Raw genomic sequence first — 288358 nt, 5'->3', positions numbered from 1 at the left:
GTCCTGCAGTGATGTTCATTTCCTCTGTCTCTCAGTAAGTCCTGCAGTGATGCTCTTTTCCTCTGTCTTTCAGTGAGTCCTGCACTGATGTTCACTTCCTCTGTCTCTCAGTAAGTCCTGCAGTGATGTTCACTTCCTCTGTCTCTCAGTAAGTACTGCAGTGATGTTCACTTCCTCTGTCTCTCAGTAAGTACTGCAGTGATGTTCATTTCCTCTGTCTCTCAGTAATTCCTGCAATGATGTTCACTTCCTCTGTCTCTCAGTAAGTCCTGCAGTTATGTTCACTTCCTCTGTCTCTCAGTAAGTCCTGCACTGACTTCCTCTGTCTCTCAGTAAGTACTGCAGTGATGTTCACTTCCTCTGTCTCTCAGTAAGTACTGCAGTGATGTTCACTTCCTCTGTCTCTCAGTAAGTCCTGCAGTGATGTTCATTTCCTCTGTCTCTCAGTAAGTACTGCACTGATGTTCACTTCCTCTGTCTCAGCAAGTCCTGCACTGATGTTCACTTCCTCTGTCTCTCAGTAAGTCCTGCAGTGATGTTCACTTCCTCTGTCTCTCAGTAAGTCCTGCAGTGATGTTCACTTCCTCTGTCTCTCAGTAAGTCCTGCAGTGATGTTCACTTCCTCTGTCTCTCAGTAAGTCCTGCATTGATGTTCACTTCTTCTGTCTCTCAGTAAGTACTGCAGTGATGTTCACTTCCTCTGTCTCTCAGTAAGTTCTGCTGTGATGTTCACTTCCTCTGTCTCTCAGTAAGTACTGCACTGATGTTCACTTCCTCTGTCTCTCAGTAAGTCCTGCAGTGATGTTCACTTCCTCTGTATCTCAGTAAGTACTGCATTGATGTTCACTTCTTCTGTCTCTCAGTAAGTACTGCAGTGATGTTCACTTCCTCTGTCTCTCAATAAGTACTGCAGTGAAGTTCACTTCCTCTGTCTCTCAGTAAGTACTGCAGTGATGTTCATTTCCTCTGTCTCTCAGTAATTCCTGCAATGATGTTCACTTCCTCTGTCTCTCAGTAAGTCCTGCACTGATGTTCACTTCCTCTGTCTCTCAGTAAGTACTGCAGTGATGTTCACTTCCTCTGTCTCTCAGTAAGTACTGCAGTGATGTTCACTTCCTCTGTCTCTCAGTAAGTCCTGCAGTGATGTTCATTTCCTCTGTCTCTCAGTAAGTACTGCACTGATGTTCACTTCCTCTGTCTCTCAGTAAGTCCTGCAGTGATGTTCACTTCCTCTGTCTCTCAGTAAGTCCTGCAGTGATGTTCACTTCCTCTGTCTCTCAGTAAGTACTGCAGTGATGTTCACTTCCTCTGTCTCTCAGTAAGTCCTGCAGTGATGTTCATTTCCTCTGTCTCTCAGTAAGTACTGCAGTGATGTTCACTTCCTCTGTCTCAGTAAGTCCTGCACTGATGTTCACTTCCTCTGTCTCTCAGTAAGTCCTGCAGTGATGTTCACTTCCTCTGTCTCTCAGTAAGTACTTCACTGATGTTCACTTCCTCTGTCTCTCAGTAAGTCCTGCAGTGATGTTCACTTCCTCTGTCTCTCAGTAAGTCCTGCAGTGATGTTCACTTCCTCTGTCTCTCAGTAAGTCCTGCAGTGATGTTCACTTCCTCTGTATCTCAGTAAGTACTGCATTGATGTTCACTTCTTCTGTCTCTCAGTAAGTACTGCAGTGATGTTCACTTCCTCTGTCTCTCAGTAAGTTCTGCAGTGATGTTCACTTCCTCTGTCTCTCAGTAAGTACTGCACTGATGTTCACTTCCTCTGTCTCTCAGTAAGTCCTGCAGTGATGTTCACTTCCTCTGTATCTCAGTAAGTACTGCAGTGATGTTCACTTCCTCTGTCTCTCAGTAAGTCCTGCAGTGATGTTCACTTCCTCTGTCTCTCAATAAGTACTGCAGTGAAGTTCACTTCCTCTGTCTCTCAGTAAGTACTGCAGTGATGTTCATTTCCTCTGTCTCTCAGTAATTCCTGCAATGATGTTCACTTCCTCTGTCTCTCAGTAAGTCCTGCACTGATGTTCGCTTCCTCTGTCTCTCAGTAAGTACTGCAGTGATGTTCACTTCCTCTGTCTCTCAGTAAGTACTGCAGTGATGTTCACTTCCTCTGTCTCTCAGGAAGTCCTGCAGTGATGTTCATTTCCTCTGTCTCTCAGTAAGTACTGCACTGATGTTCACTTCCTCTGTCTCTCAGTAAGTCCTGCAGTGATGTTCACTTCCTCTGTCTCTCAGTAAGTCCTGCAGTGATGTTCACTTCCTCTGTCTCTCAGTAAGTACTGCAGTGATGTTCACTTCCTCTTTCTCTCAGTAAGTCCTGCAGTGATGTTCATTTCCTCTGTCTCTCAGTAAGTACTGCAGTGATGTTCACTTCCTCTGTCTCAGTAAGTCCTGCACTGATGTTCACTTCCTCTGTCTCTCAGTAAGTCCTGCAGTGATGTTCACTTCCTCTGTCTCTCAGTAAGTACTTCACTGATGTTCATTTCCTCTGTCTCTCAGTAAGTCCTGCAGTGATGTTCATTTCCTCTGTCTCTCAGTAAGTCCTGCAGTGATGCTCTTTTCCTCTGTCTTTCAGTGAGTCCTGCACTGATGTTCACTTCCTCTGTCTCTCAATAAGTACTGCAGTGAAGTTCACTTCCTCTGTCTCTCAGTAAGTACTGCAGTGATGTTCATTTCCTCTGTCTCTCAGTAATTCCTGCACTGATGTTCACTTCCTCTGTCTCTCAATAAGTACTGCAGTGAAGTTCACTTCCTCTGTCTCTCAGTAAGTACTGCAGTGATGTTCATTTCCTCTGTCTCTCAGTAATTCCTGAAATGATGTTCACTTCCTCTGTCTCTCAGTAAGTCCTGCAGTTATGTTCACTTCCTCTGTCTCTCAGTAAGTCCTGCACTGATGTTCGCTTCCTCTGTCTCTCAGTAAGTACTGCAGTGATGTTCACTTCCTCTGTCTCTCAGTAAGTACTGCAGTGATGTTCACTTCCTCTGTCTCTCAGTAAGTACTGCAGTGATGTTCACTTCCTCTGTCTCTCAGTATATCCTGCAGTGATGTTCATTTCCTCTGTCTCTCAGTAAGTACTGCACTGATGTTCACTTCCTCTGTCTCAGTAAGTACTGCAGTGATGTTCACTTCCTCTGTCTCTCAGTAAGTCCTTCAGTGATGTTCACTTCCTCTGTCTCCCAGTAAGTCCTGCAGTGATGTTCACTTCCTCTGTCTCCCAGTAAGTCCTGCAGTGATGTTCACTTCCTCTGTCTCTCAGTCAGTCCTGCAGTGATGTTCACTTCCTCTGTCTCTCAGTCAGTCCTGCAGTGATGTTCACTTCCTCTGTCTCTCAGTAAGTCCTGCAGTGATGTTCACTTCCTCTGTCTCTCAGTAAGTCCTGCAGTGATGCTCTTTTCCTCTGTCTCTCAGTAAGTCCTGCACTGATGTTCAGTTGTCCCAGTCACCAGGGGTGGTTGGACACATTCATCTATTGTATGTACCTAAAATACAGAATATATGTAACTATTTACTTTATAAAGGTTTGGTTGTTAAAATAAAAAGCTTTTGCAGTCTGCACACTTGGCTACAATAGATTCTGTTTAATATGCTTATGACAAATTAAATAGCTTTTCGAAATGTTACAACATTAAGTGTCAATTGTTGACGTCCCATCACAACAGCACCCATGTAGAATACATGTGATAGTGTATTACTGTCAAGCCCATGTTGTAGTATTGTTGTCCAGAACAGAGTTAACTGTGCTACTGTACTATCAAGATCAGTAGCAGCCATGTAGAGTTAACTGTGCTACTTTACTGTCTAGATCAGTAGCAGCCATGTAGAGTTAACTGTGCTACTGTATGGTCTAGATCAGTAGCAGCCATGTAGAGTTAACTGTGCTACTGTACGGTCTAGATAAGTAGCAGCCATGTAGAGTTAGCTGTGCTACTGTACTGTCTAGATCAGTAGCAGCCATGTAGAGTTAACTGTGCTACTGTACTGTCTAGATCAGTAGCAGCCATGTAGAGTTAACTGTGCTTCTGTACTGTCTAGATCAGTAGCAGCCATGTAGAGTTAACTGTGCTACTGTACTGTCTAGATCAGTAGCAGCCATGTAGAGTTAACTGTGCTTCTGTACTGTCTAGATCAGTAGCAGCCATGTAGAGTTAACTGTGCTACTGTACTGTCTAGATCAGTAGCAGCCATGTAGAGTTAACTGTGCTTCTGTACTGTCTAGATCAGTAGGGGCCATGTAGAGTTAACTGTGCTACTGTACGGTCTAGATCAGTAGCAGCCATGTAGAGTTAACTGTGCTACTGTACGGTCTAGATCAGTAGCAGCCATGTAGAGTTAACTGTGCCAGTGTCATAGTGTCCATGTAATCAGAGTGCTACTGGTCCATGTCTTAATGAGTCCTGCACACTAAAGGTGTTTATGGTAACTCATTATCTGGCCCATTGAACACAACTCCTCTCCACATCACAGACCCCTGTGTCCTCTAAACACACCTCATCTGGGTGTGTGTGTGTGTCCTCTAAACATACCTCATCTGTATGGGTGTGTGTGTGTGTGTGTGTGTGTGTGTGTGTGTGTGTGTGTGTGTGTGTGTGTGTGTGTGTGTGTGTGTGTGTGTGTGTGTGTGCGCGTGTGTGTGTGCCCTCTAAAACTCACGCCTCACATAATTGTGGGGCAGTGGTTAGGTAATGGTAATTGTTATTGAGGCCTGGGCGTCATGAGGGAAGTTGTGTGTGAGTGAGAGAGTGAGTGAGAGAGTGAGTTTCTATGAAAGGCCTTTTCTCTGCTCTGCCAGGTGAGGAAATAGCATGTCACTAGCCAACTATTGTCACTCTCCCTACCTGTTGACTTGTCTGCTTTGCCCAGTTAACGCTCTTCTGACAAATCAAAGGAACGGGAGGCAACTTAATGCGTGTGTGTGCATTTTCCTTTGTGTGTGTTGTCATTGTTGTCTGCCAAAGGAAAGTGTTATCAGGCGAGGAAGGCAAGGCGTGAAGCTCAAGGGCACATTTGTAAAAAGCTAATGGTAGGATGTAAATGGGCAAATTTCCTCTGTGAGAAGAGAGGCGCACACACACACACACACACACACACACACCCAGTGCACCATCGTGTTGATGGAGTGCAGAATCTCATTACTGATCTAATACAATAAGGTGTGTGTGGATGGGGAGGCGAGCAGCCAACCAGATTAGCCTTATTACTTCACTACGCTGCTGGCTGAGAGACACACAGCGCAGAGCAGCTCGGAATACACGCGCACACACACGCACGGACACGTTCACACACACACACACAGGACAATCACATTAGAGGCAGGATGAGCTGAAGGAAAGACTCAGTCTCGCTTTGAAACACCTTAATTGATTCCTCACCAGATTAGCAGAGAGCTTCAGGGAGACCTACTGTTGCTGGGTGGCGGTTGTTAGCGGGGTTCAAGCGTTGTTTCCGGGTTGTTTTAGTGTTGTTTGTTGTGAGCGAGTGTTTTGGGGGAGGAGGGTGATTGTGGGAAGTGTTTTCCTACAGTGTGTTGCTGTACAGTAAACTGTTTCGGAGTTTTGTCATTGTTTGTTGGGAATAGGGGTGGTGGTGGCTGGTTGGAACGGGGAGAGAAGTCGATCACAAGGAGGAGTGCGCGTTGGGGAGAGGGGTGAGCGGGCGTTGGGGGGGGAAGGGGGTGAGGTACAGGACACATGGTGGAGAGTTTGTCTTTGTCTCTCTAGGCAGCACCAGAGGGAATTGTGGCATAGTGGAGGTTAATGAAGATCATCCTGTATGGGTTTTCTGCTGTCGTGGCTCTTTTAGCGAGCCACTGCATTTCACTGTACTTTGCCGCAAAAGTTAGGTACTTCTATCTTTGAATTTGTGTGAAACACTGGGGTTTGTAGGTGGTCTGAACACCACAAGGCTGTCTCAGGCCATTGAGCTAAAGACCAAGGTACCCGCTTGGGGAACGAATGCAAACCTTCAGGTCTTTGGCAAGGTTACTCAACATGCAAAGCCAATCATGTCTGGTACATGTATGTGTTGGAGTGTTAGCTGTGTGCCAGTCAGATGAAGAAATAAGCACGTTTTGTTTTCTCAGTAGATCTGGAACGAAGGAATTCAACAACAGGGACGTTTAGATTATTTACACAGGCGGGTTTCATTGAGGCAAACCAAAGCGATATAGCACACAGACACACTACAGCACCGCCCACTAACTATTCCCCAGGTTGCTGCTGTTAATGGCAATGTGTTCTCAGTCAACTTACCTGGTAAAATAAGGGTCGAAAAAGAAATGATAGATCTCACGGTTTGACCGATTTGACTTCTGTCCACATTTCTCCAAATGTCAAATTTTGAAGTTGCTCCAAACATCCAAAAATGCAGAGGTGTTTTGGACGCTGGGTTGCACCGCTGCTGTTGCCGGTGCCTCGTGGCTGGTTAAGTTTAGGCATTCATTCTGTATGTTAAGATACGGTTTAACGTTTGGGAGAGGGTAAATAAATCAAGTGATTTCCTCTCGCTGGGATTGAACATACGACCCCCAGGGGCCGGTGCTCGCTGCTTACGCACATCCCCCACGCCCAATCACAACGCCCTAGCAAAACCAAAACCTGCTTAATGGTAATAACGCCCCCAGTAGCCGGTTTTGAAGGCATCTCCCAATGTCAGATTTCGAGGTGGATCTTGAGCCACCTGGCTGAGCACACACACACACACACACACTGAGAGGCTGTCCGAGGTAGTCCCTAGTGGCCAATGGGTCTGATAACGGTCCATCAGTTGTCAGTGTGTGTGACAGTATTGTGTGTGACACCTCACCTTCACCACTGATCTCCACTGTGCTTTTACTGTCTGCCTACTGCCCTGCGGCCAGAACACACACACACACACACACACATACACACAAGAAGGTGATGCCCCCTTCCTCTACCTCTCAGTCCCAAAATTCCTCTCCCTTCTCTTTACCTCCTTTCTTCCCACATCTTCTCCCTCACTCTCATCTTTTATACCCTGTCTTTCTCTTTCTGTCTTCTACGCACACACACACCGCAGCGCTGTAGCAGCTTATCTAATCAGTGTTTGTGCTGACCCCTGGTTTCCTCCTGATACACAGATTTATTGGTCTGAACACAAGTCAAGATGTCAAAGACAACAGACACTGTCTAGGGGACAACCACTACTTTCTCTGTCTTACACACACACATTCACACACACACACACACACACACACACACACACACACACACACACACCAGCAGTCTGGATGTCCAAAACAAATGCTACAATTTGGGAGGGCTCCAGAGTCAACAACATCTTCCCTCTCTGTATCCAGAGGTGCAAGCATCCAAGTATTCTGAAGCTCCCACGGTTTGGCTTTTTAAAACAGCACTGTAACAACTTCATGTAACACTGCTAATTCTACCAGTATTATTCCTTTTCTTGGCTCTTTTGTAGCAACCACATCTTGTTGAATTGCCTCAGTGTCTCATACATCACTAAGGAAAATACTGTCATCACATACCTCTGGTTTCAGCTGCCACACACACACACACACACACACACGCGCACACTCCTTTCCTGGAGGAGGAGGATCCACCAGGAGCGGCATGATGAGAGGAGAGGATGGAGGAGATGTCAAAGATAACAGGGATAGGTAGGCAGGGCGGAGTAGATGACTGATCTGTCTTTACTAATCACTGATCTCAGATTCTGTGCATTTGTGAACGTCCGTGTGTCCATTGTGTGTGCGTGTGCCTGTGTATGTGCACTTGCATGCGTGCGCACGCGTGTGTAGTTGCATGCATGCGTGTGTGTGTTTGCGCGTGTGAGTGTGTGTGTGTGTGCTAATGAGACTGGTAGAAGCAGCGCAGCAGCGTGTCCTCTCCTCCCCGGCAGGTCATAGCGGCAGATGTTCCCAGCATATGTGGAGAATTAATTACCCACTAGTAAACAGGCTCTGCCATGCGCCATGTCGTTTTGTCCAAATTCCTTCCCTTCACACTGTTATTAGACTGTTATTAGGGACATCATGTTTCTTGATCAGCCCGTCCCACTCCGGCCCCAGACATCTTTAATGGACAGGGGCGAGAGAGAGAGAGAGTGTGTATGTGTGATTTGGACAAGGTGATTGGCTGACGGTGGCGAGGAGAGCTCCCCCTTGACGATCTAATTGGATGATTGAAGCTCTTCGATGTCTGCCAGGCCTGGGGTTCCCAGAACTGGGCTCAGGACTGGGAATGTTTTCACAGCCTCAGAATAACTTGGCAGGACCTGGAAACACACTGAGGGGAAGTTTGGAGAGACGGAAGAGACCCGGGAATACTCTGCACAGACCGTCTGGGCAGAATGGGGAGAAGGCTATAGCATAGCCACACACACGCACACACAGCCTTGGTCCGTATACAACTAAGGCTGTCTGGGTAAGATGTGTATTTGTATGTGCGTGTGTATGTCTGTGTGTGTGTGTGCGTGTTTGAGAGGGTAATGAAGTTGTTAGTTAAAGCTGTTCCCTGCCCAAGGGACCTGGCTTAAGCTGTGTGTGATTGCTCAGGAATGGGAAACACACAAGCACACAACCATAAACACACACACACACTCAGACTCTCATTACTTCATTAGGTACATGAACTATTGATTTCCTGTCATCGTTCCATCAGGATAAGGCATTCCTGGGAATATGGAGAATGCTTGGAAAATCCAAGTGTCACAGCTCTTCTCCTCTGTTCGCTATGGAAGGACACACAGAACATGAGCTGAATTATCTCTCTCTTCAGCTAGCTAAAGCTTCTCACACCTCGGTGTTGGGATTTTTTGGTGTGGCGATTTTATTCAAAATAACCCTATTAATCATCAATCTATCTTGTGTTTTCTTTCGTCTTTTCTCAGTCAGATTGTCTTTCTGTGTTGATAGTGGGTTGAATCCTATCGCGAGATGTACTTGCCCACCTGAAATAGAAATCATTCATTGACGTCAAAGGCACATTTTCAGAACGGTTCTACACAAACAGATGATAAATCAGAAGAAGGTCCTAAAAACACAAATTAGAAACATACCAACATTAATGAATGTTTGTAAATGAAACAGAAGTGAAAACACTGTCAGCCCCTCAACAAAGGAACATTGGTGTATCAAGGCAGGAACACGGTGATTCATCCAACCCTGTTCTCTCTCCTCTTTTTCTCTCCCTCCCCAAGTCTCCAACTTTCAACACTATCAATCAGATATCCCCAACCCAACCCCCCTGACTCCTCCTCTCCCCTCCAACCCCTCCTCTCCTCACCCCTGTCCCCCCTCGCCTCCCTCTTCCCAGGATTTGGGATCAGTGATGTAAATCCCTGACAAGGGTATCTATATATAATATTAATGGCCGCAGTGGAGCCTTCCGAGTGTGGGACACACACACACACACGCTCAGTGCCAAATAAAGAGTGATCAAACGCTGGTTGGGCGCTGTGTTGGGAGGCCCCAGGATAGATGTAGCATCAATAGCTAGAGGAACGCGGCCATTCTCCACAGAAAAGACCGAGCCGGGGGTACACATCAATCTACCACCACACGCTCCCTCTGATAGTGTCACACACGAACACACACACACAGGTTCCTACTGTCACACAGTGCGAGCAGGGGGGTCCTCACACAAACATACACACACACATCCAGCAGGCCTTTGTCAGCAGGTGTGTGCATCAGACACGTAGGTTTCCCACGCCGACACACAGACACACACACATCCTCGCCCTTGTTCTAATTTATTTACTGCTGGAAGGGCCACCAAGGAGAAACGGACAGAGAAGGAGAATAGTATGCTGTCATCCTCCTCTTCCTCCCATCACCCAATCCTGGACCCCTTTACACGGGAGATGGACCTTGTATACAAAGGAAGGAAGGAAACATTAGTATGGTATTTGAACAGGGCCCAGCCTCAATAATGGTATCTACAGTGATGAAGTCCTTCTAAAACATCTCTAAAAGAGAGAGGAAGTACACGCACGCACACACACACACACAACAAGACAGATGCTCTGCTGTGTCGAGATAAAATCTTGAATAGCAAGCATGTGTGTGTGTGTGTTTCTCATTGCAGTTGATTGATCTGCCTTGTTTGTTATGCTAATAGTACTAGGCGGCAGGTAAAAACAGTGGTAGTATTTAAATGAAAGTGCTGTCGGGATAGGAGCCTTTACAAAGAATAGAGCCTCTCTCCGTTCCCTCACACAGCCTATTGGTAATCAATGGGCTGGCTGCAGGCATTGAACAACTGTCTGCCTTTCAATTGTGTTCCGTTTGAGAAACAATTTGACAATAGCGCGGGTTAGAGAGGGAGGTAGAAAGGGATTCAATAAGGGAGGCGTGTGAAGGACAGTTTGGGGGAAAGGCAGAGTGTAGGGCCTTTGTCTCTCTGTCTGTCTGATGTCACTGACACCGTGCCTTTGTTATACATTTCAGATGCTGAAGAGCTGAGTGTTGAGGACTCATTAGAATAGTGGAACGCAACACTTATATAGGCACAGAGAACACACACACACACACTCCTTTTCATGAAGTCTTATTGGTAAGTGAGGCATGTAAATACATAAATGAACGTTGAGAAATGGAGATTGTAGTTAGTGAGATAGCTGGATAAAATATTCGAAGAATACACATCTGGAAATGTTTTGCTCTTTTGTTTAATGTCACTGTAAATGATGATGTTAAGAAGATGACATTTTAAAGACACACGTTTTACTCCAATCATTCATAACATTTTCTAGTCATCCAAAGGGTTCAAATCCCCAGCATTAAGAGGACTATTCACAGACATGTCAGAGTCATTTATAGCAACTCTTCTCAGAATCCAATCGAATTCTTTTCAAATGAGAATGTTTTCAACAGTTTTCAACAATAAATTCGCCAACACCAATATACTATGTTTTTTAGCATTAAGATGTGAGGTTTGTATTACAAAATCAGATAAATCATAAAACGCATAATTAATCAATGAATCAAATACATTGCTGGAAGTGGAAGTGCCTACCAGTAAGGGCTGCATTTCATAGCACCCAAAACTGTTCTGCAATTTCATTAGACTACAGGAAATGTTCCTTTATGCTAATGAATACATTATGAATTGCATTGCGTACCTGTATTGGTTTGATTGAATTGAAACCAAAGTGTATCTTCACCCCTGTCTCTCTCTCTCTCTCTCTCTCTCTCTCTCTCCTCCTCCTATCTATCCTGTTCTCCTACTGCCATCTCTTGTTCCATTCTGTACCTTACTTCTCCTCCTCTGCCAGACAGCTTTGAGAGGTCTTCCAAGGAGAACTTTTAGACTGTGTGTGTGTGTGTGTGTGTGTGTTTACCAGCAGAGGGAGGGGTGTGTGTGTGTGAGCGGCATTATCTGACTTGTTAGTCCACCACTGTCCAATTTGTTGAGGGTGTGTGTGGTTGATTAAGGCAGGGGTCCCTGCTGGTGTGGCCCCCTCCCATCAATCACTGTGATAAGTCCCAGAAAGGCAACATATTGCCTGGGACAGGGACGACCAGGGATATCAATTTCACTGTCTCCCCCTGTCTCCCCACCCAAACACTACAGGCCGCTACTGGAGAGGTGTGGACCTCCGGGAAGGAGGTGAAGGGGAGGGAGGATGGAGAGACTCTCTGGGAGGGAGGGGGGTTGTGTGTAATTTGGGGTGGGGAAGAGGGGGCCTGGAGTGTTGTTTGGGGTGGTGATGTTTGGGGTGGAGAGGAGAAGGGGGGTGATGTTTGGGGTGGGGAAGAGAAGGGGGGGATGTTTGGGGTGATGTTTGGGATGTGGGGAAGAGAAGGAGTGGTGATGTTTGGGGTGGGGAAGAGAAGGAGTGGTGATGTTTGGGGTGGGGAAGAGAAGGAGTGGTGATGTTTGGGGTGGGGAAGAGAAGGAGTGGTGATGTTTGGGGTGGGGAAGAGAAGGAGTGGTGATGTTTGGGGTGGGGAAGAGAAGGAGTGGTGATGTTTGGGGTCTATTCAAGTTTTTCATTGTTTTCCTTCCTCTTAAACTCCTCTGGTGCTTCCTCTTGGCTGTAAAGAAGGAAAGGAACGGAGAAAGACAGAGAGAGAGAAAGGGGGACATGTTTTTTTCTTCCTCTCTGAATGCCCTTCCTGTGTTCTGGCTCTGAGTCACTTCTCACAGACAGACTCTTCCTGCCAGACAGACGGACAGACGGCTGTATTTCAACACCTCCAACACCAGGGATGAGAGGGGGAGACAGACATAACGCCAGCCCAGGATCACTGCCTTCCGTCTGGGGATGCTGCGTTCTCCCAGCCCCAGCCCTATACCCCAGCCCTATACCCCAGCCCCAGCCCTATACCCAGCCCCAACCCTATACCCCAGCCCTATACCCCAGCCCTATACCCAGCCCTATTCCCCAGCTTCAGCCCTAACCCCAGTCCCAGCCCTATACCCCAGCCCTATACCCAGCCCCAACCCTATACCCCAGCCCTATACCCAGCCCCAGCCATATACCCAGCCCCAACCCTATACCCCAGCCCTATACCCAGCCCTATTCCCCAGCTTCAGCCCTAACCCCAGTCCCAGCCCTATTCCCCAGCTTCAGCCCTAACCCCAGTCCCAGCCCTATTCCCCAGCTTCAGCCCTAACCCCAGTCCCAGCCCTATTCCCCAGCTTCAGCCCTATGCCCCAGCCCAAGCCCTATACCCCAGCTCTATACCCTAGCGCCACCCTATACCCCAGCTCTATACCCTAGTGCCACCCTATACCCCAGCCCTATACCCCCCAACCCCAACCCCGCCCTATACTCCAGCTCTATACCCCAACCCCGCCCTATACTCCAGCTCTATACCCCAACCACACCCTATACCCCAACCACGCCCTATACCCCAGCTCTATACCCCAACCACACCCTATACCCCAACCACGCCCTATACTCCAGCTCTATACCCCAACCACACCCTATACCCCAACCCCACCCTATACTCCAGCTCTATACCCCAACCACACCCTATAACCCAACCACGCCCTATACCCCAACCCCGCGCTATACCCCCGGCTGTAGACCCTAGCCCCCGCCCTATATCCCAGCCCTACACCCCAGCCCTATACCCAGCCTCAGCTCAGATCATGTTGTCTTGTTAGCGGTGTATACAACCATCAGGCCTGCCAATCGATAGCCATACAGGCGGTGTGGACAGCAGGCCAAGGTGAGGGTCACGGGTACCACCTCGCTTCTAACTAAATAAGTGGATAAATAGACAGATGAATAGAAAGAAAAATAAATGAATTACTGGAGAGGGACAGATTTGAAATGACAGAGACGGGGGTGCATTAAAATGCTTTTCTGATTTGCGATGCTGAGCTGAAAATAAACATTATTGTTGCAGACAGATTTCATGTGGAAGCATGAAAGTATTATATTTTTTAAACAGTTTCTTCATTATGCCATTGTGATGTGTGTATCATGTATTTATCATGTACTTATCATGTATTTATGCTGAAGGACATTTCAATGAATTCCTGTTGTTTATTATTATAATTTAGTCATCATTCTGAGTATTGCTCATAACATTGAGTTACATCATTTAAAACCATTTTACTACTACGTGATAATTACAGTCATTTATTTTCATAGTTGAATAATTGTCTCCCTAGTTATTTTAATAATAGGTAACAGCAGTGGATTTGGCCTGTGTGTTTTTCAACAGTGAGTTTTGATATTGCCATTTTAATGTCCTCAAATGAATCATTCCAACCAAAAATAATTGGAAAGTGAAAACATGTTGATTTGTGCATGGGACAGGCTTTTAGTTCTCCTTTATGCTTCAATATTGAAAATGATCATTTAAACAACAACACAACAAAATCTTCTTGCAATATAATCATTCTAATTAATGCAAACCTTTCTGGAAAACCTTTTGAGATAGACGACTTCTCCTTATTTCTTCGATCTAATATCGTATTCAGCATACCATTTAAAACCCTTGGAACGTTTCATAAGTGTTGGATAACCTTTAGAAACGACTGCAGACATACAACACGAGAAGAGCAGCGAGTTAAAACGACTTGGGATTCCTTTAGACTAGTGATTGTGGGTTAATTAGTCCTTGAGTTTGGCCTGTCATTCTCATAACCTCATTTCCTTTTAATTCACTCTGACTACTGTAATTAAGACAAGGGTTTGGGCACACCACACACACACGCAAGCGCGCACGCACGCACGCACGCATGAGCGCACACACACATACGGACTAGCAGGCACGTGCATACAGACAACAGACAGGACACACACACCCCGTGCGCGCGTAGCCTCTGTATGCATTGTGCTAGGGGAATTATGCAGATGTTGTAGTTTATATTTGGTAAATTACCAAATGAAGCTATTGATATTGATAATTAAATATGTACTATGATAATTCGATCAATAAGTAATAATGCTAATAAAAGCATAACGAGAATAATAAGAAAACACTTTGTTTAATAGTACTACTTCTGATAACGATATTGATATTGATGAACAATTTATGACACTTTTTTTTATTCTAAATATATTAGAAATAATACAATAATAAAAATATAATGATAATACTGATGAAAATTATATGATATGAAAATGATATAAAACACGAATACTAAGATGAATATAATGATAATTATAATAATGGTGTAATTTAAAAAGTACAATAAGACAAATGTTAAATCCATTTCTACAATATTTTGTTTATAGAACATTCAAATGTTTCATTTATTCTCAAAAATGCACTCCAACGTTATAGCTAATACATAGTCAGTGTGTCAACAGCACCGTGTTGTCATTTCCTGGGATAATTATTGACAGTATCCATAACCATTGGGTATCTCTGTTGACAAACTCCTCACCTAAAGGATGATGACTTCATCTGTCAAAGCCACACACACCCAAAAACACACACACACACGTACGGCTCCCCTATTCATACACTTAGGCACGTACAGTCGCTACCAGCTTTTGCTCTCCACGTAATTGAATCAGATTCCCTCCCACCCCAAAAAACCTTCTCTGTCAGCAGCTTTCCTTCTTTCCATGCCTACATCTATTGTCCTTCTGTGGCCTGGCTGAATGATAATGATACAAATGACTCTTCCCCTGTAATATTAATCCCCCAAATCTTACCGAGCATCCCCACCAAGACGCAGGGTGAGAAAAGTAGCGGTCGTCTCCTAGCTCTCCCTAAGTGCTAACTTGGGATTTCCTGGTGGCATTGTCATGTCAAGCGGAGCCTGGGCCTTCCATTGTGATGATAATGGATTCAGTGTTGTTGGCTCAGAGGTCACAGGGTCAACATAAGCTCCTTAATGGACTGTGAAATAACTCTAACTGCATTACCCTCCCGGATCACACAGACCGGCACGCACACACACACACACACTCTCACACAGACATACACACTCTCACACAGACACACACACATACACTCTCACACAGACACACACACACACACTCTCACATAGACATACACACACACACTCTCGCACAGACACACACACTCTCACACAGACACACACACTCTCACACAGACATACACATACACACACTCTCACACAGACATACACACACACACTCTCACACATACATACACACACACTCTCACACAGACATACACACACACTCTCACACAGACATACCCACACTCTCTCACACAGACACACACATTCACTCTCACACAGACATACACACACACTCACTCTCACACAGACATACACACACACTCACTCTCACACAGACATACACACACACTCACTCTCACACAGACATACACACACACTCACTCTCACACAGACACACACACAGACATATACCCACTCACACACAAACACTCCTCAGATCACAGCCTTCCTGGTGACAGCCGATTGGATTGGCCTTTAATTGGCGAGGCTCTCCCACCTGGATGAAGGCAGGAGGTTTAATCAGGGGGAGTGACGGAGCGGACGAAGAGAAACGAGGGATGGAAAACAAATAAGATGGACAGAGAGTCATCATGGATAGGAGTCTGCCCTGCAACCGGTCATTACAGAGTGGAAAACACACACACACACACCAGGGCCTACATTACAGTAATGCGCTTTGCAAATACTTCTGGGCCTTTTAGAGTATATTAGAATGTGAGTCACATGTCCATATGCTGTGGGTTATATGGACATCCTAACCAGGATGTGTTCTGGCTGAATATGGTGTCTCTCACTCTCACTATACTTGTCTCCAGTCCCAAACAATCTGTTTTTTTAAATATATTTGACTATAAGTGACCAGGTAAACACATTAGGTCCAACAGCATACACCTATTAAGTTGTTCCATTCCTATGTGCTGTATCCTGTGATGACCCCCTGCTAGACCAGGTTGGTGGAGCTGTAATTGCATGTTTCTGCCCAATTAGGTTCAGTGCTCGACAAATCCTGGAGTACAGTCATCATGATGAAGGAGCTCTACAGGTGTGTGTTTCATCTCCGTCAATGAATCACACAAGTGATTGTACAGATTCCATTTGGCCTTCATTTGGGGCGGCAGGGTAGCCTAGTGGTTAGAGCGTTGGACTAGTAACCGAAAGGTTGCAAGTTCGAATCCCCGAGCTGACAAGGTACAAATCTGTCGTTCTGCCCCTGAACAGGCAGTTAACCCACTGTTCCTAGGCCGTCATTGAAAATAAGAATTTGTTCTTAACTGACTTGCCTAGTAAAATAAAGGTAAAATAAAAAAATAAAAATTCCAACCCAGAAAGGGTTTGGTACTGTAAGTGTCGGTGTGTTACTTTCTTAATTGTATGTAAACACTGTGTCTGCTTCTTTTGTATTTTTACCTATGTCTGCTTATGGCCCGGGATTCACAGCCCGGTCGTTCAAGATTGACGTGGAAAATGCACATCTATCCATGTCCTGAGGACGCTGGGAAATGCCTTCAAAAGCGGCCACTTGGGGGGGCAACAGTGAGTGCTATTACCATTAAGTAGGCTTGGGTTTTGCTAGGGTGTTGTGGACGGAGGTGGTGGATAGACCTAATCCCATTACTATTTCAATTCCACCACCCTCGAACCGAAGGTTGAGTGTTTGAAACTGTTTTTTTTGTTGTTGTTGGATTTAAGCCTATCCCAAACCTTAACCCTTACCTTAACCATTCGGAATGAGTGACTAAACTTACCCTTAACTTCAAAAGTTGACGTTTTGGAGAAATGCAACGATACAGAGCACCATGGAGCCACAAAAACACTCGAAATTTGACGTTTGGAGCAACTTCGAAATTTGACGTTTGGAGAACGTGGACTGCAGTGAGTCTGTTATTGAATCCGCTTATTGCAGCGTTTACCATGAATGCGGTCTTTGCGGGAACATTGCCTTTAAATGCCGCTTTGTCCATAACTCTGAATCCAGACTTCAGTTTGCCTGTGTCTACTTATAGCAGTCACAAGTATCTCAAAGCTAAGCAGCCGTAAGCAGCCATTAGTCTTTATGTAGCTGTGTAACTCAGTCCAGTGAAGAGATGAGACTCCACTGACACCCAGTGTCTTCTTCTTCTTCCCCCTGCGGTGAGTGTGAAGTGTCGAGGCGAGCGGTTGAACTTGATAAAGCTGATGAGGCATGTTGCATGTGACTGGCGGATAAACACATTCATTTCTGTCAATAAAGAAAGATTTGGGTTCCCCGATTGGCGTCGGAAAAGAGCCAGAACAATTACCGCTCCATTTTACCCTGCCAAATGGGGCTCCTAGGGAAAACAGGGGATTGGGTCCGGTGTAAATCAGTCTTCATTTTGCCTTCCTCATTAAAAAGGCGCCATTAAGACCCGACGCGCCTCATTTCATCTTCCTCTTGTTTCACTTTTTCAATTTGTGCGAAAGGGGGAGTTCACTCATCATAAAATTTCACTTTGGCTGGCCTATCATTTGCATCTGAGCCAATAAATAGCAATTAGCATTAACAATTAAACCAGTGAGTGGAACCGCTGGCCGCTCCCTAGGATGGCTGATGAATGGCCGTGGAGGGGCTGTTTCCTACAGGAGAAGGAGAGGTGTGTGTGTGTGTGTGTGGTTGGGTGGGTGGGTGGGTGTGTGTGTGGTCGTTACCTTCAGTGGGGCCAGCTGTAAAACCCAACAGCTCTCACAGAGTCTCTAGATGTCCTGTTAAATGCTGATGTATTCAGTGTCTCTGTGCTGTGCCCCAAACACATCATTCACATAGTCTGCTACGGTGAGGAAAGTGAGTGTGTATGCGTGTCTGATTGTTTAACTTTGTCTTTGTATTGTTTGTGTCAAAATTGCTCCATTTCTCTCTCTCGGTAGATATTCAGCCGTTTCACTCCAAATCCAATGCAATATTCAACGTTTGTCCAAGTCCCCAGGATGTCGGGAGATACCGTCAATTCTGGCCCCTAGGGGGCAACAGTGAGCGCTATTACCATCAAGTATACTCGTGGCTCGCTAGCATATGGGAATGGCAGCTGGGCGTTAGTCGCAAGCTCCACCTCTGAGGATTGCGGGATCAATCTCAGTGCTATATTTAACATGTTTTTTTAACCCTCTCTCAAACCTTAACCCTTACCTTAAAGACATCCTCCAGCGATTTTTACTTTTACTGTTGAAAAGTGATATTCCAAGTATAAATACTGTAAAGTACACATACTTAATTAAAGGATAAAAAAAAAAGTTTGTAGCAAAATAGTGTTTGTTTTTTTGTGCAAACTTCAAGGAGTTGGGCGTTCAAAGAGTTGTTCTGATGGGGATTTGTGATGTAATCGGCTTCCCACCTTGCATAAGGAACAACAGCGGAGCAATGGAGAAAAAGAGCAAAGGCCCAACCTTCAACTTGTGCCATGTCATGAGGATACCTGGACCACCTAAAGAGCCCCACAGTGGAGGTGTCAAAATACCCATAAAAACTACAAATCCCTGCAAGCTCCTGCACGTCGTCTCTAGCTAACACCTTTGCTAACAGGTATTGTGTCAATTGTAAACTTGCACAAGTCAGTTTACAGAATTGTCCATTTAAAGAAATTACTATATTTAGCAGTCTTGTCCAGGTCATCATGGTATTTGTAGTTCTTTATGATAGCCACATTAGCATTTCATTTTAGGGGGGTAAATACAGGCGAATATATAGACAGTCATCTTGTCCAAGAGAGATTTACACGGTTATTACGTGTTACTAAAATCCCCTACGGGAAAAAATTATGGTGGAAAAACGATTGAAACCACTTCCTTGTTTGACTGCTCGGTTTTATGGGTATTATGACTCATACTGTGGTACTCAATTGAGATGTGCATTTTGTTAAAGGTCCAATGCAGTTTTTTTTTTACTCAATATCAAATCATTTCTGGGTAACAATGAAGTACCTTAATGTGATTGTTTTCAAATAAAATTGTCAAAAATAAACAAAAATAGATTCTTAGCAAAGAGCAATTTCTCACAATTTATTTTTGCTAGGACTGTCTGGGAGTGGCCTGAGTGGAGAGGGGAAAACTGAAAACAAGCTGTTATTGGCGGAGAGGTTGGGACTCTTTTTCTTATTGGTATATTAACTCATCTGGTGATGTCACCAGTTTGGCCAAAACATCATCTCACCAAAACAGGCTGAAATTCCAGGCGGTCTTTTCAAACAGAATTTACGCTAAAATTGCATTATCATAATTTTCACAATTTCACATTATTATTCCAACCTGGAAATATACACTGACTGTAAAAACATGTTGCCCTCAGAACAGCCTCAATTCGTCAGGTCATGGACTCTGCAAGGTGTCGAAAGCGTTCCACAGGGATGCTGGCCCACGTTGACTCCAATGCTTCCCATAGTTGTGTCAAGTTGGCTGGATGTCCTTTGGGTGGTGGACCATTCTTGATACAAATGGGAAACTGTTGAGTGTGAAAAACCTTCTTGACACAAACCGGTGTGTCTGGCACCTACTACCAGACCCCGTTCAAAGGCACTTAAACCTTTTGTCTTGCCCATTCACTGTCAGAATGGCACGCATACACACAATCCATGTCTCAATTGTCTCAAGGCTTTAAACATCCTAGTTTTACCTGTCTCTTCCCCTTCATCTACACTGCTTGAAGTTGATTTAACAGGTGACATCAATAAGGGATCACAGCTTTCACCTGGATTAATCTAGTCAGTCTGTCATTGAAAGAGCAGGTGTTCTTAATGTTTTGTACACACAGTGTATATAAAACATGGGGAACAGTAGTTTTTGACTGCACTGGGTCTTTAAGTAAATCAAGTGATAAATGAGCTGAAATAGAGACGAGTAGGAATTTAACCATTCAGAATGAATTCCTACACTTAACTGTTGAGTTGTCTCTGTTATAATCCTATCCCAAACCTTAATCCTTAACTTTACCATTCAGAATGAATGCCTACACTTAACTGTTGAGTTGTCTCTGTTATAATCCTATCCCAAACCTTAATCCTTAACTTTACCATTCAGAATGAATGCCTACACTTAACTGTTGAGTTGTCTCTGTTATAATCCTATCCCAAACCTTAATCCTTAACTTTACCATTCAGAATGAATGCCTACACTTAACTGTTGAGTTGTCTCTGTTATAATTAAAAGAAGTAAGTCGCTCTGGATAAGAGCGTCTGCTAAATGACTTAAATGTAAATGTATAATCCTATCCCAAACCTTAATCCTTAACTTTACCATTCAGAATGAATGCATAAAACTTAACCGTCAAAACTCAACATTTGGACTGAAGTCAGACTGTGTCCAACAGTGAAATCTTATTGAGACATCAGCTACACCTACAGTACACGCACACACACACAGACACACACACACACACACACACACACACACACACACACACACACAAATAAATAAATGACTGCCTTGCATCCACATGAACAGATGAAGAGGATGTCTCCCTTTAAATTAGCCAATAGCCACGTTACCATGCATCTTCATCTCCCAACCTGTCCCATGTAGCTCAAACACATGAGTTACATTTCATTCAGATACACAACATCCTTACATCAGACTGGGCAGTATCAGGTCACTGATGCTTCTGAAACATCACACACACATCACTGATACAGGTCAATAGGGAAGATAAATTCCTCTCATCTCGACACACACGCGAACACAAACACACATGGTTGCGTCTCTCATCTCTACCTTTCCCCACTCGTCCCCTGGTCAAGCTGATTAAAGTAGTGAGTGCCACACAGGGTGCGAGCCGCGGGAGGCTAGCGCTTGGAGTAGCACTGACATGTTTTAATGTCCCGCTCCCTCTTTTCTCTCTCTTCTCTCCCTGCTCTTTACTCTGACATTACATTTTCCTTCTGTCGAGGACGAAAACCAAAACGTCCATTTTGAAAAGAGAGAGAGAGAGAGGGAAAGAGAGAAAGAAAACTCCTTTGTTGCCATTAATCCGGTCAGCCCAAAGTTTTTGAATGAAGGATTGGTATTTTTTGTGATATTGTGAATATACTGTATCAAATTGTCTAACTTGGTGATGCATGTCTCCATCTTCTAGTAGCTCCTTGCACCTGATAGGGTGAATTATGATAGTAGCTCCTTGCACCTGGATAGGGTGAATTTTGATAGGCCTCTGCGTGTGTGCATACATTCCTCTGTAGATGTGCGTGAGTGTGCGTGTGCTTGTGCGCGTGTATGCGTGAGTGTGTGTGTGTGTGCACGCCTGAGGCATGGCACTGAAACGGCATGGAGATAGTGTGGTATTGTTGTAGGCTGATGAGTCCATCCGCATGCATTAATCATCCAATAGAAGTCCTGACACAGCACTACAGCAGGCCTGCCTAACAAACCATGGAGCAAGGACAGAGTTACCCAACAGCAGAGAGAGTGGGTGGGTGGAGAGAGACATAGAGAAAGAGAGAGAGAGACAGAGAGACAAAGAGACAGAGAGAGAAAGATGTGGATGCTACTGAATGGAATCCTCCCTCTCAGGTCTCTCCCTCTCTCTCTCCCTCCTTCTCGCTCGCTCCCTCCCTCTCTCTCTCTCTCTCTCTCTCTCCCCCTCCCTCCCCCCTCCCTCCCACCCCCCCCTCTCTCTCTCTCTCTCTCCCTCCCTCCCTCCCTCCCCTCCTCTCTCTCTCTCTCTCTCTCTCTCTCCACCTCTCGCAGGTCTTTTTATTGTTATGAACATCCCAGTTCCATCAGAATGCTCTCTGTTCTTCTTCACTAGAGCAATAAATGAAGATGGCCTCGTGCTGCGGGCTCCTACAGCCTAGGCCTTTCACTACAGGGCCCCTCACACAAACACACCTCACACACACACACCCCCGCTCGGCCCTTACACACACACAGCCCACCACACACTCTGCACACGGGGGCCAGCGGCGGGAATGTTGTAAGACGTGTGTAAAACAGATGTTCTGTAGGCTGACAACGCTGTGTCTGTGATTTATTGTTCATTTGCTCTGATCACAATGGAAAGTCTTTGGTCCATTAATTAGAGAGCAAGCAGAGGCTAGAGTAAGCAGCAGAGGCCTCATTACCACCCAATGACTTTGACACATCATCACATTGTGAAAGTGAGAGAGAGGAACACGGACAGCAGCGGCAACTTTTTACGGACGGAAGGAAGCGGAGGAGCCTTTTGGGGCCCTAAGCGAGATTTGGTTGATTTGATATCTGAACGTAAGTGAAAAACAAAAGCAATAGTGGCCCCCTGGAGGTTAGTCCCCTGGGCATGTGCCCTTCGTGCCCGGTTAGTAATTCGGACATGATTATTACAAGTTTAGATAGCAGGCTAGACTAACTTATCAAACTAAAAAATGTTAGCTGAGATAGACTGTCAGTGGCTGACATAACAAGAGGAAAACTGCTGATATGCAATCAAATTTCTAAATTGCACCATGTCTACTATTCTAACTCACAACAGTAAGTTTAAACCCCAGCTGAGTCCCCAAAAAATCCTTTCCTTTCTTATTCTCTCTCTCTCACACATTCTAAATCCATGATCTTCTCTCTTTCTCTGTCTCGCTCTCTCTCTCTCTCTTGCTCTCTGTCATTGAACACGGGTCACATTAATTATGTTTGCCTACTGTTTTACCCACTTCATATGTATACTAAACAAAAATATGAACGCAACATGTAAAGTGTTGGTCCCATGTTTAACGAACTGAAATAAAATACCCCAGAAATGTTCCATACGCACAAAAATCTTAGTTCTCTTTACATTTCTTTACATCCCTGTTAGTGAGCATTTATCCTTTGCCAAGATAATCCATCCATCTGACAGGTGTGGCATATCAAGAAGCTGATTAAACAGCATGATCATTACATGAGTATTCAGTCCCTTGGTTATGGTCGAAATTGAGCTCAGGTGCATTGGAGGACAGCTGTGGTCTATTCAATTGATTTTACATAATTTAAAATGGCACACACCTGTCTATATAAGGTCCCACAATTGACAGTGCATTTCAGAGCAAAAACCAAGCCATGAGGTGGAAGGAATTGTCCTCAGAGCTCCGAGACAGGATTGTGTTGAGGAACATATCTGGGGAAGGGTACCAAAACATTTCTGCAGCATTGAAGGTCCCCAAGAACACATTGGCTTCAATCATTCTTAAATGGAAAAAGTTTGGAAACACCAACTCTCTTCCTAGAGCTGGCCACCTGGCCAAACTGAGCAATCGGGGGAGATGGGCCTTGGTCAGGGAGGTGACCAAGAACCCGATGGTCACTCTGATAGGGCTCCTCTGTGGAGATGGGATACACTTCCAGAAGGACAACCATCTCTGCAGCACTCCACCAATCAGGGCTTTATGAAAGTGGCCAGATGGAAGCCACTCCTCAGTAAAAAACACATGACAGCCCGCTTGGAATTTGCCAAAAGGCACCTAAAAGACTCTGAACCTGAGAAACAAGATTCTCTGTTCTGACGAAACCAAGATCGAACTATTTGGCCTGATTGCCAAGTGTCACCTCTGGAGGACTGGGAGACTAGTCAGGATCGAGGGAAAGATGAACGGAGCAAAGTACGTATAGATCCTTGATGAAATCCTGCTCCAGAGCACTCAGGACCTCAGACTGGGGCGAAGGGTCAGCTTCCAACAGGACAACAACCTTAAACACACAGCCAAGACAACGCCGGAGTGGCTTTGGGACAAGTCTCTAAATGTCCTTGAGTGGCCCAGCCAGAGCCCGGACTTGAACCCGATCAAACATCTCTGGAGAGACCTGAAAATAGTTGTGCAGTGACACTCCCCATCCAACCTGACAGAGCTTGAGAGGATCTGCAAAGAAGAATGGGAAAAACTCCCCAAATACATGTGTGCTAAGCTTGTAACGTGATACAAGAAAACTCGAGGCTGTAATTGCTGCCTCGAGGTGCTTCAACAAAGTACTGAGTAAAGGGTCTGAATACTTATGTAAATGTTTTTGCTTTGTCAATATGGGGTATTGTGTGTAAATTGATGAGGGATTTTTTTTTTTAAATATACATTTTAGAGTACGGCTGTAACGTAACAAAATGTGGAAAAAGTCAAGGGGTCTGAATACTTTCCGAATGTCCTGTATATTTATATTCCGGACTCTGACATCGCTAGTTCTGATATTTCTTATTTTCTTTCTTACATTTTTGGGGGGGATTTGTGTGTATTGTTAGGTATTACTACACTGTTGGCGCTCGAAACAAGCACTTCGCTGTGCCTGCAATAACATCTGCGAAATACGTGTACGCCACCAATAAAATGAGATGTTATTTGTCTCTAACTCTATCTGTCTGTATGGCTGCCTGTCTCTGTCTCTCTCAGAAACACCAACCCAGACAGTGTGAGAGTCATAGGTATTTTAGGGGAGACAGAGGAAGTGCTGGTTCTCACCTGACGTCTCGAAAAAACTGGATTCATTACTGACACAGACCAGAGACGCCATCAGAGGACAGATTCAATAAAGAGAGAGGGAGGGAGACTGAGTGTGTGCTTGCATGTGTGTATGTGTATCTATCAACTGGCCTCGTTCCACTCATCATCCAATGCAGGCCATCCCAATGCAGCTGCTTAGTTTGGTAAAATGTTGAATGCGGTGTGCCAGGAAATTCATACCTGTCTTTCCCCCGTTATATCTCTTCCTTTCCTCCTCTCTCCTCTACTGTCTTTCACCAGCATCTCCTCTTTGGCCCACTGAAAGCTGCTGAAATGAAGTGGTGTCACTTCTCAATGACACTTTAATGATAACGCCGCTCAGTGAAAAGAGATGGGGATGGTTGTGAGCATCTGCTAAAGATAGGCCCTAGACAGAGGGGAGATGGGCACACATAAGCACGTCCAAATGTGTGAGCCTCCCTTTGTCTCTGCTGCCACGGCGACCGCAGGGGACGGGTGGAGTCTAATTAAGAGGGTCCGTAGGGAGAGACACGCACGTGTGTGCGTGTGTGCGTGTACGTGTGTGTGTAAGGGAAACAGTGTCATTCTGGCTTGGCATCATCATCACCTGCCTGGCACAGCCAACATGGTTGGCATCAGGTCCTAGGAGGGAGGAAGAGAGGGATGAGAGAGAGGGGAAGAAGAACTATGGTATAGCAGAATAGTACTCTATAAAGGATGAGGAAGGAAGATAGATAGATAGATAGATAGATCAGCAGCTGATGTGTGTGAGAATGATACGTGTGTGTGTGTGTGTGTGTGTGTGTGTGTGCGTGCGTGTGCGTGCGTGTGCGTGTGTGCTGCCAGCCAGTGGATTCTAACAGGTAGAACATGTCTTGATAGAGTCAGCACAAACTAACACCACTACAGACACAACAATCAATTACCACACTGCATCAATTAACATGTCAATAAATAAAAAGTAATTATGCTGTCTTTAAGAGTAGGAGCACAGGCTTAATGGGCATTTACATGACCGCACCCCCTCTCACACACACACACACACACACACACACACACCAGCTGCTGATATAGAGGACATGTAGAGCACTTAGGAGAGATGTGACCTACACAAGCTTAGGACCACCAGAGAATTACAATAGTTCAGAATCTGTGTGTGTACAACAAGATTTTATAGTTTGCCTTTAGTATTCAACATTTGTCCAGGGGGAGGGGGGTATTCATTCCGAATGGTTAAGGGTTGGGATAGTGTTACAACAGAAACAACTTGACGGTTAAGTTCAGGCATTGTTTAAGGTTTGTGATTTAAAACAGATCAAATGTAAACGAGTGCCTGCACTGGGGTTGAACACAAGACCTGCTGAACCGGAGCTTGCGGTTTACACCAATCCTCCATTCCCATCCACCATGACCTAACAAGCCACAATCCTACTTGATGGAAATAGCACTCACCGTTACCCCTATTGGCCACTTTTGAAGGCATCTTCCAACTTCCTGAGGACCTGGACAAATTAAATATTGTCTTGGAACGTGTGTGTGTGTGTGTGTGTGTGTCTGTGTGTCTGTGTGTCTGTGCGTGCGTGCGTGCATGTGTGAGAGGTTATGGCAGGGTCATGGCTCCAGCTACAGGGCAGTGTGTCGACTGATTGCTACAGAATCTTGACCAGAGGGCTAGCGGTGGCCTGGACGACAACGCACACACACACACACACACACTGAGATGTCCAGCGGGGTCTGACAAGACCGAACAGGACATCAGCGTCGTGATGCGGCCCCTCACCCCTTCTGCATGTCCCTGATCTGGCAGCACACACACACACACACACACACACACAGAGCCCGCCCTGGTAGTTGTGTTGACAGACACGATGTGAGGACACAAGGTAGAGATGTTCTCTTTTTACAGACGTCACTGCAGCCACTGTAACAGATCCCTGCTCTCAGATCAAATTATAATGTGTGTGTGTGTGTGTGTGTGAGGTGGAGGAGGTGGGTGGCAGGGTAAATATCTGGATAAATAGGCAGTAAGAACAGATATAATCTGGTAGAAACTGACTGTAGTGGACAGATCCTTTATAGAGCCTGTTAGATGACTTCATCTCACATCTCTGTCTCTGTGAGTAGATGTAAACTGAAGCCAGTAGATAGAAACTGAAGCCAGTAGATAGAAACTGAGGCCAGTAGATAGAAACTGAAGTTAGTAGATAGAAACTGAAGCCAGTAGATAGAAACTGAAGTTAGTAGATTGAAACTGAGGCCAGTAGATAGAAACTGAAGTTAGTAGATTGAAACTGAAGCCAGTAGATAGAAACTGAATTTAGTAGATTGAAACTGACGCCAGTAGATAAAAACTGAAGTTAGTAGATAGAAACTGAAACCAGTAGATAGAAACTGAAGCCAGTAGATAGAAACTGAAGCCAGTAGATAGAAACTGAAGCCAGTAGATAGAAACTGAAGTTAGTAGATAGAAACTGAAGCCAGTAGATAGAAACTGAAGCCAGTAGATAGAAACTGAAACCAGTAGATAGAAACTGAAACCAGTAGATAGAAACTGAAACCAGTAGATAGAAACTGAAACCAGTAGATAGAAACTGAAGCCAGTAGATAGAAACTGAAACCAGTAGATAGAAACTGAAGCCAGTAGATAGAAACTGAAGCCAGTAGATAGAAACTGAAGCCAGTAGATATAAACTGAAGCCAGTAGATATAAACTGAAGCCAGTAGATATAAACTGAAGCCAGTAGATAGAACCTGAAACCAGTAGATAGAAACTGAAGCCAGTAGATAGAAACTGAAGCCAGTAGATAGAACCTGAAACCAGTAGATAGAAACTGAAACCAGTAGATAGAAACTGAAACCAGTAGATAGAAACTGAAGCCAGTAGATAGAAACTGAAACCAGTAGATAGAAACTGAAGCCAGTAGATAGAAACTGAAGCCAGTAGATAGAAACTGAAGCCAGTAGATAGAAACTGAAGCCAGTAGATAGAACCTGAAACCAGTAGATAGAAACTGAAACCAGTAGATAGAAACTGAAGCCAGTAGATAGAAACTGAAGCCAGTAGATAGAAACTGAAGCCAGTAGATAGAACCTGAAGCCAGTAGATAGAAACTGAAACCAGTAGATAGAAACTGAAACCAGTAGATAGAAACTGAAACCAGTAGATAGAAACTGAAACCAGTAGATAGAAACTGAAACCAGTAGATAGAGCACCCATCCATACAACTTATTCAGTGAATGAAGATGTACACTCTCACGGTTGATACGGTGTCTTTTTTCTTCTTCTTTTAAACCTTTATTTAACTAGGCAAGTCAGTTAATTAAGAATAAATTCTTATTTACAATGACAGTGTAGGGGCAGGGGCAGAACGACAGATCTTTACCTTGTTAGCTCAGGGATTCAATTTAGCAATCTAGCAATTTAGCAATCTAGCAATCTAGCAATTTAGCAATCTAGCAATCTTTCGGTTACTGGCCAAACGCTGTAACCACTAGGTTACCTGCCGCCCCAGTTGATTTTATCTTAATTGTGATTAACACTAACAAAGTAACATTGCCTTTAAAAGCTGCATTGTTTACAAGCGCGATTAAATTGAATCCCGGCCTTAGGTTCAGTTTTTTCAAATATGTTTAGTACAGAAATAGTCTCTCTCTCTCCCACTCTCTCCACATTTCTGTATTCCCATCAAAACTTGTGAAATGTTCCCGAGCTCCCAGAGGCTTTCCCTGCAATGGAGGGAGTTGAGGTGGTCTGATGGAAGTGTTTTCCTGTTGTGGAACTCAATCCTCATTTGTATTGCAAAGAAATCTGTCTCGGCACACACACACACAGACCAACACACACACACGCACAAACATCATATAAAGTAGTCAATCAAAAAAGGGAGGAATGATTACATTGGGGGCCCTTTCCTCTCCTGGGGGGTCTAAGGAACTCGAAATGGCCAAACAGACCACACACACACACACACACACACACACAGACCAACTTGAACCGGGACTACCTCTCCAGGTTTACTCAGGTCAACAGGTTAGAGAGGTGTAGGGGAACAAGACAGAGGGGGGAGAGGGAGAGGGGGAGAGAAAGACAGAGGGAGAGAGGAAAAGAGGGAGAATTCAAGCTAAAGGGGAACAACAGGCAGGGGAAGGGGGTGAGAAATAGTTTGAGAGAGAGAGAGAGAGACAGCTGTAAATAACCTCATGAATGATGTTTCCACGACAATCAGGACCAGCATCCTCTCTGTCAGCCACACTTTAAAGGGATTACCATGAATTTGCAATAACTTACAGGTAGCTCAGTGGCATTTTACAGTAGACCTACTGTAATGTAAATATGGAATCAAAGAAATGACTGTGAAATGACAAACAGTACAATACTGTAAAATGTACTGTATTATACTGTAAAAAGAATTATGCTACCATAATTGGAATGAATGGATGAATGGGAGGGGTTTGTATTTCACAGTATTTTACTGTAATTACAAGGGATTGGCACAAGCAGGTTGTCTGCTACACTTCATTATGTTACCATAAATTCCAAAGAAATGTAACAGTACATTACTGTAAAGAAGCACTTTCTTTACCTACACTGTACCCACACTGTAAAAAACTTAACTTGTAACAAGTTACAGTTTTTACAGTGTAGGTAAAGCGTTTACACATTACAGCATATTAATGAACATGTTGTGTTTTATATGACTTGCACTTCTGGAGACCTTCACAATCTGTCCCCTATTCGTTTTCAATTGATGGGGCACTATAACCACTTAGGAGTTAAATTGGTACAGCATTCTTACTCTAAATATAGCCTCTTACAAGGCACAACTCAAAATATGTTAATAAGCCAGAAACAACAATACCGTGCACCCACTAGTGGTCAAAATGTTTTTGGCATGCCAAAGATACGGTACGGTACTGTACTCTGTGGGGTCGAAATACAGCAATTCCGTCCCGGCCACAACATTTTCACACAATTCACCATAATTTACAGTATGCTACAGTAAAACATTTCAGAGTATTTTACTGTTATTAATACCCTAAATGACCCCTACAAATGACAGTTTTCTGTTACAGTGCAGAGCCCGTCACTTGACTGGGGACCTGACGTATCTCTGCCCCAGTTAGTCCCTGTTTCAAACCCCTGTCTAACTACGTCTGTTTGTCTGTGACTATATCATGATCATGGAGCCTTCATCACTACTACACTAGAAGTTTGTCCACACACTTGGACTCGTATCGATGTTCCACAGACACTCAAACTATCAACAAACTATCGAGTACAACCATTGTTGACAATAGTTAGTGGATCAGTTTGTTGGTCGTAAGTGGAACATCTATAAACCATCTGTAGGGGACAGCCAAAGTCTAACACAGAACGTTCTAGTCTGTTTCCTGTGGCATCTATAGAGGTCTATAACCTTGAAGCCTTCGTCGCTCCAGCTCTCTGTCTCTGTCTCTCTCTTTTTCTCTCTCTATCCGTCTCTCTCCCCCACAGAAGAAACCAAAGCCCACCTGATTGGGGCAGAGCAAGGTGTAAGGAAGCTCAACTCAGCGGACCTCTCTATATAGCCAGGAGAGTCCTGTGCCTGTTCTGAGGTCAGAGACAGAGCATGAAATGAATTATTAATTTACAGAGCAGATTGAAATATTGTCAACCTGCTGCAGGGACTTGAGCCTGTTCATTAGCTTGAAGCTAAGAGACGACGCAGGCCAGGACACAGACACACCCACACAACATCCTGTACATACCAGGGCAGTCCCTCGCAGCTTAAAAATACATTTTAGGAGGGTAAATGACCAAATGATCCATTTCTTCACTTAAGGTTGTCGTCTTTATACAACATTACTTACTGGAAGTGTGAAGAATCCCAATTGTTGATTTATCTTTTTTTAGAGCCAAATGGAATCAATTAAGTGACTATTCATTTAATGCCCCTGTAATTAGGAACAGTGTGCTCGGTAAACAAGGATATGCCCAATGCACACAAGTAAACCCACATTAATTACAAGCACACACACAGTCTATAGGCTATTTTTTAAATATATATGTTTAAAGATCTATTCAGGTGAGTGCTTACATACGCTTTTGAATTGCACTTTTTATGTAAACATACAGTATACTGTATGCTTTATACTACAGTATTTCATGTATACTTTTCTCCTATACTTTACTTTAGCAACTTCATTCGCCTGCTGCTTAGCGCTGGACAGTATGTCTGTCCGCTCCAGTTGTAAAACTTTAGTAGTAGACTATATTTCCCCCCACAGCTCCATTAATCTCCATCAACTCTGTGTATAGCGCCACATCCTTTCCTTTGTCAGAGGGCCAGGGCGGTGCGGTACGGCGTGGCACGATACAGCATGGCGCGGTGCGGGCACAGCGGCATATGCTCCTCTTTCTCTCTGCGGAGAATCAAATCAAATTTGTCTGTGATGTCAGCTTGTCATCAGAGGCATCGTGGCAACAATTAGATTAACATTTAGTCTAGCAGCTAACAGACGGCAGGAGAAATGAGACAGGGACGGATCACACTCTAGGCCTCCATTAACCCTACTGAGACGGAGGGATTGAGAGGAGGAGAGGGGTAGGAGGAGAGGGAGAAGGGGGAGGAGATGGAAATAGAGAGGGGGAGAGAGAGGTAGAGAGGGATGTGGAAATTCTTCATCACCTCAACCTTCAAAGATGATGTCACACAGAAGATAAAGCTATTTACAAAGCCATGGTTACTTGGCAGGTAGACAGATGTCTGTTCTCTCAGGCAGAATGTTGTACAAAGTACAAAAGTACAATTGTACAAAGTCACCACACAACATAATACGGTATGTAACAGGATCTGAGGCGTTTGACGCTAGTTTCTACTTCACAGTAAGGCCGTTTAAAAATATATATATATATATACTGTATATCAGTGCGTTCAGAAAGTATTTATATTTATTAAATTTCACCCATCTACACACTGTACCAGATAATGGCAAAGTGGAAACATGTTTTTGACATTTTTGCTAATTTGCTGAAAATAAAATACAGAAATATCTTATTTACATACAGTTAAAATCGAAAGTTTACATACACTTAGTTTGGAGTCATTAAAACTTGTTTTTCAACCACTCCACAAATTTCTTGTGAACAAATTATAGTTTTGGCAAGTCGGTTAGGACATCTACTTTGTGCATGACACAAGTCATTTTTCCAACAATTGTTTACAGACAGATTATTTCACTTATAACTCACTGCATCACAATTTCAGTGGGTCAGAAGTTTACATACACTAAGTTGACTGTGCCTTTAAACAGCTTGGAATATTCCAGAAAATAATTTCATGGCTTTAGAAGCTTCTGATAGGCTAATTGACAACATTTGAGTCAATTGGCGGTGTTTCTGTGGATGTATTTTAAGGCCTATCTTCAAACTCAGTGCCTCTTTGCTTGACATCATGGGAAAATCATAAGAAATCAACCAAGACCTCATAAAAAATATTGTAGACCTCCACAAGTCTGGTTCATCCTTGGGAGAAATTTTCAAACACCTGAAGGTACCACGTTCATCTGTACAAACAATAGTACGCAAGTAAAACACCATGGGACCACGCAGCCGTCATACCGCTCAGGAAGGAGACGCGTTCTGTCTCCTAGAGATGAAGGTACTTTGGTGTGAAAAGTGCAAATTAATCCCAGAACAACAGCAAAGGACCTTGTGAAGATGCTGGAGGAAATAGGTACAAAAGTATCTATATCCACAGTAAAACGAGTCCTATATCGACATAACCTGAAAGGCCTCTCAGCAAGGAAGAAGCCACTGCTCCAAAACCGCCATAAAAAAAGCCAGACTACGGTTTGCAACTGCACATGGGGACAAAGATAGAACTTTTTGGATAAATGTCCACTGGTCTGATGAAACAAAAATATAACTGTTTGGCCATAATGACCATCGTTATGTTTGGAGGAAAAAGGGGGAGGATTGCAAGCCGAATAACAGCATGCGAGAAATTGCCAAGAAACTGAAGATCTCGTTCAATGCTGGGTACTACTCCCTTCACAGAACAGCGCAAACTGGTTCTAACCAGAATAGAAAGAGGAGTGGGAGGCCCCAGTGCACAACTGAGTAAGAGGACAAGTACATTAGAGTCCAGTCTGAGATACAGACGCCTCACAAGTCCTCAACTGGCTCAACGTCAACAGTGAAGAGGTGACTCTGGGATGCTGGCCTAGGTAAAGTGCCTCTCTCTAGTGTCTGTGTTCTTTTGACCATCTTAATATTTTATTTTTATTGGCCAGTCTGAGATATGGCATTTTCTTTGCAATTCTGCCTGGAAGGCCAGCATCCCGGAGTCGCCTCTTCACTGTTGACATTGAGACTGGTGTTTTTGTGAGATGCAGAGTAGGTGAACGGATGATCTCTGCATGTGTGGTACCATGCTTCACGGTGGAGGAGGTGTGATAGGTGGTGATGCCCATTCCTCCTGACAGAGCTGGTGTAACTGAGTCAGGTTTTGTAGGCCTCCTTGCTCGCACACGCTTTTTCAGTTCTGCCCACACATTTTCTATAGGATTGAGGTCAGGGCTTTGTGATGGCCAATCCAATACCTTGACTTTGTTGTCCTTAAGCCATTTTGCCACAACTTTTTAAAGTATGTTTGGGGTCATTGTCCATTTGGAAGACCCATTTGCGACCAAGCTTCCTTGCTGAGCGGATGTCGATGTAGGTTTCCTCCAGCATCTTCACAAGGTCCTTTGCTGTTGTTCTGGGATTGATTTGCACCTTTCGCACCAAAGTATATTAATCTCTAGGAGACAGAACGTGTCTCCTTCCTGAGCGGTATGACGGATGTGTGGTCCCATGGTGTTTATATTTGTGTACTATTGTTTGTACAGATGAACGTGGTACCTTCATGCGATTGGAAATTGCGGATAAACCTGACTTGTGGAGGTCTACAATTTTTTTTCTGAGGTCTTGGCTGATTTCTTTAGATTTTCTCATGATGTCAAGCAAAGAGGCACTGCATTTGAAGGTAGGCCTTGAAATACATCCACAGGTACACCTCCAATTGACTCAAACGATGTCAATTAGCCTATCAGAAGCTTCTAAAGCCATTTTCTGGAATTTTCCAAGCTGTTTAAAGGCACAGTCAACTCAGTGTATGTAAACTTCTGACCCACTGGAATTGTGATACAGTGAGTTATAAGGGAAATAATATGTCTGTAAACAATTGTTGGAAAAAAGACTTGTGTCATGCACAAAGTAGATGTCCTAACCTACTTGTCATTGCAGGCAATCTCAACGCTGTGCGTTACAGAGAAGACATCCCCCTCCCTCATGTGATACCCTTCCTGCAGGCTCATCCTGACATGACCCTCCAGCATGGCAATGCCACCAGCCATACTGCTCGTTCTGTGTGTGATTTCATGCAAGACAGGAATGTCAATGTTCTGCCATGGCCAGCGAAGAGCCCGGATCTCAATCCCATTGAGCACGTCTGGAACCTGTTGGATCGGATGAGGGCTAGGGCCATTCCCCCCCAGAAATGTCCTGGAACTTGCAGGTGTCTTGGTGGAAGAGTGGGGTAACATCTCACAGCAAGAACTGGCAAATCTGGTGCAATACATGAGGAGGAGATGCACTGCAGTACTTAATGTAGCTGGTGGCCACACCAGGTACTGACTCTTACTTTTGATTTTGACGCTCCTTTTGTTGAGGGACACATGAATCTATTTCTGTTAGTCACATGTCCTGTGGAATTTGTTCAGTTTATGTCTCAGTTGTTGAATCCTATTATGTTCATACAAATATTTGCACATGTTAATTAAGTTTGCTGAAAATAAACGCAGTTGACAGTGAGAGGACGTTTCTTTTTTTTCTGAGTTGATATACGTATATTATTGTATTTTTTGCTGAAATGCCTTCTTGAACATGTGAACTTTGATGTGCCTTAATTACAAACTTGTATTGGATCCATAACTGACAAAAACAATGTACTATTAGCCTAGTTTAACCAAAGTGAAAGCATTGAGCTATTCAGGGAGAATGAAAGGTTTCTTCCTGGCTAGACATGAATGGCTGAGATAATGGGGTAGCCTATAATAGAATGGGGTCTTCCCTGGTCAGAATAGATAGATCATTTTACTTGCGCAGATTTTTTAAAACATTGCTGACCTGAATTTAGCTCAGTTTAAGTAGAGAGGGTTTTTGGAGGCCAATGCCATGCTGACTCACGTGTTTACATGTGTGGGCAGGAGGGAATAAGGCTTAAGGTGTGAAAGATGCTGATTGGGTGTGAACAAAGAAGATCTCTGTAGGAAGTGTGAAAATCTCATCAAAATCTTTCAAATGGTATTTTCTCCTACTTGTCTCTTAAAAGGGATAACAAGTGTATCATATTTTAAAGCAGCATACAGTATATCACAGAAGTGAGTACACCCCTCACATTTTTGTAAATATTTGAGTATATTTTTTCATGTGACAACACTGAAGAAATGACACTTTGCTACAATGTAAAGTAGTGAGTGTACAGCTTGTATAACAGTGTACATTTGCTGTCCCCTCAAAATAACTCAACACACAGCCATTAATGTCTAAACCGCTGGCAACAAAAGTGAGTACACCCCTAAGTGAAAATGTCCAAATTGGGCCCAAAGAGTCAATATTTTGTGTGGCCACCATCATTTTCCAGCACTGCCTTAACCCTCTTGGGCATGGAGTTCACCAGAGCTTCACAGGTTTCCACTGGAGTCCTCTTCCACTCCTCCATGACGACATCACGGAGCTGGTGGATGTTAGAGACCTTGCACTCCTCTACCTTCCATTTGAGGATGCCCCACAGATGCTCAATAAGGTTTAGGTCTGGAGACATGCTTTGCCAGTCCATCACCTTTACCCTCAGCTTCTTTAGCAAGGCAGTGGTCGTCTTGGAGGTGTGTTTGGGGTCGTTATCATGTTGGAATACTGCCCTGCGGCCCAGTCTCCGAAGAGAGGGGATCATGCTCTGCTTCAGTATGTCACAGTACATGTTGGCATTCATGGTTCCCTCAATGAACTGTAGCTCCCCAGTGCCGGCAGCACTCATGCAGCCCCAGACCATGACACTTCCACCACCATGCTTGACTGTAGGCAAGACACACTTGTCTTTGTACTCCTCACCTGTTTGCCGCCACACACGCTTGACACCATCTGAACCAAATAAGTTTATCCAGGACATGGTTCCAGTAATCCATGTCCTTAGTCTGCTTGTCTTCAGCAAACTGTTTGCGGGCTTTCTTGTGCATCATCTTTAGAAGAGGCTTCCTTCTGGGACGACAGCCATGCAGACCAATTTGATGCAGTGTACGGCGTATGGTCTGAGCACTGACAGGCTGACCCCCCCAACCTCTGCAGCAATGCTGGCAGCACTCATACGCCTATTTCCCAAAGACAACCTCTGGATATGACGCTGAGCACATGCACTCAACTTCTTTGGTCGACCATGGCGAGGCCTGTTCTGTGGAACCTGTCCAGTTAAACCGCTGTATGGTCTTGGCCACCGTGCTGCAGCTCAGTTTCAGGGTCTTGGCAATCTTCTTATAGCCCAGGCCATCTTTATGTAGAGCAACAATTCTTTTTTTCAGATCCTCAGAGAGTTCTTTGCCATGAGGTGCCATGTTGAACTTCCAGTGACCAGTCAGTATGAGGGATTGTGAGAGCGATGACACCAAATTTAACACACCTGCTCCCCATTCACACCTGAGACCTTGTAAAACTAACGAGTCACATGACACCAGGGAGGGAAAATGGCTAAACGGGCCCAATTTGGAAGAGGACTCCAGTGGAAACCTGTGAAGCTCTGGTGAACTCCATGCCCAAGAGGGTTAAGGCAGTGCTGGAAAATGATGGTGGCCACACAAAATATTGACTCTTTGGGCCCAATTTGGACATTTTCACTTAGGGGTGTACTCACTTTTGTTGCCAGCGGTTTAGACATTAATGGCTGTGTGTTGAGTTATTTTGAGGGGACAGCAAATGTACACTGTTATACAAGCTGTACACTCACTACTTTACATTGTAGCAAAGTGTCATTTCTTCAGTGTTGTCACATGAAAAGATATACTCAAATATTTACAATAATATGAGGGGTGTACTCACTTTTGTGATATACTGTAACTTCCCAATGTTTCCTCCAACTACAGTGTATGATATACCATTTCGAAGCTCTGAGTCGGTGCTTTTTCACAAAATGTCAAAATAAGGAAATCATTTACATTTAACATAAGCCTTGATAGAGAAATCTGGACACATGAATATGAACATTTAAATCATGAACTGGTTGTTGCATTGGGTAAAATACCTTCTGTCGATCTTCAAGTTCTCACTGCTAATCAGAGAGGGAAATGGCTGGTGTGTGTGTGTGTGTGTGTGTGTGTGTGTGTGTGTGTGTGTGTGTGTGTGTGTGTGTGTGTGTGTGTGTGTGCGTGTGCGTGTGTGTGTGCAGGCCTCTTGGTGGCGTCAGGCAGGCTGGTGTGTGAGGACCAAGTTGGTTTGAGTGACAGTTTAAAGGAGGGTTCATTAAACCATCTGATCGCTCTAGTGGCTACAACTCCCAGCTCCCCCCTCCTCCCCTCCTTCTCTCCATCTCCCTTCTTCCCTCTTCCTCCTCGTCTTTTACCTGGTGTCTTCAAGGACACCGTGGAGGTAGCGGCCCTCTGTCTGCACACCGACGCATTCTGCGCTGCGGTGTGTATGGCTTCAGGCCAGAGAGACGACGGTAGAGCTCCCTCGGAATAAACAGATTCAGAGTGACAGCTCTTTCTCTCCGTTTGTTTCTCGGTCTGTCTCTCTCTCTCTCTCTGTTGAGTTTTCAGCGTTACAGACAGCACTATCTGACCACACAACACGATATGACACAAATTGTTCCATTTAGTGTGTCACTTAAAAGAGGAGAAAGCATAGTTGAGAGAAAAGAGAACAGAATGATAGAGGAGGGGAAGAGAAAAGAGAGAGATGAGTGCTTGGTAGTCTGGGTTAGACATAACAGGGTTTCTGTGGTGTGTTGTTGAAACCCAGCTTTGAAAAAAAGAAAGACTTCAACAAAAGATACAACAGGGAAAACATTAAATAACAAAGTTTTGACAAAGAGTTGTTACTATGTTTTTTATATATTCAACATGATAACTTGAGGTTATGATATGTTTTGTTGTTTGATGTTTTAGGACAAATCATTTCAGGCAGTCAGCGTCATGAATGAGGCGTCCACAAAGTGTTATCAGACAACACAATACAACAACAATTAGACAATACAATACTATAACATCATTCTAATATGTAACAGAAGCATTAAACATGTATTTGAGTGAAAAAGTGAATGGCTTGATGATGTTGTTTCTAAGCAGCACAGTTATTGTTCAGTGAGTCATGGAGACCTCTCTCTCGAGTGTGCTGCAGCGCAGTGATGCATGGCTAATTAACCCCTGACCGCTCATGGCTATACAGTAAACTCTGACCCTTCATGATGCCTAGTCTGCTTGGACCAGTCAGCTCAGACCTCCTATTACAGCCCTACTGTCTTACAGCTCCACTGTCTTTCTGCTCTACTGTCTTCCTGCTCTACTGTCTTACAGCCCTACTGTCTTCCTGCTCTACTGTCTTACAGCCCAACTGTCTTCCTGCTCTACTGTCTTCTAGCCCTACTGTCTTCCTGCTCTACTGTCTTCCTGCTCTACTGTCTTACAGCCCTACTGTCTTACAGCCCTACTGTCTTACAGCCCTACTGTCATACAGCTTTACTGTCTTACAGCTCTACTGTGCTCTACTGTCTTCCAGCGCTACTGTCTTGCAGCTCTACTGTGCTCTACTGTCTTACTGCTCTACTGTCATACAGCTCTACTGTCTTACAGCCCTACTGTGCTCTACTGTCTCCCAACTCTACTGTCTAACAGCTCTACTGTGCTCTAATGTCTTTCTGATCTACTGTCTTACAGCCCTACTGTGCTCTACCTTATTACAGCTCCAATGTCTTACAGCTCTACTGTGTTACAGCTCTACTGTCTTACAGCTCTACTGTGCTCTAATGTCTTACAGCTCTACTGTGCTCTAATGTCTTACAGCTCTTCTGTTTTACAGCTCCACTGCACTCTACTTTCTTACTGCTCTACTGTCTTACTGCTCTACTGTCTTACAACCATACTGTCTTTCAGCTCTTGTGTCTTACAGCTCTACTCTCTCATAGCTCTACTGTCTTCCTGCTCTACTGTCTTACAGCCCTACTGTCTTACAGCCCTACTGTCTTACTGCTCCACTTTCTTACAGCCCTACTGTCATACAGCTTTACTGTCTTACAGCTCTACTGTGCTCTACTGTCTTCCAGCGCTACTGTCTTGCAGCTCTACTGTGCTCTACTGTCTTACTGCTCTACTGTCATACAGCTCTACTGTCTTACAGCCCTACTGTGCTCTACTGTCTTAACTCTACTGTCTTACAGCTCTACTGTGCTCTACTGTCTTATTTCTGATCTACTGTCTTACAACCCTAATGTCTTACAGCTCTGCTGTTTTACAGCCCTACTGTCTTACAGCTCTACTGTCTTACAGCTCTACTGTTTGACAGCTCTACTGTCTTGCTGCTCTAACTGTTTGGCTCTACTGGCTCTACTGGTCTTATGGCTCTACTGTCTTACCGCTGTTCTGTGTTACAGCTCTAATGTCTTACACCTCTACTTTTTAACAGCTCTACTGACTTGCTGCTCTACTGTCTTACAGTCCTACTGTCTTACAGTTCAACTGTCTTACAGCCCTACTGTGCTCTATTGTCTTACTGCTCTACTGTCTTACAGCCCTACTGTCTTATAGCTCTACTGTCTTACAGCTCTACTGTCTTCTGCTGTTGTCTCTTTCAGCTCTAGTGTCTTACATCCCTACTGTCTTACTGCTCTACTGTCTTACAGCTCTACTGTCTTTACAGTCTTATAGCTCTACTGTCTTACAGCCCTACTTTATTGTCTACTGTCTTACAGCCCTACTGTCTTATAGCTCTACTGTCTTACAGCCCTACTGTCTTTTGCTCTACTGTCTTACAGCTCTACTGTCTTACAGCTCTACTGTCTTACAGCCCTACTGTCTTACAGCTCTACTGTCTTACAGCTCTACTGTCTTACAGCTCTACTGTCTAACAACTCTTGTATCTTACTGCTCTACTGTCTTACAGCCCTACTGTCTTACAGCTCTACTGTCTTATAGCCCTACTGTCTCATAGCCCTACTGTCTTACAGCCCTACTGTCTTACAGCTCTACTGTCTTATAGCCCTACTGTCTCATAGCCCTACTGTCTTACAGCCCTACTGTCTTTTAGCTCTACTGTCTTACAGCCCAACTGTCTTACAGCTCTACTGTCTTACAGCCCTACTGTCTTTTAGCTCTACTGTCTTACAGCTCTACTGTCTTACAGCTCTACTGTCTTTCTGATCTACTGTTTTATAGGTCTACTGTCTTATAGCTCCACTGTCTTACAGCCCTACTGTCTTTTAGCTCTACTGTCTTTCTGCTCTACTGTTTTACAGCTCTACTGTCTTACAGCTCTACTGTTTGACAGCTCTACTGTCTTGCTGCTCTAACTGTCTTAAAGCTCTACTGTCTTATAGCTCTACTGTCTTATAGCTCTACTGTCTAACAGCTCTACTCTCTTATAGCTCTACTTTCTTACACCTCTACTGTCTTATAGCTCTACTGTCTTATAGCTCTACTCTCTTATAGCTCTACTGTCTTACAGCCCTAATGTCTTACAGCTCTGCTGTTTTACAGCCCTACTGTCTTACAGCTCTACTGTCTTACAGACCTACTGTCTTACTGCTCTACTGTCTTACAGCCCTACTGTCTTACATCTGTACTGTATTATAGCTCTACTGTCTTACAGCTCTACTCTCTTACTGCTCTACTGTCTTACAGCCCTACTGTCTTACTGCCCTACTGTCTTACTGCCCTACTGTCTTACAGCCCTACTGTCTTACTGCTCTACTATCTTATGGCCCTACTGTCTTACTGCTCTGCTGTCTTACAGCCCTACTGTCTTACTGCTCTACTGTCTTACAGCCCTACTGTCTTACTGCCCTACTGTCTTACAGCCCTACTGTCTTACAGCTCTTCTGTCTTACTGCTCTACTGTCTTACAGCCCTACTGTCTTACAGCTCTACTGTCTTACAGCCCTACTGTCTTACTGCCCTACTGTCTTACAGCTCTTCTGTATTATAGCTCTACTGTCTTACTGCTCTACTGTTTTACAGCCCTACTGTCTTACAGCCCAACTGTCTTACAGCCCTACTGTGTTACTGCTCTACTGTCTTACAGCCCTACTGTCATTCAGCCCTACTGTCTTACATCCCTACTGTCTTACTGCTCTACTGTCTTACAGCCCTACTGTCTTACAGCTCTGCTGTTTTACAGCCCTACTGTCTTACAGCTCTACTGTCTTACAGCCCTACTGTCTTATAGCTCTACTGTCTTATAGCTCTACTGTCTTATAGCTCTACTGTCTAACAGCTCTACTCTCTTATAGCTCTACTTTCTTACACCTCTACTGTCTTATAGCTCTACTGTCTTATAGCTCTACTCTCTTATAGCTCTACTGTCTTATAGCTCTACTCTCTTATAGCTCTACTGTCTTACAACCCTACTGTCTTACAGCTCTGTTTTACAGCCCTACTGTCTTACAGCTCTACTGTCTTACAGACCTACTGTCTTACTGCTCTACTGTCTTACAGCCCTACTCTCTTACTGCTCTACTGTCTTACAGCTACTGTCTTACTGCCCTCTTCTTAGCCCTACTGTCTTACAGCCCTACTGTCTACTGCTCTACTATCTTACTGCTCTACTGTCTTACAGCCCTACTGTCTTACAGCCCTACTGTCTTTCTACTGTCTTAGCTCTACTGTCTTACAGCCCTACTGTCTTTACAGTCTTCTAGCCCTACTGTCTTACAGCCCTACTGTCTTACTGCTCTACTGTCTTACAGCCCTACTGTCTTACTGCTCTACTGTCTTATAGCCCTACTGTCTTATAGCTCTACTGTCTTACTGCTCTACTGTCTTACTGCCCTACTGTCTTACAGCCCTACTGTCTTACTGCTCTACTGTCTTACAGCCCTACTGTCTTACAGCTCTACTGTCTTACAGCCCTACTGTCTTATAGCTCTACTGTCTTACAGCTCTACTGTCTTACAGCCCTACTGTCTTACAGCTCTACTGTCTTACAGCCCTACTGTCTTACAGCCCTACTGTCTTACAGCTCTACTGTCTTATAGCTCTACTGTCTTACAGCTCTACTGTCTTATAGCTCTACTGTCTTATAGCTCTACTGTCTTACAGCTCTACTGTCTTACAGCTCTACTGTCTTATAGCTCTACTGTCTTATACAGCTCTACTGTCTTATAGCTCTACTGTCTTACAGCCCTACTGTCTTACAGCTCTACTGTCTTATTACTGCTCTACTGTCTTACAGCCCTACTGTCTTACAGCTCTACTGTCTACTGTCTTACAGCCCTACTGTCTTTAGCTCTACTGTCTTTACAGCCCTACTGTCTTACTGCTCTACTGTCTTACAGCCCTACTGTCTTACTGCTCTGCTGTCTCCTACTGTCTTATAGCTCTACTGTCTTACAGCTCTACTGTCTTACAGCTCTACTGTCTACAGCTCTACTGTCTTACTGCTACAGCCCTACTGTCTTATAGCTCTACTGTCTTACAGTCTACTGTCTTACAGCCCTACTGTCTTACTGCTCTACTGTCTTACAGCCCTACTGTCTTACAGCTCTACTGTCTTACAGCCCTACTGTCTTACTGCCCTACTGTCTTACAGCCCTACTGTCTTACTGCTCTACTGTCTTACAGCCCTACTGTCTTACTGCCCTACTGTCTTACAGCCCTACTGTCTTACTGCTCTACTGTCTTACAGCCCTACTGTCTTACAGCCCTACTGTCTTACAGCTCTACTGTCTTATAGCTCTACTGTCTTACTGGTCTACTGTCTTACATCCCTACTGTCTTACTGCTCTACTGTCTTACAGCCCTACTGTCTTACAGCTCTGCTGTTTTACAGCCCTACTGTCTTACAGCTCTACTGTCTTACAGCCCTACTGTCTTCTTACTGTCTTCTACTGTCTTACAGCTCTACTGTCTTACAGCCCTACTGTCTTATAGCTCTACTGTCTTATAGCTCTACTGTAGCTTACTGTCTTTAACAGCTCTACTACTCTCTTATAGCTCTACTTTCTTACACCTCTGTCTTATAGCTCTACTGTCTTATAGCTCTACTCTCTTATAGCTCTACTGTCTTACAAGCCCTATGTCTTACAGCTCTCTGTTTTACAGCCCTACTGTCTTACAGCCCTACTGTCTTACAGCTCTACTGTCTTACAGACACCCTACTGTCTTACTGCTCTACTGTCTTACAGCCCTACTACATCTTACTGTATTATAGCTCTACTGTCTTACAGCTCTACTGTCTTACTGCTCTACTGTCTTACAGCCCTACTGTCTTACTGCCCTACTGTCTTACTGCCCTACTGTCTTACAGCCCTACTGTCTTACTGCTCTACTGTCTTACAGCCCTACTGTCTTACTGCTCTGCTGTCTTACAGCCCTACTGTCTTACTGCTCTACTGTCTTACAGCCCTACTGTCTTACAGCCCTACTGTCTTACAGCCCTACTGTCTTACAGCTCTTCTGTCTTACTGCTCTACTGTCTTACAGCCCTACTGTCTTACTGCTCTACTGTTTTACAGCCCTACTGTCTTACAGCCCAACTGTCTTACAGCCCTACTGTGTTACTGCTCTACTGTCTTACAGCCCTACTGTCATTCAGCCCTACTGTCTTACATCCCTACTGTCTTACTGCTCTACTGTCTTACAGCCCTACTGTCTTACAGCTCTGCTGTTTTACAGCCCTACTGTCTTACAGCTCTACTGTCTTACAGCCCTACTGTCTTATAGCTCTACTGTCTTATAGCTCTACTGTCTTATAGCTCTACTGTCTAACAGCTCTACTCTCTTATAGCTCTACTTTCTTACACCTCTACTGTCTTATAGCTCTACTGTCTTATAGCTCTACTCTCTTATAGCTCTACTGTCTTATAGCTTACATAGCTCTACTGTCTTACAACCCTACTGTCTTACAGCTCTGCTGTTTTACAGCCCTACTGTCTTACAGCTCTACTGTCTTACAGACCTACTGTCTTACTGCTCTACTGTCTTACAGCCCTACTCTCTTACTGCTCTACTGTCTTACAGCCCTACTGTCTTACAGCTCTACTGTCTTACAGCCCTACTGTCTTACAGCCCTACTGTCTTACTAGCTCTACTGTCTTCTACTGTCTTACAGCCCTACTGTCTTACAGCTCTACTGTCTTACAGCCCTACTGTCTTACAGCTCTACTGTCTTACAGCCCTACTGTCTTACAGCCCTACTGTCTTACAGCTCTACTGTCTTACTGCTCTACTGTCTTACAGCTCTACTGTCTTACAGCTCTACTGTCTTACAGCCCTACTGTCTTACAGCTCTACTGTCTTACAGCCCTACTGTCTTACTGCCCTACTGTCTTACAGCCCTACTGTCTTACAGCCCTACTGTCTTACAGCCCTACTGTCTTACAGCTCTACTGTCTTACAGCCCTACTGTCTTACAGCTCTACTGTCTTACAGCCCTACTGTCTTACTGCTCTACTGTCTTACAGCCCTACTGTCTTAGCTCTAGTCTTACAGCCCTACTGTCTTATAGCTCTACTGTCTTACAGCTCTACTGTCTTATAGCTCTACTGTCTTACAGCTCTACTGTCTTATAGCTCTACTGTCTTATAGCCCTACTGTCTTATAGCTCTACTGTCTTACAGCCCTACTGTCTACTGTCTTATAGCCTACTGTTTACAGCCCTACTGTCTTACAGCTCTACTGTCTTATAGCTCTACTGTCTTACAGCCCTCTACTGTCTTATAGCTCTACTGTCTTACAGCCCTACTGTCTTACAGCCCTACTGTCTTATAGCTCTACTGTCTTACAGCTCTACTGTCTTACAGCTCTACTGTCTTACAGCTCTACTGTCTTACAGCTCTACTGTCTTACAGCTCTACTGTCTTTACTGCTCTACTGTCTACAGCCCTACTGTCTTACAGCTCTACTGTCTTACAGCTCTACTGTCTTACAGCTCTACTGTCTTACAGCTCTACTGTCTTACAGCTCTACTGTCTTACAGCCCTACTGTCTTACAGCCCTACTGTCTTACAGCTCTACTGTCTTGTCTTACAGCTCTACTGTCTTACAGCTCTACTGTCTTACTGCTCTACTGTCTTACTGCTCTACTGTCTTACAGCCCTACTGTCTTACAGCCCTACTGTCTTACTGCTCTACTGTCTTACAGCCCTACTGTCTTACAGCCCTACTGTCTTACAGCTCTACTGTCTTACAGCCCTACTGTCTTACAGCTCTACTGTTTTACAGCCCTACTGTCTTGTCTTACAGCCCTACTGTCTTACTGCTCTACTGTCTTACAGCCCTACTGTCTTACTGCTCTACTGTCTTACAGCCCTACTGTCTTACAGCCCTACTGTCTTACAGCTCTACTGTCTTATAGCTCTACTGTCCTACAGCTCTACTGTCTTATAGCTCTACTGTCATTCAGCCCTACTGTCTTACATCCCTACTGTCTTACATCCCTACTGTCTTACAGCTCTACTGTCTTACAGCCCTACTGTCTTACAGCTCTGCTGTTTTACAGCCCTACTGTCTTACAGCTCTACTGTCTTACAGCCCTACTGTCTTACAGCTCTACTGTCTTACAGCCCTACTGTCTTACTCTACTGTATTACTGTCTTACAGCCCTACTGTCTTACAGCTCTACTGTCTTACTGCTCTACTGTCTTACAGCCCTACTGTCTTACAGCCCTACTGTCTTACTGCTCTACTGTCTTACAGCCCTACTGTCTTACTGTTTTACAGCTCTACTGTCTTACTAGCTCTACTGTCTTACAGCCCTACTGTCTTACAGCTACTGTCTTACAGCCCTACTGTCTTACAGCCCTACTGTCTTACAGCCCTACTGTCTTACAGCTCTACTGTCTTACAGCCCTACTGTCTTACAGCCCTACTGTCTTACAGCCCTACTGTCTTACTGCTCTACTGTCTTACTGCCCTACTGTCTTACAGCCCTACTGTCTTACAGCCCTACTGTCTTACTGCTCTACTGTCTTACAGCCCTACTGTCTTACAGCCCTACTGTCTTACAGCCCTACTGTCTTACAGCTCTACTGTCTTATAGCTCTACTGTCTTACAGCTCTACTGTCTTTAGCTCTACTGTCTTACAGCTCTACTGTCTTACAGCTCTACTGTCTTACAGCCCTACTGTCTTATAGCTCTACTGTCTTATAGCTCTACTGTCTTATAGCTCTACTGTCTTATAGCTCTACTGTCTTATAGCTACTGCTCTACTGTCTTACAGCTCTACTGTCTTACAGCCCTACTGTCTTACAGCTCTTACTGCTCTACTGTCTTACTGCTCTACTGTCTTACAGCCCTACTGTCTTACAGCCCTACTGTCTTACAGCTACTGTCTACAGCCCTACTGTCTAACAGCTCTACTCTCTTATAGCTCTGCTGTTTTACAGCCCTACTGTCTTACTGCTCTACTGTTTTACAGCCCTACTGTCTTACAGCCCTACTGTCTTACAGCCCTACTGTGTTACTGCTCTACTGTCTTACAGCCCTACTGTCATTCAGCCCTACTGTCTTACATCCCTACTGTCTTACTGCTCTACTGTCTTACAGCCCTACTGTCTTACAGCCCTACTGTCTTACAGCTCTACTGTCTTACAGCCCTACTGTCTTACAGCTCTACTGTCTTACAGCCCTACTGTCTTACAGCCCTACTGTCTTACAGCCCTACTGTCTTACAGCTCTACTGTCTTACAGCCCTACTGTCTTACAGCTCTACTGTCTTACAGCCCTACTGTCTTAAAGCTCTACTGTCTTATAGCTCTACTGTCTTATAGCTCTACTGTCTAACAGCTCTACTCTCTTATAGCTCTACTTTCTTACACCTCTACTGTCTTATAGCTCTACTGTCTTATAGCTCTACTCTCTTATAGCTCTACTGTCTTACAGCCCTACTGTCTTACAGCTCTGCTGTTTTACAGCCCTACTGTCTTACAGCTCTACTGTCTTACAGACCTACTGTCTTACTGCTCTACTGTCTTACAGCCCTACTGTCTTACATCTGTACTGTATTATAGCTCTACTGTCTTACAGCTCTACTCTCTTACTGCTCTACTGTCTTACAGCCCTACTGTCTTACTGCCCTACTGTCTTACTGCCCTACTGTCTTACAGCCCTACTGTCTTTGCTCTACTGTCTTACAGCTGTCTTACTGCTCTACTGTCTTACAGCCCTACTGTCTTACTGCTCTACTGTCTTACAGCCCTACTGTCTTACTGCCCTACTGTCTTACTGCCCTACTGTCTTACTGCTCTACTGTCTTACAGCCCTACTGTCTTACAGCCCTACTGTCTTACAGCTCTACTGTCTTACAGCCCTACTGTCTTACTGCCCTACTGTCTTACAGCTCTTCTGTATTATAGCTCTACTGTCTTACTGCTCTACTGTTTTACAGCCCTACTGTCTTACAGCCCAACTGTCTTACAGCCCTACTGTGTTACTGCTCTACTGTCTTACAGCCCTACTGTCATTCAGCCCTACTGTCTTACATCCCTACTGTCTTACTGCTCTACTGTCTTACAGCCCTACTGTCTTACAGCTCTGCTGTTTTACAGCCCTACTGTCTTACAGCTCTACTGTCTTACAGCCCTACTGTCTTATAGCTCTACTGTCTTATAGCTCTACTGTCTTATAGCTCTACTGTCTAACAGCTCTACTCTCTTATAGCTCTACTTTCTTACACCTCTACTGTCTTATAGCTCTACTGTCTTATAGCTCTACTCTCTTATAGCTCTACTGTCTTATAGCTCTACTCTCTTATAGCTCTACTGTCTTACAACCCTACTGTCTTACAGCTCTGCTGTTTTACAGCCCTACTGTCTTACAGCTCTACTGTCTTACAGACCTACTGTCTTACTGCTCTACTGTCTTACAGCCCTACTGTCTTACTGCTCTACTGTCTTACAGCCCTACTGTCTTACAGCCCTACTGTCTTACAGCCCTACTGTCTTTACAGCCCTACTGTCTTACTGCTCTACTATCTTATGGCCCTACTGTCTTACTGCTCTGCTGTTTTACAGCCCTACTGTCTTACAGCCCTACTGTCTTACAGCTCTACTGTCTTACTGCTCTACTGTCTTACAGCCCTACTGTCTTACAGCCCTACTGTCTTACTACCCTACTGTCTTACTAGCTCCCTACTGTCTTATAGCTCTACTGTCTTACAGCCCTACTGTCAGCCCTACTGTCTTATAGCCCTACTGTCTTACAGCTCTACTGTCTTACAGCTCTACTGTCTTACAGCCCTACTGTCTTACTGCTCTACTGTCTTACAGCCCTACTGTCTTACAGCTCTACTGTCTTACAGCCCTACTGTCTTACAGCCCTACTGTCTTACAGCTCTACTGTCTTACAGCTCTACTGTCTTACAGCTCTACTGTCTTACAGCCCTACTGTCTTACAGCTCTACTGTCTTACTGCTCTACTGTCTTACAGCCCTACTGTCTTACAGCTCTACTGTCTTACAGCCCTACTGTCTTACAGCTCTACTGTCTTACAGCCCTACTGTCTTACAGCCCTACTGTCTTACAGCTCTACTGTCTTACAGCTCTACTGTCTTACAGCTCTACTGTCTTACAGCCCTACTGTCTTACAGCTCTACTGTCTTACAGCTCTACTGTCTTATAGCTCTACTGTCTTACAGCTCTACTGTCTTATAGCTCTACTGTCTTACAGCCCTACTGTCCTACAGCTCTACTGTCTTATAGCTCTACTGTCTTACAGCTCTACTGTCTTATAGCTCTACTGTCTTATAGCTCTACTGTCTTATAGCTCTACTGTCTAACAGCTCTACTCTCTTATAGCTCTACTGTCTTACAGCTCTACTGTCTTACAGCTCTACTGTCTTACAGCTCTACTGTCTTACAGCTCTACTGTCTTATAGCTCTACTGTCTTACAGCCCCTACTGTCTTAAAGCTCTACTGTCTTACAGCCCTACTGTCTTACTGCTCTACTGTCTTACAGCTCTACTGTCTTACTGCTCTACTGTCTTATAGATCTACTGTCTTATAGCTCTACTGTCTTACTGCTCTACTGTCTTACAGCTCTACTGTCTTACAGCTCTACTGTCTTATAGCTCTACTGTCTTACAGCTCTACTGTCTTACTAGCTCTACTGTCTTACAGCCCTACTGTCTTACAGCTCTACTGTCTTACAGCCCTACTGTCTTACAGCTCTACTGTCTTACAGCCCTACTGTCTTACTGCTCTACTGTCTTACAGCCCTACTGTCTTACAGCTCTACTGTCTTACAGCCCTACTGTCTTACAGCCCTACTGTCTTACAGCCCTACTGTCTTACAGCCCTACTGTCTTACTGCTCTACTGTCTTACAGCCCTACTGTCATTCAGCCCTACTGTCTTACATCCCTACTGTCTTACTGCTCTACTGTCTTACTGCCCTACTGTCTTACAGCCCTACTGTCTTACAGCTCTACTGTCTTACAGCCCTACTGTCTTACAGCTCTGCTGTTTTACAGCCCTACTGTCTTACAGCTCTACTGTCTTACAGCCCTACTGTCTTACTGCCCTACTGTCTTACAGCCCTACTGTCTTACAGCTCTACTGTCTTACAGCCCTACTGTCTTATAGCTCTACTGTCTTATAGCTCTACTGTCTTATAGCTCTACTGTCTAACAGCTCTACTCTCTTATAGCTCTACTTTCTTACACCTCTACTGTCTTATAGCTCTACTGTCTTATAGCTCTACTCTCTTATAGCTCTACTGTCTTACAACCCTACTGTCTTACAGCTCTGCTGTTTTACAGCTCTGTTGTTTTACTGCTCTGCTGCCTTATAGATCTACTGTCTTATAGCTCTACTGTCTTACTGCTCTACTGTCTTACTGCTCTACTGTCTTACAGCCCTACTGTCTTACAGCCCTACTGTCTTACAGCTCTACTGTCTTACAGCCCTACTGTCTTACTGCCCTACTGTCTTACAGCTCTACTGTCTTATAGCTCTACTGTCTTACAGCTCTACTGTCTTACAGCCCTACTGTCTTACTACTGTCTTACAGCCCTACTGTCTTACTGCTCTACTGTCTTATAGCCCTACTGTCTTACAGCTCTACTGTCTTACAGCTACTGTCTTCTTACAGCTCTACTGTCTTATAGCTCTACTGTCTTACAGCCCTACTGTCTTACAGCTCTACTGTCTTACAGCCCTACTGTCTTACAGCTCTACTGTCTTACAGCCCTACTGTCTTACAGCCCTACTGTCTTACAGCTCTACTGTCTTACAGCTACTGTCTTACTGCTCTACTGTCTTACTGCCCTACTGTCTTACAGCTCTGCTGTCTTACAGCCCTACTGTCTTACTGCTCTACTGTCTTACAGCTCTTCTGTCTTACTGCTCTACTGTCTTACAGCCCTACTGTCTTACTGCTCTACTGTTTTACAGCCCTACTGTCTTACAGCCCAACTGTCTTACAGCCCTACTGTGTTACTGCTCTACTGTCTTACAGCCCTACTGTCATTCAGCCCTACTGTCTTACATCCCTACTGTCTTACTGCTCTACTGTCTTACAGCCCTACTGTCTTACAGCTCTACTGTTTTACAGCCCTACTGTCTTACAGCTCTACTGTCTTACAGCCCTACTGTCTTATAGCTCTACTGTCTTATAGCTCTACTGTCTTATAGCTCTACTGTCTAACAGCTCTACTCTCTTATAGCTCTACTTTCTTACACCTCTACTGTCTTATAGCTCTACTGTCTTATAGCTCTACTCTCTTATAGCTCTACTGTCTTATAGCTCTACTCTCTTATAGCTCTACTGTCTTACAACCCTACTGTCTTACAGCTCTGCTGTTTTACAGCCCTACTGTCTTACAGCTCTACTGTCTTACTGCTCTACTGTCTTACTGCTCTACTGTCTTACAGCCCTACTGTCTTACAGCCCTACTGTCTTACAGCTCTACTGTCTTACAGCCCTACTGTCTTACTGCCCTACTGTCTTACAGCTCTTCTGTATTATAGCTCTACTGTCTTACTGCTCTACTGTTTTACAGCCCTACTGTCTTACAGCTCTACTGTCTTACAGCCCTACTGTCTTACAGCTCTACTGTCTTACAGCCCTACTGTCTTCAGCCCTACTGTCTTACAGCCCTACTGTCTTACTGCTCTACTGTCTTACTGCTCTACTGTCTTACAGCCCTACTGTCTTACAGCTCTACTGTCTTACAGCCCTACTGTCTTACAGCTCTACTGTCTTACAGCCCTACTGTCTTACAGCTCTACTGTCTTACAGCCCTACTGTCTTACAGCTCTACTGTCTTACAGCCCTACTGTCTTATAGCTCTACTGTCTTATAGCTCTACTGTCTTATAGCTCTACTGTCTAACAGCTCTACTCTCTTATAGCTCTACTGTCTTACAGCTCTACTGTCTTATAGCTCTACTGTCTTATAGCTCTACTGTCTTATAGCTCTACTGTCTTACAACCCTATGTCTTACAGCTCTGCTGTTTTACAGCCCTACTGTCTTACAGCTCTACTGTCTTACAGACCTACTGTCTTACTGCTCTTCTTACAGCCCTACTGCTCTACTGTCTTACAGCCCTACTGTCTTACTGTCTTACAGCCCTACTGTCTTACAGCCCTACTGTCTTACAGCCCTACTGTCTTACAGCCTCTACTGTCTTACAGCCCTACTGTCTTACACTGTCTTACAGCCCTACTGTCTTACAGCCCTACTGTCTTACTGTCTTCTACTGTCTTACAGCCCTACTGTCTTACTGCTCTACTGTCTTACAGCCCTACTGTCTTACAGCTCTACTGTCTTACAGCCCTACTGTCTTACAGCTCTACTGTCTTACAGCCCTACTGTCTTACAGCTCTACTGTCTTACAGCTCTACTGTCTTACAGCTCTACTGTCTTACAGCTCTACTGTCTTACAGCTCTACTGTCTTACAGCCCTACTGTCTTATAGCTCTACTGTCTTATAGCTCTACTGTCTTATAGCTCTACTGTCTTACAGCTCTACTGTCTTATAGCTCTACTTTCTTGTCTTGTCTTATAGCTCTACTGTCTTATAGCTCTACTCTTATAGCTCTACTGTCTTACAGCCCTACTGTCTTACAGCTCTACTGTTTTACAGCCCTACTGTCTAGCTCTACTGTCTTACAGCCCTACTGTCTTACTGCTCTACTGTCTTACAGCCCTACTGTCTTACAGCCTACTGTCTTACAGCCCTACTGTCTTCTGTTACAGCCCTACTGTCTTACAGCTCTACTGTCTTACAGCTACTGTCTTACTGTCTTACAGCCCTACTGTCTTACTGTCTTACAGCTCTACTGTCTTACAGCTCTACTGTCTTACAGCTCTACTGTCTTACAGCTCTACTGTCTTACTAGCTCTACTGTCTTACAGCTCTACTGTCTTACAGCTCTACTGTCTTATAGCTCTACTGTCTTACTAGCTCTACTGTCTTACAGCTCTACTGTCTTACAGCTCCTACTGTCTTACAGCCCTACTGTCTTACAGCTCTACTGTCTTACTGTCTTAGCTCTACTGTCTTACAGCCCTACTGTCTTACATAGCTCTACTGTCTTCTCTACTGTCTTACTGTCTTACAGCTCTACTGTCTTAGCTCTGCTGTCTTACAGCCCTACTGTCTTACTGCTCTACTGTCTTACAGCCTACTGTCTTACAGCTCTACTGTCTTACAGCTCTACTGTCTTACAGCTCTACTGTCTTACTGCTCTACTGTCTTACTCTACTGTCTTACAGCCCTACTGTCTTACTGCTCTACTGTCTTATGGCCCTACTGTCTTACAGCTCTACTGTCTTACAGCTCTACTGTCTTACAGCTGTCTTACAGCCCACTGTCTTACAGCCCTACTGTCTTACAGCTCTACTGTCTTATAGCCCTACTGTCTTACTTACAGCCCTACTGTCTTACAGCTCTACTGTCTTACTGCCCTACTGTCTTACAGCCCTACTGTCTTACAGCTCTACTGTCTTACAGCCCTACTGTCTTACAGCTCTACTGTCTTACAGCCCTACTGTCTTACAGCTCTACTGTCTTACAGCCCTACTGTCTTATAGCTCTACTGTCTTACAGCTCTACTGTCTTACAGCTCTACTGTCTTACAGCCCTACTGTCTTATAGCTCTACTGTCTTATAGCTCTACTGTCTTATAGCTCTACTGTCTAACAGCTCTACTCTCTTATAGCTCTACTTTCTTACACCTCTACTGTCTTATAGCTCTACTGTCTTATAGCTCTACTGTCTTACAACCCTTACAGCTCTACTGTCTTACAGCCCTACTGTCTTACAGCTCTACTGTCTTACAGCCCTACTGTCTTACAGCTCTACTGTCTTACAGCCCTACTGTCTTACAGCTCTACTGTCTTATAGCTCTACTGTCTTACAGCCCTACTGTCTTACAGCTCTACTGTCTTACAGCCCTACTGTCTTACAGCCCTACTGTCTTACAGCCCTACTGTCTTACAGCTCTACTGTCTTACAGCCCTACTGTCTTACAGCTCTACTGTCTTACAGCCCTACTGTGCTCTATTGTCTTACTGCTCTACTGTCTTACAGCCCTACTGTCTTATAGCCCTACTGTCTCATAGCCCTACTGTCTTACAGCCCTACTGTCTTTTAGCTCTACTGTCTTACAGCCCTACTGTCTTACAGCTCTACTGTCTTACAGCCCTACTGTCTTACAGCTCTACTGTCTTACAGCTCTACTGTCTTACAGCTCTACTGTCTTACAGCCCTACTGTCTTACTGCTCTACTGTCTTACAGCCCTACTGTCTTACAGCCCTACTGTCTTACAGCCCTACTGTCTTACTAGCTCTACTGTCTACAGCCCTACAGCCCTACTGTCTTACAGCCCTACTGTCTTACAGCTCTACTGTCTTACAGCCCTACTGTCTTACAGCCCTACTGTCTACAGCCCTACTGTCTTACAGCTCTACTGTCTTACAGCTCTACTGTCTTATAGCTCTACTGTCTTATAGCTCTACTGTCTTACAGCTCTACTCTCTTATAGCTCTACTGTCTTACACCTCTACTGTCTTATAGCTCTACTGTCTTATAGCTCTACTGTCTTATAGCTCTACTGTCTTATAGCTCTACTGTCTTATAGCTCTACTGTCTTACAGCCCTACTGTCTTACAGCTCTACTGTCTTACAGCCCTACTGTCTTACAGCTCTACTGTCTTACAGTCTACTGTCTTACTGCTCTACTGTCTTACAGCCCTACTGTCTTACAGCTACTGTCTTACTGCTCTACTGTCTTACAGCCCTACTGTCTGCCCTACTGTCTTACAGCTCTACTGTCTTATAGCTCTACTGTCTTACTGCTCTACTGTCTTACAGCCCTACTGTCTTACTGCCCTACTGTCTTACAGCCCTACTGTCTTACTGCTCTACTGTCTTACAGCCCTACTGTCTTACAGCCCTACTGTCTTACAGCTCTACTGTCTTATAGCTCTACTGTCTTACAGCTCTACTGTCTTACAGCTCTACTGTCTTACAGCTCTACTGTCTTACAGCCCTACTGTCTTACAGCTCTACTGTCTTACAGCCCTACTGTCTTACAGCTCTACTGTCTTATAGCCCTACTGTCTTATAGCTCTACTGTCTAACAGCTCTACTACTCTTATAGCTCTACTGTCTTACAGCTCTACTGTCTTATAGCTCTACTGTCTTATAGCTCTACTGTCTTATAGCTCTACTGTCTTACAACCCTATGCTTACAGCTCTGCTGTTTTACAGCCCTACTGTCTTACAGCTCTACTGTCTTACAGCCCTACTGTCTTACTGCTCTACTGTCTTACAGCTCTACTGTCTTACTACTGTCTACTGTATTATAGCTCTACTGTCTTACAGCCTACTGTCTTACTGCTCTACTGTCTTACAGCCCTACTGTCTTACTGCCCTACTGTCTTACTGCCCTACTGTCTTACAGCCCTACTGTCTTACAGCTCTACTGTCTTACAGCCCTACTGTCTTATGTCTTACAGCCCTACTGTCTTACAGCTCTACTGTCTTACAGCTCTACTGTCTTACAGCTCTACTGTCTTACAGCCCTACTGTCTTACTGCTCTACTGTCTTACAGCCCTACTGTCTTACAGCTCTACTGTCTTACAGCCCTACTGTCTTACAGCCCTACTGTCTTACAGCCCTACTGTCTTACTAGCTCTACTGTCTTACAGCCCTACTGTCATTCAGCCCTACTGTCTTACATCCCTACTGTCTTATGCTCTACTGTCTTACAGCCCTACTGTCTTACAGCTCTACTGTCTTACAGCCCTACTGTCTTACAGCTCTACTGTCTTACAGCCCTACTGTCTTATAGCTCTACTGTCTTTACTACTGTCTTATAGCTCTACTGTCTAACAGCTCTACTCTCTTATAGCTCTACTTTCTTACACCTCTACTGTCTTATAGCTCTACTGTAGCTTATAGCTCTACTGTCTTATAGCTCTACTGTCTTATAGCTCTACTGTCTTACAGCCCTACTGTCTTACAGCTCTACTGTCTTACAGCCCTACTGTCTTACAGCTCTACTGTCTTACAGCTCTACTGTCTTACAGCTCTACTGTCTTACAGCCCTACTGTCTTACAGCCCTACTGTCTTACAGCCCTACTGTCTTACAGCTCTACTGTCTTACAGCCCTACTGTCTTATTCAGCCTCTACTGTCTTACAGCCCTACTGTCTTTGTCAGCCCTACTGTCTTACAGCCCTACTGTCTTACTGTCTCTACTGTCTTACAGCTCTGCTGTTTTACAGCTCTACTGTCTTACAGCTCTACTGTCTTACAGCCCTACTGTCTTACTGCTCTACTGTCTTACAGCTACTGTCTTACAGCTCTACTGTCTTACAGCTCTACTGTCTTACAGCCCTACTGTCTTATAGCTCTACTGTCTTATAGCTCTACTGTCTTAACAGCTCTACTGTCTTACAGCTCTACTGTCTTACAGCTCTACTGTCTTATAGCTCTACTGTCTTATAGCTCTACTGTCTTATAGCTCTACTGTCTTACAGCTCTACTGTCTTACAGCTCTACTGTCATCACTACTGTCTTACTGTATTACTGCTGTTCTGTCTTACAGCCCTACTGTCTTACAGCTTTATTGTCTTACAGCCCTACTGTCTTATTGCTTTACTGTCTTACAGCTCTACTGTCTTACAGCTCTACTGTCTTACAGCCCTACTGTCTTACAGCTCTACTGTCTTACAGCCCTACTGTCTTACAGCTCTACTGTCTTACAGCCCTACTGTCTTACAGCTCTACTGTCTTACAGCCCTACTGTCTTATAGCTCTACTGTCTTATAGCTCTACTGTCTTATAGCTCTACTGTCTTACAGCTCTACTGTCTTATAGCTCTACTGTCTTACAGCTCTACTGTCTTACAGCTCTACTGTCTTATAGCTCTACTGTCCTACAGCTCTACTGTCTTATAGCTCTACTGTCTTATAGCTCTACTGTCTTACAGCCCTACTGTCTTACAGCTCTACTGTCTTACAGCCCTACTGTCTTACTGCTCTACTGTCTTACAGCTCTACTGTCTTACAGCCCTACTGTCTTACAGCCCTACTGTCTTACAGCTCTACTGTCTTACAGCCCTACTGTCTTACAGCCCTACTGTCTTACAGCCCTACTACTGCTCTGTCTTACAGCTCTACTGTCTTACAGCCCTACTGTCTTACAGCTCTACTGTCTTACAGCCCTACTGTCTCAGCCTCTACTGTCTTACAGCCCTACTGTCTTACAGCTCTACTGTCTTACAGCCCTACTGTCTTACAGCCCTACTGTCTTACAGTCCCTACTGTCTTACAGCTCTACTGTCTTACAGCTCTACTGTCTTACAGCTCTACTGTCTTACAGCCCTACTGTCTTACAGCTCTACTGTCTTACAGCCCTACTGTCTTATAGCTCTACTGTCTTACAGCTCTACTGTCTTATAGCTCTACTGTCTTATGTCTTATAGCTCTACTGTCTTACAGCTCTACTGTCTAGCTCTACTGTCTTATAGCTCTACTGTCTTATAGCTCTACTGTCTTATAGCTCTACTCTCTTATAGCTCTACTGTCTTACAGCCCTACTGTCTTACAGCTCTGCTGTTTTACAGCCCTACTGTCTTACAGCTCTACTGTCTTACAGCCCTACTGTCTTACTGCTCTACTGTCTTACAGCCCTACTGTCTTACAGCTCTACTGTCTTACAGCCCTACTGTCTTACAGCCCTACTGTCTTACAGCCCTACTGTCTTACAGCCCTACTGTCTTACAGCCCTACTGTCTTACAGCTCTACTGTCTTACAGCCCTACTACTGTCTTACTGCTCTACTGTCTTACAGCCCTACTGTCTTACAGCTCTACTGTCTTACAGCCCTACTGTCTTACAGCCCTACTGTCTTACAGCTCTACTGTCTTACAGCTCTACTGTCTTACAGCTCTACTGTCTTACAGCCCTACTGTCTTACAGCTCTACTGTCTTACAGCCCTACTGTCTTACAGCTCTACTGTCTTACAGCCCTACTGTCTTACAGCTCTACTGTCTTACAGCCCTACTGTCATTCAGCCCTACTGTCTTACATCCCTACTGTCTTACTGCTCTACTGTCTTACTGCCCTACTGTCTTACAGCCCTACTGTCTTACAGCTCTACTGTCTTACAGCCCTACTGTCTTACAGCTCTGCTGTTTTACAGCCCTACTGTCTTACAGCCCTACTGTCTTACTGCCCTACTGTCTTACAGCCCTACTGTCTTACAGCTCTACTGTCTTACAGCCCTACTGTCTTAAAGCTCTACTGTCTTATAGCTCTACTGTCTTATAGCTCTACTGTCTAACAGCTCTACTCTCTTATAGCTCTACTTTCTTACACCTCTACTGTCTTATAGCTCTACTGTCTTATAGCTCTACTCTCTTATAGCTCTACTGTCTTACAACCCTAATGTCTTACAGCTCTGCTGTTTTACAGCCCTACTGTCTTACAGCCCTACTGTCTTACTGCCCTACTGTCTTACTGCCCTACTGTCTTACAGCCCTACTGTCTTACTGCTCTACTATCTTACTGTCTTACTGCTCTACTGTCTTACAGCCCTACTGTCTTACTGCCCTACTGTCTTACAGCCCTACTGTCTTACAGCCCTACTGTCTTACTGCTCTACTGTCTTACAGCCCTACTGTCTTACAGCTCTACTGTCTTACAGCTCTACTGTCTTACAGCTCTACTGTCTTACAGCCCTACTGTCTTACAGCCCTACTGTCTTACAGCCCTACTGTCTTACAGCTCTACTGTCTTACAGCCTACTGTCTTACTGTCTGTCTTACAGCTCTACTGTCTTAGCCCTACTGTCTTACTGCTCTACTGTCTTACAGCCCTACTGTCTTACAGCCCTACTGTCTTACATTACTGTCTTAGCTCTACTGTCTTACAGCTCTACTGTCTTACAGCTCTACTGTCTTACAGCCCTACTGTCTTACAGCCCTACTGTCTTACAGTCTACTGTCTTATAGCTCTACTGTCTTACAGCCCTACTGTCTTATAGCTCTACTGTCTTACAGCTCTACTGTCTTACAGCTCTACTGTCTTATAGCTCTACTGTCTTATAGCTCTACTGTCTTATAGCTCTACTGTCTTATAGCTCTACTGTCTTACAGCTCTACTCTCTTATAGCTCTACTTTCTTACACCCTACTGTCTTATAGCTCTACTGTCTTATCTCAGCCCTCTGTCTTATAGCTCTACTGTCTTACAGCTCTACTGTCTTTAGCTCTACTGTCTTACAACCCTACTGTCTTACAGCTCTACTGTCTTACAGCCCTACTGTCTTACAGCTCTACTGTCTCTACTGTCTTACAGCTCTACTGTCTTACAGCTCTACTGTCTTACAGCCCTACTGTCTTACAGCTCTACTGTCTTACAGCCCTACTGTCTTACTGCCCTACTGTCTTACAGCCCTACTGTCTTACTGCTCTACTGTTTTACAGCCCTACTGTCTTACAGCCCAACTGTCTTACAGCCCTACTGTGTTACTGCTCTACTGTCTTACAGCCCTACTGTCATCTTCAGCCCTACTGTCTTACACATACCCTACTGTCTTACTGCCCTACTGTCTTACAGCCCTACTGTCTTACAGCTCTACTGTCTTACAGCCCTACTGTCTGCTCTACTGTTTTACAGCCCTACTGTCTTACAGCTCTACTGTCTTACAGCTACTGTCTTACTGCCCTACTGTCTTACAGCCCTACTGTCTTACAGCTCTACTGTCTTACAGCCCTAGTCTTATAGCTCTACTGTCTTATAGCTCTACTGTCTTATAGCTCTACTGTCTTACAGCTCTACTGTCTTATAGCTCTACTGTCTTACACCTCTACTGTCTTATAGCTCTACTGTCTTATAGCTCTACTGTCTTATAGCTCTACTGTCTTACAGCCCTACTGTCTTACAGCTCTGCTGTTTTACAGCCCTACTGTCTTACAGCTCTACTGTCTTACAGACCTACTGTCTTACTGCTCTACTGTCTTACAGCCCTACTGTCTTACATCTCTACTGCTCTACTGTCTTACAGCCTACTGTCTTACTGCTCTACTGTCTTACAGCCCTACTGTCTTACAGCCCTACTGCCCTACTGTCTTACAGCCCTACTGTCTTACTGCTCTACTGTCTTACAGCCCTACTGTCTTACAGCTGTCTACTGTCTTACAGCTCTACTGTCTTTAGCTCTACTGTCTTACAGCTCTACTGTCTTACAGCTCTACTGTCTTACAGCTCTACTGTCTTACAGCTCTACTGTCTTACAGCTCTACTGTCTTACAGCCCTACTGTCTTACTAGCTCTACTGTCTTACAGCCCTACTGTCTTACAGCCCTACTGTCTTACAGCCCTACTGTCTTACAGCTCTACTGTCTTACAGCTCTTACTGTCTTACAGCTCTACTGTCTTACAGCTCTACTGTCTTACAGCCCTACTGTCTTACTGCTCTACTGTCTTACAGCCCTACTGTCTTACAGCTGTCTTACAGCTCTACTGTCTTACAGCTCTACTGTCTTACTGCTCTACTGTCTTACAGCTACTGTCTTACTGCTCTTACAGCCCTACTGTCTTACAGCTCTACTGTCTTACAGCCCTACTGTCTTACAGCTCTACTGTCTTACAGCCCTACTGTCTTACAGCTCTACTGTCTTACAGCCCTACTGTCTTACAGCCCTACTGTCTTACATCCCTACTGTCTTACTGCCCTACTGTCTTACAGCCCTACTGTCTTACAGCTCTACTGTCTTACAGCCCTACTGTCTTACAGCTCTGCTGTTTTACAGCCCTACTGTCTTACAGCTCTACTGTCTTACAGCCCTACTGTCTTACAGCTCTACTGTCTTACTAGCTCTACTGTCTTACAGCCCTACTGTCTTAAGCTCTACTGTCTTATAGCTCTACTGTCTTATAGCTCTACTGTCTAACAGCTCTACTCTCTTATAGCTCTACTTTCTTACACCTCTACTGTCTTATAGCTCTACTGTCTTATAGCTCTACTCTCTTATAGCTCTACTGTCTTACAACCCTAATGTCTTACAGCTCTGCTGTTTTACAGCCCTACTGTCTTACAGCTCTACTGTCTTACAGCCCTACTGTCTTACTGCTCTACTGTCTTACAGCCCTACTGTCTTACAGCTCTACTGTCTTATAGCTCTACTGTCTTACAGCTCTACTGTCTTACAGCTCTACTGTCTTACAGCCCTACTGTCTTACAGCCCTACTGTCTTACAGCCCTACTGTCTTACAGCCCTACTGTCTTACTGCTCTACTGTCTTAGCCCTACTGTCTTACAGCTCTACTGTCTTACAGCCCTACTGTCTTATAGCTCTACTGTCTTACAGCCCTACTGTCTTACAGCCCTACTGTCTTACAGCTCTACTGTCTTACAGCTCTACTGTCTTACTACTGTCTTCTAGCTCTACTGTTTTATAGCTCTACTGTCTTACAGCCCTACTGTCTACAGCCCTACTGTCTTACTGCTCTACTGTCTTACAGCCCTACTGTCATTCTACTGTCAGCCCTACTGTCTTACAGCTCTACTGTCTTACAGCCCTACTGTCTTACAGCTCTACTGTCTTACAGCCCTACTGTCTTACAGCTCTACTGTCTTACAGCCCTACTGTCTTACAGCTCTACTGTCTTATAGCTACTGTCTACTGTCTTACAGCTCTACTGTCTTTACAGCCCTACTGTCTTACAGCTCTACTGTCTTTGCTCTAGTCCTCTACTGTCTTATAGCTCTACTGTCTTACAGCTCTACTGTCTTATAGCTCTACTTGTCTTACACCTCTACTGTCTTATAGCTCTACTGTCTTATAGCTCTCTTATAGCTCTACTGTCTTAGCTCTAGCTCTACTGTCTTACAGCTCTACTGTCTTACAGCTCTACTGTCTTACAGCCCTACTGTCTTACAGCTCTACTGTCTTACAGCTCTACTGTCTTATAGCTCTACTGTCTTACAGCCCTACTGTCTTACTGTCTTACAGCTCTACTGTCTTTACTGTCTTAGCCCTACTGTCTTACAGCTCTACTGTCTAGCTCTAATGTCTTACAGCTCTGCTGTTTTACAGCCCTACTGTCTTACAGCTCTACTGTCTTACAGACCTACTGTCTTACTGCTCTACTGTCTTACAGCCCTACTGTCATTCAGCCCTACTGTCTTACATCCCTACTGTCTTACTGCTCTACTGTCTTACTGCCCTACTGTCTTACAGCCCTACTGTCTTCCTACTGTCTTACAGCCCTACTGTCTTACAGCTCTGCTGTTTTACAGCCCTACTGTCTTACAGCTCTACTGTCTTACAGCCCTACTGTCTTACTGCCCTACTGTCTTACAGCCCTACTGTCTTACAGCTCTACTGTCTTACAGCCCTACTGTCTTAAAGCTCTACTGTCTTATAGCTCTACTGTCTTATAGCTCTACTGTCTAACAGCTCTACTCTCTTATAGCTCTACTTTCTTACACCTCTACTGTCTTATAGCTCTACTGTCTTATAGCTCTACTCTCTTATAGCTCTACTGTCTTACAACCCTAATGTCTTACAGCTCTGCTGTTTTACAGCCCTACTGTCTTACAGCTCTACTGTCTTACAGACCTACTGTCTTACTGCTCTACTGTCTTACAGCCCTACTGTCTTACAGCTCTACTGTCTTACAGCTCTACTGTCTTACAGCTCTACTGTCTTACAGCTCTACTGTCTTACAGCCCTACTGTCTTACAGCCCTACTGTCTTACAGCTCTACTGTCTTACAGCCCTACTGTCTTACTGCTCTACTATCTTACTGCCCTACTGTCTTACAGCTCTACTGTCTTACAGCCCTACTGTCTTACAGCTCTACTGTCTTACAGCCCTACTGTCTTACAGCCCTACTGTCTTACAGCCCTACTGTCTTACAGCTCTTCTGTCTTACTGCTCTACTGTCTTACAGCCCTACTGTCTTACAGCTCTACTGTCTTACAGCCCTACTGTCTTACAGCCCTACTGTCTTACAGCCCTACTGTCTTACTAGCTCTACTGTCTTACAGCCCTACTGTCTTACAGCCCTACTGTCTTACAGCCCTACTGTCTTACTCTACTGTCTTTAGCTACTGTCTTACAGCTCTGTCTTATAGCTCTACTGTCTTATAGCTCTACTGTCTTATAGCTCTACTGTCTTACAGCTCTACTGTCTTATAGCTCTACTGTCTTATAGCTCTACTGTCTTATAGCTCTACTGTCTAACAGCTCTACTCTCTTATAGCTCTACTGTCTTACAGCTCTACTGTCTTACTGCTCTACTGTCTTACAACCCTACTGTCTTACACTGCTCTACTGTCTTATAGCTCTACTGTCTTACAGCCTCTACTGTCTTTAGCTACAGCCCTACTGTCTTACAGCCCTACTGTCTTACTGCTCTACTGTCTTACAGCCCTACTGTCTTACTGCCCTACTGTCTTACAGCTCTACTGTATTATAGCTCTACTGTCTTACAGCTCTACTGTCTTAGCCCTACTGTCTTACAGCCCTACTGTCTTACTACTGTCTTATAGCCTACAGCCCTACTGTCTTACAGCCCTACTGTCTTACAGCCCTACTGTCTACAGCCCTACTGTCTTACAGCCCTACTGTCTTACAGCTCTACTGTCTTACAGCCCTACTGTCTTACAGCTCTGCTGTTTTACAGCCCTACTGTCTTACAGCTCTACTGTCTTACAGCCCTACTGTCTTACTGCTCTACTGTCTTACAGCCCTACTGTCTTACAGCTCTACTGTCTTACAGCCCTACTGTCTTATAGCTCTACTGTAGCTCTACTGTCTTATAGCTCTACTGTCTAACAGCTCTACTGTCTTATAGCTTTCTACCTCTACTGTCTTATAGCTCTACTGTCTTATAGCTCTACTCTCTTATAGCTCTACTGTCTTACAGCCCTAATGTCTTACAGCTCTACTGTTTACAGCCCTACTGTCTTACAGCTCTACTGTCTTACAGACCTACTGTCTTACTGCTCTACTGTCTTACTGTCTCTACTGTCTTATAGCTCTACTGTCTTACAGCTCTACTGTCTTACTAGCTCTACTGTCTTACTAGCTCTGCCCTACTGTCTTACAGCCCTACTGTCTTACAGCCCTACTGTCTTACATAGCCTACTGTCTACTGCTACTGTCTTACAGCCCTACTGTCTTGCTCTACTGTCTTACAGCCCTACTGTCTTACAGCTCTTACAGCCCTACTGTCTTACAGCCTCTACTGTCTTACAGCCCTACTGTCTTACAGCCCTACTGTCTTACAGCTCTACTGTCTTAGCCCTACTGTCTTAGCTCTACTGTTTTACAGCCCTACTGTCTTACAGCCTACTGTCTTACTGTGTTAGCTCTACTGTCTTACAGCCCTACTGTCATTCAGCCCTACTGTCTTACTCCCTACTGTCTTACTAGCTCTACTGTCTTACAGCCCTACTGTCTTACAGCTCTACTGTCTTACAGCTCTACTGTCTTACTGTCTTACAGCTCTACTGTCTTATAGCTCTACTGTCTTATAGCTCTACTGTCTTATAGCTCTACTGTCTAACAGCTCTACTCTCTTATAGCTCTACTGTCTTACAGCTCTACTGTCTTATAGCTCTACTGTCTTATAGCTCTACTGTCTTATAGCTCTACTGTCTTATAGCTCTACTGCTCTTATAGCTCTACTGTCTTACTACTGTCTTACAGCTCTACTGTCTTACAGCCCTACTGTCTTACAGCTCTACTGTCTTACAGCCCTACTGTCTTACTGCTCTACTGTCTTACAGCCCTACTTACTTACTGCTCTACTGTCTTACAGCCCTACTGTCTTACAGCTCTACTGTCTTCTTACTGTCTTACAGCCCTACTGTCTTACAGCTCTACTGTCTTACAGCTCTACTGTCTTACAGCCCTACTGTCAGCTCTACTGTCTTACAGCCTACTGTCTTACAGTCTACTGTCTTTTACAGCCCTACTGTCTTACAGCTCTACTGTCTTAGCCCTAGCCCTACTGTCTTACAGCTCTACTGTCTTACAGCTCTACTGTCTTACAGCCCTACTGTCTTACAGCTCTACTGTCTTATAGCTCTACTGTCTTATAGCCCTACTGTCTAACAGCTCTACTGTCTTATACTGTCTCTACTGTCTTATAGCTCTACTGTCTTATAGCTCTACTGTCTTATAGCTCTACTGTCTTACTGCCCTACTGTCTTACAGCTCTACTGTCTTACAGCTCTACTGTCTTACAGCCCTACTGTCTTACTGCTCTACTGTCTTTACTGTCATTCAGCCCTACTGTCTTACAGCCCTACTGTCTTACTGCTCTACTGTCTTACAGCCCTACTGTCTTACAGCCCTACTGTCTTACAGTCTTACAGCTCTACTGTCTTACAGCCCTACTGTCTTACAGCCCTACTGTCTTACAGCTCCTACTGTCTTACAGCCCTACTGTCTTACAGCTCTACTGTCTTACAGCCCTACTGTCTTATAGCTCTACTGTCTTATAGCTCTACTGTCTTATAGCTCTACTGTCTTACAGCTCTACTGTCTTATAGCTCTACTGTCTTACAGCTCTACTGTCTTATAGCTCTACTGTCTTATAGCTGTCTTATAGCTCTACTGTCTTACAGCCCTACTGTCTTACAGCTCTACTGTCTTACAGCTCTACTGTCTTACAGCCCTACTGTCTTATAGCTCTACTGTCTTACAGCCCTACTGTCTTACTGCTCTACTGTCTTATAGCCCTACTGTCTTACAGCTCTACTGTCTTACAGCTCTACTGTCTTACAGCTCTACTGTCTTTAGCCCTAGCTCTACTGTCTTACAGCTCTACTGTCTTACAGCTCTACTGTCTTACAGCTCTACTGTCTTACAGCTCTACTGTCTTACAGCCTACTGTCTTACAGCCTACTGTCTTATAGCTCTACTGTCTTACAGCCCTACTGTCTTACAGCTCTACTGTCTTACAGCCCTACTGTCTTATAGCTCTACTGTCTTACAGCCCTACTGTCTTATAGCTCTACTGTCTTCTTATAGCTCTACTGTCTTATAGCTCTACTGTCTTACAGCTCTACTGTCTTATAGCTCTACTGTCTTTAGCTCTACTGTCTTATAGCTCTACTGTCTTATAGCTCTACTGTCTTATAGCTCTACTGTCTTTAGCTCTACTGTCTTATAGCTCTACTGTCTTACTAGCTCTACTGTCTTACAGCTACTGTCTTACAGCTCTACTGTCTTACAGCTCTACTGTCTTACAGACCTACTGTCTTCTACTGTCTTACAGCTCTACTGTCTTACAGCTCTACTGTCTTACAGCCCTAGCCCTACTGTCTTACAGCTCTACTGTCTTACAGCTCTACTGTCTTACTGCTCTACTGTCTTACAGCCCTACTGTCTTACAGCCAACTGTCTTACAGCCCTACTGTCTTACAGCTCTACTGTCTTACAGCCCTACTGTTATTCAGCCCTACTGTCTTACATCCCTACTGTCTTACTGCCCTACTGTCTTAGCCCTACTGTCTTACAGCCCTACTGTCTTACAGCTCTACTGTCTTACTGCCCTACTGTCTTACAGCTCTACTGTCTTACAGCCCTACTACTGTCTTACAGCCCTACTGTCTTACAGCTCTACTGTCTTACAGCTCTACTGTCTTATAGCTCTACTGTCTTATAGCTCTACTGTCTTACAGCTCTACTGTCTTATAGCTCTACTGTCTTACTGCTCTACTGTCTTATAGCTCTACTGTCTTTACTACTGTCTACTAGCTCTACTGTCTTACAGCCCTACTGTCTTATAGCTCTACTGTCTTACAGCCCTACTGCCTTACTGCCCTACTGTCTTACAGCCCTACTGTCTTACAGCTCTACTGTCTTACAGCCCTACTGTCTTACTGCTCTACTGTCTTACAGCCCTACTGTCTTACAGCCCTACTGTCTTACTGCCCTACTGTCTTACTGCTCTACTGTCTTACAGCCCTACTGTCTTACAGCTCTACTGTCTTACAGCTCTACTGTCTTACTGCTCTACTGTCTTACAGCTCTACTGTCTTACAGCTCTACTGTCTTATAGCTCTACTGTCTTACAGCTCTACTGTCTTATAGCTCTACTGTCTACAGCCCTACTGTCTTAGCTCTACTGTCTTACAGCTCTACTGTCTTACAGCTCTACTGTCTTATAGCTCTACTGTCTTACAGCTCTACTGTCTTACAGCTCTACTGTCTTACAGCTCTACTGTCTTATAGCCCTACTGTCTTAGCTCTACTGCTCTACTGTCTTATAGCTCTACTGTCTTACAGCTCTACTGTCTTACAGCTGTCTTACTGCTCTACTGTCTTACAGCTACTGTCTTATAGCTCTACTGTCTTACTGTCCCTACTGTCTTACTACAGCTCTACTGTCTTACAGCTCTACTGTCTTATAGCTCTACTGTCTTACAGCTCTACTGTCTTACAGCTCTACTGTCTTACAGCTCTACTGTCTTGTCTTAGCTCTACTGTCTTACAGCCCTACTGTCTTACAGCTCTACTGTCTTACAGCTCCTACTGTCTTACAGCTCTACTGTCTTACAGCTCTACTGTCTTATAGCTCTACTGTCTTACAGCTCTACTGTCTTACTGCTCTACTGTCTTACAGCTCTACTGTCTTACAGCCCTACTGTCTTATAGCTCTACTGTCTTATAGCTCTACTGTCTTATAGCTCTACTGTCTTACAGCTCTACTTATCTCTACTGTCTTATAGCTCTACTGTCTTACAGCTCTACTGTCTTCTCTTATAGCTCTACTGTCTTATAGCTCTACTGTCTTACTGTCTTATAGCTCTACTGTCTTACAGCTCTACTGTCTTATAGCTCTACTGTCTTACAGCCCTACTGTCTTACAGCTCTACTGTCTAGCTCTACTGTCTTACAGCTCTACTGTCTTACTGCTCTACTGTCTTACAGCTCCTGTCTACTGTCTTACAGCCCTACTGTCTTACTGCTCTACTGTCTTACAGCCCTACTGTCTTACAGCTCTACTGTCTTACAGCCCTACTGTCTTACAGCTCTACTGTCTTACAGCTCAGCCCTACTGTCTTCTCTACTGTCTACAGCTCTACTGTCTTACAGCCCTACTGTCTTACTGCTCTACTGTCTTCTACTGTCTTACAGCTCTACTGTCTTACAGCTCTACTGTCTTACTCTTATAGCTGTCTTACAGCCCTACTGTCTTATAGCTCTACTGTCTTACAGCTCTACTGTCTTACAGCCCTACTGTCTTACAGCTACTGTCTTACTGTCTTACAGCTCTACTGTCTTACTAGCTCTACTGTCTTATAGCTCTACTGTCTTATAGCTCTACTGTCTTATAGCTCTACTGTCTTACAGCCCTACTGTCTTACAGCTCTACTGTCTTACAGCCCTACTGTCTTTGTTCCTACTGTCTTACAGCCCTACTGTCTTACTTCTACTGTCTTACAGCCCTACTGTCTTACAGCTCTACTGTCTTACAGCCCTACTGTCTTACTGCTCTACTGTCTTACAGCTGTATTATAGCTCTACTGTCTTACTGCTCTACTGTCTTACAGCCCTACTGTCTTACAGCCCTACTGTCTTACTGCTCTACTGTCTTACAGCCCTACTGTCTTACAGCCCTACTGTCTTACACTACTGTCTAGCTCTACTGTCTTACAGCCCTACTGTCTTACTGCTCTACTGTCTTACAGCTCTACTGTCTTACAGCTCTACTGTCTTACAGCCCTGTCTTACAGCCTCTACTGTCTTACAGCTCTACTGTCTTACAGCTCTACTGTCTTATAGCTCTACTGTCTTACTGCTCTACTGTCTTACAGCCCTACTGTCTTACAGCTCTACTGTCTTATAGCTCTACTGTCTTACAGCCCTACTGTCTTACTGTCTTACTGCTCTACTGTCTTACAGCTCTACTGTCTTACAGCCTACTGTCTTACAGCCCTACTGTCTTACTGCTCTACTGTCTTACAGCTCTACTTGTCTTACAGCTCTACTGTCTTATAGCTCTACTGTCTTACAGCTCTACTGTCTTATAGCTCTACTGTCTTACAGCCCTACTGTCTTACAGCTCTACTGTCTTACAGCTCTCTTATAGCTCTACTGTCTTACTGCTCTACTGTCTTACAGCCCTACTGTCTTAGCTCTACTGTCTTACAGCTCTACTGTCTTATAGCTCTACTGTCTTACAGCTCTACTGTCTTACAGCCCTACTGTCTTACAGCTCTACTGTCTTACAGCCCTACTGTCTTACAGCTCTACTGTCTTATAGCTCTACTGTCTTACAGCTCTACTGTCTTATAGCTCTACTGTCTTACAGCTCTACTGTCTTATAGCTCTACTGTATACTGTCTTACAGCTCTACTGTCTTACTAGCTCTACTGTCTTATAGCTCTACTGTCTTACTAGCTAACACTACTCTACTGTCTTATAGCTCTACTGTCTACACCTCTACTGTCTTATAGCTCTACTGTCTTACAACCCTACTGTCTTACAGCTCTACTGTTTTACAGCCCTACTGTCTTACTTATAGCTCTACTGTCTTATAGACCTACTGTCTTACTGCTCTACTGTCTTACTGCTCTGCTGTCTTACAGCTCTACTGTCTTACAGCCCTACTGTCTTATAGCTCTACTGTCTTACAGCCCTACTGTCTTACAGCCCTACTGTCTTACAGCTCTTCTGTCTTACTGCTCTACTGTCTTACAGCCTACTGTCTCTACTGTTTTACAGCCCTACTGTCTTACAGCCCAACTGTCTTACAGCCCTACTGTGTTACTGCTCTACTGTCTTACAGCCCTACTGTCATTCAGCCCTACTGTCTTACATCCCTACTGTCTTACTGCTCTACTGTCTTACAGCCCTACTGTCTTACAGCTCTGCTGTTTTACAGCCCTACTGTCTTACAGCTCTACTGTCTTACAGCCCTACTGTCTTATAGCTCTACTGTCTTATAGCTCTACTGTCTAACAGCTCTACTCTCTTATAGCTCTACTTTCTTACACCTCTACTGTCTTATAGCTCTACTGTCTTATAGCTCTACTCTCTTATAGCTCTATTGTCTTATAGCTCTACTCTCTTATAGCTCTACTGTCTTACAACCCTACTGTCTTACAGCTCTACTGTCTTACAGACCTACTGTCTTACTGCTCTACTGTCTTACAGCCCTACTCTCTTACTGCTCTACTGTCTTACAGCCCTACTGTCTTACTGCCCTACTGTCTTACTGTCCTACTGTCTTACAGCTGTCTACTGTCTTACTGCTCTTACTGTCTTATACTGCCCTACTGTCTTACTGCTCTACTGTCTTACAGCCCTACTGTCTTTACAGCCCTACTGTCTTACTGCTCTACTATCTTATGGCCCTACTGTCTTACAGCTCTACTGTCTTACTGCTCTGCTGTCTTACTGCTCTACTGTCTTATAGCTCTACTGTCTTATAGCTCTACTGTCTAACAGCTCTACTCTCTTATAGCTCTACTGTCTTACACTACTGTTTTATAGCTCTACTGTCTTACAGCTCTACTGTCTTACTGCTCTACTGTCTTACAGCCCTACTGTCTTACAGCTCTACTGTCTTACAGCTCTACTGTCTTACTGCTCTACTCTGCCCTTTCTTACAGCCTCTACTGTCTTACAGCTCTACTGTCTTACAGCCCTACTGTCTTACTGCTCTACTGTCTTACAGCCCTACTGTCATTTACTGCTCTACTGTCTTACAGCCCTACTGTCTTACAGCCCTACTGTCTTACTAGCTACTGTCTTACAGCCCTACTGTCTTACTGTCTACAGCTCTACTGTCTTAGCCCTACTGTCTTCTCTACTGTCTTACTGCTCTACTGTCTTACAGCCCTACTGTCTTACTGCTCTACTGTCTTACAGATCTCTGTCTTACAGCTCTACTGTCTTATAGCTGTCTTACACCCTACTACTGTCTACTGTCTTACAGCCTACTGTCTTACAGCTCTACTGTCTTAGCTCTACTGTCTTATAGCTCTACTGTCTTACTGCTCTACTGTCTTACAGCCCTACTGTCTTACAGCCCTACTGTCTTACATCCTACTGTCTTACAGCTCTACTGTCTTACAGCTCTACTGTCTTACAGCCCTACTGTCTTACAGCCCTACTGTCTTACAGCTCTACTGTCTTACAGCCCTACTGTCTTACAGCTCTACTGTCTTACAGCTCTACTGTCTTACAGCTCTACTGTCTTACTAGCCCTACTGTCTTATAGCTCTGTCTTGTCTGTTATAGCTCTACTGTCTTATAGCTCTACTGTCTTACAGCTCTACTGTCTTATAGCTCTACTGTCTTATAGCTCTACTGTCTTATAGCAGCTCTACTGTCTTATAGCTCTACTGTCTTACAGCTCTAGCTGTCTTACAGCTCTACTGTCTTATAGCTCTACTGTCTTACAGCTCTACTGTCTTATAGCTCTACTGTCTTACACCCTACTGTCTTACTGCTCTACTGTCTTTACAGCCCTACTGTCTTAGCTCTACTGTCTTACTGCTCTACTGTCTTACAGCTCTACTGTCTTATAGCTCTACTGTCTCTACAACCCTACTGTCTTACAGCTCTACTGTCTTACAGCTCTGTCTTATAGCTCTACTGTCTTAGCTCTACTGTCTTACAGCCCTACTGTCTTATAGCTCTACTGTCTTACAGCCCTACTGTCTTACTGCTCTACTGTCTTACAGCCCTACTGTTGTTTTACTGCTCTACTGTCTTACATAGATCTACTGTCTTATAGCTCTACTGTCTTACAGCTCTACTGTCTTACTGCCTACTGTCTAGCTGTCTACTGTCTTACAGCTCTACTGTCTTACAGCTCTACTGTCTTACAGCTCTACTGTCTTATAGCCCCTACTGTCTTACAGCCCTACTGTCTTACTGCTCTACTGTCTTACAGCCCTACTCTTACAGCCCTACTGTCTTACTGCTCTACTGTCTTCTTAGCCTACTGTCTTACTGCTCTACTGTCTTACAGCCCTACTGTCTTACAGCTACTGTCTTACAGCCCTACTGCTCTACTGTCTTACAGCCCTACTGTCTTACTGCTCTACTGTCTTACAGCCCTACTGTCTTATTCTAGTCCCTACTGTCTTACTACTGTCTTACCCTACTGTCTTACAGCTCTACTGTCTTACAGCCCTACTGTCTTACAGCTCTACTGTCTTACAGCCCTACTGTCTTACAGCTCTACTGTCTTACTGTCTTAGCTCTACTGTCTTACAGCCCTACTGTCTCTACTGTCTTACAGCTCTACTGTCTTACAGCTCTACTGTCTTACAGCTCTACTGTCTTACAGCTCTACTTACAGCTCTACTGTCTTACAGCTCTACTGTCTTATAGCTCTACTGTCTCTTACTACTGTCTTACAGCCCTACTGTCTTACAGCCCTACTGTCTTACAGCTCTACTGTCTTATAGCTCTACTGTCTTTAGCTCTACTGTCTTACAGCCCTACTGTCTTATAGCTCTACTGTCTTTACAGCCCTACTGTCTTATAGCTCTACTGTCTTACAGCCCTACTGTCTTACTGCTCTACTGTCTTACAGCCCTACTGTCTTACAGCTCTACTGTCTTACTGTGCTCTACTGTCTTACAGCCCTACTGTCTTTAGCCCTACTGTCTTACATGCTACTGTCTTATAGCTCTACTGTCTTACAGCCCTACTGTCTTACTGCTCTGCTGTCTTACAGCCCTACTGTCTTACAGCTCTACTGTCTTATAGCCCTACTGTCTTATAGCTCTACTGTCTTATAGCTCTACTGTCTTACAGCTCTACTGTCTTACAGCTCTACTGTCTTACAGCTCTACTGTCTTACAGCTCTACTGTCTTATAGCTCTACTGTCTTATAGCTCTACTGTCTTATAGCTCTACTCTCTACTGTCTTACAACCCTACTGTCTTACAGCTCTACTGTCTTACAGCCCTACTGTCTTACAGCTACTGTCTTACAGCCCTACTGTCTTACATGCTCTACTGTCTTACAGCCCTACTGTCTTACAGCCCTACTGTCTTACTGCCCTACTGTCTTCAGCCCTACTGTCTTACAGCCCTACTGTCTTACAGCTCTACTGTCACTGTCTTACAGCTCTACTGTCTTACAGCTCTACTGTCTTACAGCCCTACTGTCTTATAGCTCTACTGTCTTTACAGCCCTACTGTCTTACAGCTCTACTGTCTTACAGCCTACTGTCTTACAGCTCTACTGTCTTACAGCCCTACTGTCTTATAGCTCTACTGTCTTACAGCCCTAGCTCTCTACTGTCTTACAGCCCTACTGTCTTACAGCTCTACTGTCTTTACAGCCTACTGTCTTACTAGCTCTACTGTCTTACAGCCCTACTGTCTTACTAGCTCTACTGTCTTACAGCCCTACTGTCTTACAGCTCTACTACTGTCTTACAGCTCTACTGTCTTATAGCTCTACTGTCTTACTAGCTCTACTGTCTTATGCTCTACTGTCTTACAGCTCTACTGTCTTATAGCTCTACTGTCTTACAGCTCTACTGTCTTACTGCCCTACTGTCTTACTGCTCTACTGTCTTAGCCCTACTGTCTTACTGCTCTACTGTCTTACAGCCCTCTACTGTCTTACAGCTCTACTGTCTTACAGCTCTACTGTCTTATAGCTCTACTGTCTTACAGCTCTACTGTCTTACAGCTCTACTGTCTTACAGCCCTACTGTCTTACAGCTCTACTGTCTTTACAGCTCTACTGTCTTACAGCTCTACTGTCTTACTGCTCTACTGTCTTACAGCCCTACTGTCTTACAGCTCTACTGTCTTACAGCCCTACTGTCTGTTGTTACTGCTCTACTGTCTTACAGCCCTACTGTCTTACAGCCTACTGTCTTATAGCCCTACTGTCTTACTGCTCTACTGTCTTATAGCTCTACTGTCTTACAGCTCTGCTGTCTTACAGCCCTACTGTCTTACAGCTCTACTGTTTTACAGCTCTACTGTCTTATAGCTCTACTGTCTTATAGCTCTACTGTCTTATAGCTCTACTGTCTTACAACCCTACTGTCTTACAGCTCTACTGTTTTACAGCCCTACTGTCTTACAGCCCTACTGTCTTACAGCCCTACTGTCTTACTGCTCTACTGTCTTACAGCCCTACTGTCTTACTGCTCTACTGTCTTACAGCCCTACTGTCTTACTGCCCTACTGTCTTACAGCCCTACTGTCTTACAGCTCTACTGTCTCTACTGTCTTATAGCTCTACTGTCTTACAGCCCTACTGTCTACAGCTCTACAGCCCTACTGTCTTACACCTCTACTGTCTTATAGCTCTACTGTCTTACTGCTCTACTGTCTTACAGCTCTACTGTCTTACAGCCCTACTGTCTTACAGCCCTACTGTCTTATAGCTCTACTGTCTTACAGCCCTACTGTCTTCAGCTCTACTGTCTTACATCCCTACTGTCTTACTGCTCTACTGTCTTACAGCTCTACTGTTCTTACTGTCCTCTACTGTCTTACAGCTCTACTGTCTTACAGCTCTACTGTCTTACAGCCCTTACAGCTGTCTTATAGCTCTACTGTCTTTACTGCTCTGCTCTCTTATAGCTCTACTGTCTTACAGCCCTACTGTCTTTAGCTCTACTGTCTTACAACCCTACTGTCTTACAGCTCTACTGTCTTACAGCCCTACTGTCTTACTGCTCTACTGTCTTACAGCCCTACTGTCTTACTGCTCTACTGTCTTACAGCCCTACTGTCTTACTGCCCTACTGTCTTACTGCTCTACTGTCTTACAGCCCTACTGTCTTACTGCCCTACTGTCTTACAGCCCTACTGTCTTACTGCTCTACTGTCTTACAGCCCTACTGTCTTACAGCCCTACTGTCTTACAGCTCTACTGTCTTATAGCTCTACTGTCTTACTGCTCTACTGTCTTACAGCCCTACTGTCATTCAGCCCTACTGTCTTACTGCTCTACTGTCTTACAGCCCTACTGTCTTACAGCCCTACTGTCTTACTGCCCTACTGTCTTACTGCCCTACTGTCTTACTGCCCTGCTGTTTTACAGCCCTCTACAGCTCTACTGTCTTACTGCCTCTACTGTCTTACAGCCCTACTGTCTTATAGCTCTACTGTCTTATAGCTCTACTGTCTTACCCTACTGTCTTAGCTCTACTGTCTTACAGCCCTACTGTCTTACAGCTCTACTGTCTTACAGCCCTACTGTCTTACTGCCCTACTGTCTTACTGCTCTACTATCTTACTGCTCTACTGTCTTACAGCTCTACTGTCTTACAGCCCTACTGTCTTACTGCTCTACTGTCTTACAGCCCTACTGTCTTACAGCCCTACTGTCTTACAGCTCTACTGTCTTATAGCTCTACTGTCTTACTGCTCTACTGTCTTACAGCCCTACTGTCTTACTGCCCTACTGTCTTACTGCTCTACTATCTTACTGCTCTACTGTCTTACAGCTCTACTGTCTTACAGCCCTACTGTCTTCTACTGTCTCCCTACTGTCTTACAGCTCTACTGTCTTACAGCTCTACTGTCTTACAGCTCTACTGTCTTATAGCTACTGTCTTATAGCCCTACTGTCTTATAGCTCTACTGTCTATAGCTCTACTGTCTTACACTACTGCTCTCCTACTGTCTTATAGCTCTACTGTCCTACAGCTCTACTGTCTTATAGCTCTACTGTCTTATAGCTCTACTGTCTTACAGCTCTACTGTCTTATAGCTCTACTGTCTTACAGCTCTACTGTCTTACTAGCTCTACTGTCTTACAGCTCTACTGTCTTACAGCTCTACTGTCTTACAGCTCTACTGTCTTATAGCTCTACTGTCTTATAGCTCTACTGTCTTATAGCTCTACTGTCTAACAGCTCTACTCTCTTATAGCTCTACTGTCTTACACCTGTCTAGCTCTGTCTTATAGCTCTACTGTCTTACAGCTCTACTGTCTTACAGCTCTACTCTCTTACACCTCTACTGTCTTATAGCTCTACTGTCTTACTGCTCTGCTGTCTTACTGCTCTACTGTCTTACTGCTCTACTGTCTTATAGCTCTACTTTCTTACACCTCTACTGTCTTATAGCTCTACTGTCTTTACAACCCTACTGTCTTACTGCTCTGCTGTCTTACAGCTCTGTTGTTTTACTGCTCTGCTGCCTTATAGATCTACTGTCTTATAGCTCTACTGTCTTACTGCTCTACTGTCTTACAGCTCTACTGTCTTACAACCCTACTGTCTTACTGCTCTACTGTCTTACAGCTCTACTGTCTTACAGCCCTACTGTCTTACAGCTCTACTGTCTTATAGCTCTACTGTCTTACTGGTCTACTGTCTTACAGCCCTACTGTCTTACTGCTCTACTGTCTTACTGCTCTACTGTCTTACAGCTCTACTGTCTTACAGCCCTACTGTCTTACTGCTCTACTGTCTTACTGCTCTACTGTCTTACTGCTCTACTGTCTTACAGCTCTACTGTCTTACAGCCCTACTGTCTTACAGCCCTACTGTCTTACAGCTCTACTGTCTTACAGCTCTACTGTCTTACAGCTCTACTGTCTTATAGCTCTACTGTCTTATAGCTCTACTGTCTAACAGCTCTACTCTCTTATAGCTCTACTGTCTTACAGCTCTACTGTCTTATAGCTCTACTGTCTTATAGATCTACTGTCTTATAGCTCTACTGTCTAACAGCTCTACTCTCTTACACCTCTACTGTCTTATAGCTCTACTGTCTTACTGCTCTGCTGTCTTACTGCTCTACTGTCTTATAGCTCTACTGTCTTATAGCTCTACTGTCTAACAGCTCTACTCTCTTATAGCTCTACTTTCTTACACCTCTACTGTCTTATAGCTCTACTGTCTTTACAACCCTACTGTCTTACTGCTCTGCTGTCTTACAGCTCTGTTGTTTTACTGCTCTGCTGCCTTATAGATCTACTGTCTTATAGCTCTACTGTCTTACTGCTCTACTTTCTTACTGCTCTGCTGTCTTACAGCTCTGTTGTTTTACTGCTCTGCTGCCTTATAGATCTACTGTCTTATAGCTCTACTGTCTTATAGCTCTACTGTCTTACAACCCTACTGTCTTACTGCTCTACTATCTTACTGCTCTACTGTCTTACAGCTCTACTGTCTTACAGCCCTACTGTCTTATAGCTCTACTGTCTTACTGCTCTGCTGTCTTACAGCTCTGTTGTTTTACTGCTCTGCTGTCTTATAGCTCTACTGTCTTACTACCGTACTCTCTTACTACCCTACTGTCTTACTGCTCTTTTACAGTTACAACCTTAAGGTCCAACTGGAGAATAAGAAAGGAGAGGTAGTGAACCAGGGACAACATATGTCTCTACAGTGTTGTTTAATCTCTTTTATTTTATCTTTCTTTCTTTCGATCTCCTTCCTCTCTCTCACTCTCTCTCTCTTCCCTTCCCCTTCCCTCCCCCTCCCTCTAGCAGCTCTAGTGGAGTTGGAGGCCACCCCTCTGAAGGGCAGGTCAAAGTCGTAGTTAGTGTGGGAGTCTGGTGTCACAGTCTGGCGGTATACATTGTGGCAGATATGTGGAAAAGCCTGTGGGTCTGGCTGCAGAAAAAGGCAAAAATAGACAGAGATGTGAAGCCCTCTTTTCCTCCCTCTCTGCCTGCCTGACTGGGCTGTGCCAGTTCTTTCACATGCGCTCTGTTATTGTGTTCTGTTTGTTTTTGAAATTATTTCTGTGGAGAGGGTAAGAGAAAAGGGGGATGTCACCAAAAAACGAAAAAAAGAGGGAGAGAGAAACATTTGTACACACAGAACCAGGAGGAGGTGGGATTGAGTCCAATTTATGTCTTTTTTGTTTCGTGTAGAGACTGCAGTTGGCGTGGAAGTCAAAGCCGAGGGAAAAGAGTAGGCAGATTCACACCTGTCTCTGTTGTTACCCCAAACACAGACATCAGTCGACATTAATTATCCTTCATATCCATGGACACAATCACACATCCGGAGCAGTAACACCTTTTGAACTCTGTGAAACTATATTTAACGACCTGCTCTTGGCCAATCAGAAGCCACCTCACCTCTCTATCACCCCACACACACACGCACACACACACAGGCACACACACACAGGCACTCACATTCACATCAAACACCCCTTGCTCGATTTATAATAGTTTGGTGACCTGGTGACCCTGCTCAGGGAGGAACTAAGCGAGTTCAAATCGTGGCCTAATTACAGGGTGGTGTGTAGGGGAAGTGGAGCGCTGCGGACCAGGAAACATGCTACGCTACGCTGCTCCGCTTCTCACAGTGGCCTGTTTCAGAAATAACTCCCCCTGCTACTCAAACACACACACCTCACCAGGTCCCCTGCCTAACACACACACACACACACACATATACACCTCACCTGGCCAGGTCCCCTGCTCCCCTCAAATACACACACCTTGTCTAGTGAACCATCACTACAACCTGTACATGACAGAAAACTCAGACCCAGACTGTGAAGAGTCACACACACAGGCACACACATATGCACACACACATAGTAACACACGCACTACACACGTGTACATTGTAATATTGTTATATTGAAGTATTGTATTGTAGATATGTTGTGGTATAGTGTGTAATAATGTAGTATATGTTGTGGTAGAGTAGTGTGTAATAATGTGTTGTATTGTAGATATGTTGTGGTAGAGTAGTGTGTAATAATGTGTTGTATTGTAGATATGTTGTGGTAGAGTAGTGTGTATTAATGTGTTGTATTGTAGATATGTTGTGGTAGAGTAGTGTGTAATAATGTATATTGTAGATATGTTGTGGTATAGTAGTGTGTAATAATGTGTTGTATTGTAGATATGTTGTGGTAGAGTAGTGTGTAATAATGTGTTGTATTGTAGATATGTTGTGGTATAGTAGTGTGTAATAATGTGTATTGTAGATATGTTGTGGTAGTGTAGTGTGTAATAATGTGTTGTATTGTAGATATCTTGTGGTAGAGTAGTGTGTAATAATGTGTTGTATTGTAGATATGTTCTGGTATAGTAGTGTGTAATAATGTGTTGTATTGTAGATATGTTGTGGTACTGTGTAACAATGTGGTGTATTGTAGATATGTTGTGGTAGAGTAGTGTGTAATAATGTGTTGTATTGTAGATATGTTCTGGTATAGTAGTGTGTAATAATGTGTTTTATTGTAGATATGTTGTGGTAGAGTAGTGTGTAATAATGTGTTGTATTGTAGATATGTTGTGGTAGAGTAGTGTGTAATAATGTGTTGTATTGTAGATATGTTGTGGTAGAGTAGTGTGTATTAATGTGTTGTATTGTAGATATGTTGTGGTAGAGTAGTGTGTATTAATGTGTTGTATTGTAGATATCTTGTGGTAGAGTAGTGTGTAATAATGTGTTGTATTGTAGATATGTTGTGGTAGAGTAGTGTGTAATAATGTGTTGTATTGTAGATATGTTGTGGTAGAGTAGTGTGTATTAATGTGTTGTATTGTAGATATGTTGTGGTAGAGTAGTGTGTAATAATGTAGTATATGTTGTGGTAGAGTAGTGTGTATTAATGTGTTGTATTGTAGATATGTTGTGGTAGAGTAGTGTGTAATAATGTGTTGTATTGTAGATATGTTGTGGTAGAGTAGTGTGTAATAATGTGTTTTATTGTAGATATGTTGTGGTATAGTGTGTAATAATGTAGTATATGTTGTGGTAGAGTAGTGTGTAATAATGTGTTGTATTGTAGATATGTTGTGGTAGAGTAGTGTGTAATAATGTAGTATATGTTGTGGTAGAGTAGTGTGTAATAATGTGTTGTATTGTAGATATGTTGTGGTAGAGTAGTGTGTAATAATGTGTTTTATTGTAGATATGTTGTGGTAGAGTAGTGTGTAATAATGTAGTATATGTTGTGGTAGAGTAGTGTGTAATAATGTGTTGTATTGTAGATATGTTGTGGTAGAGTAGTGTGTATTAATGTGTTGTATTGTAGATATGTTGTAGTAGAATAGTGGTGTAATAAGGTGTTGTATTGTAGATATGTTGTGGTAGAGTAGTGTGTAATAATGTGTTTTATTGTAGATATGTTGTGGTATAGTGTGTAATAATGTAGTATATGTTGTGGTAGAGTATTGTGTTATAATGTGTTGTATTGTAGATATGTTGTAGTAGAATAGTGGTGTAATAAGGTGTTGTATTGTAGATATGTTGTGGTAGAGTAGTGTGTATTAATGTGTTGTATTGTAGATATGTTGTGGTAGAGTAGTGTGTAATAAGGTGTTGTATTGTAGATATGTTGTGGTAGAGTAGTGTGTAATAAGGTGTTGTATTGTAGATATGTTGTGGTAGAGTTGTGTGTTATAATGTGTTGTATTGTAGATATTTTTTGGTAGAGTAGTGTGTATTAATGTGTTGTATTGTAGATATGTTGTGGTAGAGTAGTGTGTATTAATGTGTTGTATTGTAGATATGTTGTGGTAGAGTAGTGTGTAATAATGTGTTGTATTGTAGATATGTTGTGGTAGAGTAGTGTGTATTAATGTGTTGTATTGTAGATATGTTGTGGTAGAGTAGTGTGTAATAATGTGTTGTATTGTAGATATGTTGTGGTAGAGTAGTGTGTAATAATGTGTTGTATTGTAGATATGTTGTGGTAGAGTTGTGTGTTATAATGTGTTGTATTGTAGATATCTTGTGGTAGAGTAGTGTGTAATAATGTGTTTTATTGTAGATATGTTGTGGTAGAGTAGTGTGTAATAATGTAGTATATGTTGTGGTAGAGTAGTGTGTAATAATGTGTTGTATTGTAGATATGTTGTGGTAGAGTAGTGTGTAATAAGGTGTTGTATTGTAGATATGTTGTGGTATAGTGTGTAATAATGTAGTATATGTTGTGGTAGAGTAGTGTGTAATAATGTGTTGTATTGTAGATATGTTGTGGTAGAGTAGTGTGTAATAATGTGTTGTATTGTAGATATGTTGTGGTAGAGTAGTGTGTAATAATGTGTTGTATTGTAGATATGTTGTGGTAGAGTAGTGTGTAATAATGTGTTGTATTGTAGATATGTTGTGGTAGAGTAGTGTGTAATAATGTGTTGTATTGTAGATATGTTGTGGTAGAGTAGTGTGTAATAATGTAGTATATGTTGTGGTAGAGTAGTGTGTAATAATGTGTTGTATTGTAGATATGTTGTGGTAGAGTAGTGTGTAATAATGTGTTGTATTGTAGATATGTTGTGGTAGAGTAGTGTGTAATAATGTGTTGTATTGTAGATATGTTGTGGTAGAGTAGTGTGTAATAATGTGTTGTATTGTAGATATGTTGTGGTAGAGTAGTGTGTAATAATGTGTTGTATTGTAGATATGTTGTGGTAGAGTAGTGTGTATTAATGTGTTGTATTGTAGATATCTTGTGGTAGAGTAGTGTGTAATAATGTGTTGTATTGTAGATATGTTGTGGTAGAGTAGTGTGTAATAATGTGTTGTATTGTAGATATGTTGTGGTAGAGTAGTGTGTATTAATGTGTTGTATTGTAGATATGTTGTGGTAGAGTAGTGTGTATTAATGTGTTGTATTGTAGATATCTTGTGGTAGAGTAGTGTGTAATAATGTGTTGTATTGTAGATATGTTGTGGTAGAGTAGTGTGTAATAATGTGTTGTATTGTAGATATGTTGTGGTAGAGTAGTGTGTATTAATGTGTTGTATTGTAGATATGTTGTGGTAGAGTAGTGTGTATTAATGTGTTGTATTGTAGATATCTTGTGGTAGAGTAGTGTGTATTAATGTGTTGTATTGTAGATATGTTGTGGTAGAGTAGTGTGTAATAATGTGTTGTATTGTAGATATGCTGTGGTAGAGTAGTGTGTATTAATGTGTTGTATTGTAGATATGTTGTGGTAGAGTAGTGTGTAATAATGTGTTGTATTGTAGATATGTTGTGGTAGAGTAGTGTGTAATAATGTGTTTTATTGTAGATATGTTGTGGTAGAGTAGTGTGTAATAATGTAGTATATGTTGTGGTAGAGTAGTGTGTATTAATGTGTTGTATTGTAGATATGTTGTGGTAGAGTAGTGTGTAATAATGTGTTGTATTGTAGATATGTTGTGGTAGAGTAGTGTGTAATAATGTGTTTTATTGTAGATATGTTGTGGTATAGTGTGTAATAATGTAGTATATGTTGTGGTAGAGTAGTGTGTAATAATGTGTTGTATTGTAGATATGTTGTGGTAGAGTAGTGTGTAATAATGTAGTATATGTTGTGGTAGAGTAGTGTGTAATAATGTGTTGTATTGTAGATATGTTGTGGTAGAGTAGTGTGTAATAATGTGTTTTATTGTAGATATGTTGTGGTAGAGTAGTGTGTAATAATGTAGTATATGTTGTGGTAGAGTAGTGTGTAATAATGTGTTGTATTGTAGATATGTTGTGGTAGAGTAGTGTGTAATAATGTGTTTTATTGTAGATATGTTGTGGTATAGTGTGTAATAATGTAGTATATGTTGTGGTAGAGTATTGTGTTATAATGTGTTGTATTGTAGATATGTTGTGGTACTGTGTAACAATGTGGTGTATTGTAGATATGTTGTGGTAGAGTAGTGTGTAATAATGTGTTGTATTGTAGATATGTTGTAGTAGAATAGTGGTGTAATAAGGTGTTGTATTGTAGATATGTTGTGGTAGAGTAGTGTGTAATAATGTGTTGTATTGTAGATATGTTGTGGTAGAGTAGTGTGTATTAATGTGTTGTATTGTAGATATGTTGTGGTAGAGTAGTGTGTAATAAGGTGTTGTATTGTAGATATGTTGTGGTAGAGTAGTGTGTAATAAGGTGTTGTATTGTAGATATGTTGTGGTAGAGTTGTGTGTTATAATGTGTTGTATTGTAGATATTTTGTGGTAGAGTAGTGTGTATTAATGTGTTGTATTGTAGATATGTTGTGGTAGAGTAGTGTGTATTAATGTGTTGTATTGTAGATATGTTGTGGTAGAGTAGTGTGTAATAAGGTGTTGTATTGTAGATATCTTGTGGTAGAGTAGTGTGTAATAATGTGTTTTATTGTAGATATGTTGTGGTAGAGTAGTGTGTAATAATGTAGTATATGTTGTGGTAGAGTAGTGTGTAATAATGTGTTGTATTGTAGATATGTTGTGGTAGAGTAGTGTGTAATAAGGTGTTGTATTGTAGATATGTTGTGGTATAGTGTGTAATAATGTAGTATATGTTGTGGTAGAGTAGTGTGTAATAATGTGTTGTATTGTAGATATGTTGTGGTAGAGTAGTGTGTAATAATGTGTTTTATTGTAGATATGTTGTGGTAGAGTAGTGTGTAATAATGTGTTGTATTGTAGATATGTTGTGGTAGAGTAGTGTGTAATAAGGTGTTGTATTGTAGATATGTTGTGGTATAGTGTGTAATAATGTAGTATATGTTGTGGTAGAGTAGTGTGTAATAATGTGTTGTATTGTAGATATGTTGTGGTAGAGTAGTGTGTAATAATGTGTTGTATTGTAGATATGTTGTGGTAGAGTAGTGTGTAATAATGTAGTATATGTTGTGGTAGAGTAGTGTGTAATAATGTGTTGTATTGTAGATATGTTGTGGTAGAGTAGTGTGTAATAATGTAGTATATGTTGTGGTAGAGTAGTGTGTAATAATGTGTTGTATTGTAGATATGTTGTGGTAGAGTAGTGTGTAATAATGTGTTGTATTGTAGATATGTTGTGGTAGAGTAGTGTGTATTAATGTGTTGTATTGTAGATATGTTGTGGTAGAGTAGTGTGTAATAATGTGTTGTATTGTAGATATGTTGTGGTACAGTAGTGTGTAATAATGTATATTGTAGATATGTTGTGGTAGAGTAGTGTGTAATAATGTGTTGTATTGTAGATATGTTGTGGTAGAGTAGTGTGTAATAATGTGTTGTATTGTAGATATGTTGTGGTAGAGTAGTGTGTATTAATGTGTTGTATTGTAGATATGTTGTGGTAGAGTAGTATGTAATAATGTGTTGTATTGTAGATATGTTGTGGTAGAGTAGTGTGTAATAATGTGTTGTATTGTAGATATGTTGTGGTAGAGTAGTGTGTAATAATGTATATTGTAGATATGTTGTGGTAGAGTAGTGTGTAATAATGTGTTGTATTGTAGATATGTTGTGGTACTGTGTAATAATGTGTTGTATTGTAGATATGTTGTGGTAGAGTAGTGTGTAATAATGTGTTGTATTGTAGATATTTTGTGGTAGAGTAGTGTGTATTAATGTGTTGTATTGTAGATATGTTGTGGTAGAGTAGTGTGTAATAAGGTGTTGTATTGTAGATATGTTGTGGTAGAGTAGTGTGTATTAATGTGTTGTATTGTAGATATGCTGTGGTAGAGTAGTGTGTATTAATGTGTTGTATTGTAGATATCTTGTGGTAGAGTAGTGTGTAATAATGTGTTGTATTGTAGATATGTTGTGGTAGAGTAGTGTGTAATAATGTGTTTTATTGTAGATATGTTGTGGTAGAGTAGTGTGTATTAATGTGTTGTATTGTAGATATGTTGTGGTAGAGTAGTGTGTATTAATGTGTTGTATTGTAGATATGTTGTGGTAGAGTAGTGTGTATTAATGTGTTGTATTGTAGATATCTTGTGGTAGAGTAGTGTGTAATAATGTGTTGTATTGTAGATATGTTGTGGTAGAGTAGTGTGTATTAATGTGTTGTATTGTAGATATGTTGTGGTAGAGTAGTGTGTAATAATGTGTAATAATGTAGTATATGTTGTGGTAGAGTAGTGTGTAATAATGTGTTGTATTGTAGATATGTTGTGGTAGAGTAGTGTGTAATAATGTGTTTTATTGTAGATATGTTGTGGTAGAGTAGTGTGTAATAATGTAGTATATGTTGTGGTAGAGTAGTGTGTAATAATGTGTTGTATTGTAGATATGTTGTGGTAGAGTAGTGTGTAATAATGTGTTTTATTGTAGATATGTTGTGGTATAGTGTGTAATAATGTAGTATATGTTGTGGTAGAGTAGTGTGTAATAATGTGTTGTATTGTAGATATGTTGTGGTAGAGTAGTGTGTAATAATGTGTTGTATTGTAGATATGTTGTGGTAGAGTAGTGTGTAATAATGTGTTGTATTGTAGATATGTTGTGGTACTGTGTAACAATGTGGTGTATTGTAGATATGTTGTGGTAGAGTAGTGTGTAATAAGGTGTTGTATTGTAGATATGTTGTGGTAGAGTAGTGTGTAATAAGGTGTTGTATTGTAGATATCTTGTGGTAGAGTAGTGTGTATTAATGTGTTGTATTGTAGATATGTTGTGGTAGAGTAGTGTGTATTAATGTGTTGTATTGTAGATATCTTGTGGTAGAGTAGTGTGTATTAATGTGTTGTATTGTAGATATGTTGTGGTAGAGTAGTGTGTATTAATGTGTTGTATTGTAGATATGTTGTGGTAGAGTAGTGTTTATTAATGTGTTGTATTGTAGATATCTTGTGGTAGAGTAGTGTGTAATAATGTGTTGTATTGTAGATATGTTGTGGTAGAGTAGTGTGTATTAATGTGTTGTATTGTAGATATGTTGTGGTAGAGTAGTGTGTAATAATGTGTAATAATGTAGTATATGTTGTGGTAGAGTAGTGTGTAATAATGTGTTGTATTGTAGATATGTTGTGGTAGAGTAGTGTGTAATAATGTGTTTTATTGTAGATATGTTGTGGTAGAGTAGTGTGTAATAATGTAGTATATGTTGTGGTAGAGTAGTGTGTAATAATGTGTTGTATTGTAGATATGTTGTGGTAGAGTAGTGTGTAATAATGTGTTTTATTGTAGATATGTTGTGGTATAGTGTGTAATAATGTAGTATATGTTGTGGTAGAGTAGTGTGTAATAATGTGTTGTATTGTAGATATGTTGTGGTAGAGTAGTGTGTAATAATGTGTTGTATTGTAGATATGTTGTGGTAGAGTAGTGTGTAATAATGTGTTGTATTGTAGATATGTTGTGGTACTGTGTAATAATGTGTTGTATTGTAGATATGTTGTGGTAGAGTAGTGTGTAATAAGGTGTTGTATTGTAGATATGTTGTGGTAGAGTAGTGTGTAATAAGGTGTTGTATTGTAGATATCTTGTGGTAGAGTAGTGTGTATTAATGTGTTGTATTGTAGATATGTTGTGGTAGAGTAGTGTGTATTAATGTGTTGTATTGTAGATATCTTGTGGTAGAGTAGTGTGTATTAATGTGTTGTATTGTAGATATGTTGTGGTAGAGTAGTGTGTATTAATGTGTTGTATTGTAGATATGTTGTGGTAGAGTAGTGTGTATTAATGTGTTGTATTGTAGATATCTTGTGGTAGAGTAGTGTGTAATAAGGTGTTGTATTGTAGATATGTTGTGGTAGAGTAGTGTGTATTAATGTGTTGTATTGTAGATATGTTGTGGTAGAGTAGTGTGTAATAATGTGTTGTATTGTAGATATGTTGTGGTAGAGTTGTGTGTTATACTGTGTTGTATTGTAGATATGTTGTGGTAGAGTAGTGTGTATTAATGTGTTGTATTGTAGATATGTTGTGGTAGAGTAGTGTGTTATAATGTGTTGTATTGTAGATATGTTGTGGTAGAGTAGTGTGTAATAATGTGTTGTATTGTAGATATGTAGAGTAGTGTGTAATATTGTAGATATGTTGTGGTAGAGTAGTGTGTAATAATGTGTTGTATTGTAGATATGTTGTGGTAGAGTAGTGTGTTATAATGTGTATTGTAGATATGTTCTGGTAGAGTAGTGTGTATTAATGTGTTGTATTGTAGATATGTTGTGGTAGAGTAGTGTGTTATAATGTGTATTGTAGATATGTTGTGGTAGAGTAGTGTGTATTAATGTGTTGTATTGTAGATATGTTCTGGTATAGTAGTGTGTAATAATGTGTTGTATTGTAGATATGTTGTGGTAGAGTAGTGTGTAATAATGTGTTGTATTGTAGATATGTTGTGGTAGAGTAGTGTGTAATAATGTGTTGTATTGTAGATATGTTGTGGTAGAGTAGTGTGTAATAATGTGTTGTATTGTAGATATGTTGTGGTAGAGTAGTGTGTAATAATGTGTTGTATTGTAGATATGTTGTGGTAGAGTAGTGTGTAATAATGTAGTATATGTTGTGGTAGAGTAGTGTGTATTAATGTGGTGTATTGTAGATATGTTGTGGTAGAGTAGTGTGTATTAATGTGTTGTATTGTAGATATGTTGTGGTAGAGTAGTGTGTAATAATGTGTTGTATTGTAGATATGTTATGGTAGAGTAGTGTGTAATAATGTAGTATATGTTGTGGTAGAGTAGTGTGTATTAATGTGGTGTATTGTAGATATGTTGTGGTAGAGTAGTGTGTATTAATGTGTTGTATTATAGATATGTTGTGGTAGAGTAGTGTGTAATAATGTGTTGTATTGTAGATATGTTGTGGTAGAGTAGTGTGTAATAATGTAGTATATGTTGTGGTAGAGTAGTGTGTAATAATGTGTTGTATTGTAGATATGTTGTGGTAGAGTAGTGTGTAATAACGTAGTATATGTTGTGGTAGAGTAGTGTGTAATAATGTGTTGTATTGTAGATATGTTGTGGTAGAGTAGTGTGTAATAATGTAGTATATGTTGTGGTAGAGTAGTGTGTAATAATGTGTTGTATTGTAGATATGTTGTGGTAGAGTAGTGTGTAATAACGTAGTATATGTTGTGGTAGAGTAGTGTGTAATAATGTGTTGTATTGTAGATATGTTGTGGTAGAGTAGTGTGTAATAACGTAGTATATGTTGTGGTAGAGTAGTGTGTAATAACGTAGTATATGTTGTGGTAGTGTGTAATAATGTGTTGTATTGTAGATATGTTGTGGTAGAGTAGTGTGTATTAATGTGTTGTATTGTAGATATGTTGTGGTAGAGTAGTGTGTATTAATGTGTTGTATTGTAGATATCTTGTGGTAGAGTAGTGTGTATTAATGTGTTGTATTGTAGATATGTTGTGGTAGAGTAGTGTGTATTAATGTGTTGTATTGTAGATATGTTGTGGTAGAGTAGTGTGTATTAATGTGTTGTATTGTAGATATCTTGTGGTAGAGTAGTGTGTAATAAGGTGTTGTATTGTAGATATGTTGTGGTAGAGTAGTGTGTATTAATGTGTTGTATTGTAGATATGTTGTGGTAGAGTAGTGTGTAATAATGTGTTGTATTGTAGATATGTTGTGGTAGAGTAGTGTGTAATAATGTGTTGTATTGTAGATATGTTGTGGTAGAGTAGTGTGTATTAATGTGTTGTATTGTAGATATGTTGTGGTAGAGTAGTGTGTTATAATGTGTTGTATTGTAGATATGTTGTGGTAGAGTAGTGTGTATTAATGTGTTGTATTGTAGATATGTTGTGGTAGAGTAGTGTGTTATAATGTGTTGTATTGTAGATATGTTGTGGTAGAGTAGTGTGTAATAATGTGTTGTATTGTAGATATGTTGTGGTAGAGTATTGTGTAATAATGTAGTATATGTTGTGGTAGAGTAGTGTGTAATAATGTGTTGTATTGTAGATATCTTGTGGTAGAGTAGTGTGTAATAATGTGTTGTATTGTAGATATGTTGTGGTAGAGTAGTGTGTAATAATGTGTTGTATTGTAGATATGTTGTGGTAGAGTAGTGTGTAATAATGTGTTGTATTGTAGATATGTTGTGGTAGAGTAGTGTGTAATAATGTAGTATATGTTGTGGTAGAGTAGTGTGTATTAATGTGGTGTATTGTAGATATGTTGTGGTAGAGTAGTGTGTATTAATGTGTTGTATTGTAGATATGTTGTGGTAGAGTAGTGTGTAATAATGTGTTGTATTGTAGATATGTTATGGTAGAGTAGTGTGTAATAATGTAGTATATGTTGTGGTAGAGTAGTGTGTATTAATGTGGTGTATTGTAGATATGTTGTGGTAGAGTAGTGTGTATTAATGTGTTGTATTATAGATATGTTGTGGTAGAGTAGTGTGTAATAATGTGTTGTATTGTAGATATGTTGTGGTAGAGTAGTGTGTAATAATGTAGTATATGTTGTGGTAGAGTAGTGTGTAATAATGTGTTGTATTGTAGATATGTTGTGGTAGAGTAGTGTGTAATAACGTAGTATATGTTGTGGTAGAGTAGTGTGTAATAATGTGTTGTATTGTAGATATGTTGTGGTAGAGTAGTGTGTAATAATGTAGTATATGTTGTGGTAGAGTAGTGTGTAATAATGTGTTGTATTGTAGATATGTTGTGGTAGAGTAGTGTGTAATAACGTAGTATATGTTGTGGTAGAGTAGTGTGTAATAATGTGTTGTATTGTAGATATGTTGTGGTAGAGTAGTGTGTAATAACGTAGTATATGTTGTGGTAGAGTAGTGTGTAATAACGTAGTATATGTTGTGGTAGTGTGTAATAATGTGTTGTATTGTAGATATGTTGTGGTAGAGTAGTGTGTAATAACGTGTTGTATTGTAGATATGTTGTGGTAGAGTAGTGTGTAATAACGTGTATTGTAGATATGTTGTGGTAGAGTAGTGTGTAATAATGTGTTGTATTGTAGATATGTTGTGGTAGAGTAGTGTGTAATAATGTGTTGTATTGTAGATATGTTGTGGTAGAGTAGTGTGTATTAATGTGTTGTATTGTAGATATGTTGCAGTAGAGTAGTGTGTAATAATGTGTTTTATTGTAGATATGTTGTGGTAGAGTAGTGTGTAATAACGTAGTATATGTTGTGGTAGAGTAGTGTGTAATAATGTGTTGTATTGTAGATATGTTGTGGTAGAGTAGTGTGTAATAACGTGTATTGTAGATATGTTGTGGTAGAGTAGTGTGTAATAATGTGTTGTATTGTAGATATGTTGTGGTAGAGTAGTGTGTAATAATGTGTTGTATTGTAGATATGTTGTGGTAGAGTAGTGTGTATTAATGTGTTGTATTGTAGATATGTTGCAGTAGAGTAGTGTGTAATAATGTGTTTTATTGTAGATATGTTGTGGTAGAGTAGTGTGTAATAACGTAGTATATGTTGTGGTAGAGTAGTGTGTAATAATGTGTTGTATTGTAGATATGTTGTGGTAGAGTAGTGTGTAATAATGTAGTATATGTTGTGGTAGAGTAGTGTGTAATAATGTGTTGTATTGTAGATATGTTGTGGTAGAGTAGTGTGTAATAACGTAGTATATGTTGTGGTAGAGTAGTGTGTAATATGTATATGTTGTGGTAGTGTGTAATAATGTGTTGTATTGTAGATATGTTGTGGTAGAGTAGTGTGTAATAACGTGTTGTATTGTAGATATGTTGTGGTAGAGTAGTGTGTAATAACGTGTATTGTAGATATGTTGTGGTAGAGTAGTGTGTAATAATGTGTTGTATTGTAGATATGTTGTGGTAGAGTAGTGTGTAATAATGTGTTGTATTGTAGATATGTTGTGGTAGAGTAGTGTGTAATAATGTGTTGTATTGTAGATATGTTGTGGTAGAGTAGTGTGTAATAATGTGTTGTATTGTAGATATGTTGTGGTAGAGTAGTGTGTAATAATGTGTATTGTAGATATGTTGTGGTAGAGTAGTGTGTAATAAGGTGTTGTATTGTAGATATGTTGTGGTAGAGTAGTGTGTAATAAGGTGTTGTATTGTAGATATCTTGTGGTAGAGTAGTGTGTATTAATGTGTTGTATTGTAGATATGTTGTGGTAGAGTAGTGTGTATTAATGTGTTGTATTGTAGATATCTTGTGGTAGAGTAGTGTGTATTAATGTGTTGTATTGTAGATATGTTGTGGTAGAGTAGTGTGTATTAATGTGTTGTATTGTAGATATGTTGTGGTAGAGTAGTGTGTATTAATGTGTTGTATTGTAGATATCTTGTGGTAGAGTAGTGTGTAATAATGTGTTGTATTGTAGATATGTTGTGGTAGAGTAGTGTGTATTAATGTGTTGTATTGTAGATATGTTGTGGTAGAGTAGTGTGTAATAATGTGTAATAATGTAGTATATGTTGTGGTAGAGTAGTGTGTAATAATGTGTTGTATTGTAGATATGTTGTGGTAGAGTAGTGTGTAATAATGTGTTTTATTGTAGATATGTTGTGGTAGAGTAGTGTGTAATAATGTAGTATATGTTGTGGTAGAGTAGTGTGTAATAATGTGTTGTATTGTAGATATGTTGTGGTAGAGTAGTGTGTAATAATGTGTTTTATTGTAGATATGTTGTGGTATAGTGTGTAATAATGTAGTATATGTTGTGGTAGAGTAGTGTGTAATAATGTGTTGTATTGTAGATATGTTGTGGTAGAGTAGTGTGTAATAATGTGTTGTATTGTAGATATGTTGTGGTAGAGTAGTGTGTAATAATGTGTTGTATTGTAGATATGTTGTGGTAGAGTAGTGTGTAATAAGGTGTTGTATTGTAGATATCTTGTGGTAGAGTAGTGTGTATTAATGTGTTGTATTGTAGATATGTTGTGGTAGAGTAGTGTGTATTAATGTGTTGTATTGTAGATATCTTGTGGTAGAGTAGTGTGTATTAATGTGTTGTATTGTAGATATGTTGTGGTAGAGTAGTGTGTATTAATGTGTTGTATTGTAGATATGTTGTGGTAGAGTAGTGTGTATTAATGTGTTGTATTGTAGATATCTTGTGGTAGAGTAGTGTGTAATAAGGTGTTGTATTGTAGATATGTTGTGGTAGAGTAGTGTGTATTAATGTGTTGTATTGTAGATATGTTGTGGTAGAGTAGTGTGTAATAATGTGTTGTATTGTAGATATGTTGTGGTAGAGTTGTGTGTTATACTGTGTTGTATTGTAGATATGTTGTGGTAGAGTAGTGTGTATTAATGTGTTGTATTGTAGATATGTTGTGGTAGAGTAGTGTGTTATAATGTGTTGTATTGTAGATATGTTGTGGTAGAGTAGTGTGTAATAATGTGTTGTATTGTAGATATGTTGTGGTAGAGTAGTGTAATATTGTAGATATGTTGTGGTAGAGTAGTGTGTAATAATGTGTTGTATTGTAGATATGTTGTGGTAGAGTTGTGTGTTATAATGTGTATTGTAGATATGTTCTGGTAGAGTAGTGTGTATTAATGTGTTGTATTGTAGATATGTTGTGGTAGAGTAGTGTGTTATAATGTGTATTGTAGATATGTTGTGGTAGAGTAGTGTGTATTAATGTGTTGTATTGTAGATATGTTCTGGTATAGTAGTGTGTAATAATGTGTTGTATTGTAGATATGTTGTGGTAGAGTAGTGTGTAATAATGTGTTGTATTGTAGATATGTTGTGGTAGAGTAGTGTGTAATAATGTGTTGTATTGTAGATATGTTGTGGTAGAGTAGTGTGTAATAATGTGTTGTATTGTAGATATGTTGTGGTAGAGTAGTGTGTAATAATGTGTTGTATTGTAGATATGTTGTGGTAGAGTAGTGTGTAATAATGTAGTATATGTTGTGGTAGAGTAGTGTGTATTAATGTGGTGTATTGTAGATATGTTGTGGTAGAGTAGTGTGTATTAATGTGTTGTATTGTAGATATGTTGTGGTAGAGTAGTGTGTAATAATGTGTTGTATTGTAGATATGTTATGGTAGAGTAGTGTGTAATAATGTAGTATATGTTGTGGTGTAGTGTGTATTAATGTGGTGTATTGTAGATATGTTGTGGTAGAGTAGTGTGTATTAATGTGTTGTATTATAGATATGTTGTGGTAGAGTAGTGTGTAATAATGTGTTGTATTGTAGATATGTTGTGGTAGAGTAGTGTGTAATAATGTAGTATATGTTGTGGTAGAGTAGTGTGTAATAATGTGTTGTATTGTAGATATGTTGTGGTAGAGTAGTGTGTAATAACGTAGTATATGTTGTGGTAGAGTAGTGTGTAATAATGTGTTGTATTGTAGATATGTTGTGGTAGAGTAGTGTGTAATAATGTAGTATATGTTGTGGTAGAGTAGTGTGTAATAATGTGTTGTATTGTAGATATGTTGTGGTAGAGTAGTGTGTAATAACGTAGTATATGTTGTGGTAGAGTAGTGTGTAATAATGTGTTGTATTGTAGATATGTTGTGGTAGAGTAGTGTGTAATAACGTAGTATATGTTGTGGTAGAGTAGTGTGTAATAACGTAGTATATGTTGTGGTAGTGTGTAATAATGTGTTGTATTGTAGATATGTTGTGGTAGAGTAGTGTGTATTAATGTGTTGTATTGTAGATATGTTGTGGTAGAGTAGTGTGTATTAATGTGTTGTATTGTAGATATCTTGTGGTAGAGTAGTGTGTATTAATGTGTTGTATTGTAGATATGTTGTGGTAGAGTAGTGTGTATTAATGTGTTGTATTGTAGATATGTTGTGGTAGAGTAGTGTGTATTAATGTGTTGTATTGTAGATATCTTGTGGTAGAGTAGTGTGTAATAAGGTGTTGTATTGTAGATATGTTGTGGTAGAGTAGTGTGTATTAATGTGTTGTATTGTAGATATGTTGTGGTAGAGTAGTGTGTAATAATGTGTTGTATTGTAGATATGTTGTGGTAGAGTAGTGTGTAATAATGTGTTGTATTGTAGATATGTTGTGGTAGAGTAGTGTGTATTAATGTGTTGTATTGTAGATATGTTGTGGTAGAGTAGTGTGTTATAATGTGTTGTATTGTAGATATGTTGTGGTAGAGTAGTGTGTATTAATGTGTTGTATTGTAGATATGTTGTGGTAGAGTAGTGTGTTATAATGTGTTGTATTGTAGATATGTTGTGGTAGAGTAGTGTGTAATAATGTGTTGTATTGTAGATATGTTGTGGTAGAGTATTGTGTAATAATGTAGTATATGTTGTGGTAGAGTAGTGTGTAATAATGTGTTGTATTGTAGATATCTTGTGGTAGAGTAGTGTGTAATAATGTGTTGTATTGTAGATATGTTGTGGTAGAGTAGTGTGTAATAATGTGTTGTATTGTAGATATGTTGTGGTAGAGTAGTGTGTAATAATGTGTTGTATTGTAGATATGTTGTGGTAGAGTAGTGTGTAATAATGTGTTTTATTGTAGATATGTTGTGGTATAGTGTGTAATAATGTAGTATATGTTGTGGTAGAGTAGTGTGTAATAATGTGTTGTATTGTAGATATGTTGTGGTAGAGTAGTGTGTAATAATGTGTTGTATTGTAGATATGTTGTGGTAGAGTAGTGTGTAATAATGTGTTGTATTGTAGATATGTTGTGGTAGAGTAGTGTGTAATAAGGTGTTGTATTGTAGATATCTTGTGGTAGAGTAGTGTGTATTAATGTGTTGTATTGTAGATATGTTGTGGTAGAGTAGTGTGTATTAATGTGTTGTATTGTAGATATCTTGTGGTAGAGTAGTGTGTATTAATGTGTTGTATTGTAGATATGTTGTGGTAGAGTAGTGTGTATTAATGTGTTGTATTGTAGATATGTTGTGGTAGAGTAGTGTGTATTAATGTGTTGTATTGTAGATATCTTGTGGTAGAGTAGTGTGTAATAAGGTGTTGTATTGTAGATATGTTGTGGTAGAGTAGTGTGTATTAATGTGTTGTATTGTAGATATGTTGTGGTAGAGTAGTGTGTAATAATGTGTTGTATTGTAGATATGTTGTGGTAGAGTTGTGTGTTATACTGTGTTGTATTGTAGATATGTTGTGGTAGAGTAGTGTGTATTAATGTGTTGTATTGTAGATATGTTGTGGTAGAGTAGTGTGTTATAATGTGTTGTATTGTAGATATGTTGTGGTAGAGTAGTGTGTAATAATGTGTTGTATTGTAGATATGTTGTGGTAGAGTAGTGTGTAATATTGTAGATATGTTGTGGTAGAGTAGTGTGTAATAATGTGTTGTATTGTAGATATGTTGTGGTAGAGTTGTGTGTTATAATGTGTATTGTAGATATGTTCTGGTAGAGTAGTGTGTATTAATGTGTTGTATTGTAGATATGTTGTGGTAGAGTAGTGTGTTATAATGTGTATTGTAGATATGTTGTGGTAGAGTAGTGTGTATTAATGTGTTGTATTGTAGATATGTTCTGGTATAGTAGTGTGTAATAATGTGTTGTATTGTAGATATGTTGTGGTAGAGTAGTGTGTAATAATGTGTTGTATTGTAGATATGTTGTGGTAGAGTAGTGTGTAATAATGTGTTGTATTGTAGATATGTTGTGGTAGAGTAGTGTGTAATAATGTGTTGTATTGTAGATATGTTGTGGTAGAGTAGTGTGTAATAATGTGTTGTATTGTAGATATGTTGTGGTAGAGTAGTGTGTAATAATGTAGTATATGTTGTGGTAGAGTAGTGTGTATTAATGTGGTGTATTGTAGATATGTTGTGGTAGAGTAGTGTGTATTAATGTGTTGTATTGTAGATATGTTGTGGTAGAGTAGTGTGTAATAATGTGTTGTATTGTAGATATGTTATGGTAGAGTAGTGTGTAATAATGTAGTATATGTTGTGGTAGAGTAGTGTGTATTAATGTGGTGTATTGTAGATATGTTGTGGTAGAGTAGTGTGTATTAATGTGTTGTATTATAGATATGTTGTGGTAGAGTAGTGTGTAATAATGTGTTGTATTGTAGATATGTTGTGGTAGAGTAGTGTGTAATAATGTAGTATATGTTGTGGTAGAGTAGTGTGTAATAATGTGTTGTATTGTAGATATGTTGTGGTAGAGTAGTGTGTAATAACGTAGTATATGTTGTGGTAGAGTAGTGTGTAATAATGTGTTGTATTGTAGATATGTTGTGGTAGAGTAGTGTGTAATAATGTAGTATATGTTGTGGTAGAGTAGTGTGTAATAATGTGTTGTATTGTAGATATGTTGTGGTAGAGTAGTGTGTAATAACGTAGTATATGTTGTGGTAGAGTAGTGTGTAATAATGTGTTGTATTGTAGATATGTTGTGGTAGAGTAGTGTGTAATAACGTAGTATATGTTGTGGTAGAGTAGTGTGTAATAACGTAGTATATGTTGTGGTAGTGTGTAATAATGTGTTGTATTGTAGATATGTTGTGGTAGAGTAGTGTGTATTAATGTGTTGTATTGTAGATATGTTGTGGTAGAGTAGTGTGTATTAATGTGTTGTATTGTAGATATCTTGTGGTAGAGTAGTGTGTATTAATGTGTTGTATTGTAGATATGTTGTGGTAGAGTAGTGTGTATTAATGTGTTGTATTGTAGATATGTTGTGGTAGAGTAGTGTGTATTAATGTGTTGTATTGTAGATATCTTGTGGTAGAGTAGTGTGTAATAAGGTGTTGTATTGTAGATATGTTGTGGTAGAGTAGTGTGTATTAATGTGTTGTATTGTAGATATGTTGTGGTAGAGTAGTGTGTAATAATGTGTTGTATTGTAGATATGTTGTGGTAGAGTAGTGTGTAATAATGTGTTGTATTGTAGATATGTTGTGGTAGAGTAGTGTGTATTAATGTGTTGTATTGTAGATATGTTGTGGTAGAGTAGTGTGTTATAATGTGTTGTATTGTAGATATGTTGTGGTAGAGTAGTGTGTATTAATGTGTTGTATTGTAGATATGTTGTGGTAGAGTAGTGTGTTATAATGTGTTGTATTGTAGATATGTTGTGGTAGAGTAGTGTGTAATAATGTGTTGTATTGTAGATATGTTGTGGTAGAGTATTGTGTAATAATGTAGTATATGTTGTGGTAGAGTAGTGTGTAATAATGTGTTGTATTGTAGATATCTTGTGGTAGAGTAGTGTGTAATAATGTGTTGTATTGTAGATATGTTGTGGTAGAGTAGTGTGTAATAATGTGTTGTATTGTAGATATGTTGTGGTAGAGTAGTGTGTAATAATGTGTTGTATTGTAGATATGTTGTGGTAGAGTAGTGTGTAATAATGTAGTATATGTTGTGGTAGAGTAGTGTGTATTAATGTGGTGTATTGTAGATATGTTGTGGTAGAGTAGTGTGTATTAATGTGTTGTATTGTAGATATGTTGTGGTAGAGTAGTGTGTAATAATGTGTTGTATTGTAGATATGTTATGGTAGAGTAGTGTGTAATAATGTAGTATATGTTGTGGTAGAGTAGTGTGTATTAATGTGGTGTATTGTAGATATGTTGTGGTAGAGTAGTGTGTATTAATGTGTTGTATTATAGATATGTTGTGGTAGAGTAGTGTGTAATAATGTGTTGTATTGTAGATATGTTGTGGTAGAGTAGTGTGTAATAATGTAGTATATGTTGTGGTAGAGTAGTGTGTAATAATGTGTTGTATTGTAGATATGTTGTGGTAGAGTAGTGTGTAATAACGTAGTATATGTTGTGGTAGAGTAGTGTGTAATAATGTGTTGTATTGTAGATATGTTGTGGTAGAGTAGTGTGTAATAATGTAGTATATGTTGTGGTAGAGTAGTGTGTAATAATGTGTTGTATTGTAGATATGTTGTGGTAGAGTAGTGTGTAATAACGTAGTATATGTTGTGGTAGAGTAGTGTGTAATAATGTGTTGTATTGTAGATATGTTGTGGTAGAGTAGTGTGTAATAACGTAGTATATGTTGTGGTAGAGTAGTGTGTAATAACGTAGTATATGTTGTGGTAGTGTGTAATAATGTGTTGTATTGTAGATATGTTGTGGTAGAGTAGTGTGTAATAATGTGTTGTATTGTAGATATGTTGTGGTAGAGTAGTGTGTAATAACGTGTATTGTAGATATGTTGTGGTAGAGTAGTGTGTAATAATGTGTTGTATTGTAGATATGTTGTGGTAGAGTAGTGTGTATTAATGTGTTGTATTGTAGATATGTTGCAGTAGAGTAGTGTGTAATAATGTGTTTTATTGTAGATATGTTGTGGTAGAGTAGTGTGTAATAACGTAGTATATGTTGTGGTAGAGTAGTGTGTAATAATGTGTTGTATTGTAGATATGTTGTGGTAGAGTAGTGTGTAATAACGTGTATTGTAGATATGTTGTGGTAGAGTAGTGTGTAATAATGTGTTGTATTGTAGATATGTTGTGGTAGAGTAGTGTGTAATAATGTGTTGTATTGTAGATATGTTGTGGTAGAGTAGTGTGTATTAATGTGTTGTATTGTAGATATGTTGCAGTAGAGTAGTGTGTAATAATGTGTTTTATTGTAGATATGTTGTGGTAGAGTAGTGTGTAATAACGTAGTATATGTTGTGGTAGAGTAGTGTGTAATAATGTGTTGTATTGTAGATATGTTGTGGTAGAGTAGTGTGTAATAATGTAGTATATGTTGTGGTAGAGTAGTGTGTAATAATGTGTTGTATTGTAGATATGTTGTGGTAGAGTAGTGTGTAATAACGTAGTATATGTTGTGGTAGAGTAGTGTGTAATAACGTAGTATATGTTGTGGTAGTGTGTAATAATGTGTTGTATTGTAGATATGTTGTGGTAGAGTAGTGTGTAATAACGTGTTGTATTGTAGATATGTTGTGGTGTAGTGTGTAATAACGTGTATTGTAGATATGTTGTGGTAGAGTAGTGTGTAATAATGTGTTGTATTGTAGATATGTTGTGGTAGAGTAGTGTGTAATAATGTGTTGTATTGTAGATATGTTGTGGTAGAGTAGTGTGTAATAATGTGTTGTATTGTAGATATGTTGTGGTAGAGTAGTGTGTAATAATGTGTTGTATTGTAGATATGTTGTGGTAGAGTAGTGTGTAATAATGTGTATTGTAGATATGTTGTGGTAGAGTAGTGTGTAATAATGTAGTATATGTTGTGGTAGAGTAGTGTGTAATAATGTGTTGTATTGTAGATATGTTGTGGTAGAGTAGTGTGTAATAATGTGTTGTATTGTAGATATGTTGTGGTAGAGTAGTGTGTAATAACGTAGTATATGTTGTGGTAGAGTAGTGTGTAATAATGTGTTGTATTGTAGATATGTTGTGGTAGAGTAGTGTGTAATAACGTGTATTGTAGATATGTTGTGGTAGAGTAGTGTGTAATAATGTGTTGTATTGTAGATATGTTGTGGTAGAGTAGTGTGTAATAATGTGTTGTATTGTAGATATGTTGTGGTAGAGTAGTGTGTAATAATGTAGTATATGTTGTGGTAGAGTAGTGTGTAATAATGTGTTGTATTGTAGATATGTTGTGGTAGAGTAGTGTGTAATAATGTAGATATGTTGTGGTAGAGTAGTGTGTATTAATGTGTTGTATTGTAGATATGTTGTGGTAGAGTAGTGTGTAATAATGTGTTGTATTGTAGATATCTTGTGGTAGAGTAGTGTGTAATAATGTGTTGTATTGTAGATATGTTGTGGTAGAGTAGTGTGTATTAATGTGTTGTATTGTAGATATGTAGTGGTAGAGTAGTGTGTAATAATGTGTTGTATTGTAGATATGTTGTGGTAGAGTAGTGTGTAATAATGTGTTGTATTGTAGATATGTTGTGGTAAAGTTGTAACGTAGTATATGTTGCGGGTAGAGTAGTGTGTAATAATGTGTTGTATTGTAGATATGTTGTGGTAGAGTAGTGTGTATTAATGTGTTGTATTGTAGATATGTTGTGGTAGAGTAGTGTGTAATAATGTGTTGTATTGTAGATATGTTGTGGTAGAGTAGTGTGTATTAATGTGTTGTATTGTAGATATGTTGTGGTAGAGTGTGTAATAATGTGTTGTATTGTAGATATGTTGTGGTAGAGTAGTGTGTAATAATGTGTTGTATTGTAGATATGTTGTGGTAGAGTAGTGTGTATTAATGTGTTGTATTGTAGATATGTTGTGGTAGAGTAGTGTGTAATAATGTGTTGTATTGTAGATATGTTGTGGTAGAGTAGTGTGTAATAATGTGTTGTATTGTAGATATGTTGTGGTAGAGTAGTGTGTATTAATGTGTTGTATTGTAGATATGTTGTGGTAGAGTAGTGTGTAATAATGTGTTGTATTGTAGATATCTTGTGGTAGAGTAGTGTGTAATAATGTGTTGTATTGTAGATATGTTGTGGTAGAGTAGTGTGTAATAATGTGTTGTATTGTAGATATCTTGTGGTAGAGTAGTGTGTAATAATGTGTTGTATTGTAGATATGTTGTGGTAGAGTAGTGTGTATTAATGTGTTGTATTGTAGATATCTTGTGGTAGAGTAGTGTGTAATAATGTGTTGTATTGTAGATATGTTGTGGTAGAGTAGTGTGTAATAATGTGTTGTATTGTAGATATGTTGTGGTAGAGTAGTGTGTATTAATGTGTTGTATTGTAGATATGTTGTGGTAGAGTAGTGTGTAATAATGTGTTGTATTGTAGATATGTTGTGGTAGAGTAGTGTGTAATAACGTAGTATATGTTGTGGTAGAGTAGTGTGTAATAATGTGTTGTATTGTAGATATGTTGTGGTAGAGTAGTGTGTAATAACGTAGTATATGTTGTGGTAGAGTAGTGTGTAATAATGTGTTGTATTGTAGATATGTTGTGGTAGAGTAGTGTGTAATAATGTGTTGTATTGTAGATATGTTGTGGTAGAGTAGTGTGTAATAATGTGTTGTATTGTAGATATGTTGTGGTAGAGTAGTGTGTAATAATGTGTTGTATTGTAGATATGTTGTGGTAGAGTAGTGTGTAATAATGTGTTGTATTGTAGATATGTTGTGGTAGAGTAGTGTGTAATAATGTGTTGTATTGTAGATATGTTGTGGTAGAGTAGTGTGTAATAATGTAGTATATGTTGTGGTAGAGTAGTGTGTAATAATGTGTTGTATTGTAGATATGTTGTGGTAGAGTAGTGTGTAATAATGTGTATTGTAGATATGTTGTGGTAGAGTAGTGTGTAATAATGTGTTGTATTGTAGATATGTTATGGTAGAGTAGTGTGTAATAATGTAGTATATGTTGTGGTAGAGTAGTGTGTATTAATGTGGTGTATTGTAGATATGTTGTGGTAGAGTAGTGTGTATTAATGTGTTGTATTATAGATATGTTGTGGTAGAGTAGTGTGTAATAATGTGTTGTATTGTAGATATGTTGTGGTAGAGTAGTGTGTAATAATGTAGTATATGTTGTGGTAGAGTAGTGTGTAATAATGTGTTGTATTGTAGATATGTTGTGGTAGAGTAGTGTGTAATAACGTAGTATATGTTGTGGTAGAGTAGTGTGTAATAATGTGTTGTATTGTAGATATGTTGTGGTAGAGTAGTGTGTAATAATGTGTTGTATTGTAGATATGTTGTGGTAGAGTAGTGTGTAATAATGTAGTATATGTTGTGGTAGAGTAGTGTGTAATAATGTGTTGTATTGTAGATATGTTGTGGTAGAGTAGTGTGTAATAACGTAGTATATGTTGTGGTAGAGTAGTGTGTAATAATGTGTTGTATTGTAGATATGTTGTGGTATAGTGTGTAATAATGTAGTATATGTTGTGGTAGAGTAGTGTGTAATAATGTGTTGTATTGTAGATATCTTGTGGTAGAGTAGTGTGTAATAATGTGTTGTATTGTAGATATGTTGTGGTAGAGTAGTGTGTAATAATGTGTTGTATTGTAGATATCTTGTGGTAGAGTAGTGTGTAATAATGTGTTGTATTGTAGATATGTTGTGGTAGAGTAGTGTGTATTAATGTGTTGTATTGTAGATATCTTGTGGTAGAGTAGTGTGTTATAATGTGTTGTATTGTAGATATGTTGTGGTAGAGTAGTGTGTAATAATGTGTTGTATTGTAGATATGTTGTGGTAGAGTAGTGTGTAATATTGTAGATATGTTGTGGTAGAGTAGTGTGTAATAATGTGTTGTATTGTAGATATGTTGTGGTAGAGTTGTGTGTTATAATGTGTATTGTAGATATGTTCTGGTAGAGTAGTGTGTATTAATGTGTTGTATTGTAGATATGTTGTGGTAGAGTAGTGTGTTATAATGTGTATTGTAGATATGTTGTGGTAGAGTAGTGTGTATTAATGTGTTGTATTGTAGATATGTTCTGGTATAGTAGTGTGTAATAATGTGTTGTATTGTAGATATGTTGTGGTAGAGTAGTGTGTAATAATGTGTTGTATTGTAGATATGTTGTGGTAGAGTAGTGTGTAATAATGTGTTGTATTGTAGATATGTTGTGGTAGAGTAGTGTGTAATAATGTGTTGTATTGTAGATATGTTGTGGTAGAGTAGTGTGTAATAATGTAGTATATGTTGTGGTAGAGTAGTGTGTATTAATGTGGTGTATTGTAGATATGTTGTGGTAGAGTAGTGTGTATTAATGTGTTGTATTGTAGATATGTTGTGGTAGAGTAGTGTGTAATAATGTGTTGTATTGTAGATATGTTATGGTAGTAGTGTGTAATAATGTAGTATATGTTGTGGTAGAGTAGTGTGTATTAATGTGGTGTATTGTAGATATGTTGTGGTAGAGTAGTGTGTATTAATGTGTTGTATTATAGATATGTTGTGGTAGAGTAGTGTGTAATAATGTGTTGTATTGTAGATATGTTGTGGTAGAGTAGTGTGTAATAATGTAGTATATGTTGTGGTAGAGTAGTGTGTAATAATGTGTTGTATTGTAGATATGTTGTGGTAGAGTAGTGTGTAATAACGTAGTATATGTTGTGGTAGAGTAGTGTGTAATAATGTGTTGTATTGTAGATATGTTGTGGTAGAGTAGTGTGTAATAATGTAGTATATGTTGTGGTAGAGTAGTGTGTAATAATGTGTTGTATTGTAGATATGTTGTGGTAGAGTAGTGTGTAATAACGTAGTATATGTTGTGGTAGAGTAGTGTGTAATAATGTGTTGTATTGTAGATATGTTGTGGTAGAGTAGTGTGTAATAACGTAGTATATGTTGTGGTAGAGTAGTGTGTAATAACGTAGTATATGTTGTGGTAGTGTGTAATAATGTGTTGTATTGTAGATATGTTGTGGTAGAGTAGTGTGTATTAATGTGTTGTATTGTAGATATGTTGTGGTAGGTAGTGTGTATTAATGTGTTGTATTGTAGATATCTTGTGGTAGAGTAGTGTGTATTAATGTGTTGTATTGTAGATATGTTGTGGTAGAGTAGTGTGTATTAATGTGTTGTATTGTAGATATGTTGTGGTAGAGTAGTGTGTATTAATGTGTTGTATTGTAGATATCTTGTGGTAGAGTAGTGTGTAATAAGGTGTTGTATTGTAGATATGTTGTGGTAGAGTAGTGTGTATTAATGTGTTGTATTGTAGATATGTTGTGGTAGAGTAGTGTGTAATAATGTGTTGTATTGTAGATATGTTGTGGTAGAGTAGTGTGTAATAATGTGTTGTATTGTAGATATGTTGTGGTAGAGTAGTGTGTATTAATGTGTTGTATTGTAGATATGTTGTGGTAGAGTAGTGTGTTATAATGTGTTGTATTGTAGATATGTTGTGGTAGAGTAGTGTGTATTAATGTGTTGTATTGTAGATATGTTGTGGTAGAGTAGTGTGTTATAATGTGTTGTATTGTAGATATGTTGTGGTAGAGTAGTGTGTAATAATGTGTTGTATTGTAGATATGTTGTGGTAGAGTATTGTGTAATAATGTAGTATATGTTGTGGTAGAGTAGTGTGTAATAATGTGTTGTATTGTAGATATCTTGTGGTAGAGTAGTGTGTAATAATGTGTTGTATTGTAGATATGTTGTGGTAGAGTAGTGTGTAATAATGTGTTGTATTGTAGATATGTTGTGGTAGAGTAGTGTGTAATAATGTGTTGTATTGTAGATATGTTGTGGTAGAGTAGTGTGTAATAATGTAGTATATGTTGTGGTAGAGTAGTGTGTATTAATGTGGTGTATTGTAGATATGTTGTGGTAGAGTAGTGTGTATTAATGTGTTTGTATTGTAGATATGTTGTGGTAGAGTAGTGTGTAATAATGTGTTGTATTGTAGATATGTTATGGTAGAGTAGTGTGTAATAATGTAGTATATGTTGTGGTAGAGTAGTGTGTATTAATGTGGTGTATTGTAGATATGTTGTGGTAGAGTAGTGTGTATTAATGTGTTGTATTGTAGATATGTTGTGGTAGAGTAGTGTGTAATAATGTGTTGTATTGTAGATATGTTGTGGTAGAGTAGTGTGTAATAATGTAGTATATGTTGTGGTAGAGTAGTGTGTAATAATGTGTTGTATTGTAGATATGTTGTGGTAGAGTAGTGTGTAATACGTAGTATATGTTGTGGTAGAAGTAGTGTGTAATAATGTGTTGTATTGTAGATATGTTGTGGTAGAGTAGTGTGTAATAATGTAGTATATGTTGTGGTAGAGTAGTGTGTAATAATGTGTTGTATTGTAGATATGTTGTGGTAGTAGTGTGTAATAACGTAGTATATGTTGTGGTAGAGTAGTGTGTAATAATGTGTTGTATTGTAGATATGTTGTGGTAGAGTAGTGTGTAATAACGTAGTATATGTTGTGGTAGAGTAGTGTGTAATAACGTAGTATATGTTGTGGTAGTGTGTAATAATGTGTTGTATTGTAGATATGTTGTGGTAGAGTAGTGTGTAATAACGTGTTGTATTGTAGATATGTTGTGGTAGAGTAGTGTGTAATAACGTGTATTGTAGATATGTTTGTGGTAGAGTAGTGTGTAATAATGTGTTGTATTGTAGATATGTTGTGGTAGAGTAGTGTGTATTAATGTGTTGTATTGTAGATATGTTGCAGTAAGTAGTGTGTAATAATGTGTTTTATTGTAGATATGTTGTGGTAGAGTAGTGTGTAATAACGTAGTATATATTTGTGGTAGAGTAGTGTGTAATAATGTGTTGTATTGTAGATATGTTGTGGTAGAGTAGTGTGTAATAACGTGTATTGTAGATATGTTGTGGTAGAGTAGTGTGTAATAATGTGTTGTATTGTAGATATGTTGTGGTAGAGTAGTGTGTAATAATGTGTTGTATTGTAGATATGTTGTGGTAGAGTAGTGTGTATTAATGTGTTGTATTGTAGATATGTTGCAGTAGAGTAGTGTGTAATAATGTGTTTTATTGTAGATATGTTGTGGTAGAGTAGTGTGTAATAACGTAGTATATGTTGTGGTAGAGTAGTGTGTAATAATGTGTTGTATTGTAGATATGTTGTGGTAGAGTAGTGTGTAATAATGTAGTATATGTTGTGGTAGAGTAGTGTGTAATAATGTGTTGTATTGTAGATATGTTGTGGTAGAGAGTAGTGTAATAACGTAGTATATGTTGTGGTAGAGTAGTAATAACGTAGTATATGTTGTGGTAGTGTGTAATAATGTGTTGTATTGTAGATATGTTGTGGTAGAGTAGTGTGTAATAATGTGTTGTATTGTAGATATGTTGTGGTAGAGTAGTGTGTAATAACGTGTATTGTAGATATGTTGTGGTAGAGTAGTGTGTAATAATGTGTTGTATTGTAGATATGTTGTGGTAGAGTAGTGTGTAATAATGTGTTGTATTGTAGATATGTTGTGGTAGAGTAGTGTGTAATAATGTGTTGTATTGAAGATATGTTGTGGTAGAGTAGTGTGTAATAATGTGTTGTATTGTAGATATGTTGTGGTAGAGTAGTGTGTAATAATGTGTATTGTAGATATGTTGTGGTAGAGTAGTGTGTAATAATGTAGTATATGTTGTGGTAGAGTAGTGTGTAATAATGTGTTGTATTGTAGATATGTTGTGGTAGAGTAGTGTGTAATAATGTGTTGTATTGTAGATATGTTGTGGTAGAGTAGTGTGTAATAACGTAGTATATGTTGTGGTAGAGTAGTGTGTAATAATGTGTTGTATTGTAGATATGTTGTGGTAGAGTAGTGTGTAATAACGTGTATTGTAGATATGTTGTGGTAGAGTAGTGTGTAATAATGTGTTGTATTGTAGATATGTTGTGGTAGAGTAGTGTGTAATAATGTGTTGTATTGTAGATATGTTGTGGTAGAGTAGTGTGTAATAATGTAGTATATGTTGTGGTAGAGTAGTGTGTAATAATGTGTTGTATTGTAGATATGTTGTGGTAGAGTAGTGTGTAATAATGTAGATATGTTGTGGTAGAGTAGTGTGTATTAATGTGTTGTATTGTAGATATGTTGTGGTAGAGTAGTGTGTAATAATGTGTTGTATTGTAGATATCTTGTGGTAGACTAGTGTGTAATAATGTGTTGTATTGTAGATATGTTGTGGTAGAGTAGTGTGTATTAATGTGTTGTATTGTAGATATGTAGTGGTAGAGTAGTGTGTAATAATGTGTTGTATTGTAGATATGTTGTGGTAGAGTAGTGTGTAATAATGTGTTGTATTGTAGATATGTTGTGGTAAAGTAGTGTGTAATAACGTAGTATATGTTGCGGGTAGAGTAGTGTGTAATAATGTGTTGTATTGTAGATATGTTGTGGTAGAGTAGTGTGTATTAATGTGTTGTATTGTAGATATGTTGTGGTAGAGTAGTGTGTAATAATGTGTTGTATTGTAGATATGTTGTGGTAGAGTAGTGTGTATTAATGTGTTGTATTGTAGATATGTTGTGGTAGAGTAGTGTGTAATAATGTGTTGTATTGTAGATATGTTGTGGTAGAGTAGTGTGTAATAATGTGTTGTATTGTAGATATGTTGTGGTAGAGTAGTGTGTATTAATGTGTTGTATTGTAGATATGTTGTGGTAGAGTAGTGTGTAATAATGTGTTGTATTGTAGATATGTTGTGGTAGAGTAGTGTGTAATAATGTGTTGTATTGTAGATATGTTGTGGTAGAGTAGTGTGTATTAATGTGTTGTATTGTAGATATGTTGTGGTAGAGTAGTGTGTAATAATGTGTTGTATTGTAGATATCTTGTGGTAGAGTAGTGTGTAATAATGTGTTGTATTGTAGATATGTTGTGGTAGAGTAGTGTGTAATAATGTGTTGTATTGTAGATATCTTGTGGTAGAGTAGTGTGTAATAATGTGTTGTATTGTAGATATGTTGTGGTAGAGTAGTGTGTATTAATGTGTTGTATTGTAGATATCTTGTGGTAGAGTAGTGTGTAATAATGTGTTGTATTGTAGATATGTTGTGGTAGAGTAGTGTGTAATAATGTGTTGTATTGTAGATATGTTGTGGTAGAGTAGTGTGTATTAATGTGTTGTATTGTAGATATGTTGTGGTAGAGTAGTGTGTAATAATGTGTTGTATTGTAGATATGTTGTGGTAGAGTAGTGTGTAATAACGTAGTATATGTTGTGGTAGAGTAGTGTGTAATAATGTGTTGTATTGTAGATATGTTGTGGTAGAGTAGTGTGTAATAACGTAGTATATGTTGTGGTAGAGTAGTGTGTAATAATGTGTTGTATTGTAGATATGTTGTGGTAGAGTAGTGTGTAATAATGTGTTGTATTGTAGATATGTTGTGGTAGAGTAGTGTGTAATAATGTGTTGTATTGTAGATATGTTGTGGTAGAGTAGTGTGTAATAATGTGTTTATTGTGTAGATATGTTGTGGTAGAGTAGTGTGTAATAATGTGTTGTATTGTAGATATGTTGTGGTAGAGTAGTGTGTAATAATGTGTTGTATTGTAGATATGTTGTGGTAGAGTAGTGTGTAATAATGTGTTGTATTGTAGATATGTTGTGGTAGAGTAGTGTGTAATAATGTGTATTGTAGATATGTTGTGGTAGAGTAGTGTGTAATAATGTATTTGTATTGTAGATATGTTATGGTAGAGTAGTGTGTAATAATGTAGTATATGTTGTGGTAGAGTAGTGTGTATTAATGTGTGTATTGTAGATATGTTGTGGTAGAGTAGTGTGTATTAATGTGTTGTATTATAGATATGTTGTGGTAGAGTAGTGTGTAATAATGTGTTGTATTGTAGATATGTTGTGGTAGAAGTAGTGTGTAATAATGTAGTATATGTTGTGGTAGAGTAGTGTGTAATAATGTGTTGTATTGTAGATATGTTGTGGTAGAAGTAGTGTGTAATAACGTAGTATATGTTGTGGTAGAGTAGTGTGTAATAATGTGTTGTATTGTAGATATGTTGTGGTAGAGTAGTGTGTAATAATGTGTTGTATTGTAGATATGTTGTGGTAGAGTAGTGTGTAATAATGTAGTATATGTTGTGGTAGAGTAGTGTGTAATAATGTGTTGTATTGTAGATATGTTGTGGTAGAGTAGTGTGTAATAACGTAGTATATGTTGTGGTAGAAGTAGTGTGTAATAATGTGTTGTATTGTAGATATGTTGTGGTATAGTGTGTAATAATGTAGTATATGTTGTGGTAGAGTAGTGTGTAATAATGTGTTGTATTGTAGATATCTTGTGGTAGAGTAGTGTGTAATAATGTGTTGTATTGTAGATATGTTGTGGTAGAGTAGTGTGTAATAACGTAGTATATGTTGTGGTAGAAGTAGTGTGTAATAATGTGTTGTATTGTAGATATGTTGTGGTAGAGTAGTGTGTAATAATGTGTTGTATTGTAGATATGTTGTGGTAGAGTAGTGTGTAATAATGTGTTGTATTGTAGATATGTTGTGGTAGAGTAGTGTGTAATAATGTGTTTGTATTGTAGATATGTTGTGGTAGAGTAGTGTGTAATAATGTGTTGTATTGTAGATATGTTGTGGTAGAGTAGTGTGTAATAATGTATTTTATTGTAGATATGTTGTGGTAGAGTAGTGTGTAATAATGTGTTGTATTGTAGATATGTTGTGGTAGAGTAGTGTGTAATAATGTGTATTGTAGATATGTTGTGGTAGAGTAGTGTGTAATAATGTGTTGTATTGTAGATATGTTATGGTAGAGTAGTGTGTAATAATGTAGTATATGTTGTGGTAAGTAGTGTGTATTAATGTGGTGTATTGTAGATATGTTGTGGTAGAGTAGTGTGTATTAATGTGTTGTATTATAGATATGTTGTGGTAGAGTAGTGTGTAATAATGTGTTGTATTGTAGATATGTTGTGGTAGAGTAGTGTGTAATAATGTAGTATATGTTGTGGTAGAGTAGTGTGTAATAATGTGTTGTATTGTAGATATGTTGTGGTAGAGTAGTGTGTAATAACGTAGTATATGTTGTGGTAGAGTAGTGTGTAATAATGTGTTGTATTGTAGATATGTTGTGGTAGAGTAGTGTGTAATAATGTGTTGTATTGTAGATATGTTGTGGTAGAGTAGTGTGTAATAATGTAGTATATGTTGTGGTAGAGTAGTGTGTAATAATGTGTTGTATTGTAGATATGTTGTGGTAGAGTAGTGTGTAATAACGTAGTATATGTTGTGGTAGAGTAGTGTGTAATAATGTGTTGTATTGTAGATATGTTGTGGTATATAGTGTGTAATAATGTAGTATATGTTGTGGTAGAGTAGTGTGTAATAATGTGTTGTATTGTAGATATCTTGTGGTAGAGTAGTGTGTAATAATGTGTTTTGTATTGTAGATATGTTGTGGTAGAGTAGTGTGTAATAATGTGTTGTATTGTAGATATCTTGTGGTAGAGTAGTGTGTAATAATGTGTTGTATTGTAGATATGTTGTGGTAGAGTAGTGTGTATTAATGTGTTTTATGTGTAGATATCTTGTGGTAGAGTAGTGTGTAATAATGTGTTGTATTGTAGATATGTTGTGGTAGAGTAGTGTGTAATAATGTGTTGTATTGTAGATATGTTGTGGTAGAGTAGTGTGTATTAATGTGTTGTATTGTAGATATGTTGTGGTAGAGTAGTGTGTAATAATGTGTTGTATTGTAGATGTGTTGTGGTAGAGTAGTGTGTAATAACGTAGTATATGTTGTAGTAGAGTAGTGTGTAATAATGTGTTGTATTGTAGATATGTTGTGGTAGAGTAGTGTGTAATAACGTGTAGTATATGTTGTGGTAGAGTAGTGTGTAATAATGTGTTGTATTGTAGATATGTTGTGGTAGAGTAGTGTGTAATAATGTGTTGTATTGTAGATATGTTGTGGTAGAGTAGTGTAATAATGTGTTGTATTGTAGATATGTTGTGGTAGAGTAGTGTGTAATAATGTGTTGTATTGTAGATATGTTGTGGTAGAGTAGTGTGTATTAATGTGTTGTATTGTAGATATCTTGTGGTAGAGTAGTGTGTAATAATGTGTTGTATTGTAGATATGTTGTGGTAGAGTAGTGTGTATTAATGTGTTTATTGTAGATATGTTGTGGTAGAGTAGTGTGTAATAATGTGTTGTATTGTAGATATGTTATGGTAGAGTAGTGTGTAATAATGTAGTATATGTTTGTGGTAGAGTAGTGTGTATTAATGTGGTGTATTGTAGATATGTTGTGGTAGAGTAGTGTGTATTAATGTGTTGTATTATAGATATGTTGTGGTAGAGAGTAGTGTGTAATAATGTGTTGTATTGTAGATATGTTGTGGTAGAGTAGTGTGTAATAATGTAGTATATGTTGTGGTAGAGTAGTGTGTAATAATGTGTTGTATTGTAGATATGTTGTGGTAGAGTAGTGTGTAATAATGTAGTATATGTTGTGGTAGAGTAGTGTGTAATAATGTGTTGTATTGTAGATATGTTGTGGTAGAGTACTGTGTAATAACGTGTTGTATTGTAGATATGTTGTGGTAGAGTAGTGTGTAATAACGTGTATTGTAGATATGTTGTGGTAGAGTAGTGTGTAATAATGTGTTGTATTGTAGATATGTTGTGGTAGAGTAGTGTGTAATAAGTTGTTGTATTGTAGATATGTTGTGGTAGAGTAGTGTGTAATAACGTAGTATATGTTGTGGTAGAGTAGTGTGTAATAATGTGTTGTATTGTAGATATGTTATGGTAGAGTAGTGTGTAATAATGTAGTATATGTTGTGGTAGAGTAGTGTGTATTAATGTGGTGTATTGTAGATATGTTGTGGTAGAGTAGTGTGTATTAATGTGTTGTATTATAGATATGTTGTGGTAGAGTAGTGTGTAATAATGTGTTGTATTGTAGATATGTTGTGGTAGAGTAGTGTGTAATAATGTAGTATATGTTGTGGTAGAGTAGTGTGTAATAATGTGTTGTATTGTAGATATGTTGTGGTAGAGTAGTGTGTAATAACGTAGTATATGTTGTGGTAGAGTAGTGTGTAATAATGTGTTGTATTGTAGATATGTTGTGGTAGAGTAGTGTGTAATAATGTAGTATATGTTGTGGTAGAGTAGTGTGTAATAATGTGTTTGTATTGTAGATATGTTGTGGTAGAGTAGTGTGTAATAACGTAGTATATGTTGTGGTAGAGTAGTGTGTAATAATGTGTTGTATTGTAGATATGTTGTGGTAGAGTAGTGTGTAATAACGTAGTATATGTTGTGGTAGAGTAGTGTGTAATAACGTAGTATATGTTGTGGTAGTGTGTAATAATGTGTTGTATTGTAGATATGTTGTGGTAGAGTAGTGTGTAATAACGTGTATTGTAGATATGTTGTGGTAGAGTAGTGTGTAATAATGTGTTGTATTGTAGATATGTTGTGGTAGAGTAGTGTGTAATAACGTGTATTGTAGATATGTTGTGGTAGAGTAGTGTGTATTAATGTGTTGTATTGTAGATATGTTGTGGTATAGTAGTGTGTAATAATGTGTTTTATTGTAGATATGTTGTGGTAGAGTAGTGTGTAATAACGTAGTATATGTTGTGGTAGAGTAGTGTGTAATAATGTGTTGTATTGTAGATATGTTGTGGTAGAGTAGTGTGTAATAATGTAGTATATGTTGTGGTAGAGTAGTGTGTAATAATGTGTTGTATTGTAGATATGTTGTGGTAGAGTAGTGTGTAATAACGTAGTATATGTTGTAGTAGAAGTAGTGTGTAATAACGTAGTATATGTTGTGGTAGTGTGTAATAATGTGTTGTATTGTAGATATGTTGTGGTAGAGTAGTGTGTAATAACGTGTTGTATTTGTAGATATGTTGTGGTAGAGTAGTGTGTAATAACGTGTATTGTAGATATGTTGTGGTAGAGTAGTGTGTAATAATGTGTTGTATTGTAGATATGTTGTGGTAGAGTAGTGTGTAATAATGTGTTGTATTGTAGATATGTTGTGGTAGAGTAGTGTGTAATAATGTGTTGTATTGTAGATATGTTGTGGTAGAGTAGTGTGTAATAATGTGTTGTATTGTAGATATGTTGTGGTAGAGTAGTGTGTATTAATGTGTTGTATTGTAGATATCTTGTGGTAGAGTAGTGTGTAATAATGTGTTGTATTGTAGATATGTTGTGGTAGAGTAGTGTGTAATAATGTGTATTGTAGATATGTTGTGGTAGAGTAGTGTGTAATAATGTAGTATATGTTGTGGTAGAGTAGTGTGTAATAATGTGTTGTATTGTAGATATGTTGTGGTAGAGTAGTGTGTAATAATGTGTTGTATTGTAGATATGTTGTGGTAGAGTAGTGTGTAATAACGTAGTATATGTTGTGGTAGAGTAGTGTGTAATAATGTGTTGTATTGTAGATATGTTGTGGTAGAGTAGTGTGTAATAACGTGTATTGTAGATATGTTGTGGTAGAGTAGTGTGTAATAATGTGTTGTATTGTAGATATGTTGTGGTAGAGTAGTGTGTAATAATGTGTTGTATTGTAGATATGTTGTGGTAGAGTAGTGTGTAATAATGTAGTATATGTTGTGGTAGAGTAGTGTGTAATAATGTGTTGTATTGTAGATATGTTGTGGTAGAGTAGTGTGTAATAATGTAGATATGTTGTGGTAGAGTAGTGTGTATTAATGTGTTGTATTGTAGATATGTTGTGGTAGAGTAGTGTGTAATAATGTGTTGTATTGTAGATATCTTGTGGTAGAGTAGTGTGTAATAATGTGTTGTATTGTAGATATGTTGTGGTAGAGTAGTGTGTATTAATGTGTTGTATTGTAGATATGTTGTGGTAGAGTAGTGTGTAATAATGTGTTGTATTGTAGATATGTTGTGGTAGAGTAGTGTGTAATAATGTGTTGTATTGTAGATATGTTGTGGTAAAGTAGTGTGTAATAACGTAGTATATGTTGTGGTAGAGTAGTGTGTAATAATGTGTTGTATTGTAGATATGTTGTGGTAGAGTAGTGTGTATTAATGTGTTGTATTGTAGATTTGTTGTGGTAGAGTAGTGTGTAATAATGTGTTGTATTGTAGATATGTTGTGGTAGAGTAGTGTGTATTAATGTGTTGTATTGTAGATATGTTGTGGTAGAAGTAGTGTGTAATAATGTGTTGTATTGTAGATATGTTGTGGTAGAGTAGTGTGTAATAATGTGTTGTATTGTAGATATGTTGTGGTAGAGTAGTGTGTATTAATGTGTTGTATTGTAGATATGTTGTGGTAGAGTAGTGTGTAATAATGTGTTGTATTGTAGATATGTTGTGGTATAGTGTGTAATAATGTAGTATATGTTGTGGTAGAGTAGTGTGTAATAATGTGTTGTATTGTAGATATCTTGTGGTAGAGTAGTGTGTAATAATGTGTTGTATTGTAGATATGTTGTGGTAGAGTAGTGTGTAATAATGTGTTATTGTAGATATCTTGTGGTAGAAGTAGTGTGTAATAATGTGTTGTATTGTAGATATGTTGTGGTAGTAGTAGTGTGTATTAATGTGTTGTATTGTAGATATCTTGTAGTAGAAGTAGTGTGTAATAATGTGTTGTATTGTAGATATGTTGTGGTAGAGTAGTGTGTATTAATGTGTTGTATTGTAGATATGTTGTGGTAGAAGTAGTGTGTGTAATATATGCGTAGTATATGTTGTGGTAGAGTAGTGTGTAATAATGTGTTGTATTGTAGATATGTTGTGGTAGAGTAGTGTGTAATAATGTGTTGTATTGTAGATATGTTGTGGTAGAGTAGTGTGTAATAATGTGTTGTATTGTAGATATGTTGTGGTAGAGTAGTGTGTAATAATGTGTATTGTAGATATGTTGTGGTAGAGTAGTGTGTATTAATGTGTTGTATTGTAGATATGTTGTGGTAGAGTAGTGTGTATTAATGTGTTGTATTGTAGATATGTTGTGGTAGAGTAGTGTGTAATAATGTGTTGTATTGTGTAGATATCTTGTGGTAGAAGTAGTGTGTAATAATGTGTTGTATTGTAGATATGTTGTGGTAGAGTAGTGTGTAATAATGTGTTTATTGTAGATATCTTGTGGTAGAGTAGTGTGTAATAATGTGTTTTATTGTAGATATGTTGTGGTAGAGTAGTGTGTATTAATGTGTTGTATTGTAGATATCTTGTGGTAGAGTAGTGTGTAATAATGTGTTGTATTGTAGATATGTTGTGGTAGAGTAGTGTGTAATAATGTGTTGTATTGTAGATATGTTGTGGTAGAGTAGTGTGTATTAATGTGTTGTATTGTAGATATGTTGTGGTAGAGTAGTGTGTAATAATGTGTTGTATTGTAGATATGTTGTGGTAGAGTAGTGTGTAATAACGTAGTATATGTTGTGGTAGAGTAGTGTGTAATAATGTGTTGTATTGTAGATATGTTGTGGTAGAGTAGTGTGTAATAACGTAGTATATGTTGTGGCAGAGTAGTGTGTAATAATGTGTTGTACTTGTAGATATGTTGTGGTAGAGTAGTGTAATAATGTGTTGTATTGTAGATATGTTGTGGTAGAGTAGTGTGTAATAATGTGTTTGTATTGTAGATATGTTGTGGTAGAGTAGTGTGTAATAATGTGTTGTATTACAGTAGATATGTTGTGGTAGAGTAGTGTGTAATAATGTGTTGTATTGTAGATATGTTGTGGTAGAGTAGTGTGTAATAATGTGTTGTATTGTAGATATGTTGTGGTAGAGTAGTGTGTAATATTGTGTTGTATTGTAGATATGTTGTGGTAGAGTAGTGTGTAATAATGTGTATTGTAGATATGTTGTGGTAGAGTAGTGTGTATTCATGTGTTGTATTGTAGATATGTTGTGGTAGAGTAGTGTGTATTAATGTGTTGTATTGTAGATATGTTGTGGTAGAGTAGTGTGTAATAATGTGTTGTATTGTAGATATGTTATGGTAGAGTAGTGTGTAATAATGTAGTATATGTTGTGGTAGAGTAGTGTGTATTAATGTGGTGTATTGTAGATATGTTGTGGTAGAGTAGTGTGTATTAATGTGTTGTATTATAGATATGTTGTGGTAGAGTAGTGTGTAATAATGTGTTGTATTGTAGATATGTTGTGGTAGAGTAGTTTGTAATAATGTAGTATATGTTGTGGTAGAAGTAGTGTGTAATAATGTGTTGTATTGTAGATATGTTGTGGTAGAGTAGTGTGTAATAATGCGTAGTATATGTTGTGGTAGAGTAGTGTGTAATAATGTGTTGTATTGTAGATATGTTGTGGTAGAGTAGTGTGTAATAATGTAGTATATGTTGTGGTAGAGTAGTGTGTAATAATGTGTTGTATTGTAGATATGTTGTGGTAGAAGTAGTGTGTAATAACGTGTTGTATTGTAGATATGTTGTGGTAGAGTAGTGTGTAATAACGTGTATTGTAGATATGTTGTGGTAAGTAGTGTGTAATAATGTGTTGTATTGTAGATATGTTGTGGTAGAGTAGTGTGTAATAATGTGTTTTATTGTAGATATGTTGTGGTAGAGTAGTGTGTAATAACGTAGTATATGTTGTGGTAGAAGTAGTGTGTAATAATGTGTTGTATTTGTAGATATGTTTGTGGTAGAAGTAGTGTGTAATAATGTAGTATATGTTGTGGTAGAGTAGTGTGTAATAATGTGTTTATGTGTGTAGATATGTTGTGGTAGAGTAGTGTGTAATACGTAGTATATGTTGTGGTAAGTAGTGTGTAATAACGTAGTATATGTTGTGGTACTGTGTAATAATGTGTTGTATTGTAGATATGTTGTGGTAGAAGTAGTGTGTAATAATGTGTTGTATATTGTAGATATGTTGTGGTAGAGTAGTGTGTAATAATAATGTGTTTATTGTTTATATGTTGTGGTAGAGTAGTGTGTAATAATGTGTTGTATTGTAGATATGTTGTGGTAGAGTAGTGTGTATTAATGTGTTGTATTGTAGATATCTTGTGGTAGAGTAGTGTGTAATAATGTGTTGTATTGTAGATATGTTGTGGTAGAGTAGTGTGTAATAATGTGCATTGTAGATATGTTGTGGTAGAGTAGTGTGTAATAATGTAGTATATGTTGTGGTAGAGTAGTGTGTAATAATGTGTTATGTGTAGATATGTTGTGGTAGAGTAGTGTGTAATAATGTGTTGTATTGTAGATATGTTGTGGTAGAGTAGTGTGTAATAACGTAGTATATGTTGTGGTAGAGTAGTGTGTAATAATGTGTTTATTGTAGATATGTTGTGGTAGAGTAGTGTGTAATAACGTGTATTGTAGATATGTTGTGGTAGTAGTGTGTAATAATGTGTTGTATTGTAGATATGTTGTGGTAGAGTAGTGTGTAATAATGTGTTGTATTGTAGATATGTTGTGGTAGAGTAGTGTGTAATAATGTAGTATATGTTGTGGTAGAGTAGTGTGTAATAATGTGTTGTATTGTAGATATGTTGTGGTAGAGTAGTGTGTAATAATGTAGATATGTTGTGGTAGAGTAGTGTGTATTAATGTGTTGTATTGTAGATATGTTGTGGTAGAGTAGTGTGTAATAATGTGTTGTATTGTAGATATCTTGTGGTAGAGTAGTGTGTAATAATGTGTTGTATTGTAGATATGTTGTGGTAGAGTAGTGTGTATTAATGTGTTGTATTGTAGATATGTTGTGGTAGAGTAGTGTGTAATAATGTGTTTGTATTGTAGATATGTTGTGGTAGAAGTAGTGTATAATAATGTGTTTATGTGTAGATATGTTGTGGTAGAGTAGTGTGTAATAATGTGTTGTAGTATATGTTGTGGTAGAGTAGTGTGTAATAATGTGTTGTATTGTAGATATGTTGTTGTAGAGTAGTGTGTAATAATGTGTTGTATTGTAGATATGTTGTGGTAGAGTAGTGTGTATTAATGTGTTGTATTGTAGATATGTTGTGGTAGAGTAGTGTGTAATAATGTGTTGTATTGTAGATATGTTGTGGTAGAGTAGTGTGTATTAATGTGTTGTATTGTAGATATGTTGTGGTAGAGTAGTGTGTATTAATGTGTTGTATTGTAGATATGTTGTGGTAGAAGTAGTGTGTTATAATGTGTTGTAGATATGTTGTGGTAGAGTAGTGTGTTATAATGTGTTGTATTGTAGATATGTTGTGGTAGAGTAGTGTGTAATAATGTGTTGTATTGTAGATATGTTGTGGTAGAGTAGTGTGTAATAATGTGTTGTATTGTAGATATGTTGTGGTAGAGTAGTGTGTAATATTGTAGATATGTTGTGGTAGAGTAGTGTGTAATAATGTGTTGTATTGTAGATATGTTGTGGTAGAGTAGTGTGTTATAATGTGTTTATGTGTAGATATGTTCTGGTATAGCAGTGTAATAATGTGTTGTATTGTAGATATGTCAGTAGAGTAGTGTGTAATAATGTGTTGTATTGTAGATATGTTGTGGTAGAGTAGTGTGTTAATAATGTGTTGTATTGTAGATATGTTGTGGTAGAGTAGTGTGTAATAATGTAGTATATGTTGTGGCAGAGTAGATATATTAATGTGTGTATTGTAGATATGTTGTGGTAATAATGTAACAAGTATATGTTGTGGCAGAGCAGTGTGTATTAATGTGGTGTATTGTAGATATGTTGTGGTAGAGTAGTGTGCATAATGTGTTGTATTATAGATATGTTGTGGTAGAGTAGTGTAATAATGTGTTGTATTGTAATAATGTGGTTAGTGTGTAATAATGTAGTATATGTTGTGGTAGAGTAGTGTGTAATAATGTGTTGTATTGTAGATATGTTGTGGTAGAGTAGTGTGTATTAATGTGTTGTATTGTAGATATGTTCTGGTATAGTAGTGTGTAATAATGTGTTGTATTGTAGATATGTTGTGGTAGAGTAGTGTGTAATAATGTGTTGTATTGTAGATATGTTGTGGTAGAGTAGTGTGTAATAATGTGTTGTATTGTAGATATGTTGTGGTAGAGTAGTGTGTAATAATGTAGTATATGTTGTGGTAGAGTAGTGTGTATTAATGTGGTGTATTGTAGATATGTTGTGGTAGAGTAGTGTGTAATAATGTAGTATATGTTGTGGTAGAGTAGTGTGTATTAATGTGGTGTATTGTAGATATGTTGTGGTAGAGTAGTGTGTATTAATGTGTTGTATTATAGATATGTTGTGGTAGAGTAGTGTGTAATAATGTGTTGTATTGTAGATATGTTGTGGTAGAGTAGTGTGTAATAATGTAGTATATGTTGTGGTAGAGTAGTGTGTAATAATGTGTTGTATTGTAGATATGTTGTGGTAGAGTAGTGTGTAATAACGTAGTATATGTTGTGGTAGAGTAGTGTGTAATAATGTGTTGTATTGTAGATATGTTGTGGTAGAGTAGTGTGTAATAATGTAGTATATGTTGTGGTAGAGTAGTGTGTAATAATGTGTTGTATTGTAGATATGTTGTGGTAGAGTAGTGTGTAATAATGCTCGTAGTATATGTTGTGGTAAGTAGTGTGTAATAACGTAGTATATGTTGTGGTACTGTGTAATAATGTGTTGTATTGTAGATATGTTGTGGTAGAGTAGTGTGTAATAATGTGTTGTATTGTAGATATGTTGTGGTAGAGTAGTGTGTAATAATGTGTTGTATTGTAGATATGTTGTGGTAGAGTAGTGTGTAATAATGTTGTATTGTAGATATGTTGTGGTAGAGTAGTGTGTATTAATGTGTTGTATTGTAGATATCTTGTGGTAGAGTAGTGTGTAATAATGTGTTGTATTGTAGATATGTTGCAGTAGAGTAGTGTGTAATAATGTGTATTGTAGATATGTTGTGGTAGAGTAGTGTGTAATAATGTAGTATATGTTGTGGTAGAGTAGTGTGTAATAATGTGTTGTATTGTAGATATGTTGTGGTAGAGTAGTGTGTAATAACGTAGTATATGTTGTGGTAGAGTAGTGTGTAATAATGTGTTGTATTGTAGATATGTTGTGGTAGAGTAGTGTGTAATAATGTGTTGTATTGTAGATATGTTGTGGCAGAGTAGTGTGTAATAATGTAGTATATGTTGTGGTAGAGTAGTGTGTAATAATGTGTTGTATTGTAGATATGTTGTGGTAGAGTAGTGTGTAATAATGTAGATATGTTGTGGTAGAGTAGTGTGTATTAATGTGTTGTATTGTAGATATGTTGTGGTAGAGTAGTGTGTATTAATGTGTTTGTATTGTAGATATGTTGTGGTAGAGTAGTGTGTAATAACGTAGTATATGTTGTGGTAGAGTAGTGTGTAATAATGTGTTGTATTGTAGATATGTTGTGGTAGAGTAGTGTGTAATAATGTGTTGTATTGTAGATATGTTGTGGTAGAGTAGTGTGTAATAATGTAGTATATGTTGTGGTAGAGTAGTGTGTAATAATGTGTTGTATTGTAGATATGTTGTGGTAGAGTAGTGTGTAATAATGTAGATATGTTGTGGTAGAGTAGTGTGTATTAATGTGTTGTATTGTAGATATGTTGTGGTAGAGTAGTGTGTAATAATGTGTTGTATTGTAGATATCTTGTGGTAGAGTAGTGTGTAATAATGTGTTGTATTGTAGATATGTTGTGGTAGAGTAGTGTGTATTAATGTGTTGTATTGTAGATATGTTGTGGTAGAGTAGTGTGTAATAATGTGTTGTATTGTAGATATGTTGTGGTAGAGTAGTGTGTAATAATGTGTTGTATTGTAGATATGTTGTGGTAGAGTAGTGTGTAATAATGTAGTATATGTTGTGGTAGAGTAGTGTGTAATAATGTGTTGTATTGTAGATATGTTGTGGTAGAGTAGTGTGTAATAATGTAGATATGTTGTGGTAGAGTAGTGTGTATTAATGTGTTGTATTGTAGATATGTTGTGGTAGAGTAGTGTGTATTAATGTGTTGTATTGTAGATATGTTGTGGTAGAGTAGTGTGTAATAACGTAGTATATGTTGTGGTAGAGTAGTGTGTAATAATGTGTTGTATTGTAGATATGTTGTGGTAGAGTAGTGTGTAATAATGTGTTGTATTGTAGATATGTTGTGGTAGAGTAGTGTGTAATAATGTGTTGTATTGTAGATATGTTGTGGTAGAGTAGTGTGTAATAATGTAGTATATGTTGTGGCAGAGTAGTGTGTAATAATGTGTTGTATTGTAGATATGTTGTGGTAGAGTAGTGTGTAATAATGTAGATATGTTGTGGTAGAGTAGTGTGTAATAATGTGTTGTATTGTAGATATGTTGTGGTAGAGTAGTGTGTAATAATGTGTTGTATTGTAGATATGTTGTGGTAGAGTAGTGTGTAATAACGTAGTATATGTTGTGGTAGAGTAGTGTGTAATAATGTGTTGTATTGTAGATATGTTGTTGTAGAGTAGTGTGTAATAATGTGTTGTATTGTAGATATGTTGTGGTAGAGTAGTGTGTATTAATGTGTTGTATTGTAGATATGTTGTGGTAGAGTAGTGTGTAATAATGTGTTGTATTGTAGATATGTTGTGGTAGAGTAGTGTGTATTAATGTGTTGTATTGTAGATATGTTGTGGTAGAGTAGTGTGTTATAATGTGTTGTATTGTAGATATGTTGTGGTAGAGTAGTGTGTTATAATGTGTTGTATTGTAGATATGTTGTGGTAGAGTAGTGTGTAATAATGTGTTGTATTGTAGATATGTTGTGGTAGAGTAGTGTGTAATAATGTGTTGTATTGTAGATATGTTGTGGTAGAGTAGTGTGTAATATTGTAGATATGTTGTGGTAGAGTAGTGTGTAATAATGTGTTGTATTGTAGATATGTTGTGGTAGAGTAGTGTGTATTAATGTGTTGTATTGTAGATATGTTCTGGTATAGTAGTGTGTAATAATGTGTTGTATTGTAGATATGTTGTGGTAGAGTAGTGTGTAATAATGTGTTGTATTGTAGATATGTTGTGGTAGAGTAGTGTGTAATAATGTGTTGTATTGTAGATATGTTGTGGTAGAGTAGTGTGTAATAATGTAGTATATGTTGTGGTAGAGTAGTGTGTATTAATGTGGTGTATTGTAGATATGTTGTGGTAGAGTAGTGTGTAATAATGTAGTATATGTTGTGGTAGAGTAGTGTGTATTAATGTGTTGTATTGTAGATATGTTGTGGTAGAGTAGTGTGTATTAATGTGTTGTATTATAGATATGTTGTGGTAGAGCAGTGTGTAATAATGTGTTGTATTGTAGATATGTTGTGGTAGAGTAGTGTGTGTAATAATGTAGTATATGTTGTGGTAGAGTAGTGTGTAATAATGTGTTGTATTGTAGATATGTTGTGGTAAGTAGTGTGTAATAACGTAGTATATGTTGTGGTAGAGTAGTGTGTAATAATGTGTTGTATTGTAGATATGTTGTGGTAGAGTAGTGTGTAATAATGTAGTATATGTTGTGGTAGAGTAGTGTGTAATAATGTGTTGTATTGTAGATATGTTGTGGTAGAGTAGTGTGTAATAACGTAGTATATGTTGTGGTAGAGTAGTGTGTAATAACGTAGTATATGTTGTGGTACTGTGTAATAATGTGTTGTATTGTAGATATGTTGTGGTAGAGTAGTGTGTAATAATGTGTTGTATTGTAGATATGTTGTGGTAGAGTAGTGTGTAATAATGTGTTGTATTGTAGATATGTTGTGGTAGAGTAGTGTGTAATAATGTGTTGTATTGTAGATATGTTGTGGTAGAGTAGTGTGTATTAATGTGTTGTATTGTAGATATCTTGTGGTAGAGTAGTGTGTAATAATGTGTTGTATTGTAGATATGTTGTGGTAGAGTAGTGTGTAATAATGTGTATTGTAGATATGTTGTGGTAGAGTAGTGTGTAATAATGTAGTATATGTTGTGGTAGAGTAGTGTGTAATAATGTGTTGTATTGTAGATATGTTGTGGTAGAGTAGTGTGTAATAATGTGTTGTATTGTAGATATGTTGTGGTAGAGTAGTGTGTAATAACGTAGTATATGTTGTGCAGTAGAAGTAGTGTGTAATAATGTGTTGTATTGTAGATATGTTGTGGTAGAGTAGTGTGTAATAATGTATTTGTATTGTAGATATGTTGTGGTAGAGTAGTGTGTAATAATGTAGTATATGTTGTGGTAGAGTAGTGTGTAATAATGTGTTGTATTGTAGATATGTTGTGGTAGAGTAGTGTGTAATAATGTAGATATGTTGTGGTAGAGTAGTGTGTATTAATGTGTTGTATTGTAGATATGTTGTGGTAGAGTAGTGTGTATTAATGTGTTGTATTGTAGATATGTTGTGGTAGAGTAGTGTGTAATAACGTAGTATATGTTGTGGTAGAGTAGTGTGTAATAATGTGTTGTATTGTAGATATGTTGTGGTAGAGTAGTGTGTGTAATAATGTGTTGTATTGTAGATATGTTGTGGTAGAGTAGTGTGTAATAATGTGTTGTATTGTAGATATGTTGTGGTAGAGTAGTGTGTAATAATGTAGTATATGTTGTGGTAGAGTAGTGTGTAATAATGTGTTGTATTGTAGATATGTTGTGGTAGAGAGTAGTGTGTAATAATGTAGATATGTTGTGGTAGAGTAGTGTGTATTAATGTGTTGTATTGTAGATATGTTGTGGTAGAGTAGTGTGTAATAATGTGTTGTATTGTAGATATGTTGTGAGTAGAGTAGTGTGTAATAATGTGTTGTATTGTAGATATGTTGTGGTAGAGTAGTGTGTAATAACGTAGTATATGTTGTGGTAGAGTAGTGTGTAATAATGTGTTGTATTGTAGATATGTTTTGGTAGAGTAGTGTGTAATAATGTGTTGTATTGTAGATATGTTGTGGTAGAGTAGTGTGTAATAATGTGTTGTATTGTAGATATGTTGTGGTAGAGTAGTGTGTATTAATGTGTTGTATTGTAGATATGTTGTGGTAGAGTAGTGTGTAATAATGTGTTTGTATTGTAGATATGTTGTGGTAGAGTAGTGTGTATTAATGTGTTGTATTGTAGATATCTTGTGGTAGAGTAGTGTGTTATAATGTGTATTGTAGATATGTTGTGGTAGAGTAGTGTGTTATAATGTGTTGTATTGTAGATATGTTGTGGTAGAGTAGTGTGTATTAATGTGTTGTATTGTAGATATGTTGTGGTAAGTAGTGTGTAATAATGTGTTGTATTGTAGATATGTTGTGGTAGAGTAGTGTGTATTAATGTGTTGTATTGTAGATATGTTGTGGTAGAGTAGTGTGTAATAATGTGTTGTATTGTAGATATGTTGTGGTAGAGTAGTGTGTATTAATGTGTTGTATTGTAGATATGTTGTGGTAGAGTAGTGTGTAATAATGTGTTGTATTGTAGATATGTTGTGGTAGAGTAGTGTGTAATAACGTAGTATATGTTGTGGTAGAGTAGTGTGTAATAATGTGTTGTATTGTAGATATGTTGTGGTAGAGTAGTGTGTAATAACGTAGTATATGTTGTGGTAGAGTAGTGTGTAATAATGTGTTGTATTGTAGATATGTTGTGGTAGAGTAGTGTGTAATAATGTGTTGTATTGTAGATATGTTGTGGTAGAGTAGTGTGTAATAATGTGTTGTATTGTAGATATGTTGTGGTAGAGTAGTGTGTAATAATGTGTTGTATTGTAGATATGTTGTGGTAGAGTAGTGTGTAATAATGTGTTGTATTGTAGATATGTTGTGGTAGAGTAGTGTGTAATAATGTGTTGTATTGTAGATATGTTGTGGTAGAGTAGTGTGTAATAATGTGTTGTATTGTAGATATGTTGTGGTAGAGTAGTGTGTAATAATGTGTATTGTAGATATGTTGTGGTAGAGTAGTGTGTAATAATGTGTTGTATTGTAGATATGTTGTGGTAGAGTAGTGTGTAATAATGTGTTGTATTGTAGATATGTTGTGGTAGAGTAGTGTGTATTAATGTGTTGTATTGTAGATATGTTGTGGTAGAGTAGTGTGTAATAATGTGTTGTATTGTAGATATGTTATGGTAGAGTAGTGTGTAATAATGTGGTGTATTGTAGATATGTTGTGGTAGAGTAGTGTGTATTAATGTGTTGTATTATAGATATGTTGTGGTAGAGTAGTGTGTAATAATGTGTTGTATTGTAGATATGTTGTGGTAGAGTAGTGTGTAATAATGTAGTATATGTTGTGGTAGAGTAGTGTGTAATAATGTGTTGTATTGTAGATATGTTGTGGTAGAGTAGTGTGTAATAACGTAGTATATGTTGTGGTAGAGTAGTGTGTAATAATGTGTTGTATTGTAGATATGTTGTGGTAGAGTAGTGTGTAATAATGTAGTATATGTTGTGGTAGAGTAGTGTGTAATAATGTGTTGTATTGTAGATATGTTGTGGTAGAGTAGTGTGTAATAACGTGTTGTATTGTAGATATGTTGTGGTAGAGTAGTGTGTAATAACGTGTATTGTAGATATGTTGTGGTAGAGTAGTGTGTAATAATGTGTTGTATTGTAGATATGTTGTGGTAGAGTAGTGTGTAATAATGTGTTGTATTGTAGATATGTTGTGGTAGAGTAGTGTGTAATAATGTGTTTTATTGTAGATATGTTGTGGTAGAGTAGTGTGTAATAATGTAGTATATGTTGTGGTAGAGTAGTGTGTAATAACGTAGTATATGTTGTGGTAGAGTAGTGTGTAATAATGTGTTGTATTGTAGATATGTTGTGGTAGAGTAGTGTGTAATAATGTAGTATATGTTGTGGTAGAGTAGTGTGTAATAATGTGTAATATATGTTAGATATGTTGTGTGTAATAACGTAGTATATGTTGTGGTACTGTGTAATAATGTGTTGTATTGTAGATATGTTGTGGTAGAGTAGTGTGTAATAATGTGTTGTATTGTAGATATGTTGTGGTAGAGTAGTGTGTAATAATGTGTTGTATTGTAGATATGTTGTGGTAGAGTAGTGTGTAATAATGTGTTGTATTGTAGATATGTTGTGGTAGAGTAGTGTGTATTAATGTGTTGTATTGTAGATATCTTGTGGTAGAGTAGTGTGTAATAATGTGTTGTATTGTAGATATGTTGTGGTAGAGTAGTGTGTAATAACGTAGTATATGTTGTGGTAGAGTAGTGTGTAATAATGTGTTGTATTGTAGATATGTTGTGGTAGAGTAGTGTGTAATAACGTGTATTGTAGATATGTTGTGGTAGAGTAGTGTGTAATAATGTGTTGTATTGTAGATATGTTGTGGTAGAGTAGTGTGTAATAATGTGTTGTATTGTAGATATGTTGTGGTAGAGTAGTGTGTAATAATGTAGTATATGTTGTGGTAGAGTAGTGTGTAATAATGTGTTGTATTGTAGATATGTTGTGGTAGAGTAGTGTGTAATAATGTAGATATGTTGTGGTAGAGTAGTGTGTATTAATGTGTTGTATTGTAGATATGTTGTGGTAGAGTAGTGTGTAATAATGTGTTGTATTGTAGATATCTTGTGGTAGAGTAGTGTGTAATAATGTGTTGTATTGTAGATATGTTGTGGTAGAGTAGTGTGTAATAACGTAGTATATGTTGTGGTAGAGTAGTGTGTAATAATGTGTTGTATTGTAGATATGTTGTGGTAGAGTAGTGTGTAATAATGTGTATTGTAGATATGTTGTGGTAGAGTAGTGTGTAATAATGTGTTGTATTGTAGATATGTTGTGGTAGAGTAGTGTGTAATAATGTGTTGTATTGTAGATATGTTGTGGTAGAGTAGTGTGTATTAATGTGTTGTATTGTAGATATGTTGTGGTAGAGTAGTGTGTAATAATGTGTTGTATTGTAGATATGTTATGGTAGAGTAGTGTGTAATAATGTAGTATATGTTGTGGTAGAGTAGTGTGTATTAATGTGGTGTATTGTAGATATGTTGTGGTAGAGTAGTGTGTATTAATGTGTTGTATTATAGATATGTTGTGGTAGAGTAGTGTGTAATAATGTGTTGTATTGTAGATATGTTGTGGTAGAGTAGTGTGTAATAATGTAGTATATGTTGTGGTAGAGTAGTGTGTAATAATGTGTTGTATTGTAGATATGTTGTGGTAGAGTAGTGTGTAATAACGTAGTATATGTTGTGGTAGAGTAGTGTGTAATAATGTGTTGTATTGTAGATATGTTGTGGTAGAGTAGTGTGTAATAATGTAGTATATGTTGTGGTAGAGTAGTGTGTAATAATGTGTTGTATTGTAGATATGTTGTGGTAGAGTAGTGTGTAATAACGTGTTGTATTGTAGATATGTTGTGGTAGAGTAGTGTGTAATAACGTGTATTGTAGATATGTTGTGGTAGAGTAGTGTGTAATAATGTGTTGTATTGTAGATATGTTGTGGTAGAGTAGTGTGTAATAATGTAGTATATGTTGTGGTAGAGTAGTGTGTAATAATGTGTTGTATTGTAGATATGTTGTGGTAGAGTAGTGTGTAATAACGTAGTATATGTTGTGGTAGAGTAGTGTGTAATAACGTAGTATATGTTGTGGTACTGTGTAATAATGTGTTGTATTGTAGATATGTTGTGGTAGAGTAGTGTGTAATAACGTAGTATATGTTGTGGTAGAGTAGTGTGTAATAATGTGTTGTATTGTAGATATGTTGTGGTAGAGTAGTGTGTAATAATGTGTTGTATTGTAGATATGTTGTGGTAGAGTAGTGTGTATTAATGTGTTGTATTGTAGATATCTTGTGGTAGAGTAGTGTGTAATAATGTGTTGTATTGTAGATATGTTGTGGTAGAGTAGTGTGTAATAACGTAGTATATGTTGTGGTAGAGTAGTGTGTAATAATGTGTTGTATTGTAGATATGTTGTGGTAGAGTAGTGTGTAATAACGTGTATTGTAGATATGTTGTGGTAGAGTAGTGTGTAATAACGTAGTATATGTTGTGGTAGAGTAGTGTGTAATAATGTGTTGTATTGTAGATATGTTGTGGTAGAGTAGTGTGTAATAATGTGTTGTATTGTAGATATGTTGTGGTAGAGTAGTGTGTAATAATGTGTTGTATTGTAGATATGTTGTGGTAGAGTAGTGTGTATTAATGTGTTGTATTGTAGATATGTTGTGGTAGAGTAGTGTGTAATAATGTGTTGTATTATAGATATGTTGTGGTAGAGTAGTGTGTATTAATGTGTTGTATTGTAGATATCTTGTGGTAGAGTAGTGTGTTATAATGTGTATTGTAGATATGTTGTGGTAGAGTAGTGTGTTATAATGTGTTGTATTGTAGATATGTTGTGGTAGAGTAGTGTGTATTAATGTGTTGTATTGTAGATATGTTGTGGTAGAGTAGTGTGTAATAATGTGTTGTATTGTAGATATGTTGTGGTAGAGTAGTGTGTATTAATGTGTTGTATTGTAGATATGTTGTGGTAGAGTAGTGTGTAATAATGTGTTGTATTGTAGATATGTTGTGGTAGAGTAGTGTGTATTAATGTGTTGTATTGTAGATATGTTGTGGTAGAGTAGTGTGTAATAATGTGTTGTATTGTAGATATGTTGTGGTAGAGTAGTGTGTAATAATGTGTTGTAGTATATGTTGTGGTAGAGTAGTGTGTAATAATGTGTTGTATTGTAGATATGTTGTGGTAGAGTAGTGTGTAATAACGTAGTATATGTTGTGGTAGAGTAGTGTGTAATAATGTGTTGTATTGTAGATATGTTGTGGTAGAGTAGTGTGTAATAATGTGTTGTATTGTAGATATGTTGTGGTAGAGTAGTGTGTAATAATGTGTTGTATTGTAGATATGTTGTGGTAGAGTAGTGTGTAATAATGTGTTGTATTGTAGATATGTTGTGGTAGAGTAGTGTGTAATAATGTGTTGTATTGTAGATATGTTGTGGTAGAGTAGTGTGTAATAATGTGTATTGTAGATATGTTGTGGCAGAGTAGTGTGTAATAATGTGTTGTATTGTAGATATGTTGTGGTAGAGTAGTGTGTAATAATGTGTTGTATTGTAGATATGTTGTGGTAGAGTAGTGTGTATTAATGTGTTGTATTGTAGATATGTTGTGGTAGAGTAGTGTGTAATAATGTGTTGTGTGTAGATATGTTATGGTAGAGTAGTGTGTAATAATGTGTTGTTTGTAGATATGTTGTGGTAGAGTAGTGTGTAATAATGTGGTGTATTGTAGATATGTTGTGGTAGAGTAGTGTGTATTAATGTGTTGTATTATAGATATGTTGTGGTAGAGTAGTGTGTAATAATGTGTTGTATTGTAGATATGTTGTGGTAGAGTAGTGTGTAATAATGTAGTATATGTTGTGGTAGAGTAGTGTGTAATAATGTGTTGTATTGTAGATATGTTGTGGTAGAGTAGTGTGTAATAACGTAGTATATGTTGTGGTAGAGTAGTGTGTAATAATGTGTTGTATTGTAGATATGTTGTGGTAGAGTAGTGTGTAATAATGTAGTATATGTTGTGGTAGAGTAGTGTGTAATAATGTGTTGTATTGTAGATATGTTGTGGTAGAGTAGTGTGTAATAACGTGTTGTATTGTAGATATGTTGTGGTAGAGTAGTGTGTAATAATGTGTTGTATTGTAGATATGTTGTGGTAGAGTAGTGTGTAATAATGTGTTGTATTGTAGATATGTTGTGGTAGAGTAGTGTGTAATAATGTGTTGTATTGTAGATATGTTGTGGTAGAGTAGTGTGTAATAATGTGTTTTATTGTAGATATGTTGTGGTAGAGTAGTGTGTAATAACGTAGTATATGTTGTGGTAGAGTAGTGTGTAATAATGTGTTGTATTGTAGATATGTTGTGGTAGAGTAGTGTGTAATAATGTAGTATATGTTGTGGTAGAGTAGTGTGTAATAATGTGTAATAACGTAGTATATGTTGTGGTAGAGTAGTGTGTAATAACGTAGTATATGTTGTGGTACTGTGTAATAATGTGTTGTATTGTAGATATGTTGTGGTAGAGTAGTGTGTAATAATGTGTTGTATTGTAGATATGTTGTGGTAGAGTAGTGTGTAATAATGTGTTGTATTGTAGATATGTTGTGGTAGAGTAGTGTGTAATAATGTGTTGTATTGTAGATATGTTGTGGTAGAGTAGTGTGTATTAATGTGTTGTATTGTAGATATCTTGTGGTAGAGTAGTGTGTAATAATGTGTTGTATTGTAGATATGTTGTGGTAGAGTAGTGTGTAATAACGTAGTATATGTTGTGGTAGAGTAGTGTGTAATAATGTGTTGTATTGTAGATATGTTGTGGTAGAGTAGTGTGTAATAACGTGTATTGTAGATATGTTGTGGTAGAGTAGTGTGTAATAATGTGTTGTATTGTAGATATGTTGTGGTAGAGTAGTGTGTAATAATGTGTTGTATTGTAGATATGTTGTGGTAGAGTAGTGTGTAATAATGTAGTATATGTTGTGGTAGAGTAGTGTGTAATAATGTGTTGTATTGTAGATATGTTGTGGTAGAGTAGTGTGTAATAATGTAGATATGTTGTGGTAGAGTAGTGTGTAATAATGTGTTGTATTGTAGATATGTTGTGGTAGAGTAGTGTGTAATAATGTGTTGTATTGTAGATATCTTGTGGTAGAGTAGTGTGTAATAATGTGTTGTATTGTAGATATGTTGTGGTAGAGTAGTGTGTAATAACGTGTAGTATATGTTGTGGTAGAGTAGTGTGTAATAATGTGTTGTATTGTAGATATGTTGTGGTAGAGTAGTGTGTAATAATGTGTATTGTAGATATGTTGTGGTAGAGTAGTGTGTAATAATGTGTTGTATTGTAGATATGTTGTGGTAGAGTAGTGTGTAATAATGTGTTGTATTGTAGATATGTTGTGGTAGAGTAGTGTGTATTAATGTGTTGTATTGTAGATATGTTGTGGTAGAGTAGTGTGTATTAATGTGTTGTATTATAGATATGTTGTGGTAGAGTAGTGTGTAATAATGTAGTATATGTTGTGGTAGAGTAGTGTGTATTAATGTGGTGTATTGTAGATATGTTGTGGTAGAGTAGTGTGTATTAATGTGTTGTATTATAGATATGTTGTGGTAGAGTAGTGTGTAATAATGTGTTGTATTGTAGATATGTTGTGGTAGAGTAGTGTGTAATAATGTAGTATATGTTGTGGTAGAGTAGTGTGTAATAATGTGTTGTATTGTAGATATGTTGTGGTAGAGTAGTGTGTAGATATGTTGTGGTAGAGTAGTGTGTAATAATGTGTTGTATTGTAGATATGTTGTGGTAGAGTAGTGTGTAATAATGTAGTATATGTTGTGGTAGAGTAGTGTGTAATAATGTGTTGTATTGTAGATATGTTGTGGTAGAGTAGTGTGTAATAACGTGTTGTATTGTAGATATGTTGTGGTAGAGTAGTGTGTAATAACGTGTATTGTAGATATGTTGTGGTAGAGTAGTGTGTAATAATGTGTTGTATTGTAGATATGTTGTGGTAGAGTAGTGTGTAATAATGTGTTGTATTGTAGATATGTTGTGGTAGAGTAGTGTGTAATAATGTAGTATATGTTGTGGTAGAGTAGTGTGTAATAATGTGTTGTATTGTAGATATGTTGTGGTAGAGTAGTGTGTAATAACGTAGTATATGTTGTGGTAGAGTAGTGTGTAATAACGTAGTATATGTTGTGGTACTGTGTAATAATGTGTTGTATTGTAGATATGTTGTGGTAGAGTAGTGTGTAATAATGTATTTGTATTGTAGATATGTTGTGGTAGAGTAGTGTGTAATAATGTGTTGTATTGTAGATATGTTGTGGTAGAGTAGTGTGTATTAATGTGTTGTATTGTAGATATCTTGTGGTAGAGTAGTGTGTAATAATGTGTTGTATTGTAGATATGTTGTGGTAGAGTAGTGTGTGTGTGTAGTATATGTTGTGGTAGAGTAGTGTGTAATAATGTGTTGTATTGTAGATATGTTGTGGTAGAGTAGTGTGTAATAATGTGTATTGTAGATATGTTGTGGTAGAGTAGTGTGTAATAATGTGTTGTATTGTAGATATGTTGTGGTAGAGTAGTGTGTAATAATGTGTTGTATTGTAGATATGTTGTGGTAGAGTAGTGTGTAATAATGTAGTATATGTTGTGGTAGAGTAGTGTGTAATAATGTGTTGTATTGTAGATATGTTGTGGTAGAGTAGTGTGTAATAATGTAGATATGTTGTGGTAGAGTAGTGTGTAATAATGTGTTGTATTGTAGATATGTTGTGGTAGAGTAGTGTGTAATAATGTGTTGTATTGTAGATATGTTGTGGTAGAGTAGTGTGTAATAATGTGTTGTATTGTAGATATGTTGTGGTAGAGTAGTGTGTAATAACGTAGTATATGTTGTGGTAGAGTAGTGTGTATTAATGTGTTGTATTGTAGATATGTTGTGGTAGAGTAGTGTGTAATAATGTGTTGTATTGTAGATATGTTGTGGTAGAGTAGTGTGTAATAATGTGTTGTATTGTAGATATGTTGTGGTAGAGTAGTGTGTAATAATGTGTTGTATTGTAGATATGTTGTGGTAGAGTAGTGTGTAATAATGTGTTGTATTGTAGATATGTTGTGGTAGAGTAGTGTGTAATAATGTAGTATATGTTGTGGTAGAGTAGTGTGTAATAATGTGTTGTATTGTAGATATGTTGTGGTAGAGTAGTGTGTAATAATGTGTTGTAGTATATGTTGTGGTAGAGTAGTGTGTAATAATGTGTTGTATTGTAGATATGTTGTGGTAGAGTAGTGTGTAATAATGTAGATATGTTGTGGTAGAGTAGTGTGTAATAATGTAGATATGTTGTGGTAGAGTAGTGTGTAATAATGTGTTGTATTGTAGATATGTTGTGGTAGAGTAGTGTGTAATAATGTGTATTGTAGATATGTTGTGGTAGAGTAGTGTGTAATAATGTGTATTGTAGATATGTTGTGGTAGAGTAGTGTGTAATAATGTGTATTGTAGATATGGTGTGGTAGAGTAGTGTGTAATAATGTGTTGTATTGTAGATATGTTGTGGTAGAGTAGTGTGTATTAATGTGTTGTATTGTAGATATGTTGTGGTAGATAGTGTGTAATAACGTAGTATATGTTGTGGTAGAGTAGTGTGTAATAATGTGTTGTATTGTAGATATGTTGTGGTAGAGTAGTGTGTAATAATGTGTTTATTGTAGATATGTTGTGGTAGAGTAGTGTGTAATAATGTGTTGTATTGTAGATATGTTGTGGTAGAGTAGTGTGTAATAATGTGTTGTATTGTAGATATGTTGTGGTAGAGTAGTGTGTAATAATGTGTTGTATTGTAGATATGTTGTGGTAGAGTAGTGTGTAATAATGTAGTATATGTTGTGGTAGAGTAGTGTGTAATAATGTGTTGTATTGTAGATATGTTGTGGTAGAGTAGTGTGTAATAATGTGTTGTATTGTAGATATGTTGTGGTAGAGTAGTGTGTAATAATGTGTTGTATTGTAGATATATTGTGGTAGAGTAGTGTGTAATAATGTGTTGTATTGTAGATATGTTGTGGTAGAGTAGTGTGTAATAACGTAGTATATGTTGTGGTAGAGTAGTGTGTAATAATGTGTTGTATTGTAGATATGTTGTGGTAGAGTAGTGTGTAATAATGTGTTGTATTGTAGATATGTTGTGGTAGAGTAGTGTGTAATAATGTGTTGTATTGTAGATATGTTGTGGTAGAGTAGTGTGTAATAATGTGTTGTATTGTAGATATGTTGTGGTAGAGTAGTGTGTAATAATGTGTTGTATTGTAGATATGTTGTGGTAGAGTAGTGTGTAATAACGTAGTATATGTTGTGGTAGAGTAGTGTGTAATAATGTGTTGTATTGTAGATATGTTGTGGTAGAGTAGTGTGTAATAATGTGTATTGTAGATATGTTGTGGTAGAGTAGTGTGTAATAATGTGTTTGTATTGTAGATATGTTGTGGTAGAGTAGTGTGTAATAATGTAGAATAGATAGTGTGTAATAATGTAGATATGTTGTGGTAGAGTAGTGTGTAATAATGTGTTGTATTGTAGATATGTTGTGGTAGAGTAGTGTGTAATAATGTGTATTGTAGATATGTTGTGGTAGAGTAGTGTGTAATAATGTGTATTGTAGATATGTTGTGGTAGAGTAGTGTGTAATAATGTGTATTGTAGATATGGTGTGGTAGAGTAGTGTGTAATAATGTGTTGTATTGTAGATATGTTGTGGTAGAGTAGTGTGTATTAATGTGTTGTATTGTAGATATGTTGTGGTAGAGTAGTGTGTAATAACGTAGTATATGTTGTGGTAGAGTAGTGTGTAATAATGTGTTGTATTGTAGATATGTTGTGGTAGAGTAGTGTGTAATAATGTGTTGTATTGTAGATATGTTGTGGTAGAGTAGTGTGTAATAATGTGTTGTATTGTAGATATGTTGTGGTAGAGTAGTGTGTAATAATGTGTTGTATTGTAGATATGTTGTGGTAGAGTAGTGTGTAATAATGTGTTGTATTGTAGATATGTTGTGGTAGAGTAGTGTGTAATAATGTAGTATATGTTGTGGTAGAGTAGTGTGTAATAATGTGTTGTATTGTAGATATGTTGTGGTAGAGTAGTGTGTAATAATGTGTTGTATTGTAGATATGTTGTGGTAGAGTAGTGTGTAATAATGTGTTGTATTGTAGATATGTTGCAGTAGAGTAGTGTGTAATAATGTATATTGTAGATATGTTGTGGTAGAGTAGTGTGTAATAATGTGTTGTATTGTAGATATGTTGTGGTAGAGTAGTGTGTTATAATGTGTCAACAGTTTCAGACAGCCTCACGTCTTTTGGAAAAATGAATTCTATAAATGTTGCATTCAGTAGGGTTATTATAGAGCTACTGTGTGTGTGTGTGTGTGTGTGTGTGTGCGTGTGCGCGTGTGCGCGTGTGTGTGTGTCTCAGTGTGTATATTTGTGTGTTGTATCTCATTTACTGAACACACAACTACTTTATATAGTCACACACAATACTACCATCCTTCCCTTTGAAAATCAAATGAAGGTTTTTGATTGGCCAATCCGAATCTGTGGGATCTGGACTGTTATTAGTTGCAGCAGAAATAAAAATGACATTATTCTATAAATAACATGTTTTAATCTCCAACTTGAAAAAGCTGTTGGCCCATTAAACCAGGGCAATTAAATGGTTCCAAACTCCCCCCTCATGCTATTAACTGCAATATCTAATTAAAACTCAAAAAGGGAGTCATCTTTGATTGATAGGATCTCTTTTCACTATTTTGCATTTTAATGTTCATTAATAAACTTTTATTGTTTTGTTAATTATAATACCCCCTTTAGATAATGACTGGCCGCAGTTTGGACTCAAAGCTACATGTGGAGACAGAGATGGAGAGACAGAAAGAAAGAAAGAAAGAAAGAAAGAAAGAAAGAAAGAAAGAAAGAAAGAAAAAGAAAGAAAGAAAGAAAGAAAGAAAGAGAGAGAGGGAGGGAGGGAGGATAGGAGATAGAGAAGTATGTTCCACTTTTCTTCCAGACAGCTTTTTTTCATATGTAAACAAACAAAGTGATATGGCTGTGTGTGTTTGTTCCTTGCTTTTAATGAATAGTTTCAGCTTTGCCTTTGAAACTCTGAGTGTGATTGAAATCTAGACTTTCTCTTATTCTAGTGTTTACTCCTCAAGAGGAGGCGAATGTGTTTGAGTGGCCTTGAAATGCACCAGCTCTTCAACATAAAGGAAACTGCGACAGCGGCTTAGCAGAACTCAACTTAGGTTCCCTGTCGCTAAAACAGTCGGGGCTCTGCCATATCATTTAGCAAAGTGCGTGTGTGCTTGTGTGTGTGTGTGTGTGTGTAGAAGGCCTCTGGTATCATTAGGCGGTAGTCAGTGATTATGGTTCTCAGGGCCCTGCTGTTTAAAGCATCTTAAATTAATATCACCCATAGACCTGCCATTATACCCTGAGTAGTTCTCTCACTACTTCTGAAATGTAATTAGCAGAATGCAAATCATTTTGGGGGGTGATTTCCAGACACATCAATAGCCTGAATATGAAAAGTTGAAAACTTTTTTAAATCTCTCTCTCTCTCTGTCTCTCTCTCTCTCTGGTTACACACAAAGAAAATTTGACCCTGGTAAATTGCCAGATATTAATCATGGTTGGTAGCAGTTGTGCAGTTTTGGCACACAACACAATTCCACATGCCACAGGGGCGGCAGGTAACCTAGTGGTTAGAGGCAGGTAGACTATTGGTTAGAGGCAGGTAGACTAGTGGTTAGAGGCAGGTAGACTAGTGGTTAGAGGCAGGTAGACTAGTGGTTAGAGGCAGGTAGCCCAGTGGATAGAGGCAGGTAGCCTAGTGGTTAGAGGCAGATAGACTAGTGGTTAGAGGCAGGTAGCCCAGTGGATAGAGGCAGGTAGCCTAGTGGTTAGAGGCAGGTAGTCTAGTGGTTAGAGGCAGGTATACTCGTGGTTAGAGACAGGTAAACTAGTGGTTAGAGGCAGGTAGCCCAGTGGTTAGAGGCAGGTAGCCTAGTGGTTAGAGCCCGGAAGTAGAGTAGGGGTAAGAGGCAGGTAGACTAGTGGTTAGAGGCAGGTAGACTATTGGTTAGAGGCAGGTAGCCTAGTGGTTAGAGGCAGGTAGCCTAGTGGTTAGTGGCAGGTAGTCTAGTGGTTAGAGGCAGGTAGCCTAGTGGTTAAAGGCAGGTAGCCTAGTGGTTAGAGTCAGGTAGCCTCGTGGTTAGAGGCAGGTAGTCTAGTGGTTAGAGGCAGGAAGCTTAGTGGTTAGAGGCAGGTAGCCTAGTGGTTAGAGGCAGGTAGCCTAGTGGTTAGAGGCAGGTAGCCTAGTGGTTAGAGGCAGGTAGTCTAGTGGTTAGAGGCAGGTAGCCTAGTGGTTAGAGGCAGGTAGTCTAGTGGTTAGAGGCAGGTAGCCTAGTGGTTAGAGGCAGGTATTCTAGTGGTTAGAGGCAGGTAGCCTAGTGGTTAGAGGCAGGTAGCCTAGTGGTTAGAGGCAGGTAGCCTAGTGGTTAGAGGCAGGTAGCTTAGTGGTTAGAGGCAGGTAGCCTAGTGGTTAGAGGCAGGTAGCCTAGTGGTTAGAGGCAGGTAGCCTAGTGGTTAGAGGCAGGTAGTCTAGTGGTTAGAGGCAGGTAGCCTAGTGGTTAGAGCGTTGGGCCAGTAACCAAAAATTGGTGGATCGAATCCCCGAGCTGACAAGGCTCCCTGTTAGTGAGCATTTGTCCTTTGCCAAGATAATCCATCCACCTGACAGGTGTGGCATATCAAGAAGCTGATTAAACAGCATGATCATTACACAGGTGCACCTTGTCCTAGGGACAATAAATGACTACTCTAAAATGTGCAGTTTTGTCACACAACACAATGCCACAGATGTCTCAAGTTTTGAGGGAGCGTGCAATGGGCATGCTGACTGCAGGAATGTCCACCAGAGCTGTTGCCAGAGAATTGAATGTTAATTTCTCTACCATAAGCTGCCTCCAATGTCGTTTTTTAGAGAATTTGGCAGTACATCCAACCCGGCATCACAACCGCAGACCACATATATGGCATTGTGTGGTTGAGCGGTTTGCTGATGTCAACGTTGTGAACAGAGTGTCCCGTGGTTGCGGTGGGGTTATGGTATGGGCATGCATAAGCTACGGTCATCGAACACAATTGCATTTTATCGATGGCAATTTGAATGCACAGAGATACCGTGATGAGGTCCTGAGGCTCATTGTTGTGCCATTCACCTCATGTTTCAGCATGATAATGCACGGCCCCATGTCGCAAGGATATGTACACAATTCCTGAAAGCTGAAAATGTGCTAGTTCTTCCATGTCCTGCATACTCACCAGACATGCCAACCATTGAGCACGTTTGGGATGCTCTGGATCGACAGCACTCCTGCAGCCTGTCCTCTGTTCTCTTTCTCTCCTGCAACTCCTCTCTTAGTGTGGTCAGCTCGTTATAACTGCTCTGCATGTCTTTTTGGAGCTCTCTCACCTCCTTTGTTAGATCAGCCAGCTCTCTCGAGTCCGTCTCCTTTGCTGAAACTCTTTCAGCTGTGTTTCAAGTTCCAGTTCCCGCCAATATCCAGTAACTTCGCACAGCCATTGAAGAGGAGTGGGACAACATTCCACAGGCCACAATCAACAGCCTGATCAACTTTATGCGAAGGAGATGTGTCGCGCTGCATGAGGAAAATGCTGGTCACACCAGATACTAACTGGTTTTCTGACCCACGCCCCTACTTTTTTTAAATGGTATCTGTGACCAACAAATGCATATCTGTATTCCCAGTCATGTGAAAACCATAGATTAGGGCCTAGATAATTCATTTTAATTGATTTCCTTATATGAGCTGTTACTCAGTAAAATATTTTAAATTGTAGCATGTTGCGTTCATATTTTTGTTCAGTATACTTTGACATTTTCCTTAAATTCTAGGTACGAATCTGTCGTTCTGCCCCTGAACAGGCAGTTAACCCACTGTTCCTAGGCCGTCATTGAAAGTAAGAATTTGTTCTTAACTGACTTGCCTAGTTAAATAAAGGTAAAATAAAATAAAAAATACATTTTGCATTGGAGCTGAGAGAAAGTTTTGCAGATTTTAAGCTAATTTCCTGCAATTCCACACATTTTGACATGGCTAATGCTGTGTTCTTATGCTCAAACATGACAACAAAATCAGCGGGGGCCTGATTGTCTAGCTTTTATTTTGTGGATTGTACAGTTCTCAACAATTATAGGCTATTACTAAAAATTATAGATAGGTCTAATATCTTTTCTACACACTTTCTATTTGGTTTCAGTCATTTTAAGTTTACATTGAAAGCGTTTTTCCATCCTGAAAATGTATTTCAAAAAACAAAATGCCATCACGCGACCCACCTGGACCCCTGCTGCGACCCACAAGTGGGTCCTGACCCACAGTTTGGGAACCACTACAGTAGACTATGTTGCGTTGCTGCTCTCAGCATCTCGCCCTGCACTGTGTGTGTGTCTGTGTGTGTGTGTCTGTGTGTGTCTGTGTGTGTGTCTCCTGGCTGGTTGGGCCGGGCTGCGCTCGGCCAGGGACGCGCATGATCGATCGCGGCGGCTGGCTGATAGTCCTATTAGTCATTGACACACACACCTGACACCTGTCCCCAATGGGCACACCTGCCCCCCCCGGGTTGCAACCGTCGAGACCACCCCCAAACTATTCTGCACACCAGCAAATATAGAGAAAGTTAGCGAGAGAGGGAGCGAGATGGAGAGGGGTAGAGGTGGAAACTAATGGCCTAACTTATTTTTTGTAGGACATCCCCCTCTCTTATCTCTCTTTCTTTGTCTTACCCTCTCTTTCTTTATCTCTCTCTTTATCTCTCTCTCTCTCTCTCTCACTTATTCTATTTGGATGTTCGGGGGAAGAGAGGCTGTGTGTGTGTGGGGGGGATACAGAAGGAGGGTAAGGATGGGGGTTAGACAAGGATGAAAAGGTTTTTGAGATAGCGGAAAAGAGGGCCGCAATTTTTTTGCGTGTGTATTTCTGCTTCCTATGGAGGAAACTCAAGTAAATGAGTCAGACAGAAAATGAGTCAGACAGAAAAGGAAAACTGCTTACTTGACTTCAAACCCTCCTCACTCGGACATTAACATATGTCTCTCTCTCTTTCCCTCTCTCTCCATCCCTCTCTCTCCCCCCTCTCTCTCTCTCTCTCTCTCTGTCTCTCCCTCTTTCTGACAGACCATTTGAAGTGTAGCTCCAAAAGCCTTGTCTGCTCCGCTGCCACATACTACAATCCCTCTCTCACACCACTTTCTCCCGCTCCCCATTCCTCACTCCTCTCTCCCCTCTCCGGCATTAGCATGCTTGTTTTAATCTCCCTCCCAGGCTGTTTCCCCGCTCCCATTGTGGGAACGTCAAGCTTTCCCTTTTTTCTCCCTAAATGGAGAAGAGCAACGGAAATGTGTGTCTGTCACGAGCCTGTCCGGCCCGGTTTAGCCAGATGTAACGGCATTTTCCTGAATGAAATCCTCCTGGCTCCGACTACTGAGCTCCGGAATAATATCTGTCATTCCAGGGGAAAATGTATTCCAGCGTTATATCCCTATATTTCACGGCTGTCAACTGGAATGTACATTGTGATGACCTTAGGGACCAGGGGAAAGGCATTAATACACAGAGGATAAAATAAGGAAATGTAGTAATGTGAGATCTAGTAATGTGAGATTAATTTACTACCGGCGGCTAGACGAGGCTTGTCATCACTTAGCAGCTGGCTCAAAGACTCAAAGACTGAAAACACAAGTGACACGCATAGGAAGTAAGTATCAAAATGACTGGTTCATAGGTACATATCTAAGCCTAGAGGCTAGGGAAGGAGCAGGGCGGTTGGTTTCACATCTGCTGTTTTCAGTCGGAATGTGGGTAATGAGGGAATCTCTGTCTCCATAGCCTGTTGCGAAACAGCTCAGTGTAAACCAATGTTTGTGTCCTAGAGAGGAAGTGTGACTGGAGTTGTTTTGCAGCTTTGCGACCATGCTGTTTCTCAGTTTACACACCCGGTCTCTCTCTCTCTCCCTCTCTCTTTCTGTGTGTGTCTCTGTATATCTCGATCGATATCGTAAAATGTGTTTGTTGTTCTATAATGTGTGTTGTTCTCAAAATGTGAGGCATTTAATGTGTGTGTTAGCAGCCAGCCACTGGTAGACAGATGTCTGTTGATTACCTCTCTGGAACCTAGCAATATTTGGGAGCAGAACAATTCAAATAGGAAATAACGTGACACAAATTGATGTGTAGAATACGGTGAGACAAACAGACATATTTCACTTCGTCTTCATTAACCGAGCTATGAGGAGCTGGTCGGGTTTACTGTAATGACGTTAAATTGTGTGCGTGTGTGTGTGGCTGTGTATGCTGCGTGTGTGTGTGTGTGTGTGTGTGTGGCTGTGTATGCTGCATGTGTGTGTGTGTGGCTGTGTTGCGTGTGTGTGTGTGTGTGTGTGTGTGTGTGTGTGTGTGTGTGTGTGTGTGTGTGTGTGTGTGTGTGTGTGTGTGTGTGTGTGTGTGTGTGTGTGTGTGTGTGTGTGTGTCTCTGTGTGTATGTGTGTGTGTGTCTCTGTGTGTGTGTGAGCAATCACAAAAACAAACAGAATTTAAAAAACATGCTAACACCTCCAAGTGAATGATCACCTTGTTTTTCCACTTTCCTTTCTACACCCAAATGTGTATCAGGAAAGGAAATAGCAACAACCCATTCAAACAGCAGCACATCCACCTCCTCCAACAAGCCTTTCAGATGTCTTTTACCTGATCACAACCCAGGCCGCTATCAAACATCCATCAAGGCCCAAAGCACTTAAACAATTCACAAATGGTTGTGACCAGCCTGTTGGGACCTGGGCCTATCTGCAGCAGGCAGGCAGCGGTAATGGCTGATATTTAAAGAGAGGTGTGTGTGTGTGTGTGTTGCTGTTTGTGTGTGTGTGTGTGTGTGTGTATGTGTGTGTGTGTGTGTGTGTGTGTGTGTGTGTGTGTGTGTGTGTGTGTGTGTGTGTGTGTGTGTGTGTGTGTGTGTGTGTGTGCTAGTGTGTGTGTGTGTGTGTGTGTGTGTGTGTGTGTGTGTGTGTGTGTGTGTGTGTGTGTGTGTGTGTGTGTGTGTGTGTGTGTGTGTGTGTGTGTGTGTGTGTGTGTGTGTGTGCTGGTGTGTGTGTGTGTGTGCTGGTGTGTGTGTGTGTGTGCTGGTGTGTGTGTGTGGGTGCTGGTGTGTGTGTGTGTGTGTGTGTGTGTGTGTGCTGTGTGTGTGTGTGTGTGTGTGTGTGTGTGTGTTGAGCAGCACCAGGCCTCCAGACAATAGGCTGAGTACAGGAGAGCACCTAAGGGACTGGAGCCATATGTTTAAGCTTTGTCTTGTCCTACAAAGTTAGTCTGCCCTTCACATGATTTGTCAAAGGGCTCCGTCAGTGACAAGCAGGAGAGGGGCCTGTGCTGGGGAGGTCCAGGTATCAAGAAAGGAAGGGACGATGGAAGGAGAGGTGGGGGGGAAGGGGAAGAGAAGAACGTAGCTTCTGGCTTCTTTTTTCCCTCCCTCCCCTCTTCTCTCTCCTCATGGAGGGGCTCTGAACTGATTATGGCGTAATTATGGAGGCAAAGCCGGGAGATTATCCACCTGGCCGTGCATTGGAGTCGCTAGCCGAGTGGCTAGGCTAATAAGGCAGAGGAGTGTGTGGAGAGGGAGAGAGGGAGGGAGGGGTACAGCTCGCTCTCTCTCTCTCTCTGCGTATATGCAGGTCTGGGCCTCCATCTCACCTGATTACGTGTCTTTATTGGGATGTGTTAAAAGCATTAAGTGAAGGCAGGGCCGGTGATTCATCATGTTTAAGGGCTCCCAGAATTAAATCAGGGCCAGGCAAATAAGTGGTGCACGCTGCAAAATCATCTCCCTCTTTCCGCTTTTCTCTCTCTCTCTCTCTCTCTCTCTCTCTCTCTCTCTTCTCTCTTTTTTCTCGTTCTCTTTGTCTCTCTCTCTCTCTCTCTCTCTCTCTCTCTCTCTCTCTCTCTCAGAGGTTACATGCATGCAAGATGAGGGCTTCTACTCCCCCTCTCTCCCTCTCTCCTTCTCTCCCTCTTGCCCCTCATGGAGCCCCCCTCTAAGTGGTATAATTGAGAATAATTGTGCAGATAGTAAACAGAATTGAGTGAAAGGACAGAGCGTAGGTACCTGGGAGAGGGAGTAAGTGAGAGTGGATTAGATTGGTAACAGTACTAAGTGAGGCAGAGCTAGGAGAGCTCCTTCTATAACTGATCTGATCTCATCTGATCCTCTGACTCATCTATTTATTGCTCCTTATAAAATGCAGTATACAACAAAGAACTGCTATTAAGACTCAGTGATCATGTAATCAGGGATAAGTAATGGAATGATGGTTAGACGGTACATTGTCTCTTATGGTCTGCTCAGATCGGGGGTCTACAGCTTTTCCCTTTTTTAAGACATGCGTTAACAATGGTACACTATTGGAATCAATACGGAACTATTTATTGACAAAATTATTTTGACACAAAATATATTAGATGAATGTATTGATGATGGATTAAAACATGAAATGAATCTATTTCATTTCCTAATAATTGAATTAGGTGGCATATATATATTTTATGCATAGAGTGGCTGGTAGCCTGGCGGATAAGCGTGTTGGGCCAGTAGCCGTAAGGTCACTGGTGTGAATCCCCATGCTGACTAGGTGAAAAATCGGTCGATGTGCCCTTGAGCAAGGCCATTAACCCTAATTGCTGTATGTGGTTTCATAATAATAATTTGGCAATACACATTTTCATATTGAAACTTTATAAACAAGAATGACTTTATAAAATGGATATAATGAATTCTCGCTTTTAAAACTTCTTTTTATTGTATGTCTCATATGATATTCATGACTTTATCAAATACAAAAAATCATTTTGTTAGTATATTTTATCCCTGAATTTGCTTTGGATTTTGTACGTCATTTGTGTCTTAAAGATGACTCTTTGAAGCCTAAAAATGATCCTAATGGCTACAAATAATTCAGAACGATCCATAAAGAGGCAGTAAATCAGAGAGGTTGTTCAGCATATATGGCTGTGAGTGGATGTATAATTATCGCACCATTCAGGGACTCTCCCGTCTCAAACTACTGTAGGACACACTCCAAATCAAAAACCTGCTATTTTATTTTTTATTTTAATCACAAGTTCAATTCTATTATTCAGATTTATTTGGTTATGTGTTTGGTCTTATTGTAATAGTTGTATATGTTTTATATTGCCACTGGATGTTGTGTGTGTGTGTGTTCGTTGTTAGGACACTTTTACAGTAAGCTTAATTTGCTAAGTATAAGCGCCCTATTGCACAGCATAATTACACTTAAATCATCACTTGATGATTTCATTTTGAATTTAATTAATTATTAATTCACTGTTTATTCTTAAATATTTGTGCCTTTCATAACCAAATTGAAGACAAAAAACAAGTATGCTTAATTATAACGCTATTGTATTGTAAGTCGCTCTGGATAAGAGCGTCTGCTAAATGACTTAAATGTAAATGTAATTGTATTTATTTTTTTAATTGTCGGTTAGAGTAACTGCTAATCTATTCTTCAAATTTTAGGGTGGGATTCTAAATCCCAACATTTGATCAGTAGTCGTTTACATTATTAAGCTGATATTGTCCATAGATATTGACACATTCACCATGAGCTTTGTGCTTGTACATTTTTCAGTTTGCGCTTCAGTTCATCTAAACATGCAAAAACAGAAAGCCATCTATGTTTTCGCTATGCATGTTGATGTGTTTTGGGGGAATTAATTGTAGATAGATAGCTTGAAGATAAATAGTGGGCCGTAGTTCTATCGGTTTCCATGAAACAATGTAGCTACTCAAAGTTTTATACAACAACAAAAAATCATTTAAAAATATAAAATAAATAAGGATTTAGCGCAGGTGCCTGTATAAATAGGATTCGTTTCAAGACGGGAGACATTTCTGCAAGGTGAACATTTGATTAAGTTGAAAGGAGCTTGAGAAGTGTAAAGAAATACTGTACAGTTTATACCTTCAAAAGTATACCTTGGTCGTCACTGTTTCACATACTCACAAATACATGCAAACACACACAGCTACACCAAGATCCAAAGAAGTACGTCTGCATTACACACACACACACACACACACACACACACACTCTAACCCTTGCTCGCTAAGTGTCACCCCCAAACTACAGTCACAGTCTTCGACCGAGATCATTTCTTTCTTTTCTTAAGACACTTTTTCCTTTACACTAAAGACGGAGATGATTATATGTGAGATTTTTCTGCAGGTTTTGACTACATTCATAAGAACACATGTAACAACGGTCCCCAACGGACACAAAGCGTGTCTAACCTTCTTCCATGTCCTGTCTGAGTAATGTACAGTAGTGTATCTATTACATGGATTGTGTTAATGTTGACGTCTGGCCATATGCACGCACTGTGCTGATCTACGTATTGTTGCGCCGAAGGACTCCTCTTTCAAAGGCAAGGAAGGTGATGATCATTAGCCTCAATGACTTACTGTGCCAGAACTCATCTCCCTACAGAAAGAACACCTCTACATCCCTCTCTCTCGCCCTCCCCTCTCTCTCCCTTTCCCTCCCTCTCTCGTTCAGGGTGCTGGCTGAGCAGAGCCCGGTCCTTTCAGTTACTCAGGGTAAGCTATTAGGTCTCATTTCATGGTAAACATTGCCATCTGCTGGTCAGAGGAGAGGGACTAACACTAGGTGAACGAGGGGATTGCCTGAAGGGTTAGTCTGGGGTCATATTCACTAGGCATGGAGAGATAAGAAACGGGGAGATACTATTTGAATTTATCCAATAAGAAATGCCCATTTTCATTTTCCATTGCACAATGTTTTTTTTTTTTTAAATGTCTACGGTGCGACTTAATGAATATGACCCAAGTGTAGCCAACTCAGGTGTAGGTCCCGGAGTGCTGCAGTGTGTGCAGGTGTACATCCACTTGTCCAAGCCTAGTACTATCACATTAAAGTTCAAACATTCAACTAAATCATGGTCTTAAATGTAGACCAGGATTATTTGAATAAGGTGTGTTGGAGCTAGGTTGGAACAAAGGCAAGCACACCGTTTTGTAACAATGAGAGCAGAACCAGAGAGTTTTTTATTTATTTTTTATTTATTTCACCTTTATTTAACCAGGTAGGCAAGTTGAGGACAAGTTCTCATTTACAATTGCGACCTGGCCAAGATAAAGGTTAAAGAGGGTTTGTGCCAGGCAGGGAGAGGAGAAGGGGATGGGACATGGACTACATGGTTCTCGCCAAGACAGAAGTAGACATATAGGTTGTGTGTGTGTGTGTGTGTGTGTGTGTGTGTGTGTGTGTGTGTGTGTGTGTGTGTGTGTGTGTGTGTGTGTGTGTGTGTGTGTGTGTGTGTGTGTGTGTGTGTGTGTGTGTGTGTGTGCGTGCGTGTGTGTGTGTGTGTGTGTGTGTGTGTGTAGGGCGGCGGGCTTGTATTATTATCCTCGTGGGTACCGGAAGACCCCACAAGAATAGTAAAACAAGGAAAAATCTCCCTCATGGGGACATTCCCCACATCCCCACGAGGACGAAGGCTATTTTAAGCTTAGGGGTTAGGTTTAGGGTTATGGTTGCAATTAGATGTAGGGTTAGAATTAGGGTGAGGTTTAGGGTTAGGGTTAGGGGTTACGATATGATACGATATACTGTACACGGAAACTCATTTTGTTATGTCAGCATACAAGTATACAAACATAACACAATATATTACATGGAGTACAGTAAATTAGGGAATATAATATTCAATGGTAATATATTGTAGGTGCCCACGAGGATAGAAAAACATATTGAGTGTGTGTGTGTGTGTGTGTGTGTGTGTGTGTGGGTGTGTGTGGGTGTGTGTGTGTGCACACATATGACTTTGCACTTCCAGTCTGTGTCTATTCCTGTGAATGCAGGCGTAAGCGTGTCCTCCATTTTGTGAGGGCCAACAATAGGCTGTTATATTTGCTGAGGTGATGAATGAGTTTGCCCGCTCCATTCTTCTCCCAGTGTGTGTGTGTGTGTGTGTGTGTGTGTGTGTGTGTGTGTGTGTGTGCCAGGCTGTGCTCTCACATTCTCAAAGTCATTGTTTCCCTGGAGAGGGGTGAGTGTGCTGGTCAGAGCTTTCTGCCACATTCACCTCCCTCACCCCCTCCTCCTCTCCTCTCCATCCCTCTCCAGGCCTGGACTAGGCTCCTCCGCACTGGACACACACATAATGCATATCCTCACTTACCTACACACTTCAAACAACACAAAAATGTACAAATGTATATCACAACCATAAAATGCATTGATGATCATTTAGGCCTATGCACTGCCACTGAGAGTTTATTGAAATACTGTCAGGCATAATGTATTCCATTTTGAATTGTGAATTAAATAGTTATTTTTCCTTCATTTCTAAAAATGTTTTTATTTCATAAATTCACAACACAACAATGTAGTTGGAAAACGTTTTTGAAAATGATGATCCTACCTCTAGGTGAAAAACCTCTATGGTCTGGTTGTCTGTAGTCAGTTTCGGAATATGAATCTATTTTACCTCTGTGAGAGGAGTTCAGAGGACAAAGAGAGAGAGAGAGAGATGGAGAGAAAGAAAAAGAGAAGGAGAGGAAGAGAGAGAGAGAGAGAGAGAGACAAGTGGCGGGCACACGAGGCAGTAGTCAATGGCGTGCTAGCAGCGCGTGCCCTCAGTTCGCCGCCACCCATGAGAATCGACCGCCACCCTCGCCGCACCGAGTGCCTCGCTCGACTCGCACCTTATTAAACATCCTCTGATAGGGTCACGCTCCCTCCCCCCTACACCCCCCCTCTCCCCGCCCTAGAACAATTTCAATTTTAATAGCTTTTACTATGCATTTCAAGCTCAGGCAGAACCTCCCCATTGAAATAGAGACATCAAAAAAGGGGTCCTGAGCCGACAGACAGACAGACCGACCGACAGACAGCCCGGAGCCGTGCGTAATTATCCCGGTGGACGGCGGGCCTGTAGCTGCCTCGCCCTCCTTCATTATCCAGCAGCAGCCCCGCCACCACGCCTGCTCATTTCATTCCGAGGATAAGCTGTGCTAGCTTGTCTATCTGGGTGTATTTCTGGGCTGGGGGGTGATAAAGCAGTAAAATGAAGGTGAGTGTGTTGGGAGCAACTGGCAACCCTCCAGTGGGGCAACTGGCCCCCCTGGCAGTCCAATGTAAGTCAATGGTACCCTGTAAAGGGGTTACCGGGATTTTGACAGAAGCTAACAAGCAGCTCGTGGCAAGTAAAATTCTGTATTTCATATTACAGTACACCTACTGTAATATAAATAGGGTATCAAAGCAAGTACAGTGTAGTGACAATTTAATTCCTATGTGGTTTTACCGTAATCGGAATGAATAGATGAATGAATGAAATTCGTTGATAGGTGGGGTTTGTATTTCACAGTATTTTACTGTAATTACAAGGGATTAGTGCAAGCAGGTTGGCTGCTAGGTAAAGTGTTTACAAACATTACAGCATATTAATGAATATTTTGTGTTTTATATCACTTCTAGAGGCCTTAAAAAAAGGCTTCCAAAAAGCCAGCGGCTACAGGGCAGGAAGGATCAAAAGGACATGGCAAAATGAAGCTTCAACCATCGAAGCTTTAAGACTTGCTGCCACTCAAATCTGTCCCCTATAAATGTTTAATGGATGGTTTACTGTCACCACATAGGAGTTCAATTGTTACAGCATTCTCACTCATGGGTGCAACAAATCTAGCCTCTGTCCCGCCCTGATCTGTTTCACCTGTCTTTGTGATCTTCTCCAGGTGTCGCCCATCTTCCCCATTATCCCCTGTGTGTTTACACCTGTGTTTTCTGTCTGTCTGTGCCAGGTCGTCTTGTTTGTTCAAGCCAACCAGTGGTTTGTCTCAACTCCTGCTTTCCCCCAGTCTCTCTTTATCTTGCCCTCTTGGTTTTGACCCTTGCCTGTCCTGTCTCTGAGCCCGCCTGCCTGACCTGACCCTGAACCCGCCTGCCGTACCTGTCCCTCTCTTCTCTGGACTATTGACCCCTGCCTGCCTTGACCTGTCTATTTGCCTGCCCCTTTGGCATTATTAAACTATTGGTTATCCAACGTGGTCTGCATCTGGGTCTTACCTTCATATCTGATAGCCTCTTACAAGGCACGCCTTCAAAATAAATTCATGAGTCAGCAACAACAATATCATGCACCTAATAGAGCTCCAAAGACACGGTACAGTACTGTATTCTGTGGGTGGAATTACAGTACCATTCGAAATACAGCAATTCTTTCCTCGCTCATAACATTTTTCCAGTTACCCAGGTACTTCAGTAAATGACAAGAAAAGTGTCAACTGTAGCCACTTAATTCCCTTCATAGTTTGCATGACATCATCCACACTTTGCTTTTTCATGTCAGCAATTGGACATTGTTCTTACAGGGGCTAGTTACCCCACATTACCTTATATATCACCTTCCTCCACTTTAATAAGGCTGAGCAGGGAGTGCCATGCTTCGCTGCTGCTACTGCCTCCCTCCATCGACTCCGACAAAAGAAGAAAAAAACACCCCGGGAGTTGCCGCTAGGGCCCAAGCACTACGGGGAAGTGACCGGAGAGGCGGAGTGAAGGTGAAAGCCAGGCGCTCTACCTGCGGGGCAACACAAGCTGTTTACTTTATGCATAAAAGAGGAGAGAAAGAAAGGGCGGAGGAAGAATAGACGGGAGAAGGGAGGGGGAGTGGAGACAGAGGTGGCCTCGTGTCATCTGTCTGCACGGGGAGACGTTCCTGCCTGTCGGGCCCTCCTGCTCAAATGAGCTCTTAATCTGTACCGAACCAAGCCATGAGCACTCTAACCAGAGTATGAGGCCCGCGGTAAAATAGAGATATCTTACTCAGGGGTTTCAAACCACAGAAGAGCGTTGAATGTTAAATATATTTAACTCAGCAACCTAATTTCAATCAGAAAACAGAGAATGTATTCAACCCAGAAAGCCGCATAGAATATATAATCATCATGGCCTGAGTGGTATATGAAGTACACTGTTTCATTGCCTGCTACAGGGCTTTCTTTATCTGGGCCATAACAGGGCATACACACACAATAACATTGAAAAGAGACAATGGAAAAATAAACCATAATCAACCTTGTTACAGTGGAAGTCAGACTGGTGAACTATGATAACCAGAAACAGAGTGAGAGTGAGAGTAATAGAGAGAGTGAGTGAGTGAGTGAGTGAGTGAGTGAGTGAGTGAGTGAGTGAGTGAGTGAGTGAGTGAGTGAGTGAGTGAGTGAGTGAAGTGAGTGAGTGAGTGAGTGAGTGAGTGAGTGAGTGAGTGAGTGAGTGAGTGAGTGAGTGAGTGAGTGAGTGAGTGAGTGAGTGAGTGAGTGAGTGAGTGAGAGTGAGAGTGAGAGTGAGAGTGAGAGCGAGAGTGAGAAAGAGAGAGAGAGAGAATTTAGACTTTTTGTCTTTCTTTAATGAAACGTTCTGATTTCATTAATCCCCCCAAACTTAAAACAGAAAAACGAATTATCTCCTGTACTGCAGTACTGCATACCATACTCATCTTGCCATCTTCACCACGATACAAAACAACACCCCACATCACAATAACCAAAAATCTCACCACTTCTACAACCCATCTTCCCCAGCTGTACAGACAGCCCCCCCCCCCCCGACACACCATACCTCCTGAAACATCTCCACACTTTTTATCATTTTATAGAACTCAAATTCCACCCTAAGGAGCGCAGAGACCATCCCATTAAATAATAGTAAAGGGTCTGTTATCCCCCCCACCTTTGACCCTGTTCGTCCTTGTTAGCCAAATAGCCAACTTTGCCTGAGCAAACAGAAAATTCAACAACACACATTTGGCCTTCTCCTTATTTGAATACCTGTACCCCAGTAAACTCCACCCAACGTCTCACATAGACATTCCAACAGAGACATTAATGGCATTAAACTGGCACACACAGAAAACACATGATGCACAGTTTCACTCATAATACAGAAAGGACACCCCTGTCCGACTCCCGGTTCAACCCGTGCCAACCAGCTGTTAGTGGCCAGGGCTCCATGTAGAACCCTCCACTGGAGGTCCCCTGACCTCTTTGGTACTGGGGGTTTGTAGAGCCCCCTCCATCTAAAACCCACCATACTCTCTGCCCCACATACCCTCTGCCACTGATGTGCCTTCACTCCTGTTAGGTTCCTAATGTTCGTTACCTTAATGCAGAGGTTATAGAGAGCTTCACCACCCACCCCCTCAAACTCCCACAGACTCGGAGTGTTAAAATCGAATAAGTCCCCCAGACCCCCTTGCCAGTCCCCAGTCTCTGCCGTCACCTGCAGTGACGGAAACATTGGTCGCCCCTCCCCCTTTGGCCGCTCAATACTCCCCCTTACAGTGCCTCCTGGATCTCCTCCAGGAATCTCTCCAGCAGCCTAGGAGACGTTATTCCTGTTTGTTGTGCCAGGACTTCCAGGGTTTTCCACCCCTCCTCCCCCAGCAGTCGCAGGTCAACCAGACTTAGTAAACCTGCTACCATCAGTTGCCTCTGCAGGGTGGCCGACTGAACCGATCTCAAAGGGATAGCTGAGTTGCGGAAGATAGGCACCTCCCACTGCCTGTGGCAGCCCCTCCCATTTCTTCCTGACCCACCTCTCCGAGGCCAGGTGCACCCCCAAATCCCTCTATGCCCCACATAACAGAGCTTTGCTCTTGCCCCAGTTCATCTTAGCTGACAAAGCTCCTTTGTACACCTTCAGACTAGTCTCTAGTGCCTGCATATCCTGCCCATCCCTGACCATCACAGAAATGTAATCTGCATACACTGACACTGCTATGCCTGTCAACACATCCATGACTGTCCAGCACACTCCCTGCAGTCTCCTCACTCTGGCTAATGGCTAGTGTATATAACTGCCCTGATAGAGAGCATCCTTGACTACTGCCCCGCCTCACCCAGACTGGCTTACTGAGCCCCCCTCCCACCTTGACCATACATGACGCCCCAGCATACAACATCTTCACACTGGTCAAAAACCTTTCCCCAAAAGCCTTCTCTTGATCTAGAGAGACCAGTCCAAAGTTCACTTTAGAACCTCTTACAAGTCCAACATGTCCCTGATTAAGAACAAGTTGTCTGTGATTGAGCGTCCTGGTACACAATATGTCTGGTCCTTGTGTACTATAGAGTCCAGATGGGATTTCAGTCTGCTAGCGAGGACCTTGGCAAATGTCTTGTAGTCCGCACAGAGCAATGCCCACAGGCCTCCAGTTCTTAAGTTCACACAAGTCCCCTTTTTGGGCAGGAGAGTTAGAGACGGCAGCTCATCGGAAACGTTCCTACCCCGACGCACTCACGCAACATGCAAAAGAGGTCCAGTCCAATTATCCCCAGAATTTTTTTGAAAACTCCACTGGGAGTCCATCGATCCCCGGTGCACGGCCGGGGGACATCTGGGTTACGGCCTCTGCCAGTTCATGGAACAACAGTGGAGTGTCCATTTCATCCCTCTGTACCAGAGAGAGCTTAGGAAACATAGGATCACACAGTTCCTGAGGAAACATAGGATCACACAGTTCTGCCCTATACAACTCAGCATAAAACTCCACAGTCTGCTCCCGCATCTCCCCCACCACAGAGGTTACCCGCCCATCAGACAGCCGTAGACAATGCATTCCCTATCACCGCTCTGTCTTTCCAAACCAAAGAAGAAGGAGCTGGGAGCATCCATCTCCTTGTGCATGGAGAACCTAGCTCTTACAAGTGCTCCCTTTGCTTTAACCTGGAAAAAACTGCCCAGGTCCCTACGTAATTCAGCTAAATTAGCCAGGAGGCATGCATTGCCTTGCCCCACCATCTCTACATACATCTCACTAATGCTACGCTTGAGTTCCCCCAATACTCCCCTAGCCTCCTGAGAGAGCTGTATATTGTTGACAGAAAAGCCGAATTCTGACTTACCCCACATCGCACCATTGACTCAGAGACTCATACTCCTCTCTTCGCTGCCCCCACCTTTCCCAAAACATCTGGAAAGCTGAGCAAAAAGTGGCATCTTGTAAGAGCTTTACATTAAACTTTCAATAGGATGCCTGCCGAGGCCCTGGTCAAATAGACAGCCGAGCCATGGTTATGTGGTGCTCTGATAAACCCACCATGAGAATGGTAGCTCCCAAGTTCCCTCTCTCTCCCTGTGTTAGGCGCATACACATCACTATGTGTTTACCACATCACTATGCGTCTCCTGCAAAAACAACACCTATATTTTTTGTTTCGTTTTACATATTCACCCAACACACTCCTCTTTCCCACATCTCTGGTGCCATTTATATTAAGCGAGTCTACCTGAAAAGTCTCCATAAGTGGGAGAAAAGCCAGCAAAGAAAGAGACCAATTAACAAAGCTCAAAAAGCCCCAGTGCCAGAATGAAACTATTCATCTAAACAGTGTGTGAAGGTAGACCTGAACACACTGTTCTGACCCTCTTCCTCAACCTAAATGAGGACACCCCTCATTTTTCATAGCGTGTTGTATTGATCTTACAAACTTTCCCGGATCTAAAAAGAAAAGCTTCAAGATTGACTTTTTGCCCCTTAGTCTCATTCAGGAACCTTGACAGTTCCCTCACCATGTACTTTGACCCCTCTGCTTGACTGGCTGTCAGCTCTGGACCCATTGAAGAGGAGTCTGTAAAAAAGGCCTCCTCATCATCCTCTTCCTCAGACTCACCTTCCTCCTCCTAGTCTCCATCTCCCATCCTGACCACCTGCCCCTCCTCTCCCCCCAGCACCAGGCAAAGGTTCCTTGGTCCCTTTGACTACCCCAGCTTTCCCCTCCCACCTCCTTTCTTCTCCCCCTTTTTCCTTTTCCGCATGACATCGTCCTCCACCCCCCGCTAGTCACTTACACTTTCCCACTATACTCTCCTCATCCACTAGCATAATCTGACCAGTCCCAGCCTCATCTACACCACCATCCATAACCTGACTAGGCCCAGCCTCATCTACACCACTATCCATAACCTGACTAGGCCCAGCCTCATCTACACCACTATCCATAACCTGACTAGGCCCAGCCTCATCTACACCACTATCCATAACCTGACTAGGCCCAGCCTCATCTACACCACCATCCATAACCTGACTAGGCCCAGCCTCATCTACACCACCATCCAAAACCTGACTAGGCCCAGCCTCATCTACACCACTATCCATAACCTGACTAGGCCCGGCCTCATCTACACCACCATCTGTAGCCTGACTAGACCCAGCCTCATCTACAACACCCTCCATTACCTGACGAGGCCCAGCCTCATCTACACCACTATCCATAACCTGACTAGACCCAACCTCAGCTACACCACCATCTGTAGCCTGACTAGACCCAGCCTCATCTACAACACCCTCCATAACCTGACGAGGCCCAGCCTCATCTACACCTCCATCTGTAGCCTGACTACCCCACCATATCTAGCCTGACTAGGCCCAGCCTCATCTATTCCACCATCCATGGCATAACTAGGCCCAGCCTCTGCTGCCTGCGTCCCATTTCCCCCTGCACGTTGACCTCGATTTCCCCCACTGGCGCTTGTACCCTCACCTTGCCTACGGCCTTTATGTGGGCACACAAAGCTCTTATGTCCCAAATCCCACCCTCAAAGCACCGTAGACTATCTGTGCTGGGAAACCCTCCCCATGCCTCACTTTAAGCTGTTGCTCATTGTTATTCAGCGACATGAACACTTGCCTCCGAAACGAAACAACATGCTTAACGGCAACTGCCTGAAAACCTGCCAACAGTTCCCAAAACCCGAAGGCAAACTTAACAAACCGACTCAATTCTTTCCGGATTTGATCATCCGTAATAAACGGAGGCAAATTAGCGACAACCACTCTAGTCGAAGGACTCGATCAGCCTACCCATCAAATTCACTCTTTTCATGAACACAACCACAGCTTTGTTCATTCTAGATGCAGAATGTATAAATTCAGCTCCTACCTGTTCGCTGATGGCGAGCAGAACCTCTTCCACCTTAATTCCATTCTCAGGAACACACCTGAATCCATGCCGTAACGACAGCATCTCCTCCGCGCTAGGCTGCGAGGCCATCGCGCACACCACACTTTCCATACCCCAGGAAACTAAAACTCTGTCCTCTTCCTCCCTAACTTTGGGGAAAAAAACAATGGGTACCACTAAACTAACAGTGTGTTAACCCTCCACCATAGAAAATACAAATTTAAAGAAAACACCAAGAAGAAATTCAAGAAAACAGCCTCTCAACTACCAAACACTCCCAGCGAGAGAGAGAGAGAGAGAGAGAGAGAGAGAGAGAGATTTAAGAGGAAGAGAGAGGCAGAGAGAGAGAGGCCGCCATAGGCAGACCTGGCCATGTGCCCACTGCCCACAAAATGGGGTGCAAACTGAGCTACGCTTCCTAACCTCATGCCAAGTATATGACCACATTAGAGACACATATTTCCCACAGATCACACAGACAAACAAAGAATTAGAAAACAAATTAAACATGAATAAACTCCTAAATACCGCAGTGTGCAATCACAGCTGCAAGATTTGTAGCCCGTTGCCACGAGAAAAGGGCAACCAGAGGAGCACAAATAACATTGTAAATACAACCCATATTTATCTGTTTGCTTTTTCCCCCTTTCATACTTCAACCATTTGCACATCGCTACAACACTGTACACAGCCAATAATATAACCTTTGAAATGTCTATATTCGTTTGTGAGTACAATGTTTACTGATTGTTTATTTCCCTTTTGTGTATTGTCTATTCTATTTGCTTTGGAAATGTAGACATATGTTTCCCATGACCAATAAAGCCCTTTGAATTTAAATTAGAGAGAGAGAGAGAGAGAGAGAGAGAGAGAGAGAGAGGTGGAAATATGAACCTAGTGAGCCAGTAGCCACGTATCAGCCATAATGTGACTTATTCACTATGACTACTCTACTCACCACAAGGCTATATTAGCCCACTGAGCTAAAGCCTACCAGTTGCTCCAAAAGCCAACACAAGAATTGCATTTTTATTAATGAATGTTTTTTAGTCTTTGAGTTGTTAAACCAAAGTTACTCAACAAGCTAGCACCGTTCACTACACCACCTCTGTGTGCTGTAAAAGTTACCAGCCTTCGGTAAACAGAGGACAGTCCTGAGGGTTTCTTTGTACCTCTCTGTCCTCCTTCTCCCTCCTCTCCATCACGGTATTTCTCATTAAGGTCCAGCCAGACCACACACACAACCCACATACACCACACACATACTGTAGACACCGGCATGCAAGTAAGAAAGCATGCGCACACACGTCAGATAATTAAACCTATAGTTATAAACGACCAACCAGCCAAAAGCCATATTTCACACCTGACCACCTATTTATTTATCATTTTTCAATGTTACAATGTGTTTCTTATGCAAATGAAGCCCGGACTCTTTTCAATTAACTTTGAGGGGCCTTCCCTCAGACCGGAGAGGGAACTAGCTATTGGAAATAGAGTATTTTTGTTATTGGTCATAAATTATTTCTGTGCTTCAAAGGAGCTGTGGCTCGGCGGTGATGTATGGACAATTCTGGGCACTACAAGAGGGCCTCGTGTATATCTGCCCTTAAGGACTTGACAATTACTTCACCAGAAATATGTCTCACTTTCTCTCACATAAACACACACACACACACGTACACATACACACATGAATACACACAGAGTCAAGGTTATTATAGTAAACTAAAACTGAACCTAAAACGAAAACGAGTCATGAAAAAAATATTTAGTAAACTGAAATAAAATAATTAACAAACCCGTTTGAAAAACTATACTAAAACTATTATCTTTGACTCCAAAACTAACTGGGCGGCAGGAAGCCTAACGCTGCGTTTCCCAAACTTAGTCCTCGGGACCCCAGAGGTGAACGTTTTGGTTTTGCCCTAACACCACACAGCTGATTCAAATGATCAAAGCTTGATGATTAGTTGATTATTTGAATCAGCTGTGTAGTGTCCGGGCAAAAACCAAAACGTGCACCCCTTGGGATCCCAAGGGGAACTGCACCTGCTGAATTGCCTTTGGTTTTTTTTGGCTTGCTTTTTTGGCTTGCTTCTGGGGGACATGACAGAAGCCAAATGTGAGTTGGCTTGGGGGTGTGGTTTGATGTGAGTGTTTCTTGGGTGTATCCTTGCCACCACAAAGACACACCCATCTGTCAGAACCTTGCAGCTGTTTCCCCCACTCAATCACAACAAACAAACCTCCTCCAGGTTGAGTTCAATAACTACAGGCAGATGTATGGTGAGATGCCGTAAGAAGCTTTGAATAGGTCAGTAGATATGAGAAGAATGCAATTGCGGAATTTATGTAAATATTCTAAACTAAGTGCTTTGATAACTTTCAAATGCAGTAACAGGTCCACGTAAAATAAACAACCCTTTACATAATACCATAGAAGCAGTGGTCTGCTAATATGACAATGTGCACCTTTCATCTTTCATTGTCATTCCCAGCTGATACGGATACTGTGCCTATCAGCATTTTGTCTGGTGGTAATGGGGCCACCATGGCAAACATGTCAGAATGGTCATAACTTCCCGTGATGTGACCAGTATACAACAGGAGTTCCCTGATCCGGGTGCAGAATACACAGGGTTTCTCACTCCCCATATTGACTGATACCATTCAAAAAAAATTTTTTAAACAATCAGTATCAATCAGACATCAGTATCAAGCCCGTCTGTCAGTCTGGACTTCATCACATCATCTTGCAAGTCTCCATGTGCTGGTGCCATAAATGTTTCTCTGAACACATACACACAGTCACTGTTCTACCAATGGCAGATAGGAAGGTCATATCTGACACACAAACAGGTACAATGTTGCAGTTTGAACAGGTCAGATAAAACCTAGCCAATTACGCTCTTCAATTACTGTCTTCCCATCCAATGACTGAGGCTGCCGTCTGGCAAAAGCACCTCCAGTCCATCTGTAGAAATAGGCAGAGCTGAGGCAGAGTCCATCATGGAATGGAAAAGATGCTGCCAATACTGGACATATGTGCTGCACTATATTATTACTAATCACCTCATTGTGGATGTGTTGAGTGGATGTGTTGAATGCCGGGTCTCTCTGCATCTCATGCATCTGTGAACACATACACACAGTCACTGTTCTATTATCCAAAGGAAGTTTGGGATAGGTGATGTGACACACAAACATACACTATGTTGAATTTTGAACAGGTCAGACTAAACCTACCTGATTCTGTTCTCCCCATCGACGACCGTTGTGCGGGCAAGATGTGAGGCTGGAGGTGAGGTCTTTGCTTGAGCCTCATCCCCCTCATCAAAGGTACTGGTCGGTCACACACAAATAAACACACACACACACACACAGAGAGCACTGATTACATGATCAGTAGTGGTTATGATTAGCCTGGTGGAAGCAACCTGATCTCTGCATTCCCCTTTCTATTTCACTTCAGGTATCATAACATGCGAATAGAACGGTGAACTCAGCGATCAGGCAGGTTCCACCAGGCTAGGTCACGCCCTGGACATTACTGCATATGCATCTAAGAAGTAGAAAATAAGCAACAAATAATTTGCATAAATGATGTTTCACAATTGGGTTTTCAAATGTATCAAAGTAACGAAGTGGGCTACCTTCTGTATTTGTACAAATGAGCCCGTGAAAGCTGTTTCCGTTGACAGGTGAAGGTTGCTGGCCAACATGTGGCCGACTGTTCCATTCACAGGAATGCTCACAGCGAGGGCATGTCTGCATGATGCTGATGAGCGCCCCCTTTCTGATCTTCTCTAGGCTGCATGTTGGGCTGCAAACTGGACATCTCTCCAACAACTGCAGCAGGCAATATTATGAGGTGGTGTTGATTGGGAGGGCCTGTGACAGGGTTTTATAATAGATAGCCAAGTGGTCAATTGTATTTTGTTCTAAAGAAAAGACAAAGCTTATTGCTAACACACTTCACAACCAAAATGACTCTACTAGTATCTGCTTGGCTGGGGAATTAGCCTAATAGTTTATCAAGCCGGGTATTTTTGAAAACAACCCTTCATATTTCACGTGTGTTGTCGATGAAGACGCCTGTGTGTTCCGTGCAGTAACTCGGGTCACTATCAGAGGCCTCAAGATGGTGTGTTCTTTTCATAGGAGTCAAGGGAGACTGGCAACAACGGAGGAGGTGTCCCGAGGGTAGTTGTGTCGCATGTCACACTTTTATTCTGAAGTCTTGCCTGACAAGCTGTGAAAGTAGCAAGTGAACAGTGAATACAATTATTTTTGGAGGTCGCTAAATCATTGCAATCACATTGCTGGACATGTTATTATACCCACCTTCGCTCCTTCTGGTAGGTTCCGGCATCCGATCATGACCAGAAGATCAGTCTGGCAACCAACTGTAAACTTTGTCAAACAGAAAAACAGGGTCGACGACTGTCATCATCCCTCCAGTTTAGCTTGAGAAATAACGTAATCTCGTTTGGATGCTAATTCCATACTTTCCAGATGTAGACTAACTGGCTCCAGATTGGATTAGATTCAGGCCGGTGACACCGTTACACTACGCAACCAACTGTGACATGTTTTGCTATGCTACTGGGTTTGTTTGACTTATTTCACAAAGCAAGTCAGTTAAGAACAAATTCTTATTTACAATGACGGCCTACCTCGGCCAAATGGCGCTGGGCCAATTGTGCGCCGCCCTATGGGACTCCCAATCACGGCCGGTTGTGATACAGCCTGTAATCAAACCAGGGTCTGTAGTGGCACCTATAGCACTGAGATGCAGTGCCTTAGACCACTGCACCACTTGGGAGAACTTGTTGCTGCTAGTTAGTACACTGTTTTAGTCAGACATGAGTTAGTTAGTTAGTACCACCATAGAAGCATCCTATATTTATTTGTTCCCTAGACATACTGTAGGTTACACCTCTGAGACTAATTTGACTGTTTTGTCTAAATTGCACTAACTTAGAGTGGCATGGAAATACGATGAAATGGCTAAAGTAGGCAAAAAAACAACTTTGCCATATTATTATATTGTCAAAATTACTTTAGAGATGACAATGTTGTCATTACTGTTACTAGCTAAATGCATAAAAACAAAATAGCTAGCAATAATAATGTAAGCTAGCTAAAATACAGGTAAAATAAAGCTTGTTAAGCTAGCTAACGTTTGCTAGCCAGGCTAACTGAAGCTGCGGTGCATGTGCTTTCTCATCCTACAGTTGTGAATAACAACAATTCCATTCAGAATGTTAATCTTCCATTGATTAGGTAATGCCTAACTTTTGCCGCACACAGAGCGAGGCTCTATGACCGTAGCGTATTGCCGCTTGATGACTTACTGTATGACTGGTCAACAACAAGCTACACACGCCATGCTCCACAGTTTTTGGCATCAGTCTCAGCGCTACTCTTTTTAAATTCAAGTCACATTGAGATGAGACCTAACCTAACCTATGACCTGACCCATCACCTTATGTATTACTGCCCCCCAGTTGCGAGAAGTGACATCCAAAAAACACACACTAAAACGATACAACACAAAGGGACCCTAGCCTCCCGCGACCCACGCTTTCTGTCCCTAACACTAAAACGATACACCACAAAGGGACCCTAGCCTCCCGCGACCCACGCTTTCTGTCCCTAACACTAAAACGATACACCACAAAGGGACCCTAGCCTCCCGCGACCCACGCTTTCTGTCCCTAACACTAAAACGATACACCACAAAGGGACCCTAGCCTCCCGCGACCCACGCTTTCTGTCCCTAACACTAAAACGATACACCACAAAGGGACCCTAGCCTCCCGCGACCCACGCTTTCTGTCCCTAACACTAAAACGATACACCACAAAGGGACCCTAGCCTCCCGCGACCCACGCTTTCTGTCCCTAAAACTAAAACGATACAACACAAAGGGACCCTAGCCTCCCGCGACCCACGCTTTCTGTCCCTAACACTAAAACGATACACCACAAAGGGACCCTAGCCTCCCGCGACCCACGCTTTCTGTCCCTAACACTAAAACGATACACCACAAAGGGACCCTAGCCTCCCGCGACCCACGCTGTTCTGTCCCTAACACTAACAAAACGATACACCACAAAGGGACCCTAGCCTCCCGCGACCCACGCTTTCTGTCCCTAACACTAAAACGATACACCACAAAGGGACCCTAGCCTCCCGCGACCCACGCTTTCTGTCCCTAACACTAAAACGATACACCACAAAGGGACCCTAGCCTCCCGCGACCCACGCTTTCTGTCCCTAAAACTAAAACGATACAACACAAAGGGACCCTAGCCTCCCGCGACCCACGCTTTCTGTCCCTAACACTAAAACGATACAACACAAAGGGACCCTAGCCTTCCACGACCCACGCTTTCTGTCCCTAACACTAAAACGATACACCACAAAGGGACCCTAGCCTCCCGCGACCCACGCTTTCTGTCCCTAACACTAAAACGATACACCACAAAGGGACCCTAGCCTCCCGCGACCCACGCTTTCTGTCCCTAACACTAAAACGATACACCACAAAGGGACCCTAGCCTAACACCGATACACCACAAAGGGACCCTACCCACGCTTTCTGTCCCTAACACTAAAACGATACACCACAAAGGGACCCTAGCCTCCCGCGACCCACGCTTTCTGTCCCTAACACTAAAACGATACACCACAAAGGGACCCTAGCCTCCCGCGACCCACGCTTTCTGTCCCTAACACTAAAACGATACACCACAAAGGGACCCTAGCCTCCCGCGACCCACGCTTTCTGTCCCTAACACTAAAACGATACAACACAAAGGGACCCTAGCCTCCCGCGACCCACGCTTTCTGTCCCTAACACTAAAACGATAAAACACAAAGGGACCCTAGCCTCCCGCGACCCACGCTTTCTGTCCCTAACACTAAAACGATACACCACAAAGGGACCCTAGCCTCCCACGACCCACGCTTTCTGTCCCTAACACTAAAACGAGATAATATACAAATCAAATATAAATATTTGTATACAACTTAAACTGAATAGAAACTAGCAACTCTGGTGAAAAACTAACTGAAACTAAACTGAATTCCAAAAAAAATAAAAAAACGAATAAAAATGTACAACTAATATAACCTTGACACACACACCATGGAGCAAGAGGGACTAGAAACAGCACACACACACACACACACCCAGGCAGGTAGTTTAACGGTATATGAGCGGTATCCCTCTTTTATGGTGACAGACTGAGAGTGCCTCATTTTCCCATTAATTGACCCGTAGAGAGCTCCAGTGGAGCGGCCGCTGTAGTGCCGTGGTGAACAGAACAGCCCGTGTGTGTGTGTGTGTGTGTGTGTGTGTGTGTGTGTGTGTGTGTGTGTGTGTGTGTGTGTGTGTGTGTGTGTGTGTGTGTGTGTGTGTGTGTGTGTGTGCGTAGACTGTGTGAGAGCGAGCTAGTGTCTCTTTCTGCCTTAGTGTCCCATCAGAAGTTTCGCACAGTGTGAGGCATGTGGGTGTTTGTGTGTGTGTGTGTTGTGTGTGTGTGTGCCGTCCGCCCCATGCATAAAGATATGTGCAGCTGCGCCCTCTCCCCACGCATAAAGAACGTCCATTAATTGAATCACCACATTTTTTCACCCCCCTCTCGGGGAGTGTGTGTGTGCATGTGTGCGTACGTGTGTGTGTGACAGAGTGAGAGGGGCAATGTGCCACTTCAGGTGTGGAGGATAATGGAGGATGACATTTCTGTCCCACAATGCCTTGAGGCAAAGACGGTGATCCATGGGTTTCTTTCTGAAGGTTAAACGTAGCTAACCTGCCTTTGGCATTTCATTAGCAACTTGTTAAATACTCTTTTGGTAATAAAATGATTAGATTTTTTTATTGCTCCTCAAATGAGGCTCTTTTTAAAGGGATTTAATGACGTTAGAGGGGATGAGTAGTTTGCAGAGCACATCTCCAGTTATGCCAGGCCAGGGCAGTGTGTAAAAGCCTAATGGTCATGATATGCTTTACAGCTTGCAAAACCGCTATCATTCTCATCCAAATGACTTTGACCATCATTATGTCTAAATTAGAAAAACATTTTCTTCTTGTGCACACGTTTGAAGGGACATGTGGGTCTGTCTATTTCGCACTCTGCCTATTTTATGTGACTTTAATGTTGGAGGTGTTGTACATTTAAGATGCACGGTACCATGGGACGTTGACAGCGTTGACACCATAGTTGGAGGTGTTGTACATTTAAGATGCACGGTACCATGGGACGTTGACAGCGTTGACACCATAGTTGGAGCAAATGCTATTGCAATGCCAGTCAGTTTTTCACATTGTCCATAAATTGAAACTGCCTTTATTTTTCTATGGCGACATATTGACTCCTCCCTTTAAATCCCTTTTCCGTTGTAGCTCTATGGCATCTGGAGTAACAAAATACAAAGTTAAGACTGAACAAAAGCAGCTGGATGCCTCCAAGGCAAGGTACACTAAACGTGGTGAGGGACGGTTCTGAGCAGAACACCAATAGGTCTTTCCAATGATAGTTCTGTATAGGGAAATGCTGTGTTGTCTTGTGTTGCCTACTGTTGTGTTGAGTTAAGTTGTATTGTGTCGTGTTGTTGTCTTGTGTTGAGTTATCTTGCATTGTGTTGTTTTGTGCCGTCTTGTCTTGTGTTGAGTTAAGTTGTCTTGCGTTGTGTTGTGTTGTCTTGTGTTGTCTTGCATTGAGCTGAATGGTCTTGTGGCTCTAAGACATGGTGTGGCCATCTCCTTTGAGGGCTCTGAGTCCCGATGTCTGTGTCTCTCTTTCCCACTTTCTGACAGCTCTTATAAATGGCTTGATCATTCTCTCTCGGGCCGGGGGAAAATGGGTATAGCCCCACCCGATCATCTCCCATCAGCTGCTAACTCCCCTCACCTATCTTGTCACCCCTCTCCCTCGTTCCCCTCTCCTCACCCCTGGTCCCCTCGCTCCGCTCTGCTGGACAAGCACCAACACCTGTTCCAGTCCAGCCAGCATCCCCTCCTCCTCTACACACCATAATTCACCAGTAGGATTACAGGTCTGCTGCCCGCCAGCCGCCACCACCACACACAGAGTGGCAGCACAGTACCAAGCCAAACATCTAATTTAAGGCTTGTCTGCCGGGAAAATTGTTGGGAAAATTGTTCGCAGAGTTTCCTTTTGTGGTGTGTGTAGATGTGTGGTAAGTGTGTGTGTGAGAGAGAGAGAGAGAGAGAGAGATAGAGATAGGGGAGTTGAAGTGAGGCTGGCAAGAGGTGAAAGAGGTGTTATTTTAATTTACCTTCTGTGTTCGACACAGCGACGGTTAGCCGCACAAGGCGAGTCATCACTGAGAGGCAGATGAAGATGAATCCACTCGTTCCCGGTGTAGCGGGGGAAACTTCGCCATCAGCGCGTGACAACGCCAGAGTGCTCCAGTCACCGGCGGCTGTCTGTCGCGCCCGTGGGCACTTAGCGGGGGACCGCGCCCGTCAGGAAGACAGATTGCCTGGGAGAAGGGGGGACCAAGGAGAGAAAATGAGAAATGAACGTTTGCGCTTCGTGGCTGCCCCGCTGGGTGACAGCGTGTGATGTGTGCGTGTCACTTTAATAATTCCATCATGTGGGAGATGAGAGGGAAATATATGTCCCGTCCTAGCCATGTTCATATTTCTACTTATAGAATGATCATAGAGCCATCAAGGTTCCGTTCCCTGGCCACTTCACAGTGATGAGTGTACTTTAGCCTCCCTGCATAAGGACAATACGGCCCTATCAAGAGGCCTGGACATTCAAGATCTCTGGATTGTTATGGTACAGGTGGTAGTCCTATAGTGAACTTACCAATAGGCCTAACTGCAGGAATCCTGGTTCAAACCCCGCTCAGAATGTTCCCTCCCCATGCAGCTATTTTTATCTTAATATCAATTGATTTCTGGGTAACAATGAAGTACCTTACTGTAATAGTTTTGAATTAAAATTGTTTAAAAATAAAAAAAGAATCAAAAATAGCTGTTTAGCAAAAAAGCTATTTCTCTCATGCAATAATTTAGCTAGAACTGTCTGAATCAGGGTTTCCCAAACTCCACAGAGGCCCTTACGAGCTTATGGACTGGATAATGGGTCTAGGCAGGTAGGTTGCTGGTTCAAATCCCAGAGTCAACTAGGTGACAAATCTGCCGTTGTGCCCTTGAGCAAGGCCCTTAACCCTAATTGTTCCTGTAATTCGCTCTGGATAAGAGTGTCTGCTAAATGGCCAAAATGTGATGAACGAGGCAAGGTGGAAGTGGTGTAAAACTAAAGACGATGGTGTTTATTTAAAGGAGATGAAATAAAGCTGGCAAAACTGTATACAGTGTATAAAATATGTCCAACAAAAAGAACAGGAAGTTGACTGGACAGGTAACAAATTGGGGATAACAAAAATAACAGGATGTTGACTGGACAGGTAACATCAACTGGGGATAACTGGGAATAAATCAAATAATAGTAGAGGTCAAAATATCCAATCCTCAGTCATGCCTGTGACTGATAGCATTCCAACCTTGCCCTGTCTCCTGTCTGGCCATAAGTAGTAGTAGTACTAGTACTAGTAGTACTAGTAGTAGTAGCTTGATCTTTGTAGGAAAGCTCCTTTGTTTCTATCCATCTCTATTGCTTGGATTTGTCACAGTTATGGAGCAAGAGAAAGACTCTGTCTGGCCATAGCAAGAGTGACAGAGGATGAATAGCTTTCCCTCGAGATACCATTACTAACCAATCAGAAATGGATGGTCATAAATAACGGCCTGCAATATATAAAGGCACATATCAATATATTCCTAAATGCATACACACTGCAATTATTAGTGTAGAACCCTGCATTAAGAAGCATTACAGTGGGGCAAAAAAGTATTTAGTCAGCCACCAATTGTGCAAGTTCTCCCACTTAAAAAGATGAGAGAGGCCTGTAATTTTCATCATAGGTACACTTCAACTATGACAGACAAAATTAGAAAAAAAAATCTTAAAAATCACATTGTAGGATTTTTTATGAATTTATTTGCAAATTATGGTGGAAAATAAGTATTTGGTCAATAACAAAAGTTTAGCTCAATACTTTGTTATATACCCTTTGTTGGCAATGAAAGAGGTCAAATGTTTTCTGTAAGTCTTCACAAGGTTTTCACACACTGTTGCTGGTATTTTGGCCCATTGCTCCATGCAGATCTCCTCTAGAGCAGTGAGGTTTTGGGGCTGTTGCTGGGCAACACGGACTTTCAACTCCCTCCAAATATTTTCTATGGGGTTGAGATCTGGAGACTGGTAAGGCTACTCCAGGACCTTGAAATGCTTCTTATGAAGCCACTCCTTCGTTGCCCGGGCGGTGTGTTTGGGATCATTGTCATGCTGAAAGACCCAGCCACGTTTCATCTTCAATGCCCTTGCTGATGGAAGGAGGTTTTCACTCAAAATCTCACGATACATGGCCCCATTCATTCTTTCCTTTACACGGATCAGTCGTCCTGGTCCCTTTGCAGAAAAACAGCCCCAAAGCATGATGTTTCCACCCCCATGCTTCACAGTAGGTATGGTGTTCTTTGGATGCAACTCAGCATTCTTTGTCCTCCAAACACGACGAGTTGAGATTTAAACAAAAAGTTATATTTTGGTTTCATCTGACCATATGACATTCTTCCAATCTTCTTCTGGATCATCCAAATGCTCTCTAACAAACTTCAGACGGACCTGGACATGTACTGACTTAAGCAGGGGGACACGTCTGGCACTGCAGGATTTGAGTCCCTGGCGGTGTAGTGTGTTACTGATGGTAGGCTTTGTTACTTTGGTCCCAACTCTCTGCAGGTCATTCACTAGGTCCCCCCGTGTGGTTCTGGGATTTTTGCTCACTGTTCTAGTGATCATTTTGACCCCACGGGGTGAGAACTTGCCTGGAGCCCCAGATTGAGGGAGATTATCAGTGGTCTTGTATGTCTTCCATTTCCTAATAATTGCTCCCACAGTTGATTTCTTCAAACCAAGCTGCTTACCTATTGCAGATTCAGTTTTCCCAGCCTGGTGCAGGTCTACAATTTTGTTTCTGGTGTCCTTTGACAGCTCTTTGGTCTTGGCCATAGTGGAGTTTGGAGTGTGACTGTTTGAGGTTATGGACAGGTGTCTTTTATACTGATAACAAGTTCAAACAGGTGCCATTAATACAGGTAACAAGTGGAGGACAGAGGAGCCTCTTTAAGAAGAAGTTACAGGTCTTTGAGACCTTTGAATCTTGCTTGTTTGTAGGTGACCAAATACTTATTTTCCACCATAATTTGCAAATAAATTCATTAAAAATCCTACAATGTGATTTTCTGATTTTTTTTTCTAATTTTGTCTGTCATAGTTGAAGTGTACCTATGATGAAAATTACAGGCCTCTCTCATCTTTTTAAGTGGGAGAACTTGCACAATTGGTGGCTGACTAAATACTTTTTTGCCCCACTGTATAAACTGGGTGGTTCTGTCACGCCCTGACCTTAGAGATCCTTTTTATGTCTCTATTTGGTTTGGTCAGGATGTGATTTGGGGTGGGTATTCTATGTTCTATTATTTGTATTTCTATGTTTTGGCCGGGTAGGGTTCTCAATCAGGGACAGCTGTCTATCGTTGTCTCTGATTGAGAACCATACTTAGGTAGCCCTTTTTCCCACCTGTCTTTGTGGGAAGTTGACTTTGTTTATGGCACATAGCCTTAAGCTTCACGGTTTGTTTTGTAGTGTTTATATTTTTGTTCGGCAGCTCACCACGCTGCACCTTGGTCCTCTTCATTCAACGGCCTTGACAGGTTCGAGCCCTGAATGCTGATTACAAACCCCGGGCCTTATTATAAACTGGTAACCAAGGTAATTAGAGAAGTAAAAATACATGTTTTGTCAATACAGTGGTATACGGTCTGATATACCACAGGTATGACTAAACATGTATGTTTACTGCTCTAATTACATTGGTTATAATAGCAATACGTTTTTAATAGCAATAGGGCACGCAGGGTTTGTGGAATATGGTCAATACCACGTCCAAGGAATGTATCCAGGCACCCCGCGATGCGTCGGACATAAGAACATCCCTTAGCCATGGTATATTGGCCATATACCACACCCCCTCGTGCTTTATTGCTTAGATCCTGCTAACGGGATCGATATGACAACAGCCAGTGAAAGTGCAGAGCGCCAAATTCAAGACAACAGAAATCTCATAATTAAAATTCCTCAAACATAGAAGTATTTTACACCATTTCAAAGATAAACTTGTTGTTAATCCCACCACAGTGTCCGATTTCAAAAAGGCTTTACGACGAAAGCACACCAAGTGATTATGTTAGGTCTGCACCTAGTTGCAGAAAAACACAGCCATTTTTCCAGCCAAAGAGAGGAGTCACAAAAAGCAGAAATAGAGATAAAATTCATCACTAACCTTTGATGATCTTCATCAGATGACACTCACAGCACTTCATGTTACACAATACATGTATGTTTTGTTCGATAAAGTTCATATTTATATCCAAAAATCTCAGTTTACGTTGGCGCGTTACGTTCAGTAATGTTTTGATTCCAAAACATCCGGTGATTTTGCAGAGAGCCACATCAATTTACAGAAATACTCCTCAATGTTGATGAAAATACAAGTGTTATGCATGGAACTTTAGATAAACTTCTCCTTAAATATCCCAGGATCGCATTTCTCTCCACCTTGGAATTTAGCAACATTGCATCACCCAAACACACAGGATAAATGGCACTCCCGAACACTCGCTGCTCTGGTTGACACACCCACTACCCGAGCCTGGAAGACAATGTCTTAATGTATAAAGGGCAATCTAATTATCAAAATATGTGCACTTTGTATTGGTATAATTTAATGATAATAAAGAGCAGTCTAAATATACATGGAGCAACAAATAAATGGTTTATGAACTAAAACCAATATCTAAATTAAACCAGGGCGGGAGCCAGAACGAATCCGTTAGATGGGCCTTGATTTCCATAGGCGGGCACGTTTTTTCACGGGGCTTCCTGTGTGCACGCGGTTATTATAGTAAAGACCATATGCAGCTCGTGAGTTTCAATTTTGTGGAAGGTTACAATTTAGCCTGTAATTTCTACTGATCTGCGTGACAGTTATGATTATTTTTATATTCCCATTTTTGTGGAACAGTTTCATTTTAATAATATTCTTTTTTAAATGATGTTAAACGTTTAAAAAAATCTAAAAGTTCAAATTCAACTAAGGCGAGGGAACCAGCCTCTGCCAAATGGACACAGTTATACACTGTGGTCCATGGGCGGCTAAAGAAAAGAGCGCTTGAACCCTATTCGCACGGGACTAGTATTACTAGAGAACTCTGGTTTCTCTAAACCATACCAAACCATCTTTGGTATAGTGTCTTCATATTATTTGAATTGAGGAAGTGTGATCATAATCATTAGGATATTTTATCGATCCGCAGTAGAAGATGTCCTAAATGCCCCCTAGCCTTGAGATGTGAGCTAAACAGAGCACTTGCTCTTGATATGCGTTTTTAAAATGTAATTGTCATTTTAAATGTTTAGCTCAGTTGTATTGTATGCTGCTTTGCGGTCTATGAATGTAAGGACCGACACCGGACAGGAGAAGCAGGTACGGGGAGTCAGACAGACATAGAACAAGACAGGAACAGAGTCAGCACAAGGGTAACATGGACACATGACAAACAATACAGCAGTGGGGAACAGAGATGAGGAACTGACAAATATACGGGAGGTAATAAACAGGGGATTGAGTGAGTCCAATATCGCTGAAGCGTGTGATGAGGGAAGGCAGGATGTATTTCAAGGCCTACCTTCAAACTCAGTGCCTCTTTGCTTGACATCATGGGAAAATCTAAAGAAATCAGCCAAGACCAATTGTCGACCTCCACAAGTGCACATATGGTTCATCCTTGGGAGCAATTTCCAAATGCCTGAAGGTACCATGTTCATCTGTACAAACAATAGTACGCAAGTATAAACACCATGGGACCATGCAGCCGTCATACCGCTCAGGAAGGAGACGTGTTCTGTCTCCTAGAGATGAACGTACTTTGGTGCGAAAAGTGCAAATCAATCCCAGAACAACCGCAAAGGACCTTGTGAAGATGCTGGAGGAAACAGGTACAAAAGTATCTATATCCACAGTAAAACGAGTCCTATATCAACATAACCTGAAAGGCCGCTCAGCAAGGAAGAAGCCACCGCTCCAAAACTGCCATAAAAAAAGCCAGACTAACTGCACATGGGGACAAAGATCATACTTTTTGGAGAAATGTCCTCTGGTCTGATGAAACAAAAATAGAAATGTTTGGCCATAATGACCATTGTTATGTTTGGAGGGAAAAGGGGGAGGCTTGCAAGCTGAAAAACACCATCTCAACCTTGAACCACGGGGGTGGCAGCATCTTGTTGTGGGGGTGTTTTGCTGCAGGAGGGACTGGTACACTTCACAAAATAGATGCATCGTGTGGGAGGAAAATTATGTGGATATATTGAAGCAACATCTCAAGACATCAGTCAGGAAGTTGAAGCTTGGTCACAAATGGGTCTTCCAAATGCACAATGACCCCAAGCATACTTCCAAAATTGTGGCAAAATGGCTTAAGGACAACAAAGTCAAGGTATTGGAGTGGCCATCACAAAGCCCTGACCTCAATCCTATAGAAAATTTGTGGACAGAACTGAAAAAGCGTGTGGGAGCAAGGAGGCCTACAAATCTGACTCAGTTACACCAGCTCTGTCAGGAGAAATGGGCCAACATTCTCCCAACCTATTGTGGGAAGCTTGTGGAAGGCTACCCAAAACATTTGACCCAAGTTAAACAATTTAAAGGCAATGCTACCAAATACTAATTGAGTGTATGTAAACTTCTGACCCGCTGGGAATGTGATGAAAGAAATAAAAGCTGAAATAAATAATTATCTCTGCTATTATTGTGACATTTCGCATTCTTAAAATAAAGTGGTGATCCTAGCTGACCTAAGACAGGGATTTTTTACTAGGATTAAATGTCAGGTATTGTGAAAAACTGAGTTTAAATGTATTTGGCTAAGGTGTATGTAAACTTCTGACTTCAGCTGTATATGTACATATTCTTATTCATCTCTTTACATTTGTGTGTATAAGGTAGTCGTTGTGTATTTGTTAGATGACTTGTTAGATATTACTGCACTGTCGGAACTAGAAGCACAAGCATTTCGTTACACTCTCATTAACATCTGCTAACCATGTGTATGTGAGCAATACAATTTGATTTGATTTGGTATAGCTGTTATTTTACACTATTAATGGTGAATCATGGATCATTTATCAACAGTTTCTGTAAATTATGTTTGGAAGCAGTTCTATGTTAAAGATTAAAAAATAATTTTCCTTCTAGTTCGCTTAACTTAAAGAAATATATTACACTTGATCTTTCTTGAATAAGTTCCTCCATTTCTTATTGTTTTTCCTCTTACTTATTCTGTGCCTCTATGCTACATTTGTTTTTATTGCTATCTATCTGTACCTGTCTAAGAACCGAACTATCCGCCTCCTGTTTCTGCCTCTGGGTCATATCCTAAGTCGTGATAGTACGAACTGGACCTGACTGACCCAGCAGACTAGGACCTTTTGATCATGCTGTGGAGATGTTTTTCAGCGGCAGCGACTGGGAGACTAGTCAGGATCGAGGGAAAGATTAACGGAGCAAAGTATGTATAGATCCTTGATGAAAACCTGCTCCAGAGCACTCAGGATCTCAAAATAAATTAATTCTCTAGCTTAAATTGACAGATTTTTATGGGGATTGTTGTATTGTGCTAATTAGACATCGTTGGGGTGCGGACCTCGACTCTAGGGGTTAAGTGCCAAATAAAGTATCTGGGTTGATCGTAACAGTGTTGACGACTTGATCTTAAATCGGATATAAATCCCCTCCTGACAGGGGGGAATGGAAGCTTGTTTTGTGCAACAGGGAGTGGCAATTGAATGCAAGCGTTAAGGGTGTCACACTGCTTTCTTAGCAAGTACCACTTCCTCCTGAATCGTCCCATACATGGCCCGAACTCAGGACCTCTGCATTACTAGCACGCGTGACCACACTCCTGAAGTGTCTTACCAGTCAGTGCCACTTGAAAAGCTAGGTATCTGTTGGCACAAGTGAGGACACTTCAGGCTGAGGACAACATTTCACACAACCCCATGTGCTACATTCACTTCTCAGACCCCAGCATTGAGCTGAACGCAACTGTCGATCCGAGTCACCTGGCACCACTCTGAAGGACATCACGCTGCTTGCTTAGCGAGTACCACTTCCTCCAAATTTGACCCATACCCGGCGCAAACTCTGGACCTCTGCCTTGTTATCAGATATGACTGCTCTCCTGAAGCATCTTAGCAGTCAGTGCCATGTGAAAAGCTAGCCATTTGCTGGCACAAATGGGGACACTTCAGGCTGAGGAGTAAGTTTCATACATCCCCATGTGTTACACAAGATTCAAAAAATGTTTTATGTTGAAACATTTCTAGTCTGCCCATCTATGGGTAAGAGGGTTGATGTGTTATGCTCGACCCACTCAGTTTTACACCACAAAACACCAGAAAATTGCCAAAAAGAGTAGAACCAGCTCACCTGCTTTTACACTTTGATTTGGCTATTAGTTGGGGGGACAGGAGCAGTTTCACCGTTATGAAAATGAGAGTTTAGTTCACGTAACAGTGTTGTTGTTTTTCCTTCAAATTAATCACTAATCACATGAAGTAAATAATCATCTCCAAATATTACTTTGCCAAAGCAAACAACATAACTATAGCTTTACAATGATGGTGGAAACATGGAGACATTGTGGGGTTAATTGTGTTAAAATCTCCAGAAAAGTCACAGGGGAATTTCAAAATGCAGAATTTTTACACTTTAACAATTCTTTATTCACATAACAAATCAGATTCATTAAAAATATTGATGAAAGATGGTTAGGCTGTTTGAGAAGGTTTGAGTCCTAAGCAACCTGCAAACACAGGTTGTTTGAAGTACAATAGACCAACATAGCTACTCTAGTAGGTCAAAGCTGTGTGCTAGAAAACCTTGGTAGAGCATGGGTGGAGTAGGCATTGTGTTGCTCATGAATTTTCCAATGTCTAGTTCTCACTAAAAAAGTTGTTTTTTGTTTTTAATATGTTAATAGACCAATAACAAAGAGAGTTTGCCCTCCTCTCTGCCTATAACAGCTAGTTTTCAGGTTACACATCCCTCCCATTAGGCCCCTCTTTCAGACCACTCCATGACAGTCCTAGCAAAATTCTTGCTCGAGAAATTGCATTTTGCCAAGAAGCTATTTTTGACCATTATAATTCAAAACAATCCCAGTAAGGTACTCAATTATTACCCAGAAATGATTTGATATTGAGATAGAAATGCCTGCATTGGACCATCAATTCTGTTTCAAATGAAAATGGTGGAGAAAAAAACTACGCAAAAACGGTTTGATCGAGATTCAAAACATTTCATTTTGCGGTTTTATTTTATTGGCCTTTATTGAATAGAAATAGTTATATTCGATTGCAGAACGCACATGCCATGTGCTGTTAAAGCCTATGTGGGCCGACATGTATGAGGGGGTGCTGTAGTTCCGACTGACATCCAGCAGATGGAGGGAGCGTATCACATAGAGAAATTACCACCTACTACTTACAACAGGTGAGTGAGAGGTAGACTAAGCATTATTATGGTACCCATATGTTTTGCATCTACCCCTTCACCTCTGACTATGGCAGTAACATGGGCTAGGCTATTGCATAGGTTAGCCTACCTCATAATTTTCCAGAATGTAGCCCATAATTAGCTTCTTATTGAATATCTACAAAAATACGTTACAAATCTACAAAAAAATAGCCTTTAACATAACATATAACATAGGTGTAAATGTAGCCTATATATTGTAAATTAGTATATGGTGCATGCGTTGAGTTCGTTGTAGACTATTTCCGTGAATCGTTCTGTGCAAATATTAGACTGAAATCTTGCATTCAAAAACTCTTACTTGATTCAAAGTGGTTTAGTCCAGATTACGAATGGCTCCTGTCTTGGAAGATACCACTGTCCGTGTGAAAGGGGGATGGACATTTCTTTCAGGGGATCAGGGGATGAGAAGCGTCACCCAGTTTCCCTCGTAGTTTATCTCGCTGACCAGAATTCTCTCGCCTGGTACTTGGTTTACTGACCAGACGACCGCCGTACTGACCAGGTGACCGCCGCGCGTACGGCTACTGGCGGAGATATGGACCTAATAATTTAATGCTATCGCAACAAGTCGCTATTGTACATTTTTTTGACCAGCATTATAAGTTTATTTCACAGGTAAGTTGACTTGATCTATTATTAGTGTTGATGTTGAACACGTCGATTCGCGTTACGAATGCGGGTCTTCTCTGACTCCCGTTTGTGGCTGCCAGTACACAAGGTCCTTGTTTATCTCCTAGACTGTTCTCAAGGCCAGAGTCTTGTATCTCCATCATTGTTCTATGAACAGAGCTGTTGCTGCCAGTAATAGAATCAGTACAGTAACAGGGAGATGAGGTCTGTTTTCATCATGCTAGGAAGGGAACCATCCAGTTACATGAGAATATTAGGTGCCAAAGAAAGTAGGACGCTTTGAATCCTCGAGAGATTTACCAAGTAATGTTTATGTGCTTAGATCAGTACATCATCGGTGTTTGTTCTAGTTTTTGTTGTTGGTGTTTTTCGGTCATTCCAAAATGGTCAGTGGACACACTTTTCTGGTGGGTTACGGCTACCCTCTCGGATCCCGGTAAAGACTGGGTTGTGTTTGATGGTTTTGTCTATTTGTTAGTTTTTTTAAACTCACTTTACTATGGGCTGTGTCGCAGACAGCCTACACTATTAGAAGGAAAGGTGTCTGGAATAACCTTTTGGGTCGCCACACCAGCGGAACCTTTCTATTTCAAGAAGGTTCCTTGATTAACGCCTCTGAAAAGGGTCTTCAGGGACCCGTGTGTAAAGGTTAAAACGGGAACCTTTTTGTGATGGGAAGGGTTACGTTTTGAACCTTTTTAATAACATATTGTAGAGCCATTCAGATTGGACTCGTGATTTATTGGAGGCATGGCTTTCAGATTGTCCTTTTTGGACACCGTTAGTGTAAATGTCATTACTGTGGTTCGTGTTAAGTTTGTTCACAGCAAATTAAAAATGTCCTTGGAATATTGATAGCATTTTACATATTATTATTATTCCCCAACTTTTTATCTTGTCTCATCACTGAAACTCCTCAACAGGCTCGGGAGAAGCGAAGGTGGAGTCATGACCCGCCTAACCGCGCTCCTTAAATAACACCCGTCAGCTTAACCCGGAAGTACTGTTCAACTGGCGACCAGGGTCAGCACACAGGCACCCGGCCCACTAGAGTGCGATGAGCCAAGTAAAGCCCCATTGGCAAAACCCTCTGCACCCCGGACTACGCTGGGCCAATTTTGTGCCATCCTATGAGACTCCCGGCCACGGCCGGTTGTGACACAGCCAGGGAATTAACCCGGGTCTGTAGTAACGCCTCTAGCACTTCGATGCAGTGCCTTTAGACTGCTACGCCACTCGGCAGGCCCTTCATTTTAGCCTCCAACACATAGTCTCCAACACTCTACTCAGCAAACTGGATGTAGTCTATCACAGTGCCATCCATTTTGTCACCAAAGCCCCATCTACTACCCACCACTGTGACCTGTATGCTCTCGCTGGCTGGTCCTCTCTACATATTCGTCGCCAAACCCACTGGCTCCAGGTCATCTATAAGTCTTTGTTAGGTAAAGCTCCGCCTTATTTCAGCTCACTGGTCACCATAGCAGCACCCACCCGTAGCACGTGCTCCAGAAGGTATATTTCACTGGTCATCCCCAAAGCCAACACCTCCTTTGGCCGCCTTTCCTTCCTGTTCTCTGCTGCCAATGACTGGAACAAATTGAAAAAAATCACTGAAGTCGGAGACTTATATCTCCCTCACTAACTTTAAGCGTCAGCTGTCAGAGCAGCTTACTGATCGCTGCAGCTGTACACAGCCCATCTGTAAATAGCCCATCCAACCAACTACCTACCGCATCCTCATATTTGTTTTTGTATTGTATTATTGACTGTATGTTTGTTTATCCCTTGTGTAACTCTGTGTTGTTGTTTGTGTCGCACTGCTTTGCTTTATCTTGGCCAGGTCGCAGTTGCAAATGAGAACTTGTTCTCAACTGGCCTACCTGGTTAAATAAAGGTGAAATAAAAAAGAAGTCAAATACATTTTCACATATTCTAAGAAAATATTCATAATATTAACATGTCTGATGACATATAGTAATAAGGTGAGGTAACACTTTACGTGGATAGTCCATCTATAGATGCTCTACAGACTATCAGTAACAGTTCAACTATCTACTAACCCTAGCTCTAACCCTAAATTTAACCCTTACCCTAACCTATACCCTTATTCTAAACTTAACCCAAACCATAGCAAACAGTTGCTTATAAACAGATAGTTTGTTGATAGTATGACCATCGGCAGAGCATCTACAGATAGAAAGTCCAGACTATCCAAAAACAAAGTCCTAAAGTGGTAACTATTCCAACATTGGGATTTGAATGGGCTCCTGAGGTACTCATACACCTCTGTTAGCCTCACTGAAGCTACAAGACTGTCAGTGTTCAATCTTAACATGTGATAACAATACAACAGAACACATGAACGGGAATGACATTTACGCTCACTGGTGGTGAAAACAAACCGATCTAAAAACTGCGCCCCTACTAAGCCACGCCTCCACTCCAGGGTTCCTCCAGGGTTCCTCGAGTCACCAGTGATTTTATGAGCGCAGGATGAGACAGAGCTTTTGTGAGATAGTGGTAGAATTGTAATAGTCTAGCAGTCATTATGTATTTTTCAGGCCCTTTGTATGAGTGTCACTGGGGCGCAACGAGTCCTATTTACACTAGAGATTACAAACCCTCATCGGGGGATGGGACGGAGAGAGAGAGAGAGAGTAGGAAAATGGAGGGAGGGGGCAAGATGGTACGAAAGGGAAGAGAGATGACGGGGAGAGAAGATGCAGTGAAAAGAGAGCAAGAAGACAGTTGGTAAGAAAGGAGAGAAAGACCAGAGAAAGTTTGAGTCAGAGAGGGATATAGCAAGGAAGCAATGTACCATTCTAGGACTAATAGCTGTAGCAAAGAATCCGTGACCTGGTAATTACATAGTAAGTATCATTACGGATTGATTTCTTTCAAGATACAAACAGGTAGCTCAGAGAGAGAGAGTTGCCTCAGAGCTTTTCCCGGGAACAGAATCTCGTGTTTCAGCTCTCTATCCCAAATTGCATGTCTTAAATTCTATATTCCATATCCATACCCACCCCGGGCAGCTTGTGTCCCTGGATAGGCACATTGATCCATGTAGCTACTGAGGAGATGGTGAAAGACAGTGTTTATTTACAGTCATTGATCAGTAAAGTTGTAGCATCTGCTAAACTGGACTCCCATCGCACTGAGGGGTTGGCTTCAGAGCATTCAGCTCCGTTTCAAAGAACTGCCTGCTGCCACATTCACCATTCACACTGCTGACACCTCTCTCGCTCAACAAAAAAAAAAACACACACACACACAAAGAAACACACACACACACACACACACACACACACACAAAGAAACACACAGAGGGAGCAGCTCTGAATGCATCTGGCTGTGCCGGTAATGTGGTCCTGTAGTGAGAGGTTAGGACATTGTGTGTGTGTGTGTGTGTGTGTGTGTGTGTGTGTGTGTGTGTGTGTGTGTGTCAGTGAGCGTGCAGGGGTTAGAGGTTAGAGGCCTGAGGAGAATGGGTTGGTGGTATGTGGGCCAGTCCTGAGAGAACAACCACTGGCTATCTTTCTGACCCTTGACCTTCTACCCATGACCCCTGGAAGAGGCCCTTTGTATCCACTGAGCCGACAGGACAGCAGAACGTACGTGCACGTGCATGTGTGGTGTGTGCGTACGTGCATGCATACTCGTGTGTGTGTGTGTGTGTGTATGGAGGGGTTTTGGGGTCCCATCAAAGCCCTGCCCAAACATTGTTATCTGGACTCACCCTTTGACCTCTTGTCTTGAGATGAACCTTGTGGGAGGTCTTTGTGTGTGTGTGTATGTGTGTAATGTAGGCCCTGCTCTCCCCCTGTAGATGGATAATGTTTGTGTTTGCTCTTCTGAAATTCTCCCTCCCACACCACCAGTCAGATAGCGCTGGTTTACTGGGTGTCTAATGAAACACACGCACACACACACACACACACACACACGTTCTTCTATTCTTGTGGTGACCTAAAATGTATTTCCCTTAAAAATCCTAACCTCTATCCTTAAACCTAACCCTAAACCTAACTCCTAACCCTAAACCTAACCACTAACCCCTTACCCTAACCCTAATTCTAACCCTAACCATAATTCTTACCCTAACCATAATCCTTACCCTAACCATAATTCTAACTCCTAACCCTAATTCTTACCCTAACTATAATTCTAACCCTAAATCCTTACCCTAACCCTAATTCTTACCCCAATTTTTTCCCTTGTTTTACTATCCTTGGGGATACACACACCTCAGGGCTAAAAGCCTCTAATGCTATTTTCCTCCTCCCCTCTGCTTTAGAGGGTCAATGAAAGTGCCTGGTCTCTGTGGTTGTTATGTGAGAACACTCACAGGACAGAGATCCCACCCTGGCCCGGTCTACTCTCATCTATATGCTGCATTCTTAGCCTTTATTTAAACCAGGATGTCCCATTGAGGGCATTGGATAACTCTTTTCCAAGGGACACCTGGGTCCATATCCACTAAGCATCTTACAGTAGGAGGGCTGATCCAGGATCTGTCCATATAATCTTATTCAGTCATAGACTGTTCTCTCTGCTTTCGCACGGCAAGCATACCGGAGCGCCAAGTCTAGGTCCAAAAGGCTCCTTAACAGCTTCTACCCCGAAACTATAAGACTGCTGGACAATTAATCACATGGCCATCGGATTGTTTACATTGACTCCACCTCTTTTGTTTTTACACTGCTGCTACTCGCTGCTAATCATCTATTATCTTATTATCTGCATAGTCACTTTGCCCCTTACCTACATGTACAAATGACCTCGACTAAACGGTACTGCCTTGTATACAGCCTCGTTATAGTCATTTTATTGTGTTACTTTTCATTACAATTTTTACTGTAGTTTATTTAGTCCTTTTTTAAAAACTATTTCTTGAACTGCATTGTTGGTTAAGGGCTTGTAAAGGAAGTCAAAGTCTACACCTGTTGTATTTGGTGCATGTGACAAATAACAATTGACTTGATTCGATTCATAATGATCTAAAAAGGATAAACTGATTCTAGATCAGCACTATTCTAAGACACTATCTGGATACGGGCCCTGACCAAGAAAGCAGCTCTAGTATAAAACAGAACCTGTCATAGCAAAGGCAGTATAGTATGAAGATATGGAGTAACTGCTTCTCCAATAAAAATCCCCGATCACGCTTGTAGGGGACGCCATGGCGATATCAGCTGGCAGAAACACTTCATCGGCTCTAACGGCCATGTCGCGATGAGCATGTGCAGGCCGTGCAGGCGCTCGTTCCTTTGATATAAAGTTGTTTTTTGACAAGAATGAAAACGTGTCAGTTTGTCACTTTTACAAAGTTGTAGTAATGACCAGTTCAGCTACTTAACACATTGGCTTTGAATCTAGTTTTTTTGCCTTTTAGAATTTGAGAAAATGAACAACACATTTTTCACTTCTCCCAATTGACTTGCCGAACCCCAATCCCCGGTCTGGTCTGTCGAGTCTGCTTCACGACGCCTTCCTGGAAGTATCGCAATGTTGCGCCTCATTTTTTTGGAAATCTCTGTGGGCACACTACTAGCCATCTAGCCAAAACACTGGGATCAGAGACTGCGGTCAAGGAACAAGCATAAGCCACACAGTTTTCCTCTTCATGTCTCTTTTTCTAGCAGCCTCTTAGTTGGCATTTTAGAATGCTCATGGGGGGATATTTAAATGGGTTTACCATAGTAATACTTTTCAATACTAATTCCTTACAGTTTATGTGGCACAGAGGACCAACAACAGAACATACATTTGACTTTCTTATGTAATGGTAGCGAACCATTAAGAGTGCGACCCATGTTTTAACTGACTATGATTTTCACATCTACCATAGAGAGGGTTTTATGACGGTCCATCAGTATTCAAGTCGCTACTTCTGATTGGCTGCACCTCTACTCTGGGATGTGAGGTTGAGATCAGTGGAAAAGCATATTTTTGAGCGCGTGTGGTGTTTGACGTGTGGGGGTGTAGAGGCTCCTAAATACAAGACTGAAGTGTGTGTGACAGAGAGTGGGGGTGGGGGTGGGTGGGTGGGGGTCATAAACAGACACAATAGTGCTGCTGCTCTCCCCTGGGAAAAGAAAGAAGGGGAAGAGAGGGAGGCGATGGGGAGGAGGGGGATGAAAGAAAGTGCCACCTCCGTGTCAGGGGGTGAGGGAAGGAGGAGTGTGGGATTTCTTAAGACCCCAAAGTGCCATCAGTGCACCTCTACTTTTATCTCCCTCCCTCCCTCGCTCTCCTCTCTTCCTTTCCTTTTAAAACCCCTCCATTCTGTGATTTTAGAGGTGTGATGATGACTTGTGTTACTCTGGTCATTACGCTGTTTTGTCTTCCGTCTCTTCCTTTCCTCATAAACTGCATCAATGTATTAACTGGCCCAGAAACTAGCATATATGTGTGTGTGTGTGTCTGTGTCTGTGTCTGTGTCTGTCACTGTGTGTACATGCATGTGTGTTTGTGTTTGTGTGTGTATAATCCAGGGATCATCAACAAGTGGCAATGGGCTCCCAAGTGGTTCAGCGGTTTAAGACACTGCATCGCAGTGCTAGAGGCATCGGTACAGACCCGGGTTTGATCCCGGGTTGTATCACAACCGTACATGATTGGGAGTCCCATAGGGCGGCGCACAATTGGCCCAGCATCGTCCAGGTTAGGGGAGGGTTTGGCTGGGGTAGGACGTCATTGTAAATAAGAATTTGTTCTTAACTGACTTGCCTAGTTAAATACAAGGTTAAATATAAAATTAAAACAAACTGGATTCAGCCACGAGCCAAATTATTTGTAGACTGCAAATCGACAGAAAGATGCCCAAACATGAAATCATGTGACTAAACTAAAGAAAAAGAAACTACACTATGAAACAAAGATAAAGTATATAAAGAATAATAGTAAAACACTTTGGGGCACCTTAAATTAAATGTTGGGGAAAAAAGCCAACTCGGCTCCTTCATTCATTGACAACTCGGCTCCTTCATTCAATGACAAGCCACTGGGGTCTGACAATCTGGATGGAAAATGACTGAGGATAATAGCAGACGATATTGCCACTCCTATTTGCCACATCTTCAATTTAAGCCTACTAGAGAGCGTGTGCCCTCAGGCCTGGAGGGAAGCTAAAGTCATTCCGCTAACCAAGAATAGTAAAGCCCCCTTTACTGTTCAAATAGCACACCGCTCAGCCTGTTACCAACCCTTAGTAAACTTCTGGAAAAAATTGTATTTGACCAGATACAATGCTATTTCACAGTAAACAAATTGACAACAGAATTTCAGCATGCTTATATGGAAGGACACTCAACAAGCACAGCACTTACACAATTGACTAATGATTGGCTGAGAGAAATAGATGATAAAATTATTGCGGGGGCTGTCTTGTTAGACTTCAGTACAGCTTTTGACATTATCGATCATAGTCTGCTGCTGGAAAAACGTATGTGTTATGGCTTTACACCCCCTGTTATAATGTGGATAAAGAGTTACTTGTCTAACAGAACACAGAGGGTGTTCTTTAATGGAAGCCTCTCAAATATAATCCAGTTAGAATCAGGAATTCCTCAGGGTAGCTGTTTAGGCCCCTTGCTTCTTTCAATTTTTACTAACGACATGCCACTGACTTTGAGTAAAGCCAAAGTGTCTATGTATGCAGATGACTCACCACTATACACACCAGCTACTACAGTGACTGAAATGACTGCAACACTCAACAAAGAGCTGCGTTAGTTTCAGAGTAGGTGGCAAGGAATAAGTTGCCCTAAATATTTCTAAACAAAACACTCACTAAATCCTAAACCTCAACTAAATATTGTAATAAATAATGTGGAAATTGAGCAAGTTGAGATGAGTAAATTGCTTGGTGTAACCCTAGATTGTAAACTGTCATGGTCAAAACATATTGATGCAGTAGTAGCTAAGATGGGGAGAAGTCTGTCTATAATAAAGTGATGCTCTGCCTTCTTAACAGCACTATCAACAAGGCAGGTCCTACAGGCCCTAGTTTTGTCGCACCTTGACTACTGTTAACCCCGGTGTCCTAGCTAAAATCCCAATCTGGCCCTCAAACCATCACGGTCACCTAATAATCCCCAGTTTACAATTGGCTCATTCATCCCCCTCCTTTCCCCTGTAACTATTCCCCAGGTCGTTGCTGTAAATGACAACGTGTTCTCAGTCAACTTACCTGGTAAAATACCGGATAATTAAAAAATAAAGTTCAGCCGTGTAGTCAGGTGCCACAAAAAAGGATTTAGGAAAATTGCAATTGGCTCAGAACAGGGCAGTACGGCTGGACCTTGGATGTACATAGAGAGCTAATATTAATAATATGCATGTAAATCTCTCCTGGCTGAAAGTGGAGGAGAGATTGACTTCATCACTACTTTTATTTATGAGGGGTATTGATTGACATATTGAAAGCACCGAGCTGTCTGTCTAAACTACTGTCACACAGCTCAGATGCCCATGCATACCCCACAAGACATGCCACAAGAGGTCTCTTCACAGTCCCCAAGTCCAGAACAGACTATGGGAGGCACACAGTACTACATAGAACCATGACTACATGAAACTCTGTTCCACGTCAAGTAACTGACGCAAGCAGTAAAATTAGATTTAAAAAACAGATGAAAAACACCTTATGGAACAGCGGGTACTGTGAAGCAACACAAACATTGGCACAGACACATGCATGCATACTGACACACAGTGTGTTGTGAAATCTGTGAATGTATTGTAATGTTTTTAAAATGGTATAAACTGCCTTCATTTTGCTGGACCCCAGTAAGAGTAGCTGTTGCTTTGGCAGCAGCTAATGGGGATCAATAATAAATACAAATATAAATACAAACAGATATAATATTTGAATAAAAACATAATAATTCAAAACCTTGTATACAATCACGTGTCTCTCTATTATGTGTGGTAATGCTTGGCAACAGATTTCCAAAATTAAAATCACTTTCCTGGTGTTTGAAAATTCCCCAACATACAGTGGGGCAAAAAAGTATTTAGTCAGCCACCAATTGTGCAAGTTCTCCCACTTAAAAAGATGAGAGAGGCCTGTAATTTTCATCATAGGTACACTTCAACTATGACAGACAAAATGAGGAAAAAAAATCCAGAAAATCACATTGTAGGATTTTTAATGAATTTTGGTCCTTGTATTGATATCATAGCTTGCAAGTCCCAGGCACAACAATAGTTGAGAAACACTGATTTAGGCAGCAGTCTTGAAGATGATCTGAAGTAAGGATTGGCCCCTGACTGTCGTTGCTGTAAGAGTGAAAGGTAGGCTAGCGTTAGCCTTAGCAGTAGTAGCATTACCAGTTAGCATTGGTGGCTAGGGTGAATTCCTCTAGCAGTTGGTGGTCTGTTAATGAAACGGCTCGCCTTTCAGATAAGGGGCTAAAGAACTGTGCTGAGATGATGTGTGTGTGTGTGTGTGTGTGTGTAGGCCACATATGGACTGATCAGGGGGTTTAGAGTAGTGGGATTAGGTGGGATTGACCTAGTGTTGTGATGTGTGTTTTTCCGTCAGACAGCCTGACTATTTAGAGAGCAGATTCACACTCTTGTCACACTCACACGACTGTAATAGTGACTGACTGTGAGTGCTGGCCTTGCTGTGTTCACGCACGCTGCTGAGCTGAGCCACCTTTGTGTGTGTGTAGTGGGGGCGAGCTGAGCTGAGCAGGCTGTTTAGGTCAGGGCGACCTGACTCTGTGACTGTATAGCTGATTGTTTTATGGGGAGGGGAGATTGGACCGCCATCGCGCCGGAGTCTGCCGCCACTGCTGTATGTGTATGTTTGTGTGGGATTATCTATGTGTGTATGTATATGTGTGTGCCAGAGTCAGTGTAAAGAACAGGCTAGTTAGCGAATGTCTGCTGTTCACAACAAGATGCACTACTTCATTTTCTCTTTCAGTATCGCACTATTTTTCTTGCTTTTTCCCCCCTATTTTCTCTCTCCCCACGGTTCCATCTTCCCTGCAACGTTCCCTGTCTGGAACTGCGAGGAGTAACAGCGTAACCTACATTGCTTCCATGACAACAACCAAAGCTGGCGGGAGTACCTCTATCACAGGTGAAGGATCTTTTTAAACAGACACAACATTTGTTCTACAAGTAACAAGAAAATAGCTTCAAGTGTTGTCCAAATACTGGTGGAGTCAACTAATAAAACAATTGGATGACCTGACCAGAGAGGTCCAGGACCTGAAAAACAGTTCAAACAGGAGAATGGCAAGATGACTGTGATCTGTAAGTCATTGAGAGGACATCAGTTCTGTATGTGAATCCATGATAACAATGATGGAGAAATATGATTATCTTGAGGGACAATTAAGGTGGAACAACACTGCAGAATCTCCACCGGAGACCTAGACGGAGTCTGAGGACAAAGTGAGGGAAATTATCTTGGAGAAACTGAAGATGGACCACAGGAAGATTGCGGTGGAGCGTGGCTACAGGACTTGAAAGCCCACCACCGGCCCAGGTGACAAGCTCAGGCCGATAGTGGTCAAGTTCCTGAGGTTCAAGGACATGGTAGCTGTTCTGGAAAGAGTCAAGAACTTGAGAGGAAGTCACCCTCAACGAGGAATATCCTGATGCTGTGTGCCAGAGGAGGAAAGAACTTATCCCAGCCATGAAAGCTGCCAGAGTGCGTTGGGACATTGCTTACATCCACTATGACAGGCTCATTGTCCACCCTCCCTCCCAAAAGTCTGGAAGGGATGAGAGAACCAAGCCTATGGGTTCATAGCTTCAACCCCGCAGCACACATACAAACACTTACGCACACCACCTGATTCAATGAATGATGGACTGCTGAAAGTATATTATGTTTCTTGCTTTGTTTGCTTTTTCACTTTGATGTCAATCTCTGATAAGCTACCCAGGAAAGGGCTGAAAATAGCCCATATTAATATATGTAGCCTTAGCAAGTTATTGATTTCATGAGACTTTATTTCTAACATCAGATAACATTGACATATTAGCCATTTCTGAAACTCACTTAGAAAATCCATTTGATGATACAACAGTAACAATACAAGTATATAACATCTATAGAAGGGGTAGGAATGCTTATGGGGGAGGTGTTGCTGTATATATTCTGAGCCATATATCCCTGTAATGTCAAGTGGTATTGAAGTGTTGTGGTTGCAGGTTCACTTGGCACATCTAAAGCCTTTTCTTTAGGGGTGTTGCTTTAGGCCACTAAGTGTGAACAGTCAGTATCTAAATAATATATGTGAAATGCTTGATACTGTATGTGATGTAAACAGAGAGGTTTACTTTCTTGGGGACCTGAATATTGACTGGTTTTCCGCTCAAGAGGAAGCTTCTCACTGTAACCAGTGCCTGTAATCTGGTTTAGGTTATTAATCAACCTACCCGGGTGGTTACAAACACTACAGGAATAAGATCACTCACATGTATTGATCACATTTTTACTACTACTACTGTAGAACCTTGTTCTAAAGCTGTACCCGTAGCCATTGGATGCAGTGATCCCAGTATAGTGGCTATATCCAGGAAAGCTCCAAAATTCGGGCCTAAAATAGTGTCCAAGAGATCATAAATCAGATTTTGCTGTGACTTTTATGTGGATGATGTTAAAAATAGGTGTTGGTCTGATGTGATTAATGAGGCGCATCCAGACACTGCATTTGATGAATTTATGAAATTGCTTCTTCTAATTATTGATAAACATGTACCTGTTAACCGTACTAACAGTCAGTTTCTTAAGGCTCCATGGATTGATAAAGAATTAAAAAATGTTATGGTTGAAAGAGATGGGGCAAAAAGAGTGGCTAATAAGTCTGGCTGTACATCTGAGTGGCTCACTTACTGCAAAATTGAGAAATGATGTGACTAAACGCAATAAAAAAAGACGAAGAAACTGTATTATGAAACCAAGATCAACGATGTAAAAAATGATGAAAAAAACTTTGGAGTACTTTAAATGAATATGGGCAGAAAGACTAATTCAATTCCATCCTTCATTGAATGGCTTATTCATCACAAAAGCATTTAATTTTGCCAATTATGTGAATGATTACTTCATTGGCAAAGTGGGCAAACTTAAGCAGGAAATGCCAAAAAATGAACAGTCAGCATAGATTGGGCAAAAGAAAAGCATTGTGAGTTTGAATTTTGTAAAGTTAGTGTGGGGAGGTGGAAAAATTGTTATCGATCAATAACGATTGTCACGGATTCCCCCAGTACTCATTCCGTGCACCAGTTACGGAGGTCTACATCACCGGCCTCTAGGCGTCACTGAGCTGTCTCATTACGCATACCTGTTTCCAATTCCCCTGATTAGTAATTGTATATATGTGCCCTCTGTTCACCATTGTCTTTGTCGGTTATTGTTCCCATGTCCGTTGGTCTTGTGAGTACCTGTGCTTTGTGGTTTCGGCTTTCGTGCTGCGTGTATTGTGCACTTGTTATTACGGGTCTCGTCCCGTGTATTGTTGTGCATTTGTTATTACGGGTCTCGTCCCGTGTATTGTTGTGCATTTGTTATTACGGGTCTTGCCCCGTGTATTGTTGTGCATTTGTTATTACGGGTCACGCCCCGTGTATTGTGCATTTGTTATTACGGGTCTTGCCCCGTGTATTGTGCATTTGTTATTACGGGTCTCGTCCCGTGTATTGTTGTGCATTTGTTATTACGGGTCACGCCCCGTGTATTGTGCATTTGTTATTACGGGTCTTGCCCCGTGTATTGTGCATTTGTTATTACGGGTCTCGCCCCGTGTATTGTGCATTTGTTATTACGGGTCTTGCCCCATGTATTCTGCATTTGTTATTACGGGTCTTGCCCGGTGTATTCTGCATTTCTTATTACGGGTCTTGCCCCGTGTATTGTTGTGCATTTGTTATTACGGGTCACGCCCCGTGTATTGTGCATTTGTTATTATGGGTCTCGCCCCGTGTATTGTGCATTTGTTATTACGGGTCTCGCCCCGTGTATTGTGCATTTGTTATTACGGGTCTCACCCCGTGTATTGTGCATTTGTTATTACGGGTCTTGCCCAATGTATTCTGCATTTGTTATTACGGGTCTTGCCCGGTGTATTCTGCATTTCTTATTACGGGTCTTGCCCCGTGTATTGTTGTGCATTTGTTATTACGGGTCTCGCCCCGTGTATTGTTGTGCATTTGTTATTACGGGTCTCATCCCGTGTATTGTTGTGCATTTGTTATTACGGGTCTCGCCCCGTGTATTGTGCATTTGTTATTACGGGTCTTGCCCCGTGTATTGTTGTGCATTTGTTATTACGGGTCTCGCCCCGTGTATTCTGCATTTGTTATTACGGGTCTTGCCCCGTGTATTCTGCATTTCTTATTACGGGTCTTGCCCCGTGTATTCTGCATTTCTTATTACGGGTCTTGCCCCGTGTATTGTTGTGCATTTGTTATTACGGGTCTTGCCCAGTGTATTCTGCATTTGTTATTACGGGTCTTGCCCCATGTATTCTGCATTTCTTATTACGGGTCTTGCCCCGTGTATTGTGCATTTCTTATTACGGGTCTTGCCCCGTGTATTGTTGTGCATTTGTTATTACGGGTCTTGCCCCGTGTATTGTGCATTTGTTATTACGGGTCTTGCCCCGTGTATTGTGCATTTGTTATTACGGGTCTTGCCCCGTGTATTGTGCATTTGTTATTACGGGTCTCGTCCCGTGTATTGTTGTGCATTTGTTATTACGGGTCTCGTCCCGTGTATTGTTGTGCATTTGTTATTACGGGTCTTGCCCCATGTATTCTGCATTTCTTATTACGGGTCTTGCCCCGTGTATTCTGCATTTCTTATTACGGGTCTTGCCCCGTGTATTGTTGTGCATTTGTTATTACGGGTCTTGCCCCGTGTATTGTGCATTTGTTATTACGGGTCTTGCCCCGTGTATTGTGCATTTGTTATTACGGGTCTTGCCCCGTGTATTGTGCATTTGTTATTACGGGTCTCGTCCCGTGTATTGTTGTGCATTTGTTATTACGGGTCTCGTCCCGTGTATTGTTGTGCATTTGTTATTACGGGTCTCGCCCCATGTATTGTGCATTTCTTATTACGGGTCTTGCCCCGTGTATTCTGCATTTCTTATTACGGGTCTTGCCCCGTGTATTGTGCATTTGTTATTACGGGTCTTTCCCCGTGTATTGTGCATTTGTTATTATGGGTCTTGCCCCGTGTATTCTGCATTTGTTATTACGGGTCTTGCCCCGTGTATTGTGCATTTGTTATTACGGGTCTTGCCCCATGTATTGTGCATTTGTTATTACGGCTCTTTCCCCGTGTATTCTGCATTTGTTATTACGGGTATTGCCCCGTGTATTGTGCATTTGTTATTACGGGTCCCGTGTATGTATTGTTGTGCATTTGTTATTACGGGTCTCGCCCCATGTAGTGTATTGCGGGTCTTGTCCTGTGTATTTATTAGAGGTTTAACCTCGCTCTTTTGTTTGGGTTACGTCTCTGTGTTTTTCGATACGTGTTTGTTTTGGGCTTCGTCCCCATGCCTTTTCATGGCAGGTTGTATATTTTGGGTGGAGTATTAACCTCCCTATTACGAATTCCTGCGCCTGTCTCCAATCATTTATAGAAGTGACAATGACAAACCTCCTGGCATTTATAACTTAGATGGAAAGCTACTGAGGAGTGACTATAGAGTCAGCTACCATCCTATCTGTCATATCTTTAATCTGAGCCTAGAGGAAAGTCTTTGTCCTCAGGCCTGGAGGGAAGCCAAAGTCATTCTGCTACCCAAGAGTGGTAAAGCGGCCTTTACTGGTTCTAACAGCAGACCTATTAACTTGCTGCCAGCTCTTAGCAAACTGTTAGGAAAAATAGTGTTCGACCAAATACAATGCTATTTCTCTGTAAACAAATTAACAGATTTTCAGCATGCTTATAGAGAAGGGCACTCAACATGTACTGGACTGACACAGATGACTGATGACTGGTTGAAATAAATTGATAATAAAAACATTGTGGGAGCTGTATTGTTATAATTCAGTGCAGCCTTTAATATTATTTACCATAACCTGTTGTTGAGAAAGTGTGTTATGTCTTATCAACCTCTGCCATATCGTGGATTCAGAGCTATCACTCTAATAGAACTCAGAGGGTTTTCTTTAATGGAAGCTTCTCTAATGTCAAACATGTAAAGTGGGGTGTACCGCAGAGCAGCTCTCTAGGCCCTCTACTCTTTTCTAGTTTTACCAATGATCTGCCACTAGCATTTAACAATGTGTGTGTCCATTCAACAATGTACTCATTAACAACCACATCTAATGAAGTCACTTAAACCCTTAACAAAGAGTTGCAGTCTGTTTTGGAATGGGTGGCCAGTAATAAACTGGTCCTGAACATCTCTAAAACAAAGAGCATGGTACAAATCATTGCCTAATTTCTAGACATCAGCTGACACTGGTAATGAATGGTGTGGCTGTTGAGGAGTTGAGGAGACTAAATTACTTGATGTTACCTTAGATTGTAAACTCATTGTCAAAACATATAGATTCAACCGTTGTAAAGATTAGAGGTCGACCGATTATGATTTTTGAACACCGATACCGATTATTGGAGGACCAAAAAAATCCGATACCGATTAATCAGACGATTTAAAAATATATATATATTTGTAATAATGACAATTACAACAATACTGAATGAACACTTATTTTAACTTAATATAATACATCAATATAATCAATCTAGCCTCAAATAAATAATGAAACATGTTAAATTTGGTTTAAATAATGCAAAAACAAAGTGTTGGAGAAGAAAGTAAAAGTGCAATATGTGCCATGTAAGAAAGCTAACGTTTAAGTTCCTTGCTCAGAACATGAGAACATATGAAAGCTGGTGGTTCCTTTTAACATGAGTCTTCAATATTTCCAGGTAGTTTTAGATAGTTATTATAGGATGTATGTAGTTATTATAGGAATTATAGGACTATTTCTCTCTATACGATTTGTATTTCATATACCTTTGACTATTGGATGTTCTTATAGGCACTTTAGTATTGCCAGTGTAACAGTATAGCTTCTGTCCCTTTCCTCGCCCATACCTGGGCTCGAACCAGGAACACATCGACAACAGCCACCCATGCAGAGCAAGGGGAACAACTACTCCAAGTCTTAGAGCGAGTGACGTTTGAAATGCTATTAGCGCGCACCCCGCTAACTAGCTAGGCATTTCACATCGGTTACACCGGCCAAATCTCGGGAGTTGATAGGCTTGAAGTCATAAACAGCTCAATGCTTGAAGCATTGCAAAGAGCTGCTGGCAAAACGCACGAAAGTGCTGTTTGAATGAATGCTTACAAACCTGCTGGTGCCTACCATCGCTCAGTCAGACTGCTCTATCAAATCATAGGCTTAATTATAACATAATAACACACAGAAATAGGAGCCTTAGGTATCTATCATCTTGAAAACAAAATGTTTATTCTTTCAGTGAAATACGGAACCGTTCCGTATTTTATCTAATGGGTGGCATCCATAAATCTAAATATTCTTGTTACATTGCACAACCTTCAATGTTATGTCATAATTACGTAAAATTCTGGCAAATTTGTTCGCTAACGAGCCAGGCGGCCCAAACTGTTGCATATACCCTGACTCTGTGTGCATTGAACGCAAGAGAAGTGACACAATTTCACCTGGTTAATATTGCCTGCTAACCTGGATTTCTTTTAGCTAAATATGCAGGTTTAAAAATATGTACTTCTGTGTATTGATTTTAAGAAATGCATTGATGTTTATGGTTAGGTACAGTCGTGCAACGATTGTGCTTTTTTCGCAAATACTCTTTTGTTAAATCTTCCAATGTAATGTTCCTTGCAATGTAAAGCTGGTGGGTAGAGAAATTCATGTTGGCAATACTGCAGGTTTAAAAATTAACTACACGTGGAGCAAGGTTGCCCGATTGAATGCAACCCCGAGCTGACAAGGTAAAAATCTGTCATTCTGCCCCTGAACAAGGCAGTTAACCCACTAGTTAACTGTAAGGTTCCTATCCCCGAGCTGACAAGGTAAAAATCTGTCATTCTGCCCCTGAACAAGGCAGTTAACCCACCGTTCCTAGGCCGTCATTGACAATAAGAATGTGTTCTTAAATGTAAATGTAAATGTAACTGACTTGCCTTGTTAAATAAAGGTGTAAAAAACCTTTTTTTTATATAAATAAACAAAATCGGCCAACTCGGTTTCCACAAATACCGATTTCTGATTGTTATGAAAACTTGAAATTGGCCCTAATTAATCGGCCATTCCGATTAATCGGTCAACTTCTAGTAAGCATGGGGAAAGGTCTGTCCGTAATAAAGAGATGCTCTGCTTTTTTTGACACCACACTCCAGAAAGCAAGTCCTGCAGACTCGAGTTTGATCTTATCTTGATTATTGTCCAGTCATATGGTCAAATGCTGCAAAGAAAGACCAAGTAAATTTTGTATGTATTTTTATTTAATCTTTATTTAACTAGGCAAGTCAGTTAAGAAAAAATTCTTATTTAGAATGACGGCCTACCCCGGCCAAACCCTAACCAGGACGACCCTGAGCCAATTGTGCGCCACCCTATGGGACTCCCAATCACGGCCGGTTGTGAGACAGTCTGGAATCGAACCAGGGTCTGTAGTGACGCCTCTAGCACTGAGAAGCAGTGCCTTAGACCGCTGCAGCTGGACCAGAAAAGAACAGCACGTCTTGCTCTTCATTGTAATCAGAGGGCTAATATTAATACTATGCATGCCTGTCTCTCTTGGCTAAATTCATATTTGAATATGAACTGCACTGACACACACACTTACCCCACCAGACATGCCACCAGGGATCTTTTCACGGTCCCCAGGTCCAGAACAAATGAAAGAAAACATTCACTATTTTACAGAGTATAGTATTTTACAGAATATAGTATTTTACAGAGTATAGTATTTTACAGAGTATAGTATTTTACAGAGTATAGTATTTTACAGAGCCATGAGTGAACAGAAAACTTGGTTTCAAAAAACAAATAAAGCATCACCTCACGGCACAACGCCTCACCCCCATGTGACCTATTTGTTGTGTGTATGTAATGACATGTATGTGGAACTGATAGATGCGCACACACACGCACTACCTGTTAATATTTTTAAATGTATGTAAACTGTAAAGTATTTTGTCTGTAATGTCTTTTTCGTTATGTGTCGGACCCCAATAAAACTAGCTGTCACTGCTGGCATTGGCTAATGGGGATCCTAATCAATCTAAAATCTAATAAAATCTCTCTCTTTCTCCCTTTGTGTTACCTAATGATATTCACTGATAGGGGACCTGTGGAGGAATTTCAATACGTTTTGCTCCCCTCTGTCCTCGGTCTTCTCTTCGGTAATCGAGAAGCGAAGGTGAGAGGAAACGTGAAAACAAAAAGCACTTGTATGAAATGAGACTCTCCTCCACTCGCGTCATCAAGTGTAAATCCCGAAATGAACGTGTAAAGTGATCAAAACAAATGTAGCTGGTTGTGCAATTCATTATTTTATAGCTAAATTGATAAGTAGTGTGTTGTTTTTAAATGTGTGCATGCTTTTCAAGGGGGGATTTGAAAACACTTCCGCGTGAGGTAATTGAGGAGGGGAGCAGACTCCTTCGTTTGACTAACGAATTGACACTCTCCTCGATCACTCTGACACTTATTGGTTTCCGGGTCACGGAGGAGTCGAGGAGAGGATAGACTTTTGCCCAATTGAGATTCTCCCAAACGGTCTTCCTGTGTTTTACTAAAGAAACCAATCAGCTGTCACTTTCTGAGGTCAACTGCCCCAGGCAGGGAGCCCTCCCACCCCTACGGGGGTCAGCTCCTGCTCAGCCCAGACAAAACCCTTCTCTATCCCGGCACCCCAATTGTGGAACAAGCTTCCCCATAACATCAGGAAAGCAGAGCCCATCTTCCCAAAAACACCTGAAACCCTCTTCAGAGTAACTTAAATAAGACCTCATGAAATTTGTGGGGGGAAAAAATCTGCTTTTGTCTTTTCCTACTAGCGCTGACTTTTCTTATAACTTCTTTATTGAGGAAACGTGTACTTACTATGACTGTGATGTGTAGTTGTCCCACCTAGCTATCTTAAGATGAATGCACTAACTGTAAGTCGCTCTGGATAAGAGCGTCTGCTGAATGACTCAAATGTCAAAAGTATTGGCCTTCAGAGATAGTACCCTACGGCCTACGTTTTGTCTTGTGCCTTCATCTGGAGTATGTGACGTAGTGAAGGTTTGTGTGCTACTCTGTAATAGTGAGTGTATATTGTATAGGCTTAGTGTGTATAGTCAATGTTATTGTGTGTATACAGTGCCTTCGGAAAATGTTGTTTTGTTACAGCCTTATTCTAAAATGGATTAAATAACATTGTTTTCCACAGCAATCTGCACACAATACCCCATAATGACATCACAATACCCCATAATGACATCACAATAGTAAAAACAGTAAAAAACAGTAAAAGACAGTAAAAACAGGTTGTTAGAAATTATTGCAATTAAAAAACAGAAATACCTTATTTACATAGGTATTCAGATCCTTTGTTGTGAGACTCGAAGTTGAGCTCAGGTGCATCCTGTGTACATTTCTACAACTTGATTGGAGTCCACCTGTGGTAAATTCGGTTGATTGGACATGATTTGGAAAGGCACACACCTGTCTATATAAGGTCCCACAGTTGACCGTGCATGTCAGAGCAAAAAGGTTGAAGGAATTGTCCATAGAGCTCCGAGACAGGATTGTGTCGAGGCACCTAAAGGACTCTCAGACCATGAGAAACAAGATTCTCTGGTCTGATGAAACCAAGATTGAACTCTTTGGCCTGAATGCCGTGTCATATCTGCAGGAAACCTGGCACCATTCCTACGGTGAAGCATGGCAGCATCATACTGTGGGGATATTTTTCAGCGGCAGGGATTGGGAGACTAGTCCGGATGAGGGAAAGATCAACAGAGCAAAGTACATGTCACGACTTCCGCCGAAGTTTGTCCCTCTCCTTGTTCGGGCGGTGTTCGGCAGTCGACGTCACCGACCTTCTAGCCATCACTGATCCATTTTTCATTTTCCGTTGGTTTTGTCTTGTCTTCCTTCCCACCTGGTTCCAATCCCATCAATTACATGTTGTGTATTTAACCCTCTTGTTTCCCCTCATGTCCTTGTCGGTGATTGTTTGTTGTATGTTTGGGCAAGTTATGTTTTGGTGTGCGACGGGTGTTTCACCCTCTTATTTTATTTAGTATATTTTGGTTAACGGAATTCTGAGTACTTATTAAACTGCTCCGTTTATACCAAGTATACCGAGAGACCTGAAAATAGCTATGCAGTGACGCTCCCCATCCAACCTGACAATGTGCCAAGCTTGTAGCGCCATTCCCAAGAAGACTCCAGGCTTTAGTTGCTGCCAAAGGTGCATCAACAAAGTACTGAGTAAAGGGTTTGAATACTTATGTATATGTGATATTTCAGTTTATTTTATTTTATACATTTGCAAAAAATTCTAAAAGCTGTTTTTGCTTCGTCATTATAGGGTATTGTGTGTGAATCGATGAGGAATAAAACATTTTAATCCATTTTAGAATAAGGATGTAACGTAACAAAATGTGAAAAAAAGTAAAGGGGTCTGAATACTTTCTAAATGCACTGTAGTGTAGTATGTACTGCATTGTAGTAGTCTGTAATAATGGCTGAGTGCTGGCCGTGCTGTGTGACTCAATCATGAGTGCTTTGTTTACCCATGCTGCTGAGCTGAGCCACCAATGTGTGTGTGCGCGATTGTGTGTAGTGGGGGCGAGCTGAGCCGAGCAGGCTATATAGGTCAGGGCGACCTGACTCTGTGACTGCAGCTGATTATTTTTATGCAGGTGGAGATTGGACCGCCTCTGCGCCAGTGTCTGCCATCGCTGCTCTATGTGTATGTTTGTGTGGGAGTATGTATGTGTGTGTGCCAGAGTCAGTGTAAAGAACAGGCTAGTTAGCGAATGTCTGCTGTTCACAACAAGATGCACTACTTCATCTTCTCGTTCTGTATCACGCTATTTTTCTTGATTTTTTTTACCCCCTATTTTCTCTCTCACCTCTCTCTCTCTCTCTCTCTCTCTCTTTCTCTCTCTCTTGTTTGTGTTACGTAATCATATTCACTGATAAGGAAACTATGGGAAAATCTCAATACGTTTTGTTCTCCTCTGACCTCTCTTTGCCTCTTTTTGACAAAAAGTGCAAAGGTAATCAGGGAGCGATGCACTTGTATGAAATGAGACTCTCCTCCACTCGCGTCCATCAAGTGTGAATCCCAAAATGAACGTGTAAAGTGATCAAAACAAATGTAACTGGTTGTGCAATTCATTATTTTATAGCTAAATGGATAAGTATTGTGTTGTTTTTAAATGTGTGCATGAGGATACTCTTAACAAAGTAGGTAATCGAGGAGGGGAGCAGATTCCTTCGTTCGACCTACTAACGAATTAACACTCTCCTCGATCACTCTGCCAATTGTCGGTTTGGAGGAGAGGAGAGGGGGACGGAGGAGTCGAAGAGAGGATGGACTTTTGTCCAATTTGAGAATCTCCCGACAAGTCTGAGTAGTTTGGTTGCCTTAGTGAAACACAGGAAGAGACAATCAGCTGTCGCTTTCTGAGGTCAACTTCTCCAGGCAGGGGACACGGCACCGTCCTGAAGTTACCTTTCATCTGACCTCGCCTCAATGAGGCCAAACAAACTGTGCTGCAAGTCCATTTTTAATCACAACATTGTCAACATACCTAATTAAGAAAATCATATGAAGGAAATTCCAATCCTTTCTGGGTTCTGAGGGACATTTTGCCTGTGGCTCTGCTTTTTTGTGTGTTGCTCAACTTACTCTACTGACCTGAAAAAGGATGTTGACTGACATGGGTTTCAGTTACTGGTGTCACCTGTTCACCTAGCCCTTGACCATGGCTCTCAGTTCCAGGACATCACACACAAGAGTCATTGGACGAAGGGGTCTTCTGTACAGGGGGAGTTATGTTAAGAGCCCCGACGCTCAATCTGCACATTCTCGCGCGTTGTTTTGCAGGTCGCTTCTGGAAGCTTCCAGACCTTGTCTTTCATACCAGCGAGAAATAATACAAATGAAATTAAAGGTTCAATTGAGGCACGCCTTTTTTATAGGGTTAATTAAGGGTAGCGTTCCCACACGGCCATATCTACGTGTCACAGCGCTTGTTTACGGAGAACCGACGGAACGACCACACCACTTACTGTAGATCGTTTTTTGTTTGAAGGATTATTTCTCCTGGGTGAAAGATACGTTTTCGAAAGCCGTGCCGTTTCGAAATGTTTAAAACACCGGGTCGGGATTGTGGTTCACGTGAGCGAAGCTAATGGCTGAAAGCAGGCGGGGGAGGGCAGACTGCCACCTAGAGTTTTTTTGAGCGCTACTGTTCACCCTGTCTAAGGAATGATTTGGGGTAAGCATCAAGTCAAATCACATTTTTGTTATTGGTCACTTGCCCATATTTCGCAGATGTTATTGTGGGTGTAAGCGAAATGCTTGTGTTCCTAGCTCCGACAGTGCCTGTAGTGCCACAAGGTTGGTCCAGGTTGTGTGACAGATGAAGTAACAACAGAGCCATATATATTATTGAGAGAAAGCGAGAGGGAGAGAAAGAGAGAGAGATGTGACTCTGGATGGGTGCTCCCATGTTGTGTGTGTGTGTGTGTGTGTGTGAGCGTGTGTGTGAGCGTGTGTGTGAGCATGTGTGTGTAGGCGGGTTATGGTAAACTGTGAGGTAATGTACACAGTCTTGTTGAACTTGTGCGTGTGTGTTTGCATTCCTGTGTGTCTAGGTGTGCGATGGGGAACTCGTATGCCGGCCAGTTGAGGACCACGCGTTTTGAGGAGGTCCTTCATAACTCCATCGAGGCTTCTCTCCGTTCCAACACTGTGGTGCCACGGCCTGTCTTCTCACAGCTCTACCTGGAGGCAGAGCAGCTACCCCTGCACAGTGGTGTGTGTGTGTGTGTGTGTGTGTGTGTGTGTGTGTGTGTGTGTGTGTGTGTGTGTTTTGTGACACTCTGTAATGAGAATGTATTTCAGCAGGCCGGGTGGAGAATGAGGAGGAGGAAGATGGCTCGGAGTCCAACAGCCCCCTCATTCCATACCAGATGAAGCCCCCGCCAGAAGGATGCTGCACCACGGACGGTATGAACACCCTCACTGTATACATTGTCTCCTGGCTTAGGCTTCTGCCTGGTGGCAAGAGATCTCTGTCTGTTTGGTTAGGGTAACTCTGTGTGTGTGTGTGTGTGTGTGTGTGTGTGTGTGTGTGTGTGTGTGTGTGTGTGTGTCTCAGGGTTCTGCCAGGCCGGTAGGGACCTGCGTCTGTCCTCCCTGGTGTCCGAGCCTCTAAACGTGGCCCCAGGTTTCCTGCTGGTAGGGGCCAAGTCCCCCAGTGCACCAGACACACTGCTGGTGTGTGCTGTCGACCGCAGGTTCCTGCCCGACGAACGAGGACGCAACGCACTGCTGGGTGAGATACACATACAGAGACACACAGACAAACACAGACATGACAGAGAGAGAGAGACTGACCGAGAGAGAGAGAGAGACTGACCGAGAGAGAGAGAGACTGACCGAGAGAGAGACTGACAGAGAGAGAGACTGACCGAGATAGAGACTGACCGATAGAGAGACTGACCGAGAGAGTGACCGAGATAGAGACTGACCGGGAGAGAGACTGACCGAGAGAGAGAGAGAGAGACTGACCGAGATAGAGACTGACCGAGAGAGAGACTGTCTGACCGAGGGAGAGACTGACAGAGAGAGGCTATAGAGAACAGTCAGGGTATCCTGATTGCAGACACATACACACGTTATTGGCCCCTCAACCTGGGCTCTGCTAGACACACACACACAAGCACAACACACACACCATCTCAGAACCCAGCTGACCTGTAACCATGGAAACGTCATCGCTCACACACTCTTTCTCTCACTATGGGAGAAAGGGCTTATTATTGTTTCACTGAGTCTCCCAACCACACACACACACACACACACACACACACACACACACACACAAGCACCATCTCAGAACCCAGCTGACCTGTAACCATGGAAACATCATTGTTCACACACTCTTTCTCTCACTATGTGAGAAAGGGCTTATTATTGTTTCACTGAGTCTCCCAACACACACACACACACACACACACACACACACACACACACACACACTGACCTAGTGTTTGTGTGGTCGTCCTCAGGGTTCTCTGGGAACTGTATAGGCTGTGGAGAGAAGGGCTTTCGCTACTTCACTGAGTTTTCCAACCACATCAACCTGAAGCTGAGCACCCAGCCCAAGAAACAGAAGCACTTAAAGTACCATCTGTACAGGAACAACCAGGGACAGCTGGTCAGAGGGGCTGCTATCTGCTGGAAGGGCCTCGGTAACACAAGCAGGGGGAGTAGAGGGATTTGGGGGATATTTTCATGTGTGATCTTTCCATGACAGTGTAAGTGTAAGTATATTGAATTGAGAAAGAGAGCGAGGTAGAGGGGGGAGAGAGGGCGTCAGGCCAGTGGGTCAGTCTCTCCTTCTGTGTTCTCGTTCTGTGGACAGAGGGCTCGTCTGGGGTCAAAGTTGGAGTTTGTAGGAGAGGAGGGGTCTGTGACCCGACCTGTCTGTCCAGGTGTGGAGGACAGAGGCCTGGGGTGAGAGGTCAGGACTGGGGTTAGAGTGAAGAAGGGTCGAAGCCTGTGGCTAGACTGTTACTGTGTAACTGACAATACCCGTGGTATACAGTATATGAGGCAGAGAGACAGTAAATCAAGTCTAATCCACACAGATTAGGAAGAAGGATGAGTTTCAGACCTACAGTAACTAGAGTAGAGTTTACATTCAAACGTAAATTGAGCTGACACTAACATAATCACTTGAGTGTCACTAATGCTTTTACGGAAAATGTCCATCCGTTCTCTCAAGTTAGTACACACACACAGACACTGTGTAAGTACAGGAGCATTGACTGTGTTCCGATGGTTTTGACTGTGTGGGTTTCTGTTTGCCTGTCTGGCTGTGTTTGTGTGTGAAGCCAAATGCTAATCTGACCGTGCCGTTGTCTTTTCAGAGACTAGAGGGAGACAGACGGCGCCCAACGCCTCTGACGGTCATGTGATCTCAGATGAGCACCTCCTCAATCCAGCAGTCACCGCTCACCCTGGACACCCACCCGGCAGCTATACTGGTACAGCACGCTCACACCCAGTACACTCACACCCAGTACACTCACACCCAGTACGCTCACAAGCAGTACGCTCACACCCAGTACGCTCACACCCAGTACACTCACACACACTCACACACACACACCCAGTACACACACACCCAGTACAGTCACAGATAGTACACTCACACCCAGTACACTCACAGACAGTACACTCACAGACAGTACACTCACAGACAGTACACTCACACCCAGTGCATTCACACACAGTACACTCACACACAGTACACTCACACACAGTACACTCACACCCAGTATACACACAGACAGTACACACAGACAGTACACTCAGACAGTACACTCACAGACAGTACACTCACACACAGTACACTCACACCCAGTACACTCACAGACAGTACACTCACAGACAGTACACTCACACCCAGTACACTCACAGACAGTACACTCACAGACAGTACACTCACACCCAGTGCATTCACACCCAGTATACTCACAGACAATACACTCACAGACAGTACACTCAGACAGTACACTCACACACAGTACACACAGACAGTACACACAGACAGTACACACAGACAGTACACTCACAGACAGTACACTCACAGACAGTACACTCACAGACAGTACACTCACACACAGTACACTCACACACAGTACACTCACACACAGTACACTCACACACAGTACACTCAGACAGTACACTCACAGACAGTACACTCAGACAGTACACTCACAGACAGTACACTCACACACAGTACACTCACACACAGTACACTCACAGACAGTACACTCACAGACAGTACACTCACACACAGTACACTCACACACAGTACACTCACAGACAGTACACTCACAGACAGTACACTCACAGACAGTACACTCACAGACAGTACACACAGACAGTACACTCACACACAGTACACTCACAGACAGTACACTCACAGACAGTACACTCACAGACAGTACACACAGACAGTACACTCACAGACAGTACACTCACAGACAGTACACTCACACCCAGTGCATTCACACCCAGTATACTCACAGACAATACACTCACAGACAGTACACTCACAGACAGTACACTCACAGACAGTACACTCACAGACAGTACACTCACAGACAGTACACTCACAGACAGTACACACAGACAGTACACACAGACAGTACACTCACAGACAGTACACTCACACCCAGTGCATTCACACCCAGTATACTCACAGACAGTACACTCACAGACAGTACACTCACAGACAGTACACTCACAGACAGTACACTCACAGACAGTACACTCACAGACAGTACACACAGACAGTACACACAGACAGTACACTCACAGACAGTACACTCACAGACAGTACACTCACAGACAGTACACTCAGACAGTACACTCACAGACAGTACACTCAGACAGTACACTCACACACAGTACACTCAGACAGTACACTCACAGACAGTACACACAGACAGTACACACAGACAGTACACTCACAGACAGTACACTCAGACAGTACACTCACAGACAGTACACTCACAGACAGTACACTCACACACAGTACACTCACACACAGTACACTCAGACAGTACACTCACAGACAGTACAGTCAGACACACAGACAGTACACACAGACAGTACACTCACAGACAGTACACAGACAGTACACTCACAGACAGTACACTCAGACAGACAGTACACTCTCACAGACAGTACACTCAGACAGTACACTCACAGACAGTACACTCAGACAGTACACTCACAGACAGTACACAGTACACTCACAGACAGTACACACAGACAGTACACACAGACAGTCACAGACAGTACACTCACACACAGTACACTCACAGACAGTACACTCACAGACAGTACACAGACAGTACACAGTACACTCACAGACAGTACACTCACAGACAGTACACTCACAGACAGTACACTCACACACAGTACACTACACTCTCAGACAGTACACAGTACACTCACAGACAGTACACTCACAGACAGTACACAGACAGTACACTCAGACAGTACACTCAGACAGTACACTACACTACACTCACAGACAGTACACTCACAGACAGTACACAGACAGTACACTCACAGACAGTACACTCACAGACAGTACACTCACAGACAGTACACTCAGACAGTACACACAGACAGTACACTCAGACAGACTCACACACAGTACACTCACAGACAGTACACTCACAGACAGTACACAGTACACTCACAGACACACACTCTCAGACAGTACACTCACAGACAGTACACTCACAGACAGTACACTCACAGACAGTACACACAGACAGTACACACAGACAGTACACTCACAGACAGTACACTCAGACAGTACACTCACAGACAGTACACTCACAGACAGTACACTCACACACAGTACACTCACACACAGTACACTCAGACAGTACACTCACAGACAGTACACTCACAGACAGTACACTCAGACAGTACACTCACAGACAGTACACTCAGACAGTACACTCACAGACAGTACACTCAGACAGTACACTCACACACAGTACACTCACACACAGTACACTCACAGACAGTACACTCAGACAGTACACACAGACAGTACACTCACACACAGTACACTCACACACAGTACACTCACAGACAGTACAGTATACTCACAGACAGTACACTCTCAGACAGTACACTCTCAGACAGTACACTCACAGACAGTACACTCACACACAGTACACTCACACACAGTACACTCACAGACAGTACACTCAGACAGTACACTCACAGACAGTACACTCAGACAGTACACTCACAGACAGTACACTCAGACAATACACTCACAGACAGTACACTCAGACAGTACACTCACAGACAGTACACTCAGACAGTACACTCACACACAGTACACTCACACACAGTACACTCACAGACAGTACACTCAGACAGTACACACAGACAGTACACTCACACACAGTACACTCACACACAGTACACTCACAGACAGTACACTCACAGACAGTATACTCACAGACAGTACACTCTCAGACAGTACACTCACAGACAGTACACTCACACACAGTACACTCACACACAGTACACTCACACACAGTACACTCACAGACAGTACACTCACAGACAGTATACTCACAGACAGTACACACAGACAGTACACTCACACAGTACACTCACAGACAGTACACTCACAGACAGTACACTCACAGACAGTACACTCACACACAGTACACTCACACACAGTACACTCACAGACAGTACACTCAGACAGTACACTCACAGACAGTACACTCAGACAGTACACACAGACAGTACACTCACACACAGTACACTCACACACAGTACACTCACAGACAGTACACTCACAGACAGTATACTCACAGACAGTACACTCTCAGACAGTACACTCACAGACAGTACACTCACACACAGTACACTCACACACAGTACACTCACACACAGTACACTCACAGACAGTACACTCACAGACAGTATACAGACAGTATAGACAGTACACACAGACAGTACACTCACACAGTACACTCACAGACAGTACACTCACAGACAGTACACTCACACACAGTACACTCACACACAGTACACTCAGACAGTACACTCACAGACAGTACACTCACAGACAGTACACTCACAGACAGTACACTCACACACAGTACACTCACACACAGTACACTCACAGACAATACACTCACAGACAGTATACTCACAGACATGACCCCACACTAGATGACCTTGGTTGCCGTTGTTGTTTTCCATCTCTCCAGCTGGCTCCCCTGTAGGTCCCATCGGTCAGCCTCACCTGGCCGACCTTCGCCCTCCCCTGACCAATGGGAGCCACACACCCCTATCCCAGAATCCTTTGCCCCATACGGCCGTACTGTCCAATGGACCAGGGAGACCCACAGTTATAGGTAACTTGTGTGTGTGTGTGTGTGTGTGTGTGTGTGTGTGTGCTTGCATGTATTTCTATTTGTGTGTGTGCACGTGTTTGTGTGTGTTTGTTTGTTTATTATAAAGGGGTATGATATAGAATGACATGCATTATAGCATCTCTATGGGGTAGGAGGCATGGCTTTAAATGTGTGATGTCATTGTAGACACCCCCCCCCCCCCACATCTTCACACCTCCCCCTGAAAGAGAGAGCTCCTGTGTTTTAACACTCTAAATGCCCAGTAGGAGCCGGCTGTATTGTGTGTGTGGGTCCCGGTTTTTACGACCCCCTTTCATTCAGTAACACTCTCCCTCTCTCCTTTCTTTCCTTCTATCTCCCTCAGACTGTTACCTCAATAAAAGTAGCACAGTAAAAAGTCTCTCCCTTTCTCTTTCTGTCAGTCTCATTCCCAGTGGGTTTAGTTGTAAAGTGGAAGGCCTCCTTCCTGCCAGTCTGGGTTTTGATAGGGGCGTTTCAACACGTGGGGCCTTTGGTCTTTGTCTCTGTTGCTACATAAGAAGAGAGCAGGCAGAGAGGAGAGGGAGGACAGCATGTGTAGAGGGGAAAGAGGAAGGAGCTGATTAATGTGACAAAGACTGTGCTATCTTTATCATCAATAGTGAGCTACGGTTATACTGCTGGCTGGTTGGTTAACTGGCTGGCTGGTTAGTTAGCTGGCTGGCTGGTTAGTTAGCTGGCTGGTTGGTTAACTGGCTGGCTGGTTGGTTAACTGGCTGGCTGGTTGGTTAACTGGCTGGCTGGTTAGTTAGCTGGTTGACTGGCTGAATGGCTGGTTGGTTAGCTGGCTGGCTGGCAGGCTGGTTGGGTAACTGGCTGGCTGGTTAGTTAGCTGGTTGACTGGCTGACTTGCTGGCTGGCATGAATCAATGAATTAATGAACAAGCAAGCAAATTAACTAGAATGCACTGTATTTAGGGTGCCTTATGAATGAATGTTGTCCCTCAAGAAGAAATGATTCTGTATATTCTGTATTTTTAAGTTGCCTGCACATCCAGAAGCGTCCCCCCTGAGACATACAATACATAACAGTGTGTTGCTTGTCCTGTCAGGAACACTCAATGCGGGACCACCTAAAAAGAGACACAAAGGCTGGTCTCCAGAGTCTTCCGCTGTGAAGACCCCCCCAGCTTCCTCTTCCTCTTCCTCATCGCTCACCAATGGTACCAAACCAGGTAGGAGCTCAGAGAGAGAGAGAGAGAGAGAGGGAGATGGAAAGAGGGAGAGGGAAAGAGAGAGAGAGGGAAAGGGAGAGGGAAAGAGAGAGAGGGAGAGAGAGAGAAAGAGAGGGAGAGGGAAAGAGAGAGAGAGAGAGAGAGAGAGAGAATGCATTTCAGAAGCGAAATAGCATACAAGGCTGCTATTTTCTTTGTGGGTATAGTTAGGTTAGTCACTACTGTTTTATGTCTGCTACCTGCTGTGTGTGTGTGTTTTTTCTCTTTACCCACAGACCATGCCCCCCCAGAGAGTATGTCCCAAGGGTCCTCCAACCCCCACTCTCCCCCCGGGCCGTCTGTCACAGTGCCTGATCAACTGCTGCACACCTGCAGACTCCAGCCCGTCATCTTCAGAGGTCAGAAGTGTGTGTGTGTGTGTGTGTGTGCACGCGTGTGTGTATTTGTGTGTGCTTCTGTGTGTGAGTGCGGTGATCCTATTCCTCAGTGGCATTAAACGCAAGAGTGCCACAAACCTCAGCAGACACTGAGGCCTGGAGTCTGAGCCCAGTGTCCATTGCTTAGCTGCACTTCTTAGCTAAGCAATGGAAAGGTCATAATGTCCTCTGCTCTCTCTCACTTCTCCACCTCTCAACATGCCACCCCTCCCCCTCGTCCCTCCATCCCCTGGGAGTATCCATTAGCTCACTGTCCATTTTCCCACAACCTGATCCTGTGCAGTAGCATCTGGTGTGTGTGTATATGTCTCTGGTCCCCAGGTCACGGCAGCCTACCCCAGTTGAGTGGTAAGGTGTGTGATGTGCAGGTCAGCTCCCTGCTCCAGAGCTGCTATCAGAACAGCCAGGCCCTGCCCAGGGTCTACCAACACTACGGACCCTCTCCCATACAGCCCCTGTCTGTAGAGATGCAGATACTACTCACTGTGTACTACCTGGTGCAACTAGGTGAGAGCGAGATGGTTGATTTCATTTTTTACATTTCAGTCATGCTCACAGTTACATTTGACATTGTAGTCGTTTAGCAGACGCTCTTATCGAGAGTGATTTACAGGAGCAATACGCATTGAGTGCCTTGCTCGAGGGCACATCGGCAGATATTTCCCTTGCTCTGGGATTCGAACCAGCGACCTTTCGGTTACTGGCCCAAACCCCTCAACCACTACATTACCTGCTGCCTCAGTTAAAAATTATGAATTGTGCAGAATGTACACATTGAGGCAATCGTTAAAAACCTAGTTGGTAATAACTGGTTATTGACGTTTCCCTCCAGGCCCAGACCAGGTCCCACTGATCCAGGACCTGGAGCAGATCTTCATGCGCTCCTGGAGAGAGTCCCACCTCCGTGAGATTCGCCAGCACCAGCAGCCCCAGCCTGGCCTCTCCCTCCCCCAGGCGCCCTCTACTCTGCCTGGGCTGCCACAGGCCCAGATCCTCACCCCCTCCCAGCTGCCCTGGCTGGCCCAGCTGGCAGCCTCGTCATGTGGGGAGGGTGTGGTGGTGCAGGAGGAGAAGGTCTCGATGGCTCTGGGGCTGGCTGGCACCTTCACTAGGCTGATGGAGGGACGGCTGGCTCATACCAACTATGTGGTCATCATCTGTACAGCCAAGGGACAGGAGACTGAGTCCTGTGTGGTGGTGACAGGTGCGTGTGTGTGTGTGTGTAGAGGGGTGGGGAGGGGGGTGTAATCTTATTTTGTGTGTGTGTGCGTGTGTAGAGGGGTGGGGAGGGGGTGTAATCTTATTGTGTGTGTGTGTGTGTGTGTAGAGGGGTGGGGAGAGGGGGGAATCTTATTGTGTGTGTGTGTGGGGGGGGGGGTGTAATCTTATTGTGTGTGGGTGCCTACCTGTCTCTTAAATTTGCTGTGTGTGTGTTTACACATCGACTCAAGTGGGGTTGCAGAGTTTTTGGTGCATGCATGTGTGTATGTAATAACTGGTGTATACTATGTGTGTGTGTTGTAGGTAAACACCAGTGTCGTATCCTGGTTGAGGGGATGTTCAGTCCCAGTGATAGTCTGAGAGAGATCAGTCAACAGCTGTCCTCTGGCATGACCCAGGAACTCACTGCCTTCTGCAACTCTCTGGGACCTGGTAAGACGACTACAGATCTTCATTTGAGACAGTTTACTACAGCAGGGAAAGAGCCCTGCAGCAACAGGACATTTGAATTATTATGTGGATTAGAATGAATGGATATTTTTTGTAGGGGTTGATACATTGTCCATAAGGGAAGATCAAGTCTGAAATGTGCATTTCCTGCTTCTCATCAACAAAACTGTGATCAAATGACATCTGTGCACAACCCACCTGGATGCTGAGAAAGTGTGTGTGTGTGTGTGTGTGTGTGTGTGTGTGTGTGTGTGTGTGTGTGTTTACACATCTTAAATGTAATGGATTGGTTTCATATACATATTTTCTAAGTGCTCTGAGGGATTTACACTGTACACTGTTTACTGTATGTACAGTTGAAGTCGGAAGTTTACATACACTTAGGTTGGAGTCATTAAAACTCGTTTTTCAACCACTCCACAAATGTCATGTTAACAAACTATAGAGTTGGCAAGTTGGTGAGGACATCTACTTTGTGCATGACACAAGTCATTTTTCCAACAATTGTTTACAGACAAATTATTCCAATTCCAGTGGGTCAGATGTTTACATACACTAAGTCGACTGTGCCTTTAAACAGCTTGGAAAATTCCATACAATGATGTCATGGCTTTAGAAGCTTCTTAAAGGCTAATTGACATCATTTGACTCAATTGGAGGTGTACCTTCAAACTCAGTGCCTCTTTGCTTAACACCATTGGAAAATCAAAAGAAATCAGCCAATTAATTGTAGACCTCCACAAGTCTGGTTCATCCTTGTGAGCAATTTCCAAACGCCTGAAAGTTAATCTGTACAAACAATAGTATGCAAGTATAAACACCATGGGACCACGCAGCTGTCATACTGCTCAGGAAGGAGACGCATTCTGTCTCCTGGAGATGAACGTACTTTGTTGCGAAAAGTGCAAATCAATCCCAGAACTATAGCAAAGGACCTTGTGAAGATGCTGGAGGAAACAGGTACAAAAGTATCTATATCCACAGTAAAATGAGTCCTATATCGACATAACCTGAAAGGCTGCTCAGCAAGGAAGAAACCACTGCTCCAAAACCACCATAAAAAAGCCAGACTACGGTTTGCAACTGCACATGGGGTCAAAGATGATACTTTTTGGAGAAATGTCCTCTGGTCTGATGAAACAAAAATAGAACTGTTTGGCCATAATGACCATCGTTATGTTTGGAGGGAAAAGGGGGAGGCTTGCAAGCCGAAGAACACCATCCGAACTGTGAAGCACGGGGGTGGCAGCATCATGTTGTGAGGGTGCTTTGCTGCAGGAGGGATGGTGCACTTCATAGATAGATGGCATCATGAGGAGGAAAATTGTGGATATATTGAAGCAACATCTCAAGACGTCAGTCAGGAAGCTAAAGCTTGGTCCCAAATGGGTCTTCCAAATGGACAATGACCCCAAGCATACTTCCAAAGTTGTGGCAAAATGGCTTAAGGACAACAAAGTCGAGGTATTGGAGTGGCCATCACAAAGCCCTCACCTCAATCCTATCAAAATATGTGGTTAGAACTGAAAAAGTGTGTGCGAGCAAGGAGGCCTACAAACCTGACTCAGTTACACCAGCTCTGTCAGGAGGAATGGGCCAAAATTCACTGAACTTATTGTGGGAAGCTTGTGGAAGGCTACCCAAAATGTTTGACCCAAGTTAAACAATTTAAAGGCAATGCTACCAAATACTAATTGAGTGTATGTGAACTTCTGACCCACTGGGAATGTGATAAACCCTCTGACCCACTGGAATGAAATAAAAACTGAAATAAATCATTATTCTTAAAATAAAGTGGTGATCCTAACTGACCTAAGACAGGACATTTTTACTAGGGTTAAATGTCAGGAATTGTGAAACTGAGTTTAAATGTATTTTGCTAAGGTGTATGTAAACTTCCCACTTCAACTGTATTTATCTCACCATATTGTATGTGTGTGTCAGATGGTGATGTAGATGTGTTGCTGGGAGGTGCTGCTAGGGAGAGCAGGAGCCATCCGCCCCCCCTGTCCAGCAGTCAGGAGTCCACAGGAGACAGCAGCCCTAGAGACAGACAGACGGACAGAGCTACATGCAGCCCCAAAGAGCCAGCCACAGACAGACACACAGACAGCCCCAAAGACAGAGCTGAGAGCCACAAGGACTCCTGCTCAGGTGAGATATGCAATCTGTGTGGAGAGAACATCATGAAATGTGTGTAGTTTGACAAGCTACATGCTGTAGAATTTCATGTGAAGTGGCAAGATGTGTTTGTAATACGTTTTGTGCGTACGTGTGTTGAGTTTATGACTTTGTACATATGTGTAGTCTGTCCAAAATCTGTGTGTGTGTGTGTGTGTGTGTGTGTGCATTGTGTTTATACATTTGTGTGGTGTCTAAAATGTGTGTTTCCATGTGTGTGTATGTACAGCACACACACCTGCTTTATCTTGGCCAGGTTGTAAATGAGAACTTGTTCTCAACTAGCCTACCTGGTTAAATAAAGGTGAAATAAATAAAAAATGAAATCGTCTCACGTGTATGTGTTTCCGTGTGTGTGTGTAGAGTACCGTGTGGAGTGGCGGGAGGTGCGGCCCATCCAGTTGGCGGTAGCCAGGAAGCTGCTGTCCCATGTGTGTGCCATCGCCGACTCCAGCACTCAGAACCTGGACCTGGGCTCCTTCGACAGGGTCCACTTCCTCATCTGTGTCCCTCCATCTGAGGTCACCTTCCAACAGACCGTACTGCATCTCTGGAACTCGGGTAAGATCCCTCCTCTCTTCCTCCTATTCTTCCTTCTCTTTTCTTTCACTTCTGTTCCAGATATCAACACATTCCTCTTCTCCCTCTCTTCCTCTTTCTCCTCCACTTTCATCTCACAGTTCAACAGACTCTCCTCTTCCTCCTCTGCCCCTCCCCTTTCTCCTCCTTCCCTCCTTCGCCTCAATCCCTCTGAGGTGTCTTCCAGGAAGTTGTCTTCAGGTCTCGTCCTCCTCCTAGCCGATGTCGGTGTTGTATAGAGCCCCTTTCTGGTGTATCGTAGAATCTTTGAGAAATGTGTTCACTCGCGTTACTCAAACCTTCAACTGGAACAAACTGGTGTCATGTGTGTGTATGTGCACGTGAGTATGTGCACGTGTGTGTCCGAGCTTTTGTGTGTGCTTAATCCCTGTCTGTGCGTGTAGGTGTCCTCCAGCAGCTGGGGTTGGAGCAGGAGTGTCTGTCTCAGAGAGAAGCTGAGCACTACGTGGTCAAGATGGACCAGGAGGCGAGAGCGCGCATTGATGACCTCATACAGGAAGCACACAGGAACTCTAACACACTCTACATCGTGGTCCACGACCACGCACACTGGGACATCAGCAGGTGTGTGTGCGCTTTGTGTGCTTTTTTTTTGCTCACGTGTGTCTGCGTGAGTGTGTCTGCGTGAGTGTGTCTGCGTGTTTGTAACGTGACCATAACGTACAGTATAAATACTCCCTGTCTCCCAGTGGGCCGTATGGTGCCAGCGTTGGTGACTCCTGCGGTGGGTTGGTGGACAGCCTGCTCAACTCCCTTCAGATCAGAGATGCCACCAACATCCTGACTCTCCACGTCACCTCGTTCCCCTTTGCCCTGCAGACACAACACACACGTATCAGCCCTTACAACGAGATACACTGGCCCTCTGCTTTCAATAACGTAAGATATTCACACACACACACACACACACACAGACCCACACTGACACAAACCCACACAGAGTCACAAACAGACACACACTGTTGTCTCAAGCTGTGTGTGTGTGTGTGTGTGTATGTGTCAGGACATGGATCTGTACCATGAGAAGACGCGGTACTTTGGTGTGTCGGAGCTGCTGGACTCGACTCGTTCAGGCAGCGGTCTGCCTCTCCTCCGCTACGACAGCTCCTTCGAAAGCATGGCCTCTGTCCTGGAGGAGAGGTAACACACACACTCATCATGCATACTGTACACACACACTCATCATGCATACTGTACACACACACACACTCATCATACATACTGTACACACACACACACACTCATCATACATACTGTACACACACACACACACACATCATACATGCTGTACATACACACACTCATCATACATACACAATCACACAGGTACAGAAAATTAACACAATTAACTGTATATGCAAATATACAGTAAATGGAGACGCCAGTGTTGTAGTACTCGAGTCTCGATTTTCCTGATTTGTGACTCAGACTTGGCCTCGCCTTCTCGTGACTTGTATTTGCACTTGGACTGGATAGGCTATGATAAGCAGAATATTAGCAGCACTAGATGCGCAGCGAAGGTCTTGTTTTGTTCCGCAGTGGGAGGGACAAGCCACATCCGGCCGGCACACAGCCTAGATCAGCTGGTGAGCTGAGGGGGAGCAAGCGATGAGTGAGGGCAGACAGGCAGGCTCCGCTCCAACACCGCCTCCGACCATCACGCGACTCTCTTGCTTCCCTGTAGCTAACCAGTCACCAGCCTTCTAGTTAGCTACCCTGCAGCCAATGACCAAAACGTCCTCTTTGGCCTCATGGGTGGAATGTTATTCATATTAAATTTTTTGGGATGAAAATGTTGTGTTTCTATGTCAAACAGTTGTGTTATATTTCAGTCTTTTGTGATGTATATAAAGTGTAGTATCGGGATGCAAACTCAAAATTGTATACATTAAGTCTATATCTGACATGCTGTCTTCTTTTTCTAAGCCCATAACCGTGTGTGTGAGGTCTATACTTTTGTTTCAACGTAGATTTGTGTAAGACTACCTAGAAACACTATGTGACCCTGATGTAGCCCACTGCGGTAAAAGGTTAAGAAGCACAAGAAACGATAGCATTGAGTTGAATAGTAAAACAACGGTCTCGCTTTTTTTTTGGTCCGTCTCCCCCTTGAGTATAGACAGTAGGCTGTATTTGAATGTGTCTTCTCGCTCCCTTCCACTTTCCCCACTGCGTCCCATAGCCAGGTTCTGACAAGTCTCCCTCTATTCTACACACCGTACGGCTTGTTTCTCACCATTCAAAAAGTTAGGACCCATATGACCGATGCTACATTATTAGCCTTTCTAGCGTACATTGGCGGGCCACATTTTACATGCATAAACGATATCGCAGGCCGTTCTAAAAGTAGGCCACTTGCGGACTAACCATTTGTTTAGGCAAACATTTGTTCAGCCATTTTACCTAGCTAGCTAACACCCTGGTAACTTTACCAGTGGCCTATACCCGAATGCAAACATTTGTTCAGCCATTTTACCTAGCTAGCTAACACCCTGGTAACTTTACCAGTGGCCTATACCCGAATGCAAACATTTGTTCAGCCATTTTACCTAGCTAGCTAACACCCTGGTAACTTTACCAGTGGGAATGCAAACATTTGTTCAGCCAGTGGTAACTTTACCAGTGGCCTATACCCGAATGCAAACATTTGTTCAGCCATTTTACCTAGCTAGCTAACACCCTGGTAACTTTACCAGTGGCCTATACCCGAATGCAAACATTTGTTCAGCCATTTTACCTAGCTAGCTAACACCCTGGTAACTTTACCAGTGGCCTATACCCGAATGCAAACATTTGTTCAGCCATTTTACCTAGCTAGCTAACACCCTGGTAACTTTACCAGTGGCCTATACCCGAATGCAAACATTTGGTGGCACAGAAAAAAAGGAAAGGGGATAGCAAACAATTTATTGACTAAATAAATCCTCTTGCCACTTACTACACTATATCTAACTGGGTAAATTACATTATTTTGAGTTCATGTGGATCCAACTTCAACAGGACCAGGAATCAAGCACTGGGACTCAGACTTCAGTCCTAGGGACTCGACCATTTATTTAACTAGGCAAGTCAGTTAAGAACAAATTTGTATTTACAATGACAGCCTACTGGGGAACAGTGGGTTAACTGCCTTTTTCAGGAGCAGAACAACAGATTTTTACCTTGTCAGCTCGGGATTCGATCCAGCAACCTTTTGGTTACTGGCCCAATGCGCTAACCACTTGCCGCCCCATTGGTGACTCAGGGTACTTGGGACTCAACTCGGACTCAAGGTTTAGTGACTCGACTACATCACTGAGAGAATCACAATTGATTTATCGAAATGACACAAGAATGTAGCAAATAACAAAATGTATCAATCCCCTGTCCCAGGTTCCCCAAGCTACACAGTGCAGTGATCCGGACCCAGGTTCTGGTCCAGCACTACTGTGTGGCTCTGATGGCCGTGTCAGGTCGGCCTGGCTCAGGGGGGCGGAGCATACATAAACACACCTCCGTCGAGACGCTGGAGATAGTCCAGAGTCTGCTCAGCTCCGCCCAGCGATGCCCCACCCACCACGGTCACATGGTGCTGCTACGGATCCCCTCATTGGCTCTGGCAGGGTGGGCTCACCAGCGGCTGGCGTGGGTCAGACAGAGACTGGGGCTGGGGGAGCGCTTTGAGATCATCCTGGGAAACCCCAGCCAAGCCCTCAGCGTAGGACAGAGCTTCACTGAGCGCATCAAGGTAGGGGATAAACCACTGGACAACTGGATGAAGAGTTCTGATTTAAGATCAGTTTTGCCGTTGGCTTTTAGATCACAATGAATAAGATTACATGGACAGGGACCTGATCCCGGATCAGGTCTCTAATCTGAAACACTTGATGCATACAGATCCTGGTTAGCAAGATGACAGTTACTTGACAGGATTGTAAAACAATCTCAATATGGGGAAGGTTACAAATATTATGACATTATTTGTAAAAACTGTTAGGATGAAAATGATTTTGGATTGCTGGTGTTGGGCTACCATGATGGTGTGCTGTTAAGAACACAGGGGGAGGAGTACAGATTAAAAGGGCTAACCCGGTCAAATGGTCAAGGGAATATACAGTACCAGTCCAAAGTTTGGACACACCTACTCATTCCAGGGTTTTTCTTTATTTCTGCTTGAGAGAATGCCAAGAGTGTGCAAAGCTGTCATCAAGGCAAAGGGTGGCTACTTTGAAGAATCTCAAATATAACATATATTTTGATTTGTTTAACACTTTATTTTGGTTACTACATGATTCCATATGTGTTATTTCATAGTTTTGATATCTTCACTATTATTCTACAAAGTCGAAAAATGTAAAAATAAAGAAAAACCCTTGAATGAACGTTTGACTGGTACTGTAGGTGGGATGGTAAGATGTTTTTTCTGTTCAATAAAACATCTAGGTAAACACCAAGGTAGAAGAGCTATACATTACATATAAAACATTTGAATACACATTTCCCTAGTCATTTTTCCGGTCCATTAGGTAGCCACTGATTGCCTTCAGGTGAGTCCATTTTAAAGGGATCGTCACTAGGTACCACAGCCACAAAGTCATAATTATGTCTAAACCCCACCTATTTCTAATATTTGATCTTCTTGAAATCTGATTTGAACCCTAATCTTAAAGGGAAACTTCACAATTGTTCAACTTCATATTCATCATCTCCAGCACCACCCCAACATCAACAGATGTGATAATGGCATGTTTCTATGTTTTGTGGTAAAAAATATAGGAAAATAAATGGAAAATAAGTGTTTCCAATGACATCATTGGTGTGCGTCGTGTGATTTCGACCAATTGTGAGTTGGCATTGCCTACTAATTGGTTGATGATGTCGTTGGAAACACTACACTGTCTTTTTTTCTACATAACAGAAATGTGCCATTTTCGCATACAGTGCCTTCCAGGAAGTATTCAGACCACATTACTTTTTCCACATTTTGTTACGTTACAGCCTTATTCTAAATTGGATTAAATAGTTGTTTTTTTCCCCTCATCAATCTACACAAAATACCCCAAAATGCCAAAGCAAAAACAGTTTAAAAAATATATAATTTTCAAACGTATACAAAATAAATACATTTAACATCACATTTACATAAATATTAAGACCCTTTACTAAGGACTTTGTTGAAGCACCTTTGGCAGCGATTACAGTATTGAGTCTTCTTGTGTATGACACTACAAGTTTGGCACACCTGTATTTGAGGAGTTTCTCCCATTCTTCTCTGCAGAACCTCTCAAGCTCTGTCAGGTTGAATAGGGAGCAATGCTGCATGGCTATGATGTTGGGTTGGTGCTTGAGATGATGAATATGAAGTTGAATTTTTTTTAAAATTTCCATCTGACCACACTGCTAACCATATGCCTAACCATAACCTGAAATTAAAACCAAAAATCAAACATTTGTTTTCATGGATCTTTACAGTATATAGCCAAATCGAACTTTGTGGCTGTGATAACTAGTGACAACCATTTAAAGGTTGAGTGGGTGTGGCAGAAGATCTGCCTCTGGAACAGGAAGTGGATGGGATTGGTTGGTGGGAAAGTAAGTCAATATGAGTGGCAGAATTTTCTACTGCCACCTTAAATATGCTGCATATTTTAATTACAGGAACTCATGTCCATTAAGTGTGCTACTGTAGGTGGTTGGGGGGGCTGGGCTGTAGGGGAAGGAAGATGCTCCCGGAGCCACCCATCAGCAGGTGGTGGAATAGCTTGGGTAACTGGTCGCCCATGGAATACCACAGGAAGTTGCTCTGGTGGGGGGGGGGGGCGGAGCAGAACACTGATGCGGTTTAATGGAAACTGGAATGGACTCGTGGGCACAATGGAAGCCAGGGTGTTCTTGGGGGCCAGGCTAGTCGCTTGGACTCGGACTGGTGCAGACCTGACAAAATGGGAATGACTTAGGATCTGGGATTGCAGAAGGTACAATGCCGGATCCTGCGAATAAGTGAGGTAGAATTTGGGACGGGGAACTTTTTGATAAGGGACTTGGAGAGGGACTGACATAAGTGGGTAGATCTACTGGGTAGATGCAGGTTATATGGTTGTTGGTAGGCTAGAGATCTCTTGTTGTCCATACACTCGATTTTCCACTTTATTACCCTAATTTTCTCCCGGAAGGGGAACACTCAGTCGGCTGGTGATCTGTTCTCCATTTCCACCACGATAGCCTGATCGGGCTTGAAGGACCATGTAAAAACTGGTAGGCTGAAAAGACTATATTCGGGTGGATTGCTGGTGTTGGTATGGGCTACCGTGAATAATATAAGTGGGATGGTAACACCAAGGTTGAAGAGCTATACATTACATATCAAACATTCTAACACTACACATTTCCCTAGTCAGGCTTCCAGTCCATTAGGTAGCCACTGATTGCCTTCAGGTGAGTCCATTTAAAGAGTGAGTGGGTGTGACAGAAGTCCTGCCTCTGCAACAGGAAGCGGATGGGACTGGTTGGTGGGAATGTCAGTCAATGTGAATGGGCAGAATTTCCTATATTATTACATCTGTATTGTTCTAGCACTTGGTTAAATTGTGTGTGTGTGTGTTGTGTCCAGGCATGGCTGAAGATCCAGGAGACAGACTGGGTTCCCCGTACCTACCTGGAGCTAGAGGCCCTCCCCTGCATCCTCATCCTCTCTGGGGCAGACCCCCTGGGAGAATCACTACCTAGGTACACACACATAGTACCTGTATATTTATCCTGATTGGTTGGTTGATTGGTTGATTGATGTATTTTCTCTCTCCTCCAACCAGATCACTGAAGTACTGTGACCTGCGTGTGATAAGCTCCTCCTACCTGCAGCGCACGTCATTGGAGGAAGAGCTGGGATTGGCTGCCTACCTGATGAGGGTGGAGTCCCAGGGGTCACAACCCCTCAGCCACGTCCCCGGTAGCGACCTATCAGAGAGCGACCGGGACAAACTCCGCAGTACCGACAACGAGGAGGAGGAGAGAGAGAACGGTGAGCGATGGAGCGCCATCCACTGGCCAAATTCAATGAAATACAACACAATTCTAGCTATTCAATAAGACACTATACTTTCAAAATGGGTGTTTATAACCTTAAACAACACATTTGACGGTTTATAACAGTAAACTCATCTCTGCATACATCCCTTACTCACTTTTTCCTCTCCTGTCTTCCCTCTAGCTCTGAAGTCGGAGCTCCCTGGTTTGGGTCATTTCCCTCCCCCCCACCCTCACTCAGCCCCCCAGCCCCTCCGACCCTTCTCCGACAGCAGTGCTGCGGCCACTCTCCATCTCCACACCACCCCCCTGACCCCATCACTCCTCCACCTGTCCAAACCCGAACCCACCTAACCCCTCCGACACCCAGCGCTGGCCCTCCAAGTCAACCTCCTCTGACTCCTCCTCCCCCCTTCCCCCCTCCCCCCTTCAGAGCTGCTCCTGGGCACAGGGGGTGAGTCGCCCCCCCTCCGTGCTGCTGCCCCGGGCACTCTATGACATCATCACGGCGTGCGACGAGGGTGGACTGCCTCGCTGCACCTCCTTCCTGCCGCACCTGTCTGTAGACTGGGCCAGCTCCTTCAGGTAGGGACAAACACACACACATCTCACCTGTCTGTAGACTGGGCCAGCTCCTTCAGGTAGGGACAAACACACACACATCTCACCTGTCTGTAGACTGGGCCAGCTCCTTCAGGTAGGGACAAACACACACACATCTCACCTGTCTGTAGACTGGGCCAGCTCCTTCAGGTAGGGACAAACACACACACATCTCACCTGTCTGTAGACCGGGCCAGCTCCTTCAGGTAGGGACAAACACATCTCACCTGTCTGTAGACCGGGCCAGCCTCTTCAGGTAGGGACAAACACATCTCACCTGTCTGTAGACCGGGCCAGCCTCTTCAGGTAGGGACAAACACACACACACATCTCACCTGTCTGTAGACCGGGCCAGCCTCTTCAGGTAGGGACAAACACACACACACATCTCACCTGTCTGTAGACTGGGCCAGCTCCTTCAGGTAGGGACAAACACACACACACACATCTCACCTGTCCGTAGTCTGGGCCGGCTCCACACACACTGGTGAGTAAGATGATGCTGTATTTGAATGTTTCCTTTGCGTTCCTCTGTGTCAGACCTCTGCTGAGTAAGATGATGACGTGTACAGAACAGTCTCTGTATTACCGCCAGTGGACCATCCCAAGGCCTTGCCACATGGACAGCAGCAACCGCCCCGCAGAGGGACGCACGGACAACTTCCATCCCCGCAGACTGCTGCTCAGCGGGCCCCCACAGGTACACACACACACACTGGTGACAGACTCACACACACACACACACACACACACACACACACACTATTCTGACTACTGGAACCTGTTCAGGTGGGGAAGACAGGGGCGTACCTCCAGTTTCTGGGCATCCTGTCTCGTATGCTGATCAGACTGATGGAGGTGGACATCTATGACGAGGAAGAGATCAACACCAGTGAGTTACCTTGACAACACTCCCTGGCCCCAGCTCCATAACTACCACGGCCCTCCACTCTGCACCAGTCTTAATAATATGCATCACGTGTGTGTAGAACACTTTGAATGAATTACAGGACAGTACATAGCTTCCACGAAGAGGTTATTTTAGGTAGATATTTGCTGGTATAGACGTCTGTGTGTTGTATACACAACATGTGTAATGCATTATGAATTAATGTGCATTTAGGGATGTTTATTAAGGACCCATGAGCTGTTGTGACTGTATTATGAATATAAACACGTGTGTGTGTGTGTGTGTGTGTGTGTGGTATAGGTGACCAGCTGGAGGGTGTCCAGTACCACCCAGCCTGTGCTCCCTGGCCGATAATAGAAACACTGAGGAGCATGCCCTTCGACTACACCGTCCACAACCCCAAATATGAAGACATCAGCACTGTCTATTGCCCTGACTACTACCCCAACACTGACGGTAGGATAGGGGAGTGGGGCATCTCTCTCGGTTACCATTATGATTGTGAGGTTTACTAGATGACGTCTTTGTCTTGGACCTCCTGATCTCTTTCTCCACTATTTCCAGCTTGGCTGAGCTCTGTACAAAAAAAAAGGCTTATTCTACTGTCCGCATAGGAGAACCCTTTTATGTTCTAGATAGATGTTCTAGAACCATTCTGGGTTCTAGATACGTGCATTTTATTCTAAGAGTGTAGCTGTATGTACGTGACTGTGGTTATCAGAGATGTTCCATGGTTATAGACTGACGTTTGCCAGGTTAACTAACCCCCAGCCCCTGCTCTGTCCCCCAGGAAACCCCAGACGTAAGGAGGACGTGTATCTGCGGAGGCGTACGGCCAGGATCAAATTGTCCAAATACGCAGCCTACAACACCTACCACCACTGTGAGCAGTGTCACCAGTACACGGGCTTCAACCCCGGATACCAGGTGAGCTGAGAACACACACACACACACTGTTTATTCTTAGCTGCTCCGTTGGTCTCATTCTCATTGCTCAGTTGGTCTACTCGATGTGTAATAATGTATTCTAGACCTGTAGCTAGATAATGTGTTCGACCATATACTTTACCTGGTAGATGTATGAGTCGCTGCTGCATGGCTTCACCTTCTCCCACCTGCTGCTGGGGGAGGAGATCCAGCTCTACTTCATCATCCCCAAGTCTAAGCAACACCACTTCAGCTTCAGCCAACCAGGAGGCCAGCTGGAGAGCATGAGACTGCCCCTCACCTCCGATTGGGTAACCTAACTAAGGCCCTTTGCCCCTACTACTAACCATAGTACCCATTCTCTACCCTTCTTCCTCAAGGGCGCACTTGTTCACTCCCATTTATGGGTGTAAGAAATGTGGTACAAACGTCCTTACAGCAATCCGGTGCCTTTCAATCTGCTAGGGGGGGATGAGCAAGTGCACAAGTCAAGGAGGAGAGTAGAGAGTCAGACCACAGCCATACTCTAACATTTACATGAACCCCTGCAGAATGCACTGGCTAATTCCACCACCCAGGTTCCTGTTTGCCTCATCTGCCAACCGTTCTTTGTTTCTCTATGCCTTCACCATCTGAAACCTCCTCTATATACGGACCTACAAAGTGTAGAGGCCCTAAGATCATCCAATCTTTGCAGAACCCACTCAGACATTAATATACCGCTGCATGTTTCTCTCCCCCCCATCAGAACCCAGACTGCATCAAGAGCCCCATCTTCACCCCGACAACGGGTCGTCATGAGCACGGCCTGTTTAACCTGTACCACGCCATGGACGGGGCGGCCCACCTCCACATCCTGGTCGTCAAGGAGTACGAGATGGCTGTCTATAAGAAGTACTGGCCCAACCACATCATGCTGGTGCTGCCCACTGTCTTCAATGGAGCCGGCATCGGTACGCTAACTACCGCCAATCTCTTTCCCATTCACTCACTACCTCTCTCACTCTCCCTCTCACTTTGTCTATCTCTCCCCCGTTGTGGAGTGAGAGAGTGAGTGAGTGAGTGAGTGAGTGAGTGAGTGAGTGAGTGAGTGAGTGAGTGAGTGAGTGAATGAGTGAGTGGAGGAGAGATTACACACAACAGACAAGACTATCTAACAACATGAGACGCACTAACACAGAAAAATAACAGCAGTGTTTCCTGATGTCTCACTCTCTGACCTCTGGCCCCTCCCCCAAGGTGCTGCCCACTTCCTGATCAAGGAGCTGTCTTATCACAACCTGGGGCTGGAGCGCAGGCACAGGCTGGAGGGAGGGGGGCCGCCGGCCGACGTCTGGCCCTTCATCATAGTCTCTGATGACTCCTGCGTCATGTGGAACGCCGTGGACCTGGACTCCCACAGGCATACACACACAAACACACACTCACCCAAACACACACACACTCACACATACAAGGAACAAGTTTCAGCTACACACACACACATCAACACATTGTTTTGTTTATATTGATCTTTTGAAAGTATTGTCCTCACGGAGCTCTGTAATCATCTCTCTCCCCTCCAGTGCCTCAGGGCCTGTAGAGAGGAACGTGTCTCTGAAGCAGGTGCTGCAGCACATGGAGGCGTGTCCCGACCTCACCCAGTATGGCCTCTGTGGGATCAGGAAGTGGGGCAGTCGCTCCCCGAGTCAGGGGAAGGGGGGAGGAGCTCGTCACGAGGAACCGTTCTCCAGAGGACACCTCCACGACTTCCTGCTTCTCAATGTAGACCTGACCCAGGACGTCCAATACAACGAAAACAGGCGAGACAGTAGAATAGAGTCAAATGTTATCACATTTTAGTAGACACTCTTTTCCAGATTAAGTGCCATGCTAAAGGGTACAACGGCAGATTTTTCACCTCGTCAGCTCAGGGATTCGAACCAGAAACCTTTTAGTTACTGGCCCAACACTCTTAAACGCTAGGCTACCTGCTGCCGAATATGAAAGAATGGAATACAACCAGAATGGATGAGAGAGGACAGCCACTTTACTTTACATAAGTAATTGTTATGGTAAGAGGCTGCTAGGTTGAAGTGGTTTCTATGTGAAACATCAGATCTCTGGTGAAAAACAACTTCACTGAGACATCACTCTTCCTCTTTCTCACTCTTCTTTTTATCTTCCTTCTTCCTCTCACGCTCCACTCTCTTCCTCTTCCTCTGCGCCACCTCAGGTTCATGTGTGATGATGTGGACTTCACCCTGCGAGCCCACAGTGCTGGTCTGCTCATCTGTCGTTTCAACAACTTCAGTGTGATGAAGAAACAGATCGCTATCGGAGGATACCGTACCTTCATCATCAAGACCAAGGTACAGGCTTACACACACACACTCACATACACAAAACCACACGCACAAATACAATAAAATAGGCAGACATGCACAAAACCACACACACACACACACCCGCATCACCACCTTCATCATCGTGTCACTCGACTTAAGATCAAATGTAGTGTTCCGATGAGATCGATTCATATCCCTCTCTAATGTAATATCTCAGTTCTGGGGCTCGATTCAATCCGTATTGCTGAAGTTCCGCGTTATAGCGGGATTGACATTTTTAGGTCATTTCTGATTGAGCCGGTGGTGTGTACCGTGAATCCAGTCTCCGCCAATTCTGGAACATTACCTTGAAATGTATATCTTCAGCAACATGTATTGAATCCAGTCGCTAATTTTGTCTAATGTTCATGCGTTGACCGTTGCAATGTTGATGTAATGTGTGGTTTTAGATAACCGACGTCCCCACCTCCATCCAGCCGTCACAGTATATCTGTGCCCCGGACAGCAAGCATCCATTCCTGGCCACGCCTGCACAACTACTGCTAGAGAAATACCTGCAACACACCAGCCAACGGCTGTTCCCCCTCAGCGCACGCAACTACACACACCCCATTCTGTCTGTAGACTGCTACCTCAACCTGGGGCCTGAGGTACACACACACACACACACAAATACATATGTGATTGTTTCGATGTCAGATCACTCAACGGTGCGTCTTTTTCCCCCTCCTTCTAGGTGACGGTGTGTTTTGTGAGTTCCAGACCTCACTCCATCAACATCAGTACTGCAGAGCTGCTGTTCAGCGGCCTGTTGCTCTGCTTCTGTGATTCCTTCGTCACACCAGGCTTTCTTAAGAAGTTTCACTTCCTCAAAGGTACACGCACAAAGACCCATGCAGGCACACACCACATGTTATCACGTTTCTGGAAAGACCCAGATGCAGACAGTGTCGAAGTAACACAAGTTTATTACTTGAACAGGGGGCAGGCAAAACGAGAGGTCAAGGGCAGGCAGAGGTCAGTAATCCAGATCAGAGTCCAAAAGGAACGGCAGGCAGTCTCAGGGTCAGGGCAGGCAGAGGTCAGTAATCCAGATCAGAGTCCAAAAGGAACGGCAGGCAGTCTCAGGGTCAGGGCAGGCAGAGGTCAGTAATCCAGTGTGGTGGAAACAGGAGACAAAGGGCTGCGAGACACACACACATACATACATACATACATACATACATATATATATATATATATATATATATATATATATATATATATGCAAAGGGGATCATGACCTTGGAGATGGGGAAAGGGCCTATAAACCGGGGGGAAAGTTTGTGGGACTCCACCTGGAGGGGCAGATACCGGGTGGACAGCCATACATTCTGTCCGAGACGATACTCGGAGGTGTAGCCACGGGGCTATAGCAGCGTGACAGCGCATCCGGCTTGATGTTCTTGGATCCTGGTTGGTAGGAGAGGGAGAAGTTGGAGAAGTTGAACCGGGGGAAGAGCAAGGCCCACCTAGCTTGCCTGGAATTGAGACGCTTGGCGGTGCAGAGATATTCCAGGTTCTTGTGGTCGGTCCACACAATGAACGGATGTTCCAACCCCTCCAGCCAGTGCCTCCACTCCTCCAACATCATCTTCAACGCGAGAAGCTCACGATTCACCACATCACGGTTCCTCTCCATGGCGTTGATGCGATGGGAGAAGGAGGAGCAGGGATGTAATTTGTGGTCCAGAGCAGAACGCTGGGACAGGACAGCCCCCACTCCGACATCCAAAGCATCAGCCTCCACCACAAACTGGCGAGACAGGTCAGGATGAACCAAGATGGGAGCTGTGGTGAAATAGTGTTTGAGATCCCGGAACGCCAGGTCAGCAGCTGGGGACCACGTGAAAGGAACTTTGGGAGAGGTGAGTGCTGACAGGGGGGAAGCCAGGGTATTGTAACCCCGGATAAAGCGGCGATAAAAGTTGCAGAATCCCAGGAAACATTGTAGCTGCACCCTGGACGTAGGCTGGGGCCAATCCACCACCGCTCTCACCATCCCGGGATCCATCTGTACACTACCTGCATCGATGATGTAACCCAGGAAGGGGATGGTGGAGTGATGAAATTCACACATCTCCGCTTTCACAAAAAGCTGGTTCTCCAGGAGGTGTTGGAGAACATGTAGGACGTGGAGCACGTGTTCTTGGGCGGAGCGGGAGAAGATGAGGACGTCGTTGAGGTAGACTAAGACTAACCGGTTCAACATGTTGCGGAGAACATCATTAACCAGAGCCTGGAATACAGCTGGGGCGTTGGTAAGGCCAAATGGCATGACCAGATACTCGTAGTGACCGCGTTGAAGGCGGTCTTCCACTTGTCCCCTTCCCGTATCCGCACCAGATTGTAGGCATTCCATAGGTCCAGATTGGAGAACACGTTGGCCCCCTGGAGGAGCTGGAAGGCCAAGGAGATGAGTGGTAGTGGGTAGCAGTTCTTCACCATGATTCCGTTGAGGCCCCGGTAGTCAATGCACGGGCACAGGGTTTTTCCCTTTTTCTCCACAAAGAAGAACCCTGTGCCGGCGGGGGAGGCAGAAGGATGGATGAACCCTGCCTTTAGGGAGTTCTCAATGTAGGTCTCCATGGCCTTGGTCCCTGGACCCGACAGAGAGTACAGTTGTCCCTGGGGTGGAGTGGTGCCTGGAAGGTCAATCCTGCAGTCATGGGGTCGGTGCGGCGGAAGGCAAGTGGCCTGGGCCTTACTGAACACCTCCTGGAGGTCCTGGTACTCCGCGAGAAAGGCGGGGAGGTCCGGGGCAACTTCCGAGCCACCAGGAAGACGTCCTGGGGCAGGCTACGCTGACTTAAATTGGATTGCCTCGCTGTAGCCCCTCTCACAATATCATGGGAGTGGTATTGTGAGTGACCCGGCCTATAGAGCGCCCGTCCAGCATTCTAACATCAATGGAAATGGAGAGGGGCTGAGTGGGGATGCCTAGCTCGGACACCAGGTTAGCATCCAAAAAAACTTATTGGCCCCAGAGTCGGAGTACCCAGAGAGATGTATACTTGTTACCCCACAGCAGGATGGCATGGAAAGGGGTACGAGTCATGGGAGAGGAAAAGTTCTCCATAAGGCCCACCAGAGTACTCACCCCTTGATGAGCCTGGTTTTTAATGGGCAGGTAGCTACGAAATGTCCCGTAGTTCCACAATATAGACAGCTCTGGGTGTGGAGTCGGCGTAAGTGTTAATCTAGCCCTGCCCAGGTGCCTGGATTCCAAAGGAGGCGAGTCGGCAGCCCTCTGTGATTCCCGAGAGAACTCGTGTGACATCGGGTTCACTCGGACATGTAGACTTCGGGGATCTCCGGGGTTCTTTGGAGGCGAGGTGGGAATCAAAGGCGACAGGGCACAGATTTCCTCTCTCTCCTACATTCTCGAATCCGCCCATCGATCCGGATGGTCAAGGCTATGAGGGAATCAAGGTCCATGGGTAGCTCCTGGGCTGCAAGCTCATCTTTGACCACCTCCGATAGTCCGTGAAGGAACATGTCGAACAATGCTTCCGGGATCCAGGCACTCTCAGCCGCCAACATGCGAAAAGCCATTGCGTTGCTCCCACACCGCCGTAGCCCAGGCTAGTGCCCTCCCAGACATCAGCGTTATGATGTAGCCCTATCCTCGAGCGGTCTGAGGGGAACGAAGAAGGCTGCAGCTCGAATGAGGGAGCACTAGGGGAGAAAAGCCCGGCAGGTTCCAGAATCTCCAGCATAAGGCTCCGGAGGAGGTAAGCAGGTTTCGCGGGACACTGGGGTAGGCTGGGAGATTATGGGTGTGACCCGCTGTCCAGTGGGCAATCCGCGGAATTGCTCCAGCAAAGTCTCAAACGTCTGGTCATGGCGTTCTGCCAGGGTATGGAGTCCCTCCATAAGACATTGCAGTAACTCCTCGTGTCGTCCAATGGTGGCTCCTTGCAGGGAGACAGCATTGTGCAGCTGGTCTAAGTCTGCTGGGTCGGTCATGGCCTGTTCGTACTATCACATTTTAGGAAAGACCCAGATGCAGACAGTGTCGAAGTAACAAAAGTGTATTACTAGAACGGGGCAGGCAAAACGACAGGTCAAGGGCAGGCAGAGGTCAGTAGTCCAAAGGGTACAGGACGGCAGGCAGGCTCAGGATCAGGGCAGGCAGAATGGTCAAAACCGGGAAGACTAGAAAACAGGAACTTTAGAAAAGACAGGAGCAAGGGGAAAAACGCTGGTAGACTTGACAAACAAAACGAACTGTCAATAGACGAACAAAGAACACAGGTATAAATACACAGGGGATAATGAGGGGAGGTGGAGACTAGCACAACGACAGGTGAAACAGATCAGGGTGTGACACATATACACACACACAAAAGCCATCACATCCTCATAGGTATTCTCTCTTCCCTCGTCCAGGGGCGATTCTGTGTGTGATATGTGCTGACCGCAGCTCTCTGAGACAGACGGTGGTGAGGCTGGAGCTCGAGGACGAGTGGAGGTTCCGGCTGAGTGACGAGTTCCAGACAGCCAATGCTAAAGAGGACCGCCCCCTCTTCTTCCTCACAGGGAAACACATATGAACTGCCGTACCCCTCACCGTGAGCCCTGCAGTGGGGTCAAAACAGAAAGCCAAAAACTGTCTGTATTCTTCTGGTGGATCAAGCCAATAACCCATAGACAGTAGTTGGTAGTGAATATAGCTACAGTTGAAGTCAGAAGTTTACATACACTTAAGTTGGAGTCATTAAAACCCGTTTTTCAACCACTCCACAAATTTCTTGTTATTAACATTTACATTTACATTACATTTAAGTAATTTAGCAGACGCTCTTATCCAGAGCGACTTACAAATTGGTGCTTTCACCTTATGACATCCAGTGGAACAGCCACTTTACAATAGTGCATCTAGGTCTTTTAAGGGGGGGAGAAGGATTACTTTATCCTATCCTAGGTATTCCTTAAAGAGGTGGGGTTTCAGGTGTCTCCGGAAGGTGGTGATTGACTCCGCTGTCCTGGCGTCGTGAGGGAGTTTGTTCCACCATTGGGGGGCCAGAGCAGCGAACAGTTTTGACTGGGCTGAGCGGGAACTGTACTTCCTCAGTGGTAGGGAGGCGAGCAGGCCAGAGGTGGATGAACGCAGTGCCCTTGTTTGGGTGTAGGGCCTGATCAGAGCCTGGAGGTACTGAGGTGCCGTTCCCCTCACAGCTCCGTAGGCAAGCACCATGGTCTTGTAGCGGATGCGAGCTTCAACTGGAAGCCAGTGGAGAGAGCGGAGGAGCGGGGTGACGTGAGAGAACTTGGGAAGGTTGAACACCAGACGGGCTGCGGCGTTCTGGATGAGTTGTAGGGGTTTAATGGCACAGGCAGGGAGCCCAGCCAACAGCGAGTTGCAGTAATCCAGACGGGAGATGACAAGTGCCTGGATTAGGACCTGCGCCGCTTCCTGTGTGAGGCAGAGTCGTACTCTGCGGATGTTGTAGAGCATGAACCTACAGGAACGGGCCACCGCCTTGATGTAATTTGAGAACGACAGGGTGTTGTCCAGGATCACGCCAAGGTTCTTAGCGCTCTGGGACGAGGACACAATGGAGTTGTCAACCGTGATGGCGAGATCATGGAACGGGCAGTCCTTCCCCGGGAGGAAGAGCAGCTCCGTCTTGCCGAGGTTCAGCTTGAGGTGATGATCCGTCATCCACACTGATATGTCTGCCAGACATGCAGAGATGCGATTCGCCACCTGGTCGTCAGAAGGGGGAAAGGAGAAGATTAATTGTGTGTCGTCTGCATAGCAATGATAGGAGAGACCATGTGAGGTTATGACAGAGCCAAGTGACTTGGTGTATAGCGAGAATAGGAGAGGGCCTAGAACAGAGCCCTGGGGACACCAGTGGTGAGAGCACGTGGTGAGGAGACGGATTCTCGCCACGCCACCTGGTAGGAGCGACCTGTCAGGTAGGACGCAATCCAAGCGTGGGCCGCGCCGGAGATGCCCAACTCGGAGAGGGTGGAGAGGAGGATCTGATGGTTCACAGTATCGAAGGCAGCCGATAGGTCTAGAAGGATGAGAGCAGAGGAGAGAGAGTTAGCTTTAGCAGTGCGGAGCGCCTCCGTGATACAGAGAAGAGCAGTCTCAGTTGAATGACTAGTCTTGAAACCTGACTGATTTGGATCAAGGTCATTCTGAGAGAGATAGCGGGAGAGCTGGCCAAGGACAAACTATAGTTTTGGCAAGTCGGTTAGGACACCTACTTTGTGCATGACATAAGTCATTTTTCCAAAAATTGTTTACAGACAGATTATTTCACTTATAATTCACTGTATCACAATTCCAGTGGGTCAGAGGTTTACATACACTAAGTTGGCTGTACCTTTAAACAGCTTGGAAAATTCCAGGAAATTATGTCATGGCTTTAGAAGCTTCTGATAGGCTAATTGACATCATTTGAGGCAATTGGTGGTGTACCTGTGGATGTACAGTGCCTTGCGAAAGTATTCGGCCCCCTTGAACTTTGCGACCTTTTGCCACATTTCAGGCTTCAAACATAAAGATATAAAACTGTATTTTTTTGTGAAGAATCAACAACAAGTGGGACACAATCATGAAGTGGAACGACATTTATTGGATATTTCAAACTTTTTTAACAAATCAAAAACTGAAAAATTGGGCGTGCAAAATTATTCAGCCCCCTTAAGTTAATACTTTGTAGCGCCACCTTTTGCTGCGATTACAGCTGTAAGTCGCTTGGGGTATGTCTCTATCAGTTTTGCACATCGAGAGACTGAAATTTTTTCCCATTCCTCCTTGCAAAACAGCTCGAGCTCAGTGAGGTTGGATGGAGAGCATTTGTGAACAGCAGTTTTCAGTTCTTTCCACAGATTCTCGATTGGATTCAGGTCTGGACTTTGACATGGCCATTCTAACACCTGGATATGTTTATTTTTGAACCATTCCATTGTAGATTTTGCTTTATGTTTTGGATCATTGTCTTGTTGGAAGACAAATCTCCGTCCCAGTCTCAGGTCTTTTGCAGACTCCATCAGGCTTTCTTCCAGAATGGTCCTGTATTTGGCTCCATCCATCTTCCCATCAATTTTAACCATCTTCCCTGTCCCTGCTGAAGAAAAGCAGGCCCAAACCATGATGCTGCCACCACCATGTTTGACAGTGGGGATGGTGTGTTCAGGGTGATGAACTGTGTTGCTTTTACGCCAAACATAACGTTTTGCATTGTTGCCAAAAAGTTCAATTTTGGTTTCATCTGACAAGAGCACCTTCTTCCACACGTGTGTCTCCCAGGTGGCTTGTGGCAAACTTTAAACAACACTTTTTATGGATATCTTTAAGAAATGGCTTTCTTCTTGCCACTCTTCCATAAAGGCCAGATTTGTGCAATATACGACTGATTGTTGTCCTATGGATAGAGTCTCCCACCTCAGCTGTAGATCTCTGCAGTTCATCCAGAGTGATCATGGGCCTCTTGGCTGCATCTCTGATCAGTCTTCTCCTTGTATGAGCTGAATGTTTAGAGGGACGGCCAGGTCTTGGTAGATTTGCAGTGGTCTGATACTCCTTCCATTTCAATATTATCGCTTGCACAGTGCTCCTTGGGATGTTTAAAGCTTGGGAAATATTTTTGTATCCAAATCCGGCTTTAAACTTCTTCACAACAGTATCTCGGACCTGCCTGGTGTGTTCCTTGTTCTTCATGATGCTCTCTGCGCTTTTAACGGCCCTCTGAGACTATCACAGTGCAGGTGCATTTATACGGAGACTTGATTACACACAGGTGGATTGTATTTATCATCATTAGTAATTTAGGTCAACATTGGATCATTCAGAGATCCTCACTGAACTTCTGGAGAGAGTTTGCTGCACTGAAAGTAAAGGGGCTGAATAATTTTGCACGCCCAATTTTTCAGTTTTTGATTTGTTAAAAAAGTTTGAAATATCCAATAAATGTCGTTCCACTTCATGATTGTGTCCCACTTGTTGTGGATTCTTCACAAAAAAATACAGTTTTATATCTTTATGTTTAAAGCCTGAAATGTGGCAAGAGGTCGAAAAGTTCAAGGGGGCCGAATACTTTCGCACGGCACTGTATTTCAAGGCCTACCTTCAAACTCAGTGCCTCTTTGCTTAACACCATTGGAAAATCAAAAGAAATCAGCCAAGACCTCAGAAAAACAATTGTAGACCTCCACAAGTCTGGTTCATCCTTGGGAGGAATTTCCAAACGCCTGAAGGTACCACGTTCATTTCTACAAACAATAGTACGCCAGTATAAACACCATGGAACCACGCAGCCGTCATACCGCTCAGGAAGGAGACGTGTTCTGTCTCCTAGAGATGTACGTACTTTGGTTCAAAAAGTCTAAATCAATCAAAGAACAACAGCAAAAAACCTTGTGAAGATGATGGAGGAAACAAAAGTATCTATATCCACAGTAAAACAAGTCCTATATCGACATAACCTGAAAGGCCGCTCAGCAAGGAAGAAGCCACTGCTCCAAAGCCACCATAAAAAAGCCAGCCAATGGTTTGCAACTGCACTTGGGGACAAACATCGTACTTTTTGGAGAAATGTCCTCTGGTCTGATGAAACAGAAATAGAACTGTTTGGCCATAATGACCATTGTTATGTTTGGAGGGAAAAGGGGTACGCTAGCAAGCCGAAGAACACCATCCCAACCGTGAAGCACGGGGGTGGCAGCATCATGTTGTGGGGGTGCTTTTCTGCAGGAGGGAATGGTACACTTCACAGAATACATGGCATCATGAGGCAGGACAATTATGTGGATATATTGAAGCAACATCTCAAGACATCAGTCGGGAAGTTAAAGCTTGGTCACAAATGGGTCTTCCAAATGGACAATGACCCCAAGCATACTTCCAAAGTTGTGGCAAAATGGCTTAAGGACAACAAAGTCAAGGTATTGGAGTGGTCATCACAAAGCCCTGACCTTAATCCTGTAGACAATTTGTGGACAGAGCTGAAAAAGCGTGTGGGAGCAAGGAGGCCTACAAACCTGACTCAGTTACACCAGCTCTGTCAGGAGGAATGGGCCAAAATTCACCAAACTTATTGTGGGAAGCTTGTGGAAGGCTACCCGAAACATTTGACTCAAGTTAAACAATTTAAAGGCAATGCTACCAAATACTAATTGGGTGCATGTAAATTTCTGACCCACTGGGAATGTGATGAAAGAAATAAAAGCTGAAATAAATCATTCTCTCCTATAATTCTGACATTTCACATTCTTAAAATAAAGTGATCATAACTGACCTGAGTCAGGGAATTTTTACTAGGATTAAATGTCAGGAATTGTGAAAAACTGAGTTTAAATGTATTTGGCTAAGGTATATGTAAACTTCCGACTTCAACTGTATCAGTCTGGGGCTGGTATGGCTCTGTTCACTGTAGTATTAATTTAGTATCAATGACAATTTACTACCATACTCCTATTAACCCTCCACCTCTCTGTTGTGATGTGTTAAAAAGTCATCATTCCGCAGTGTCTGCCGCCGTTCATATTGTAGTTTATGATATTTTTGAGGAGTGTATTTTGTACAAATATTATTTTTGTAGACGTTTTGTTTTTTTGCCTGGGCTTTTGTGACAAACTATTTTGCATATATTTGGACTGCTTTGTGTCATGTAAAAAGTACCCATGTCATGTTTTCTTTGGTGTCTTCATAACAATGTTCGTTACGAAAGTGTTACGTGTATATGTGGTTGTGTTTTCTGATGCTCAGTGTTTGCAGCCTTCTGATGATCACTATGTTGAGAAACTTGAATCCATATTTTATGTACTGAATGTGTAAATGTACGTATTTTGAAAACGATCTCCATCTCTGCTGCCTTCTATTGGTTACACACCAGTCCAGGTGTGTGTACATTCTGAATGATATATCTGTTTTACTATGATCTATTTCTTGTGGGGTAGTTACAGTTGAACGGGGCTTTCTCCACCTCATGCCTTGGGGAGCCAGCCCGGCACCAACACCCCTGTTTCTGATAATCAACTAATCGCAGGCTTCAGTCTGGACCTGGATTAGTTAGTGCGGATCTTCTCTTGGCCTCACAGGTCGGGTCAACTCCCACCGTGCGTTGGTATGAGCCTCTTTCTAGGTGAAGGGGGGCCTTCCTGTCCTCCTACCCTGAGCTGAGCTAGCAGTGGAGCCTTGAGTTTCACTTTATGCACACGGTCACCCCACTGGGTCTATCCCTGCAAGCCACGGAGGTTAGCTCACTCCTTCCTACTGATTACACTTCACGGGTAGTTTGTGACTCGGTATACTACGCGTCAGCGGGGGCTATTTTTGTGTACAACACCAAACGAGCGATTCAATGATTATTTATAGTCCACTCTGTACTACTTGGTTACGTGGTGCGGCTCTTCAATGCGTGGATACGTTCCGCCACGGGGTTAAACTATTATAAATAATCTCAGACACCCCTGCTAGCGGCTGGTCCTCCCTATCTAATTGACTGGACAGCACCCACATGGGTGAGTCACACTAGCTAAGTCCCGGGTGTAGGGTTTCAGCTAAAACTAGCTGCACTTCGTCTGGGTAGAGGACAAACTATAGACACCCAGTGCTCCTTTAGTGTGCTTTTTAGTTACCCTCAAGCCCCCCTTTGGATTCCTGCTCAAGCCCACAATATGGTCTGGCTGCAGGCTACCTAAGCCTAGTTGTTATGTTACTCTAATTCTTGACTATTTATTCAACCAGTAAATGAACTAGTTAATGAAAACCAGTAACACTTCTATTTTGGTGCCACAGCTTCACACCTGATGGATTTTATTATTTTTTTATTTAGCTATTTTAATGCAGTAGCTTCTAACAATATCAATTAAATTCACTTCTTACCTTGCACCAAAGTGTTCTAATACTACATCAATCAGCTCCTTTCTTCCCCAGAATCTCCCTTTCCCCATCTTGTACGTTGGTTTTTATACACATTTTGCCCAGGCCTATGCCTCCTTTGACTACAGCCACACAACACGTCATCGCCCTTACACGTGACATCGAAGCAAAGTTACATAACAGATTGTCTCGTTCACCCGGGATATCTACATACAACAATCTGTGGTGTCATCTGCCTCACGACCCATGTGCCACCAGGCAACTCCACCAGCTCCTTCCCAGGGCTCGAGTTTGACGGGTATGTCAACACATTAGATTAACCTCTGCCCCCCAGCAGAGGAACATCTGCATACAGTCTACCTTCACCTGTCACTTCCTCCCTGCACTTGACTGGGTTTCGATGCTCTCTAGCTGCTTGTGGTTGAGGCCTCTTCCTGTTCTTCAGCTTCTTCTTGATCTTTCTTGTTTCACTGTTACATAGAGTTCTGTCTGGGGACTGGAGGAGTCCTCAGGTCATATTGACTTGGCTCATTCACGACAACGGGGCGCAAAAACCTGCACAACCCGACTCTAAACGTTGACACGCTTCACAAATCTCTCACAGCAACTCTAGTTTCTCACCTCTAGGGGGTGGTGTCTCTCTCTTTATTCCCTTTCTTCACATTCTGTTTGCTGCACACGAGACTGAACCCTATCTGTGGTCAGCAGAGGGCCGTACACACTATACGTTTACATGACTGACAGTCAGCGGAAGCTATTGCCACTAGGCTCAAGTTGTGAACAGTACATCTAGTCCAATTGAAATTTGTCACACCAATCAGAATCCTATGATACATTTTTTTTCTTAATTGTAGTTATAGTTTGCTGTCATTTGTTCCAGTACAAATTCAACAACAGTTCTATCTTCCTTTCGTATTTATTCACCACAATATGGGAGGGACGCAAGGCTGCCAGTTGATTTGCAGTATGACCACCAGTACAGTACACCTTCTTCAACAAAGAACTCACTTGAGGTATTTGATTAGATTCTTTGTCCTGCAACATCTTGTCTTTGAATTAGACATTACAATATGATACAGTACTATATACAATGTTACAATAACACAAGATGTTGTGGGGTTTTCCCCTTTGAATGCACAGCATCTTTACGTTGCTTATTTGCAAATAAAAAGTAGAAGGAAAATACATTTTTATGTACAGCAACTCAAAGACATGAGAATTTCTTTCATTTCATATATATATATTCCCTTTATCCATTATGTTGGGATAGGGAAAAGAAAACAAAAAAAGAAAGAAAAAACCTAAAGATAACGAGACCTCCCCCCAAATGTTTGGGGTGGCAGGTGGCCTAGTTAGATCGTTGGGCCCCTAACCGAAAGGTTGCTGGATCGAATCCCCGAGCTGACACGGTAAAAATCTGTCATTCTAAGAATTTGTTCTGAACTGACTTGCCTAATTAAATAAGTTAAAAAATCCCTCACTCCTAGGGTTGTACCCCTCTCCCCTGCTGTCCTACCCCTCTCCCTCAAATCCTAGAAGGTGCTTCATCTCTATCTACCTCCTGGGTGTTACTACCAGTCATCTCTTGGCACAAAAATGACACATTACGATTACATCACGTTCTGTGCTGCACACCTGTTTGACGCAAATGTGGACAAAATCTTAGTCGGTTCCACAGTAACTTTAATGCACCAAGATCCAAATGTTTACTCACATTGTGTCCCCTGGACTTTGGAGGGGATGTGGGGCAGCACGAGACAGCTACTGGGTAGAGGGGACCATCTCAAGTGGTAAGGGGGGGCCGTTTAATATCAGTTGTTGTGTCTACTGTCCACCTTCGTAGGTAATTGTCGAAGAGATTTTGGCGGGTGGGTGCTCAATATTTTAAGCAGCCGGGTTAACTATAGTGCATAGCCAAGATTTGAGGATAAATCCTTTAAAAGGTCATGTAAATATCTATACAATTCCCGTTGAGAAAATGAATAGAAATCCTATAGGAGAAAACAAATCTATTGAAATCGTTGGATCCAGTTAGAATCCAATAGGAATTTTGGAACCTGCCTTGTATAATTTCTATACAGATATCTTAACGAAACACTTATCAGTGTGCTGATGTCTGGTGTAGACTGTCTAAGCTCCTGACTCTAGACCACATATGCCTCCTTGGCCAACTGTCTCTTTCCTCACTATCTATATTTACATCTGTCCTGTAATCAAAAACTCAGATCTCCTTAAATAATATATTTGACCCTCGTCCAAAAAAATCCTTTAGGGTTCCAATGGGGAAAAAATGTATTGGAATCCTATAGGATCTTTTGACAAGGGTTTATCTGTGAGAGTGGTGGTAATTGGTGGTGTCAGAACTGGTCTAATGGTAGAATCCCTGCCAGCACACCTAAGGCCCAGGTTCATCATTATGTGTTTTATTGACAGAGGAGTTCTGTGTTAACAATAATGCTGGGATTCCTGCCATGGTAAAAGCCAGGAGTCTGCGCCTGGGCTACATCAACTAAATCGGAACTCGACACTCAGTCTCCTGACTGAAAATCATCCACCCATGTACCCGAGCCTAGTTTCAGCACTCTAAGAAAGAATCGAGCTGCGCACTGTTTCTCAGATGTATAGAATTCACTAAAGTCACAGCCAATCTGGTCATAGCTGGCTGTGATGTAGGATGGGATGGGACATAAACCTAACAAATTCAATGACACATTTCTCTGAACAGGGAGGGGGGGGGAGGGCATACCAAATTCACAGAGAATACATTGCATATGATGAAGAAAGAATACTCTGAGCCGCAGCTCAGGGGTCCAACCCAGAGATGCAAGGGGGCAGACAGGGACGTTCAACTGAGCCGTGTACCCTGGGTTGTAAGAGCATGTTGAGCTGACCTACTCGTCTTGCAGCCCTTGGGGTAGGGGGAATAGACGGGGGATAGACGGGGGACGGGGGGGGGGGGGCAGACCAGTGGTTAGAACTTAGTGAACACCAGGTCCCTGTCCCAAATGGCTGTGATGACGTCACTTAGGGAGCTAAGAGTTGGGTAGCAAACCAGTTCCAGGAGTTACTGCCCATAGAGATGTTTTACTTATGGTGTGTGTGTGTGTGCGTGCCTGCATACGTGCGTATTAGTTTGTGTTTGTACCATCAAAGTGTGCATGCATTTATGTCATGACAGTGTGTATGCAATTAATGCATGTGTTTGTGTATTCTATGTGTATATGCTCATGGACACATGAATACAGGTAGTGTGTGTGTGTGTTTGTGTGCGCACGCGTGTGTTGTCCTGGTGTCAGCAGCACCATCTAAAGGAGCTGGGATGGGATCTGGTCTGTCCTCTCAGGTTTCGTCTTGGAACGTGGTTCTCAGAACACGCTCGGTAAAATTAAACATCCACAGAAACACTATATAGACAGTTCGACCGGTGAGCACACACTGTATAACAGTCCTACAGAGAATCGCAATGATCACTACTTGGTTTTAACGTCCGAACACATACGTCGGACTACCGGGTTTCTTACACCTGAATACACACGTCCGTCGGATCACCAAGTGTCTAACACACACACACACACACACACACATGTCGGTTGGATCACCAGGTTTCTAACACACACACACAAGTTGAGGATCCTACGCCTGAGTGGGGATCGAGCCGTGCCATGGAACCATGACCCCAGAGGAACATCTGGAAGAATTCTGCAACGACGCCAGTCCCAACTGGTTCTGGGTAGGGTGGCATGTCTGTCGGCCTGTCCGAGAGAGAGGGGGAGATAGAGATGAAAGAGAGAGAGAGAGAGAGAGAGAGAGAAAGATACTGAAAATGTAGGGTGGTAGAAGCGTGTTCCTGTACTTTTGGTGGAGAGTTATCCAATCTTAATAAGCTAAATGTCATGTCCACACATGGATGGAACAGTGTTAGTTCTGCTGCTGTTGAGGGAGAGAGGGATGGATATTCCTGGCAATGACTGCGTCCAATGTGTACCGCTACAAACTCGTTGGATGCATTTGCAGCAGGTTTTGCTTGTGTTTTGGTTATGTTTTAGAAATCGAACGGTGAATGATGACTGTATTCATTTTCTATTGAGGGAGAGAGGGAATAGGGGAGGAGAAAGCGAGGGATAGAGTGGGCGAGGGGGGAGAGGGAGAGAGAGGAATGAGGGAGGGTATTCCTTTGTCAGGGAAGGCTCTAAAAAAAGTGCCAAAGATCCAGCCACCCAAGTCACGGGCTGTTTTCTCTGCTATCGTACGGCAAGCAGTGCTGATGCACCAAATCTGGAACCAACAGGACCGATCCTGAACAGCTTCTAACCCCAAGCCATAAGAATTCTAAAGAATTTGTCAGGGTAGCTACAGTATTTGGTGAACTATTTAACTATCTGCATTGACCCTTTTGGCACTAACGGTTTTGACTCACACACGCTGCTGTTACTGTTTCTTATCTGTCACTTTCTTCCTAGTTATATGTACATATCTACCTCAATGACCTCATACCCCTGCACATGGACTCAGTACTAGTACCCCATGTATATAGCCAAGTTATCTTTACTCATTGTGTATTTATTATAACTTTTATAATAACGGGTTATTACTTTTCTACTATTTCTCTATTTTCTTTCTCTCTGTATTGTTGGGAAGGGGCCCGTAAATAAGCATTTCACCGTTAGCCCGCACCTGTTGTTTACGAAGGATGTGACAAATACAATTTCATTTGATTTAGGGGGGGCTGTGGGAACGTCTCAGATTGCGCTGTGCACTCAAAAGGCTTCCTTGGACAGACTGCCCCCCCTCCCCCTCCCATCCACACACACACACACACACACACACACACACACACACACACACACTGGTGGACATTAACAGTGTACACTCTTCAGAAATTCTCTGTAAAGTGTAATAACATGGTCATGTGTACTGTACAGCTGTAGCACACTCACAATCTTGAGTTTAACCTGAAAGGTTGTAACAGAGGTAGGATCTTTGAGGCAGTTTGCTACAACAGGCTTCTTCTTCTTTTTGTAGGGGTTGATACATTTTTTGTTTAGGGGAAATCAGGTCTGACAGTTGAGAGTGAAAATGACAAACTTTAGAATACTTTTTAAACCTTGAATACACTACAAGTTTGCATTTCTAAGAGTGATCCAATTAAGATCCCACATCACGTACAGAGACAGTTAAAATGCTGCATTCCATTAGCTGTGATGAACACATTGTTTGTGGCGTGGAGTTGTACTTCTCTGACCATGTACAGTAGAGGCAATGGAGCTGGATTTGATCTTTTTTTACTAATGGTTTCATAATTATGGAAGGTTTTTAATAAATTAAATAAATCAGGAAAGGAACAGCAGGATAATGGTTATGGGTAGTCATTGTGGTAGTACAGTCATTGTGGTAGTACAGTCATTGTGGTAGTACAGTCATTGTGGCTGCAGATCACATCTAGCTCCCTTCTGCATTTCCCTGAAAGGTCAACATGATAATGTAATGGCCCTCAATGATTCTACCCTAATGCATATTAAATAGTATTCTTATATTGTACTGGTGGTACTGAAAGTGTGACGGAATGGGTTTGAACCTGGGTCGTCTGTGTGCCTGTGTGACTGCGGAAGCCCGCTGAGCTAAAATCTAGGCATAAACTAGGGGGGCTAAAGCCCATCTGAGACCTGATTCACACAGTTTATATTATATTTTCGCAATGGCCTGTCCCGTATGGTTCCTTCAACTATGATGGATGCGTAACCAGTCCAGTTCAGATCAGATTCGCTCAGTTTGGCCCCTATAGTGTGAATCAGGCTTCTGAGTACTCAGGTTTCCGGCAAGGTGACTCATGACGTGAGCTTGGTTCACCCAACCACCTCTGTTACAAAGACACCTGTTCTTTCTATGTGGGTTTAAATCTCCCTACATGGCTGCAGGGTAGATGGTCCGGGCTTGGATATTATTTAAGGTCATTGCCTAGACAGCACATCCTGTTATGTCATGTTAACAACAGGGAAACCCACTATTGACCCCAATGTAATACCCTACAGCCACGAAAAGAAATCAATACCATATGGATCTACTATATGGACGATATATGGAGGTCACTGAACATCGGCTTTATCAGTCCCAGCCTGTGTTATCTGTTTCAGGACACTGCCTGTTCTTTCAGAAGAACACACACATCACAGCTGACACTGTATTTAGTGGGAGAGATAACGAACAGGTCAAGGTTATAGGGACTCATGTAGGTAAAGGCTACTTTATGAGAAATTCTCTTAAAGGTGAATCTCCCCAATGGCATTATATCACAGGATTAGTGGGGTGTATTTGTGTGTGTGCGTTCGGAGTGTGTGCGTACGTGTGTCAGTCACATTGCGACAGTGGGATATTTATTGAGGACTCCCAGGATCCTCAATCCTCCCCCCTCTCTCTCCCTCTCTTCCCCCCTTTCATCAACAATGGCAGTATAGTAGTAAACAATGGAATCTCCCACCACTCAGGAATGTCTCATGGCTCGTAAATACCCCACACAGGGGCAGGTTGAGAGTTCACTCATTATGCGCGCCTCAGCAGCTCTCTGATTGGCCCACAAAACCCATCCCAGGCGACTCCCCCATCCCCATGACAACAGTGTGAATGCATTCTTGACCCAGAGTTCCTGGAAGAGATTAGGCTGCAACGCTCTCTCTCTCTTCCCCCCTCTCTCTCCCTCTCTTCCCCCTCTCTCTCTCTCTCTCTCTCTTCCCCCTCTCTCTCTCCCTCTCTTCCCCCTCTCTCTCCCTCTCTTCCCCCTCTCTCTCCCTCTCTTCCCCCCTCTCTCTCTCTTTCCCCCTCTCTCTCCCTCTCTTCCCCCCCTCTCTCTCTCTCTCTCTCTCTCTTCCCCCTCTCTCTCTCTCTCTCTCTTCCCCCTCTCTCTCTCCCTCTCTTCCCCCTCTCTCTCCCTCTCTTCCCCCTCTCTCTCTCTTTCCCCCCTCTCTCCCTCTCTTCCCCCTCTCTCTCTCTCTCTCTTCCCCCTCTCTCTCTCTCTCTCTTCCCCCTCGCTCTCTCCCTCTCTTCCCCCCTCTCTCTCACCCCTCTCCCCCTCTCTCTTCTTCCTCTCACATGGCAGGTGACTGAGGAAGGAAATTGACAGCTTCAGGCGAGGAAAGTTTAAACACACATACTGTACTGGGTCAACAATCACAACAACAACAGTCAAATGGTTAGGTTGATTTGTAAATAGCTCTTAACACAATTGTTTAAGCCATATTTGAAAACATTGTCATGTGAAGTACAGCTCTATTTTGTGTGGAAAATCTGTTTGAATTCTCAAAAGCTCTTTCTAGTGGTCAATTAGTTGGATCCATTAGTTGAATGTTAAAAGCACAACTAAGAGTCTCTCAGTCAGAGCTGCTCTCCCTATTTGATCCTAACCCCTTACCTGACCCCTATCTATCCTATACCTCCCTCAGGAGTCATATACGCATTCTGGGGAGGCCCGGGGACATTAGATTCTCCTCCCTCTTGGCTATCACACAATGACCGACCATTCTAACAGTTCCTAGAAACACTGCACATGTGTATTCTGTTCCAACTCATGTCCCGCAGGGCTCTTTTGTTGCCAGATAAATGACTGTTGGCTGTTTCGTAATAAATGGCTGTTTCGTAATCGGGAGACAGGGGGTGCATGCACACACACATGCAAGCACGTGCACACACACAGCCCACCCCTGAGTTATCCTTTACATTGGGCCCCAATTCCTGCAGAAACTGAGTATTTCCCTTAAGTATTTTTTTTTTACCTTAAGGAATAGTTTTCCCTTAGCTATGGGAATTGTTTAAGGGTGTTGCATAGAGCCCCTCAAACATTTCCTTGGCTAAGGGCGTCTTTTAAGGGTTTTACGGTAGTTTGAAGGACGTGTGGCAGAAAGAGTCTCTGGTCACTATGTAGACGACCTGATTCACTGACTGAATTTCTAATCAAAGAGAGCACATTTATTTGGGGAGGTCGAAATGTAGAAATTCTACATTCAAGACAGGAGAAACAAATTGACATGGAAAATAATAAAACGTGTTTCTTTTTGTTTCTTTTTTTTGTTTCTATTACTTTCTAGCATGTCAGGCTAATTTACAGTGGAAGTAGCTAGCGCTACAGGCTCTCACAGTCTCACGTCAGAATTAGATGTTCACCCATGTTTTCCAGACGTCAAATTTCAAAGTGTTTTAAGGTTAAGTTTAGGCATTAAAAGGATCGGACCCTTTTTTTGAATTTGGCCTAAAATGGCATACCCAGATCTAACTGCCTGAAGCTCAGGCCCTGAAGCAAGGATATGCATATTCTTGATACTATTTGAAAGGAAACACTTTGACGTTTGTGGATATGTGAAAGGAATGTTGGAGAATATAACACATTAGATCTGGTTGAAGATAATACAAAGAAAAAAACAACCATTTTGTTTTGTATCATCCTCTTTGAAATGCAAGAGAAAGGTCATAATGAATTATTCTAGCCCAGGCGCAATTTAGACTTTGGCCACTAGATGGCAGCACTGTATGTGCAAAGTTTTAGAGTGATCCAGTGAAGTATTGCATATCTATTCAAAATGTTGTATCAAGACTGCCCAAATATGCCTAATTAGTTTATTCATAGATTTTCAAGTTCATAACTGTGCACTCTCCTCAAACAATAGCATGGTATTATTTCACTCTAATAGCTGCTGTAAATTGGACGGTGCAGTTAGATTAACAAGAATTGAAGCTTTCTGCCCATATGAAATATGTCTGTCCGAGGATTTTTTTTGGTTTCTTGCAATCTCATGCTAATCACATTAGTCTACGTTAGTTCAACCGTCCCGTGGACGGGACACCGATCCTGAAGACGTATTAACTATGAACTTTTTAGGTTAGAGGGTCAAGTCCAGCAATTAACTCAGAATTCTTAAGTTAGGAACCAATATACACAGGCAGTTAGGAAAGCTAAGGCTAGCTTTTTCAAGCAAAAATGTGCATCCTGTAGCACAAACTCCAAAAGGTTCTGGGACACTGTAAAGTCAATGGAGAATAAGAGTACCTCCTCCCAGCAGCCAACTGCACTGAGGCTAGGAAACACTATCAAATCCACTATAAATGAGAATTTCAATAAGCATTTTTCTACGGCTGGCCATGCTTTCCACCTGGCTACACCTACCCCGGTCAACAGCCAAGCACCCCTCACAACCCAAGCCTCCCCCATTTCTCCTTCACCCAAATCCAAATAGCTGATGATCTGAAAGCTGCAAAATCTGGACCCCTACAAATCAGCCAGGCTAGACAATCTGGACCCTCCCTTTCTAAAATTATCTGCCGAAATTGTTGCAACCTCTATTACTATCCTGTTCAACCTCTCTTTTGTATCGTCTGAGATTTCCAAAGATTGGAAAGCAGCCACGGTCATCCCCCTCTTCAAAGGGGGGGACTCTCTAGACCCAAACTGCTACGGACCTATAACTATCCTACCCTGCCCTTCTAAGGTCTTCGAAAGCCAAGATAACAAACAGATTACCGACCATTTCGAATCCCACCGTACCTTCTCCACTATGAAATCTGGTTTCAGAGCTGGTCATGGGTGCACCTCAGCCCCGCTCAAGGTCCTAAACGATATCATAACCGCCATCGATAAGAGACAATACTGTGCAGCCGTATTCATCAACCTGGCCAAGGCTTTCGACTCTGTCAATCACCATATTCTTATCGGCAGACTCAACAGCCTTGGTATCTCTCCATCGATTGCCTCGCCTGGTTCACCAACTTCTTCTCTGATATAGTTCAGTGTGTCAAATTGGAGGGCCTGTCTGACCTCTGGCAGTCTCTATGGGGGTACCACAGGGTTCAATTCTCGGGCCGACTCTCTTCTCTGTATACACCAATGATGTCGCCCTTGCTGTTGGTGATTCTCTGATCCACCTCTACGCAGACGACACCATTTTGTATACTTCTGACCCATCTTTGGAAACTGTCTTAACTAACCTCCAGATGAGCTTCAATGCCATACAACTCTCCTTCCGTGGCCTCCAACTGCTCTTAAATGCAAGTAAAACTAAATGCATGCTCTTCAACCGATCGCTGCCCGCACCTGCCCACCCATCCAGCATCACTACTCTGGTCGGTTCTGACTTGGAATATGTGGACAACTACAAATACCTAGGTGTCTGGTTAGACTGTAAACTCTCCTTCCAGACTCACATTAAACATCTCCAATCCAAAATTAAATCTAGAATCGGCTTCCTATTTCGCAGGAAAGCATCCTTCACTTATGCTGCCAAACATACCCTCGTAAAACGTACTATCCTACCGATCCGTGACTTTGGCGATGTCATTTACAAAATGGCCTCCAACACTCCGCTCAGCAAATTGGATGCAGTCTATCACAGTGCCATCCATTTTGTCACCAAAGCCCCATTTACTACCCACCACTGTGACCTGTATGCTCTCGTTGGCTGACCCTCGCTTCATATTCATCGCCACACCCACTGCCTCCAGGTCATCGTAGTCTCTGCTAGGTAAAGCCCTGCCTTTTCTCAGCTCACTGGTCACCGTAGCAGCACCCACCTGTAACACGCGCTCCAGCAGGTATATTTCACTGGTCACCGTAGCAGCACCTACCCGTAGCACGCGCTCCAGCAGGTATATTTCACTGGTCACCCCCAAAGCCAATTCCTCTCTTGGCCGCCTTTCCTTCCAGTTCTCTGCTGCCAATGACTGGAACGAACTGCAAAAATCACTGAAGCTGGAGACACATATCTCCCTCACTAGCTTTAAGCACCAGCTGTCAGAGCAGCTCACAGATCACTGCAGCTGTACATAGCCCACCTGTAAATAGCCCATCCAACTACCTCATCCCCATACTGTATTTATTTATCTTGCTCCTTTGCACCCCAGTAACTCAACTTGCACATTCATCTTCTGCACATCCACCATTCCAGTGTTTAATTGGTATATTGTAATTACTTTGCCACCATGGCCTATTTATTGCCTTACCTCCCTTATCTTACCTCATTTTCACACAATGTATATATACTTTTTTTCTACTGTACTATTGACTGTATGTTTGTTTATTCCATTTGTAACTCTGTGTTGTTGTATGTGTCGAACTGCTTTACTTTATCTTGGCCAGGTCGCAGTTGTAAATGAGAACGTGTTCTCAACTAGCCTACCTGGTTAAATAAAGGTGAAATAAAACAAATACAAATTAAAATGGTTAGGCATTAATTCCGATGGTTAAGGTAAGGGTAATGGCTTGGGATTGGCTTAAATCTAAAATATTAAAAACAACTTTCTATCGCTGAATTTGAAAATGCAACCTTTGTGATCAGAGGCAGATGCTTATGCCCATTCCCCATCCACAATGCTCTAGCAAAACCGAAACCTACTTGAAGGCAACAGCGCTCACTGATGCCCCTAGTGGCCGGTTTCCATGTCATTTCCCGACATCCTCAGACATGGATGGATGTCGAAAGCTGACTTGTATCACTGGTGGCCTGCCTGAGCTAGCTAGCCAGCAGCTTTCTAGCCATGGGTTGTGCACCTTCCATTGTTTAGCTAAGTAGCTAGCTAGCTAGTGGATGTTTTCCTTTTGAAACCAGGTCAGAGGAAAGCAAACAATCACCTCCACAAATGTTATTTACATTGATATCCATACTAAATGAAGCACTTGAGGGACCTCATGGACACCCTTAACTTTTTAACTTATTGTCAGGGGGAAATTCACCTTAAAATGTTTTGTGCGACTGACTTAAAGCTAAGGAAACTTCAAGGGAAAGATGAGAGGGAAATGAACTTAAGATGCTTTATGTAACCGGGCCCAGAGCCTTATTCCCCCTCTGGCAGCCCAGCACTCACAATGCCCAGGGTAACTCAGCGTTGCGGTGGAGGGAAGACGTGCTGTCATGTCATAATGAGTGGAATTCTGGCGTGTTCTTGGAATTCTGAGCAACAACAACGTAGCTTGCTGTGTTTGGACAGGATGAGGACTTGATACTCTGAGTGCATAAATCAATCTGTGTCTGAAATCAAGGTGGGGCACGCCAAGAGTACGCCAAAACAGTTGCATACCAATGTTAATGTTTTTAGAAAGACAAATTACTTCAGTTTTGTTGTTGGCTGGATTTGTATACTGAGAGGAATAATTGCTATGGGAACAAAAAATGTGCTGCTATTCTAACATACAATTTTTCCTATGTACAGTCTACATACTCACTCACTCCTTCTCGTGAGTCTGTGTGTGTGCGCGCGTGCAGGGGTGTGTGTGAATGCCAGGGTGTATGTGTGTTTTTTTTTAGGTACACTCAAGCATGCCCCTGTGCCGGTACTTGCAACTTTAGTCACCAGAGTTTCCCTGAGGACTCGCACAAGTTATGGCTGTATCTACTAAATCACATTGCTCATTGAAACAAGCTTCAGGGCTCTTCCACCCTCATCGTCTTTTTAGTCACTCGCTCGGCTGCCCCGTAGAGCCCATAGGCACCTGCAACAAACCAGGCCCTGCCCTGATTACAGGCACTGTAGAAGAAAGGAAAAGAGGCACGGTCACTGGCTTGAAGTACTGTCATTACAGCTACTGTAAATATGCCACTTGGCCTGCCCTACCCAGTCCTAGTTCCCATTGTAAACACTTTGTTGCTATGTATTGCATTTCTGGGAATTCTCACCTATAGGCCTGTTGGATTCTATAGAAAATTGTTTATTTGCGTAGTTGGTGACAGGTCCATGGATGCATTGCCAGGCATCAGGGTTTGGGGAGTAAATGATTACCACAAAAAAACTGTATCTGTAATCAGTTACGTTACTAGCAGAAATATTGTAAACGGATAACAGATACTTTTGAAAGACTAGAGGATTACTTCTTGGATTACTTTTAAATTCAGAAAGGATGTTTTGCAAAAAATACATTATGACACCTTTCTGCTTTCTCAATGACATTCAATTCAGCGTTGACAATCGGCGCAGGTTTAAGTTTGTTCCACCTGAGCAAGTCTGACCACAAGTCAGAGACCACTATGATGACATACCAAATATGTTTTTAATTTTTTTTTTTTTCACCTTTATTTAACCAGGTTGGCAAGTTGAGAACAAGTTCTTATTTACAATTGCGACCTGGCCAAGATAAAGCAAAGCAGTTCGACACATACAACGACACAGAGTTACACATGGAGTAAAACAAACATACAGTCAATAATACAGTAATTTGGAGTAGTTTGATGGGGAAAGTAATCAAAAAGTAGCGGACAGTAAATAGATTATGTTACTGAGTTTGGCTGATCCAGAAATGATGTTATTGATTTACAATTTTGGACAGGTAACTAGTAACTGTAACAGATTACATTTAGAAAGTAACCTACCCAACCCTGCCAGGCATGCAGCCATATATACAGGCTGGCTTCTGTCGCAGGTTATATCATTTCATTGCTGACAAGACATAGTATGTAAGCAAAGAAGCTTTGCTATTGGATGAAGGAGTCACCTCACCAACAGCTGTCTTCTGCATAACCCTGGTGATATTTACACTTATATGAATATTTTCCTACATCTGTGGAGGACATTACAAAATGACTTTTAGTCTGCCAACTGGACTACACCCCCCTCGCCCCCACCTCGCTTTTAACGTTCTGAAAATATGTCAATTCACCTCTTCGACTGAATAAATTATAGCCTATATGGGTTAGCCTACTGATCTGAGATTTAACAACGACACTGTCCAATACACGTGTTACTCTGTAGCTAGTAAGGCCAGTACTGTTATGTGTGGGCTGCGGGGTTCTACCATTGGTTCCCATGGAGGGTTTTACGCCGTGCTACGTCACCAGCCGAGTATAGGGAGGGTTGTTTTTCTCTCCAGTGACAAGATGAGTATCTGCACCGCGCTTTAGCACACCGCCAAGCGGAAGATCAAATGACGGAAAGGTTCCGTTCGCTATTACAATGTAATAGTTGAATTGGAATAAGAAACGCAGATTTACCGACACAGCGGAAGACATTTGAATGGCTAAAATACTCTGAACCGACAATTCGTCGTCAATAATGTACGTATGAATGCGATTGTGAATCCTAGGCTATTTATCCATATGATATTCTTCTAGTTTCGGTGTAATTTCTTATCGACGGATAGCTGCACCCAGATCATCTTTGCATGTGTTATTATTAGCCTCGTTTCATTTTTTAAAAATATGAATCAGTTGCCAGGCGTTATGGCAAGGACCGCTTCATATAACCTACAGACTACACTTATGTTCATAATTGCGTTGATGCAATGGAGATTGAAATAGGCTATGGTCATAAACAACGGATCATTTCCCCAAAGTTGTTATTTACGCATTCTAAACTGGGCGGAATGTGAAGGATTCTGTGTCCGCGGTGTTTTATATAAACAGCTGTTTGTGTTAGGTCATGCTTGTCTCCTGCTGCCTGCTGCAGTAGCTGTGTTATGCATCAGCATATCTCGCAATTAACCTAAAATATATTTGTAAACATATTTTAAATACTGTCAGTTGATGAGGACCAGTGTTGGACAAAAATGGGCCACCTGAATATGTTCTCTACCCAGTTCATGGCCATTTTATTTGGAAACCTTGACTGCCAGACTGCTTTGGATGGGAAGTCACATGACTTCTACTCAGTGGGGAAGGGAAGTGGGATACCTTGAATACATTCAACTGAAATGCGTCTTCCACCTTTAATCCAGCCCCTCTGAATCAGAGAGGTGCGGGGGGGCTGCCTTAATCGCCATCCACGTCTTCGGCTCCTGGGGAACAGTGGGGTAACTGCCTTGTTCATGGGCATAACGACAGATGTTTACCTTGTCAGCTCGGGGATTCGATCCAGCAGCCGTTCGGTTACTGGCCCAACACTCTAACCACTAGGAGTAAATTACTTAAAGGAAAAATAATTTTGCATTAGCATGATGATGTGCCAATTTGCGTCTTTAAAATCTAATATCTAGAAAACTTGACAGGAAAACATTTTGGGACTGTATCAACAGTGGACTAATGAACAAAAATAGTTTTCCTTAAATTAAAAATAGGCCTACTTTAAAGTACTACTTACCTATATATATTTTTTATATCTGTACATTACTATTTATATTTTTGACAGCTTTTTCTTTTGCTTCACTACATTCCTAAAGAAAATACTGTACTTTTTTTACTCAAGTGTTATTTTTACTGGGTGACTTTCACTTTTACTTGAGTCATTTTCTATTAAGATATTTTTAAACTTTTACTCAAGTCAATGTCTATTGAGTACTTTTCCCACCACTGTATATAAATATGATCCTCCACCCTCATGATTTGCATAAGGTATGAGTTGATCCTATGTGCTTGTACATCTACCCAGAACTGACATTGTATTGTGAGTAGAGGTCGACCGATTATGATTTTTTTAACGCCGATACCAATACCAATTATTGGAGGACCAAAAAAAGCCAATAGCGATTAATCGGCCATTTTTTAAAATGTATTTGTAATAATGACAATTACAACAATACTGAATGAACACTTATTTTAACTTCATATAATACATCAATAAAATCAATTTAGCCTCAAATAAATAATGAAACATGTTCAATTTGGTTTAAATAATGCAAAACAAAGTGTTGGAGAAGAAAGTAAAAGTGCAATATGTGCCATGTAAGAAAGCTAACGTTTCAGTTTCTTGCTCAGAACATGAGAACATATGAAAGCTGGTGGTTCCTTTTAACATGAGTCTTCAATATTCCCAGTTAAGAAGTTTTAGGTTGTAGTTATTATAGGAATTCTAGGACTATTTCTCTCTATACCATTTGTATTTCATTAACCTTTAACTATTGGATGTTCTTATAGGCACTTTAGTATTGCCAGTGTAACAGTATAGCTTCCGTCCCTCTCCTCGCCCCTACCTGGGCTCGAACCAGGAACACATCGACAACAGCCACCCTCGAAGCAGCGTTACCCATGCAGAGCAAGGGGAACAACCACTCCAAGTCTCAGAGCGAGTGACGTTTGAAATGCTATTAGCGTGCACCCCGCTAACTAGCTAGCCATTTCACATCGGTTACACCAGCCTCATCTCAGGAGTTGATAGGCTTGAAGTCATACACAGCGCAATGCTTAATGCACAACGAAGAGCTGCTGGCAAAACGCACAAAATTGCTGTTTGAAGGAATGCTTACGAGCCTGCTGCTGCCTACCACCGCTCAGTCAGACTGCTCTATCAAGTCATAGACCATTCTGTATTTTATCTAAGGGGTGGCATCCATTAGTCTAAATATTCCTGTTACATTGCACAACCTTCAATGTTATGTCATAATTGTACAATTCTGGCAAATTAGGTGGCCCAAACTGTTGCATATACACTGAATCTGCGTGCATTGAACGCAAGAGAAGTGACACAATTTCACCTGGTTAATATTGCCTGCTAACCTGGATTTCTTTTAGCTAAATATGCAGGTTTAAAAATATATACTTCTGTGTATTGATTTTAAGAAAAGCATTGATGTTCATGGTTAGGTACACATTGGAGCAACGATACGCACCGCATCGATTATATGCAACGCAGGACACGCTAGATAAGCTAGTAATATCATCAACCATGTGTAGTTAACTAGTGATTATGATTGATTGATTGTTTTTTATAAGATAAGTTTAATGCTAGCTAGCAACTTACCTTGGTGGAGTGCAATGAGAGGCAGGTGATTAGAGCGTTGGACTAGCTGCGAGATTGAATCCCCCGAGCTGACAAAGTGAAAATCTGTCATTCTGCCCCTGAACGAGGCAGTTAACCCACCGTTCTTAGGCCGTCATTGAAAATAAGAATGTGTTCTTAACTGACTAGTTAAAAAGGTAAAATAAAAGTGTCCAAAAATAACGATTTCCGATTGTTATGAAAACTTGAAATCGGCCCCCTAATTAATCGGCCATTCCGATTCATCGGTCGACCTCTAATTGTGAGTGTAGTTTATTTTACTGTGGGATATACCCTGGGCCAATACTGTGTGTCTTTTGATTGGTTGGAAACCAGGAAGCAGGTTCATGTCCTTGAGGGGGAAGTGGAGGAAGAGAGACTTTATGCTTCCATTGTTTGAGTACTGTTTAATGTATCTTGGTCAAGGATTTACTGGTTGATCGAGTGCAAAGATTAGATCTGTTAGTTTCAGAAGCTAATACAAAAACATTTTCAGAAAATGACAACAATGTGAAAAACAGGATTCATAGATTCAAGCAGCTATACTTTACCTCAAGATATCTGTTCTCCAACGTCTAACTTTGCCTATTCTATTCGTCCTTGAACATAGACTATCAGGTGCCCAGGCATAAAGTAAACACTTAGTAGGTCTGCCTCTCTGTGGTTGATGATGTCTGTAGAGTCTATTAGATAGATAGCCCTCTCTGAGACCCTGGTAATTGAGAGGTGTTACGAAATAATGATCACCGGTCAGGAGAACTGACAGTATATTAAGCCATCTGTCCAGAAGGCACGTGTGTGTGCGCGTGCTAGACTCCACTCAGCAGAAACTGAGTCGGGATAATAAGAACAGAGTTTACAGCCAACAAAATAAACTCACTGTTTCGTGAGATGTCGTTCTCCCTCTCCCTTTTGCAATTGGTACGATATGTTACGAATCCAATTTGTACTTTGTTACACATTTGTTGTGCTTAAGATCCCGGAGTGCATCTTTAACTCTGACTTCCACATAAACCAGGCACACATGTCAAAGGGAGATTTGCACCCAAATAATTGTAGTTGTGTGGTCAAGACTTCTACAGAACACGTTGTCTCTGTCTTTTGCCCTGTTAGCGAAGCGTCTTTTGTCTATCCTACATGAATAATTAGGTCTGAATCCTAACTTCGTTCACATTGGGCCTCCGGTGAAACGGTTTCCTCTCCCTCCCCAGGGCCCTGTTGATAATTCGAGGACATTAGTGTTGCTGCCCGCCTGTGACTGAGACACTGGCATGCTGATTAATCCCCTTTCAGATGCCAGTGCAGCAGAGGGCACTGTGCCCCAAGTGCATGTGCGTGTCTGCGTGTCAGTGTGTGTCAGTGTGTGTCAGTGTGTGTCAGTGCATGTCTGTGCGTGTCAGTGCGTGTCAGTGTGTGTCAGTGTGTGTCTGTGCGTGTCAGTGTGTGTCAGTGCATGTCAGTGCGTGTCTGTGTGTGTCAGTGCGTGTCTGTGTGTGTCAGTGCATGTCTGTGCGTGTCTGTGTGTGTCAGTGTGTGTCAGTGTGTGTCAGTGTGTGTCTGTGCGTGTCAGTGTGTGTCTGTGTGTGTCAGTGTGTGTCAGTGTGTGTCTGTGTGTGTCAGTGTGTGTCTGTGTGTGTCTGTGCGTGTCTGTGCGTGTCTGTGTGTGTCTGTGCGTGTCTGTGTGTGTCAGTGCATGTCTGTGCGTGTCAGTGCATGTCTGTGTGTGTCTGTGTGTGTCTGTGTGTGTCTGTGCGTGTCTGTGTGTGTCAGTGCATGTCTGTGCGTGTCAGTGTGTGTCTGTGTGTGTCAGTGTGTGTCTGTGTGTGTCAGTGTGTGTCAGTGTGTGTCTGTGTGTGTCTGTGCGTGTCTGTGCGTGTCTGTGCGTGTCTGTGTGTGTCTGTGCGTGTCTGTGTGTGTGTGTGTCTGTGTCGTGTCTGTGTGTGTCAGTGTGTGTCTGTGTGTGTCAGTGTGTGTCTGTGTGTGTCAGTGTGTGTCAGTGTGTGTCTGTGTGTGTCTTGTCTGTGCGTGTCTGTGCGTGTCTGTGTGTGTCTGTGCGTGTCTGTGTGTGTCAGTGTGTGTCAGTGCGTGTCAGTGCGTGTCTGTGCGTGTCAGTGTGTGTCAGTGCGTGTCTGTGCGTGTCTGTGTGTGTCAGTGTGTGTCAGTGCGTGTCTGTGTGTGTCAGTGCGTGTCTGTGTGTGTCAGTGCGTGTCTGTGTGTGTCAGTGTGTGTCTGTGTGTGTCAGTGTGTGTCAGTGTGTGTCTGTGTGTGTCAGTGTGTGTCAGTGCGTGTCTGTGTGTGTCAGTGCGTGTCTGTGCGTGTCTGTGTGTGATATGCAGAGTGTAGGCACGTGTTTCAATGAGAACGTCAGTGTGTTTATTTGGAGGGGAGGAGATAGGATCTCAAGCACCTTCAGCCATACAGCCTCGGTTTAGTCAGAGTTGTCTGCTGAATATAGCTTTCCATTACAATGCAACTCCAGCTCCATTCTGCTGCTTCTTCTGCACAGGGCCGTGGGACTCGGCAGAGGGCTTTTGAGGCACGGTTGGTTGCTTTTCAGCATTATTGTGATAAATGCATCAGTAAAAAGCCTTATAATGACCTGATGTGAGGGGAATGAGGATGGTGGGTCAGAGTGGAATGTGAATCACAGTCAGAGAGTCGGGGAAACATAATCCAGCCATATTTCCCAAGGCATTCACGTCACTCTGGTATATCATGATATTACTCGACAGGATCATCAAGAATCAGCGTCAGGCAGTTTGGGAAATGAGAGATTTGATGTATTTCTCTCTCCCCTCCACCCTCTCACCCTCCCTCAGTCTCAGACCATGAACTACGTGGGCCAGTTGGCGGGCCAGGTGTTTGTGCAGGTGAAGGAGCTGTACCGGGGCCTGAACCCGGCCACTCTTTCAGGCTGCATTGATGTCATCGTGGTACGGCAGCCCGACGGCACCCTGCAGTGCTCGCCCTTCCACGTCCGCTTCGGCAAGATGGGCGTGCTGCGCTCCCGTGAGAAAGTGGTGAGAGGACAAGGGAATGGGGCGGGGGGGATCTGGGTAAAGGGGCACTGGGGCAGAGGACATACGGTAATAGAGAGTGATGGGTGTTAACAGTACTGGCAAGAGGGAGGGAGAGGGGGGGTCCTCCTGGCTCAGTTTGAAATGGAAGTTACCAGAGAAATAGGAGGATGAGAGAAAGATAGAAAATAGATAAATAAAAAAAATGTAAAAGAAGGAGAGTTGGACGTAGAGATGGTTGGAGAGGCAGATAAATGCCGGGAAACAGAGAACGTTTTTTAGATGGTGATGGGGAAGTGGAGATGGGGAAGTAGGAATACAGAGAGACATGAAATGTAGAGCAGAGGAAAGGAAGTGATTGAGGGTAGAGCGGAGGAAAGGAAGTGATTGAGGGTAGAGCGGAGGAAAGGAAGTGATTGAGGGTAGAGCAGAGGAAAGGAAGTGATTGAGGGTAGAGCAGAGGAAAGGAAGTAATTGAGGGTAGAGCGGATGAAAGGAAGGGATGGAGAGTAGAGCGGAGGAAAGGAAGTGATTGAGGGTAGAGCAGAGGAAAGGAAGTGATTGAGGGTAGAGCGGAGGAAAGAGAGAGAGAGCGATAGAGTGGGATAGAGAGCTACAGTGATGACTGGTTTCCTCTGTGTATCAGGTGGACATAGAGATCAATGGAGAGCCTGTGAGTCTACAAATGAAGCTGGGGGAAAATGGAGAAGCCTTCTTCGTCAAGGAGACAGAGAACACACTGGTACGTACCGTGTGACACACACACACACACACATAACCATGGCTAGAAACAGCACCCATATTGTTCACAGGACAACATATGCTGAATGTCACTCAGCACAAAACCTAAAGAGAGAGAGAGTGAAAGAGAGTTGAAAGAGAGAGTAGAAGAAGTAGCCAAGTGAATTGATGTAACATGTGATCGTACTTCTTAACTCTCTGGCGTTGTGTTTTTTGGTGTTTATTCTGATGAAAGACACAAGGAAACACATTAGAGGTGCAGGACAACAGTATTCTGAAGGCTGTAGATTCGTGATTCATTCTTTAGCATGCAAATAATATATATATATATATATATATATATGTGTGTGTGTGCAAGCGGTGGGTCACTTTCTGAAATAGTGCATTCTATTTACGTATTTACAATGTGTACAAGTTCCTATATCAGGAAATGTAAATAGTGGACTCCTACACTTTGTAAATATGTAAATAGAATGAACTATTTCAGAACGTGACCCACCGCTTTCATGTCAATATCAAACAGGGAAGAATTGACGTTCACAATCTCCCCCTAGCTGCAAGCATAGCCAATCACATAACACCTTATTGACATCTGACTTGAACCAACCAATAGAAATACAGAAATATTGCAGTGTCATGAGGAAACATATCCAACCCTGTTAGACGGACTTGGTGCGTGTTCAGTAATGTGAACGGTGCTTTTTGGAAACAAACCGTGAGGACACATGCTGTAACTGGATCCTAGACAGGACGGGAACAGAATGGACCCCTTACCCCGCCAAGGCCACACACACAGCCCGGCCAAGAACCATGAAGAATCTATGAAAAGGTCACAGGTTCATGCCAAAAAGGTTTCAGGCAGAATCTCAGTGATGTGATCTCACACAGTATGAAGTGATGCAACAGTCATGCTTGCACACACACACACACACACTAAGCCATGCGTACTAAATAGTGTGCCAGTGTGAAATTTGTGGCACTGTCTTATGCAGATACAGACGACAGGAGGAGCAAAATAATCTTTTAATAGATGACATTTACTACGATCCGCAAATTGAAAGTCAATTCGTAACCATTAGTAGGGGGAAATGCCAGACTGAATCGTTTTGTTTGATGTACAGTCTACAGATGTGTGTTCTTATTGTCAATCATTTATTCATCTAGTATGTGGCTCTCAGAGTAGCTGCTACACCCAGCTCCCAGCCTTTAGTTATAACATCACACAGGAGAGAGGAGGAGAGGGAAGTGATGAAGGGGTGATACTTAGTCTTTTCTCCAATAAGGGAGTAAAACAGAGCAGTCATAATCTGGGGTTTAGATTCATTGGGCTGTCGTGACTGTCTGAGTCAGACTTCGATCCATACAACCTCTCCTCTTTACTTCTGTCTTTTCCTCTCTCCTCTCCTTCTGTCTCCTTCCACACCTCTCCTCTCCTTCTGTCTCCTTCCACCCCTCTCCTCACCTTCTGTCTCCTTCCTTCTTACCCCTCTCCTCACCTTCTGTCTCCTTCCTTCCACCCCTCTCCTCACCTTCTGTCTCCTTTCTTCCACCCCTCTCCTCTCCTTCTGTCTCCTTCCTTCCACCCCTCTCCTCACCTTCTGTCTCCTTCCTTCCTTCCTTCCACCCCTCTCCTCGCCTTCTTGTCTCCTTCCTTCCACCCCTCTCCTCACCTTCTGTCTCCTTCCTTCCACCCCTCTCCTCGCCTTCTTTCTCCTTCCTTCAACCCCTCTCCTCGCCTTCTGTCTCCTTCCTTCCACCCCTCTCCTTACCGTCTGTCTCTTACCAGCCCTCTCCTCACCCTCTGTCTCCTTCCAGCCATCTCCTCACCGTCAGTCTCCTTCCACCCCTCCACTCTTCTCCTCTCTCCTCCTCTCCTCCCTCCTCTCTTGTCCTCTCTCCTCCCTCCTCTCTCCTCCCCTCTCCTCCCTCCTCTATCCTCTCTCCTCCTCTCCTCCCTCCTCTCTCCTCCTCTCTCCCTCCTTCCTCTCTCCTCCCCTCCCTCTCTCCCTCTCCTCCCTCCTCTCTCTCTCTCCTCTCTCCTCATCTCTCTTCCCTCTCCTCCCTCCTCCTCTCTCCTCTCCCCGCTCTTCTCCTCTCTCCTCCTCTCTCCTCCTCTCCTTCCTCCCTCTCCTCTTCTCTCCTCTCTCCTCCTCTCTCCTCTCTTCTCCTCTCTCCTCCCTCCGCTCTTCTCCTCTCCTCTCTCCTCCCTCCCTCCTCTCTCCTCCTCTCTCCTCCTCTCTCCTCCTCTCCTCTCTCTCTCTCTCCTCCTCTCTCCTCCCTCCTCCCTCCGCTCTTCTCCTCTCTCCTCTCTTCTCTTCTCTTTCTCCCTCCTCCTCACTTCTCCCTCCAGTCTTGTCCTCTATTTTCTCCCCCTCCTCACTTCTCCCTCGAGTCCACTTTTCTCTCACTCCTCCCTCCTCTCTTCTCCTCTCTTCTCCTCTCTCCTCCTCTCTCTCGCCTCCCTCTCTCCTCACGCCTCCCTCCTCCTCTCCTCCCTCCTCTCTCCTCTTCTCTCCTCCTCTCCTCCTCTCTCCTCCTCCCTCCCTCTCTCCTCCCTCTCCTGCCTCCTCTCCTGCCTCCTCTCTCCTCCCTCCGCTCTTCTCCTCTCTCCTCCATCCTCCCTCCGCTCTTCTCCTCTCTCCTCCTCTCTCCTCCTCTCCTGCCTCCTCTCTCCTCCCTCCGCGCTTCTCCTCTCTCCTCCATCCTTCTCTCCGCTCTTCTCCTCTCTCCTCCTCTCTCCTCCTCTCCTCCCTCCTCTCTCCTCTCTCCTCCTCTCTTCTCCTCTCTCTCTCTCTCCTCTCCTCCCTCCCTCCCTCTGCTCTTCTCCTCTCTCCTCCTCTCCTCTCTCCTCCTCCTCTCTCTCCTCCTCCCTCCTCTCTCCTCCCTCTCTTCTCCTCTCTCCTCCTCTCCTCCCTACTCTCTCCTCTTCTCCTCCTCTCCTCCCTCCCTCTCCTCCTCTCCTCCTCCTCCTCCTCCCTCTCTCTCTCCTCCTCTCTGCTCTCTCCTCCCTCCTTCCTCCTCTCACCTCCCTCCTCCTCCTCTGCTCCTCTCCTCCTCCCTCCTCCCTCTGCTCTCTCTCCTCCTCTCCTCTCTCCTCCTCTCTTCCTCTCTGCTCTCTCCTCCTCCTCATCCCTCTCCTCTCTCCTCCTATCCCCTCCTCTCTCCTCTCTTCTGCTCTCTCCTCCCTCCTCCCTCTCTCTCCTCCTCTCTCCTCTCTCCTCCCTCTGCTCTTCTCCTCTCTCCTCCCTCCTCTCTCCACTTCTCTCCTCTCTCCTCCTCTCTCCTCCCTCCTCCCTCCACTCTTCTCCTCTCTCCTCCTCTCCTCTCTCCTCCTCCTCCCTCTTCTCTCCTCTCTCCTACTCTCTCCTCCCTCTCTCCTCTTCTCCTCCTCTCCTCCCTCCTCTCTCCTCCTCTCCTCCCTCCCTCTCTCCTCCTCTCTGCTCTCTCCCTCCTCCCTCTCTCTCTCTCCTCCCTCCTTCCTCCGCTCTCCTCTCTCCTCCCTCCTCCCTCCGCTCTTCTCCTCCTCTCCTCTCTCCTCTCTCCTCCTATCCCCTCCTCTCTCCTCTCTTCTGCTCTCTCCTCCCTCCTCTCTCCTCCTCTCTCCTCTCTTCTCCTCTCTCCTCTCTTCTCCTCTCTCCTCCCTCTGCTCTTCTCCTCTCTCCTCCTCTCTTCACCTCTCTCCTCTCTCCTCCCTCCTCCTCCCTCCGCTCTTCTCCTCTCTCCTCCTCTCCTCCCTCCTCTCCTCCTCCTCTCTCCTCTCTCCTCCTCCTCATCTCTCCTCTCTCCTCCTCTCTCCACCTCCTCTCTGCCCTAGTCTATGCCCCTCTTTCAGGCAGAGACATGTTCCTTCTTAATAACAAAGACTCACTGTAGAGCTTCTATTTCCCTGACAGTGATTGTTGATCTTTTCCACATCCAGTCGGTTCTTCATTTTACAGTATGTGTCTTGGTTGGACTGTAAATATCTTGTTTCTCCTAGCCCTCTGGGAATAATCTCCCTCCTAAACATAGCTGTCCCTCCTCCGCCCCACTGAAAAAACAACCCTATTTATGCACAGTCCACACTCACGGCTGAGAGATAGATGGGAGGGGTTGAGTGGAGCTGAAGAATGGGACTAAAAACAAACAAAAATAACTATTGTAAAATATACTGTGTCTGTCAAATGTATATAGTATGTATAAGCTGGAAGTAGAAGCCTAAGAGTTGTTGTCCGTTAGTTTACTTCAATTAGGGGAGGGATGGTAGGATTAGGGGAACATAATAAAGGAAAATGTATTTAAATATATATAAACTCCCGTTCAAAAGTTTGGGGTCACTTAGAAATGTCATTGTTTTTTACATAACATTTTGTTGTCCATTAAAATAATATCAAATTGATCAGAAATACAGTGTAGAGGCCCATTATCAGCAACCATCACTCCTGTGTTCCAATGACATGTTGTGTTAACTAATCCAATTTTATCATATTTAAAAGGCTAATTGATCATTAGAAAACCCTTTTGCAATTATGTTAGCACAGCTGAAAATTGTCGTGCTGATTAAATAAGCAATAAAACTGTCCTTCTTTAGACTAGTTGAGTATCTGGAGCATCAGAGAGAAAAAAAGCCAAGAAACTGAAGATCTCGTACAACGCTGGGTACTACTCTCTTCACAGAACAGTGCAAACTGGCTCTAACCAGAATAGAAAGAGGAGTGGGAGGCCCCGGTGCACAACTGAGCAAGATGACAAGTACATTAGAGTGTCTAGTTTGAGAAACAGACGCCTCACAAGTCCTTAACTGGCAGCTTCATTAAATAGTACCCGCAAAACACCAGTCTCAACGTCAACAGTGAAGAGGCGACTCCGGGATGCTGGCCTTCTAGGCAGAGTTGCAAAGAAAAAGCCATATCTCTGACTGGCCAATAAAAATAAAAGATTAAGATGGGCAAAAGAACACAGACACTGGACAGAGGAAGTTTTATTGCTTCTTTAATCAGATCAACAGTTTTTCAGCTGTGCTAACATACAGTGGGGCAAAAAAGTATTTAGTCAGCCACCAATTGTGCAAGTTCTCCCACTTAAAAAGATGAGAGATGCCTGTAATTTTCATCATAGGTACACTTCAACTATGAAAAAAAATCCAGAAAATCACATTGTAGGATTTTTAATGAATTTATTTGCAAATTATGGTGGAAAATAAGTATTTGGTCACCTAAAAACAAGCAAGATGTCTGCCTCTCACAGACCTGTAACTTCTTCTTGAAGAGGCTCCTCTGTCCTCCAGTCGTTACCTGTATTAATGCCACCTGTTTGAACTTGTTATCAGTATAAAAGACACCTGTCCACAACCTCAAACAGTCCACTATGGCCAAGACCAAAGAGCTGTCAAAGGACACCAGAAACAAAAGTGTAGACCTGCACCAGGCTGGGAAGACTGAATCTGCAATAGGTAAGCAGCTTGGTTTTAAGAAATCAACTGTGGGAGCAATTATTAGGAAATGGAAGACATACAAGACCACTGATAATCTCCCTCGATCTGGGGCTCCACGCAAGATCTCACCCCGTGGGGTCAAAATGATCACAAGAACGGTGAGCAAAAATCCCAGAACCACACCGGGGGACCTAGTGAATGACCTGCAGAGAGCTGGGACCAAAGTAACCAAGCCTACCATCAGTAACACACTACGCCGCCAGGGACTCAAATCCTGAAGTGCCAGGCGTGTCCCCCTGCTTAAGCCAGTACATGTCCAGGCCCGTCTGAAGTTTGCTAGAGAGCATTTGGATGATCCAGAAGAAGATTGGGAGAATGTCATATAGTCAGATGAAACCAAAATATAACTTTTTGGTAAAAACTCAACTCGTCGTGTTTGGAGGACAAAGAATGCTGAGTTGCATCCAAAGAACACCATACCTACTGTGAAGCATGGGGGTGGAAACTTCATGCTTTGGGGCTGTTTTTCTGCAAAGGGACCAGGTCGACTGATCCGTGTAAAGGAAAGGGGGGCCATGTATCGTGAGATTTTGAGTGAAAACCTCCTTCCATCAGCAAGGGCATTGAAGATGAAACGTGGCTGGGTCTTTCAGCATGACAATGATCCCAAACACACCGCCCGGGCAATGAAGGAGTGGCTTCGTAAGAAGCATTTCAAGGTCCTGGAGTGGCCTAGCCAGTCTCCAGATCTCAACCTGTCGTGGAAATTTCCTCTATTTACCAAATCATGAGAGCAAACCACACACAAGTCAGAGTTAGTTATCACAAAGTCCATCTTTAATTATATGAGCTCTATCACAACCCTGTGACTCTCAGATCAATTCAGTGTCTATCAATTAATTCTCTGAGAGCCCCTTACACATTGCAGCTGAGATCCTTTAATAGCAAAAGACACACATAGCCAGACAGCATAGGCATAATTTATCGTTCAGCTTTGTCTCCTAAACTATGTTATTTTCTCAAACTCAGAACCATAAACCAATCCTCCATATCAACAGGCATATATCAAATCCATCCTATCTTGACAAGATCACAGAGACACACTGACTGGCACACAGACATTGTGGAGCCAAGAGATACACGCTTGAACTCTCCCCTCTCTCCGGCCCAAGCAACTTAGTCTTGACATAGAACAGATACTGCAACCCCGCCACAGTATTATACAAAAATAACATTCTGATGAGAAGTAACTTACAAACATATGATGAATATAAAACATCTTACCTATGTTACCAACCAATTCTGATTATTCCCCAACAAACCCCATAGAAAATCTTTGGAGGGAGTTGAAAGTCCTTGTTGCCCAGCAACAGCCCCAAAACATCACTGCTCTAGAGGAGATCTGCATGGAGGAATGGGCCAAAATACCAGCAACAGTGTGTGAAAACCTTGTGAAGACTTACAGAAAACGTTTGATCTCTGTCATTGCCAACAAAGGGTATATAACAAAGTATTGAGATAAACGTTTGTTATTGACCAAATACTTATTTTCCACCATAATTTGCTAATTAATTAATTAAAAATGCTACAATGTGATTTTCTGGATTTTTTTTTCATTTTGTCTGTCATAGTTGAAGTGTACCTATGATGAAAATTGCAGGCCTCTCTCATCTTTTTAAGTGGGAGAACTTGCACAATTGGTGGCTGACTAAATACTTTTTTTGCCCCAGAGCTAGAAAGTTGGCTGTCAGAAGTATTACAATGTAAACTTACTTTTAATCTGTGTGTCTGCATATTTCAAGACATGGCAGATGGGGTTGTAATGAGACCCAATGGGCTGGACTATTCTCTTCTCATCACTCATCTTGAAAAAATCTATACTGAAAACGTGGAAATAAATCATGAATCCTTCTTCATTAACAAAATGGAAAAATTGAATGATTTATCTTTAAATATTGAAATAGTATGGGCGACCGAGAAAAACTAATTGGTACAATTTAAGGGCATGCGGTAAACAATAACGCAGGCACCAGGGATGGGGGTGTGAGTATATAGTCGTTGTTTGTGTGTGTCTGTAACACAGGAGGTTGGTGGCACCTTTATTGGGAGAACAGGCACGTGGTAACGGCTGGAGAAGTGGAATGGTATCAAATATTCCATTCGCTCCATTCCAGCCATTATTCTGAGCCGTCCTGCCCTCAACAGCCTCCACTGGTCTGTAAGTTGTTGTCCATATGTGTATGTTTAAATTTGATGTGAATTTTTTTAAATAATTTAAAAAATATTATAATTATAATATTATAACAATTTTTTTTTTTTTAGGAATGACATGTTCCTGTTTGGGTTGTGCTATAGTTTAGATTAGGTGGATGCACTAAACTCATTCAAATCTACAACAAGGAGTAATCCACATATAGACATTGGACAGGCCCGAGACGTGATGCAGTTTTAGTCTAAATAATGGTGCTCATTTCATATATTTTATTTAGTGGTGTTGAGGCAAGATTGCATTCCAGTAGGATGAGTTGAGTGTGATGTAGGTTTCAGGGTCAGGGTATTAAGTGAAAGGATGTAACCTGACATGTTGTGCCCAGAGCGCTAGCTGCTAATACGTCTGTGTCCATACAGCGTTGGACCGCACGTGGCCTTGTGTGTGTGATAGTATGCATTGTGGGCAGTGTTAGTTTGGTGCTAACTGTAGTAGCCTTAGGGTCTTAAATTGCAAGTGTAAACACACTATGCAAGATTGTAGACACACACTGCACTCCTAGTGTATTTCCTTAGCAGAGGAAATCTTTACCATCTGTATGTGTTCCTAAACCCAAACCCACAGATCCCTCTCACGGCTAGACCTTCTAATGATACACAGTACTACAGAGTGCTGCAGCTGCAACCTAGTTTACTGCAGATCAGGACTATTCAACTACACGCCTAGAGGGCCTACTACTACTGCTAATCTGTACCTGATTGGCTAATTGGCTGATTCATGTCACTAATTGGCCAGAGAGCCAGTGGTGTGTATTCATGGATGCCAAGGGAATCAGGCTTCCCCCAAAAATTAACCAATACAAAAAAGAAAAGAAAAACATGTCAAATAATGTATTAAGCCCCTCTGTGTTTCATTAAGCCTCTCTGTGTCCTTCAATTCGCAAGTGGCTGAACGTATCTCACAGGAGAAAGCTTCAGACTGAGTGAAACAGCGCCCCTCTGTCTCATTATCTGATGCTGTCTGGCCAAAAATAGTATGACATTGTTGATGCCCATAGCATTGAATGCAAGGGAAGCCAGTGAGCATTTGGCATCCCTTGATACATTTTGTTTTCAAAGAATAGCCAATCAGGGTTGAGCTAAACTGAGCAAGCTCAATTGTGAATGGTCCTGGTCCACCAAAAAAAGTGTAAAGGGAAGCCAGTTTGGATTCGGCTTCACACCAATCACATCAAGTCAAAAGTAAAATGTCATTGACTGAAAACATTTGAATTGTTCCATCTCGTTGTCTTTGCCCTCCGGTGGCTAGCTAGCTAAAATCTTCCCTTTACTAAATAAACCATGGACAGAGATGGTTATTTGGACTTGGTGTACCTGCCAATGATTATAATGGTGAATCTGATTCAACCATAAAATCATACAATGTGACCCTGGCCTGAGAGGATGGAAGGTCAATATGTAGCTAGTAGTAGACCGTTTTGGCAACATGAAAGAGAGGAGAAAGGTATTGGCATTCCTCTGCAAGTAGGGTGAGTCAACATGTTATTTTCTACTTGCAAACACACACACACACACACACACTAACACACATAGAAATCAGTACCATATGAACAGCAACATGATATATAGCTTACGTTGACTGGACTAAATCGTTTTTGCTATCTTTAAGTTGTCCCTGCATTAGACCAAGCTAAAGTGATTAGACGACGTTGAAATGTTGAAGTTGAAGTGGTGCTGGACTGATGTTAGCAGAGGAAGCCCTTGTTTTGACCTGTGGTAACTCTCCGTTGTTCTAAATCAATAGTTTGTGTTTACATTAACTTGCTTGACCCAAAACATGAATCACTTCCTTGACTGTAGGTCATGTTTGTTACATATGCTTTGTGGACTTCGTCGGACAGACTCCATCGGACAGATGTTCCTGTCTAGTTTTGTGATGAAACGAATGCGCGGTTGAATTTATTCTGCCGACAGTGACCGTTGTCTTCTTGTTGTCTCAGCCTTTATCGCGGTTGCGTATGAGCTAATGGGTTATAGACCCTTTCTGTGTTTGCGAACGTTGGCGTTGAGCACAAGTTGGTGGAAGAACACGGGAGAGTTCTTATAGAACTCCAGCAAAAAAAAGCCTCTATTTATTTACATGTTGCTTACGAGTGCATTTCACACTACTTATTATAATTGGATTTTAAGGCTCGTATGAATGTTCTGCTTAATATAATGTTTTGTGTCATCATTGCAAAGCAACCGCATTATATTTAAAAAAACACCAACTAAAACCAGTAAAAATGCCCCTTAGCTAGCTTTTGCTACAGCCTATGTCAATGAGCGTTAGCATTCTAGCTAACAACTGCTGCATCCAAAATAGTTATTTTGCCAAGGTCACAACCAAATGTAATCTTAGCAACTGTTCGAGCAAGAATGAAAACATCATCGTAAGTGTTTTTTAAATAAAAGGCTATGTTAAATGGGCGCAGATAGCGATTTGTTTCTTACTGCAGCCAAGAGTCGCGCGCATATGTGCGTGACGTCAGCATGTCGTGTACTGGAAAGGGGTCTATAGTGCAGAAAACAACTACATTAACATAACACATAGGTTGTAATATGGCTTTTTCCCCCTGGCTTCCCCATTGATTTTACCCACACACTGCTACTGCAGAGAGCCTAGTCACCTGGTGTACCCTGAAGATTAGAAGGAGGGATTGAAAAGATGAATGTTATTCTTTATATCAAATATGAACATGTATTTCATTCTAATTTCTCCTGATTGTCATTTCCATGGCTAATTCTTACTTAACAATCCATTTACGGTTCATCATGACCTCACTTCCTGTTTCCTGTCCCCAACAGGAAGTGGTTCCGTCATACCTGGCGACGTCACCTATCGTGTCCCAGGGGGCGGAGCTAATGGAAGCTCAGCTGGGGAGGGGTGTGTCTCGCCTCTCTGACCCCGCCTCCCTCCAGGTCCAGACCCTGGGATCCCAGCAGACCACAGGAGGAGGAGGAGGTGAAGGAGGGATGATGATGAAGAAGAGAAGGAAAAGGAGGAGGAAGGCACGGGAAAGCGGAGGAGGGAGACGGGAGGAGAGTGGGGAGTACTCAGAGGATGAGGACATGTTCACCATCGACATGAGCACTGATGAGGAGAGAGAGCACGACAACAACAGTAGCAGGTGATGACAGCAATTACACTATTTACATCAACACTGCATGGCTGTTTGTGTGTGTGTGTGTGTGTGTGTGCGTGTGACATCCTGTGAAGTTCTCAGGACGCTCATTTGAATACAGACAGTGTCACATTTGGGCTGTTTGGAGTGGTCTGCCAGTATTGCAGGGCGAGGCTTGTTTATGCGACACACAGCTGTCTATCAGCAGCTACTGACTGCAGTCAAGTGGTTGTGTAGGGAGGAGAGAGAAGATTACACTGTCTTGTTGAGGTATTCTCAGTTTGTTCTTTCTGCGATCCTGCATATGTGTGTATGGTAGAGGAATGATCCCTCTGAGATGTGGTTTTTGGGAACATGCACGTGTGTGTGTTTTTTGCGTGCATGTGTGAGAGAGAGAGAGAGAGAGAGAGAGAGACTCTGGTTAAGAGTCAGAATAGCTTTGCTCCACTGCAGAGGTATAAAAAAAAGCCTGATCAGCATCACAATGGTTTCTGCGAAACACATGAACCACTGCCAGCTCCTCTCTGTTTGTGTGGGACCCAGCAGGGAGGGGCAGACTCTGTTCTCAGGCATTCCATGCAGGTCTGAGACAGACAGACAAACACCTATACACACACACGCAGCACGCAAGCACACACACACACACACACACACACACACACACACACAAGATCACTTCACAACAAAATCACTTCCCAAACAGCCCCTCTCCCTGAGTAGTAAGCAACAGTTGGTAGTGCAGTCAGTCACTCAGTCTGTTAGTCTGTCCATATGCTGGTTGGGTGCTGGCTGAGACTGAGACTGGATTAACAAGCCTGAAGTGGCCAGTGTCTGTCTTTAGTGAACCCAATTATCTGTGTTCTGTGTGTGTGCGTTTTTGTGTTCAGGCTCTGTGAATACCAGCTCTCTGTCCCACGTGTTGGAGATGCTCCAGTGCCTCGTTCTTTTCCCACAATGCGCTCTGACTCTGTGGATTAATTACCGTGGTGAACGGGACCTCTCTCAGTCCCTCCTGATTCTCTCTCATTCATTTGATGTGTGTGTGTGTGTTTATTTGGTTTTACTATCCTTGTGGGGATCAGAAATCATCACAAGGATAGTAGAAAAGGACAATTCAGACAGTTGGGACGTTTCGCTGGTCCCAACAAGGACATTTACATTTACATTTAAGTCATTTAGCAGACGCTCTTATCCAGAGCGACTTACAAATTGGTGCATTCACCTTATGACATCCAGTGGAGCAGCCACTTTACAATAGTGCATCTAAATCTTTTAAGGGGGGGTGAGAATGATTACTTTATCCTATCCTAGGTATTCCTTAAAGAGGTGGGGTTTCAGGTGTCTCCGGAAGGTGGTGATTGACTCCGCTGTCCTGGCGTCGTGAGGGAGTTTGTTCCACCATTGGGGGGCCAGAGCAGCGAACAGTTTTGACTGGGCTGAGCGGGAACTGTACTTCCTCAGTGGTAGGGAGGCGAGCAGGCCAGAGGTGGATGAACGCAGTGCCCTTGTTTGGGTGTAGGGCCTGATCAGAGCCTGGAGGTACTGAGGTGCCGTTCCCCTCACAGCTCCGTAGGCAAGCACCATGGTCTTGTAGCGGATGCGAGCTTCAACTGGAAGCCAGTGAGAGAGCGGAGGAGCGGGGTGACGTGAGAGAACTTGGGAAGGTTGAACACCAGACGGGCTGCGGCGTTCTGGATGAGTTGTAGGGGTTTAATGGCACAGGCAGGGAGCCCAGCCAACAGCGAGTTGCAGTAATCCAGACGGGAGATGACAAGTGCCTGGATTAGGACCTGCGCCGCTTCCTGTGTGAGGCAGGGTCGTACTCTGCGGATGTTGTAGAGCATGAACCTACAGGAACGGGCCACCGCCTTGATGTTAGTTGAGAACGACAGGGTGTTGTCCAGGATCACGCCAAGGTTCTTTAGCGCTCTGGGAGGAGGACACAGTGGAGTTGTCAACCGTGATGGCGAGATCATGGAACGGGCAGTCCTTCCCCGGGAGGAAGAGCAGCTCCGTCTTGCCGAGGTTCAGCTTGAGGTGGTGATCCGTCATCCACACTGATATGTCTGCCAGACATGCAGAGATGCGATTCGCCACCTGGTCATCAGAAGGGGGAAAGGAGAAGATTAATTGTGTGTCGTCTGCATAGCAATGATAGGAGAGACCATGTGAGGTTATGACAGAGCCAAGTGACTTGGTGTATAGCGAGAATAGGAGAGGGCCTAGAACAGAGCCCTGGGGACACCAGTGGTGAGAGCACGTGGTGAGGAGACGGATTCTCACCACGCCACCTGGTAGGAGCGACCTGTCAGGTAGGACGCAATCCAAGCGTGGGCCGCGCCGGAGATGCCCAACTCGGAGAGGGTGGAGAGGAGGATCTGATGGTTCACAGTATCGAAGGCAGCCGATAGGTCTAGAAGGATGAGAGCAGAGGAGAGAGTGTTAGCTTTAGCAGTGCGGAGCGCCTCCGTGATACAGAGAAGAGCAGTCTCAGTTGAATGACTAGTCTTGAAACCTGACTGATTTGGATCAGAAGGTCATTCTGAGAGAGATAGCGGGAGAGCTGGCCAAGGACGGCACGTTCAAGGGTTTTGGAGAGAAAAGAAAGAAGGGATACTGGTCTGTAGTTGTTGACATCGGAGGGATCGAGTGTAGGTTTTTTCAGAAGGGGTGCAACTCTCGCTCTCTTGAAGACGGAAGGGACGTAGCCAGCGGTCAGGGATGAGTTGATGAGCGAGGTGAGGTAAGGGAGAAGGTCTCCGGAAATGGTCTGGAGAAGAGAGGAGGGGATAGGGTCAAGCGGGCAGGTTGTTGGGCGGCCGGCCGTCACAAGACGCGAGATTTCATCTGGAGAGAGGGGGAGAAAGCACAGGGTCAGAGCACAGGGTAGGGCAGTGTGATCTGCAGAACCAGCAGTGTCTTGGAATTTAGAGTGGTAGAAAGTGGTTTGACAGAAGAGGAAAATGTAGAGAGGAGGGAGTGAAAGGATGCCAGGTCCGCAGGGTGGCAAGTTTTCTCCATTTCCGCTCGGCTGCCCGGGAGGATCGGATGTCGAGCCACGGAGCGGGGAGGGGAGGACCGAGCCGGGCCTGGAGGATAGGGGACATAGAGAGTCCTTCAGAATAGGGAGATAGGTTTTTCAAAATAGGTTGAGCGAGGTTGGGAGTCATCTGCAGAGGGAGGAGGAGGGGGAGGGGAGGAGGATTCTAGTAAAGGAGGGAGGAGAAGGTGGCAAAGAGCTTTGGGGAGGTTAAAGTCGCCCAGAACTGTGAGAGGTGAGCCGTCCTCAGGAAAGGAGCTTATCAAGGCATCAAGCTCATTGATGAACTCTCCGAGGGAACCTGGAGGGCGATAAATGATAAGGATGTTAAGCTTGAAAGGGCTGGTAACTGTGACAGCATGGAATTCAAAGGAGGCGATAGACAGATGGGTAAGGGGAGAAAAGAGAATGACCACTTGGGAGAGATGAGGATCCCGGTGCCACCACCCCGCTGACCAGAAGCTCTCGGGGTGTGCGAGAACACGTGGGCGGACGAAGAGAGAGCAGTAGGAGTAGCAGTGTTATCTGTGGTGATCCATGTTTCCGTCAGTGCCAAGAAGTCGAGGACTGGAGGAGGCATAGGCTGAGATGAACTCTGCCTTGTTGGCCGCAGATCGGCAGTTCCAGAGGCTACCGGAGACCTGGAACTCCACGTGGGTCGTGCGCGCTGGGACCACCAGATTAGGGTGGCCGCGGCCACGCGGTGTGGAGCGTTTGTATGGTCTGTGCAGAGAGGAGAGAACAGGGATAGACAGACACATAGTTGACAGGCTACAGAAGAGGCTACGCTAATGCAAAGGAGATTGGAATGACAAGTGGACTACACGTCTCGAATGTTCAGAAAGTTGAGCTTACGTAGCAAGAATCTTATTGACTAAAATGATTAAAAATGATACAGTACTGCTGAAGTAGGCTAGCTGGCAGTGGCTGCGTTGTTGACATTGTAGGCTAGCTGGCAGTGGCTGCGTTGTTGATTCGGGGCTAGCTGGCTAGCTAGCAGTGTTGATTACGTTACGTTGCGTTAAAAGAACGACAATAGCTGGCTAGGTAACCTAGAAAATCGCTCTAGACTACACAATTATCTTTGATACAGAGACGGCTATGTAGCTAGCTATGTAGCTAGCTACGATCAAACAAATCAAACCGTTGTACTGTAATGAAATGAAATGAAAATGTGATACTACCTGTGGAGCGAGGCGGAATGCGACCGGGTTGTTGAGTTCTAATCGGTAGACGTTGGCTAGCTGTTGGCTAGCTAGCAGTGTCTCCTACGTTAAGGACGACAAATAGCTGGCTAGCTAACCTCGGTAAATTAAGATAATCACTCTAAAAACTACACACTCTAAACTACACAATTATCTTGGATACGAAGACAGCAAAGACAACTATGTAGCTAGCTAACACTACACTAATCAAGTCGTTCAGTTGAGGGTAATAGTTTCTACAGTGCTGCTATTCTTATTGACTAAAATGATTAAAAATTATACAGTACTGCTGAAGTAGGCTAGCTGGCAGTGGCTGCGTTGTTGACTTTGTAGGCTAGCTGGCAGTGGCTGCGTTGTTGATTCAGGGGCTAGCTGGCTAGCTAGCAGTGTTGATTACGTTACGTTGCGTTAAAAGAACGACAATAGCTGGCTAGGTAACCTAGAAAATCGCTCTAGACTACACAATTATCTACACAATTATCTTTGATACAGAGACGGCTATGTAGCTAGCTATGTAGACGGTGGGCGTTAGCTAGCTGGCTAGCTGCTGGGCAGATAGCAGTGTAGACTACGTTAGGACGACGAAATACGATAATTACGCAATTATCTTTGATACAAAGACGGCTATGTAGCTAGCTAAGAAGAAATTGCTAAGATTAGACAAATCAAACCGTTGTACTATAATGAAATGTAATGAAATGTAATGAAAAGTTATACTACCTGCAGACCGAAGTGCAGACCGAAGTGCGGATGCGACTGCTCGCTCCAACCCGGAAGGCTATTTTCAGTTTAGGGGTTAGGTTTAGGGTTAGGGTTACAATTAGGGTTCGGGTTAGAATTAGGGTTAGGTTTAGGGTTAGGATATTAATATTTCTCATAAATACTATTGGCATTAATAATTGTACCAATACTTCCAGTGCTGCAACTGGATTCACATCCTCATACACATCAAACTGTCACGACTTCCGCCAAAGTCGGTCCCTCTCCTTGCTCCGGCTGCGTTCGGTCGGTCACCGACCTTTCTAGCCATCGCTGATCCACTTTTCATTTTCCATTGGTTTTGTCTTGTCATCCATCACACCTGGTTCCAATTCCATCAATTACATGTTGTGTATTGTTTCTTGTAGTGCTTATGCCCGGTATGCTGGTATTTACCGGGTTTTGTTTGACCCATTTACATTATTGTTCTGTTGACGGTGGTTTATGGATATTAAAGGACAGAGTTGTAAATGAGTTTCCGCTCTCCTGCGCCTGACTTCTCTGCCGCCAGTACGCACCTCACTACACAAACCAACATACAGCAAAAGAGGCCTGAGAAAACACTGTGTATGATATCTCTGTGTGTACGTCTGTGTCTGTGCCTGTGTGTGCATGGGTTTGCGTGTGTGTTGTTGCTGCTAACGTCTCTCTCTCTCTCTCTCTCTCTCTCTCTCTCTCTCTCTCTCTCTCTCACTGTCTCAGGGCCTCTTCTCGGGAGCTCAATGGAGAGCAGGGCCCTAAGGCCAGTGTGTTGAGCAGCAACTACACCCAGAACACAACATACACACACTCTGATGCAGACTGGGCACGCTCACAGAGGTACATAAATATGACCCAACACACACAGACACACACACACACACACACACACACACACACACACACACACACACACACACACACACACACACACACACACACACACACCAGACATGACTAGAATAGAATAGAATAGAATAATACACAGTTTGGTTCGACTCATCTTGTCGTATGCCTTTGTAGATTAAAATAACTGCGTATGGCTGACAGTTGTTCTCTCTGTATGTCTGTCTCCCTCTCCCCTCTTTCTCTCCCCTTTCAGTGCTATAATAGAGCAGACACGTACTCTGTCTATCCCTCCTAGTGGTGGTCTGTCCATCTCCTGTCCACAGCAGACTTCTGTCTTCCCTTCTCCTGTCAGGTAAGTCATGTCACCATCCAATTTCACTTTTCAGTATAGCTTAATTAAGCCTTAATAAAAGTTATCCTTCGTTTAATTTCGGACCAACTACATATTGTCTAAAACCATGGGACAGAAACCAGCAGAGTCTTCCCACTGGGCACAGTTCAACATATAGTTTTGATTCACATTTGGTTGAGTTGTTTACTAAAGTGAAATCAACCAAATATGTCACCATATCATTGGATTTAGGTTCAAAGTAAGGTGAAAACTATACGAAATTCTCTTACGTTGATGACTTTTTGCAAATCCAATCAGTTTTCCAGGTTAATTCAACGTCAACACATATAATTGTTTGGTTGAAATGACGTGGAAACAACATTGATTCAATCAAAAAAAATCCCAGTGGGTTTGTGCTGTATTGTTTGTCCATGTCCATGAGTCAGTGTCCATGAGTCAGTGTAGTGCTGGCTCAACCAATCACATCTCTCTGTGTGTCTGTCACTCAGCAGCCCCGGTGGCTCCCGCCCCTCCACTCCGAAGAGTGACTCGGAGCTGACCAATCAGAGCAAAGACAACCCTGAGATTCTGTGGGCCTGGGGGGAGCTGCCACAAGCTGCTAAGGTACAGAGGGAGGGAGGGAGGGAGGGAGGGCAATAGAAAAAGAGAGTCATAGAGGGAGGGGGGGAAGAGAACGATTCAGAGAGACAGTATGTCTAGCTGTAGTCCACACAGTGATCCAGGAATCAGCACTGAACTTTAACCACTTTAATCATCTTCCACGAGAGCAGCTGAGGACATTATTTTACCCTAGCGCTCACGCTAACCACACATCCTCTCTCTCTCCTCTCTCTCCTCTCTCTTCTTCTCTACTATTGACACCCGGCCTCCCGCGTCCTTGCTGTAGCGTGCTTTCTTCTTCCTTACTCTCTCCTCTCGCTCTCTCTTTCCCTCTCTCCACCTCTAGCCCTCCTACCTCCCTCCGCCCCAGATGCAAGATTCTGGGATGAAGTCCCCTGTCTCCATCCCTGTGTGTGACAGCACACACTTCAGAACCATCCCCGGAGACTGTGGCCCCCCTGGCCAGACCCAGAGCCACCCAGACAATGGCCCCCCATCCCTCAACCCGTACATGCCCCAGCCTGGTAACAACACGGCTGGGCCCGTTGCTGGAAGGGACATGGAGTTAGTAGGGGCAGCCTGTAGAGAGGTGGAGGGGCTGATGGCCTCCAGGTTGCTGTCAGAACTGGATGAGGGGGGCCAGAGGAGCAGCCCGGTCAGACGCACAGACTCCCCATCCAAGAGGAAAGGTACGTCTTCTCGAACCATCGCCTCGCAAGCGGAGTGGAGTTTAGATTGCAGAATTTGAATGTCAGCTGTCACTCAGCATGCTTTCACGTCTGTAGATGTGATTGCCTCCACCATTAGCTACACGTCAAGTTAATGGATGAAAATGCCATGTCAATCATTGTATCCATGGTAACGTGTGACGCTGTACCTGCAGACAAGAGGAGCCACCACCTGGGCTCGGATGGAGTCTACCTGGATGACATCACTGAGCTGGAGCCAGAGGTGGCTGCTCTGTACTTCCCTAAAAGGTAACACGGCCCACACACACACACACACACACACACTCACCTGTAACACACACACACCTATTCTGTCCTACACAAACACTCGTCCCCCACTCTTGAACCGATGACCCTGTTCCTTAGTGACGGTTCAGTGAGAGGGGGCTCGGAGACAGGGGCGCGGAGCACCAACCAATCACCTCAGTCGGTGGGGAGCAGTGGGATGGACAGCGGTGTGGACAGCTACGCTGACCAGCTGGGAGACATGCCCAACGTCGCCATCTCCCTGTGTGGAGGTCTCACTGACAACAGAGAGATCACAAAAGGTACTGGCCGTTTAACACATGGGCTGCATCTCAATACTGTCAGCTTTGACTTACTGGTATAACTGGATATTGTAGCTCCATCTACTTGCTGTCATTGTTTTCACCTATCCAGCCCTCTCCTGTCTGTGTGTCTCTATAGAACAGTTATATTAACCCTCTCCTGTCTGTGTGTCTCTATAGAACAGTTATATTAACCCTCTCCTGTCTGTGTGTCTCTATAGAACAGTTATATTAACCCTCTCCTGTCTGTGTGTCTCTATAGAACAGTTATATTAACCCTCTCCTGTCTGTGTGCCTCTATAGAACAGTTATATTAACCCTCTCCTGTCTGTGTGTCTCTATAGAACAGTTATATTAACCCTCTCCTGTCTGTGTGTCTCTATAGAACAGTTATATTAACCCTCTCCTGTCTGTGTGTCTCTATAGAACAGTTATATTAACCCTCTCCTGTCTGTGTGTCTCTATAGAACAGTTATATTAACCCTCTCCTGTCTGTGTGTCTCTATAGAACAGTTATATTAACCCTCTCCTGTCTGTGTGTCTCTATAGAACAGTTATATTAACCCTCTCCTGTCTGTGTGTCTCTATAGAACAGTTATATTAACCCTCTCCTGTCTGTGTGTCTCTATAGAACAGTTATATTAACCCTCTCCTGTCTGTGTCTCTATAGAACAGTTATATTAACCCTCTCCTGTCTGTGTGTCTCTATAGAACAGTTATATTAACCCTCTCCTGTCTGTGTGTCTCTATAGAACAGTTATATTAACCCTCTCCTGTCTGTGTGTCTCTATAGAACAGTTATATTAACCCTCTCCTGTCTGTGTGTCTCTATAGAACAGTTATATTAACCCTCTCCTGTCTGTGTGTCTCTATAGAACAGTTATATTAACCCTCTCCTGTCTGTGTGTCTCTATAGAACAGTTATATTAACCCTCTCCTGTCTGTGTGTCTCTATAGAACAGTTATATTAACCCTCTCCTGTCTGTGTGTCTCTATAGAACAGTTATATTAACCCTCTCCTGTCTGTGTGTCTCTATAGAACAGTTATAACCCTCTCCTGTCTGTGTGTCTCTATAGAACAGTTATATTAACCCTCTCCTGTCTGTGTGTCTCTATAGAACAGTTATATTAACCCTCTCCTGTCTGTGTGTCCTAGAACAGTTATATTAACCCTCTCTGTCTGTGTGTCTCTATAGAACAGTTATATTAACCCTCTCCTGTCTGTGTGTCTCTATAGAACAGTTATATTAACCCTCTCCTGTCTGTGTGTCTCTATAGAACAGTTATATTAACCCTCTCCTGTCTGTGTGTCTCTAGAACAGTCTGTCTGTGTCTCTATAGAACAGTTATATTAACCCTCTCCTGTCTGTGTGTCTCTATAGAACAGTTATATTAACCCTCTCCCTGTCTGTGTGTCTCTATAGAACAGTTATATTAACCCTCTCCTGTCTGTGTGTCTCTATAGAACAGTTATATTAACCCTCTCCTGTCTGTGTGTCTCTATAGAACAGTTATATTAACCCTCTCCTGTCTGTGTGTCTCTATAGAACAGTTATATTAACCCTCTCCTGTCTGTGTGTCTCTATAGAACAGTTATATTAACCCTCTCCTGTCTGTGTGTCTCTATAGAACAGTTATATTAACCCTCTCCTGTCTGTGTGTCTCTATAGAACAGTTATATTAACCCTCTCCTGTCTGTGTGTCTCTATAGAACAGTTATATTAACCCTCTCCTGTCTGTGTGTCTCTATAGAACAGTTATATTAACCCTCTCCTGTCTGTGTGTCTCTATAGAACAGTTATATTAACCCTCTCCTGTCTGTGTGTCTCTATAGAACAGTTATATTAACCCTCTCCTGTCTGTGTGTCTCTATAGAACAGTTATATTAACCCTCCCTGTCTGTGTCTCTATAGAACAGTCTGTGTGTCTCTATAGAACAGTTATATTAACCCTCTCCTGTCTGTGTGTCTCTATAGAACAGTTATATTAACCCTCTCCTGTCTGTGTGTCTCTATAGAACAGTTATATTAACCCTCTCCTGTCTGTGTGTCTCTATAGAACAGTTATATTAACCCTCTCTCCTGTCTGTGTGTCTCTATAGAACAGTTATATTAACCCTCTCCTGTCTGTGTGTCTCTATAGAACAGTTATATTAACCCTCTCCTGTCTGTGTGTCTCTATAGAACAGTTATATTAACCCTCTCCTGTCTGTGTGCCTCTATAGAACAGTTATATTAACCCTCTCCTGTCTGTGTGTCTCTATAGAACAGTTATATTAACCCTCTCCTGTCTGTGTGTCTCTATAGAACAGTTATAACCCTCTCCTGTCTGTGTGCCTCTATAGAACAGTTATATTAACCCTCTCCTGTCTGTGTGTCTCTATAGAACAGTTATATTAACCCTCTCCTGTCTGTGTGTCTCTATAGAACAGTTATATTAACCCTCTCCTGTCTGTGTGTCTCTATAGAACAGTTATATTAACCTGTCTGTGTGTCTCCTGTCTGTCTGTGTGTCTCTATAGAACAGTTATATTAACCTGTCTGTGTCTCTTGTCTGTGTGTCTCTATAGAACAGTTATATTAACCCTCTCCTGTCTGTGTGTCTCTATAGAACAGTTATATTAACCCTCTCCTGTCTGTGTGTCTCTATAGAACAGTTATATTAACCCTCTCCTGTCTGTGTGTCTCTATAGAACAGTTATATTAACCCTCTCCTGTCTGTGTGTCTCTATAGAACAGTTATATTAACAGTTATATTAACCCTCTCCTGTCTGTGTGTCTCTACAGAACAGTTATATTAACCCTCTCCTGTCTGTGTGTCTCTATAGAACAGTTATATTAACCCTCTCCTGTCTGTGTGTCTCTATAGAACAGTTATATTAACCCTCTCCTGTCTGTGTGTCTCTATAGAACAGTTATATTAACCCTCCCCTGTCTGTGTGTCTCTATAGAACAGTTATATTAACCCTCTCCTGTCTGTGTGCCTCTATAGAACAGTTATATTAACCCTCCCCTGTCTGTGTGCCTCTATAGAACAGTTATATTAACCCTCTTCTGTCTGTGTGCCTCTATAGAACAGTTATATTAACCCTCTCCTGTCTGTGTGTCTCTATAGAACAGTTATATTAACCCTCTCCTGTCTGTGTGTCTCTATAGAACAGTTATATTAACCCTCTCCTGTCTGTGTGTCTCTATAGAACAGTTATATTAACCCTCTCCTGTCTGTGTGTCTCTACAGAACAGTTATATTAACCCTCTCCTGTCTGTGTGTCTCTATAGAACAGTTATATTAACCCTCTCCTGTCTGTGTGTCTCTATAGAACAGTTATATTAACCCTCTCCTGTCTGTGTGTCTCTATAGAACAGTTATATTAACCCTCTCCTGTCTGTGTGTCTCTATAGAACAGTTATATTAACCCTCCCTGTCTGTGTGTCTCTATAGAACAGTTATATTAACCCTCTCCTGTCTGTGTGTCTCTATAGAACAGTTATATTAACCCTCTCCTGTCTGTGTGTCTCTATAGAACAGTTATATTAACCCTCTCCTGTCTGTGTGTCTCTATAGAACAGTTATATTAACCCTCTCCTGTCTGTGTGTCTCTACAGAACAGTTATATTAACCCTCTCCTGTCGGTGTGCCTCTACAGAACAGTTATATTAACCCTCTCCTGTCTGTGTGTCTCTTTAGAACAGTTATATTAACCCTCTCCTGTCTGTGTGCCTCTATAGAACAGTTATATTAACCCTCTCCTGTCTGTGTGTCTCTATAGAACAGTTATATTAACCCTCTCCTGTCTGTGTGTCTCTATAGAACAGTTATATTAACCCTCTCCTGTCTGCGTGTCTCTATAGAACAGTTATATTAACCCTCTCCTGTCTGTGTGTCTCTATAGAACAGTTATATTAACCCTCTCCTGTCTGTGTGTCTCTATAGAACAGTTATATTAACCCTCTCCTGTCTGTGTGCCTCTATAGAACAGTTATATTAACCCTCTCCTGTCTGTGTGTCTCTATAGAACAGTTATATTAACCCTCTCCTGTCTGTGTGTCTCTATAGAACAGTTATATTAACCCTCTCCTGTCTGTGTGTCTCTACAGAACAGTTCCAGGAGAGAGCCATCTCTTACCAGCAGTTCACTGAAAACCCCTCCATCATCGACGATCCCAACCTGGTGGTCAAGATTGGAACCAAGTACGTAAAATACTTCTAACTAACCTTTAACCTCATAGCAGTAAAGATGTGATCGTTCCCGATTAATCCGGAATTCCTGCTTTTCTGACGTAGTCCTCCGTATATCATTGAATCTGACCCATCCACATCCATCCAGATGTTCTATGTTGTCCTGATCTGATTGGAGAAGTATGTATGTACTGTATACTACCGATAAAAAATGAACTGCAGACACTAAAGATACAACAGTGATCTTATGTTTGTGTCTGTTCTCCTCCAGGTACTACAACTGGACCACCGCAGCCCCTCTCATGCTGGCTATGCAGGTGTATCAGAAGCCCCTGCCAATGGTAAAACCTCAGTAACATTAGCAACATGCTATTAGCATAGCATCTAGGCTACTCGACTTGGTGATGAGACTGTGTGCTAATGTCAAATAGTGTGCTACATTTGGGTACCTGAGTGGTTTTACCTGAGAGGTTTAAAACGCAAATCATTTTGCAATGTAAAGAGAGAAGTCCAACTGTAACCCTTCTAGCTAAATCTGGTTCTGCGTCTGGCTTCACGTGTTTTGTTTTTGTCTGAATTCTTCTGTCTTCTGTCTCGCTTTGGACTTCCTGTACACTAAAAAGCGTTCTCCTGAACCACGTCTCCTCCTAACACTTGAGTCTTTCTTCCCCCTTTGTTTTTCCCTTTTCTAATTTGTTCTCCCTCCATCTCACCTCCCATTTGGCCCTGTCTTGTGTGTCTTCAGCACTCCTGCCTGAGTTATGTGTACTCTGCCTTTGGCCTCTTCTCCTACTGTTTACCCAGTCTGTTTGGCTCCAGCCCTGTGGGTCCCTTTGGTTTCAGCTGTCTGTCTGTCTGTCTGTCTGTCTGTCTGTCTGTCTGTCTGTCTGTCTGTCTGTCTGTCTGTCTGTCTGTCCCTCTACTTCTCTCTCTCCCAGTCTCTGTGTTTCCCTCCCTCTTGCTGCCTCTCTTCCTTAGATCGCCATCATCCAGTCACACGGACACACTTGCTTCACGTTTTTTGCGTTTGGGTTTTTGTATCTCTGTGTTTTTTGTGTTTTAGTGGTTTTGTTGAGTTGGGTTTTTGGTCAGGAACTGTGTGCGTTTGCTTCAGGCCACGGTGGAGAACATCATGAAGGAGAAGATGCCCAAGAAAGGAGGCCGCTGGTGGTTCTCATGGCGCAGCAGGAACAGCGACTCCAAATCGGTACACACACACACACACACACACACACACAACACACACACCTCTGTAACACACACCTCTGTAACACACATACCTCCTGAACACACTTCCATAACCATTTGGGAACCTCCGCAGAAGTTACAATGCTGGACACCACTTGCCTTTTTGACTAGTGCTAGTGTGTCCTGGCTGTTGTATGAGTGTGTGACTGGTTGTCTGTCCCCAGGACTCAGTGTCTGAGATAGGAGTTGGAGACGGGGGAGAGACCTCTCTCAGCATGGCTTCAGTCAATGGGTAATGACACTTCTCTAACACCAGAACAGTTTACGATATATGTGCAATATGAATTAACTATGTTGAGTACACATTTATATACCTTAGTTTGCATATCCTTGAAGAAAGTACACAACAGGGGGTGGTTTCATGGACACAGATTAAGCCTAATCCTGGACTAAAAAGAATTTTAATTCATTTGAATCCAGGAAACCGCCCCTAGAGGTTTATAGGCTATTTTTTAAAATATTTCTTTTAATATTCTGTTCAAATAATCAGACATTATAGCTGAACTGTTGTTGTATCTGTTGATGTAACACAGAATGAAGGAGGAGTCTTCCTCCAGCGATGAGGAACACAGACCGTCCAATCAGGACTCAGAATCCTGCCAGCCCGAGCCTCTTCTCACGCCTGGTAGTGTCTTCTACAGGAAGACCCTCAGACTGACCCCAGAGCAGCTGGTGAGAGACTCAACACTGTTCCCCTAACCTCTGTTAAGCTAACTTCTGATCTCAGAACTGCTGGTGAGAAACACAATACTTCTCACATCTTTTGATGGGGTGATGTTGAACTGTGTTTTCTCAGGCAAGTCTTCAGTTGAACCAATCAGTAGCAGGGTTAATTACAATTTTGCATATTAACGCTGGAGTGATAAATTATCAGATGGTCATGTGCAGGTAGAGATACTGGTGTGCAAAAGAGCAGAAAAGTAAATAAATAAAAACATTATGGGGATGAGGTAGGTAAATTGGGTGGGCTATTTACCGATGGACTATGTACAGCTGCAGCGATCGGTTAGTTGCTCAGATAGCAGATGTTTGAAGTTGGTGAGGGAGATAAAAGTCTCCAACTTCAGCTATTTTTGCAATTCTTTCCAGTCACAGGCAGCAGAGAACTGGAAGGAAAGGCGGCCAAATGAGGTGTTGGCTTTAGGGATGATCAGTGAGATACACTTGCTGGAGCGCGTGCTACGGATGGGTGTTGCCATCGTGACCAGTGAACTGAGATAAGGCGGAGCTTTACCTAGCATGGACTTGTAGATGACCTGGAGCCAGTGGGTCTGGCGGCGAATATGTAGCGAGGGCCAGCCGACTAGAGCATACAGGTCGCAGTGGTGGGTGGTATAAGGTGCTTTAGTAACAAAACGGATGGCACTGTGATAAACTGCATCCAGTTTGCTGAGTAGAGTATTGGAAGCTACTTTGTAGATGACATCGCCGAAGTCGAGGATCGGTAGGATAGTCAGTTTTACTAGGGTAAGTTTGGCGGCGTGAGTGAAGGAGGCTTTGTTGCGGAATAGAAAGCCGACTCCAGATTTGATTTTAGATTGGAGATGTTTGATATGAGTCTGGAAGGAGAGTTTACAGTCTAGCCAGACACCTAGGTACTTATAGATGTCTACATATTATAGGTCGGAACCATCCAGGGTGGTGATGCTAGTCGGGCGTGCGGGTACAGGCAGCGAACGGTTGAAAAGCATGCATTTGGTTTTACTAGCGTTTAAGAGCAGTTGGAGGCCACGGAAGGAGTGTTGTATGGCATTGAAGCTCGTTTGGAGGTTAGATAGCACAGTGTCCAGGGAAGGGCCAGAAGTATACAGAATGGTGTCGTCTGCGTTGAGGTGGATCAGGGAATCGCCCGCAGCAAGAGCAACATCATTGATATATACAGAGAAAAGAGTCGGCCCGAGAATTGAACCCTGTGTCACCCCCATAGAGACTGCCAGAGGACCGGACAACATGCCCTCCGATTTGACACACTGAACTCTGTCTGCAAAGTAGTTGGTGAACCAGGCAATGCAGTCATTAGAAAAACCGAGGCTACTGAGTCTGCCGATAAGAATATGGTGATTGACAGAGTCGAAAGCCTTGGCCAGGTCGATGAAGACGGCTGCACAGTACTGTCTTTTATCGATGGCGGTTATGATATCGTTTAGTACCTTGTGCGTGTCTGAGGTGCACCGGCGACCGGGGGAGGGAGTTGTTGGCCGAGGTTGGAGTAGCCAGGAGGAAGGCATGGCCAGCCATTGAGAAATGCTTGTTGGAGTTTTCGATTATCATGGATTTATCGGTAGTGACCGTGTTACCTAGCCTCAGTGCAGTGGGCAGCTGGGAGGAGGTGCTCTTGTTCTCCATGGACTTTACAGTGTCCCAGAAATGTTTGGAGTTAGAGCTACAGGATGCAAATTTCTGCTTGAAGAAGCTGGCCTTTGCTTTCCTGACTGACTGCGTGTATTGGTTCCTGACTTCCCTGAACAGTTGCATATCACGGAGACGATGCTATTGCGATGCTATTGCAGTCCGCCACAGGATGTTTTTGTGCTGGTCGAGGGCAGTCAGGTCTGGAGTGAACCAAGGGCTATATCTGTTCTTAGTTCTGCATTTTTTTTGAACGGAGCATGCTTATCTAAGATGGTGAGGAAGTTACTTTTAAAGAATGACCAGGCATCCTCAACTGACTGGATGAGGTCAATATCCTTCCAGGATACCCGGGCCAGGTCGATTAGAAAGGTCTGCTCGCAGAAGTGTTTTAGGGAGTGTTTGACAGTAATGAGGGGTGGTCGTTTGACTGCGGACCCGTAGCGGATACAGGCAATGAGGCAGTGATCGCTGAGATCCTGGTTGAAGACAGCAGAGGTGTCTTTGGAGGGCCAGTTGGTCAGGATAACGTCTATGAGGGTGCCCTTGTTTACAGATTTAGGGTTGTACCTGGTGGGTTCCTTGATGATTTGTGTGAGATTGAGGGCATCTAGCTTAGATTGTAGGACTGCCGGGGTGTTAAGCATATCCCAGTTTAGGTCACCTAACAGAACAAACTCTGAAGCTAGATGGGGGGCGATCAATTCACAAATGGTGTCCAGGGCACAGCTGGGAGCTGACGGGGGTCAACATGCGGCAACAGTGAGAGACTTATTTCTGGAGAGAGTAATTTTAAAAATCAGTAGTTCGAACTGTTTGGGTATGCACCTGGAAAGTATGACATTATTTTGCAGGCTATCTCTGCAGTAGACTGCAACTCCTCCCCCTTTGGCAGTTCAATCTTGACGGAAAATGTTATATTTGGGTATGGAAATCTCCGAATTTTTGGTGGCCTTCCTAAGCCAGGATTCAGACACGGCAAGGACATCAGGGTTGGCAGAGTCAACAAAAAACATGGCGGCCTTCATCGTTTACATAAAAATATGTATTCTTACCTAATGCATTTCCTCTCTTCTTTAAACACTTTAGCAAGAGGCATATAGCATCTCTGCAAACAAAAGATTCCTTCAGGTGTTGACAACTTGAACGCACTGAAGTGGGAGGTCGAAAGACTTCCTAGTCGGGATCTCAGAGTTTGCCGAGTTGTCTTGAACGCACCATTAGAGTTAGTAGAGGGTGTATGGGTAATGTAGTCTTTCTGTCCTCAGGCCAGTCTTCAGTTGAAGGAGGGTCCTAATGAGGTGGTGTTCAGTGTGACCACTCAGTACCAGGGCACCTGTCGCTGCCAGGGCACCATCTATCTCTGGAGCTGGGACGACAAGATTGTCATCTCAGACATTGACGGCACCATCACCAGGTAAGTGTGTGTGTGTGTGTGTGTGTGTGTGTGTGTGTGTGTGTGTGTGTGTGTGTGTGTGTGTGTGTGTGTGTGTGTGTGTGTGTGTGTGTGTGTGTGTGTATTGGCAGTTGTATGTGATCACGTTATATCTGTTAATGATAGTCTAATTACATGTGGCGAGCACCATCCTCTTTTTCAGATCTGACACCCTGGGCCACATCCTGCCAACGCTGGGCAAAGATTGGACCCACCAGGGCATTGCCCGCCTCTTCCACCGAGTCAGCCAGTGAGTCTCACACAACAGGAGTTACATAACTATAGGTGGCCGTTAGAGTTATGAAACAGGGCTCACATTCAGAATATGCCTCAGTGTAAGATGAGTGAATCATGTCAGCTTTAATCGTGGTGTTTGGCTTTAGTACGTTGCACCATCCTGAAAGCAGCCATTTAGTTGAACTCCTGTCTCCTCCATCTCTCTTAGGACTTACTAGGAGAGTTTAAAAAAATGTAATCTCTCCCTCCCTCTCTCTCTCAGGAACGGTTATAAGTTCATGTACTGCTCTGCAAGGGCCATAGGTATGGCTGATATGACGAGGGGGTATCTCCACTGGGTCAATGAGAGAGGAACCATGCTGCCTATAGGACCTGTCCTACTCAGCCCCAGCAGCCTGTTCTCAGCCCTGCACAGGTGAGGAACACACACACATCATCACCGTCAAAATAAACACAGCAGAGGCGTCAAACACAATAGAGAACAATGTACAGTACATTTTAGCAGGCGCTCTTATCCACAGCATACATTTTCATACTGGTCCCCCATGGGGATAAAACCCACAACCCTGACGTGTCGAGCACCATGCTAAACCAACTGAGCCACACGGGACCACAGTAGCTTATATAGAAGAGACATCCCTATATTATATAACGATCATTCTGACCTTCCTGTCCTGTCGTCCTTCCTGTCCTGATCTTTTCGTCCTGTCCTGTCAACCTGTGTTTCCTGTTTTGTCCTTCCTGTCCTAACCTGTCGTCCTGTCCTGTCATCCCTGCCCTATCCTTCCTGTCCTGTCTTGTCATCCCTGCCCTATCCTCCCTGTCCTGTCTTGTCATCCCTGCCCTATCCTCCCTGTCCTGTCTTGTCCTGTCCTGGCATCCCTGCCCTATCCTCCCTGTCCTGTCTTGTCCTGTCCTGGCATCCCTGCCCTATCCTCCCTGTCCTGTCTTGTCCTGTCCTGTAGGGAGGTGATAGAGAAGAAGCCTGAGAGGTTTAAGATTGAGTGTCTGACCGACGTGAAGCAGCTGTTCCACCCCAACACTGAGCCTTTCTACGCAGCCTTCGGCAACAGAGCCACGGTGAGAGCTGTTGTTCTGTTCTGTTGTGGTTGTGTATGGTTGTTTTGGATAGTACGTCAGTCATTGTTACAGTTGTTGTTGTTGTGTTGTTTAGGATGTGTATTCCTATAAGGAGGTGGGCGTTCCCCTAAACAGGATCTTCACAGTCAACCCCAAGGGAGAGCTGATACAGGAACACGCCCGGACCAACATCTCATCGTAAGTCAGACCTCTCTGTCTCTTTCTTTATCCCTCCATCTTCCTCCCTCAATGTCTCTCTCTCCCTCAGTAGCTCTGTCTGTCTCTGTCTAATGAACAATGAAAGTAAATGAAGTGAAGTAGGTTTCTGTTCCTGTTCCTTCCAGGTATGGTCGTCTGTGTGAGGTGGTGGACCACGTCTTCCCCCTGTTGATCAGAGGTCACGTCTCGGACTTCTCCTGCCCTGACACCTTCAGCCAGTTCACCTACTGGAGAGAACAGCTGCCCCAGATCCACAGCCCTGATCAGCCCCAGGTCCACAGCTCTGATCAGCCCCAGGTCCAGAGCTCTGATCAGCCCCAGGTCCAGAGCTCTGATCAGCCCCAGGTCCACAGCTCTGATCAGCCCCAGGTCCACAGCTCTGATCAGCCCCAGGTCCACAGCTCTGATCAGCCCCAGGTCCACAGCTCTGATCAGCACCAGGTCCACAGCCCTGATCAGCCCCAGGTCCACAGCCCTGATCAGCCTGAAATCCACAGCCCTGATCAGCCCCAGGTCCACAGCCCTGATCAGCCACAGATCCACAGCCCTGGTCAACCCCAGGTCCACAGCCCTGATCAGCCACAGATCCACAGCCCTGATCAACCCCAGGTCCACACTCCTGACCAGCCCTTGGTCCACACCCCTGACCAGCCCTTGGTCCACACCCCTGACCAGCCCTTGGTCCACACCCCTGACCATCCTCTGGAAATCAGCTGTGGAGACCCACTTCCACACCAGACCACCCCATAAGTGACCTGTGTGCAATCTGGGAAGGAAAGGGAGAGACACATTTATGATGATGACGGCGTGCAAATGAAAGAAGCATGTCTCTGCTCTAATGTCACACACAGACACACACATACACACACACACACGCACAGCAATGCATAAGCAGACCTTAACACACACATGGTTGCCATGTGCACACTTATGCACTAGTGGAAGTTCTCTCCGACAACAACAGGCATGTTAGCACTGAGTGGTATTTACTCACCTTTCCTATTTGTGTTCTACTCCTCAGTGTTCTGCTCTACAATACCTAGCCTACTGTTCATCAGGTGCAAAAGATGCTACTTATATACATACACTTGCAGTAGCTGCAACTCCGACAAGAAGCACCGATTCAGTCAACCTGGGGGAAATCACTGTGAGGAACAGCCTATCAACGACAGCTATTTCACCCAATTAGCATTGCCCGATTGATTCTAGCACTTTTAGTCTCCAATGTGGGTACAGTAAACCGCGATGCATGTTCGGTTGACACGTTCAGATCTGACGATCACATGAAGTGCGAATGTAATAAATGTCGAACAAAGCAGGGTTATGCTCAACTAGCGCTATTATTATAGCGCATGGCGATAATTCAGTTCGACCTCCAAACATTTGTCAATATAATCAAAACAAATGTTATTTGTCACATGCCCCCGAATACAACAGGTGTAGACCTTACCGTGAAATGCTTACTTCCAAGCCCGTAACCAACAGTGCAGTACAAGAAATAGAGTTAAGTAAAACATTGAATAAATGCGTTTTAAAGCGCGTTTCCGCTCTAGTAAGTAGCATTCTATATTCGGTTTTTATTCTTCCGTTTTTGTTGTTGTTGTCATGTTCTGTGTATGATAGATATGTTAGTGATCAACTGAACTGAAACAGGTAACCAGTGCAGCTCCACACTATTGTTAACAAGGCACAGAGGAGGGCTGTCTCTCTCGTTGATGCCTCTCGCCCATAGTCGTCAACAGTCCTTATATGGTCATGTAACCAAACACCTGAGAAAAGCCTCGCGTGAAACTGACGTTACTCTTGACAGTAAGCCGTGCAAGAAAACTCAGGTTGTCAGTTTTAGCAGTCGTCTTTGTCTTCGTTTCTCCGCCACTCCGTGGGTTTCCACGGACCGTGACACACATGTCATCAAATCAAATCAAATGGCATTTGCCACCTGTGCTGAGGTCTACACCTGTTATGTTGGGCGCATGTGACAAAAACAATTTGATTTGATTTGATGACCTGTCCGATTCTCTCTGTGTGCAGTGTCATGGTTTTGGCTAACATTAACAGGTAACATTGTGCAGACCGTAGAAAACATATTATGTCCTCTGCTTTGGTGGTCCATCATCTTAAACTCTGTGTGTAACTGCGAGATGAGAGAAACCTACAAATGTATGAACTATTTAATTAATATCACATTTTTAAGCGAGCAGCTTGTGAACGCACTTGGATTTGGGCTTTGGTTTTTATTTCACTTTAAATATTGTGTTTATGTGATTGAATCTGAATAGAGTTTTGATGTTCATTCTCAAATTTGTACATAGTGCAACCTTTTTTAGCGATCGAATTCAGAAACATTGTCAGTAAAAGTGGCTGGCTGCTGGACTACAGTAGTTTGACCTTAAGGCTAACAACATTTTTGCACTGACAGACTTATAGTGTCCACTGAAGCGAAACCATTGAGATATTCTACAGTCAACCAATCAACATTCTCCTGAATTCTAGAATCTACTACTTAGATACAAAGAACTTGGACAAACAGGTTAAATTGAACTGTCGCTCCTTGTAATTTCAGCAATTAGAATGCACAACAGCCTTGACGGTTCTGAACCTCCCCAAAGGGTTTTAAAGCACAAAGCACTAACGACATAGTCCGTCTGTCCAATCAGATCTCTGTTGTGAACAGAGGAGGTGGCAGGATGTTTCTATGGGTGGCTACCGTGGAATGTGTATCAGCATATGTATATTGTGCAATTGCCAATGTTATCCTGTGTGTAATACGGATGGATATTGAAGACGTCCTGCATTACCGGAATGAATACTAACACTGTGATACAGTATTTCTCTCTTTTTTTATTGATCATATTGATGACCACTATAAAAGCTGATTGCATCACTATGGAGGAGAGAAGGTTCCCGCCGTCCCTGTGTCATGTGCCGTGTTGATTACTTTCAACACCTTTTACATTCACTTTGGTTGAATTGACTACCAGTGGGATGGTTGAAACATCCATTTGCCATGGTTCAGGAGTATTGTGACATGGCGACTAATGTGAGATGTTGGATTTACCACCAACCGAAGAGGTGTGTTGGTATTAGGAGGATAATGGATGGATGGATGGATGAGTCAATGGAGGCACGTGATATCACTGTTGTTGTGTTTTACTCCTCCTCTGTGTCATTGTCTTCTGTTCTCCCTTTACTGTACTGTCACAAGATTTGTTCCAAGTATGTTAAAGTACTACTGTATATTCAGATGAAATGACTGTATTCTTTCTGTGAAAGATCTATATAAACAACGAGCTTGTTGCCTTACAGTATGCCGTGGCTGTCTCTACCCTCGTTAGTTTGTTTCTGAGATGTACAGAGTCAATTACTCTAGCACTGTGTCATGTTGTATAGGTTAACAATCCAGTATGAAAATAGCTATAATGGAAATAGGTTTTTCAATAAATGCAAAGTTGATTGTTGATGGATTGGATGTGTATGTCTCTCCTTTCTCCTCCCTGTAGTGAACATGATATGAAACCAGATGCAGAGAGAGCATGTGTGTAGTATTTCTTGAGTTTTAGAGTTTTTCCTGACCACATGACTGAAAAGTAACAGGACCATGATTCATTCCACTCTACAGAGCAAAACGAACACCCGTACTACCCATGTCTACCATGGTGTTGCTCCATGGCTTTGTGAAGGCTGGATAACCTACTGTCATCTAGTGGAAGATATACTTATAACACCTTTTCATATAAAGCCCATGTACAGTAATCAGCTCACCGACAGATCTGCCTGATACTCACGGGGATCACGTGAAGTTATTTTTACAATAACAATAACACAACTGATTATATTATTTAAACCAGTCTGAAGTTTAGTCAGATGAATCAAGCATTTTGCTATACACCCGCAATAACATCTGCTAAATACGTGTACGCTACCAATAAAATGTGATTTGGGATGGACCGGAGGGGCTCCAGAGAACAGAACTGCACAACAACGGTTTTACTTCCACTTATTAGTTGCCTCATCTACAACATCTGCGTGTGAGAGACGGTAGGGTAAAGTATTATTTTCTTTCAATTTGTTCAATAGTTGTCAGGGAATCAGTAGGAGATTATTTACAGACAATTATGTTTATCATTAAAAAAATCGAATACGTAAAACGTTTTTTTATTGAAGGCATTAGTCCCTGAGTGACAACTTTACTTTCCCCACTCTGTAGGCAGTGGTCTCTGCCATAGTTGATATCTCTTGGCTATGAAAATGTTTCCATCCACATGAAATGAGTAATTCTGCTTTTAAAGTATTTGATTGTGAATGATGAGAGGAGAAAAGATGACAAGACAACTGGAAAAGATTGGAATAGGAACTCATCGGGGTTCTCCAGACGATAGCTGCTCCTCATTTGCTCATCTGCAGAAACTGCTCCACCGTCTTTATGTAAGTTCAGCTGGCTTTTCTTTCTGTTAAGTTGTTTTGCTCATTCGTTGCTGGGAACTAACGCAAGAACCTTATTAGGCCAGCTGATCATATTAGGCTCCTTGAGTCTTGTTCCAGTAAGTTTCAGTCTGTAAGACAGCCAGGAAACGCCATTCCCCCATCAGGTAGACTCTCCATACAGCACTCTGCCTTGTGTCATATACAGTAGGCCAGTGGCTCCCAACCTTTTTCCGTTACTCGGAGTACCCCTGAAGTACCCCCTCATGTACATGTACATTTTACCAGTAGGCCTCTGGTCTCATGATTCTTCCCAAGTACCCCCTTGTGGATTAGTCCGAGGACCCCTGGTTGGGAACCACTGCTATGACTCCTTCTCTGTCTTGTACTGACAAGTGACAGGACAAATCTGTAGGCACTTTTTCTGTATGGACAACATACATTCTATGAAGAACTTTGTCTTAAAGATCACGTGCTGGACACCTATTTTCTCAGAAAGGATGTCTTTGACACAAGAAAATAAATGAGGTTCTATCCGATCAACTGCAGGAGGGAATGGCGGTTCCAGGCCGGAGTGAGGAAGTAGGAGAGAAAGAGCATGCAACAATGGCTGCCGGTGGATTAATCACACTGTTAGGTCAAATAATGTCCATCATAATCTTGGCTTCAAATAAAACTGTCTTTGAATCGATTTACTGCATATGTGAATGAGTGACGCAGTATATTAAAAACCAAATGCAGTACAATTGTATTATTTATTAAAACAAATGCATTGAAAGTTTGCAAATATAGCATGCAAAGCCAAGATATTTGACTTGATTTTATTTTATTAGTCCTCACTTGGACTAATCTTCCAAGAGTCCTCAAACATTAAAATACAATATATAATACGATCACATTTTCACATTTAACACATTGTTCCAGACATAATACACTGACATATTGACCAGATAAATACCCTTAACAGCCTGAACAGATCAACTGATTACTTAATCTACCATAGTCCCACACAACCTTCCAATGTATTATATTTAAATGGTTCTAAAGTGTTGTTTGAATTTATATATTGAAAGGTTTCTGGTTTGCTGAGACAATTTATTCAATGTCTTTATTGCTCTGAATTGAAGTGTTATTTTGCCTATTCTGTCTGGATAACACATACAGTTGAAGTCAAAAGTTTACATACACTTCGGTTGGAGTCATTAAAACTTGTTTTTCAACCACTCCACAAATGTCTTGTTAACAAACTATAGTTTTGGTAAGTCGGTTAGGACATCTACTTTGTGCATGACAGAAGTCATTTTTCCAACAGTTGTTTACAGATTATTTCACTTATAATTCACTGTATCACAATTCCAGTGGGTCAGAAGTTTACATACACTAAGTTGATTGTGCCTTTAAACAACTTGGACAATTCCAGAAAATGATGTCATGGCTTTAGAAGCTTCTGATAGGCTAATTGACATCATTTGAGTCAATTGGAGGTGTACCTGTGGATGTATTTCAAGGCCTACTGTCATACTGCTCAGGAAGGAGACGTGTTCTGTCTCCTAGAGATGAACGTACTTTGGTGGGAAAAGTGCAAATCAATCCCAGAACAACAGCAAAGGACCTTGTGAAGATGCTGGAGGAAACAGGTACAAAAGTATCTATATCCATAGTAAAACTAGTCCTATATCGACATAATCTGAAAGGCTGCTCAGCAAGGAAGAAGCCACTGCTCCAAAACCACCATAAAAAAGCCAGACTACAGTTTTCAACTGCACATGGGGACAAACATTGTACTTTTTGGAGAAATGTCCTCTGGTCTGATGAAACAAAAATAGAACTGTTTGGCCATAACGACCATCATTATGTTTGGAGGGAAAAGAGGGAGGCTTGCAAGCCGAAGAACACCATCCCAACCGTGAAGCACGGGGGTGGCAGCATCATGTTGTGGGGGTGCTTTGCTGCAGGAGGGACTGGTGCACTTCACAAAATAGATGGCTTCATGAGGCAGGAAAATTATGTGGATATATTGAAGCAACATCTCAAGACATCGGTCAGGAAGTTAAAGCTTGGTCGCAAATGGGTCTTCCAAATGGACAATGACCCCAAGCATACTTCCAAAATTGCGGACAACAAAGTCAAGGTATTGGAGTGGCCATCACAAAGCCCTGACCTCAATCCTATAGAACATTTGTGGGCAGAACTGAAAAAGCATGTGCTACAAACCCAACTCAGTTACACCAGCTCTGAAAACAGGAATGGGGCTAAATTCACCCAACTTATTGTGGGAAGCTTGTGGAAGGCTACCCAAAACATTTGACCCAAGTTAAACGATTTAAAGGCAATGCTACCAAATACTAATTGAGTGTATGTAAACTTCTGACCCACTGGGAATGTGATGAAAGAAATAAAAGCTGAAATAAATCATTCTCTCTTCTATAATTCTGACATTTCACTTTCTAAGAAATAAAGTGGTGATCCTAACTGACTAAAGACAGGGAATTTTTACTAGGATTAAAAGTCAGGAATTGTGAAAACTGAGTTTAAATGTATTTGGCTAAGGTGTATGTAAACTTCTGACTTCAACTGTAGATGGTGGACAATCTATTCCTAGTATTTACTGAATGTCTCTTACCAACTGAATAAAATACATTTTTATTTGCCACATACATGAATACTGTTGTGAATGGAGTTTGGCCATTTTAAATGGTGTACATTGTGAAATAAAATAAGCAGGTGTTTTTCAATTATCTTGTTGATTGATGACCAACCAAGAGCATTGCGCATGACGACAACAGAAGAACCACCTTAAAACAATCCTTGCTGCTTATTTATGTTCAATCTGCAGCCTCCTAATTTCACTTGTTGATGCATTTTCCCAGACCAGAGAACAGTAGTTCACCTGACTCTCAATTAATGCTTGGGTTGTTTGTATAAGAATCTGTCCCAGTAAATATTTAGCTATCCTTCTGATCATGCAATCAGTTTTAATTACTTTTTTCTTTTTTTTTACATAGTTATTTCAGATGACCATGATAAGCAGTTGTCTAACTGCACTCCTAGTAGTTTGGTTTATGCCAGTTCCTCAATTTGTACTTCCCCCATACTTCATTGTATCCCATGCTGTTTTGGCCTTTTCCTGGTGGAACAGACCAACATAACCTTGGTTTCTTTGGTGTTCAAAACAAGTTTGTTCCGGCAAACTCACTCCCTGATATTTCCCAGATCTATTTGTAGAGCTTGCTGTACCCGTTGAACTGATTGTCTTGCTGTATAAATTGTAGGATCATCTGCAAATATAGTAGCTTGAGTTTTAGATACGGAATAAGGAAGGTCGTTGGTATATATTAAGTAAAGAAGTGGCCCAAGGCAGCTGCCCATGACTCTACCCAATTCAATGGAGCTTCCTAAAACCCATAATGCATCAAAATAATTTCATGATCCACTAAATTAAATGCTGCACTAAAATAAAATAAAATTGTACACCTACAAACCTGCCACTATCCATAGCATTGAGACGCTGGTCAGTCATGTCAACCAATGCAGTGATAGTGGAATGGTTTTTGCGATAAGCATGCTGATTGGCTGTGATCAGATCATTATTTTCCATG

The 288358-nt window shown here is 42.4% G+C and overlaps 2 protein-coding genes across 6 annotated transcripts; both read left to right on the top strand.

The window, feature by feature from the left end:
• The first annotated feature begins 172107 nt into the window (after positions 1-172107).
• On the top strand, positions 172108-224377 carry LOC115138348 (protein GREB1-like). Its single transcript, XM_029675120.2, is given in 34 exon segments — positions 172108-172354; positions 195248-195408; positions 195498-195602; positions 195754-195930; positions 196667-196849; positions 197531-197647; positions 201431-201577; positions 202669-202791; positions 203067-203189; positions 203550-203735; positions 204061-204432; positions 204753-204881; positions 206844-207053; positions 207444-207641; positions 208064-208244; positions 208370-208559; positions 208684-208820; positions 211053-211407; positions 214270-214385; positions 214469-214677; positions 214867-214999; positions 215001-215267; positions 215826-215985; positions 216075-216177; positions 216496-216651; positions 216986-217122; positions 217272-217433; positions 217871-218075; positions 218362-218524; positions 218688-218924; positions 219338-219473; positions 219899-220099; positions 220186-220324; positions 223881-224377. Coding segments are annotated over 33 exon segments (5775 nt in total). The 5' UTR covers positions 172108-172354; positions 195248-195254; the 3' UTR covers positions 224045-224377.
• Positions 224378-233739: 9362 nt separating this feature from the next.
• On the top strand, positions 233740-283801 carry lpin1a (lipin 1a). 5 transcript variants are annotated; one of them, XM_065025640.1, is made up of 21 exons: positions 233740-234064; positions 249807-250007; positions 250651-250746; positions 261214-261536; positions 267237-267353; positions 267616-267714; positions 268203-268317; positions 268661-269003; positions 269198-269291; positions 269409-269590; positions 273688-273781; positions 274041-274110; positions 274884-274976; positions 275182-275249; positions 275551-275689; positions 278635-278783; positions 278965-279051; positions 279301-279453; positions 280004-280118; positions 280213-280316; positions 280440-280608. In XM_065025640.1, the coding sequence occupies exons 1-21, from the start codon at positions 234005-234007 to the stop codon at positions 280507-280509; spliced, it is 2772 nt and encodes a 923-aa protein (XP_064881712.1). In that variant the 5' UTR covers positions 233740-234004; the 3' UTR covers positions 280510-280608. The 5 variants fall into 5 exon arrangements, with proteins under 5 accessions (XP_064881712.1, XP_029530979.2, XP_029530977.2 ...); XM_029675117.2 differs by having other exon boundaries at positions 233742-234064; positions 268206-268317; positions 280463-283801; XM_029675116.2 differs by having other exon boundaries at positions 233742-234064; positions 280463-283801.
• Positions 283802-288358: the final 4557 nt, after the last annotated feature.

Source organism: Oncorhynchus nerka, linkage group LG12 (genome assembly GCF_034236695.1).
Source record: "Oncorhynchus nerka isolate Pitt River linkage group LG12, Oner_Uvic_2.0, whole genome shotgun sequence".
Taxonomy (NCBI): Eukaryota; Metazoa; Chordata; class Actinopteri; order Salmoniformes; family Salmonidae; genus Oncorhynchus; species Oncorhynchus nerka.
This window is presented reverse-complemented; position numbering and strand designations above follow the sequence as displayed.

Bases quoted from the DNA above. Each gene is read 5' to 3' on its own strand.
- lpin1a (XM_029675116.2), top strand. From the start codon at position 234,005: ATGACCCCAGAGGAACATCTGGAAGAATTCTGCAACGACGCCAGTCCC. The intron at 267,715-268,202 runs GTAAGTCATGTC...TCTGTCACTCAG, and splicing joins GTCTTCCCTTCTCCTGTCAG to CAGCCCCGGTGGCTCCCGCC. The intron at 279,052-279,300 runs GTGAGTCTCACA...TCTCTCTCTCAG, and splicing joins CTCTTCCACCGAGTCAGCCA to GAACGGTTATAAGTTCATGT.